The 226599-nt window shown below is 44.8% G+C and overlaps 2 protein-coding genes and 1 non-coding gene across 8 annotated transcripts; 2 read left to right on the top strand and 1 right to left on the bottom strand.

The window, feature by feature from the left end:
* Nucleotides 1-17978: 17978 nt before the first annotated feature.
* Nucleotides 17979-18032, bottom strand: LOC129869134 (U7 small nuclear RNA). The gene has a single exon (XR_008761857.1). It is a non-coding gene; the product is annotated as a U7 small nuclear RNA (small nuclear RNA).
* Nucleotides 18033-23174: 5142 nt separating this feature from the next.
* On the top strand, nucleotides 23175-44699 carry LOC129868279 (diacylglycerol O-acyltransferase 2-like). Of its 6 annotated transcripts, none has more exons than XM_055942107.1 (9): nucleotides 23175-23462; nucleotides 24886-25017; nucleotides 30146-30253; nucleotides 30405-30440; nucleotides 30533-30603; nucleotides 39479-39683; nucleotides 40062-40236; nucleotides 41844-42046; nucleotides 43002-44699. In XM_055942107.1, exons 1-9 carry the CDS (start codon nucleotides 23423-23425, stop codon nucleotides 43154-43156), a joined length of 1125 nt encoding a protein of 374 aa, XP_055798082.1. In that variant the 5' UTR covers nucleotides 23175-23422; the 3' UTR covers nucleotides 43157-44699. The 6 variants fall into 6 exon arrangements, with proteins under 6 accessions (XP_055798082.1, XP_055798084.1, XP_055798081.1 ...); XM_055942106.1 differs by lacking the exon at nucleotides 23175-23462 and adding an exon at nucleotides 24386-24650; XM_055942111.1 differs by lacking the exon at nucleotides 23175-23462 and adding an exon at nucleotides 24390-24628.
* Nucleotides 44700-49287: 4588 nt separating this feature from the next.
* On the top strand, nucleotides 49288-203905 carry uvrag (UV radiation resistance associated gene). The gene is made up of 15 exons (XM_055942105.1): nucleotides 49288-49632; nucleotides 59366-59483; nucleotides 60113-60147; nucleotides 63685-63846; nucleotides 64018-64092; nucleotides 64202-64287; nucleotides 79194-79299; nucleotides 85127-85253; nucleotides 94098-94182; nucleotides 101335-101434; nucleotides 101645-101705; nucleotides 107346-107511; nucleotides 128723-128798; nucleotides 185754-185845; nucleotides 201468-203905. The coding sequence occupies exons 1-15, from the start codon at nucleotides 49546-49548 to the stop codon at nucleotides 202294-202296; spliced, it is 2205 nt and encodes a 734-aa protein (XP_055798080.1). The 5' UTR covers nucleotides 49288-49545; the 3' UTR covers nucleotides 202297-203905.
* The last annotated feature ends 22694 nt before the right edge of the window (nucleotides 203906-226599 follow it).

Raw genomic sequence — 226599 nt, 5'->3', positions numbered from 1 at the left:
AGGATGGAAAGAACAAGAGAGTGAAAACAAGATAGAGACAGAGTGAGTGATAGGGAAAGGAAGATGGTAAAGTAGTATTTGTGAGAGAAATATCAAACAAAATCCTATTTATTTTGATGAGAGATTATGTAATGCTAATACTGATCTTTAATCACTGAACTTCAAGTTCACAATATAGGAAGTGGTGTGGGATATGAGAGGTGTGTGACAATGGCATGCATGGAAAGTTGATTTGGCTCCCCTGGCAGGTGTGGGATTTGCAGACTGGCAAGATGACAGTGTTTGGAAAAGTTTCCTGCCCTGTGATAACACTATTTTGAGTCTTCACCAACAGGAGTATAGAGTGGTCTGTAGAGTACTCCAAGTCATTCAATCCGTAATCTAATCCACAATTCACAATGACTTTGTTTTGTGGGATAGGCATTGGGTTTAACAACTAGGGTTACAACCAGGTCGCTAGTCCCCGATTGCATTATTTGACATGTCGAATGGGGTTATACAGGGTTAGGTCAACATGAAATCAGATTACAAAATATTTTTAAAAACATCAATGCCTTCATCAATCGTTTTATTGCCTGCACGATTGTTCTTGTCTCCTCAAGTCTCAAATTGTGGTGTGTGTGTGAGAGAGACTGTGTACTCCATGTGGTAGATACTTTGATCCCATTAAGGACACTTATCAAGTCAATCTAGAGAACCAAGAAAAATAATTTGTTTGTCAAAATCAATTTGCGGGCCAGACAAAGGGCGGTTATTTGAAATATATAGGTCCATTATAAATTCTATAGTCTTTGTATCTAGTTTTAGATCTTTAGGCCACCCCTTCCAGGGACCAGAAATACAAGGACCAAAATCCTACCCATACCACCTCTTCCCCGTGGGCCTGGGAAAAAAATAGAGTAAATAATATTAAAATAGGTGTACTGTATATAGTTTATGGTACAGTACTGTTCAAAAGTTTGGACACACCTACTCATTCAAGGGTTTTTCTTTATTTTTTACTACCACCCCTACCTTGTCACAACACAACTGAATGGCTTAGAAGGAAAGAAATTCCACAAATTAACTTTAAACTTGTAACAGTCCTGACCTGTTTTATGTTGTTTTTGTATGTGTTTATGGTCAGGGCGTGTGTTTTGGGTGGGCAGTCTATGTTTTCTGTTTCTATGTTGGTTTGGGTTGCCTGGTATGGCTCTTAATTAGAGGCAGGTGGTTTGCGTTTTCCTCTAATTAAGAGTCATATTTAGGTAGGGTGTTCTCACTGTTTGTTTGTGGGTGATTGTCTTCCGTATCTGTGTTATGTCTTGCACCATACGGGACTGTTCAGTTGTTCGTTTCGTTTCGATGTAGTCTGTTCCTGTCCGTGAGTTTTACGTTTTAGTTTAGTAAGTTCATGTTCAGGTTTTTTCGTCTACGTCGTTTTCTTGTTTTGTAATTTTGAAAGTGTTTTGTTTTTCGTGTTGCCATCGTCGTGTTTAAATAAAAGATGGCTTATTTCCCGAATGCTGCATTTTGGTCTGATGATCCTTCTCTCCTCTCCTCGTCCGAGGAAGAGGAGAACGACAGCCCTTACAGAATCACCCACCACGCTAGGACCAAGCGGCAAGGGAAAACTCAACGGAGTAAGGGACAGGAAAAGAAGGAGCAATGGACATGGGACGATATATTGGACGGAAAAGGTGTCTACACATGGGAGGAGATCCTGGCTGGTAGGGATCGCCTCCCATGGGAACAGCTGGAGGCACTGAGGAGAGCAGAGGCTACCGGAGATTATGAGGGAACGCGTCTGGCACGGAAGCCCAAAAAGCCCGTAAGTAACACCCAAAAATTTCTTGGGGGGGGGCTAAGAGGTAGTGGGCCAAGGGCAGGTAGGAGACCTGCGCCCACTTCCCAGGCTTACCGTGGAGAGCGGGAGTACGGGCAGGCGCCGTGTTACGCAGTAGAGCGCACGGTGTCTCCTGTACGAGTGCATAGGCCAGTGCGGGTTATTCCACCTCCCCGCACTGGCAGGGCTAGATTGGGTATTGAGCCAGGTGTCATGAGGCCGGCTCAACGCGTCTGGTCTCCAGTGCGTCTCCTCGGGCCGGCATACATGGCACCTGCCTTACGCATGGTTTCCCCGGTTCGCCTACATAGCCCGGTGCGGGTTATTCCACCTCCCCGCACTGGTCGGGCAACCGGGAGCATATTCAACCAGGTAAGGTTGGGCAGGCTCAATGCTCAAGAGTGCCAGTACGCCTCCACGGTCCGGTATTTCCGGCGCCACCTCCCCGCCCCAGCCTAGTACCTACAGTGCCTACACTACGCACTAGGCTACCAGTGCGTCTCCTGAGCCCAGTTCCTCCTCCACGCACTCTCCCTGTAGTGCGTGTATCTAGCCCGGTGCCTCCAGTTCCGGCACCACGCACAAAGCCTCCTGTGCGTCTCCAGAGCCCTGTACACACTGTATCTTCTCCCCCTACTAATCCTGATGTGCTTGTCCTCAGCCCGGTGTCACCAGTGCCGGTACCTCGCATCAGGTATAGAGTGGGCTTTGAGAGTATAGTGTGCCCTGTCCCTGCTCCCCGCACTAGTAGGAAGGTGCTTATCCTTAGCCCGTTGCCTCCAGTTCCGGCACCACGCACCAGGTCTACAGTGCGCCGTATCCGGCCAGAGCCATCCGTCTCACCAGCGCCATCTGAGCCATCCGTCTCCCCAGCGCCATCTGAGCCATCCGTCTCCCCAGCGCCATCTGAGCCATCCGTCTCCCCAGCGCCGTCTGAGCCATCCGTCTGCCATGAGCCTGCAAAGCCGCCCGTCTGCCATGAGCCTGCAAAGCCGCCCGTCTGCCATGAGCCTGCAAAGCCGCCCGTCTGCCATGAGCCTACAGAGCCGTCCGCCAGACAGGAGCCGCTAGAGCCGTCCGCCAGACAGGAGCCGCTAGAGCCGCCCGCCAGACAGGATCTGCCAGAGCCGCCCGCCAGACAGGATCTGCCAGAGCCGCCCGCCAGACAGGATCTGCCAGAGCCGCCCGCCAGACAGGATCTGCCAGAGCCGCCCGCCAGACAGGATCTGCCAGAGCCGCCCGCCAGACAGGATCTGCCAGAGCCGCCCGCCAGACAGGATCTGCCAGAGCCGCCCGCCAGACAGGATCTGCCAGAGCCGCCAGCCAGACAGGATCTGCCAGAGCCGCCAACCAGACAGGATCTGCCAGAGCCGCCAACCAGACAGGATCTGCCAGAGCCGCCAGCGAGCCATGAGCAGCCAGAGCCTTCAGAGAGCCATGAGCAGCCAGAGCCGTCAGACCGCCATGAGCGTCGAGAGCCGTCAGACCGCCATGAGCGTCGAGAGCCGTCAGCCTGCCATGAGCGTCGAGAGCCGTCAGCCTGCCATGAGCGTCGAGAGCCGTCAGCCAGCCATGAGCGTCGAGCCGTTCAGTCAGGATCTGCCTGAGTATATCAGCCGGGACCTGCCCCTTGTCCCGGTGCTGCCCCTTTTCCCGGTGCTGCCCCTTGTCCCGGTGCTGCCCCTTATCCCGGTGCTGCCCCTTATCCCGGTGCTGCCCCTTGTCCCGGTGCTGCCCCTTATCCCGGTGCTGCCCCTTGTCCCGGTGCTGCCCCTTGTCCCGGTGCTGCCCCTTGTCCCGGTGCTGCCCCTTGTCCCGGTGCTGGCCGTTCATTTAGGGGATGCTAGTTTTAGGGTGGTCATTGGGAGGGGAAGACAGAAGCGGGGAGTGACTATGGTGGTGTGGGGACAGCGTCCAGAGCCGGAGCCACCACCGTGGTCAACTGCCCACCCAGACCCTCCCCTGGACTTTGTGCTGGTGCGCCCGGCGTTCGCACCTTGAGGGGGGGGGGGTTCTGTAACGGTCCTGACCTGTTTTATGTTGTTTTTGTATGTGTTTATGGTCAGGGCGTGTGTTTTGGGTGGGCAGTCTATGTTTTCTGTTTCTATGTTGGTTTGGGTTGCCTGGTATGGCTCTTAATTAGAGGCAGGTGGTTTGCGTTTTCCTCTAATTAAGAGTCATATTTAGGTAGGGTGTTCTCACTGTTTGTTTGTGGGTGATTGTCTTCCGTATCTGTGTTATGTCTTGCACCATACGGGACTGTTCAGTTGTTCGTTTCGTTTCGATGTAGTCTGTTCCTGTCCGTGAGTTTTACGTTTTAGTTTAGTAAGTTCATGTTCAGGTTTTTTCGTCTACGTCTTTTTCTTGTTTTGTAATTTTGAAAGTGTTTTGTTTTTCGTGTTGCCATCGTCGTGTTTAAATAAAAGATGGCTTATTTCCCGAATGCTGCATTTTGGTCTGATGATCCTTCTCTCCTCTCCTCGTCCGAGGAAGAGGAGAACGACAGCCCTTACAAAACTAGGCACACCTGTTAATTGAAATGCATTACAGGTGACTACCTCATGAAGCTGGTTGAAAGAATGCCAAGTGTGTGCAAAGCTGTCATCAAGGCAAAAGGGGGCTACTTTGAAGAATCTCAAATATAAAACATATTTAGATTTGTTTAACACTTTGTTGGTTACTATATGATTCCATATGTGTTATTTCATAGTTTTGATGTCTTCATTATTATTCTACAATGTAGAAAATAGTAAAAATAAAGAAAAACCCTTGAATGAGGAGGTGTGTCCAAACTTTATATCTATTAACAAAATAAATGGGAAAAATGGGACTCCATAAGTAGAGATGGAGTCCTCCATTTGGGGTCTTGAGAGGCAGTAGGACTGATTTGGTTAGATTTATTTTATAACTTGAGATAGACAGCTCTATGATTTTCAAAGCTTTTGGGAGGGATTAAGATATGTTGTCTAGATAAAGTAAGATATTGTCAGCGTATAATGATATGGCGTGATCCGTATAATTGAGAGATATTGGTGTAATTTCTTTTGATTGTCAAATTGCCTGGGCCAGGGGTTCCATAGACAATATAAATAGCAGAGGTGAGATGGGATCACCTTGCCTGCTACTTCTAGTTATTCTGAACGGAAAATAGCAGGTATTGCCTGTTATTACTATGGCTGAGTATTTTAATCACATAATAAAATTGGAGCCGTCCGATATGTTCCAAACCTGACTAAAGACATGACCATTCTAGTCTATCAAAAGCTTTTTCTGCATTGAGAAATAGAACTGCCCAAGGAGCTTTGGTTTCTGATGAAGCATGTAAAATATGTAATAGATGGCGAATGGGGCAGCAGGTAGCCTAGTAGCTAGAGCGTTGGGCCAGTAACCGAAGGTTGCTAGATCGAATCCCCGAGCTGACAAGGTAAACAAGGTAAAAATCTGTTCTGCCCCTGAACAAGGCTGTTCCTAGGCCGTCATTGTAAATAAGAATTTGTTGCTCTTCACAAAATAGATGGCATCATGAGGGAGAAAAATTATGTGGATATATTAAAGCAACATCTCAAGACATCAGTCAGGAAGTTAAAGCTTGGTCGCAAATGGGTCTTCCAAACGGACAATGACCCCAAGCATACTTCCAAAGTTGTGGCAAAATGTCTTAAGGACAACAAAGTTAAGATATTGGATTGGCCATCACAAAGCCCTGACGTCAATCCTATAGAAAATTTGTGGGCAGAATTGAAAAGGTGTGTGTGAGCAAGGTGGACTACAAACCTGACTCAGTTACACCAGCTCTGTCAGGAGGAATGGGCCAAAATTAACCCAACTTATTGTGGGAAGCTTGTGGAAGGCTACCCAAAACGTTTGATCCAAGTTACACAATTTAAAGGCAATGCTACCAAATACTAATTGAGTGTAACTTCTGACCCACTGGGAATGTGAGGAAAGAAATAAAAGCTGAAATAAATCATTCTCGCTACTATTATTCTGACATTTCACATTCCTAAAATAAAGTGGTGATCGTAACTGAATTTTTACGAGGATTAAATGTCAGGAATTGTGAAAAACGGAGTTTAAATGTATTTGGCTGAGGTGTATGTAAACTTCCGACTTCAACTGTATGTGAAATTTTTAGATATTACTTGTTAGATATTACTGCACTGTCGGAGCTAGAAATACAAGCATTTCGCTAAACCCACAATAATATCTGCTTAACACGTGTATGTGACCAATAGAACTTTATTTTATTTTATTTGACATCTAGATTGACTAACACATGCCAATTATTTGTTAATGTTTATCTGAATTTTGCCATTTATTGTGCACGAATGAAAAAAAATCCCATGTTATCTGTTGTTATTGGTTTGCCTATGTTGTCGTTTGTTTGCTCCACGCTGCTGGTAAAGGATGCCATTCTTTTAACTGGGGGAGCTGCTGCTGTGATGTCAGAGAGAATAGTGCTCCACCGCTTCTTGATTTGGCCTCCAGAAACTTTGAAGAGGGGTTTTGAATCTGTGTCTTCTGACAGACAGTATTTCTCATGCCTCTATTTCTCGTGTCTGTGTCATCAGACAGTTTTTGGATCATGGTGGTTCGAAGACAGTGTTATGTGTAAATCTGTGATGGGACAGCTATTTTGAAGATTTTAGGCAGCATTTTTGCGAGGGTGTTCACTCCCGTTCGCTCTTTTGTGTACCTGAAACACAAGACAAAATAACGTTAGCTAATAGTTAGGTCTACAGTCGTGGCCTGTAGTATAATGACAAGCATTTCATAAGTGTCAAAGGCTTTCATTAACAATTACATGAAGTTGATGCAAAGAGTCAATATTTGCAGTGTTGACCCTTCTTTTTCAAGACCTCTGCAATACGCATGCTGTCAATTAACTTCTGGGCAACATCCTGACTGATGGCAGCCCATTCTTGCATAATCAATGCTTGGAGATTGTCAGAATTTGTGGGTTTTTGTTTGTCCACCCGCCTCTTGAGGATTGACCACAAGTTCTCAATGGGATTAAGGTCTGGGGAGTTTCCTGGCCGTGGACCCAAAATATCAATGTTTTGTTCCCCAACCCACTTAGTTATTACTTTTGCCTTATGGCAAGGTGCTCCATCATGCTTGAAAAGGCATTGTTCGACACCAAACTGTTCCTGGATGGTTGGGAGAAGTTGCACTCGGAGGATGTGTTGGTACCATTCTTTATTCATGGCTGTGTTCTTAGGCAAAATTGTGAGTGAGCCCACTCCCTTGGCTGAGAACCAACCCCACACATGAATGGTCTCAGGATGCTTTTCAGTTGGCATGACACAGGACTGATGATAGCGCTCACCTTGTCTTCTCCGGACAAGCTTTTTTCCGGATGCCACAAACAATCGGAAAGGGGATTCATCAGAGAAAATGACTTTACCCCAGTCCTCAGCATTCCAATCCCTGTACCGTTTGCAGAATATCAGTCAGTCCCTGATGTTTTTCCTGGAGAGAAGTGGCTTCTTTGCTGCCCTTCTTGACACCAGGCCATCCTCCAAAAGTCTTTGCCTCACTGTGCGTGCAGATGCACTCACACCTGCCTGCTGCCATTCCTGAGCAAGCTCTGTACTGGTGGTGCCCCGATCCCGCAGCTGAATCAACTTTAGGAGATGGTCCTGGCGCTTGCTGGACTTTCTTGGGCGCCTTGAAGCCTTCTTCACAACAATTGAACCGCTCTCCTTGAAGTTCTTGATGATTCGATAAATGGTTTATTTAGGTGCAATCTTACTGGCAGCAATATCCTTGCCTGTGAAGCCCTTTTTGTGCAAAGCAATGATGATGGCACGTGTTTCCTTGCAGGTAACCATGGTTGACAGAGGAAGAACAATGATTCCAAGCACCACCCTCCTTTTGAAGCTTCCAGTCTGTTATTCAAACTCAATCAGCATGACAGGGTGATCTGCAGCCTTGTCAACACTCACACCTGTGTTAACGAGAGAATCACTGACATGATGTCAGCTGGTCCTTTATTGGCAGGGCTGAAATGCAGTGGAAATGTTTTTGGGGGATTCAGTTCATTTGCATGGCAAATAGGGACTTTGCAATTAATTGCAATTCATCTGATCACTCTTCATAACGTTCTGGAGTATATGCAAATTGCCATCATACAAACTGAGGCAGTAGACTTTGTGAAAATGTATATTTGTGTCATTCTCAAAACTTTTGGCCACGACTGTACATAACTGTTGGTTATATTGTTAGGGTACATTAGAATGATTTAGCTAGCTAACAGTTACATACCATATGTAGCCGTTCACTGGTGGGAAGCTATATCGCGCCCCTCTTCCCTCAACTTTTTAATTACGCTGACAGACACATTGTTGCTTGTTGTGAATTCGGTGTCCTTCTGTATACTCCATGCCAAACTGTCCAGCATAGCTGCTAATCCCATATTCTTCGCCATTCATGTTTCTCACTGAACCATACAAGTCCCGTAGAATGACGTTCAGCTCCATTTTTGTTGTATTCCTAAACTCACAATGTATCCCTTTTTTTGCACAACAGTGAAGCAGGTAAGTGCCCACTTTGTTTGTTTCATGATGTTCTTTTTGTTTGGTTTCTCTCAAGTTAATCTAAATGCTTATTTTGTACATTGGCATGTCAAACTATTGTAGATGTAGCCATTTTATCGAGGTGAAAAGGCACAACGATTTAACCTGTCTAGGATCAGCGTGGCGCTAGCGGCACCCCCCCCCCCCCCCCCCCACTGAAAAACCAGTGCCGCGAAATTCAAAAAAAATATTTTTTTAAAATATTTAACTTTCACACATTAAAGTCCAATACAGCTAATGAAAGACACAGATCTTGTGAATCCAGTCAACATTTCCGATTTTTAAAATGTTTTACAGGGAAGACACAATATGTAAAGATGTACATCTATTACCTAAAAACACATTAGCATAATCCACCATCTTTTATTTGTCCACCAACACCAGTAGCCATCACCAATTCGGCTAAACTAAGATATTTATAGCCCCTAACCAACAAAAAAACTCATTAGATGACAGTCTGATAACATATTTATGGTATGGGATAGGTTTTGTTAGAAAAAAGTGCATATTTCAGGTAGATGGCATAGTTTACAATTGCACCCACCATCACAAATGGACTAGAATAATTACAATGAGCAACGTGTTTACCTAACTACTAATCATCAAACATTTCGTAAAAATACACAGCATACACGAATCGAAAGACACAGATCCTGTGAATACAGACAATATTTCAGATTTTCTAAGTGTCTTACAGCGAAAACACAATAAATCGTTATATTAGCATAGCACATAGCACATAGCAGCCCAGCATTGATTCTAGCCAAAGTGGGCGATAACGTCAACATCGCCAAAAATATATTAATTTTTTCACTAACCTTCTCAGAATTCTTCAGATGACACTCCTGTAACATCATATTACACAATCCATATAGAGTTTGATCGAAAATGTTTATATTTAGCCACCAAAATCATGGTTAGACAATGTGAAATGTAACTCAGCTGGTCAGAATTTGTCCTTGCGCCACTTAGACAGTGATCTACTCTTATACATAAATACTCATAAACGTGACTAAAAAATATAGGGTGGACAGGGATTGATAGACAATTTAATTCTTAATACAATTGCGTTATTACATTTTTTAATTTATCCTTACTTTTCAATACAGTTTGCGCCAAGCGAAGCTACGTCAAAAAACATGGCGTCCTAAGCCACTAAAATGTTTCGACAGAAACACGATTTATCATAATAAAAATGTCCTACCTTGAGCTGTTCTTCCATCAGTATCTTGGGCAAAGGATCCTTTCTTGGGAGAAATCGTCTTTTGGTGGAAAGCTGTCCTCTTGCCATGTGGAAAAGTCAACTGCGTTCGGGATGAACTGAAAAGCGTGCCCAACTTTTCACATCGTTGCAAAAATAAATGTCCCAAAATCGCACTAAACGGATATAAATTGCTATAAAACGCTTTAAATTAACTACCTTATGATGTTTTTAACTCCTATAACGAGTGAAAAGATGACCGGAGAAATATAACAGGCTAAACTAACGCTTGGAACAGGTGCGCGCCGGTGTCCACTTTGCTCATGACGCAGCTCCCAAAGAATGACTAGCTTCAGGGTTTTTTCATTTGTAGGGCCTGTGAACGTGCAATCGACCCCGTTGGAATCGTCATCACGTAAAGGCATCCAGGGGAAGACGTAAGAAGTGTCCGTATAGTCATAGCAACGACAGTGCCCTTTTAAATGACTTCAGAAGAGTGGCCAACATTTCTCAAATCTGACTCCATGTCAGGGAAATTGCTGTAGAATGGGCTCTGTTCCACTTAGAGACAAAATTTCAACTCCTATAGAAACTATAGACTGTTTTCTATCCAATAATAATAATAATATGCATATTGTACGATCAAGGATTTTGTGGGAAGCCGTTTAAAAAATTAGCCACATTAGCATAAGTAGTCTAAACAGCGCCCCCATCCCCAACAGGTTAAAGGTGAAAAGGCTAAACGTCATTGTATACGGTCTCACATACACAAGGCCTAATGTTGTTTTAGTCAATCAGTAACCAGTATCCAAACTACCCGATGTAAAAATTCAGACATAGCTGGGTGCTATGGAAAATAATCCATATGACAATAAATGTACTGGATTATGACAATAACGATAAATGTAAGGATAAGTTTAAAACATTAATGTGCACCAGTTACTTTTTTATATTACCCTTAAAATGACTACTACTACTTTGAATGTTGTGGCTTCCATTGTCCAGTTTAATTTAAAACTTCACATTCTTCGAGTAAAGGCTACTTATAGTTATTCTCAATAAATGGTCGGTTCGGTCGGTATCGTTTATCGGTTTATCGTACCAGCTCTATTGGGCCACATGGTTAGAAGTTTACAGCGATCATGGTGGCGTCACAATTTCACTCACAGGGCAACAGAAACAAACAAATAAGAACATAAGTGTAACGGTGGTCCTCCTCCTCTTCAACCGAAAAGGAGGAGTAGTGATGGAACCAAGATGCAGCGGATTGTGAAGACATGATTTTAATAAACAAGACGGAAAAAACACGAAACGAAATACACTTGACTAATTAACAAAATAACAAAACGGAGTAGACAAACCTGGACATACGAACTTACAATAAAACACGAGAACGCACGAACAGGGAAAATAGCCTACACATAAATGACGAAGAACAAACAAACCGAACAGTCCCGTATGGTGCGACAAACACTGACACAGGAGACAACCACCCACAATGAACACTGTGAAACAACCTACCTAAATATGACTCTTAATTAGAGGAACGCCAAACACCTGCCTCTAATTAAGAGCCATACCAGGCAACCCATAAACCAACATAGAAACAGAAAACATAGAATGCCCACCCAAACTCACGTCCTGACCAACTAACACATACAACAAACTAACAGAAATAGGTCAGGAACGTGACAATAAGGGAGGAGTAGGCCTATATGATAATAAGGCAATATACTGTAGGTAAGATTGTGACACTGTAAATTGGATCAATATCATTGTTAGTATTTATATAATGGAACGTGATGCACTGTAACCCTACAAGTGCATCATAACAGATCTTAGTAATTATATCAGATGCTATAAAGTAACTATCAAATCAAATCAAAGTTTATTGGTTGCGTACACAGTATAGCAGATGCTTTAGCGTGTGCAGTGAAATGCTTATCTTACTAGCTCCTAAAAATGCAGTAAAATGTCAAACAAAAAATGTAAAACAAGTAAATAAAAAAACAAGGAATCAAGAGCGTCGGGACGTATCCATTTAACTAACCAAATAGCACTGTAAGAGTAATGAAAATGCAATCTATACATATGTGCACTGGAATAATTTACACAATGTCACGACTTCAACCGAGGCAGGCTCTCCTTCCCGTTCGGGTGGCGGTCGTCGTCACCAGCCTACTAGCTGCCACTGACTCTTTTTCCTCCCCCCTCCTTATGTGTTTATTTGTTACACCTGTGTTCAGTTAAGTGGGTAATTAGTATGGCTTTATTTGTCAGCCAGCCCGTAGGCGTCTTTGTGCGGGATTGTTACTTTGTATACCTTTTGGATTTCGGGAGTGGAGATTATATTTGTGGACTGGGATTGTTGCTCGTGTCGTTGGACCGTATTGTATGTTCACCCAGTTCGTCCGTGTTGGACATTTGTGTTGGACTGTTGGGGATTAAAAGGACTCAACTTATTGAAGCTCTGCTGTCTCCTGCGTTTGACTTCGCACCCCCCCGACACCCAGGTCATTACAGAATCCCGCACCACTCATGGAGTCAGCAGGAGCAGCAGCCCCCCCTCTCCCATCGATGGAGGAACGGGTTCTCCACCACACCACCGTCCTCCATCGAATCGGATCCGCCATGGACCAGATGATGGAGAGAATGGAGCGATGGGAGAGGAGTGGGCTCCTCTCTCCACCTTCAGCTCCCCTTCCTCAGGACTCTTCATCCCCCGGCTCCAGCGCGCTCCGTCTTACGCTCCCGAGGGATTATGATGGAGCGGCGGCAGGGTGCCAGGGGTTTTTACTCCAGCTGGAGCTATACCTGGCCACTGTTCGCCCTACTCCCTCGGGAGCGGAGAGGGTGAGTGTCCTCGTCTCCTGCCTAACGGGTCGTGCTCTGGAGTGGGCCAACGCAGTCTGGAATGGCCCGGACTCAGCGAAGGAGCACTACCCAGAGTTTACCCGTCGCTTTCGTGCCGTGTTCGACCACCCCCCAGAGGGCCGAGCGGCGGGTGAGAGACTGTTTCATCTTAGGCAGGAGAAGAGGAGCGCACAGGATTTCGCGCTGGAGTTCCGAACCTTGGCCGCGGGATCAGGGTGGAACGACAGGGCCCTTATTGACCACTACCGGTGTAGTCTCCGGGAGGACGTCCGCAGGGAGCTAGCGTGTCGGGACATCGCTCTTTCTTTGGATGAGCTCATCGACATGTCCATCCGACTGGACAATCTGCTGGCTGCCCGCGGTGTTCGGAGAGGGTCCTGTGCGTTCCACCACCCAGCGCCCCGGCTCCCATCCCAATGGAGTTGGGAGGGGCCGCGCCTAGGGGTACCGGAGGAGGAGGCCTCCCCTGCACCAGCTGTGGTCGGAGAGGACACACTGCCGATCGGTGCTGGGGGGGTCTGTCTGGGAGTCGAGATGTCAGGCGGAACGCTTCTCGATCACCCCAGGTGAGTCAGCACCAAACTCACTCAGAACCCCCTGTTGGTCACATGTTTGTCTCAATTTTTTTCCCTTTATTTTTCCCCTCTTCCCAGCATAGGGCACTAGTAGATTCAGGTGCAGCTGGGAACTTTATGGATCGCGGACTCGCCCGAGAGTTGGGCGTTCCGCTTGTGCCGATAGATTCTCCCTTTCCCGTGCACTCCCTAGATAGCCGGCCATTAGGGTCAGGGGTGGTCAGGGAGGCCACAGTTCCCCTGGACATGGTGACGCAGGGGAATCATAGGGAACGTATCAGTCTCTTTATTATTGATTCGCCTGCGTTTCCAGTGGTGCTGGGTACTCCCTGGTTGGCCCGGCACAATCCCAATATTTCGTGGAGACAGGGGGTTCTCCAGGGGTGGTCAGAGGAGTGTTCTGGAAGGTGTCTGGGAGTTTCCATTGGTGGCACGTCGGTGGAGAGTCCAGACCAGGGTTCCACGGTGCGCATTCCCCCCGAGTATGCCGATTTGGCAATCGCTTTCTGTAAAAGGAAAGCGACGAAATTACCACCACATCGACCGGGTAGGGATTGTGCGATAGATCTCCAGGTTAACGCTGCGCTTCCCAAGAGTCACGTGTACCCTTTGTCCCAAGAGGAGACGTTGGCTATGGAGACATATGTCGCGGAGTCTCTGGGACAGGGGTACATTCGGCCCTCCATCTCACCCGTCTCCTCGAGTTTCTTTTTTGTGAAGAAGAAGGAGGGAGGTTTGCGTCCGTGTATTGATTATAGAGGTCTAAATGCCATCACAGTGGGGTTTAGTTACCCACTACCTCTCATCGCTTCGGCGGTGGAATCATTTCACGGAGCGCAGTTCTTTACAAAACTGGACCTCAGGAGCGCGTACAGTCTGGTGCGTATTCGGGAGGGGGACGAGTGGAAAACCGCATTTAGTACCACATCGGGCCATTATGAGTACTGCGTCATGCCGTATGGGTTAAAGAATGCTCCAGCTGTTTTCCAATCCTTTGTAGACGACATTCTCAGGGACCTGCACGTGCAGGGGGTAGTTGTGTATATCGATGATATTCTGATCTACTCAACTACTCAAGCCGCGCATGTATCTCTGGTGCGCAAAGTGCTTGGCAGACTGCTGGAGCATGACCTATACGTCAAGGCTGAGAAGTGTGTGTTCTCCAAACAAGCCGTCTCCTTCCTGGGTTATCGCATTTCCACCTCGGGGGTGGTGGTGGAGAGTGACCGCATAAAGGCCGTGCGTAATTGGCCGACTCCAACCACGGTGAAAGAGGTGCAGCGGTTTTTGGGTTTTGCCAATTACTACCGGAGATTTATCCGGGGTTTTGGTCAGGTGGCGGCTCCCATTACCTCACTGCTAAAGGGGGGCCCGGTGCGGTTGCGGTGGTCAGCGGCGGCGGACGGAGCTTTCAACAGGTTGAAGGCTCTGTTCACGGATGCTCCCGTGTTGGCGCATCCGGATCCCTCTTTGGCATTCATAGTGGAGGTGGACGCGTCCGAGGCTGGGGTGGGTGCCGTGCTATCACAGCGCTCGGGTACGCCACCAAAACTCCGCCCCTGCGCTTTCTTCTCTAGTAAGCTCAGTGCAGCGGAGCGTAACTATGATGTGGGGGATCGGGAGTTGTTAGCGGTGGTCAGGGCTCTGAAGGTGTGGAGACACTGACTTGAGGGGGCTAAACACCCCTTTCTCATCTGGACCGACCACCAGAATCTGGAGTATATTCGGGCAGCTCGGAGACTGAACCCGCGTCAGGCAAGGTGGGCCATGTTTTTCACCCGGTTTAGGTTCACGTTGTCCTACAGACCCGGGTCCCAAAACGTAAAGGCTGACGCACTGTCTCGCCTTTACGACACGGAGGATAGGACCACCGAGCCCACTCCCATCATCCCCGCCTCGAGGCTGATAGCGCCGGTGGTATGGGAGGTGGACTCGGACATCGAGCGGGCGTTACGGGCGGAACCCGCGCCTCCTCAGTGCCCGGCGGGCCGTAAGTACGTACCGCTTGGTGTTCGGGACCGACTGATTCGGTGGGCTCATGTCCTGCCCTCCTCGGGTCACCCTGGGGTGACGAGGACAGTGGGGAGCCTTCGGGGAAGGTATTGGTGGCCTACTTTAGCTCGGGACGTTAGGGTTTATGTCTCCTCCTGTTCAGTATGCGCTCAGAGTAAGGCTCCTAGGCACCTTCCTAGAGGGAAGTTGCAACCCCTCCCCGTTCCACAACGGCCATGGTCTCATCTGTCCGTGGACTTCCTGACCGATCTCCCCCCTTCTCAGGGAAACACCACGGTTCTGGTAATTGTGGATCGGTTTTCTAAGTCCTGTCGTCTCCTCCCGTTGCCTGGTATCCCTACTGCCCTACAGACTGCGGAGGCCTTATTCACTCACGTCTTCCGGCACTACGGGGTGCCGGAGGACATCGTTTCTGATCGGGGCCCCCAGTTCACGTCCCGAGTATGGAGGGCGTTCATGGAGCGTCTGGGGGTCACGGTCAGTTTGACTTCCGGTTTTCACCCCGAGAGTAATGGGCAGGTGGAGAGAGTGAACCAGGAGGTGGGTAGGTTTCTGCGGTCCTATTGCCAGGACCGGCCAGGGGAGTGGGCGAGATACATTCCCTGGGCCGAGATGGCCCAGAACTCACTACGCCACTCTTCTACTAATGTGTCCCCCTTTCAGTGTGTGTTGGGGTACCAGCCGGTCCTGGCACCATGGCATCCGAGCCAGACCGAGGCTCCTGCGGTGGAGGAGTGGGTGCAGCGCTCTAAAGAGACCTGGAGGTCTGTCCAGGAGTCCCTTCAACAAGCTACTAGGAGGCAGAAGAGGAGCGCTGACCGCCACCGCAGTGAGGCTCCCGTGTTTGTACCGGGGGAGAGGGTCTGGCTCTCGACCCGAAACCTACCCCTCCGCTTGCCCTGCCGGAAGCTGAGGCCGCAGTGTGTAGGGCCCTTCAAAGTCCTGAGGAGAATAAACGAGGTGTGTTATCGATTAAAACTCCCTTCCTATTATCGCATTAACCCCTCGTTTCATGTGTCTCTCCTCAGGCCGGTGGTAGCTGGTCCCCTGCAGGACGGTGAGGTACCGGAGGTCCCTCCTCCCCCTCTGGACATCGAGGGGTCCCCGGCGTACACGATACGGGCTATTCTGGACTCGAGACGCCGGGTGAGGGGCCTGCAGTACCTCGTGGACTGGGAGGGGTACGGTCCGGAGGAGAGGTGCTGGGTACCGGTGGAGGACATTTTGGATCCATCTATGTTAAGGGATTTCCATCGCCTCCATCCGGATCGCCCCGCGCCTCGTCCTCCGGGTCGACCTCGAGGCTGGGGTCGGCGCGCTGCGGGAGCCGCGCGTCAGAGGGGGGGTACTGTCACGACTTCAACCGAGGCAGGCTCTCCTTCCCGTTCGGGTGGCGTTCGGCGGTCGTCGTCACCAGCCTACTAGCTGCCACTGACTCTTTTTCCTCCCCCCTCCTTATGTGTTTATTTGTTACACCTGTGTTCAGTTAAGTGGGTAATTAGTATGGCTTTATTTGTCAGCCAGCCCGTAGGCGTCTTTGTGCGGGATTGTTACTTTGTATACCTTTTGGATTTCGGGAGTGGAGATTATATTTGTGGACTGGGATTGTTGCTCGTGTCGTTGGACCGTATTGTATGTTCACCCAGTTCGTCCGTGTTGGACATTTGTGTTGGACTGTTGGGGATTAAAAGGACTCAACTTATTGAAGCTCTGCTGTCTCCTGCGTTTGACTTCGCACCCCCCCGACACCCAGGTCATTACACACAAGATATACTAAGAATGATATGCACAGCAGTAGATACAGTATATTACAGTGAGCTATGTCAAGAATCCACTATATAAATAATGTCACGTTCCTGACCTGTTTTCTGTTGTTTTGTATGTGTTTAGTTGGTCAGGACGTGAGCTGGGTGGGAATTCTATGTTGTGTGTCTAGTTTGTCTGTTTCTATGTCAGCCTAGTATGGGTTCTCAATCAGAGGCAGATGGTAGTCGTTGTCTCTGATTGAGACTCATATATAGGAGGCTTGTTTTGTGTTGGGATTTTGTGGGTGTTTGTTACCTGTCTCTGTGTTTGTGTTCTGCACCAGATAGGTCTGTATCGGTTTTGCACATTTGTTATTTTGTATGTTGTTTGTAGTGTTTCACTTGTTCTTGTATTAAACATGTTTAACACTAGCCGCGCTGCACTTTGGTCCTCTCCTTCACCCCTGGAAGAAAACCTTTACAAATAAATAGATATGAGGGGAGGGTGAGGGTGTCATAAAAGCTTATAACACTTTCAAATAAACTGGACGGCCACTCAGACTGTAATGAGTTGATGCTAAAATAAAAATGTTACTCTTTTAATAGAAACTCAAGGGTCAATTACAGTACAGTAGATATTAGCCAGATGCAAGTTTTTTTATTCTGATCCTATTTGATTTCTGTGTGTCTAGACTGTGGCCATCACCATATCTCTGTTGTCATAGTGTGATCAGCTCTTTGGACCTGCATGAATCATGGGCATGATAATGTTACATTTACTTGCAATATCTGAGAACAGCATTTTAGATTTCACATACTGTAGGCCTACCCACATGAAATACCATGGTATAAATACTATAGTATTCACTGTAGTGTTTTTGCGGACTTTACTGTAGTATTCACTAAGTCTACAAAACCCCCACAGTGAATACTGTAGTATTTACTGTAGTATACTGTAGTATTTACAGTTAACTATACTATAAATACTGTAGTAAAATAAAACTGTTGTATATACTATAGTAATTAATTTAGTGTTTTGTGGATTGCAGTAAAGTCTGTAGTCTCCTGTAGTATTTATTGAAGTGTTTTTGCGGACTGTAATATACTGTAGTATTTACTGTAGTATTTACTGTAGTGTTTTTGTTTTATTATCTTTGACATAGAAGTGGAGGCTTTCTCCTTGAGGAAACCTACTGGAGAAATACTAAAAGAGCAATTGTTCCATAATCTACAGGTCAGTAGGACTGCTTCTGCTCTTTTCTATTCAATACAATATGGTCTATACTTGGCATATAGGTTTCTCACTTATGGGTGCCACAAATTAAATATTGTAATAAATAAGTGTAGTGTTTTTGAGGATTGTAGTGTTTTTGCAGACATTAATGTAGTATTTACTACAGTTTATTACAGAACTTTATAAAAAGTACTGTAGTATTCTATAGTAAACTGTAGTATTTTTTCATGTGGGTAATGTAGAGGAAGCGTCTTAGATGGCTTAGTATGTGCTGACTGTGGGCTGTGTCAAAAGGTTATTGAGTGGTTCCTGTTCTATGTGTTCTTTTTATGTGTTTTGTGTGTTTGCCAGGCTGGGCATCAGGGTAGTGGTTGAAGGACATTGCTGCTGGAATCTGGGCCAGAAATGCCACAGGCAGGGCACTTGCACAATACTGTCAACAGTTGCCCATATGCACACTGACCAACCGAAAAGCCAGGGGGGACATTCTCTATGCCAAGGCTTTTATGTTGTGGTTCAATTTGACACACAATTTTTTTTGAAATCAAGAAAATACTATTTAACAAAAAAAATCACCATGAACCTTTATCTACATTCATTGGTACGGGTTTCAAACATGTAAAAAACAGAAAATAAATTAACACAACCCGGAACAAAAAAAGTGACATCCATGATGTTCTGGGGCAATTTGACCCACAATTTGACCTTGACCTTGATAACTCTTGAAGTGTGTCATAGAACCAAGCTGCTTTCTGCACAAGAATGATGCAACCATGCCGATTACAGGGCTGTACACTGAACAATAATATAAACGCAACATGCAATAATTTGAAAGATTTTACTGAGTTACAGTTCATGTAAGGAAATCAGTCAATTGAAATGAATAAATTAGACTCTAATCTCTGGATATCACATGACTGGGAATACAGATATGCATCTGTTGGTCCCAGATACCTTTAAAAAAAAGTTAGGGATGTAGAACAGAAAACCAGTCAGTATCTGGTGTGACCATCATTTGCCTCATGCAGCGCGACACATTTCCTCGCATAGAGTTGATCAGACTGTTGATTGTGGCCTGTAGAATGTTGTCACCACTCTTCAATGGCTGAGCAAAGTTGCTGGATATTGACAGGAATTGGAACATGCTGTTGTACATGTCGATTCAGAGCATCCTAAACGTGCTCAATGGGTGACATGTCTGGTGAGTATGCAGGCCATTGAAGAACTGGGACATTTTCAGCTTCCAGGAATTGTGTACAGATCTGTGGGACGTGGAGCTGTGCATTATCATGCTGAAACATGAGGTCATGGTGGTGGATGAATGGCATGACAGTGAGCCTCAGGATCTTGTCACGGTATCTCTGTGCATTTAAATTGCCATTGAAAAATGCAATTGTGTTCGTTGTACGTAGTTTATGCCTGCCCATACCATAATCCCTACCGCCACCATGGGGCACGCGTTGACATCAGCAAACCGCTTGTCCACACGACGCCATACACTCTGTCTACCATCTTCCCGGTACAGTTGAAACCGGGATTCATCCGTGAAGAGCACACATCTCCAGCATGCCAGTGACCATCAAAGGTGAGCATTTTCCCACTGAAGTCGGTTACTATGCCGAACTGCAGTCAGATCAAGACCCTGGTGAGGATGACGAGCACACAGATGAGCTTCCCTGAAACGGTTTCTGACTGTTGCATTGTGTGGCAAAACTACACATTTTAGAGTGGCCCTTTATTGTGCCCAGCACAAGGTGCACCTGTGGAATGATCATGCTGTTTAATCAGCTTCTTGATATGCCACACCTGTCAGGTGGATGAATTATCTTGGAAAAGGAGAAATGCTCCCTAACAGAGATGCAAACAAATTTGTGCACATAATTTGAGAGAAATATGCTTTTTGTGTGTATGGAAAATGTGTGGGTTCTTTTATTTCAGCTTATAAAACATGGGACCAACACTTTACATGTTGCGTTTATATTTTTGTTCGGTGTATAACTATGCTCAGAAGCTGAGAAACACTGATCTGAAGTCAGTTTGACCCGCCACTTGACCTTGACCTCTTATGACCTCTTGAATGGTGTGTCCTATGGAGATTCTCAAGGTCTGTCCTCTCCTCGACTCCTCCATCCACGTCTCCTCCATGACCCGGAAAACCAATAAGTGGTCACTTGGTCAAAGGGGAGTGTCAACTCTTTAGTAGGCGAAAAGAGAAGTGTCCTCCACTACTCAGTAGCCTCTTGCCGAGAATACTTGCGAGCAATGTTCCCTCTAATAATTTTCAGCACCTGCAAATCTCAGGTATGCTGAGTGCACAGTTGAATGTTGTGAAAATTCTTTATAACTTCTGGTGCGAGTTTACTCTGAACACAGAGGCTGTATTTGCTTTAAGTTACAATTATAACTGTGGCCAAGTAGGCTACTGTGGCTATTTCATCATAATGTAAGCCTATCAGAGTGGCCTACCATAAAAAACAATGGAGAAAATGCATCCCATAACATTTTAAAATGGAAATAGCTGTTCTATTATTCAGCCTACAGTAGCAGCCAATGTGTGATGTTCAATGTAGGCCTACATTTTATGAGACTTTGGAAAAAAACATGTAGGGATTGACATTCATCTGTTCATCCACTTGTCTTTCAGACAAGGAGGTGACTGAAAATGTTGTGTTGCTTCATGCAAGAAACCACTTTGCAAAATTAAAAGCATTATTATTCCCATATCATTATTACAGAGAATCAGACAAATTATGCAACCCTCTGCCTATTGGCTACTTGGCTTATTCAAGCCTGTCTCAAAATACAACACTGCTCCTTTAAGACAGAAAAAAGGCGTTTTCTCTGACTTGCTTTTCAAAGATGGCTAGAAATGCACACTTTTTGTGCTTTTGTAGGAAACAACCACTGCCCTATTGCTGACTAGAAATTAGCTATAACTGGGCTAATAACTAAATTACTAACCAAGAATATGAACAAATGTGTAAACGTGGCTACAAGCAGCTCTTACTTTGATCTCAAAACAAGTGCATCTACTTTGCGACCACTCATGCTGTAAACACCGTTCAGTTCAAAGTGAATGGCACAAATCCATATATGGCAATGGTCTATTTGCATATAGGGATACCGCAGCTATGATTGGTTATGGCGCACCGGTCTGTGTCGAGTACGGGCCTGAGTCATGCCTGTCAATGGAATAGAATCCTACTCCAATGCGCTCTGCATACAAGAACATTTCTTGCATAGTTTGTTTTGTTTCGGTATGTTGCATTGAAAGTGTCTAATATTGTGTTGATTCGATCACAATTCCCACAGTAGAGGGAAACTTTGTTAGTGTTCACTAAGGGGGAAAACTAGAAAGTTGAGTTTAGTTCAAGCTCGTGCTTCTCTGCGCGGGCTGATATTTATTCTGCGTGGCAGTCCTGGGAGCTGCTTGCCTGAGCATGCGAGCAGTTTAGAGGGAATATTGCTCGAGAGTATCCTTTCGGTGGTTAGCACAGAAGTGTTTTAAAATCCACCACACCCTCTTTGAATCAGCTGATGTTTTTTCTATGGAGAAAAGCATGTACACATTTATAAACGACATGTTATTATCTTTTTATCTATAAAATAAAATAGTTTTTATCACTTTACACATTTATTTGGGGATTTCACCCCTGTAAACGTAATTTGCCTGATGACATGGGAGTCGAAGGAGAGTCTAATTTCGTACAAGCCATTTGTTTCCACGTTTCCTTGCCTACGCTCGATTACCTTTCACCTTTTTAAACTAGCGAGGAGAGGACAGAGAAGAGGAGGCGACCAAAACCAATTGAGATTCTCCCCTAGAATCAAGCCGCTTCCTGCACCCAAATGGTGCCACCATGCTGAACACAGACATATATGTATTATTTCCCTTTGAGGCTCAGAGGCTGAGCAACACTTATCTGAAGTTAAGCTAAAGATTTGTTTTTACAAATTATGATTCACAAAAATGTACCCATAACATGTCTAGCATTTTCGAACATAAGGGAAGGGCTAAATCAAATTGAGCAACAGCTTGATGGCATGCCTGATTTTTTTCTGAATATGTTGACATGACCTTTTCAATACAGTAGGAACAGTGAAAGGTTGTCTTTTACCAACATGTATCATCTCATGTCATCTTCTCTGTTCTTTAGGCCTACTGAAGGACACACAATAAGATTGCTGCTTAGCATAGCCACGGGAAGTATTTTGGGGGTGAGGTGCTGTGATTCTTTTGCCGATGGGGGATTTTTTTGGGGGGTGCCCGTGCTGAAGACCTCTATTGCTCCACAAATACAGGACCCAGTAAAGCCCGAGTGCACAACTTTTGTGAAATGTTTTTAACTAAATATATTTGAGTGTTTACCAGCATTTGTCAAAATAGCAGTTCATCTGATATTACTTGTGGAATATAAAAATAATTGCTTGACACAGAAAGGGACAGGGCAACAACTCTTACTATTAAAACTATTGTATGCTGCAAGATACTGTTCTTAATTATACAACTACCTTTTTTGCTATAGTAGAGATGCTGAAAAAATGTTTTTGCCCATGCTACAGACATCTATATCAGTCAGCTAATTCTAGTAAAGACCCAGTGCACTACTTTTGTGACTTAAAAAAAAAAATATATATATATATATATGATTTGGATTTTTCAGGGGTTTGCTGCTGCACTCCAACTTCCCACGGCTATGCAGATTAGGCCTATATGTATGAATCATAACTTGCCTAACAAATATTTTCAAGTGATTGGAAACAGTTGCCATCAGGCCTCTTGTTTCCCCAGGACAATTATTTGACACCTCTGCTCATGTCAATTATTCTACCTTTACAGGTAAGCAACTAGTCTCACGTGGCCAACCTTCCAAAGCCCTGCTGTAGTAAACAACTATGCCTGGGCTATACCATAGTGACATGTTACGCATGTTTGACTTTGACCTGTTCAGCTTCATGGCGTTAAAAGTTAGAAATCCATAAGAATTGCATAGCAGTGCAGGCTGTCAGATAAGATGGAAATGGTCAAAACACGACCGTTGATCGACGCCGACATCACGTCACTGAAGTACTTGATAAATACGAGAGTGCTTTCAGACCCCCGCAGGCTGACGTGAGAAAAATAATTTTTCGAGTAGCGCAATTTGCATCCTCTTCGGTTCTTCTACAGGAGCGCATCGGTTTGGACCCAATACACCTCCCACCCTCTCTCACGTACTGACTTTGAACGGGCTCCTCCCATACGGGGTAAATGCCGCTCAGTTATTCAATTTAATGCAGTCATGATAGAGGAACTGTAGAGTTGATCAACTTTATTGTAGTAAATATTTCCAAATATTGTAATCTGTTCATTCCCGGAGCCACAGTTAAGAAGACAATGAAGACAATACTTGCTGCCTACCCCGGTGTCCTAAAAGGTAAGAGATGCGCCCTAATGAAAAATGCACTGTTTGCATGCAGACTTCAAACATCATATCCCCCGAGCGTCTTTTAGAAATGCATCCCCTTCATGATACTCCAAATCCTATTGTGTTGACGTTTAATCCGTTTTGTAGAAGCAGTTTGCAATACGTTCTGAAATGACGGGGTCTATGGCAGCCCAAACATAATCAGAACTTTGTTGTGGATGCTATAGTTTCGTGTTAGCAATAGTTTTCATATTTCGTATTTCATAACTTCCATTTTGTAAATAGTGACTGACCCCCTTGTTTGTTAGACAACTCTGTGTGATCAAATGGTCATGTAGGCTGCATCTATGTGCTTTCTGTTGATACACTGTGTGTAGGGAAACCTTTTGGGATTAAGGGATTAAGTAACGATAGGCTCTTGTCTAGAAATTACCACACTTCATTGTCATGTGAGCCATTTGTTCTGAAATACACAGATAGTCAACAGATAAGTGTATCTGGGCACAATGGTTTTCATACATGTCGCTTGTATATTTTTGTGTGTTTACGGGTCTGATCTGTGAAGGCAGAGAAGTGAAAATAGTACACCAGGGCCAGTTCAGTAGGAAAACATGAATGTTGAAGATAGAAATATCAAGAATAGACCTGACAAGATCCCTTATTCTACATGCCAGAGAGGCAAGAATGTTCAACATAATCTATTTCTATTTGCAACGTTCCACAGCGTTGTGCCCTTCTGCTGCCCGATAGTGGGCAGATGTGAGGTCAGTGATTTATTCACTGTGTAGTACTACTAGTTCACATCATGTCCCTGACCCTCTGAGGCTGATCATACCCAGTAGCCCTGACTGAAAGCATCATTGACTTAATGTGAGAGTGTGGGCCAGAGTGCAGAATGGCCAATGTTTGTTTTACAGCATGACAGTGTTATTTAGTCTTTCAAAATGGGATTATGTGGCTGTGTTGTCCTGTGGCATGGGGAGGATCTGTTGATCAGGCACCATGAGCTTGGGTAGATTTAGCACAGTCCCCTCAGTGGCTCTCTCTTATGCTGTGGACTGGTCTGTCACGGTCACTTCTACATGTAGCTGTCTGGACTGTGGCTCTGCTCTATCTCTATAGCGACTGCAGTGGCGGGGGGAATTTGACGTGACATGTGGTGTTTATTGCTTGTGGTCTGTTTCAACACAGAGCTTTGTAAGGCATGAGCCTTTGTTCAGTGTCTCAAGTCTATAATCGAATTTCCCTTGTTCATGTGTGTTTCTGTGGTTGACAGACTGAAAGCCTGGGAAAAGGTTGATGACAGTTTCATTATTTTATCTCTTTAGTCTTCTTGCTGACTCCCTCGAGATTGTCTGTGACTTAATCCATTGATGTGGTTCTTATGTACTGTACAGTATGACTCATTTATGACCCTGTCAATCTCCTTTAGGCACCGGCTGCAGCATCCTCTCCGCCCTGCAGGACCTACCCTCCGCTCCTTGGCCTGCACTCCGATCCAAGATGGAGAAACACCTTCAGGTCATCTCAGTTCTGCAGTGGGTCATCAGCTTCCTCGCCATGGGTGAGTGTGCGATTGTCTCTCCGTGTGGCTCTAACTAGTAGTGGCTGAAGGATATAGTGACCTGTGACCTTACAAGGAGATCAAGCCCGTAAGCTGTCTCCCCCTCACGCTTTTTTACTACTAGAAATGTTATTTGAGAATAGCTTTTTCACTGGTGGGCCATATACAGTGCCTTCATAATGTAGGCATGCCCTTTGATTTATTCCATAGTTTGTTGTGTTACAGCCTGAATTCAAAATGTATTAAATATAAAAATGCTCACCCATCTACACACAATACCCCATAAGGATAAAGTGAAAACATGTTTTTGAAATTTTGGCAAATTCATTGACAATGAAATACAGAAATATCTAATTTACATACAATAAGTATTCATACCCCTGAGTCAATACTTTGTAGAAGCACCTTTGGCAGCGATTACAGCTGTGAGTGTTTCTGGCTAAGTCTCTAAAGCCTTGTTCACACTGCAGGCCTTAATGCTCAAATCAGTTTTGTTTTTCAAATCCGTTTTGGACTACCAACTGTCCAAACAGCAAGTTACATGTGACCAAATCAGATGTATTTGTGTGTGTTCAGACAGCAGTCATTTGCTGACACAGCTATGCTAGTTGTCATAGTAACGGCGGGTGTGTTTGCAGGGGTGCAGGCTGATTGTGTCACGCCCTGACCATAGTTAGCGTTGTATGTTTCTATGTTTTGTTTGGTCAGGGTGTGATATGAGTGGGCATTCTATGTTGTATGTCTAGTTTGTCTGTTTCTATGTGTTTGGCATGATATGGTTCTCAATCAGAGGCAGGTGTTAGTCGTTGTCTCTGATTGTGAGCCATATTTAGGTAGCCTGTTTTGTCTTTGTGGGTGATTGTTCCTGTTCCTGTGTTTACTATACGGGACTGTTACGTTTTCGTTCGTTCACTTTGTTGTTTTTGTTTCAGTGTTCTATTTTCTTTATTAAAATATGGACACTTACCGCGCTGCGCATTGGTCCTCCGATCCTTCCTACTATTCCTCCTCAGAAGAGGAGGAAGACGAGCGTTACAGATTGGTGGTTGTGCTCATGCTTCCTATCACTCAGAAGTTATGTAGCAAGCCTGCCATGGATGTTTCCCAGTTGCTTTGATTGTTCAAAATCATAGGGTAAGAACACTTTTAAAGCCTCAAAGGATAAGATCCAACTTTCAAAACGAGTCCTAGCTAGGTAGCTGTCTAGCTTTCTAGCACGTTCACTAATTTGTTTGTAAACAATTAACAAGCTAGTTAGCTACCACATGTTCTTGTCAAACTGTCAACGGTAATTGCAAGCAACAAGATATGCCAAATAACTGTCTAAAAACCACTTGAGGGCAAATAAATCAGATTTGACCGTTCAGACAAGTCACATGGTCAAGAATCAGATTTGTATCTGACTTCAAACCACCTACGAAGGTGGTTTGAAATGTAGCTTGAAATATCCGATTCCATGTGCTTTTTGGCTGTTCAGAATACAGGAATAATAACAAATAAATATGAATTATGCAAATAAATAGGATTTGAGTCACTTCAAACTGCCAATGTGAACACGACTTAAGAGCTTTTCACACCTGGATTGTGCAACATTTGTCTATAATTTTTTTCAAAATTCTTCAAGCTCTGTCAAATAAGATTCTTGCCATGGATTTTCAAGTAGATTTAAGTTAAAACTAACTCGGTCTCTCAGGAACCTTCAATGTCTTCTTGGTAAGCAACTCGTGTAGATTTGGCCTTGTGTTTTAGGTTATTGTCCTGCTGAAAGGTGAATTCATCTTCCAGTGTCTGGTGGAAAGCAGACTGAACCAGGTTTTACTCTAGGATTTTGCCTGTGCTTAGCTCCATTCCATTTATGTTTTGTCTTGAAAAACTCCCCAGTCCTTAACGATTACAAGCATATCCATAACATGATGCAGCCACCACTATGATTGAAAATATGGAGAGTGGTACTCAGTAATGTGTTGCAATGGATTTGCCCCAAATAACACTTTGTGTTCAGGACAAAAAGGTAATTGCTTTGCCACATTTTTTGCAGTATTACCTTGTTGCAAACAGGATGCATGTTTTGGAATATTTTTATTCTGTACAGGCTTCCTTCTTTCCCCTCTGTCAATTAGGTTAGTATTGTGGAGTAACTAAAATATTGTTAATCCATCCTCAGTTTTCTCCTATCACAGCCATTAAAGTCTGTCACTGTTTTAAAGTCACCATTGGCCTCATGGTGAAATCCCTGAGCGGTTTCCTTCCTCTCCGGCAACTGAGTTGTATCTTTGTAGTGACTGTGTATTGATACACCATCTAAAGTGTAATTAATAACTTGCTCAAAGGGATAATCAATGTCTGCTTTTTTATTTCTACCAATCTACCAATCTACCTCCCTTCTTTGCGAGACATTGGAAAACCTCCCTGGTCTTTGTTTTTGAATCTGTGTTTGAAATGCATTGCTCGATTGAGGGACCTTACAGATAAATGTATGTGTGGGGTAAAGAGATGAGGTAGTCCTAAAAAAATAATTGTAAACACTATAATTGCACACAGAGTGTGTCCATGCAACTTATTATGTGACTTGTTAAGCATATTTTTACTTCTGAATTTATTTAGGCTTGTCATAACTGCCATGACTGAAGACATTTCAGCATTTCATTTGTAATTAATTTCTAAAAACATAATTCCACTTTGACAATATGGGGTATTGTGTGTAAGCCACTGACAAAAAATCTAAATGTAATCCATTTCAAATTTAGGCTGTAACATAACAAAATGTGGAAAAAGTTAAGGGGTATGAATACTTTCTGAAGGCACTTAAATGTAATGTCGGGCCTCGTGGAAACCGTAACTTTGTCAGTAAACTTTCCAAATGTTGACAAAACAAAATATGCTAGACACGGTGGGATCTTTTTGTGTCAGTAAAATTAATTCTGCAAGAAATTATGGTGGAAACACCTTTATGCGCAAATATTGATATAATAAAGTGTTATGCCTGATCACCGACAACGATGAGACAGCCTATAGGGAGGTGTTCAGAGACCTGGCTGTGTGGTGCCCTGGATAACAACCTTTCCCTCAACGTGATCAAGACAAAGGATTTTTTTTTTTGTTCAACTAGGCAAGTCAGTTAAGGACAAATTCTTATTTACAATGACGGCCGACCAGGGAAGAGGCAGAACGACATATTTTTACCTTGTCAACCCAGGGATTCGATCCAGCAACCTTTTGGCTACTTGCCCAACGTTCTAACCATTAGGCTACCTGCCGCCCCAAGAGGATTGTGGACTACAGGAAAAGGAGGAACGAGCACGCCCCCATTCTCATCGACGGGGCTGCAGTGGAACAGGTTGAGAGCTTCAAGTTCCTTGGTGTCCACATCACCAACAAACTATCCTGGTCCAAACACACTAAGACAGTCGTGAAGAGGGCACGACCAAGCCTATTTCCCCTCAGAAGACTGAAAAGATTTGGCATGGGTCCTCAGATTCTCAAAAGGTTCTACAGCTGCACCATCAAGAGCATCCTGACTGGTTGCATCACTGCCTGGTATGGCAACTGCTCGGCTTCCGACCGCAAGGCACTACAGAGGGTAGTGTGTACGGCCCAGTACATCACTGGGGCCAAGCTTCCTGCCATCCAGGACCTCTATACCAGGTGGTGTCAGAGGAAGGCCCTAAAAATGGTCAAAGACTCCAGCCACTCTAGTCATAGACTGTTCTCTGTGCTACCGCACGGCAAGCGGTACCAGAGCGCCAAGTCTAGGTCCAAAATGCTTCTTATCAACAGCTTCTACCCCCAAAGCCATAAGACTCCTGAACATCTAATCAAATGGCTTCCCAGGTTATTTGCATTACCCCCCCCCCCCCCTTTTTTACACTGTTGCTACTCTGTTTATTATCTATGCATTGTAATAACTCTACCTACATGTACACATTAACTCAATTACCTCGACTAACCGGTGCCCCTGCACATTGAAACTGTACCAGTACCCCTGTATATAGCCTCGCTAATGTTATTTTACTGCTGCTCTTTAATTATTTACTTTTCTATTTTTGACTTAATACTTATTTTTCTTAAAAGTGCATTGTTGGTTAAGGGCTTGTAAGTAAACATTTCACTGTAAGGTCTACAACTGTTGTATTCAGCGCATGTGACAAATCAAATTTTTATTTATTTGGAATAACCATCATATCGAAGTAATCTTGGAATCACATGATGACATGGTGTGGGCTCCTCCCACCACGACTTGGGAAACCATTTAGTTTATTAGGCTACAGAGGTCAAAGCTAGAAGTATTCCAGCTTTTGTCAAATTAACGTTGAAACTAGATTTGTTTTGTGCATTTTAGCCAACCGTAGCCCTTTTCCTAACCAAATTCTTCTAACCTGCTACGTTAATTATCCTAACCAGGTGCGTAAATTATCCTAACCTGCTACAAAAATAAAATCTGATGTTAATTTGACAAAAGCTGCATCCCTTCTAGCCATATCCGGCTACAGATGAAATAAGTTATGATGAACTTCACAGGGTGGTGAAAGTGCATGGTATGAGCTTGATGCTCCTTTCCAATAAATATTCTTATTCTGGTGAGATGATGGTCGATGCTTGACTGACGTTTGACAAATAAAAATATTCTCGCTCTTATCCATAATAATCTCATCATGTAGACTAACCTACCCGCAGAGCCTTCCCGCACTTTATCTGTGAGCTGTTGGCTAGAGAACATGTACAAAGACCTTTCTAGGCCTAATTAACTACCTAACTTATCCATAGAGTAGAAAATGCGATGGAAACACATTGCATATCACATTTGTATTTGGTACATGAAAACTTAAGAGAAAAAGTAAATTTTGTGTGTACTACGTCATCACCCACTGAATTGTATCTGCAACAAGTCAGTTTGGAACACCGGTGGTAGGAAAATGCGCATATTTTCTTTTTGCAGATTTTAGAATATTCACGACTATCTTTTGCCAATTGGATGGAAAACTAGCTAGTAAAGTACTTAAATGTTACTCAGAAATGATTTGATATTGAGATAAAAACAGTTGCATTGGACCTTTAATGAAGTGTGGTACAGTACAGGTGCTGAATGCCTGTTCCTCTGCTCTCTCCCCTATCATTTCCTACCCCGTAGGAGCCGCTGGCACTGTGCTCTTAATCTACATGTTCTGCACAGACCTCTGGGTGATCGCTGCCATGTACACTGCCTGGCTCATCTTCGACTGGAACACCCCCAAACAAGGCAAGTACCGCAGCCCTGGGATTTGAACTTGCAACATTTTGGTTACTGGCTTAACCTCAAGGCTATCGCTGCCCTATTGTAATTAAATGTAGTGCCCTAAATGGGAAATGGGTGTCATTTCAGACGCAGTGTTTTGTGTCTGTGACCATAGGGAGCTGTGCTGGGAAATTGGGTAATTGTCACCCAGGTACTGTTGATGTAAATGATTCAGTATGTGTGTTACATTATTCAGGATGTGGGTTATAGTCTGACTGGAGATCTTTACCTCTGCCTTATCAGGTGGCAGGAGGTCGTCTTGGGTGAGGAACTGGACCATGTGGACTTATTTCAGAGACTACTTCCCCATCAGGGTGAGTGGAAAGGCTTAACATTTAAAGGGTCTCTCTGCGTCTGCGTGTGTGCGTGCAATGTGTGTTGGGGTGTGAAGCCAGAAAATTAAGATTGCTATCGACCTGGAAATGTGTGATAGAATACATGTACAGTGGGGCAAAAAAGTATTTAGTCAGCCACCAATTGTGCAAGTTCTCCCACTTAAAAAGATGAGAGAGGCCTGTAATTTTCATCATAGGTACACTTCAACTATGACAGACAAAATTAGAAAAAAAAATCCAGAAAATCACATTGTAGGATTTTTAATGAATTTATTTGCAAATTATGGTGGAAATAAGTATTTGGTCACCTACAAACAAGCAAGATTTCTGGCTCTCACAGACCTGTAACTTCTTCTTTAAGAGGCTCCTCTGTCCTCCACTCGTTACCTGTATTAACGGCACCTGTTTGAACTTGTTATCAGTATAAAAGACACCTGTCCACAACCTCAAACAGTCACACTCCAAACTCCACTATGGCCAAGACCAAAGAGCTGTCAAAGGACACCAGAAACAAAATTGTAGACCTGCACCAGGCTGGGAAGACTGAATCTGCAATAGGTAAGCAGCTTGGTTTGAAGAAATCAACTGTGGGAGCAATTATTAGGAAATGGAAGACATACAAGACCACTGATAATCTCCCTCGATCTGGGGCTCCACGCAAGATCTCACCCCGTGAGGTCAAAATGATCACAAGAACGGTGAGCAAAAATCCCAGAACCACACGGGGGGACCTAGTGAATGACCTGCAGAGAGCTGGGACCAAAGTAACAAAGCCTACCATCAGTAACACACTATGCCGCCAGGGACTCAAATCCTGCAGTGCCAGACGTGTCCCCCTGCTTAAGCCAGTACATGTCCAGGCCCGTCGGAAGTTTGCTAGAGAGCATTTGGATAATCCAGAAGAAGATTGGGAGAATGTCATATGGTCAGATGAAACCAAAATATAACTTTTTGGTAAAAACTCAACTCGTCGTGTTTGGAGGACAAAGAATGCTGAGTTGCATCCAAAGAACACCATACCTACTGTGAAGCATGGGGGTGGAAACATCATGCTTTGGGGCTGTTTTTCTGCAAAGGGACCAGGACGACTGATCCGTGTAAAGGACAGAATGAATGGGGCCATGTATCGTGAGATTCAGCAAGGGCATTGAAGATGAAACGTGGCTGGGTCTTTCAGCATGACAATGATCCCAAACACACCGCCCGGGCAACGAAGGAGTGGCTTCGTAAGAAGCATTTCAAGGTCCTGGAGTGGCCTAGCCAGTCTCCAGATCTCAACCCCATAGAAAATCTTTGGAGGGAGTTGAAAGTCTGTGTTGCCCAGCAACAGCCCCAAAACATCACTGCTCTAGAGGAGATCTGCATGGAGGAATGGGCCAAAATACCAGCAACAGTGTGTGAAAACCTTGTGAAGACTTTACAGAAAACGTTTGACCTCTGTCATTGACAAGAAAGGGTATAAAACAAAGTATTGAGATAAACTTTTGTTATTGACCAAATACTTATTTTCCACCATAATCCTACAATGTAATTTTGTCTGTCACAGTTGAAGTGTACCTATGATGAAAATTACAGGCCTCTCTCATCTTTTTAAGTGGGAGAACTTGCACAATTGGTGGCTGACTAAATACGTTTTGCCCCACTGTATATGTTGTATTCAGCAGCACTGCCTGTACAGATGATACAATTAGCTTTTTCTGGTCAGATACAAAGTTAAAGATCATCAATATTGTTATTGATTATGGTGTATCCCAGTAACAGTATCCTATTAGCACAGGCATGAAGATGGTGTTATCTGTGACTGTATCCAGTATCAGCTGGAGGTTCCATGCTGTTCCTTGTCCCTTGTGATAATGCTTTAAAGGAGTTTACTTTGGTTGGAAAGATAGACTTTGCCCCACATGATAGGAGAAAGCTCTTTGATTAGTTTGTTTTTCATTTGTATTATTTCGCTCCTCCGCACTTGGAGATTGTTGGGAGACACACACTGAGGAGAGAGAGGATGGGCATACGCTGCTTTATAGGACATCAGCCTTGACAGAAATCACAGTGGAAGAAGTTAAGGTTAAGCAATGAGAAATGCAGGTGATTTGACTATTAGTTTGTTCAAGTGGAAATAAAATGGGATTCTCACGAAACTGGCACTTGACAAAAAAAGGGGTACAAAATAAACATTTCCCACCAGAATTCCTCTTGGATTAGAATCTGTATTTATCTATTTCATAATTATTGTTATGTTTATTGATGAGATATTATGCATTTTACCACAATTTCCACAACTACCAACACACAAATTCTCATTACCACAACAGCTTTCGAAATCCCAAAAAGTACTAAACAAATACATTGCTAATATGTTTTGACATTGCTCACCTGATGAAAAGGCTTGAGTTAAACAACACGGAAAACAAATATATTTACAATTTTATTATAAAAAAACCTTTTCAGAATCAATTTTTTTGTCATAATTACTTGGATATACATGTTTTTATGTACACATATTTGTATTAAGAACAAAAGGCACACGATCAGATTAAGCCAAAATTATTCAAGTGTAAATTCAATTTTTCCTAATATTTCCTAAATATTAGTGCATTAAGGTAATGATAACCAGGTTTGGAAGATAATGCATTTTTCTGTAATGAGTTTTGCAATTGAAAAACTGTACTGAGATTTAGTAACCTAACACATCATCAAACTGTGTCAATTGTTAATCCCAGATGATTTGCATAATACAAATCCTTGATCCTATTAATGCAATTGACTAAATTACCCCTTATTTTAGCAAAAGTACTGTAATTACGTGCATTTATTTTCAAAAGTGGACTTAAGCATAAAGTGACATTTAAAAAAAAGAAGTAATTTCTCCAAGGTAATTACAGGTAATATTGGTGTATTTGGACAAGTGTTGGGGGTAGCACGTTTACGTTTACGGAGAACACCTCTGATCTTTGCCATTGATCGCTTCTGTGATAGTAAAGCCCATAGAGGGCTTCACCATCTAGTGGAAACTGTGCCCTCTAGATATTAATTTCTGTGCCATCAGCACTAGCGGCTGGAGATAAATATTTTGAATGAAAAGAAAGGACATCTGTACAGAGGTTGAGCTTATATTAGGCTGTGCAACATAATGTACATTTCATAGGATGACACGTACTGTATAGGTTAAAGGGATTTTCTATTCATATTTTTAATTCGTCTAACTTTCCCAGGGAACTTCTGACAGCTATCAGACCCTCAGAAAATAATTTCCCTGATCCAAATTATCCATGCATGCAGCTATAGAAATGCGATTTATGCGCCCCATCCAATTTGTGATTTAACATTTTTTAAAGTATTTTTATTTATTTTTACAATACTTAAAATACACAAACATCCACAACAGGGATGGGCGCTGTATCACTCTCCGCCACATGGTGTGATTTGGATAGGTATAATATCCTAATATTACATTTTTATTTTAAACATTAGAAATGTGTATGACGAAATTAACAACAGTTTTATTGTTTTACAGGCTGCCTTCCTCCAGCGAGCGAGCAGTACTAACCTGTCCAATGTGATAATGCTATCATTTCAGACAATAGAAAAGTTATATTTGCATCACAAAGCTTTGTCGAATCCTAATTTGTATGCCTATTCATATAGAGTATACATTATCATAACGCATTGTATAGAGACAGCATTCAATTGCATGATCAGTGCCCTGGCACATATGGCTGCTGTGTTGTGGATGATCAATTTGGACATGTGCTCTCAAACCAAAGGAGGAGAAATGGAAATATTGATTTCGATGGTTGACATTACAGAAATGTAGGTCGATATTTTTTTGTCTCGTTAAGGGATTCAAACAACAGTTCTTGTACATCCCTACATTTCACATACATTTTGTCTTGTGTCGGGGAGGGGCACGGCCCCGGTGGACTCTCGAATAGTCTTTTGCGCAAATGTAGGCCTGCTCCAAAATTCAGACATAAATACGTCAATGAATACATCAGCCTTACATTAGGAAATAAAAGATGAGCTTGTGACCAAGGTCTTTCCGATCTGGTTGAAATATTGAATTAATTATTGAATTAGTTAGATTACATATTAGTAGTGCGCGACTCGCTCCCTCCGACAGTTGAGATTTTTTAAATGAAAGTAATGAAAAGTAAACGCGTTACATTCCACGCAAAGTAATATTGTAACGTGTTACATGTAATGCAGTCAAGGCTGGTGGGAGGAGCTATAGGAGGACGGGCTCATTGTAATGGCTGGAATGGAGTAATTGGAATGGAGTCAAACTGGGGTTTTCATATGTTTGATTCCATTCCAGCCATTACAATGAGCCCGTCCTCCTATAGCTCCTCCCACCAGCCGCCACTGATTTAATTAGTTTTTCCCAATTTGACCTTTTTAGTCATTTCGGTAATGAGAAGGTCAAGTGTCTTAAAGGGGATGTTTGAGAATAAGATCCTCATTCTGAAGGCATATAAGTGAATACATTAAATGAACTTGTGCTCATCTAAGGACTACTCCTCTAGATTATGTATCATGGGTGAATAAAACATTTAAATAATTAAATTCGAAATAGTGTTACGTAATGAGAAATGTCCACATACATTGTGTTTTTAGGTATTAAATATTATAGTTTAATGGAAACTTCAACTAGTATAACTACATCAACATTTTGTTTTATTCAAATGAGTTAGGTTTTTCTATAAAATGTTTATACAATGACCTGAGAAATCCGGATTCATTTCGGTAATAAGAATTGGGGTGAAAATGTATAAAATTCTGACGGAAAATGTATTTAAAATAAGACACTGTGCCATAAACTAGGCAGAATGATGATTGTTGCAGAAGCACCATGGTTTTCTAACTCAATTTGCTATTGCCATTATTAAAACTGATTTCATGAGAATCATGATACCCCCCAATAGTGACAATAATTATTGGTATTTAACATATTCCATATCGTCTCTTTTAGATCCCAAATAGGGGCGGCAGGTAGCCTAGTGGTAAGAGCGTTGGGCCAGTCACCGAAAGGTTGCTGGATCGAATCCCTGAGCTGACAAGGTAAAAATATGTCGTTCTACCCCTGAGCAAGGCAGTTAACCCACTGTTCCCCGGGCGCCAAAGATGTGGTTAAAACCTCTACAGGATTGGTGGGTCCCCTGCGGGACGGTTGAACTAACGTAGGCTAATGTGATTAGCATGAGGTTGTAAGTAACAAGAATATTTCCCAGGACATAGACATATATAATATTGGCAGAAAGCTTAAATTCTTGTTAATCTAACTGCATTGTCCAGTTTACCGTAGCTATTACAGTGAAAGAATACCATTCTATTGTTTGAGTAGAGTGCACAGTTATGAACTTGGAAATGTATTAATAAAACAATTATGCACATTTGGGGAGTCTTGATACAACATTTTTGAACAGAAATGCAATGGTTCATTAGATCAGTCTAAAACTTTGCACATACACTGCTGCCATCTAGTGGCCAAATCTAAATTGTGCCTGGGCTGTAATAAAACATTATGGCCATTCTCTTACATTTAAAAGATGTTACAACAAAATTAAACGCATGTTTTTTTCCTTTATATTATCTTTTACCAGATCTAATGTGTTATATTCTCCTACATTAATTTAACATTTCCACAAACTTCAAAGTGTTTCCTTTCAAATGGTATCAAGAATATGCATATACTTGCTTCAGGTCCTGAGCTACAGGCAGATAGATTTGGGTATGTCATTTTAGATGAAAATTTAAAAAAAGAGTCCAATCCTTAAGAGGTTTTTAAGGCAGCCCCCCACACCTCTCTGATTCAGAGTGGGTTAAATGCAGAAGACACATTTCAGTTAAAGGTATTCAGTTGTACAACTGACTAGGTATCCCCCTTTCCAATATAATATGTAAACTCATGCTAAACCTATGCTAACCTCTTGGTCTCTTGGTATCCTGACAGAGCAAGATATTTTTACCATTCATATTTTTTGGCAAGTTCCTCTTGTGTTTTCTCTCGCTGCCCTCCTGACCAAGGATTGAATCAACTGAGTTGTTTTTATGCCTTTACGTTTCTCAGTAATATCATTGAACCAACGGCATTCACATTACATCCGCTATGATCCTCCTTCAGTTCAATCCGTTCAGCTGATTGATTTAATGGTGAATGACCATGACTGTTTTTAAAATGGAGCATTTTTTAAACATTAACCTGACATCATTTTTTACCATACAACCCTTTTCACTTATAAATAGAAAGTATAGTCAAAGGCTCTTAGTAAAACCAGAGCTTTGATACTGTTTGTGTTACCTGTTAAGAATCAAGGTAAAAGGTTATCTTAACTATTAATAATTGAGTCCTGATGATGACTAATAGCCAGGGGAAATCAAGAGTGTGTGTATTGTCTCTTGAACTTTGACCCTGCTCGTGATCCATACGTTGAACTCCGACAGTTTCTTTAAATTCAGTTAAAGGCTTTGGTTTTTCCATTTATGTTTTGAGGTTGGACTTGAGCACGTATAGCTTGTTAGCACGTAGGGCGCACCATTGGCGTTACCTCATTAGTCAGAATGTGTTACACCTATGCTGGCTTGTCCATCTCGTTAGTAGGAAGGTGTTTCAGCTGTGCTGGCCCAGGTGCTATTTTTTCAAGAGTGACTGGCTCCAGTTGTCTTTAGTGATGTGGAGGGTCAACGCCTTTAGTTGGTGCTCCCGATTTGATTTCTAGAAAAACATTATTTTGTCTGATTTCCCTGTTTTCATTTTGCTCCACCTTTTATGGTTTACTTCCTGTCTTCCAGTTTGGTATGGGTTTTTATTTTGTTTGCCTCTTAGTGGATGATCTTGATGGGTGTCTTAGGTCCCAGTTGTTGTTGCTATGCAACTTTCAGTGGACACCCCCATGAGTGCCTTTTTAGAACCCCTCCTAAAACCCCACCTGTTTTGGTTGTTGTCAGTGACTCTGTTAGTTTCCTGTTTTGTTTGAGTGACATTTTTCTTGCTTGGGAACGTAACAACTTCTTGCTTGGGAACGTGTGTTCAGCCCCCTCCTGTAATCCCTGTTCACCCATGACTGCGTGGCCACACGTCTCCAACTCAATCATCAAGTTTGCTGATGACACAACAGTGGTAGGCCTAATTACCAACAATGATGAGACAGCCTACAGGGAGGAGGTGAGAGCCCTGTCGGAGTGGTGCCAGGAAAATAACTTCTTCCTCAACATCAACAAAGCTGAGGAGCTGATCGTGGACTACAGGAGACAGCAGAGAGAGCATGCCCTTATGAGCACGCCCCTATCCACATCGACGGGCCCCCACAGCCTGTTCACCCCCCACCATCTACAGGGAGAAGACAGTACAGTTGCATCAAAGCTGAGACCAAGAGACTGAGCAACAGCTTCTATCTGCAGGCCATTAGACTGTTAAACAGTCACCACTAGTCGGCCTACGCCCAGTACCCTGCCCTGAACCTTAATCACTGTTCGAGCCGGTACTCTACTTTGCACTTTAGAGACTGCTGCCCTATGTATATAGTCATTGAATACGTGTCACTAATGTATACTGTCTTCATGTGTATATACTGTATTCTAGTCATGGCTCATGTACCAGTCAAAAGTTGACACCTACTCATTCAAGGGTTTTTCTTTATTTTACTATGTTCTACATTGTAGAATAATAATGAAGACATCAAAACTATGAAGGAACACATGGAATCATGTAGCAACCAAACACGTTTTAAACAAATAAAAACATATTTTAGATTCTTCAAAGTAGCCACCCTTTGCCTTGACAGCTTTGCACACTCTAGAAACACAAGCATTTTGTTGCATCTGCAATAACTCAACCATAAACTTTGATTTGATTTACAGTACAGTAATTCCTTGAGTTGGTACCAAAGATTGTTTATTGCTGGTTGTGGTGTTAAGGTTGTGGTTTTCTGACCCAAAGATGTGCTGTATGCCAGGTATTCGCAGAGATCTATACGCATTACGTAATTCACCTGGCAGCATCCTGTTTCAGATGAAGGGTTGCTTACCTTGTCTAGCTTGTGCAGCAATGGAGTTGAACAGTTGGTAGACATGCCTGGCTGGGAGCAGCGTGAGTGTGTCAGTACATTCAGGGACCGTGACTATTACATCTTGAGGGTCAGCAAGGTCTCCTTTCTTCCATTTCTTCTACTTACTGTATGCATGTTGTAAACGCCACCTGTTTTCATATCACCAAATGGTAATCTCTTTACATCTACCATGCTATCACTGTGGAAACCTTACAGATGGTCTTAGATAATCTGATAATGTGGTTATGCAATGGGCCTTGTTTGATTAGAGTCCTGTGTACACATCTCTTTGGATCTGTGTGTATATCCTCTGTGCCCTTTCAATTTCTTCCATAAGCGTGGCATTGGGGCACCCGCTTCACTGAAGACACAATTCGTCTCCCACCGTTATGGAGCCTACGCTCTCCTTCTCATACTCGAAACAACTTTTAAGAATATTGAAGCTCTGTAATGGGACTGCTGTTCACAATAGGGGAAACGTGCAGATTAACATCCCAGACACAGAACACTGTTTGTTGCCTGTAATTATTTTATTACTTGAGCGCAAATATGTCATATCAGGGCTAAACTGATAAGCTGTCCCAATTTCAGGGAAATATGCTAAGCCATATAGTACAATGCACAGGTAAATGTCCTTTAACCTCTTGAGACAAGTAATAAAAATAACTTAATGTTATAACTGCACAGCTGAATTGGCTTAATTTTGTGCAGATTATCTGACCTGTTAAATTGCTTAACAAACACTCTGTAGTTATATTTCGCTTAGTGTGATAGTAACCACCATGTCTCTTTGTCATCCTGTTTACCAGCTCATCAAGACACACAACCTGCTGCCAAGCCGAAACTACATCTTTGGCTACCACCCCCATGGGATCTTCTCTTTTGGAGCCTTCTGTAACTTCGGAACAGAGGCCACCGGCTTCTCTAAGAAGTTCCCGGGCATCAAGCCTTCCCTGGCCACCCTGGCTGGAAACTTCCGGATGCCAGTCTTTAGAGACTATCTCATGTCTGGAGGTGAGATGGTTTCTTTGAGTTTTGTCCCTCTGTACTCAGTAAACTGCTGATACCAGCCCTGTATCTACCGACTCTAATCTGGTAGAACTCTGAGCTTTGTCCTATTGCCCAATGTAGACTAAACAGCCCCTGTGCCTGCCAAACTGTATTTGCTGATGTCACTATTGTAAAGAGCTGCTTCAGTCAACCTGCGCTGTTAGCTTATTTATCTTCATTTCAAAGGTTTCTTTTGCTCAACATCCACTAAGAATGTTTTTGTGCTCAAACAGTATTGATTTCTCTTCAAATGTGTTCTCCACTGCAAACACACTGACTTGTTTGGTCTTTGGGCCCCATGTGTGATAACTGAGCCTAACCCCATCCTCTTCCATGTGTCAGGTATCTGCCCAGTGAACCGTAACTCCATTGACTACCTCCTCTCTCAGAATGGAACTGGCAATGCAGTGGTCATTGTTGTCGGGGGAGCAGCTGAATCTTTGAACTGTGCTCCAGGAAAGAATTCTGTCACCCTGAATAACCGCAAGGGCTTTGTGAGGTTGGCCCTCCAGCAAGGGTGAGTTTAGAGCACAAACTTCCCGGCCACACACACACGCACACGCGCACGCACACGCGCACACACACACGCACACACACACACGCACACACACACGCACGCATCAACTGATCAGACTACATGTTTTGATGTGAGACCTTACTGGGCCAGCACAGACACTGGTGTCGTTATGACCAATTTGATGGAATAGAGAGAGTTGGCTCAACAATAGGTTTGATTGACACATAAAACATACTTTCATGTGTGGTAATTGGTCCTCAAGTGCTCAGAGCTCCTCCTGACATGCAGTACTGTACACAGACACTGGGTCAAGGCCAAAGGACAGGCTCCATCAGCTTGTGACTCAGAACATATAATATACACTGAACAAAAATATATAAACGCATGTAAAATTTTGGTCCCATGTTTCATGAGCTGAAATAAAAGATCCCAGAAATGTTCCATACACACAATGAACTAATTTCTCTTGTTTACATCCCTGTTAGTGAGCATTTATCCTCTGCCAAGATAATCCATCCACATGACAGGTGTGGCATATCAATAAGCTGATTAAACAGCATGATCAATACACAGGTGCACCTTGTGCTGGGGGCAATAAAAATCCACTCCCATAGGGCGGGCACAATTGACCCAGCGTCGTCCGGGTTAGAGGAGAGTTTGGCCGGGGTAGGCCGTCATTGTAAAATAATAATTTGTTCTTAACTGACTTGCCTAGTTAAATTATTTTTTAAAGTTACGTTTTATCAGACAACACGATACCACAGATGTCTCAAGTTTTGAGGGAGCGTGCAATTGGCATACTGACTGCAGGAATGTCCAACAGAGCTGTTGCCAGATAATTGAATGTTCATTTCCCCCCCATAAACCACCTCTAACATAATTTTAGAGAATATGGCAGTACATTCAACTGCCTCACAACCGCAGACCACGTGTATGGCATCGTGTGGGCGAGCAGATTGTTGATGTCAACGTTGTGAACCGAGTGCACCATGGCTTTAGGGTTATGGTATGGGCAGGTATAAGCTATGGACATTGAATCCAATTGCATTTTATCTATGGTAATATGAATGCACAGAGATACCGTGACGAGATCTTGAGGCCCATTGTCGTGCCATTCACCCTCCGCTATACAAGGGAGATGTGCCACACTGCATGAGGCAAATAAATGGTGGGGTCACACCAGATACTGACTGTTTTTTGGGGATTTTTAGGTATCTGTGACCAACAGATGCATATCTTTATTCCCAGTCATGTGAAATCCATAGATTAGGGTCTAATGAATTTATTTCTATTGACTGATTTCCTTATATGAACAGAATTCAGTAAAATCTTTTAAAATGTTGCATTTATATTTTTGTTCAGTGTATTGTATGCCATTTATCAGACGCTTTATCCCAAGCAACTTAGTCATGAATCAAACCCACTATCCTGGTGTTGCAAGCGCCATGCTTTACCAACTGAGCTACTGAAAACAAAGTCTGGGTAAACTGATGTAGGTGAGCTGGCATAAACCACATGGTTTAGTAGCCCATCATTCAGTGATCTGATATCTGTTATGCCCTATGAGTAACTTCAGGAGACTATTGTAAACCCCCTCTCTCTGTCAGGTCTGACCTGGTACCAGTCTACTCCTTTGGGGAGAACGATGTGTACAAACAGGTGATCTTCGAGGAGAGAACCTGGTGGCGGCTGGCTCAAAAGCGACTGCAGAAGATTATTGGTTTTGCTCCCTGTCTGTTCCATGGCTGTGGCTTCTTCTCCTCTGACTCCTGGGGAATGGTGCCTTACAACAAACCCATCACCACCATCGGTAAGTAAAACCCTCTCCAAGACCCTACTGACTGTCTCACTAGGGTTGCAAAGCCACCGGTAATTTAACACATTTACCGGAATCTATCGTAATTTTGGTAATTTATACTTGAATAACTTTTGAAAAATGTATTCATATTATAGTATCAATATATTACGGCTGTCTCCATATTGTCCATGAGTTTCTAGTAGATAGACCATATGGTTCAATAGCCACATTCATGAAAAAAGCATTTAATCAACATTATTTTCAATTAATTCAGAAACTCTTCCAACTATTAACTATATTCACAACTGACACCAGTTTGACACCGAAACATTAACAAATGCATGTTGACATAGTAAAAAAGTGTGTAAAAGATATATATAGGATATTTCATGATATAATCCTCATATTAAAAACAATGGTGTTCTCTTAGTTGATGGTTTATATTTAGGATAATGTTTTACAGCTTTGTCATTCTATTTTTCTATCATCTTACATCATTATTTCATATATTTGACATGTAATTAGTCCACACAGAAGGCCAGAGATGATTACAGAAGCCTGTGATAATCGGAAGTACCCAAAAGAGCCTCTAGATGTCTTGTAATAGATTAACATAAAATCCTTGAAAGATACCACAATTCTGGTAGTTTACTGGTAAACTTAGGTTTCCAGTTGTTTACCCTCCCTTTTCAATCCCATCTCTTACAGGTATTTAGTGCTTGTTGACTTAGTTTCTGTTAGGGATTCAGTCTTAGGATGGTCTGTAATTATAATTTCAAGCAGTTGAGCTACTCTAGTTCCTCTGTGTTAACAGAACCATCCACCCAGTCAATATTTACTCTTCCCTGCATCAAGGCCGTATTAATGTTTAACACTACAGCTCATCAAACTACGTATTTCCAATATGTTAAATGTTTTTTAAAGTTGATTTTGTGGATATAGATTTTTATATGTTTATTTCTCTTAGTGGGTGAACCGATCACAGTGCCAAAGATTGAGCAGCCTCCTCGGGATATGGTGGATCTGTACCATGCCATGTACATCAATTCCCTCACGAGCCTCTTTGACAAGTATAAGACCCGTTTCGGCCTGAAGGAGAGTGACATCCTGCACATCCATTGAGAAAGGGTCAGCTGTGGCAGCTGTCTGTTCAGCCCTGCCCCTCATTCACGTGCCTGGCTCTGATTGATTGTCTCTGGAATTCAATCGATATACATTAAGCTGTGTGTATATAAACCCACCGCGCTCTCAGCAACACTCACGTCGGTCCTCCACTCAGGATGGAAATGCCAGGTCACCTTACTATTCTCTCTGACCTAGTCACTGTCAATGGCAAAGTTGACTAACTTCCATTTATTTAATATTTTATTGAGTGTATGACACATCTATATATTTCTGTTCCATGACAGAAAAGATGAGGGAGTATAGTTAAGGTATGCTCCCTTGCTTTAATGTGCAGTGGAACTCCCACTAGGTGGCACTAGAAGGTTACACAAGACACACACAAGCACCATCTTTGTTTCCTCCATGCATCCATTACATTTACATTTAAGTCATTTAGCAGACGCTCTTATCCAGAGCGACTTACAAATTGGAATGTAATTTTCACTTAGAATAGGCCTGTACAAAGAATGTGTTAAGTACCATAAAAGGTAAATATAGGATGATGTTTTGAGACCTAACATTTTTTGTTGTTGCTAAATGCACAAACAATGCAATTGTAATGGTGTTGCCTTAGTGAGATGTTGATAGTGTGGTTTATTGAGCCAAAGAGCCGATGGGTGTCCCCTCCCCACACATGCACACTTTATTGAAACTTCAAAGTGAAGGAATTCTATTGAATGGATTTAGATTGTGCATATTGGTAATGCAATCTGATTGTGTGATGCACTAAGTATTAATTGTATTTTGTAAATAAGAACATTTTCAATGAAATTTTATATATTGATGCACTTTTTGTATTTGTGACAATCCTCTGAGGTATTTCTCTAAAACATGCCTTTGAAAGAGTCCTATGTCAAATCTGCCAATTTCTAAGAGAATCACTTTGGTGCTTTTGTCATTTAACCTTGAGCTGTGTTTTAGTTTTGTTGTACATTTCTCCACATGAGTGTGTTGACTGGGTTGCAGAGTGTTACCTAGTGCATTGAGGCCCCATGTACTGTAGTGATGGTGATGTAAGAACAATTTCAGGGTGAAGAGCATTTCTTCCTCTACACAGAGTACTGATGAATGAAATTAAGAGATTGCAAAGCATATGCCTTATTTAAAAAAAACTACAACTCAAACTTCTTAGGGGGCTTCCACTCAATTGAGTAAAATGGCAAAGGGGTTGCTATCACAGATTTGAATTGGAGTATAAAAGTCACAAACTCCCCTAGTAATTACCGAGAAGTGTTTGAGATAAATCATTTTTTCATATTGGGCATATCAAGTCCATTATCCAGCCAATGATCCTAGGTGCAGAAATGTATGTATGTATGTTGTATATTATGCAAGATAAAAAGACTACAAGATTTCACCTCATGACAAAATAATTGAGATGTGATAAATAGTGTGTCATTCAAAATGTAATTTCTTCTAGCTTCATCTGTGACTTTTTGCAAAGAGCAGTGAACATCCCGCTCTCCTAATTCATGTGCAATAAATAAAGCAATAAATAGCAGCCAACGCATTTTTCTTTTGTGAATGAATGGCTTCATCAAAGTCTATTTAAATGAAACTTTTTTATGTTTCCAGAATAAAACTTGTACATGTCTGTTAACTATTTTTCAGTCCCACCGCGACATCACAATGGCAGAATGTAATTTTGCTCAAGAGATAAAATAAGGCATTTGTAGACATAATCACAAGCACACCAAATGTCCTAGGGTTGGGGGAACTATACATTCAAAATGTTCTCTTAAAACACATTCTATGCCTTTTTTTTACAGACTTCGGTTACTACAAAGACCCTTAATTCCAGATTAAGATCATCCAATGTCATCCAATGATACTTGATTTACTGGCTGATAATCCCCTACTGTCACTCTACATCACAACATAAGAGTTGAGTAGGTCCATTTCTTGTATGTTCATGAAAACATCTTTGAATATTTGGTGAGATCAAAAATGTAAATAGATGCACAAACAATGAGTGATTTAATTAATGACAAATAGGCTACTGCTCAACTGTCATTTGTCATGTGTCATTTAGTTTTCTACCTCTAAGTACTTGAAAAGGAAATAGTAGGCCTTTGCAAAATGTATTGCGAAAGAGATGCCATTCTGTTCAAAGACTATGGGGTTTTCTTGTTTGGACAAAAGACTGTCCTCTATCCACTCCTCTGTGACCCGATAAGTGGTTGAGTGGTCAAGGAGTGTGTCAATTCGTTATTAGGCAAACGGAAGTGTCCTCCCCTCCTCGATAGCCACCTGAAGCACATATTCTTCCCATCACTCTCTATTAGTCTCTGCCTACTCACAAGAATCCTCTCAGGATCCCTCAACCTAGACCCATCTTCCTCTCCCACTCTCTTCACTGCTTCAGCACAACCTCAACCTGCCTTTCTCTTACCAGATACGGTGAGAGAAAGGGCACCACACAAGTTTCTCCACTGAAACTACACATTCCTCCGTCTCATGCCCTCCTGTACACTTCGCACATCTAGGACTCTCCTTCCTACATACTGCTGCCACATGCCAAGAAACTTGATACCTGAAACACTGAAGTATTTTAGGAACAAACGCTCTCAGAGGTTAACTTACACTTCCTACCTATACCTTATCTAGCAAAGACTCTACATCAAAACTCAGCAGGACAGACAATGTCTTTTCTGTTTCCCCACCGGATCTGCGTCGCAGCAAACGGCAAACATCACAGACACTGGGAATCTGGTCAATCAACTGATCTTCCTCAACATTTAATGCCACCCCTGTTCACTCCTTTCAATGGTGCCCTGCTCCGGAGAGCAAAGCAAGCCACATTTATTTTCCCTAATCGTGAGATGCGGAGCGCCCGCTCCCTCTGGGTTGAAGAAACACAATAAATCATCACTAGTCCACTCCTAGTTACTTTCACCAACTCAACAGTCCCCAACCTCTTCTCTACCCAATATAACACCACATATGGATCAGCCAAAATGCAAGGATCCATTCTCTCCACAAATCTTACTCACACTGGGCCAGAATCATCCTTTATATCCTCGGACCAAGGCCTGACCTTGGCGGTCCTCATTGCAGGAACTTCATCCACACGTATCCCTCTTTTTGCACTTGATGCCAACCTTCCTCTACACACTGCTTCCCTCTACATTCAACTTCTTCTCAACAGTCATCACTGCACCTGCCACCACATCTAATTCATCCTCACTCTCATCTCTCTCTATTTCCTCAAGTTCTTCCAAATGTTCTTTGAAATCCCTCATTTCATATTCCCTCATAAACATTTCCACTGTAGTCCTTTTTTCCCTTGTCCATTATCTTCTCCTTCACCAGATCTTTCAGAAGGCCTGTGTAATCCCCCACTCCATGTTTACTCCATGTTTATTCATAATATGCTCCACTTTCTTGCTTATTTCCTTATCTGCCATCTTCTCCAATCACTCCCATTCTCCAAACATTTCTCCTGTGCAACTTCTCCAAAGAAACCCCAGGAAGCCTACCACACCTTTTTGGAATACATTTTTTTGTCTGAGAAAAATATTACTAGTTTAAAAACAATATGTTATCGTTTTATGTATAAAATGTCTTGCAAACCTGACTTAATTTGTTTTGATCACTTTACAAATTTAATTTGGGATCCACCCCTGTAAACATAATTTGCCTAATGGCGCACGAGTGGAGAAGTACCATCTAATTTCAAGCAAGTGCATTTCCATCCACGTTCACTCTCCTCGCCAACTTCTCCTCAACTGAGGAGAGAGGACACAGGAGGCAAGAAAATCTAATCATAAAAGGTTATTAACTGTTGAATTGATACTGTTTCTAGTCATGTGATGCTGCCACCTTGTGCAAGTTTGAAGGCTAGGTTGATTGGTGCTTTATTTTGTGACTGCTGAAGGTCCATACAATAGACTATTCCAATTGTTCCAATTGTTTTTTTTACCATATATTTTTCCCAGAGGAGATTTTAGAGGCTCCACTCCACTTTTTTGTATGGTGTGAGAGTGTTGGATTTGGTCAGCAAAAAATGTGATTGCTAAGTGAGGCTTATTTGATTGAATAGAAGTTAAGTAATGTTTAGTTTGTTACGAATGTACTGATATAAGTGGACGCATGTGGCATCTCGGCAACTTTGAGAAAAACAATTCAATATCAGTTATTTCTGTTGTTTACATGCTTATCTGCCCTCTCATTGGCTAGAATGTTGCCACCTGATCTCGCCTGTCCCTCCTTTGTGACAACCAGCTTGTTCGACATTGCAGGCGACTGCCGACTGACTGATCTACAATCATTTTGCACCATAAATAACTACTCATTATTTGTAGATCAGCCAGTCAACATGTACCCACAATGCATCATTGATTTTATGCTCTTGAACACGGCCAACTACTACCATTGTTGTTACGCACGCCTCTGAGAAGAGGGAACGCAACTCCCTGCTACAACTCAACTCTCTGAAGTGCAAGAGGTATGGACTGTAGGTGCGAGTAAGGATGACACAAAAGCAGAATTTACCGTTTACTAGAATTTATTTTCTTACACGGTAATATGGGGAAAAGGGGCTGGACGGAACCAAAGCAAAGAAAGTAAATATCAAAGTTCCCCCTCTCCTATCTAACCTGCCTACCCACTTAACTTACCTAACTTAACACCGCCTGGTGCCCTAACCAAAATACAGGGGATGGTCCGCCCAGGTCTTACCTAGTGTGCCTAGACAGTAAATATACTACGGGTATATGTATGCCCTCGGGCCTCTTGCCTAAGCACTCCCAAAGTGCCTTCTCCTTCCCCCCCTGGAAACAAATGAAACAGAGTAATTTTTTTACTATTTCACAAACACTCACAAACACAGGACATAGAAAAACTGCTACCAACAACAACAGTACATACCACACTTTCTGATACACAACCAACACTATATCACAATCTAATTTTTCTCTCTCTCAATCTCCAAATCTCTACTCCAAATCTCTCTCTCTCAATCTCTTGGGCAGAACACTGGCTTTTATCTTCAGGTGGCAATGGTGATTAGTGTCAGCTGCTTCTTGACGAGGGGGCGGGGTCAGCTCCAATCAGCAATTAGCCTGGGGTTGACCAATCAGCTAGTTGGGGAGTACTTCAGGAAGCCATCTCCTGAAACACACACTCAAATACTAAACAGAACACAGAAACTGGGGAACGTAACAATTGTAGAGGCTTCTAAACAGCTTTTACCCACAAGCCATACGACTCCTGAACATCTAGTTAAATGGCTACCCAGACTATTCACATTGTCTTATTCTTATCTGTATTTATTGAAACTGCACTGTCGGTTAGGGGCTCGTAAGTAAGCGTTTCACTGTAGGTCTACCTACACCTGTTGTATTTGGCGTACGTGACTAATAAAATGTGATTTGATTGTTAGATAAGACCATCTCGTCATTATATAGAGTATCGCTGGTTGAGTGCGTTGTCGCCACAGATAGAACAATGAGACAGATATTTCACCAGATGCATAAATGTGAAGCATCCGCTTGGCATTTCCACTCACTACCATAAAAGAAGGCCACTGACCGGCAGTGGGAGAAGATGGAACAAGATGGAATTTGGCCTACATTCTGCACATTTTGTCATCGATGAAACATTTCAATACAATTTCTGTTCCCAAAACTAACAACTGTTATGAATAGAGTGGACTACGTTTTATAGACTTTACCCCTTGCAAAAGTTTTTAAAAATCGCAATTTTTAGGAGTGCAAAGGCGAATTGAGTTATTGCAAACGCACACTTCAGAGTAGGCGTCCCCTAACGGAAATATGCAGATGATGCTAGAACGCGCCAATAGGATCTCGCTAGACGTCTGCCCACTGACTCATTTGTTCCCGTTGGAAATGACAGACTGTGGTTGGTCTATCTTGGTTTAGTTATAAAAATATTTGTTGTCACCATCAGCGAAGTATACATCATTGGTCACCATACATAAACACCCACTTCCTCATATTGCAGCTCTAGAGGTTTGTCTCTCCGCCCCTTTCTTTGTGATAGACATTATATTTGACAAATAGCAATGGATAAATCGAACGACGAGTAACTCCTTAATTTGACAGACACAGCCGTGCACCAATCAGTGATCTACTGGTGCTGCCCTCTAACAGACCGAAAGCTACATGAGCAAGTCCTACTTTGTTTATGTCACGTAGCTAGCAAGCTACATAGCTTGCTAACTGACAGCTTCAAGAGTGCTGTTTTCTTACGAACGTTAGCTACACCGATGCATACATTTCTGCCGTAGAAGGTAAATCTAGATGTACAGGATCTGGGTTTGATCGGTGGCAGGGATAAGATGTTTTGTTGAATGAAGGAGCGAACGCCCTGGTGCCGATAGGAGAATGAACTCCATCACCGGTCGGGATCACTCTGTCAACTCTGGAGCCTCATCTTCTCGAGCCTTGCACGTTGAGCTCACATCTCAGCAGGTAAGGACAAACACCCGTAACTCTGTTTATGTAGATTATATGCGTATTGTCCTGTATTGTTACGTTGCTGTGTGTCAGCTGCAAGATGAATACAACAGGCCTGCAGAGTGAGCTAAGCTAACTAGCAAGCTAACGTTAGCTCAGCTGACTTTTACAGCTCTCTTGAGTATCCAGACAACTCTAGCTTTTAAGCCTTAGTCCGTTACATACAAAGTTCTATTTAATAACAATATACATGTGCAAACGTAAGATATAATTGTTAGTTATCTAATTTGCAAGCTACAGAGACGATGATAATTAGCCAGTTTAGTAAGACCTGGCCTGATACCGAGGCACCACTACAGTAATTTGGTCACCTGACTTATGAACTAGTTACAGGACAGACCCTTAAGTCTGATGCCCAAGGTCTTTGCACAAGTTATTATGAATAAGTCCTCAGCAACCAGCTTAACCCCTAATAGGACTGAACCACATCAGACATAGCTATACGTCTACAGCTCTCAAACTGCACCTTTACCTGCAAGCCCTTGCACTTGATATGACCAAAAAGTGGCATTCAGTGGCCAGTTTATTAGGTACACCACCCCGTTCATGAAAATGGTTAGCTCTTACAGACCATGAGTCATGTGGCATAAAGCAGGCATCGAGGCATTCAGTTACTGTTCGATTGAACGTTAGGATGGGCAAAACGAGTGACATAAGCGACTTTGAACGTGGTATGATCATCGGTACCAGGCACGCCGGTTCTAGTATCTCAGAAACAGCTGTTCTCCTGGGCTTTTCACGCACGACACTGTCTGGGGTTTACCAGGAATGGTGTGACAAACAAAAACCATCCAGTCAGCGGTAGTTTTGTGAGCAAAAATGGCTCGTTGATGATAAGTCGAAGGAGAATGGCAAGAATTGTGCAAGCTAACAGGCGGGCCGCAAATAACGGCGCAGTACAAGAAGAAGTTGCTCAAGTGGCGACTCGGTCACCAACACTGGACAATTTGAGGAGTGTAAAAACATTGCAGATGCAAAGTTTGGTAAGAGAATAACTGCGCAAACAGCACAAACTGTCATTCTGTTACCAAACTTTGCATCTTCACTGTTCATCAACTAAATACACTGCTCAAAAAAATAAAGGGAACACTTAAACAACACAATGTAACTCCAAGTCAATCACACTTCTGTGAAATCAAACTGTCCACTTAGGAAGCAACACTGATTGACAATAAATTTCACATGCTGTTGTGCAAATGGAATAGACAAAAGGTGGAAATGATAGGCAATTAGCAAGACACCCCCAAAAAAGGAGTGATTCTGCAGGTGGTGACCACAGACCACTTCTCAGTTCCTATGCTTCCTGGCTGATGTTTTGGTCACTTTTGAATGCTGGCGGTGCTCTCACTCTAGTGGTAGCATGAGACGGAGTCTACAACCCACACAAGTGGCTCAGGTAGTGCAGTTCATCCAGGATGGCACATCAATGCGAACTGTGGCAAAAAGGTTTGCTGTGTCTGTCAGCGTAGTGTCCAGAGCATGGAGGCGCTACCAGGAGACAGGCCAGTACATCAGGAGACGTGGAGGAGGCCGTAGGAGGGCAACAACCCAGCAGCAGGACCGCTACCTCCGCCTTTGTGCAAGGAGGTGCACTGCCAGCGCCCTGCAAAATGACCTCCAGCAGGCCACAAATATGCATGTGTCTGCTCAAACGGTCAGAAGCAGACTCCATGAGGGTGGTATGAGGGCCCGACGTCCACAGGTGGGGGTTGTGCTTACAGCCCAACACCGTGCAGGACGTTTGGCATTTGCCAGAGAACACCAAGATTGGCAAATTCGCCACTGGCGCCCTGTGCTCTTCACAGATGAAAGCAGGTTCACACTGAGCACATGTGACAGACGTGACAGAGTCTGGAGACGCCGTGGAGAACGTTCTGCTGCCTGCAACATCCTCCAGCATGACCGATTTGGCGATGGGTCAGTCATGGTGTGGGGTGGCATTTCTTTGTGGGGCCGCACAGCCCTCCATGTGCTCGCCAGAGGTAGCCTGACTGCCATTAGGTACCGAGATGAGATCCTCAGACCCCTTGTGAGACCATATGCTGACACATGCACATTTGTGGCCTGCTGGAGGTCATTTTGCAGGGTGCTGGCAGTGCACCTCCTTGCACAAAGGCGGAGGTAGCGGTCCTGCTGCTGGGTTGTTGCCCTCCTATGGCCTCCTCCACGTCTCCTGATGTATTGGCCTGTCTCCTGGTAGCGCCTCCATGCTCTGGACACTACGCTGACAGACACAGCAAACCTTCTTGCCACAGCTCGCATTGATGTGCCATCCTGGATGAACTGCACTACCTGAGCCACTTGTGTGGGTTGTAGACTCCGTCTCATGCTACCACTAGAGTGAGAGCACCGCCAGCATTTAAAAGTGACCAAAACATCAGCCAGGAAGCATAGGAATTGAGAAGTGGTCTGTGGTCACCACCTGCAGAATCACTCCTTTTTTGGGGGTGTCTTGCTCATTGCCTATAATTTCCACCTTTTGTCTATTCCATTTGCACAACAGCATGTGAAATTTATTGTCAATAAGTGTTGCTTCCTAAGTGGACAGTTTGATTTCACAGAAGTGTGATTGACTTGGAGTTACATTGTGTTGTTTAAGTGTTCCCTTTATTTTTTTGAGCAGTGTATGTTTTTGTAGAATCTTCTGTGGAAATTAAGTTGTCATTGTGCGTATGTGGTTTGTTTAACTTTGCAATAATTGGTTTTTGTTTGACATGCATTTTAAAGTGAAACATCTGAGTCTTTGTCACTCTGTTACCATGGAACTGCCCCTATTCTAACATGTGTTTATTTCATTTGGAGTACAGTAGGATACACCGAGGCCTACTACTTTATTATTTGCTCATTGTGCAAAGGTTCATAGCTAGATCGTGACCTGCGTGTTATGTCCCTTAGAGTAAGAACTTATGATCCCTGTAGAAAAAACATTGTCTGTTTTGACTGCTATGAAATGGGACCATTGAAAGTAAAGGCCACTGAGACTGTAACACCAAAATATGTGAACATTTACAGTTCTCTGTCAAACAGCCCGTATTGTAACAATGCTTCGTGGGTGACTTGTCAATGTGTTCAGAGGGTCCCTGGTTCGATCCCAGGTTGGGGCAAGGAGAGGGACAGAAGTAATACTGTTACATGTTGGCTCCCGAGTGGCACAGCGGTCTAAGGAACTGCATCTCAGTGGTAAAGGTGTCACTACCAAATCAAATTTTATTTGTCACATACACATGGTTAGTAGATGTTAATGCGAGTGTAGCAAAATGCTTGTGCTTCTAGTTCCGACAATGCAGTAATAACCAACGAGTAATCTAACCTAACAATTTCACAACAACTACCTTATACACACAAGTGTAAAGGGATGAAGAATATGTACATAAAAATATATGAATGAGTGATGGTACAGAACGGCATAGGCAAGGTGCAGTAGATGGTATAGAGTACAGTATATACATATGAGATGAGTAATGTAGGGTATGTGAAGATTATATTAAGTGGCATTGTTTTAAAGTGGCTAGTGATACATTTTTCCATTATTAAAGTGAGCTGGAGTTGAGTCAGTATGTTGGCAGCAGCCACTCAATGTTAGTGGTGGCTGTTTAACAGTCTGATGGCCTTGAGATAGAAGCTGTTTTTCAGTCTCTCGGTCCCTGCTCTGATGCACCTGTACTGACCTCGCCTTCTGGATGATAGCGGGAGTCAGTGGCTCGGGTGGTTGTTGTCCTTGATGATCTTTATGGCCTTCCTGTGACATCGGGTGGTGTAGGTGTCCTGGAGTGCAGGTAGTTTGCCCCTGGTGATGCGTTGTGCAGACCTCACTACCCTCTGGAGAGCCTTATGGTTGTGGGCGGAGCAGTTGCTGTACCTGGCGGTGATACAGCCCGACAGGATGCTCTCGATTGTGTATCTGTAAACGTTTGTGAGTGCTTTTAGTGACAAGCCAAATTTCTTCAGCCTCCTGAGGTTGAAGAGGCGCTGCTGCGCCTTCTTCACCACGCTGTCTGTGTGGACCAATTCAGTTTGTCCGTGATGTGTACACCGAGGAACTTAACTTAATACCCTCTCCACTACTGTCCCGTCAATGTGGATAGGGGGGTGCTCCCTCTGCTGTTTCCTGAAGTTCACGATCATCTCCTTTGTTTTGTTGACATTGAGTGTGAGGTTATTTTCCTGACACCACACTCCGAGGGCCCTCACCTCCTCCCTGTAGGCCGTCTCGTCGTTGTTGGTAATCAAGCCTACCACTGTAGTGTCGTCTGCAAACTTGATGATTGAGTTGGAGGCGTTCATGGCCACGCAGTCATGGGTGAATAGGGAGTACAGGAGAGGGCTCAGAACGCACCCTTGTGGGGACCCAGTGTTGAGGATCAGCGGGGTGGAGATGTTGTTACCTACTCTCACCACCTGTGGGCGGCCCGTCAGGAAGTCCAGTACCCAGTTGCAGAGGGCGGGGTCGTGACCCAGGGTCTCGAGCTTGATGACGAGTTTGGAGGGTACTATGGTGTTAAATGCTGAGCTGTAGTTGATGAACAGCATTCTCACATAGGTATTCCTCTTGTCCTGATGGGTTAGGGCAGTGTGGTTGCGATTGCGTCATCTGTGGACCTATTGGGGCGGTAAGCAAATTGCAGTGGGTCTAGGGTGTCAGGTAGGGTGGAGGTGATATGGTCCTTGACTAGTCTCTCAAAGCACTTCATGATGACGGAAGTGAGTGCTACGGGGCGGTAGTCGTTTTAGCTCAGTTACCTTAGCTTTCTTGGGAACAGGAACAATGGTGGCCCTCTTGAATCATGTGGGAACAGCAGACTGGGATAAGGATTGATTGAATATGTCCGTAAACACCAGCCAGCCAGCTGGTCTGCGCATGCACTGAGGATGCGGCTGGGGATGCCGCCTGGACCTGCAGCCTTGCGAGGGTTAACACGTTTAAATGTTTTACTCACGTCGGCTGCAGTGAAGGAGAGTCTGCAGGTTTTGGTAGCGGACCCTGTCAGTGGCACTGTATTGTCCTCAAAGCGAGCAAAAAAGTTATTTAGTCTGTCTGGGAGCAAGACATCCTGGTCCACGACGGGGCTGGTTTTCTTTTTGTAATCCGTGATTGACTGTAGACCCCGCCACATACCTCTTGTGTCTGAGATGTTGAATTGCGACTCTACTTTGTCTCTATACTGGCACTTAGCTTGTTTGATTGCCTTGCGGAGGGAATAGCTACACTGTTTTTATTCTTTCATGTTTCCGGTCACTTTGCCCTGGTTAAAAGCAGTGGTTCGCGCTTTCAGTTTCACACGAATGCTGCCATCAATCCACGGTTTCTGGTTTGGGAATGTTTTAATAGTTCCTGTGGGTACTACATCGCCGATGCACTTGCTAATAAACTCGCTCACCGACTCAGCGTATTCGTCAATGTTGTTGTTTGACGCAGTGCGGAACATATCCCAATCCACGTGATCGAAGCAATCTCGAAGCGTGGAATCAGATTCGTCGGACCAGTGTTGAACAGACCTGAGTACGGGAGCTTCCTGTTTTAGTCTCTGTCTATAGGCTGGGAGCAAGAAAATGGAGTCTTGGTCAGCTTTTCCAAAAGGAGGGCGGGGGAGGGCCTTATATGCGTCGCGGAAGTTAGAATAACAATGATCCAGGGTTTTACCAGCCCTGGTAGCACAATAAATATGCTGATATAATTTAGGGAGTCTTGTTTTCAGATTAGCCTTGTTAAAGTCCCCAGCTACAATGAATGCAGCCTCAGGAAATGTGGTTTCCAGTTTACATAGAGTCAAATAAAGTTTGTTCAGGGCCGTCGATGTGTCTGCTTGGAAGGGAATATATGTGGCTGTGATTATAATCGAAGAGAATTCTCTTGGTAGATAATGCGGCCGACATTCGATTGTGAGGAATTCTAAATCGGGTGAACAGAAGGACTTGAGTTCCTGTATGTTATGATCACACCACGTCTCGTTAATCATAAGGCATACCCCCCCGCCCCTCTTCTTACCAGAAAGATGCTTGTTTCTGTCGGCGCGATGCGTGAAGAAACCAGCTGGCTGTGCCGACTCCGATAGCGTGTCTCGAGTGAGCCCTGTTTCCGTGAAGCAAAGAACGTTAGTCTCTTATGTCTCTCTGGAATGCTACCCTTGCTCGGATTTCATAAACCTTGTTGTCAAGAGACTGGATATTGGCGAGTAGTATGCTCGGGAGCGGTGCGCGATGTGCCCGTCTCTGGAGCCTGACCAGAAGACCGCTTCGTCGGCCCCTTTTACGGCGACGTTGTTTTGGTTCGCCGGCTGGTATCCGATTCATTGTCCTGGGTGGTGGGCAAAACAGAGGATCCGCTTCGGGAAAGTTGTATTCCTGGTCATAATGATGGTGAGTTGACGTTGCTCTTATATCCAGTAGTTCCTCCCGACTGTATGTAATTAAACCTAAGATTACCTGGAGTACCAATGTAAGCAATACCACGTAAAAAAGGAAAATACTGCATAGTTTCCTAGGAACGCGAAGCGAGGCGGCCATCTCTGTCGGCGCCGGAAGTACCAGAACTACAGACACCCTGGTTCGAATCCAGGTTGTATCACAACCGGCCGTGATTGGGAGTCCCATAGGGCGGTGCACAATTGGCCCAGTGTTGTCTGGGTTTGGCTGGTGTAGGCATCATTGTAAATAAGAATCTGTTCTAAACAGACTTGCCTAGTTAAGAAAAGGTACAAAAAAAAATAAACACCTGGATGGACTCAACCATTTACCTTCACAGCACGATGACTATGGCCGGGACAATAGCACTATCGCAATACTCGTTAGTATCGTGGCAAGGAAACAAAACACAAAGAAGATCTAACTTCTTTAGGAAAACAGCCCGAATAGTGGAAACAAACTTACGTTGTCATCCAGAGTCACATGTATTTATGTCCAAATCTAAAGCACACAATATTTTACGTACAACACGTTTTTTAAGGACCAACGAGTTTGGTCTGCTTGGTGTTTTCATTTTTGCCATGGGAAAAATATTCTGGTACTGGCATTGTCTCAGCGCTAAAGATCACCAGTTGGCCTATTAGGTAGATTATATGTTCTGCTGGAGGCCCTCTTTGCTTTCATAGCTACAAATTAGCTCATTCGGAGAAACGTCTTCTGACATTTTTGTGGGGGGAAAAACCCTTTGCTGAACAAGCTGTGTTTTTGTTTCAGGGGCCTTAATCTTTTAGGGAATCCCATGACTTAGATTTATCCCTAATGCCTGTGGTGGTGGAAGCTCAGTGTGGGTTGCTGGAGATCGAAGAATGCAGATCAGGTGAAGGCCGGCCATTGACATAAAGTCCTGCTGCTTCTCTGATGCTGCTGCCCGGAGGGGCCCCTCTTTTCATGAGTATCTGTCATGTCCCATGGTTGTTCTCTTGACTTAACCACTCTCAATTATGAGTTTTTTTCTTTGGAGCCATTATATATATTTTTTTATAGATTGTCATCTGTGGAAAAAAAGTTTTCTTCAGTTAGCCTATCTTTTTTTGATTGGAAATAACTGAGCCTTTCTCTTCAAGCGGGTTCCTTTTATTTTATGCTCAGTTTTTGAAGGATGGATTTTTTACTGATATCCAACCATGGTGATGTTCTGTACAAAGAGTTTTTGTGCATCAATGGTACGCTGGCTTGAGCTTTAGTTGATGAAACGGTGACTCTCTTGTGTATGCAAGGCTTTTGTAATGGAAACACACAGTGAAGTCAAAACATGAACTCTGGTTTCAAATGGAACTCTTGTCTGCATCTGTGGTCAATTATTCCCGGACGTGAATCATTCCATAAAATGTATTTTTTGGGGGCAAATGTTGATAGCCTACGTGTGACTGTTTTAACCAGATACTTTAAGTTCTCAAACTGACCCACCATATTCTAAAATTACAGTTTATTTTTTAACTTGAGGATTTACAGCAGGGTTCCCCAATAGCCAGGACAAATCCCCCCCCCCCCCCCCAAGTTTTCAGAGCAAAAGAAAGTTTGATCACTTAAAAAGGTCCTTGTTTTTGAAAGAGTTCCTCTGTCCAGTGCCTGTGTTCTTTTGCCCATCTTAATCTTTTCTTTTATTGGCCAGTCGGAGATATGTATTTTTCTTTGCCTCTTCACTGTTGACGTTGACACTGGTGTTTTGTGGGTACTATTTAATGAAGCTGCCAGTTAAGGACTTGTGATGCGTCTTTCTCACACTAGACACTAATGTACTTGTCCTCTTGCTCAGTTGTGCACCGGGGCCTCCCACTCCTCTTTCTATTCTGGTTAGAGCCACTTTGCACTGTTCTGTGAAGGGAGTAGCACACAGCGTTGTACAAGACCTTCAGTTTCTTGGCAATTTCTCGCATGGGATAGTCTTAATTTCTCAGAACAAGAATTGACTGATGAATTTCAGAAGAAAGTTCTTTTGTTTCTGGCCATTTTGAGCCTGTAATCAAACCCACAAATACGGATGCTCTAGATACTCAACTAGTCTAAAGAAGGCCAGTTTTATTGCTTCTTTAATCAGAACAACAGGTTTCAGCTGTGCTAACATATTTGCAAAAGGGTTTTCTAATGATCAGTTAGCCTTTTAAAATGATAAACTTGGATTAGCTAATATGACATGCCATTGGAACACAGGAGTGATGGTTGCTGATAATGGGCCTCTGACACCTATGTAGATATTGTATTTCTGATCAATTTGCTGTTATTTTAATGGACAAAAAATGAGCTTTTCTTTCAAAAACAAGGACACTTCTAAGTGACCCCAAACTTTTGAACGGTAGTGTAATGTACATACATACATGCATGCATACATACATACATACATGCATACATACATACATACATACATACATACAATACCAGTCAAAAGTTTGGACACCTATTTATTCCAGGGGTTTTCTTTTCTTTTTACTATTTTCTACTTTGTAGTATAATAATGAAGACATCAACTACGAAATAACACATGGAATCATATAGTAACCAACAAAGTGTTAAAATCTAAATATATTTGAGATTCTTCGAAGTAGCCACCCTTTGCCTTGATGACAGCTTTGCACGCTCTTGGCATTCTCTCAACCAGCTTCATGAGGCATAAAAGACTGTAAAATCAGGACGAACTCAGCTCAAATTGATTCTAATTTAGGAAGTCTGTTCCCAAGTATTCCCATGCATAGATAGAGGGATACAGTATATGCGATCGTATCCCAATGTAATCAAGGTTTGAAATTATTCTGTTTTGGTCAAATACTATATCTCTTTGGGATTCTTGTGGTCAATTTGTTGAGTACAAATTATTTATAACTACCGACCATCCGCTCCAGGAAAAATAGGCCCACGGCTGAATGTTATTGGGGACCCCTGATGAACAGTAATTACTTTGCTATATGACATTTGGTATTCTGGTTGGCTGCTACTGTATGTTTATCCTGTGTGAATTAGGCTAGTTCTTTGGTAACAGTTTCGTAAATTGATAAGCATCAATTTGGATTGTGTAACCAGATGAGACTCTTGAAGGTGTTAATACAATTGTAAAGGCATTGAAACTGACCCATTAGGCTGCCTGTCAGTCCCCCTTGTTTTGGGCAGACCATTTTAAAATGTTCTCTCTCCTGCTCGCTATCCCTGACTCTCCAGCTCTGCCTCTATGCCTCTTCTATTTCTCATCTCTTTTTCCTGACTATCTTACCGTCTGCCTCTCTCTCCCTGACAGAGGCGGTTACGTCATCTCAGAAGCATTGCAGCCCGCAACATTGTCAACAAGAATGGCTCTCCACTACTGGACACATATTTTTCCCTTCATCTCTGCTTAGAGGACCGGATATCCAGAGGTCAGTACTACTATACAGTACTCTCTCTGCTGTCTCTGTAAGACAATGTACTAGGCTACTGCACTAATACCCCTTTCATACTGAGCCCAGTCCACAGTACAAATAGACTTAACTTGTCTTTGGGCCTGAATCCAAACTAGTTCTGTGCACATAACTAAAGTTTTTGAGCAACTCTTCCATTGACATGATTGCATGATTTAACCAAAAGCCATGTTACTATGCGGACATCTCACGTTAGACTTCGGCCCTTAGTGCCAGAGCCCCCTTTAGGTCTAAATGTTCAGCATTAAGGTGGACTGCATTACTCTCATAAGTGGGAGAAAGGTCAGAGTCCCATTACGCTGTGTGGTTAAATGCACAAGGGTTTGGCTTGTTAGGGGATGCTGATGCTACAGTAAATGTGGTCTTTCACTTTGTTTTAAAGACAAATTATTTAATTATAAGTCAATGACCCAGATCAAGGCTAAACCTCACGGCTTACTGTTGTCAGGTAATCCTAGAAACGTTTGCTGTGCAAACCCTTTAATAGGACTCCTCCCATCATTGTAGTCCTGAAAGGAGTTGCATCCTCACAAGTGCTGTTTGAGCTTTTGTGTGTTTATTCATTGGCTTTTCTCCTTCCCTTGCAGACTTTTACAAGAGTGAGGTCATCCGAGATTCATTGGTGAGTGTCGTTGTTTGAAAAAAGAACAAACACGTGTTGGCCAGAGCCTCCTGGCCTTACAAAAAATGACCGTAGCACCAGCTATGGAATGTCATAATCAATTATGTCGTATGCTTCGTCTGTTCACATCTGTGGAGGCACACTACCGGTTATAGGCCTAGTTGTATTCCGAAGACCCATGAATTGAAACAAGTCCTAGGCCTACCCAGTGCTTGTAAATTGTGAGGTGCCATAACAAAAAGGGACTGCGAGAGGGGAGTGACCTGGGGTGCTCTGAGGTACCGGAATGGACAAAAAATAGAAGTCACCTTTATAATTAAGCAGGGCATGCCTATCATCACATTTATGTAGTGGAATAGAGAATTAGAGTAGAGGCGCTTGCAGAAGTTGCATTTCTTTTGTACTTGAGTCTGGGAAGAATTTGACCTTTTTATAAACACATTTCATGCAATTCTATGTCATTTTATATAACTGAAGGCTTCAGCATAATCTTTTTTAATAACACACAAATGATTGAAATGACAGGCTACTTTGACATTGCCAAACTGAGAATCTGAGATCAATAAAAAACTATCAGTAAATTATAGTCCTAGAAAAGCTTTCCACTTTCACTGACTCACCCAATGATGCGCCGCTCACTAGCCAGCGATGGCCAGTACTCTTGTGCCAAAGCCTGTCTCTCTTGTTTTACTTTGTAAAATTGTTTTACTTTGTAAAACAATGTTCACTCAATAGGCCTATTTAGACGTTGATAAAATAGAGTAATAATTTTCACGCCCATTTCAAAGCTTCCTTGTCTAGCAAAGGTTCTTCAATCTTTGGTAAATGTAAAAATTAGCAGTTTTTTTTTATCTGGGAAATATATTTTGAATGTAAACCAGTCAGGGTTTAGGCCTGGGCATAGCACCATTACAGCAACCACTTTAGTTAACAATGTTCGTGTCAATGCTTTAGACACTAAAATGAAATCTTCTGTTTTGTTTGTGGACCTGTCAAAAGCTTTTGACACGATTGATCATGCTATTTTATTGAATGTTGTCCTCGAAAGGCCTGCGCTCTGACGCCTGTTCATGGTATCTTAGTGACAGAACTCAGGCCATCATGATTGATGGGGTTAAGTCCAACTTCTTGAAGTACATAAAGGTGTACCACGGGTCGATTTTTGGGACCTGTATTCTTCACTATTTATATAATAATCATTGTTCAATTGTTAAAAATGGTAAACTTCATCTATATGCGGATGATGCTATTGCCCCGACTGTTGATCTGGCTGTGTCAAAACTACAGTTAGATTTTATAGCTATGCAGGAATTTAGTTTTAATGCACCGTATTGCTAGAACAAAATTCAAAATACATTTCATCTTAATGTTCTGGTGCCGTTCGTGCAGTTTAGAGTGTTGATTGTGGACTTTTTTTATGGAAGAATGTAACTGTTTTTCTGGGTGATTTATGATGTTTTATTTGTTGTTCCAATGACTATTTATTTTTTATGTAGATGTACCAGATCCGGCAAAGTAGGTTCCTGAATGAAACAGTTCAAAACGGAGAGGTGCCGGGTTCTGTTCCGACGGTGTCCGGCTCTTTTAAGCGCTGGGCCTACCCCTGTCCTAGCTTATGCGCGCTCACATGTGTGGTGCATGCGAAAGTGTATACAGTGGTCACTTTCTCCTGTGCTGCTGTGTGGAAAGAGGGCATACTTCCTCCATTTCCAAATTGTGGAGGAGTAGTGCCTGACAGTCAACACATGGACTCAGGCCAGCTGCCTTGGTGTTTGCCTCTAACAGAATCAAGTCAAGTAGCCAACCTTTCACTTTCTCTCCGTCAAAAAATCAACTGCTGATGTTACTTAAAGTAACCTGACAGAAAGGGAGGTTTTGATTGACCCGCTTTGAGCAGTCATAGACAAGTGTCCATAATACTTGTTTGGTTGGACATATTGATGTTGCAAAAATCAGCCACACCAGGATTGTGGAGCTCTCTTCCTGTCTCCTCAGCTTCACAGAGGTCACAGCACAGGGGTTTACTGTTCGGTCTCTCATTGACAGCTGTGATAGGATGCGTGTGTGCAACAAGACCAAGACAACAGAAAACAGTCAATGTCACTGTTCCTAGCATGCACTGATCTCTTTCTTTGTGTTGTCCCCCAGTCATATAAACAAACAACAGGAAGGTGGGAAGCAGCCTTGTAGCAACACACTGTATGAGAGAAGGTGAAACAAATAGGCTTACATCAACATGAATGAAATATGACCACAAGCTTCCATTGTACTCTTTCTCTCTGTAAACGTGTTCATAGCAGGGCTGTCATTGTGGTCTGAAAGATGTCATTCAGTAAAATCAGATACTGCTGATGATTTTCTCAACTATAGCGCTATTAATGCAACTTCAGTTGGTAGTTTCCATATTTTTGGTTTCCTCATTAGCGGGGAAACGATTGTCCTCACCGACTGTTAGGGTGTATGACCAAATCTATGTGCAACAACAGCTGCTATTCGCTCCCATCTCTGCATGGAGTCTATTCAGTCTATGTTGAATGCAGCCAAGTATAGCAGACCATTACTAACAGGCTAAATGCAGAGTCATGAGCTGGCCCAAGCTATTTTCCAAGCCTACCTTTCCTTTACTCTCTGGTCTATAATGCACTGCAGATGAAGCTCATGATCATGTCTGGCAGAGATCAGAAATCTGTTTTTGTGTTTAAAAACATCAGCATTCCTCTTTGTGACCTTTGCTTTCTAGTGTTCTGGTCTGTTTCCCCTTTGTGGTCTCTCGTCTGTCAAAGGAGGCTGCTCCTTTCCGCCTGCTCTTCCTGTTATTATGTAGAGGAACATTGCGCACGGCACACTACCCCCCCATCTCTAGGCCTTTTTCCCCTTTATTTCTCTTGTTTTCCTCTCCACTTGTGGCTTTGTCAATCCTCCATTTTACAAACAGTTTAAGATGATCAGTTATATATCGTTCTGCAGGAAGGCAGATGGGTAGGCTCTTTGAATGGTGGGAATGGGCTTCTTTGTACAGTAGTTTATGACACAGGATAGACAGACAAACCTCAGGGAGTCCAGGGACCTTGTCTTCCCAGCAGGCAAAATGTGGCATGTGACGTCATAATGATAATGACATTGCAACCAGTTTTGCCATCTGGGTTTGAGTAGCTCAGAAATCAGTCTGAAACCTAGTTACCGATTGTTGGACAAGCCAAGCCTTTGTGACGACAAATTGCCTCGGGATATTGAAGTTGGATTTGTAAATATTTGGTCAGACTTTTATAAGTGGGACAACAGTTACATTACAGTTAAATTAACATCCTGGTTCAGCACCATTTTGTGTGGTCGAGTCACTTTCACACACCCTACTGACACACATAATTTGTCATTTGAATCTTTCAAATGTGCCTCTCAACCTGTCTCAAAATCGGGAACAAATTAAACACTTGGTTGTTTTAAGACGCAATATTAGTTGAACTTATCAAAACTTTGCAACCCAGTGGGATCATTCATTCAGCTGTCTCATCAATTCTCTTGTCCTGTTTTCTACAGAATCCAACATGGCGGAGCCTGGATTTTGGCATGCTGCCAGACCTCCTGGACACATCTGTGTCCTGCTTCGTGGTGAAGATCTGGGGCGGCCGAGAGGAACAGTTCACACTTCTCATAGAGTGGAAGGTCAACCTGGATGGGCTTAGATACACAGGGCAACAGGTCAGTGGAAACAACACACGCTCATATAATGTAGGCTGCTTTGGGACGTATGCTGACTAGCATACCATGCTTTCCTCTGATCAGAATACAGTACAGTCTGCATTCATATAGACAATAACAGCCTCTCTTGTTTTAATACAGACCAAATACCACTGCTTTGTTCCTTCACAGATCCGCTCTAGGAATCCAAATGAGATCATATTTGGATTGAATGATGGCTACTATGCAGCTGACTTTGATCATAAGGTACTGCTGACTTTGTTCCAGGAATTCTGTTCCTAACATAGACTATAGACATCTGTTGTATAATTCGTTTTTCTGTGTTTGGTTTGTTTTTGTAATGTGCATATTTCAGGACCACTCTGAGAGGAAGAAGAACAGTTTACTCCAGGTGGACCAGAGTTCAGTGAGGAACTCCTACAGTGTCTTCTCTCTGCTGAGGTGAGACGGACTGCACCCGCCAAACATTCCCACACATAAGACACTTGAAAGTTAGTATCTCCCAAGTGACAATATGTCCCGTTAGCCTCTTGGCTAGTACTTTCTTTGACTGCCCTTCTCATTACCAGGAACGCCTTCTTTTAGCTGCCAGAGAAGATTGGAAATGCTAAATATACTTGTGGGGAACATTCTCTACTACTGTGTACGTCACATACTTTCTGTCACTGTATACATTCCCCACGTTGTCCATAAGATGGCGCCAAGAAACTGCCTCAAATGCCTTTGTAATCATGGAGGCAGTTTTTTTTCTCCCAAGTCACTGAGAGCTGCCAAAAATCCAGTCAAGTGTGTTTTCTTGAACATAACAGGAAATGCATATGGAAGGCTTTAATCAAGTTAGTCAAATAAAGGCACTATGTTATCGTTGGCAATGTCTAACAATGTAACAGATGGAGAATTCCATTCGAATTATCAGGATATGTGAACACGTGCTTTGGTGATGAAATTTCACTTCCTTATGTTATAAAATACATTTTACCAAGACAAATTATTATTCATGTTCTGAATCGTACAGTGGGGTCTTTCTCTAACAAATCATTAACATTATATCACAAAATTCGGATTTGTACCGGATAATAAGCACCGAAAATGCTTGTCACGCTCAGTTGAAATGTCAGAAATACCCGTTTTTGTGAGAAATCGAAAAGTAACAGGAATTTCGCGTTAATAAGAAAAGCGTATACTAAAATATGAAAATACTACATGTCGTCTCAAAATCGATATGTATCCTACCACCTATATACCACCTGTTCAATGTCATCCTGATTCGAGAACAATGCTGATGAGTTCAACGGTGAGCCTATCAGTTAGCCACAGTTCTTGCACAGCAGCCAGCCTAGCTGACGCAATATTATTTTTCTGATTATTGACCACTCGCCCCCCCCTGGCCTCCATTTAATTATTCACCCTTATTTTGGCCATTTTACCAGGATAGAAACTCCATTAGCTTTTGAACAGATTATGATAGAGACATTAGGTTTGGACCATAGGTTTTATTAGATGATTATCTACACAATTATATATTATTTTAACCAATGGACCAAAGATGCTGTACGTTTTTGGGTGTACACCCTTACATATTAGTGATTACCGGTAATGCTCTTTATTCCACAAGAGGGCAGCAAATGATAATTTTCTAAAACCATTGACGATTCAGCAGGGAGGCATGTTTCCCAGTGCTGTTTGCTCCATGTTGACAAACCACAGCTCTGTTGTTCTATATTTGAATGTGTCGTAATGTTAACGCTACCTACAGGGTCTGCTCCATGTTGACAAACCACAGCTCTGTTGTTCTATATTTGAATGTGTCGTAATGTTAACACTACCTACAGGGTCTGCTCCATGTTGACAAACCACAGCTCTGTTGTTCTATATTTGAATGTGTCGTAATGTTAACACTACCTACAGGGTTTGCGCAGAGCTTGCCTTGGGGAACACCACAGTTAATTAGAAGTTGGCTCAAGCTACATTTTATGACCCTTTTGGACTGCAATGTACAGGGGGCACAATGTTTTGAACTGTTAATAACAATTTTGTATAGTTAGGCAACATTCATCATAAGTAGAGGACCCATCTTCCTCAAGTCTTTTCTCTTTCTGTTGAATCAGAAGATTCAATAATAAAATATAAACATTCCTAGTGTTATGCATCACTCCTCACCCCAGCTTGAGGTGAGCTGTACAGTTTTGGGGTGAAGATTCCTTCCAGGCCTAAGGGCTTCCTCTGGCCGATGACTCTTCTGTGTCTTCGCCTTACTTTGGAAGAGAAAATGTCCTCCAAGGTGCGTGAGTGATCTATTTCCTATGGGCTCTGCTCAGTGCTGTCGAGTCCTACATAACTAAAACTCCCTCCTGCTGCTCTCTCCATCTCTTTATCCCGGTGCGGTTCTGAGGAATTTAAAGCAGCTCCATTGACTCCCAGAGGCTGAGGATCCTCTGCAGGCCTGGGGCCGGGCTTATAGAGGCTGATGTGATGGGGCTCATTGACTCCAACATGGTCAGGGGTTCCCAAACATTTTTTGTCCTGCGACCCCATTTTGATATCAAAATGTTTGTGACCCCACCATGTAAGAAATATGATGTAATCCATGGTCATTGGTTCCTTTTTTAATTGGGGCTATGACAGCCTGTTCCAAATGAGCCTGACAGTACTTCAAGCCAAGGGAAGTATGGTTTGAAGTGGCTGAAATGCATCAGAAAGGTATTGGGAAGTTCAGAAGATCATCAGGCAATAATTTGTATGATCTTTTGTGTAAAAAAGAACATTGTTATTTTTCCCCCAGTCGGATTTAGTGCCTGATCTTGTCTACACTTCTAATGAGGCTTGAGAGTCTTATCTTTCTTTGGGGTCATAATATTTTGTAGCTTAAACAGCCTCCTCCTTTTTGCCTCAGTGTGAGTGCTGCTCACTGCCTGGCTATCACAGGAATTGCTGTGATTCTCCTCTCCAAGAACACTTGATTGATGATGTAAATTTGCCAGCGAGCGATTCACTGTCGACGAGACCCTGGTTTGACGACACCCCTAAGCCTCCTATTCCACGTCGTGTTTTTGTGTGGGAACACGACAAGTTTGGATGGGCAGGCAGACTGAGAAGGGAGCCAGGAGGAACAGCCAAAATACACTGCTCAAAAAAATAAAGGGAACACTTAAACAACACAATGTAACTCCAAGTCAATCACACTTCTATGAAATCAAACTGTCCACTTAGGAAGCAACACTGATTGACAATACATTTCACATGCTGTTGTGCAAATGGAATAGACAAAAGGTGGAAATTATAGGCAATTAGCAAGACACCCCCAAAAAAGGAGTGATTCTGCAGGTGGTGACCACAGACCACTTCTCAGTTCCTATGCTTCCTGGCTGATGTTTGGTCACTTTTGAATGCTGGTGGTGCTCTCACTCTAGTGGTAGCATGAGACGGAGTCTACAACCCACACAAGTGGCTCAGGTAGTGCAGTTCATCCAGGATGGCACATCTATGCGAGTTGTGGCAAAAAGGTTTGCTGTGTCTGTCAGCGTAGTGTCCAGAGCATGGAGGCGCTACCAGGAGACAGGCCAGTACATCAGGAGACGTGGAGGAGGCCAACAACCCAGCAGCAGGACCGCTACCTCCGCCTTTGTGCAAGGAGGTGCACTGCCAGAGCCCTGCAAAATGACCTCCAGCAGGCCACAAATGTGCATGTGTCAGCATATGGTCTCACAAGGGGTCTGAGGATCTCATCTCGGTACCTAATGGCAGTCAGGCTACCTCTGGTGAGCACATGGAGGGCTGTGCGGCCCCACAAAGAAATGCCACCCCACACCATGACTGACCCACCGCCAAACCGGTCATGCTGGAGGATGTTGCAGGCAGCAGAATGTTCTCCACCTCGTCTCCAGACTCTGTCATGTCTGTCACATGTGCTCATGTGCTCAGTGTGAACCTGCTTTCATCTGTGAAGAGCACAGGGCGCCAGTGGCGAATTTGCCAATCTTGGTGTTCTCTGGCAAATGCCAAATGTCCTGCACGGTGCTGGGCTGTAAGCACAACCCCCATCTGTGGACGTCGGGCCCTCATACCACCCTCATGGAGTCTGTTTCTGACTGTTTGTTTTAGCAGACACATGCACATTTGTGGCCTGCTGGAGGTCATTTTGCAGGGCTCTGGCAGTGCACCTCCTGGCACAAAGGCGGAGGTAGCAGTCCTGCTGCTGGGTTGTTGCCCTCCTACGGCCTCCTCCACGTCTCCTGATGTACTGGCCTGTCTCCTCGTAGCGCCTCCATGCTCTGGACACTACGCTGACAGACACAGCAAACCTTTTTGCCACAACTCGCATTGATGTGCCATCCTGGATGAACTGCACTACCTGAGCCACTTGTGTGGGTTGTAGACTCCGTCTCATGCTACCACTAGAGTGAGAGCACCGCCAGCATTCAAAAATGACCAAAACATCAGCCAGGAAGCATAGGAACTGAACCTAAAAAATAAAAGTGTGTACTGTATGACAGAGTGATAGACCTATTCGTGAAGTAATATGAATTAACAAGTTATAGAGCAAACAATGCAATTATCACAACACATAGGTTGTAATATGGCTTTTTTTCTGGCTTTTTTTCTGGCTTTTTTTCTGGCTTCTGGCTTCTGTGGTCACCACCTGCAGAATCACTCCTTTTTTGGGGGTGTCATACTAATTGCCTATAATTTCCACCTTTTGTCTATTCCATTTGCACAACAGCATGTGAAATTTATTGTCAATCAGTGTTGCTTCCTAATTGGACAGTTTGATTTCACAGAAGTGTGATTGACTTGGAGTTACATTGTGTTGTTTAAGTGTTCCCTTTATTTTTTTGAGCAGTGTATTCACAAGGACCTGTGGGGCATAAGGAGGGAAGAACCAGGTAGAACGGCCAAGGTGCTCCTGGAACCACTGATACAGGGCAGGGATTGTTCTGCCATTGAAATCCTTGGGCGGGTTGCCTAAGTGTTTCTTCGGGACACCTATCTCCAAACAGTGTTTAAAGTTTTTTTTAAAGTTATATTTATTTATTCAGAATGGAAAAACATTTTCAGTGTAAACTTAACTAACAAAAAACGGATAGAGTATGTAGAAAAGATAATGACATATTATTAGAAAATGTATCTTTGAGAACTAACAATCACCTAATTTAAAAGCTAGCTGACAGTCAGTGAGAATTGAAAATTCCCCAAATAATAAATTTAGCAGTATAGATTTTACTATTATGTTTGTGTAAAATAACACATTATTAGCCATGGCAAAATGCATAGAATTGCAGGTAATTATCTATAAAACTGCAACATGTTCTCTCAACTCCATGGCAGAGTATGTAGAATCGCAGGAAATGTACTTTAAAACGTCAACATTTTCTCTCACCTGCATGGCAACAAAAAAAATCTATCACTCCCATCTGTGGTACTATTTAATTAACAATCAATCTCTGAATTTTTCTCATGAGCCATTTGGCTCCTACATCTTCACTCTGCCAGCTTCCCTTCCCTCCTTCACTCTCCCCTCGCTCTTACTCTGTGGTTATATTAGGGGTAACTTCTACTTACTCTCCCTCTTGGTGTAGAGTACACGGGCCTTGGGGTATAGGGTGATCTGATTGGATCAGAAGTAGGTTTGGGTGGTGTTCAGATGACTGAGTAGCGTTGGGATGTTGACAGACTGTGGAAGCGAAACGGGGAGATGAGGGGCTATATGTATCCAGCAGTCTGTTTTGAGCGCTGTCTGTCAACAGACTATCAGGTTGCCTTCAGTTTATCATGGTTTGATGCCTATTTTTCCTTTTTTGTCCTGGTAATGTGTTTTTCAACATTAGGCACAAGTGCCCTGGGTGGAAATTTAGGCCCTACATATCTTTCATTGAACAGATGAGCCACAGAATTCAACGCTCTTAACACAGATTTATGTCAGAGGAATATTTTTCCACTCTATCAATACCACATGTTGTTCTTTCCCTGTATTCTCAGATTATTTCTCTTACTGGCCTCCCTATACAGTTCCTTCAGAAAGTATTCACACCCGTTGACTTTTTTCACATTTTGTTGTGTTGCAACCATATAATAAGATGCATGCACTAACTCTGTGTGCTTTAATATTGTTGAACATGAATTTTGAATGACTACTTCATCTCTGTACCCCATAAACACAATTATCTGTAAGGTCCCTCGTCGAGCAGTGAATTTCAAACACACATTCAACCACAAAGACCACTTATTGGTAGATGGATATGTATATATATAATATATATAATATATATATATATATATATATATATATATATATATATATATATATATATATATATATATATATATATATTTTTTAACAGACATTGAATATCCATTTTAGCAAGTTATTAATTACACTTTGGATGGTGTATAAACACACACAGTCACTAGAAAAGGTCAGGCATCCTTAACTCAGTTGCCATAAAGGAAGGAAACCGCACAGGGATTTCATTGTGTGGCCAATGGTGACTTTAAAACAGTTTAATGGCTGTGATAGGAGAAAACAGAGGATGAATCACCGTTTTAGTTACAGTACTCCATAATACTAACCTAATTGAGTGAAAAGAAGGAAGCCTGAACAGAATACAAATATTCCAAAACATGCATCTTGTTGCAACAAGGCACTAAAGTAATACTGCAAAGAAATTCACTTTTTGTCCTGAATCCAAAGTGTTATGTTTGGGGTAAATTTATTACGACACATTGCTGAATAACACACTCCATATTTTCAATCATAGTGGTGGCTGCATCATGTTATGGGTATGCTTCTAATCGTTAAGGACTGGAAAGTTTTTTCCCAGGATAATTTTTTTTTATGGAATGGAGCTATGCACAGGCAAAATCAAAGAGAAACTTGGTTCAGTCTGCTTTCCACCAGACACTGGGAGATGAATTCACCTTTCAGCAGGACAATAACACAAGGCCAAATCTACACGAGTTGTTTACCAAGAAGGCAGTGAATGTTCCTTAGTGGCTGAGTTTTTTTTTTTTTAGTTTTGACTTAAATCTACTTGAAAATCTATGGCATGACTGAACATAGTTGTCTAGCAATGATCAACAACCAATCTGACAGCTTGAATAATTTTTTTAATGAATAATGGGCAAATGTTGCACAATCCAAGGTGCGGAGACTTACCCAGAAAGACACCTTTGTAATCACTTTCACCAAAGGTGATTCTACAAAGTATTGACTTTGGGGTGCGAATACTTATGGAAATGAGAGATTTCATTTTCAATAAATTTGCAAAACAATTCTCCGAACATGTTTTCACTTTGTCATTATGGGGTAATGTGTGTTGATAGGTGAGAGGGGAAAAATAATTTAATCCATTTTGAATTCAGGCTTTAAGTCAAGGGGAATGAATATTATCTGAAGGGGCACTGTATGTGTGTTTTCAGTGTGTGAAAACAGAGGCAGTGTTCTATTGTGGAGTCTAAAGGGCGTCTGCCCTGACGCAGTGTCTAGCGGAGGCGATAAGCCTTTCCTCTAGTTAACGTCTAGCCTTAGAGCAGTCCTGTGGGTCGCCTGCCGGTGGGGTGCCCCTCTCCAACCTTCAGCTCTCAGCCTCAGGATATTGTTCTGGGCCGGATTAAAGGGACCCGTTTAAACAGATGGCCCACTCTGTCTCCAAGCCCAGAGAGCTGACCCCCAGGGTCCCAACACCATCAGTCAGACCACAGAAAACAAACTGGCTACTAAGCCCCAAATCTCTTTGCAGAATATGGACGTGGCTATGCTTTTTTTCTTTCACACCTCAGGAGTATACTTAAAGGGATATTTTGGCAACGAGACCCTTTATCTACTTCCCCAGAGTCAGATTAACTTGTGGATACCATTTTTATGTCTGCGTGCAGTTTTAAGGAAGTTGCTAACTAGCTCCAATTGCTAACTAGTGTTAGCGCAATGACTGGAAGTCTATGGGTATCTGCTAGCATGTCGTTGTGCTAATGCTAATTAGCCTTGGCTCGCAAAACTACTTTTAACTTCCTTCGTATTGGACACAGAAACATACCAATGTTATCTACCAGTTCATCTGACTCTGATAAAGGGCCTCATTTCCAAAATCCCGAAATATATCTTCTGGAACAAAGAGATATTCCAGAAGATAGAAAAATACTTTTTTTTACCTACTGTTTTTTTTTGCTCAATGTGCCATTTGTGTGGCTCATACATGCATAATAAACAATCTACAGTCCTCTCTGTGGAAAAAGCCACAGAATCCTTACATTCTAACCTGCCATCATTTAGTTCATGCAATCTACGCGCCCATTCCTGTCATGTAGTGAACGTGCGCTCTGAATCAATGTTTCAAGTGACTGCATGGCTAACCATTAGATATTATTTTCATGATAACAGTGAAAATACATAGAATACATCGATCAAATCCATGCATCAGAAGTTAGAAAACGTTAGATCTGTTAGACCTCTGTAGTAGTTTCTTTTCATTAATGCGTTTCTCTGCAAACCACAAAATGTTGTGCTCAAAAGATGGCATTGTACCCACACACATATACTAGAAGATCATTGTCAACCTGATCAGAAACACTATGGTCACAACCTGTATCTCCTAAATGGTACCACTGGTGTATTTTGTTTGAGTTTTGGAATATAGTGTGCAATAGGCTTTAAGGTTTTTCACAAGGTCCATCTATCCCATTTGCAAATCGTGAAACGACAACTTTGATGTGCTTGAGAAATGTATACTGCAAACTTTCATCCACTTTTTATAGAGGAAACTATAGGCCTACCTTTGTATCAACCATCCATCCAAATCAAATAATTCCATGCATCCACTTTTTGTCTTTATAGACTTTGACACGTAATCCAATGCTGGGAACACTGCAGCTGTTGATTGCCAGCGATCATCATTTATCACGTTGGCATATGATATAATCAACACACTTTCAAGGAGTAGGACATTTGATGGAAACATAAGTATACATTTTCTGTTGTATAAAATTACGTTATCACATTTGCTTGCTCATTTGAAATACTATTCTGATGAGACCACGCGCTATGGAATGATGTTTAATGAGGTTGCAAGGTTGAGGGATCAGGTCAGCACAGTATTGCTGGGTGAGTCCAACATGCACACCACATGAACGCCCCCAAAGTTTGTTTAATTAAAAAAAAAAATTATACGTTAAAATAAATTCACTCTTTGGTCATTCGCTCCGGAGCTCGAGAACAATTGAGCACAATTTTCGGGGACCCGTTTTGGCTCGTGAGCTCTACTTTCAAAACTACTGGGTGAAATTTAACAAAACCTTTAACAGATCTTTAAACAAATGTACGTTTCTCACATGCCAAGCCAGTAGCCTGCACTCTGTTTCTTTCTAGCCACTAGGTCCATGGACTCCTGGGTTGTATTCATTTAATGCACACCATAGCAAAACATTTTGCAACAGTAAATTAAAACAAGGGTTTCTTATTTGTCTTTTTCAGGTAAGTCCCTCCCTGGTTCGGCCTGTTTGCTTCTGTTTGGTGCCCATGTTGACTCCTGGGTCCTGACACAGAGCCTTTTCCTGCTCCGTCTCTTTCGTTCTGTCCCAACCCAGCAGTTTCCTAACATTGCTCGCTGTCAGCCCTAATCTCAAACCGTTGATCTAGGGCTGCATTCTTCCCTCGATTACTCGTGGCATGTTGTGCATTAGAGTAGCATCGCCAGATTGGCCACTCGTGTTGTGTTTTCCCCATTACGGAGAGAAAGTAGGGCGGTAACTTTAATTGTAACTGATGTAACAGACCGTGGTGGTAAAAGGCGAGTCTTTGTGTGGTTAGGATTTTAGTTGTTCTTTGTTTGGTTCATTACCTCTTGCAGCTTTAGTGACCTAAAGGGACAGTTTGAGGGGAGGAGATGGGAACCTCTCGTCAGTAATCTTCTGCAGAAGGCCTGGCCCCTCTGACCCTAGAAGACTAGAATGTCCTTTCTTAACAAGACAAAACCCCATGTGCTTTACCATAACGTCTTCTTTATACAGTCTTTTGTTTATATCTGAAGGGTTAGGAGATGCGGTACAATAAAACCTGCCTTGAGACCAATGTAGGCCTAAGCATTTTAAAGCACAATTTTGCTGATTTTATGAGTATCATCCCATCCAACTAGCATCTGTCAATTACGGATAGGATTACGAATACAAATTTGGCCAGATCAGTGCACTCCCACTCCTCACCGGTGCTGCCTGCGTGCTGGGATGTATTTTTTTATTATTATTAAAGGAGGTATTCCCGTGGTAAATAAGGGACTGTTTGAAAGCGGGCCATATTTATTACAGTAACATGTTTTTTTCTGAAATAGGTATTAGGGTGGCTCACAGGGTTTCCCACCATGGCTTTCTCTCTAAAGTTGCCATGTATTGTAAACAAAGATTTTTTTACTTACAGAATAGTGGTAGAACCCCTTCTAACCATCCGCAGAGAGAAAATGCACATGAAGGTGCACCAAAATATTTTCTGTCACCCCCCCCCACAATCTTAACTCCTCTATGTACAGAGGTGACAATATTAAATATGAGTTAGCGACAGGGTAAATATGAGTTAGCGACAGGGTAAATATGAATAGCGACGTTGTCCGCCCCGCCGGTGAGGTTCAGGTATGCTGCGAACCGAAGATGTTTATTGGGTTTTCTCACCTTAGCCTCTTTTTCTCTTCCTCTTTGCTGTTGTGCGGTTCTTGTTGGGTACCTGTGACATCATTGCGTTATCTGTAAAACATACAATCTATTTATTTTATATATATTTCAAGGGTATACATTACTCATGGTGTGAATGTATTCTATTGGTTTCATCTGTGACATAAGTCACAATTGAATTGATGATTGATTCGATAAAGTTCAGTAGAGTAGTTTTGAACTGTTACTTAGAACTATCAATTCATTCAGTAAAAACATGTCTGATCAAGTTGTCTCTCTTTCTGCCAACTGTATGTCCCAGGCCTGGCTGTGAGGTGTTTGTGTCGGTCTGTGTATCTGACCTATACAGTATCTGTAGACAGAGGAAGTAGAAGCGGAGAGGGAGAGGGGCCAAAAACATTAACAAGTGCCCCAATCTCTTGTCACCTGATATAAGAGCATTTCATAAATGAAACTCATCTAATCACACAGTAAAATAAGTGTTTTGTCAACCTCCTCCCCTACCTCCCTCGTATGTTTTCTTAGATGCCAACTGCACCAGACTGCACCTCACTTACTCGCTTTCTCTCTCCAACACAAAAGATTCACAAAAAATTTCAAGTGGTCTCTCAAAACAAAAAGTACACGGCTGGAACGATATGAGGGGGCGACGAAAAATGCATGCAAACGAACAAAAACCGAAAACCACTGCATACCATTGTGGAAGAATGGAATGGACAGGGCTTTAAGCTATCTCACCAACCGCTTTGTGAATGAGACAAGCACGCCCAACCGCCAACGCTATATAAGGCAATGAAATGTGTTTTGTTTCGATGTGCCCCTACTCTCCAGGGGGACGGGGATGCTCTCACTCTCTTCCTCGTTCTCTCTTTCTTTCTCTCTTTTTGAAACACCCGTTTTTTTCCCTCAACTTTTTTATCTCTGTAAGCCAGATGATACATCTGCCTCTGCTGTTGCTCGGCACTGATTGCGATTGCTGGCCTGTTGCGCTACGTATAAACCATGGTAAATATTTATTTTGAGATCATCAGTTGGGTAAATGAATCCATGAACAGTACGGGCCATCAGAGCCAGTGCTTTGTGGAGGCCGCTCTGGAAGGAGTTACTACATAGTGGATGTGTTTAAGGTCAGAAAGTCAATGCCATTTGTGTTTATTACAATGCTCATTGATTTTGTCTGAAATCCATCAAAGCTTCCTTCTCTCCTCCCTTCATCTGCGAGAGGCAGCATTGCAAACAAGAATTCTCTAAAGATGGCTTCCAAGCAGCTTTCTGTTTAGGGAAAATGTTCCATATGAATGTTCAAGAATAGTCTCATTGGAATCCACATGCTTTTACAGGCATTCATCCACAAACGGATTTAGGGTTTAAGATGTTATTCTTTTCAGATGCCTTTCTATCTTAAATCAAGGACTGAATGTCCTTAAGGATCTAAAGTGTGTACTTATTTGAATCGTAATCCCTAGTTGTCATTTTCACTCGTCGTCCTCATGTTGTAGGAAAGGTAAAGTTGTTATGTTTCAGTGTGCTTTCTGGAGGGGTGGGTGGGTGCCAGCCTAGTGGTTGCACTGCCCCAGTGAGGGCATAGGGGCCTGGGACTGGTCCACCCCCTCACACCTTGTGAGCCAGGGGCCCATATAGGGCGTGATGTGATGTGATGGGCAGGCCCTCCTATCCCCAGACTGGTTGAGCTGATAAGGGTGCAGACATGCGTTAAGGGCTGGGAAGATAACAGCACTCACCTAGGGGAAGTGCCTATATAAGATTCTTCCATCACAATCACCTCAGACCGATAAAGCTGTCAAAACGGCTTTGCCCTGACGTTCCCAAGGACAATCACCAACGGCTATCACTATCTTCCCAAGCAGGTTGAAATGAAAAAAGACAAAAAAATGAAAGGAAAGTGAATGGTTGTAGTAGAGTTTCCTCCTTTCTTAGTGTGACATCATTAGGAGTTATGTCTGACCCCACTTACTGAAGATACAGGAGTGATGAATGTTGGTCTGGGCTCCATCCTCCTACCACACACAGTAATATCCTGAGGTGTCTGAGGAATAGCGTTTTAATAATAATAAAAAAACATGGAAGTAGCTGGAGGCACCATAGATTTGTGGAAATATCTCTGCGAGCTGGATTAGTTTTAAACTGAGCCAATGGAGGGTCAGGCACTAAACCCACTAAAGGAGGCAGTTCCAGGAAGGCTCTGAGGGACTGCATACCTAAGTATTTTATAGACTGTCCCATAAAGTTACTCAAATCTCCCACTTCCATGACCACAGGCCCCATTCTCACTCTGCAACCAAAGCCACTTTCCCCACTGCAACCACTACAAACTCCAACCACAAGGGGTTGTTGCATAATAAGAGGAGAGCCGAAGTTGCGTTTTCACTCATCCATATGTAGTCCATAGATTAATACCCAGAGCTGCTGCTCTCACATGGAACACATTCAAGCACAAGCAGTGGGTATGAGCTGCACCTGTGTAACCCCCCTCCACTCCCAAAAGTCCAATGATGTATGTAGCCTAGGTGACTTATTGGCAGACAACTAGCTGCCTTGTTCAGTATGGATGGAGGAATGGAGTTTTTAGCCTCACTGATTTAGCCAATTACCTAATTTGAGAAAATTGACTAAAGAAAGCAACAGATATGGGAACCATGAGTAAAAAGAGGGATGTGTATCTGAAAGGGCTGTAGCTCCACGCCACCCTACTTAATGTAACCTTTACTGAGAGAGAGCCATGTTTGGACCCATGTGGTTACCGTCACGTACTGAAGAAAGGAGTCTGTAGTCACAATTTTGAAATTGTGGTAAACCGGGAAGACAAGGTCTTCTCTTCAGATTTGTGCTCCGAAGTGAGGTGTTAATGAATGAGAGGATGATTGAGGAATTCTAAAACATTTTAGATGGAAGATGTGGCTGAATATTCCCATTTAAGTTATACATACTAGAGGAAGGGGATTACCACCAACCCTCAGTTTACCTGTTCCCTAATGACAATTTAAAAGACCCCAGAAGTGGAGTATGAAAGATCACGGAGCATTTTGGCACCACTATGGGATTATTCAGTCCTGGCCCCTTAAGACTCTTTGTGGCTTCCACCAAGTCCACTGATTCAGCCAAAAGCCAGGAGAACTCTGCAATCTGAGGCTACAAGCTGTGAAAATGCACTGTATGTTTTGGCAGGGGTTTTGGCGCCTTGATTGACAGAAGACTACAAGTAGTGGTTTGGTGCAGGAATCTGCCTTAACATTATCTGGGTAAAGAAGTGCTGCCAGCACAGGCCAGGTCAGGCAGTGTGTACTAAGGTTACTCCTAGGGATAGACTAGCAGAGATTGGGGGGATTGAGATATGAGGAGTATGGAACAGCCCACTCCTGACAGAGGTGGAATGATGTGGCTGGAAAAATGGTGGGTTGGGGCATGGAGGGAATGGGGGCAGGGGGTTGAAGTGGTCCCATTGAGGGAACATGGTGAAGGAGAATTTTACTAACGAGAAATGAAAACCACATCTCCATCAGGAGACCAGACCCCAGACCAGACGGTAGAGCCATTCATACTGTAGATGAGAGGGACTGAATCGGGAACTGCCGGCCACACTGCCACATCTAACACGTATCTCCCATTGAGCGTGTCTGTAAATTAGACAAAACGAGGATGATCTCGAGTCTCTGACAATATTATTGCTAATGGCTGCCTTCCTCTTGTGTGTGTGTGAGAAGGACCCTCAGATCTCAGCCTGGTGTGATGGTTGTCTGTTCCTCTTAGACCATGTCGCTGGGGCTGCTGTGTTGTGGGGAGCAGCTTGGTCTCCCTCACTCCCCATGAGGCCTGGAGCTGTTGAAACCATACTTGGAGATTTGATCAAGTCCGTGATTGATAGCTGCAATAAAGTTCTGGCTTGTCTTTTGGTATTGTTGTTATTGTTCCCTCCCGATCTCTCCAGAGAGGACAATGAATGAATGAATGAATGAATGGCATTAGTACCCAAAGGTTTTGGGAAAGTCTTCCATGTTTGTGGTGAGTGTCTTTATTAAATGGTCTGCTGCGGTTTCTCTCAGTTGTCTGACTTTAATACTTTCAGGTCCATAGGGCAACATTTGATCCTTAAATCGTGGTTAGATATATTACAAAATAATAGTGACTAAAATACTGGTGGGTTATTTGTGGTTAATGGCTATTTAAGAACTTGATACGTCCCCCGAGTCAATAGGAATACATCTGAAGAGTCATTTTAATGAACTTTGTTCTTTCAATGTTCTCAATAACCGCTTTGTCCTTTTGTTCCTTTGGAACCTTCATTAACTTTGATACATTTGGAGACCTACACGGCACAACAATGTAGATTAAACCCCGGTAAATCAGGAAGTGAAACAATGATGGAAACAAACCGTCGCCACAGAGTAAAGAGCCCCATGTGGTCCATCATAACTCATACCTCCTCCCTCTGCCCTCCAAACAAACCTAACTAACATTAACAAATAGCACAGCAAATAAACACGCTAACAAGATGGCTGATATTACACTGTCCGGAGTGTCCGCCCTCTGTTCTTGTGTGTTTATTTATTTAGCCTACTGCAGATATAAATCTGTCAGCATCACATACAAGCATCCTCTATTATAAAGTACATGTCTATTGAGTTCCTGAGGTGAAGAGCCTAAGCTCCTATCTTGATGTTCCTCCCTGTACTTTCCAGGCTCCACACGGCCCAGAGAGCCATCAAGCAGACCCAGGTGACCGTGCAGAAGATCGGCAAGGAGATTGAGGAGAAACTGAGAACGACAACAGCCTGCACCAAGCGTGTGAGTCAGCCAGCACAATACAGATCCACCACTGATCTCTTCTCATCTGCAACTCATTCTCTTGCAAACCCATTATCTATATCGTGCCAGTATCACGTGTTTATGTACTAACTACAATAGTCGGTTGGTTAGATGAGACCTCTGGCTATGAGAACTGAAATATACTTATTTAAATTGCATTTAAGATAATTGTGCTGAACCAGATAAGCAGCAGCAGCTACTCCTGTATTCAGCCAAAACGACCACCTGGGAACATCCAGCAATAATAATCTGTTGCAGGGGGGCTTTTTAACAAGACACCCATGATTTGTCTTTATCCTTGAGTCAAATCAAAACTAATAGAAAGAAAGCATATAAAACTTTTTTGGAATTTGCAGCCACACTGCTGTGAAAATGGAGCGGTAATCGTAGGTTTTGACTGTTGTGTTTATTGTAAGTGCACACTTCACAAGCTCCTGTTATAAAAGCCCTGGGGCTCTTGACACCTCCATGTTTTGGTGCTCAAGGTATATGCTACACTATTACGTTAAAATCAGATTTGTGCAGATAGGATTTAACCCCCCTGCCACCCTTCTCCACAGCTTTCATTTAAAGCAGGGATAGGCAACTTTTGAGTTGGGTGGGGGCCACCAGAAATCTGAACTCTTCATGTGGGGCCGTAGTGGCTCATGTGTCTGCGTACCCACATCCATACACTACAGTCAACTGATTTTTGCAATCAATCTATTTGTGCAGTTATACTACTCTCTTAAGTAAATGCATTCAACCAGTAGCCAGGGTCGGCCCCAGCCTTTTGGGGGCCCTAAAAGAGATTTGGTTATTGGGCCTCCCTTTGCCTGGCTACCCAGACTCCTTGCTACCGCCAAATGTTACGTCACACCCACAGAGGCTAGTTTCCTCTCCACTACGTTTGAAAGTACATTTCCTGCAATTTTGCTATTGGGTGAAGAGAACATGTACAATTGCAACAACACTCTTCATGCAATTCTACTCATTTTGCCATGGGCACAGAGAAGAAATGTGCCTTTTTTAAGCTTATTTCCTGTAATTTCACATATTTGTCCATGACTTATGCCATGTTAATATGATATCTGAGTGAGAGTGACTAACAAAATCAATGGGGGGCACCTGGAGGTCAGGGCCCCTGGGCACATGCCCTGCGTGCCCAGTCAGTATTACTTCAAGTAACTGGCTGGACTAACTTACCAATCTAAAAATTCTTATCTGACAGGGCTCATTGAGTGACAGTCAGCGACTGCCAAAACAAGGACACCATATCTGTAGGACATGAGTGTGGCGGCAGTCCGAGGAGACTGCTCCAACAGTCTCTTCTTGTTGTTCACCTCAACACCTCAGACATCTGTCACCCTCTATCTGTCTCTCAGCCTTTTGATATCGAAATGTTGTGTTCTTTACCGCTGAATTAGTCTGACTACTTACCAGCACCCTCAGGCAGTCAGATGATGAAGGCCCACACACACACAGAGCACAATTCTCCTATTGAAACGGGCTTGTGGCTGATACTTCACCTCAATGAAACATTCCAAGGCTTTTCAGAGTTCACCTCAGCTAATAAGTCATGTTATACCTCCTTCAGATCAGCTCAGCCCCCGCTGCTCTCTCTGTGTACTGTAGCTTAGACCGCTCCTTTTAATATAATTTTATTGAGTTAGTGGTTTCAAAAGAGGGGAGCATTGTGTGTCTTACTCTGGGTCTCCCTCTCTGTGTGTGAATTCTCTCTGTTAGTATCCCTCTCTCCCTCAGTCTGCCCACGCCACCTCTTGTCTGTGTGAGATCAAAGAGTGCAGAGGTGAGGCCACCACCACGGCCCACCGTGGCCCTTTCACCCTCTCACCCACACTCTGCCATTGATCTCCAGGGTTACGGCCAGGTTATTCCTCTGTCGCTGTTGACTCAGCTGACCAACAGAGTCTTTGATGTCCGGGGGCCCTTCAAACAGGCTGTAGGACATGCATGCACGAATGAAAGCACGCGCACACACACCATGCATGCACACACACAGGTAGGTGCGCATTTGCACACGCAAACACACACACACTCACGCAAACACACACGCGCATGCACACACAGTCACGTATTCGCATGCACACAGACTACATGCAACACGCACACATTGGCCACACCCTACCCGTCAACTCTGGACCACAGGAGGGCGGTGGTTCGTGCCAAAGGTGGTGTTGGTTAACACGCGAGCTGCAGCATTTCTGCACTACATATGATCTGTTACACTCAGGGAGATGGAGGTTTTATCTGGCAAGTCTGAGTAACTGACACCCTCTCTTTTTCTACAAAAGCCTCATAAGACCTCGATAAGAGGCCTATCAGCGTTTACTCTGATCCTGGCTGCGATCGCCATCTCTGTGTGTGTTGATACCACATGCTGCTCTAGACAACTGGCAAAATAAAGGCGCTCTCTAAATAAGGTTAAAATTCTTGGGGGGTCGGAGGATGGAAGAATGCAGGACTGATTGGGACCATCATATCAAACAGCCAGACTGGGAAAGGAGAGAGCTGCTCAGGCAGCTAACTCTCTCTGGCCTTCATTAACCTCCTCCTTGGTGGTGGATTATGATACCGATCAGAGGAATTGAATGGGGTTTGAGATGAAGGATGAGCGCTATTCGCTGTATACCCGTCGCAAGACCCACTGCTTGTTGTTTATTTATAAAACCCTGTTAGGCCTCACTCCCCCCTATCTGAGATACCTACTTCAGCCCTTATCCTCCACATACAACACCCGTTCTGCCAGTCACATTCTGTGAAAGGTCCCCAAAGCACACATCCCTGGGTCGCTCGTCTTTTCAGTTCGCTGCAGCTAGTGTCTGGAACGAGATGCAACATACACTCAAACGGGACAGTTATCTCAATCTCTTCATTCAAAGACTCAATCATGGACACTATTGCTGACAGTTGTGGCTGCTTTGTGTAATGTATTGTTGTCTCTACCTTCTTGCCCTTTGTGCTGTTGTCTGTGCCCAATAATGTTTGTACCATGTTTTGTGTTGCTACCATGTTGCTGCCATGCTATGTGGTTGTGTTTGGTCTCCTTATGTTGTGTTGTACTTTTTTAAATGTATTTTTTATCCCGGCCCCCGTCCCCACAGGAGGACTTTTCGTAAATAAGAATTTGTTTTTAACTGACTTGCCTAGTTAAATAAAGCTATCCATCCATCCCTCTCTCTCTCCTCTTATCTTCCCCACCTATGTGCTCAGTGAAAGAGCAAGCGCTGTTCTTCATTGGTGGTAGTACATCCAGGGCTGGAGGTTTCCTCCCAACATGGTCTTAAATGAACCCCAGATAGTGAGATGTTAGGGGCTGATAGGGAGACACCCTGTGGTGGCTGGACATGTTGAATAATGACCTGCATACTGAGAGCTCTATCCAGGTCTACCCAGGCCATGGAGCATGTGGTGAGCTAGATGTCACCCGACACTCAGTGTTAGCTAGGGAGGGAAAGTCATCTGGTGTTGATGCCAGCACTGTGTGTGTGACCCTGAACAACCACCTCCCCACACCAAAAGCCTGCTAGGATACTTATGGTGTACTGTACAACTTCTGAGATGGTACCACATTTATCACGTCACCTCCACAATAGTTTGTGTCTCATGATCATTTCTCATATGCCCCTTCCTCCCCTCCAATCGAGACCATTTGGAAGCCATCTGGAAACACGCACAAACACACAGCTCAGCTTCACTCTTACTGCTCTGACAGTCTGCAGTGTTTGATATGGTGATAGACTGGGACTTCAGGCTGTGTTTATTACCCTCATGGGGCTATAGGCCTGCCCATTCATTCACAGCAGGATTCAGTCTGTCTGTCCACTCAGATGTAATCAGAGTCTTGTGTTTCACTGGCCCTGCTCCCTCCGTCACCCCTGTGCCCTGCAGTTCCTCCCTCAGACATGATCAATCTACAGCCAGCTGTCTACCGACCAGGGAAGAGAAGGGGTTATCTTCTACCTGGAATGGCCTTGGAAGGGTTAGGACTGTCATACGATGCCTAACTAACTCAATGCTCCCCTCCCCACCAAGAAGGTGAAGTTAGGAAGACAAAGATGTTGGATAGTCTGAAGCTGTCAAATGAAAGGAGTGCTAAGAGGATGCTCCCTCTTCCTCTTCAGACTTTCTGACTCCAGTCTTGCTAAAGACAAAGCCTGTCTTTACAAACACACTCTGCAGTGTAAGAGAAAACGCCAGAAATTCGGTTTGTCACGATACCAGTATCTCTATACTTGGATGTATCGTGGCAAGGAAACAAAATCTGAAGCGAATTTAGTTATTTTTTTAGAAACAAACCGCATTATGTTGTCACCTAGAGTCACATTTTTTTATTTGGCAAGCTATAGCACCCATAATTTTACATGAAGTAGGTTTTTATAAGACCATAAAGTTTAGTCCAATTTCTTTTTTCTTTTTTTTTTGCCATGGACAATCTGCTATCGTAGTATCGCGATACTGGTATTGTGAAAACCTTACTAGAAATGAAGCTCCCATCAGGCTAGTCTGCAGCTGACATGAGTGAATAGGTGACGTTGGTGCTCTCTTATCTTCCTCTCCTCTTAGACTTTGACTCTGATAAAGCCCTAGCCTTTCTTAATGATAAAGCCCTAGCCTTTCTTAACATACAGCCTTCAATATAAGAGAAAAGGGCAGAAGTGAGGAAGTTCTAGTCAGGATGTTGCAGCTAAGGGCCCAGCTTCTCCTCTCCTGACTGCAGTCAGCTTTGCTCCAGGTCTTAGTGAGGGTTCAGCCACAATGTCCATTCCAGAATGAACCCTTCACAAAGCACACCCAGCCTAACCCATCGGCACGAATTCCTACCTCCACAAACGCAAGTGCATCCTGCTCTTGTCCACAACTTCTATCAGATCCCATTTTGCTGCATAACATCCTGGTCCTTCATACCAGTTAGTGCGGTGTTGTTTCTCTCGCTTGGCAGTGACCTTATCTCACTTTTGCCCTCTGCATGAGGGAGATTTTACCGTAATTCTATTACCAAACTGTATCTGCACAGTTTTTCCAATAAATGTTAACAAAATCTCTTTATTTACTGTGAAAATAGTTCAAAGTAGTCATTGTGCATAGAGTTGTATGGTTTGAAATCAATGGTTTTTGTTTGGCATACATTTTTTTAATTAAAAATCGTAGTGTAAGCGTAATTCCGTTACCGTGGAATTTCTCGAGGATCTTCGATTTCTCTCCTGAAGGCTGTTTTAGGGGTTGTTTTGAAAGAATTTGTTTGAGGCCCCACCATAGATGGATAGAGGACTCCTCTTTGTATCTGTGCTATTATGGCGTCTGTGAAGGCGTAGGCAGCACCATTGAAGCAATCTCCATTTTGAAGTAGTCCATTTTCTTCTTCACGATTGACTGATCCATCCTGTCACCAGGAGGGATCAGCCAATGAAGTTGCAAGTCCCACTCAGTTGACTAAATGAAAATGGTGGAAGCCCTCAATGGCGCTGCCCATGCAAATATGGCCTTTTGGCCACTAGAGTCCTCTGTCATTCTCTGTGGGCCCCACTTGTCTTCGCTCATCCAGGATTAACAGTGTCTTTTGGGTTAGTGGAGGCGTATTGAATGAGTTCGTTGCGTGATTGGCCCTAGAGAACAAACCATGTAATAAGGGACCTAATGGGGGTATGGTGGTGGGCTGGGACAATTAAAAGCACTTGCTGTGGTGAATCACTATGTATTCTGTCTCTTTCTGTTTATCCTTCCTTTTTCTCTCCCTTGATCTTTCGTCTCTTTTCTATTTCTTTTCAAAAAATGTCTCTCTCTCCATCCCCCCCTCTGTTTGCAGAAGAAGGAGCGGGAGTGTATGCAGCTGCGTCTGGGGACGCTACGCAGTGAGCTGGAGAGACAGAGGAAAGCGCTGGGCCGGGAGACAGACCTGCGGCAGAAGGAGAGAGCACTGCTTCAGAAGAAAGGTAAATGGAATTTGGAGTTACACCTTAAGACACAATAGACAGGCATTTCCACAAGGCCACAATTTCAAATTGCGTACAGTGTGGGACTGGGGGTTCACATGGGATTGTATTCCTAATACGTGCTTTACACAGGGTGCGTCCTAAACAGGCGCACACTACTTTTGGCCAAAAGTAGTTCAATACAAAGGAAATATGTGGCCATTTGGAACGCAACCCACAGACAGGTACACTTTGGGTCAGCCAACAGCTGTTCTTGGTGTGCTCTACTGTATTTTACTGCATATTCCACTCCATACATTTACAGTATAGTACACTACAGCACCTCACACACAGGAAACCTCTTTCACTGTTGAACGTCTGGAGGCTCTGAGTCACTCCTTCACGGTGACTGTTTTCCCTGGCCGTGTGACACTTTTAGACAGAGAAATGTCTTTGCCGGCCGCCAAGTTGTCCTACCAGGGCCGGTAAAGTAAATCGTTTGCCTTTTATGGTGTCATTCAGACAATTATATGGGTTGGATAACTGCAGGTTGTATCATGTCTGGGATGGGTGGGTTTGTTTTATGCAGCAGTAAACTGGCCTATATCTGGTATGTCCACAGGGAAATAAAAAACCTAGCAGAGTTCATATCCACACCACCATACCATGATGGACACTCACAGACCGGTTCATGCACTCACTCAATCAGACACACATACATACATACATATACTGTACACGTGCAAATGTCTCACTCTCTCCGTCTCACTCTCTGACTCCCTCTCTGACCCCCTCTCTCCAGGTCCCTCCTTCTACCTCTTCTGTTTTCTCTGAACAGTCTGTTTTTGCATTTGTTTAACATCAGGGTAGGGTGGGTTCTGAGAGGACTTGGGGGGACTAAGGCTCTGAAGGATCCAAGCTCTGTGTTTGGCCAAGGGGCTAGCTTAATTCTCCCTAAGATGACTTCTGTTAATGATTGGCTGGCCGTCTGCACTGCAGCACACCATCCCTGCACACACTGTGTTCTTAACATCCAGGCTTACACACAGTAAGCTAACCAACATGCACACACGAACGAACGCACACACACACAGACACTACAAGGAGGGGTCAGGGAAAGGTTCTCTTTGTGTCCTGTCCTGATGAATGGCCCTTAATCCTCTGTCACCACTCAGGCCACTGCTGGAGGGAAATCCTGGCCACAAATTGAGAATGTCCTTTGTGAAGAGAGGACAGGTGCTTATTTAAACTAACAAGGAAAAGTACCTGGTAGTAGATAAGAGCAGGTTAGGTATGTATGGTTTCCATGGTAACACCGTCATTTGACTCACCTCAGTAAACTACTAGGACCAGAGAGCCTTGTCATTAGCTCCAGTCTCTGTCCCCCCCCATGCTACCCACTAGGCTACATCATATTGAGCTTTTCTGAAACAGTGTTGGAATCTGCACTGTCTGTTTCCAATCCTCAGTCCTTTCTGTGAAATTACTGTTTTCTGACGATCCCCTTTAATGTCAACAAATGGGGGTAAAACAAAAATATACAGTACTGGGGTGGCGCATGTGAGGGTAGTGATGGGTTGGGGGTCTTGTGTAATATTGCCACAGGTATGTGATAAATGCTATGAAGCTGGTAGACACTGTGTGAGTGCGCTGTGCTTGGCCACTATGACTGTGTGAAGATACAGGAGAGCACAAGGTAAGTTATCTTGATGACAGGTTAACAGGCTGTCCAGTGGCTGCTGATTTGCTATGATGGTGGACTGCATGCATCCCTGTGTGTAAGAGGCCTGAGCAGAGCTGTAATTCTTTGCAGAGACAATGCCCAGAAAAAACGGAGCATTATTTTAACCTTAACCCCCACAGTCCTCTGCTTAATCATGCTGTCCCAATATTTATTTTTATGTTTTACTCCTACTTCTCTGCTTTTCAACATCTTTCTTTCGTCCTTTAGAATGAACGGGCTCAGAGGGGTCACAATTTCCTCTCACCTAATTTTCCCCTCTACCACCTTTAGCAGCTGTTATAAATTAGGGCGGTAAAAAGTATTTATCGCGGTTATTAACAGTAGTTATTTTCACTCTCTGCCGCGGCACAGAGGCGACTGTAGGCCAATAAACGTCAGTGGTGGACTTAGTTACCCAGAGTTAAGAGTCAGGATTTATAAAGTGGTGAGATGTGGGGGTATCTATCACACACTGGACTTAGCTCAGCTCTCTGGTCCCCACACTAAACCTATCAACATTATACCCACAGTCACCAGCTTCCTCAGCTGCACAGCAGCCATTTTGAATTATTGAGGGCGAGAGAGGGCGACTGTGACTGACATTCTTACTAATGAGGGATAGAGTGGTATTACTGGACTGGAGGGGGCCTATAAGAGCCAGTAGGAGCAACTTGAGAGACATCTCTTTCTCTTGTTATTTCTCTCGCCCTCTCTTTCAATCTCTTTCAGCCTTTTTCTCTCTCTACACTTAACATTGTGTGTGTGAGAGACTTGAAGGGGTTTGATGACGACAAGGCCGGTCTGTTGGATCGCTTTGTGTTGAAAACGATCTGTGTTCCAGCCTTCTAATCCTCTCACTCTCTCTCTCTTTATTCTCCTGCACGGAGAGCGTGAGCAACCTCAAGATGTTCTCCAGGCCTTTCATCAGGACAAAGGAGAGGAGAGCAGGATGGAGAGTGCAGCAGGGCTGTGGAAAAGGAAAGGAGGGCTTATTGAAGGGCAGACATCCTGTCTTGTACCAACACGGGCCACAACAGTCACGTCCTCCATCGTTACACAGTAACACACTCTGTCCTTGCTTCATGATTTTATCTCCTTCTTCCTCCACATTTCCTTTGCTCTCTCTCCCTCCAACTGTCTTACTCTCTCCCCCCTCTCTCTCCCTCCAACTCTCTTACTCTCTCCCCCTTCTCTCTCCCTCTCTACTCTTTACTGAGATGGAAAGAGGTAGCTCTTTATAGTAGGGTGTGTGTGTGTTTTTCCACCCGTGACAGAGGTAGTGAAGGCAGATATTATTATTTTGTCTCTGAAGGGCGAACACAACAACATTGGAGAGTGGTGAAAGATCAACATCTCTAAAGCTGTGTGACGTAGCCGAACAGCACCACAGGGTAGCCCTCCACACACACACGTTTTTACACAGTCTCCATTTGTTTTAGTTTGGCAGCAGAGGCTTGATGCTTAGGAGACTGGAATGGAGGGGTGGAGGGGTAGTAGTGGCGGTTACATAAAAGCCAGGGCAAGCTAAGGGCCTATGCAGGTGAAGGGGGACTTTAGAAAGCTGGTTTCAAGTCTTTGCTTAAACCAAAAGGGTTGGCTATTCTGTTCCATTTGAACATCAAACAGCTGGGTTTGATGTTGTGTGTATTGGAGCCACTCTACCTGTGCTGTGTCCAGCCTGTCAACAGTGGTGTACATGGGTTGGGATGGTTGGGAGGGAGTTGGGGTTTGTATTCTGCTTCTCTTTATTTGACTAAATGTTTATTTACAAAAGTAAAACAAATCCTACCATCATTATTCATGTGTAGATGTTTTATGTGCTGTGTGTGGGGAGGAAATGTTTTTTTTTTCCTGATCAAAGTAGCAGTGTTTAATGGAGAAGGCATCAGACCAACAATTTCTACCAGTATGTGTTTCATGTGCAACCAGAGGAAAAAACTCTAGACCACCTTTACTCCACACACAGAGACACGTACAAAGCTCTCCATCGCCCTCCATTTGGCAAATCTGACAATAATTCTATCCTCCTGATTTTTGCTTACAAGCAAAAACTAAAGCAGGAAGTACCAGTGACTTGCTCAATATGGAAGTGGTCACATGACGCAGATGTTAAGCTACTGGACTGTTTCGCTAGCACAGACTGAAATATGTTCCGGGATTCATCTGATGGCATTAAGGAGTATACCACCTCAGTCACGTCCCCACAGTGACCGTACATACAGTGCCTTCGGAAAGTATTCAGACCCCTTGACTTTTTCCACATTTTGTTACATTACAGCCTTATTCTAAAATGGATGAAATAAAAATACATCCTCAGCAATCTACACACTATACCCCATAATGACCAAGCGAAAACAGGTTTTAATACATTTTTGCAAATGTATTAATAATAAAAAACATAGTGGGGCAAAAAAGTATTTAGTCAGCCACCAATTGTGCAAGTTCTCCCACTTAAAAAGATGAGAGACCTGTAATTTTCATCATAGGTACACTTCAACAACTTCAAAAAAATCCAGAAAATCACATTGTAGGATTTTTAATGAATTTATTTGCAAATTATGGTGGAAAATAAGTATTTGTTCACTTACAAACAAGCAAGATTTCTGGCTCTCACAGACCTGTAACTTCTTCTTTAAGAGGCTCCTCTGTCCTCCACTCGTTACCTGTATTAATGGCACCTGTTTAAACTTGTTATCAGTATAAAAGACACCTGTCCACAACCTCAAACAGTCACACTCCAAACTCCACTATGGCCAAGACCAAAGAGCTGTCAAAGGACACCAGAAACAAAATTGTAGACCTGCACCAGGCTGGGAAGACTGAATCTGCAATAGGTAAGCAGCTTGGTTTGAAGAAATCAACTGTGGGAGCAATTATTAGGAAATGGAAGACATACAAGACCACTGATAAGCTCCCTCGATCTGGGGCTCCACGCAAGATCTCACCCCGTGAGGTCAAAATGATCACAAGAACCACACGGGGGGACCTAGTGAATGACCTGCAGAGAGCTGGGACCAAAGTAACAAAGCCTACCATCAGTAACACACTACGCCGCCAGGGACTCAAATCCTGCAGTGCCAGACGTGTCCCCCTGCTTAAGCCAGTACATGTCCAGGCCCGTCGGAAGTTTGCTAGAGAGCATTTGGATAATCCAGAACAAGATTGGGAGAATGTCATATGGTCAGATAAAACCAAAATATAACTTTTTGGTAAAAACTCAACTCGTCGTGTTTGGAGGACAAAGAATGCTGAGTTGCATCCAAAGAACACCATACCTACTGTGAAGCATGGGGGTGGAAACATCATGCTTTGGGGCTGTTTTTCTGCAAAGGGACCAGGACGACTGATCCGTGTAAAGGACAGAATGAATGGGGCCATGTATCGTGAGATTCAGCAAGGGCATTGACGATGAAACGTGGCTGGGTCTTTCAGCATGACAATGATCTCAAAAACACCGCCCGGGCAACGAAGGAGTGGCTTCGTAAGAAGCATTTCAAGTTCCTGGAGTGGCCTAGCCAGTCTCCAGATCTCAACCCCATAGAAAATCTTTGGAGGGAGTTGAAAGTCCGTGTTGCCCAGCAACAGCCCCAAAACATCACTGCTCTAGAGGAGATCTGCATGGAGGAATGGGCCAAAATACCAGCAACAGTGTGTGAAAACCTTGTGAAGACTTACAGAAAATGTTTGACCTCTGTCATTGCTAACAAAGGGTATATAACAAAGTATTGAGAAACTTTTGTTATTGACCAAATACTTATTTTCCACCATAATATGCAAATAAATTCATAAATCCTACAATGTGATTTTCTGTATTTTTTTTTCTTCTCATTTCGTCTGTCATAGTTGAAGTGTACCTATGATGAAAATTACAGGCCTCATCTTTTTAAGTGGGAGAACTTGCACAATTGGTGGCTGACTAAATACTTTTTTTGCCCCACTGTACGTATGTAAGTAAGGTATTCTGACCCTTTGCGATGAGACTCGAAATTGAGCTCAGGTGCATCCTGTTTCCTTTGATCATGTTTCTAGAACTTGATTGGAGTCCACCTGTGGTAAATTCAATTGATTGGACATGATTTGGAAAGGCACACACCTATCTATATAAGGGTCCACAGTTGACAGTGCATGTCAGAGGAAAAACCAAGCCATGAGGTCGAAGGAAATTTTCGTGCAGGATGGCTGGCGCCAGAGAGGATGGCTGACTGTGCTGTGTTTAGTTTTTACTTATTTTTTTAAAACTTATTTTGTACATAATGTTGCTGCTACCATCTCTTATGACCGAAAATAACTTCTGGACATCAGAACTGCGATTACTCACCTCGAACTGGAGGAAGCTTTTTCCTTTAACGAGTCCGAGGAGAAGGATATACAGCTTTCCCGGGAACAGGCCCAAATCTCCGTCATTTGCGTGTAGAAAAGACGGAGAATTGGGGGATGGAGGTCGGGCTGCCGTCTGAAAATTCGTAGGCGAGCGAATAAACCTTCACTACAATCCATTCTATTGGCCAATGTGCAATCATTGGAAAAATAAATCAGTGACCTACTATCAAGATTATCCTACCAACGGGTCATTAAAAACTGTAATATCTTATGTTTCACCGAGTCGTGACTGAATGAAGGCGTGGATAATATAGAGCTGGCACGATTTTCCATGCACCGGCAGAACAGAGAAGCTATGTCTGGTAAGCCGAGAGGTGGGTGTGTGTGTCTATTCGTCAATAGCAGCTGGTGCGTGATGTCTAATATTAAAGAAGTCTCGGTGTTGCTTGCCTGAGGTAGTGTGGTCTACATAAGGTACTCTATCTACCAAGAGAGTTCTCATCTATATTATTCATAGCCGTCTATTTACCACCAAGTAACTCTAAGGCCATAAGCAAACAAGAAAATGCTCATCCAGAAGCGGCGCTCCTAGTGGCTGGGGACTTTAATGCAGTTAAACTTAAATCTGTTTTACCTCTTTTCTACTAAAGCAGGAAGTACCAGTGACTCGCTCAATATGGAAGTGGTCAGATGACGAGGATGCTACGCTACAGGACTGTTTTGCTGGCACAGACTGGAATATGTTCCAGGATCAAATTGCATTGAGGAGTATACCACCTCAGTAATCGGCTTCATCAATAAGTACATCGACAACGTCGTCTCCACTGTGACCGTACGTACATATCCCAACCAAAAGCCATGGATTACAGGCAACATCTGCATCAAGCTAAAGGCTAGAGCTGCCGCTTTCAAGGAGCGGGAAACAAATCCGGGCGCTTATAAGAAATCCCGCTATGCCCTCAGATGAACCATCAAACAGGCAAAGCGTCAATACAGGATTAAGATTGAATTCTACTACACCAGCTCTGACACTAGCCGGATGTGGCAGGGCTTGCAAACTATTACGGACTACAAAGGGAAGCCCAGCCGCGAGCTGTCCAGTGAAACGAGCCGACCAGATGACCTAAATGATTTCTACGTGCGCTTCGAGGCAAGCAACACTGAAGCATGCATGAGAGCACCAGATTTTCCGGATGACTGTGTGATCATGCTTTCCATAGCCGATGTAAGACCTTTAAATAGGTCAACATTCACAAGGCTGCAGGGCCAGACGGATTACCAGGATGTGTACTCCAAGCATGCGCTGACTAACTGGCAAGTGTCTTCACTGACATTTTCAACCTCTCCTTGACAGAGTCTGTAATACCTAAATGTTTCAAGCAGACCACTATAGTCCCAAAAACACAGTGGTAACCTGCCTGAATGACTACTGACCCACAGCACTCATAAATTGCTTTGAAAGGATGGTTATGGCTCACATCAACACCATCATCCCAGAAACCCTAGACCCAACTCCAATTTGCGTAATGCCCCAACAGAACCACAGATGATGCAATCTCTATTGCACTCCACACTGCCCTTTCCCACCTGGACAAAAGGAACACCTACATGAAAATGCTATTCATTGACTACAACTCAGCGTTCACCACAATAGTGCCCTCAAAGCTCATCATTAAGCTATGGACCTTGGGACTAATCACCTCCCTCTGCAACTGGATCCTATACTTCCTGACGGGCCGTCTCCCGGTAGTAAGGGTAGGCAACAATATATCAAGGAGATGATCGTGGACTACAGGAAAAGGAGGACACCCCCATTCTCATAGACGGGGTTGTAGTGGAGCAGGTTGAGAGCTTCAAGTTCCATGGTGTCCACATCACCAACAAACTATCACGCCAAGACAGTTGTGAAGATGGCATGACAAAGCCTATTCCCTCTCAGGAGACTGAAAAGATTTGGCAATGGTCCTCGGATCCTTAAGTTCTACAGCTCCACCATCAAGAGCATCCTGACCGGTTGCAGGTATGGCAACTGCTCCGCCTCCGACCGCAAGGCTCTACAGAGGGTGGTGCATATGTCCCAGTATATCACTAGGGTCAAGCTTCCTGCCATCCATGACCTCTATATTCGGCGGTGTCAGAGGTTTGCCCTAAAAATTGCCAAAGACTCCAGTCACCCTAGTCATAGACTGTTCTCTCTGCTACCGCACGGCAAAAGCTACCGGAGTGCCAAGTCTAGGTCCAAAAGGCTTCTTATGAGCTTCCACCCCCAAGCCATAAGACTGCTCAGCAGCTAATCAAATGGCTACCCAGACTATTTGCGTTGACCCTCCCCTTGTTATGCTGCTGCTACTCTCTGTTTATTATATATGCATAGTCAATTTAATAACTCTACCTACATGTACATATTAGCTCAATTACCTTGACTAACCTTTACCCCCCCTGACTCGGTACCGGTACCCCCTTTTGTTTATTTGGGAAACATTTTCTTAACTCTTTTTCTTAACTACATTGTTAGTTAATGGCTGGTAAGTAAGCATTTCATGGTAAGGTATTTGGTATTCTGTATTTGGCGGATGTGACAAAGTTTTTATTTGAATAATCACATCTAGACACTAATGCAAATTTACCAGAACAGAACACACCTGGTAATTTACCACCTAATTTTTCTCTGTCTCTCTATCTCCCTGTTGCTTTCATCCCTTTCGCTATCACTCTATCTCTCTCAAATTCATCGCTCCCTTTCTTTCCCTCTTTCTCTCTTCTCGTATTCCTCTCTCTCTCTTATCTTTCTATCTCTATCATCCTCCCTTCTCACTCCCTAGAGGAAGCTTTCTCCACCAAACACCGGAGTCTGGAGATGGAGAGGGAGTCGTTAACAGAGCAGCAGAAAGAATGCACTGCCAAAAGGTAAGTGTCAACCTGTAATTAAAGTATATCTTTTTACACACACACACGCTCCAGTTCGTTCACTGTGCCATCTGCTAGAAATTACCCAAGCCCCACAGAATGGCATGTTCTAATATGCTGTCAATGGTTTTAAATGCTGTGGGGAGATTACAGCCTGCTTACAAAGAGGGGATGTTGGCTCAGCACTGCCTATTTGTGTTTTTAGCCTGAGCGAGAGTAAGCAGATTGCGTCAAAGACCAGTCTGATGTCTGATGCCTTTGCCTGCAGGGGTCCACACTGTGTCAACCCTGTATATACACAGTTTGGTTGTCTGGCTACCTGGCAGTGATGAGACCAGAACAGGAGTAAAAGTACAATGCTACAGTATAAACACTAGCTGGCTGGGCAGCATGAAAATATACCCACCAATGCATCATGTAAACAAGGAAATTGACTTTGAATGTGTAAAGTTCAGTAGGTGGAAAAAAGTGTTTGTTAGAGAGAGTTGCTCAGTTCATGTAATAAGCAGGTTCCTGGAAGTGTGTCTGTCTGTGGTGGTTTGGGTTTAAATGGGGGATTGGAGGGTCTTGCATATGGACTTAACCAGAACAGTTAAGACAACGTCTGTTGTACTGCGATGGGAGGTTTCTAGGAAGGATCTGGATCTTCTGAGTCGGCAGGCAGGGACGCACGGAGGCTTGCAGGCAGGCAGGGACGCACGGAGGCTTGCAGGCAGGCAGGGACGCACGGAGGCTTGCAGGCAGGCAGGGACGCACGGAGGCTTGCAGGCAGGCAGGGACGCACGGAGGCTTGCAGGCAGGCAGGGACGCACGGAGGCTTGCAGGCAGGCAGGGACGCACGGAGGCTTGCAGGCAGGCAGGGACGCACGGAGGCTTGCAGGCAGGCAGGGACGCACGGAGGCTTGCAGGCAGGCAGGGACGCACGGAGGCTTGCAGGCAGGCAGGGACGCACGGAGGCTTGCAGGCAGGCAGGGACGCACGGAGGCTTGCAGGCAGGCAGGGACGCACGGAGGCTTGCAGGCAGGCAGGGACGCACGGAGGCTTGCAGGCAGGCAGGGACGCACGGAGGCTTGCAGGCAGGCAGGGACGCACGGAGGCTTGCAGGCAGGCAGGGACGCACGGAGGCTTGCAGGCAGGCAGGGACGCACGGAGGCTTGCAGGCAGGCAGGGACGCACGGAGGCTTGCAGGCAGGCAGGGACGCACGGAGGCTTGCAGGCAGGCAGGGACGCACGGAGGCTTGCAGGCAGGCAGGGACGCACGGAGGCTTGCAGGCAGGCAGGGACGCACGGAGGCTTGCAGGGACGCACGGAGGCTTGCAGGGACGCACGGAGGCTTGCAGGGACGCACGGAGGCTTGCAGGGACGCACGGAGGCTTGCAGGGACGCACGGAGGCTTGCAGGGACGCACGGAGGCTTGCAGGGACGCACGGAGGCTTGCAGGGACGCACGGAGGCAGGCAGGGACGCACGGAGGCAGGCAGGGACGCACGGAGGCAGGCAGGGACGCACGGAGGCTTGCAGGGACGCACGGAGGCTTGCAGGGACGCACGGAGGCTTGCAGGGACGCACGGAGGCTTGCAGGCAGGCAGGGACGCACGGAGGCTTGCAGGCAGGCAGGGACGCACGGAGGCTTGCAGGCAGGCAGGGACGCACGGAGGCTTGCAGGCAGGCAGGGACGCACGGAGGCTTGCAGGCAGGCAGGGACGCACGGAGGCTTGCAGGCAGGCAGGGACGCACGGAGGCTTGCAGGCAGGCAGGGACGCACGGAGGCTTGCAGGCAGGCAGGGACGCACGGAGGCTTGCAGGCAGGCAGGGACGCACGGAGGCTTGCAGGCAGGCAGGGACGCACGGAGGCTTGCAGGCAGGCAGGGACGCACGGAGGCTTGCAGGCAGGCAGGGACGCACGGAGGCTTGCAGGCAGGCAGGGACGCACGGAGGCTTGCAGGCAGGCAGGGACGCACGGAGGCTTGCAGGCAGGCAGGGACGCACGGAGGCTTGCAGGCAGGCAGGGACGCACGGAGGCTTGCAGGCAGGCAGGGACGCACGGAGGCTTGCAGGCAGGCAGGGACGCACGGAGGCTTGCAGGCAGGCAGGGACGCACGGAGGCTTGCAGGCAGGCAGGGACGCACGGAGGCTTGCAGGCAGGCAGGGACGCACGGAGGCTTGCAGGCAGGCAGGGACGCACGGAGGCTTGCAGGCAGGCAGGGACGCACGGAGGCTTGCAGGCAGGGACGCACGGAGGCTTGCAGGCAGGCAGGGACGCACGGAGGCTTGCAGGCAGGCAGGGACGCACGGAGGCTTGCAGGCAGGCAGGGACGCACGGAGGCTTGCAGGCAGGCAGGGACGCTTGCAGGCAGGCAGGGACGCACGGAGGCAGGCAGGGACGCACGGAGGCAGGCAGGGACGCACGGAGGCAGGCAGGGACGCACGGAGGCAGGCAGGGACGCACGGAGGCAGGCAGGGACGCACGGAGGCAGGCAGGGACGCACGGAGGCAGGCAGGGACGCACGGAGGCAGGCAGGGACGCACGGAGGCAGGCAGGGACGCACGGAGGCAGGCAGGGACGCACGGAGGCAGGCAGGGACGCACGGAGGCAGGCAGGGACGCACGGAGGCAGGCAGGGACGCACGGAGGCAGGCAGGGACGCACGGAGGCAGGCAGGGACGCACGGAGGCAGGCAGGGACGCACGGAGGCAGGCAGGGACGCACGGAGGCAGGCAGGGACGCACGGAGGCAGGCAGGGACGCACGGAGGCAGGCAGGGACGCACGGAGGCAGGCAGGGACGCACGGAGGCAGGCAGGGACGCACGGAGGCAGGCAGGGACGCACGGAGGCAGGCAGGGACGCACGGAGGCAGGCAGGGACGCACGGAGGCAGGCAGGGACGCACGGAGGCAGGCAGGGACGCACGGAGGCAGGCAGGGACGCACGGAGGCAGGCAGGGACGCACGGAGGCAGGCAGGGACGCACGGAGGCAGGCAGGGACGCACGGAGGCAGGCAGGGACGCACGGAGGCAGGCAGGGACGCACGGAGGCAGGCAGGGACGCACGGAGGCAGGCAGGGACGCACGGAGGCAGGCAGGGACGGGAGGCAGGCAGGGACGCACGGAGGCAGGCAGGGACGCACGGAGGCAGGCAGGGACGCACGGAGGCAGGCAGGGACGCACGGAGGCAGGCAGGGACGCACGGAGGCAGGCAGGGACGCACGGAGGCAGGCAGGGACGCACGGAGGCAGGCAGGGACGCACGGAGGCAGGCAGGGACGCACGGAGGCAGGCAGGGACGCACGGAGGCAGGCAGGGACGCACGGAGGCAGGCAGGGACGCACGGAGGCAGGCAGGGACGCACGGAGGCAGGCAGGGACGCACGGAGGCAGGCAGGGACGCACGGAGGCAGGCAGGGACGCACGGAGGCAGGCAGGGACGCACGGAGGCAGGCAGGGACGCACGGAGGCACGCACGGAGGCACGCAGGCAGGCAGGGACGCACGGAGGCACGCAGGCAGGCAGGGACGCACGGAGGGAGGCTTGCAGGGACGCAGGCTTGCAGGGACGCACGGAGGGAGGCTTGCAGGGACGCACGGAGGGAGGCTTGCAGGGACGCACGGAGGGAGGCTTGCAGGGACGCACGGAGGGAGGCTTGCAGGGACGCACGGAGGGAGGCTTGCAGGGACGCACGGAGGGAGGCTTGCAGGGACGCACGGAGGGAGGCTTGCAGGGACGCACGGAGGGAGGCTTGCAGGGACGCACGGAGGGAGGCTTGCAGGGACGCACGGAGGGAGGCTGGCAGGCAGGGACGCACGGAGGGAGGCTGGCAGGCAGGGACGCACGGAGGGAGGCTGGCAGGCAGGGACGCACGGAGGGAGGCTGGCAGGCAGGGACGCACGGAGGGAGGCTGGCAGGCAGGGCCGCACGGAGGGAGGCTGGCAGGCAGGGCCGCACGGAGGGAGGCTGGCAGGCAGGGCCGCACGGAGGGAGGCTGGCAGGCAGGGCCGCACGGAGGGAGGCTGGCAGGCAGGGCCGCACGGAGGGAGGCTGGCAGGCAGGGCCGCACGGAGGAAGGGAGGCAGGCAGGCAGGCACCGAGGGAGGCTGGCAGGCAGGGACGCACGGAGGAAGGGAGGCAGGCAGGCAGGCAGGCACGGAGGGAGGCTGGCAGGCAGGGACGCACGGAGGGAGGCTGGCAGGCAGGGACGCACGGAGGGAGGCTGGCAGGCAGGGACGCACGGAGGGAGGCTGGCAGGCAGGGACGCACGGAGGGAGGCTGGCAGGCAGGGACGCACGGAGGGAGGCTGGCAGGCAGGCAGGGCCGCACGGAGGGAGGCTGGCAGGCAGGCAGGGCCGCACGGAGGGAGGCTGGCAGGCAGGCAGGGCCGCACGGAGGGAGGCTGGCAGGCAGGCAGGGCCGCACGGAGGGAGGCTGGCAGGCAGGCAGGGCCGCACGGAGGGAGGCTTGCAGGCAGGCAGGGCCGCACGGAGGGAGGCTTGCAGGCAGGCAGGGCCGCACGGAGGGAGGCTTGCAGGCAGGCAGGGCCGCACGGAGGGAGGCTTGCAGGCAGGCAGGGCCGCACGGAGGGAGGCTTGCAGGCAGGCAGGGCCGCACGGAGGGAGGCTTGCAGGCAGGCAGGGCCGCACGGAGGGAGGCTTGCAGGCAGGCAGGGCCGCACGGAGGGAGGCTTGCAGGCAGGCAGGGCCGCACGGAGGGAGGCTTGCAGGCAGGCAGGGCCGCACGGAGGGAGGCTTGCAGGCAGGCAGGGCCGCACGGAGGGAGGCTTGCAGGCAGGCAGGGCCGCACGGAGGGAGGCTTGCAGGCAGGCAGGGCCGCACGGAGGGAGGCTTGCAGGCAGGCAGGGCCGCACGGAGGGAGGCTTGCAGGCAGGCAGGGCCGCACGGAGGGAGGCTTGCAGGCAGGCAGGGCCGCACGGAGGGAGGCTTGCAGGCAGGCAGGGCCGCACGGAGGGAGGCTTGCAGGCAGGCAGGGCCGCACGGAGGGAGGCTTGCAGGCAGGCAGGGCCGCACGGAGGGAGGCTTGCAGGCAGGCAGGGCCGCACGGAGGGAGGCTTGCAGGCAGGCAGGGCCGCACGGAGGGAGGCTTGCAGGCAGGCAGGGCCGCACGGAGGGAGGCTTGCAGGCAGGCAGGGCCGCACGGAGGGAGGCTTGCAGGCAGGCAGGGCCGCACGGAGGGAGGCTTGCAGGCAGGCAGGGCCGCACGGAGGGAGGCTTGCAGGCAGGCAGGGCCGCACGGAGGGAGGCTTGCAGGCAGGCAGGGCCGCACGGAGGGAGGCTTGCAGGCAGGCAGGGCCGCACGGAGGGAGGCTTGCAGGCAGGCAGGGCCGCACGGAGGGAGGCTTGCAGGCAGGCAGGGCCGCACGGAGGGAGGCTTGCAGGCAGGCAGGGCCGCACGGAGGGAGGCTTGCAGGCAGGCAGGGCCGCACGGAGGGAGGCTTGCAGGCAGGCAGGGCCGCACGGAGGGAGGCTTGCAGGCAGGCAGGGCCGCACGGAGGGAGGCTTGCAGGCAGGCAGGGCCGCACGGAGGGAGGCTTGCAGGCAGGCAGGGCCGCACGGAGGGAGGCTTGCAGGCAGGCAGGGCCGCACGGAGGGAGGCTTGCAGGCAGGCAGGGCCGCACGGAGGGAGGCTTGCAGGCAGGCAGCGACGCACGGAGGGAGGGAGGCATGCAGGGACGCACGGAGGCAGGCAGGGACGGAGGGAGGGAGGCAGGGACGCACGGAGGGAGGCAGGGACGGAGGGAGGGAGGCAGGGACGCACGGAGGGAGGCAGGGACGGAGGGAGGGAGGCAGGGACGCACGGAGGGAGGCAGGCAGGCAGGCACGCACGGAGGGAGGCAGGCAGGCAGGCACGCACGGAGGGAGGCAGGCAGGCAGGCACGCACGGAGGGAGGCAGGCAGGCAGGCAGGCAGGCAGGGACGCACGGAGGGAGGCAGGCAGGCAGGCACGCACGGAGGGAGGCAGGCAGGCAGGCAGGCAGGCAGGGACGCACGGAGGGAGGCAGGCAGGCAGGCACGCACGGAGGGAGGCAGGCAGGCAGGCAGGCAGGCAGGCAGGCACGCACGCACGGAGGGAGGGAGGGAGGCAGGCAGGGAGGGAGGGAGGCACGGCGGCAGGCAGGCAGGGACGAACGCACGCATTTACGGAGGCAGGCAGGGATGCACGGAGGCAGGTAGGGAGGCAGGCAGGCTCGGCAAGGAGGGAGGCACAGCAGGCAGGATGGGGGGAGGAGTACATGTGAAAGATGAGGAACACAGAGGAAAGGCCATTTCACATCCAATGATCATTTTCTCCCCAACACCTTTTCATGTGTCTGAAATGATGGCCCATTACCCACAAAACTATACTCCCCCAGTGCTGGGACATACAGTACTGTACAGACTCACACTTAGAGAATGTGCGCACACAGTACTCTATCTCACTCACACACTTCTGACTTCTCAGACTGCTCTGAAGTCAGACTCCAGTAGCTGTCAAGTGGTGGACATGAGAAAACAAACATGATTCCAGATGTTTCATCTTTCTCACCTAGGCAAGTCAGGTTTGTGAGTTACCCTCCCTGCCAAATCTGGTAATGTGGAGTTGGGGAAGGGGGTAGTTTGGCAGTTATGATAATTGAGTTGCTCTTACAATTACTGTGGAAATGATTCAGAGCGGAGCCATTAGGTCTCTCTCATCCAGGCCTGGGCCAAGTCAAACACAACATTGCTATTCTCCTCTTCAACCTCAGGCTCCCATCAACGCATCGCCACCCCTCATTACTAACGATCACCATAGCTACCCTCTATCCATCCCTCACCCCACCTCCCTATCCTCCTACATACACCCCTTATTCCCTTTCTCTACAGCTGAGATGTCAGGTCTCGCCTCACATCTCTCCCCATCCCCACTTTGGTTCTTTTTCCCTCACCTATTATATGTATATATATTAATGTACCGTACCTTCCCTCTGTCTTTCTCCTCTTCCTCACCTCCTCATCTATTTCACCCATTTTCCTTTCCTCCTTTCTATCCTCCTGCCTCTCTTTGTCCCTGTCTATTTGACCCAGTCTCTTGTCCTCCCTCTGTTCTCTTCTCCTCTGTTATTGTCTTTTTTGTGTCGGTCAGGCCAGTGAGTCATGAAGTGGCTGTGTCTGTGTCTGTCTCCCCAGGGAGCTGTTCCTCAAGTCCAATGCTCAGCTCACCTTCCGCTGTCGTCAGCTCCTCTCTGAGCTGTCCTACATCTACCCCATCGACGTGGTCACCACAGCCGTGAGTCCTCCTGAGTAACGCACGCAGAGCTGTGACAGAGCTGAATGGCTTAAATAATCAGTGGTCATTACAATTTCTAAGGAGATTGCCCTCTTTGCTCTCTGAGCTTTTCCCTTCCCCTCACGCTACATTTTCTCTCTTGCTCTGAATATGGTATTTTTGGTTCTTGGATTCTCATCCTCATAAAATTCTTGTTTAATTTTCCTACAGGCTAATCAGTCTGATTATGTCATCTGTGGAGTGAAGCTGCCCAACTCGGAGGATTTCCAAGGTAACCTATCTATTTCACCAGGAAATGGAGGGGTTTGGAGTGACAGAGACATGCATAACACAGGGCTCATTTGTTTCCTTTTATTGAAGGTTCAAACTTCTGACCCTGTAGTAGGGACACTATGTTTTGTGATCCAAATGGCACTCTATTCCCTATAGTTCACTACAACAGTACAATATCTGCTCTAAGGTTCAATGACAAGTGTTTCAGAAGTAGCAGCTGGTGGAGGAAACTGTGTGACTTTAGTGGCTGAGGCAGCTGTGTTTGTATGGGCTAGATCAGTGGTCAAGATCACTTTCTGAGTCAAAATGCAAGCCGAGATCTAATGCTCAGATTTTTGGGGAACATGATTTAAAACATTTAAGCATATGCAACATTAACCTATTAAAAACAGTACTGTAGCAATGGGGTTTGTTCTGTAGACTAGAGGCCCAATACATTATCACTGCATATTGCATTTGCTTTAAGTGCCCTGCCAAAGTATTGTTGTTCTTCTCAGACCATTTTTTTAAGGTAGGCTGTATGATCACACTGGTAATAGATCAGTTTTTGTATTACTTGTGAGGCACAGCTGAGTGAGGATACATTTTAATAATTTCATCTTTTTTTTTTTTACTGGGCTAGTGGTGCTTGCATCTGATGGCCAGTCTCAGCAGAGGGAGAGAGCATCAGACTCAGTTTGCCTCTCAACGTCCCTCCGTTCTCCCTTTCTGCCACTGACACTGAACAAAAAAGGGACATTGTCTTCCAGCTGTTGGCGAAACTCTAGTAGCACCGCATTATTTCTGCCTCATGCACAAGTTCGTTGTTACTCCTATGACCAGAGAAAGTGAAATATTCAAAAGAGCCAAGCCGCTAATAATATCAAAGCAAGTCTATCGATACATTTCCCTACTAATTTATTTCAGCTGCAGTGCTGGTTGTAGCACAAGTGGAAGTAGGGAGAACGCACAAGTGTTGAAAAAAAAAAGTTGACAGTCCTGAGTAAAAATGTAAACATGAACACACTCTTAAAAACAGCAGCTCTTTGCTGTATTCATTGATAGTCTCTCTCTATTCAAGGTTTTAACAGTTTTCAAATCTCACAGTAACAACTTTGCTGTGCGCTCAATGAGGCTTTCTTTCACGCCTGCAGACATGGTAATCTGAGCCATCTGATTGGCCATCGGTAGGCCTATAGCTGCACTCGATTTTATGGCTGTCCTTTGTACCATATTTTACTATATACCAGTATTGATGCATGGACCTGTTTTGGGTTTTTACTTTACCTTCTATAACGGTATTTTAATGTTTGGTTTGTTAAATGTGATACACGCGGTGTAATATCTATTTTTATAGTTTAGTCTGCTACTTGAGTCCTCTCTTTTTCCATGTCATTTTCCACACATACCTAGCCCCGCCCCCTGCCACTCAAGGAGCGCATTTGTTCTTCCTCGACCACAAGACACTTGCGTTCAGTCTGCACCGTCAACGCAGCACATGCAACAATGTTGATGACAATGATGCTGTTTTCACTTTGCTATAAATCCACTAGTATTCTATAATTACACTATTAGTTTGTGTTTCTTACATCTGAAAACCGCATGTTTGTCTTTTCTTAGGAAGTTGGGCCTAAATTGTGTTAGACGCTAATGCTAATTGCTAGCTAGATAGCTAGCTAATGTACTGAGTTAGAACAAACATAACTAGCTATACAGCCTGATAATACTAGTGCTGGTGTAGACCTAAATCAGCATGTTGTTTGTGCAACAGTATCTTCTAAATCAGAGAAGAATAGGTGAAGTATGAATATAAGAGAAAACATTTAATGCAGTCAAAGATTATTTGTGTCTCATAGGAAACACTTATCAACACTTGCTCTTACTCTGTCACAATAACTCCTCCCTGTCATTTTATTTGTTGTCATTTCAAACAACACTGTATTTTAAGTGCCCACTATTATATTCTAACTATAGAATTAGAATAATCATTCTATTTCCATGATTCCAACAGTTCACTCAAGTTTTTTGCTCTAAATCGCAAGTCAAATCACAATTGTTAAAAAATGTGTTAAAAAATAAGGCCTAGATTTTTGGGGGGTCTGTATCGGGCAGGCCTACGTGGCAGAGTGGAAATGATCTCAAATGAGTACAGGAAATGCAGAAAATGCTCAAAATGATTTTTGGTTGAATTTTAATTAAACAGTATAAAAGAATCAGAATGTAGAAAGACCCATTGAAATCACTAACAATATATTTGTTGCCACCCTAGTGTCATGCACTACTCATAAAGCAAATGTACAACTTTTATTATTCAATAACATAAAATACAGTAAAATACCTTGCAAAATGTGTAAAATAGTGTGATATGATATTTTGCCAATATCGCCCAGCTCTACTTGATTTGCTCTTGGGCCTGCTGGGAGAGTATCTTGGCAGCGGAGTTTGTACCTTCAGACATATGAAATGGTTCAAAATGGGATCACTTCGCCTATCCGGCGTGCAGGGCAGCTGGATCGGATGTACCTGTGTCAACAGCGAGAGACAAATAAAAAATAAATAGGAAAGCAAGGCTTTATCGTTGTTTTTTTTACAGAAATATTTGGCGATCAACAAGGAATGGCTTGGAGATCACGATCGACCAGTTGGTGACCACTGGGCTAGATTAGATACCCTGATAGAAAGTCCAGGTACTAACACAGGAAAGGTTTCAACATACTCCTTGGAATCAACCTTTAGTCAATGGAAGCTGGTCCATGGCCAACAAAGTGCTCCCCATCATCCAAGAATGTTGAAATTGCTTCCTGTCTATTTGACCTCTGGAGTCTGTGATTGTTGCTGCCAAGGTACTCTATAAGGACCAGAGAGTAAAAGGGGTTTTCTCATCTGGGGAAAAAGTCTGTCCTCCATCCTCTCTCCTCTGATACCCGGAAACCGATAAATTCTTGAAGGGTGTCAGTTCGTTAGTAGGCAAACGGAAGAAGCTCCCCTCCTCGAACGCCTCCCTTTGGCGCAGAAGGACAAGTTTATCCTACCGCCGAAGTGTTTTGAAATCTGCCTTTGTATCAGAGGAGAAAAACATGCACACGTTTAAAAACAATATACTAATTATTGTCTTAGTTATAAAATGTCTTGCACAACTTACTGAATCTTTTTTTGATCACTTTACACAATTATTTTGGGATCTACCCCTGTAAATGTAATTTGCCTAATGACACGAGTGGAGAAGGACCGTCTCATTTCAAACAAGCACATTTTCATCCACTTTCACTCTTCTTGATTAACTTTTATCTCTTTCAAAAGGAGGCGAGAGGATGAAGGAGAGAGGAAGAAGTAGCAAATCTAATTGATAAAAGGCGAAGGAGTGAGTGGTGACCCATGAGTAACTGGGAGATAGTGTGTAGGGATGAGACTCAGAAATGGAATTCTTCCTGTTTCAGTCAGTTTCTCTCTTTACATACCCCTCTGCTGGACTGTTAGTTCATATCTCCATTTCTTATTTATACAGCATAGTATTATCTGCAAAATATGTTGGAAGTCTGCCTCATTTACTGTGGACAGCTGATGAGGATTGTGTGTGTGCGCGTCTTTACACGGCAGAGGTCTGGATGATGATGATGATTCAAGAGTGGCTTACATTTCCTCCATGTCACACCTGTGTGTTGTGGAAAGTCAGATTTGCTATCCCTGCTCGTCCTTGGATGCAGCAGCCTCCTCCCTAGCCTCGCCCGAACCATCGTGATCCATCGAGATCAGGATGGTTCATACGAGGCGATCTACCCCCACTCCAACCGCAAAACCCGGTGTGAGCATGCACCCCCTCCATCCCCGTCCTGACGTGACGGCTCGTTGTTTGTGTCTGCAGCGTTGAGTGGCTTCTCATCCCCTGTGGAGGTGTGCGGCTGCTTCGCGCTTCGGGGGTGGTGGAAATCTAGTGAGTAAACCACGTAGCATGTGGTGTGAGAGTGTACTAGGAGACTGAGGTCTACAAGAGGTGTCCTAACACACTCCTAACCCCCCTCCAACCTGTCTTGTCCTCCCTTTCCTCTCATGTGGATGTGGAGCATGTGGTGTGGCTGTGTTGTAGAACAGAGAGTGAGATGAACAGAGGCCTACAGGAGGTCAGAAAGAGGGACTGCCTGGCCACACATCCTAACCACCTTAACCATAACAGCTATACAGCACCTCCCTGACCCTACCTCATCATGGAGGCCTGACCTTTGACCCTCTGATTTCTGTGTGGCCCTCCCTGGGAGGAGGGCCTGCCCAGTGTTAAGCCGACCATGTCCAGAACTGTGTGGTTGTTGGTTGACATACAGGGGACGGCTGTGGTAGATTAGTGACCCACCGGGGTCAGGGCTGCACAGCCTAATCCAACCAGCCCTGCATGTCGAGACTGAGGGTAGAAGAGTGATGCTGGAAGAGACAGGGTACAGGAAATGGGAGAGGCTGGATAAGGTGAAGGTTAGAGGAGACAGGGGAGAGGCTGGAGGAGAGATGAGAGATGCTGCTAAGGAGAAGGTGGTCATAGGGTGGAAACAAGTGCCCCTCTAGTGCTTTCTCTCTCTCTGAGGTGACTAAGTCTTCCCTGTCATCTGAGGCTACCTAGCTGGGGTTCTTCAGTTGCCCCAGTACATGTCAGTTAAACTTATGTTTCCTTTATCTGACATTCATGTTGGATAGAACTAGTTTTATGGGGAAATATGTGAAAATATTGGCAGTCTAAAAGATAGTCAGCTCCATGGCCTCGGCGCTGGTGTCAGAGGTGCTGCAGACTCAATAATGATACAATACAGGGTCTTGAAGATATGCACCAACACACCATATTTAAGCCCTACTAGTCTGAGATTCATGAAGGCAGCAGTCTGTTATTCCAAACATTTAAGACAAAAGCACTATGATTTGGGAATTTGGAAAGGATCAGCTTTTCGCCTGGAGCGATGTCCTGCTGCTCTGCTGTTGTGAACTTGAAACAACTTCATGTGGTGTCAAAGAAAGCAGCTCCAGGCAGCGGGCCTGTTTTCTAGTCAGAAATGTTGATAAAACATCACATTTTCCCTTAAAATATAATTGACCAACGAGGGGCTAGTTTTATGTGACACTTGCTTTTCATGTACATTTCTGAAGCATATGAGGTATTTTGAAGTAAATTAGGTACAGTATTCTACAACAGTTGAAGTTTTCATGTGTGTTGCGTCACCAAAAACACACTTTGTGTCATTTTCAAAACACTTTGCCCACATAAATGACTTCTTTTTATTCGTTTGATTACTTACCAAAGTTTTTTCCATTTTGTGATGCCTTTTATTTTTTGTTTGCATGATTTGATCTTTCATTTCATTATGATTAATTTATATGGAACGTATATCAAATGCATTATTAGTATTGCAGTCACAGCATTCCTGACCTCTTGCTTTGAAGTGAAAAGATGAAACACTGAGATGGTTGTTGCCATTTTGACCATGTTCAGTTTCTAGTCTTAGCATTATAGTGTGTTGTAGTAATAAAGCATTAAAACACAGCCATTGAAGTGATTTAACAGGCATGGTGTTTCAAATCAGATCCAATTAAACAGTTTTTCATTCAAACCCTCTGCTACCATTTCACAGTAAACCTTTCAAACAGAAATTGAATGACCTCGGTTATGTTTTTTTTCCTACAGCGAAGGATGATGGGAGCGTGGCGGTTGCCCTGGGTTACACGGCCCACCTGGTGCTGATGATCAGCTGCTTCTTGCAGATCCCTCTCAGGTATCCTGTCATCCACAAGGGTTCCCGCTCCTCCATCAAGGACACCATCACAGACAAGCTCAGCGAGAAGGAGAGAGAGTAAGCAACCTAACAGCCTTCAATATTTAGTTATTTATGTTCAACATTTGAATTATTGAGTATTGAAAGTGCATTTTCCATTCATTAACAATCCACACATATGCTGTTACACATTTTTTTAAATTATATAGTTGACAAAAGTGACAAACTAGGAGTATGGAGGGTATTGATCCTGGTCATAAGAAAGTGCCAACGGCAGAAAGGGGCCAAATGTGGACAGTAGCTAATCCTACTGTAGCCAGTTGATGGATGCCAAGGATTCCTAGTACCCAACAATTTTGCGGTTGATTAGAGATAAACTCTAAACGACTGGAGAGCTCATTGTGATCCTGGTCATAACAAGGGACCTATGTACTGTAGGTGCTAAATAAGGACAGCATGTACTCTCCTCTCCATATGTATTTGGAGAGTGAAAGAAAATATTTATATTTGAGATAAAATGTTTCATATTAGGCAACAGTACAGAATGCCAGCTCTTATTTTAGGGTATTTTCATACATATCTGTTTTACCATTTAGAAATAATAGCCCTTTATGTATCTAGTCCCCCCATTTGGACAAATTCACTTATACTGTATTAAAGTAGTCAAAAGTTTAGTACCTAATTTACTACATGCTAACCTCCCCTGTTATTGGTAATGGTGAGAGGTTAGCCTATTGTTGAAGTCTCTAACCTTCTCACTCAATATTATTTATGATTCATTTGTGATTTTTCTTAATCATGGCATTATCATGATTCATTTTGAAGTGTTCATAAACATCTTATCTACTCACTTAGAAATATAATTACTCCAGTCACCATTCAGTTACTATTGGGCAAAACATAACCCAAAACACAACCAAAACAAACTACAAATGCATCCAACAAGTTTCTAGAGTCACAAGCTTGATGTAATCATTCCGTGCAAGTAGTAAACTTTTGACTGCTTTGGACAGCTAAGCCGTATGTTATGCAGCATGTCAAACGGTGTCTGGTTCACTCACAGGTATTTTTTTACAATCCTCTTTACCATGCCACAACCACTGTTTTGAACATTCCTTTGTCATTTCATATAAAAACCCAGACAGTAGACAGTACTATTTTTCATAATGATGAAGCACATTGTTGAAGATTCCTGTTTTGCTCACCTTGGCCTGTGCCTTTATCTTTGTACCGTAGGGGGCTAAGCTAGGCACTGTTCTACCCACACTGTATTTAGACAAATTTACCTGAATGGAGAGAGGTATTTAAGATGTATGGATATGTTGGATAATATTGTTGCCATGGACACAAAGAAAGGATAACAGTCTTGGGGCCTTGCCTCTGGGCTGTACCAGCCTGCTTGTTTTAATCTTGTTTCAATTCTACCGGGCACCGCAATTACAGTAAGGACACTGTATTGAAATTATTATTTGGATCTGTTTGGATCCGGTAACTATGCATCAAGCTTCCAACAAAACTCCTGTTACCTTGTGATAATTGCATGTTTGGGAATGCACACATATGCTGTCAGGTATGCAACTGTACATTCCTCTACATTCTGTGCACAGCCAGGCAAGACCCCCCTCGACCAGGAAAAAAAAATAATGGGCATCAAAATGGATAACACATCGGATTTAAAAAAAATGAAAATAACATGTTTTGAAAATAGGTATTATCAGACACTGTACTGTTGGGTATAGTATACATGTGGGCACATTTCATCCCTTTGGTGCTAGATAGATTCATTATAAATGTAAGTAAAGTGCCAACCGCCAAGAAATTAAAAAGCAACACAAAGTCTGTATTGCATCTTGCCAAGCCTCCTACAGTCATAACCTGTCATCTCCGGTTCTGCACAGCTTGCTCAAATTAAACTGTTATTCTTCGCTTGTAGCAGATAGAGATCACCAGCATTCGGTAGAAATACAATATTATATGGTGTGTCGTGTTCCCCTTACGAGGCTGTTTAGGTATAGGGGCTTATTGCCCCCCTCTTGTCTACACCAACACAGGCCTACTGTAAAAGGAGCAGCTGTGAGTCCCGTGTCAGTGGTGGCTTATGGCCAGAGTGGGACAGGAAGAGAATGGCAGTGTGTTTTCTGCTCTGCGCTGTGCTGTTTAGGTGGTTGAGGGGGTAGCAGGCAGACTGTTCTTTGAAAAGCTAATGCATACAGCCTCATTTTGCCCAATTAATAAGAGAGAGAGAAGGGCCATACCAAACCCCTTCATTAACTCATAGTAACTAACAGGTCCGTAGACACCTTGGACCCCATTAAGTCCCCCAGTAACCCCTGACCAATGCCTCATCTAACTTGTTTGACTGTTCTGGGCTTGAACTGAATAACCATGTAAGGATGAGATGGTCCCAGTGTGTTTATCTCTGTTTTTCTCTCATACTTTCTCACATACACGTATGGATGCTGCTCATCATTGTTTTAGTCAGACACAGGGGAAGGCATGTAAATAAATACATGCATTCCTCCACACACACATCCATATGTCATATATTCAAACCCTTAAACGAAAACATGCGCAGGGTGAGTGTGAGGCGTTATCAGAGACAACTACAGCCAGCATCGGCCCATTTCTTCTTCTCCTCCCCTGAGATTCATCATGGCAGCTGGAGGGGCTCACAGAGGGGGTCTCCACCATCCGTCACTCCAACCATCTACTCTTCCAATGCCAGCCACCTCAAGGAAACTGACTCCTCCCTCCTGGACATGCTAAACACCTTCTTTGCCCACTTTGAAGAAAACAACCGAGCCGCCGACACCGACCCCCGTTGCTCACCAAGTTTGCTGTGCTCTCATTCTCCGGGGGGCGACGTGAGTAAAACATGTTAACCCTTGCAAGGCTGCCGTCCCAGACTGCATCCCAAGCCGCATCCTCAGAGCATGTGCAGACCAACTGGCTGGTGTGTTTGCCGACATATTAAATCTCTCCATATCCCAGTCTGTTGTCTCCACTTGCTTCAAGATGTCCACCATTGTTCCTGTACCGAAGAAAGGTACTAAATTACTATCGCCCCGTAGCACTCACTTCTGTCCTCATAAAGTGCTTTGAGAGGCTAGTTAAGGACCATATCACCGCCACCTTACCCAACAACCACCTTATAACCACTACAATTCACATATCGCCCCAACAGATCCACGGACGACGCAACGCCATTGCACTGCACACTGCCCTATCCCACCTGGACAAGATGAATACCTATATGAGAATGCTTTTCTTTGACTACAGCTCAGCCTTCAACACCATAGTTCCCCTCCAACCTCATCATTATACATCAATCCAAGATGGGTTAGCAGTGCAGACGTTTTTGTCGTTGTCCCATGTAAATTTAGTCTTTTTTTGTATATATTTCAATCTCTTTTTCCATTTTTAAATTAAATATACCTTCCGGCAACCCGTCTCACCTAATGGGATACGGATCCGCTATTTTTATACCTTATAGTTAGAACCTCCATCAGAAGCTAGCCATCAGATGCTAACCAGCTAATTAACGACTAGCTATCTAGTCACTGTTAGCCACTGCTAGCGGCTTTTACCTCTAGCTCAGACACCAGCCGCTTTTACCCCCGGATAATACCCGGCAGCCTGTACAACGCCAGTCTGCACAGCGCGATATCAACCCTGAGCATATCAGGACTGCTTTTCTCCACCCTTACTCCAGATTACTCCATTACTGGACCATTATTCCAGATCCTCGCAGCTAGCTACCGAGTGGCCCAGCCCCTAAGCTAGCCTTTGAACCAGGCCTGCTCAGCGGACCCTATGATCACTCAGCTACATTTACATTACATTTTACATTTTAGTCATTTAGCAGACGCTCTTATCCAGAGCGACTTACAGTAGAGTGCATACATTTTATTACATACATTTTATTATTATTATTATTTTTTTACATACTGAGACAAGGATATCCCTCCCGGCCAAACCCTCCCTAACCCGGACGACGCTATGCCAATTGTGCGTCGCCCCACGGACCTCCCGGTTGCGGCCGGCTGCGACAGAGCCTGGGCGCGAACCCAGAGACTCTGGTGGCGCAGACCACTGCGCCACCCGGGACAAAGCTACAAAGCTGATGCCTCCCGTACTCTTCACTAACACAACTAGAAGCCACTACATCGCCGAATTCCTGCCTTAAGCTCTGGACCTTTGCATCGGATCATCTCAGCTAGCTAGCTGCTACCGAGGGGCCATAATGGCTAACGCCCTTGTCCCGAAGCTAGCACCAGTTAGCCTTGAGCCAGGCGCATCTCCCGGCTAGCAAGCGATATTACTCCAGCTACATTACCTCTTTTGCCAGTTTGGCCTGGACCCTTTGTCGACACGGAGCCCCGCAGATTTATCACAACTGCCGACGTAATTCCATCCGATGTGCCCTCAACCGTCCTTTGTCGGACGTAGATGAAGACGCTTCTGCTTGCCCCGGCCTGCTAACTCTATGAATGCCGTGTCTCCCGCTTGCTAGCGTGTAACGACTTCCCTGCTTCATCTATTGCTGTTCACTGGACCATATGATCACCTGTACCTGTTCATTAATCACGGTACTCCATTTGGTTTGTTTTGTTTTTCTGTCGGGCCCAGCATCAAACTCAGGCCCTGTGTGTAGTTAACATCTCTTTTCCAAGAGAGACCAGTTATCTCAATGAGGAAAAAACCTGTATAAATAAAGGTAAAATAAAAAAATTGAAACTGACCCTCTCTGCCCATTCATCGCCATTTTACCTGTTGTTGTTATCTTAGCTGATTAGCTGTTGCTGTCTTACCCGTTGTCTTAGCTAGCTCTCCCAATCAACACCTGTGATCACTTTGTCTCTCTCTGTCAATAAGCCTTGTATACTGTTGTTTAGTGTAGTTATCATTGTTTTATTTTACTGGGGAGCCCCTAGCCCCACTCAACATGCCTCAGATACCTCCTTTATCCCACCTCCCACACATGGGGTGGCCTCATAGCATAACTAGTACCTCCAGAGATGCAACATCTTATCGTCACTCAATGCCTAGGTTTACCTCCACTGTACCTGCACCCGACCGTAACCTTGTCTGTACATTATGCCCTGAATCTATTCTACCACACCCAGAAATCTGCTCCTTTTATTCTCTGTCCCCAACGCACTAGACAACCAGTTTTGATAGTCTTTAGCCATAACCTCATCCTACTCCTCCTCTGTTCCTCGGGTGATGTAGAGGTTAACCCAGGCCCTGTGTGTCCCCAGGCACTCTCATTTGTTGGCTTCTGTAACCGTAAAAGCCTTGGTTTCATGCATGTTAACATCAGAAGCCTCCTCCCTGAGTTTGTTTTACTCACTGCTTTAGCACACTCCGCCAACGCTGATGTCCTTGCCGTGTCTGAATCCTGGCTTAGGAAGGCCACCAAAAATTCTGAGATTTCTATCCCCAACTACAAAATTTCCGTCAAGATAGAACTGCCAAAGGGGGAGATGTTGCAATCTACTGCAGAGATAGCCTGCAAAGTTCTGTCATACTTTCCAGGTCTATGCCCAAACAGTTATTGCTCTAATTTGTTTAATGAATTTCTCCAGAAATAAGTATCTCACTTTTGCCGCCTGTTATATACCCCCTCAGCTCCCAGCTGTGCCCTGGACACCATATGTGAATTGATTGCCCCCCATTTATCTTCAGAGTTCGTTCTGTTCGGTGACCTAAACTGGGACATACTTAACACTCCGGCCGTCCTACAATCTAAGCTAGATGCCCTCAATCTCACACAAATCATCAAGGAACACACCAGGTACAACCCTAAATCCGTAAACATGGGCACCCTCATAGACATTATCCTCACCAACTTCCCCTCCAAATACACCTCTGCTGTTTTCAATCAGGATCTCAGCGATCACTGCCTCATTGCCTGGATCCGTTATGGGTCCGCGGTCAAACGACCACCCCTCATCACTGTCAAACGCTCCCTAAAACACTTCTGCAAGCAGGCCTTTCTAATCGACTTGACCCGGGTATCCTGGAAGGATATTGACCCCATCTCGTTAGTTGAGGATGCCTGGTTGTTCTTTAAAAAGTAATTTCCTCACCATCTTAAATAAGCATGCTCCTTTCAAAAAATGTAGAACTGAGAACAGATATAGCCCTTGGTTCACTCCAGACCTGACTGCCCTCGACCAGCACAAAAACATCCTGTGGCGTACTGCACTAGCATCGAATAGTCCCCGGGATATGCAACTTTTCAGAGAAGTCAGGAACCAATACACACAGTCAGTTAGGAAAGCAAAGGTTAGCTTTTTCAAACAGAAATTTGCATCCTCTCACTCTAACTCCAAAAATGTCTTAACACACTGTAAAGTCGATGGAGAATAAGAGCACCTCCTCCCAGCTGCCCACTGCACTGAGGCTAGGAAACACTGTCACCACCGATAAATCCATGATAATCGAGAATTTTAATAAGCATTTCTCTACGGTTGGCCATGCTTTCCTCCTGGCTACCCCAACCCTGGTCAACAGCTCTGCACACCCTCACAGCTACTTGCCCAAGCCTCCCCAGGTTCTCCTTCACCCAAATCCCGATAGCAGATGTTCTGAAAGAGCTGCTAAACCTGGACCCGTGCAAATCAGCTGGGCTACACAATCTGGACCCTGTCTTTCTAAAACTATCCGCCGCCATTGTTGCAACCCCTATTACTAGTCTGTTCAACCTCTCTTTCATATCGTCCGAGATTCCTAAAGATTGGAAAGCCTCTTCAAAAGGGAGACACGCTAGACACAAACTGTTACAGAACTATATCCATCCTGCCCTGTCTTTCTAAAGTCTTCGAAAAGCCAAGTTAACAAACAGATCAATGACCATTTCGAATCCCACCGTACCTTCTCCGCTGTGCAATCCGGTTTCCGAGCTGGTCACGGGTACGCCTCAGCCACGCTCAAGGTACTAAACAATATCATAACCGCCATCGATAAAAGACAGTACTGTGCAGCCGTCTTCATCGACCTGGCCAAGGCTTTCGACTCTGTCAATCACCGTGTTCTTATCGGCAGACTCAACAGCCTTGATTTCTCAAATGACTACCTCTCCTGGTTCACCAACTACTTCTCAGAAAGAGTTCAGTGTGTCAAATTTGAGGGCCTGTTGTCCGGACCTCTGGTAGTCTCTATGGGGGTACCACAGGGTTCAATTCTCGGGCCGACTCTTTTCTCTGTATATATCAATGATGTCCCTCTTGCTGCGAGTGATTCCTTGATCCACCTCTACGCAGACGACACCATTCTGTATACATCTGTCCCTTCTTTGGACACTGTGTTAACTAACCTCCAGACAAGCTTCAATGCCATACAATGCTCCTTCCGTGGCCTCCAATAGCTCTTAAACTCTAGTAAAACTAAATGCATGCTTTTCAACCGATTGCTACCCGCCCGCCCGACTAACATCACTACTCTGGACGGTTCTGACTTAGAATATGTGGACAACTACAAATACCTAGGTGTCTGGCTAGACTGCAAACTCTCCTTCCAGACTCATATATTTAGCATCTCCAATCCATAATTAAATCTAGAATTGGCTTCCTATTTCGCAACAAAGCCTCCTTCGCTGACGCTGCCAAACATACCCTCGTAAAACTTACTATCCTACCGATCCTCAACTTTGGCGATGTCATTTACAAAATAGCCTCCAACACTCTACTCGGCAAACTGGATGCAGTCTATCAAAGTGCCATCCGTTTTGTAACCAAAGCCCCATATACCACCCACCACTGCGACCTGTATACTCTCGTCGGCTGGCCCTTGCTACATATTTGTCGCCAGACCCACTGGCTCCAGGTCATTTATAAGTCTTTGCTAGGTTAAGCTCCGCCTGATCTCAGCTCACTGGTCACCAAAGCAGCACCCACCCGTAGCACTCGTTCCAGCAGGTATATCTCACTGGTCATCCCCAAAGCTAACACCCACTTTGGCCGCCTTTCCTTCCAGTTCTCTGCTGCCAATCACTAGAACGAATTGCAAAAATCGCTGGAGTTTGAGACTTATCTCCCTCACTAACTTTAAGCATCAGCTATCTGAGCAGCTTATCGATCGCTGCAGCTGTACATAGCCCATGTGTAAATAGCCCACTACCTACCTCATCCCCATATTGTTTTTATTGACTTTTTTGCTCTTTTGCACACCAGTATTTATACTTGCACATCATCATCTGCACATCTATCACGTCAGAGTTAATTTGCTAAATTGTAATTATTTCGCTACTATGGCATATTTATTGCCTTACCTCCTTACTCCATTTGCTCACACTGTGTATAGATTTTTCTAATGTGTTATTTACTGTACCTTTGTTTATCCTATGTGTAACTGTGTTGTTTTTTGTCGCACTGCTTTGCTTTATCTTGGCCAGGTTGCAGTTGTAAATGAGAACTTGTTCTCAACTGGCCTACCTGGTTAAATAAAGGTGAAATACATTTTAAAAAATCATGAAGATCAGGCCCTGAATCTGAACCTCTTGCTCTACAACTGGGTCCTGGACTTCCTGACCCCAAGTGGTGAAGGTAGGCAACAACCCATCCTCCGCTCTGATTCTCAACAAAGGGGCTCCACAAGGGTGCGTGCTCAGCCCCCTCCTGTGTTTCCTGTTCATCCATGACTGCATGGCAACGCACCTCTCCAACTCAGTCATTCAAGTTTGCTGATGACACAACAGTGGTATCCCTGATTACCAACAATGATGAGACGGCATACAGGGAGGAGATGAGAGGCCGGTCGGAGTGGTGCGAGGATACTAACCTTTCCCTCAACGTCAACAAAACAAAGGAGCTGATCGTGGACTACAGGAGACCATAAGAGAGAGCATGTCCACATCGACAGGGTCAAAAGCTTCAAGTTCCTCGGCGTGCACATCACTGATGATTTCAAATGTTCTCTTCATATAGATGTGATGTATGAAGGCTTCAGAAGGCTGAAGAAACTACTTTAAGACCCTTATGAACTTCTACAGATGCACCATTGAGAGCATCCTGTCGGGCTGTTTCACCGCCTGGTACGGCAATTGCACCGTCCGCAACTGCAGGGCTCTCCAGAGGGCGGTGCCTTCAGTCCAACGCATTATCGGGGTCACACAGCCTGTTCTCCAAGATATCTACAGCACCCGGTGTCACAGGAAGGCCAAGAAGATCATTAAGGATCTCAGCCACCCAAGCCACGTCCTGTTCGCCCCGTTACCAGGCGGAGACCGTACAGGTGCATCAATGCTGGGACCAAGAGACTGAGAAACAGCTTCTATCCCCAGGCCATCAGACTGTTAAACAGTCACCATTACCCTGCCCTGGACCTTAGTCACGGTTAGTAGCCGGCTACCACCCGGTACTCTACCCTGCACTTTAGAGACGGAGGCCCTATGTACATAGTGATTTAACACATGTATATACTGTATTCTAGTAATGGTTCATCGTATAAAACTTCTGCTGTTCAAACCTTTTCTAGTCAAGTACTCTCCATACTGTATACACCATTATATTACATGACCAAAAGTATGTGTACACCTGCTTCTTGGAACATCTCATTTCAAAATCATGGGCCATTAATATGGAGTTGGTCCCCCCTTTGCTGCTATTACAGCCTCCACTCTTCTGGGAAGGCTTTCCACTATATGTCGGAACATTGCTGTGGGGACTTGCTTCCATTCAGCCACAAGTCGGGCACTGATGTTGGGCGATTAGGCCTGGCTCGCAGTCAGCGTTCCAATTCATCCCATTGGTGTTCAATTCATCCACCACTCACTATGCTTCTCTGGTCACCAGTTGGCACTTGTGGGGCGTTCTTCTGTCTGTGTACTACTTTCTCTGAGTGGTGTGTTCCAGATCCCAGTGGCGTCTTGGCAAAGCATGGTCGCTGTTAGATTGAGCTGAGTGTCCCCACTGTGGAGCTGTTGTTCGACTGTGACTGATTCTGTGGAGGCCAAACATCTCTTACATCGTACCCTGCCAGTCTAATTAAAAATGTGAAATGTGAAAATTCCTCATGTTCATATTCCCAAGGAGCCAACTTAACTTTTTTTTAACACCACCTACAGTTCATCATATAGTCGAGTAAGACAAAACTTTCCTATCCCTCGCGTAATGGGTTTTTGGCTTTTTTTGTGCTTGTTAATTGGAGCCTAACAACCATTTAGGTTCTCTTGACTGTGCCAGCCATATAGAAATGTTTGACCTGTAGAGCGAGGGCATTACTGTTATATTCCACTCCAGACCTGCCGTCTCAGATAATGACCGCCTTGGCTTTTATGTAGGTTGCCATTTAGCCACAGTAAGAGCAGGCAGACCGATGTACAGCTGAACTAGTGCTCCCTCTACACCTGGGTTGAGAAGTCTCAGTCAGTGTGGAGTGAATGAATGGGGGCTGGAGGGTGTATTTAGAGGAAAGGTGGTAAATGGAGATGACTCCACTTGGCTTGTTTGTGGGCTCTAATCCTACCTTGAACGCACCATTATTTGGAATCTCGGAAGCTTTCACCCATCTAAAAATATTCTCAGAATGCAATGAGCTAACAATACGTTGCTCCCACATTTTACAGAGCAGCAGCAGAGAGAACCCAGCTCCATAGCTCCAGTGTGTCTGATTGAATGGGGGTGAATAGGGGAGATGCAATCCAGATGTCACCGGTATGATTGATACCAGAGCCTGGCCGTTAAAAACCCAAGCGCTGCTTCATACATACATGTTACTAGGAATATTAAGGGGAAACCCATTTTGTTGCCTAATTTTCTTCATGAAATTGAAGGCTGAAGAAAAGAACTGCCTAAGTAGGGATTGACACATCAATGCGTGGCGCTAGTGTAGTGTGGCTGGGGGAGGAAGTGCTCTATGTGACTGCCAGTGAATGGAGGGAAGGAGGCTAAGAGAGGGCCTTGGTTCGGCTGGACCTGCAAACTCAAAGGAAGGAGGTTATTGTTATGCGGCGTTCTGTTTCACGTCCTTTAACATGGACCATGTGGGACCAGGGGAAGGGCCGTCGAACCCCCCCCCGCACCCCTATCAGGGTCACATAGCAGCCACGAGAGAGGGGAGAGGAGGGAGGGGGTAGAATAGTTGCTCAATGACAGGACACAGACTAGTCAGGCACATACTTTCACTTATCTTTTTATCGTACAGTAACATTTGAGGACAATGGGAAATACTGTAATGGTCAAGTCAGTTGGATGTCCTGGGGGAAAGGATTGTCTGGTGTGCCAGATGGGTCAGTTGTATAAGTGGTTGACTGGCCCTGCTACCCTGTAAAACCTCCCTGTAATCCAGAGAAGATGGGTTGAGAGTGGGCCAGTGAGACCAGGCTGCTCCCCAGGCAGCTCCTGGCTCCTTCCCCATCGTCAGTGGTCCAATGCCCTGATGCCTCAGGCATCCACCAGATCTCTCCTCTGCCATCTCTTTGTCAATTTCTCAACTCTATTACTTAGGATCCATCCATTCCTTGTGCTTTGAGAAATTGCATTTATCACATGCGCCGAATACAACTGGTGTTGACTTTACAGTGAAATACATGCTTATGAACCTTTCCCAATGATGCAAAGTAAAAAAAAAAAAAAGTAAATTAAATAGTTACTAACACGAGGAATAGAATAAAATACACGAGTGGAGCTACAGTTGAAGTCGGGAGTTTATATACACTTATGTTGGAGTCATTAAAACACATTTTTCAATCACTCTCCACATTTCTTGTTAACAAACTATAGTTTTGGCAAGTCGGTTAGGACATCTACTTTGTGCATGACACAAGTCATTTTTCCAACAATTGTTTTCAGACAGATTATTTCACTTATAATTCACAGTATCACAATTCCAGTGGGTCAGAAGTTTACATACACTAAGTTGACTGTGCCTTTAAACAGCTTGGAAAATTCCAGAAAACGTCATAATGGCTTTAGAAGCTTCTGATAAGCTAATTGGCATAATTTGAGTCAATTGGAGGTGTACCTGTGGATGTATTTCAAGGCCTACCTTCAAACTCACTGCCTCTTTGCTTGACATCATGGGAAAATCAAAATATATCAGACAAGACCTCAGGAAAAAAATTGTAGACCTCCACAAGTCTGGTTCATCCTTGGGAGCAATTTCCAAATGCCTGAAGGTACCACGTTCATCTGTACGAACAATAGTACGCAAGTATAAAAACCACGGGACCACTCAGCCATCATACCGCTCAGGAAGGAGAAGCGTTCTGTCTCCTAGAGATTAACCTACTTTGGTGCAAAAAGTGCAAATCAATCCCAGAACAACAGCAAAGGACCTTGTGAAGATGCTTTAGGAAACAGGTACAAAAGTATCTATATCCACAGTAAACGAGTCCTATATCGACATAACCTGAAAGGCCGCTCAGCAAGGAAGAAGCCACTGCTCCAAAACCGCCATAAAAAAGCCAGACTACGGTTTGCAACTGCACATGGGGACAAAGATCGTACTTTTTGGAGAAATGTCCTCTTGTCTGATGATTAAAAAAATAGAACCGTTTGGCCATAATGACCATCATTATGTTTGGAGGAAAAAGGGGGAGGCTTGCAAGCCAAAGAACACCATCCGAACCGTGAAGCACAGGGGTGGCATCATCATGTTGTGGGGGTGCTTTGCTGCAGGAGGGACTGGTGCACTTCACAAAATAGTTGGCATCATGAGGAACGAAAATTATGTGGATATATTGAAGCAACATCTCAAGACGTCAGTCAGGAAGTAAAAGCTTGGTCGCAAATGGGTCTTGCAAATGAACAATGACCCCAAGCATACTTACAATGTTGTGGCAAAATGGCTTAAGGACAACAAAGTCAAGGTTTTGGAGTGTCCATCACCAAGCCCTGACCTCAATCCTATAGAACATTTGTGGGCAGAACTGGTAAAGTGTGTACGAGCAAGGAGGCCTACAAACCTGACTCAGTTACACCAGCTCTGTCAGGAGGAATGGGCCAAAATTCACTCAACTTATTGTGGGTAGCTTGTGGAAGGCTACCTGAAACGTTTGACCCACGTTAAACAATTTAATGGCAATGCTACCAAATACTAATTGAGTGTATGTAAACTTCTGACCCACTAGGAATGTGATAAAAGAAAGAAAAACTGAAATAAATAATTCTCTCTGCTATTATTCTGACATTTCACATTCTTAAAATAGTCGTGATCCTAACTGACCTAAGACAGGGAATTTTTACAAGGATTCAATTTCAGGATTTGTGATAAACTGAGTTTAAATGTATTTGGCTAAGGTGTATGTAAACTTCCGACTTCAACTGTATATCCAGGGAGTACCAGTAAAGATCAATGTGTAGAGGTACGAGGTATTAGAGGTAGATACTACGTGAAGGCAGGGTAAAGTGACTAGGCATCCGGATAGATGATAATAAGAGTAAAATGAAGAACAGAGTAGCAGCAGAAAAGTGTGTGTGTGTGTATGTATATTTAGTGTGTGAGAGGGTGACAGTGTAGTGAGTCAGTGCACGACAGAGTCAGGGCAGATAGTTTGGGTACCATTAATTGACTATTTAGCAGTCTCGGGAGCCTGTCGGTCTGACGTTAATAATAAATTAAATAAATAAGACGTTAATAATAAGCATCTGCCTTTTAGTGCTGAGTGATTTAATGCTTTTTGTGGTCGGTTCGGTTTCAGTTTGATTAAAAATAATAATCACGGATTTCGCTAATAAAAAAATAAAATAACATTAAATGCACTTTGCATTTTGTGGGTTGAATGCTGTAACACAGAGTAAAACTATTAATAAAAGTCCCATGATGGTAGTGACTGTCCATCACTTATTGACCATAAATTATTCACATTACTTTAATAACATTTTTCAGTTGTTGTGTGTGTTACATTTGTTTTATTTTATGTCAATTATTTAATTCCTAGTTATCATCTCGTCTCTATAGAGCTGCTGTCTGACAATCACTATTTTAGTAGTAAATAATGCATACTTTTATGACTGCTGAATAACAACTATCAATCACTTAGATCATGTATTTTCAGGTAGAGATAGCTCGGGAAGCAACAGCTGCTCTCTATATCACCTCAAGACCGCGTATTCTGCATGTCTCTTCTGTAGCAGGTGTAAAAGAAACACAGATCGGGCAAGTAGATGTGCAATGGATTATGGTCATTGTAGTTAATTACCACATTTTATGTGCTGAACCTTGAAGAATATTGGCTTGTTGGAAACTACAACTCCCTACTACATTGCTACACTAAACTACACTGTTTAGGCTGGATCGGATTTATCTCTAGAGAAACTGTGCGATGTGTGCATTGAGCTCACAGAAAAAAAACGGACAAAATGGAAGTCAAATAATGTAACCGACATCAATTAGTTCTTTAAAAACCGGAAAATAACCGAAGTGCTGAGCGATTAAGCAACATTATCTGCCTTAAAAGTATTTTGAAGTTATAGCTATGATCGTTCACTGAAAATGAATGGTTCAGCTGGCTCAGTTCATCTGCATATGATATTTTACACAGCTTTTTCATGGTTGGGTAACCGTTGACCTGACTAGTGTTATCTTAACCTCTACCGAGCACCTACCCCGGGTCCGGGAGCACCCCCCACCCCCCCCACACTGATTAGCAACGCTAGCATAGCGTCACAATTAAATAGTAGCATCTAAATATCATTAAATCACAAGTCCAAGACACCTAATGAAAGATACAGATCCTGTGAATAAAGCCACCATTTCAGATTTTTAAAATGTTTTACAGGGAAGACACAATATGTAAATCTATTAGCTAAACACGTTAGCAAAAATCACCATTTTTCTTGTCCACCATTTTCTCTCAACACCAGTAGCTATCACCAATTCGGCTAAACTAAGATATTGATAGCCACTAACCAAGATAAAACTCCTCAGATGACAGTCTGATAACATATTTATGGTATAGGATAGGTTTTGTTAGAAAAATGTGCATATTTCAGGTAGATGTCATAGGTTACAATTGCACCCACCGTCACAAATGGACTAGAATAACTACATAGAGCAACGTGTTTACCTACTTACTAATCATCAAACATTTCTTAAAAATAGACAGCATACACTAATCGAAAGACACACATCCTGTGAATACAGACAATATTTCAGATTTTCTAAGTGTCTTACAGCGAAAACACAATAAATCGTTATATTAGCATACCACATATGCAAACGTTACCAGAGCATTGATTCTAGCCAAAGAGAGCGATAACGTAAACATCGCCAAAATATATAAATTTTTTCACTAACCTTCTCAGAATTCTTCCGATGACACTCCTGTAACATCACATTACACAATCCATATAGAGTTTGATCGAAAATGTGCATATTTAGCGGCACAAATCGTGCTTACACAATGGAAATACTGTCCAACTACTCAAGCAATCTGCCCGGCAGCATCATGATAATACAACTATTTTTATCGAAAACTATTCATAAACGTGACTAAAAAAATACAGGTTGGCCATGAAATGAAAGATGCATTAGTTATTAATGCAACCGCTAAGTTAGATTTTTAAAATTAACGTTACTAGACATACAGTGTGCGTTACAGACAGACTAGTGCCGCAATAACTGCGTCACTAATTACCATTATTGAGTTTACATTTTTCCACATAAAAATGGAATAACATCATAAATAGCTCTTACTTTTCGACGAGCTTCCATCGGAATCTTGGCCAAGTGGTACTTTTGTCCAAAAGAATCGTTGCTTGGTTGTAAAACGTTGCATTCAACTTCTGATATAGCAGCTAACTATAGCTAACAATTGCTAACATTAGCTAACGTGTCCAAATCCTCAATACGCAATACTGAGGAAATTCCGAAAAATAGCAATATACCCGCATAATCTGATATAACTCGGTTTCAAATAGCTTCGTTATGATGTTTCTAACACCTATATCAAATTAAATTACAGACTGATATATCTAAAGTTCATTAGTGAGCGTTCGAAAATGGCATCCCCAGGTCTCTCTGTGCGTAAAGTTCAACGTCGAAAAGAAGGCGTACCTCACTCCTTGGTGTTTTATAACCTCTGAGAGCCACCTAGGAAGCCCATTCCACTTCTCATTGGTTACTGACATCCAGGGGAAGGCGGGTGCAGTTCGTGTCGTTCCATAGGATATACACACCCCTTTAAACTGAACTGAGATCAGAGCTTCGCTCTCAGACCTTCGCAAAACCTGTCATGGATTTCGCTGTAGAAAGAGTTCTGTTCCACTCAGAGACATAATTCAAACGGCTATAGAAACTAGATAGTGTTTTCTATCCAATAATAACAATAATATGCATATTGTACGATCAAGAATTGAGTAGGAAGCCGTTTCATCTGTAGAGACAATTATGCTAATTTGAAACAGCACCCCCTATAGTCGCAAGAAGTTAATGTCAATAGCGGCATGGTCTCTCTCTCTCTCCATCTCTCTCTTTCTCTCCTCTCTCGCAATAAGACCTTGTGGTAGCAGCCGTATGGCCTGCGATGGCCTGCCACAAGATTGGGAACACACATTCTAAATACCTGTTCTCTGTCCGTTTCACTTCAGGTCAGCGTGCACTTAATGGACCGTTTTAAAAGGCTGCACACGAGAGGAAGTTTAGATTCCCCATGATAAATAAAGAGGCGCTCCTTGGGAGGGAGAGGGAGCAGCTAGCTAGCCCCATAGAGAGCTGGCCTGTCCTCTGGGTCCAGCTCTCTGGATCTAATTAAAACAATGAGAGAGAGATGAAAGCAGAGGGAGAGTGGAAGAAGAAAAAACACCACCGACAGGCTGCTGCATCGTCTAAAAGCGTCTCTCTGATGATGAAAACAGACGAAATGACAGTGACTGAGCGGGCAACCGGATGGCACATCACTCAGGAGACACTTTTACAGCAGTGCTTTCGCTCCAAGATGCCGTTGCGGTTAGAGTTACCCCAGTTGTAAGCGGAGCAGTGTGGCAGTCATTAAAATAGCATTCACAGATGCTCAATGTAATAATTTATCCAATATTGGAAATTACAACTCCCTGTGATTTAAATAGTAACCGGTGCCATTATCCATGAAAGTTGCATGGTGGCAGGTGTTTTTTTAAAAGCAGACCTCACATGATTTATGGTTCTGGTGTGTTTGAAATCGCACATTAAAGACATTCTAGGGAACTTCTGGGGACTTTTTGCCAGCCACGGATAGCTAAGTGTAAGTAATGGTTACGGGTGGCTAACTCCCAACTCCACTATGTGAACCAGAGCTGTTGTTTTGTACATTTGGCATATTAATTAGTTATATGTAAACAGGCTCTTGGTGGGACAGATGTGCTGTGGCAGAACGATCACAGGCTGTGTGTACACTACAGCAGGCCACTGAGTCACTGGGAATAGTTCAACGTTGTTCAGGGCCAGATTAAGTCTGAATTATCCGACCACCCACCTGCAGCACAGCTATAATATCACCCTTTACAACCCTACAGCACTTAGGCTTGTACAATGTAATGCCCCTAGGGGGGAAAGAAACAAGTGCCCTATTAGGAACACTGTATGTGCAAGGTGCACTCATTAACCTGCTGTTCTATAAAAGTCTGTTTGGTCTCTTAAAAGGTCAGTCTATTCTGAAGATGACCATGTTAGGTCAGGGGTCAAGGTTTAAAATGACTCTAAACTCTCATCTTGGTCCAATCATCGACTTCATAGCCATACTAACGAAATCCCCAGCCAGCCAGTGTAGCTTACCAAGTCCAACACAAAACCTGGTCTTTGGACTGCTTGTCCTCCATTTTCCTGGATCCCCCTCACAAAAAGCCAGCCTACAGTAAAATGTGAATGTTGCCACTTAACTGTCACTCATAAAAGACCAAGCACTGTGGTGCAATTGACCATACTCCGTAGACACTGGTGGCCTTCAGCTGGTCCTTCCTATGTAGAGAGAACAATTACATAGACTCTTCTAATAAGCAACCTACTGTACATCAACGTGAGGGAGGAAGCGAGACCGAGAGACTGAAGGGAAGTGAAAGAGGGAAGAAGAGATACTGTACACACGCACATAAAAGGACAGAAGAGGCACTGGCTCTCCTGCTATCATATTTTATGGTTGTCTGTGAGGGGGCCTGGACCTGCCTGCAGTAGAGGCCTGGCTGGGTTGATTAGCCGGAGGGCTGTGTAAATATTCTAACCCCATAAAGAGAAGGAGCTTTCCGTTAGAAGCTGCTTTTATGACGTACAGAGTTCCCCACGCCTCTCTCCTTATTAATTACAGATCTCCTCTACCCGTCCATCTGCACGCCGACATCTCAGGCTCTACTGGCGTGTGAGAGAGCGGGAAGGAGAGGGGTTTTACTTTTACTGTTCTCCACTGGCTGTTTCTGTTTTAGGCTCCTTGACAGTCCAGGTTTATCTCATTAAGCAAAACATATATATATTTTTGTATTTTTTTAGGTAGATGTCAAAGACAGTATTGGTCATGGTGCCTGTCAGTGTCATATTTAGTTTGTCGTGTGCAACGAGATGGCGTTCAACAGAGCTGCCAGAGGAGTGGTGTGTTAGAGGGTCAGGACATGGTAGTAATAGATCTGTTTTAATGAAGGAAAGGAAACCTGTGGTGGGTGGGTGCGTGCATGCGCATACATTTTGTGTATGCATGCATGTGTGTGTGCATGTCTATCTGTGTGTGTTTGTCTGACGAGAGAGGAATTATAATTCAACCAAGAAAGGGGAGGTGTGTGTGTGTGTGTGTGTGTGTGTGTGTGTGTGTTCTGGCCTGTGGATGGATGAAGGGCTGGAGAGCTGCTCCAAGGCTGATTGTGATCCACTTCATCCCGCTTGTGTAACAGATCGTTTTATCACAGACGCCAAGACAAGACTGGCCCAGTGATAAAAGTCACTGCTTTCCACTCCAACTCCCCTCTTTTCTCTCTTTCTTCCCTTCCCTCTCCTTCTCTCTCCATCCCTTGGCTCTTCTTTCTCTCTCTATTCTCCAACTCTGTGTCTTCTAACTGCTCTCTGTCTCCTCTCTAACGGCTCTGTGTCTCTTCTCTAACGGCTCTCTGTCTCTTCTCTAACGGCTCTCTGTCTCTTCTCTAACGGCTCTCTGTCTCTTCTCTAATGGCTCTCTGTCTCTTCTCTAACGGCTCTCTGTCTCTTCTCTAACGGCTCTCTGTCTCTTCTCTAACGGCTCTCTGTCTCTTCTCTAACGGCTCTCTGTCTCTTCTCTAACGGCTCTCTGTCTCTTCTCTAACGGCTCTCTGTCTCTTCTCTAACGGCTCTCTGTCTCTTCTCTAACGGCTCTCTGTCTCTTCTCTAACGGCTCTCTGTCTCTTCTCTAACTGCTCTCTGTCTCCTCTCTAACGGCTCTCTGTCTCTTCTCTAACGGCTCTCTGTCTCTTCTCTAACGGCTCTCTGTCTCTTCTCTAACTGCTCTGTGTCTCTTCTCTAACGGCTCTGTGTCTCTTCTCTAACGGCTCTGTGTCTCTTCTCTTACTGCTCTCTCTACTTCCCTATATCCCCCCACTCTTTGGCACTTCTGACTTCCTCTTCCCCTCCCCCCTGCTTGTGTGTTATAATATATTTGACTTTACTGGACGTATTGGAGGAATTCCTGGTGTTTGGTGAACCGGAGTCCCTTCAGTGTGATTTCAGACCCACTGGACAGCACTCATTAATCACCTCCCGTGATGGCAAACAGTGTGTGTGTGTGTGTTCATGTGTGCCTTTGCTTTTCTGTGTGTGTGCACATGTCAGCCTCTCTCTCATCAGCAAACTAATCATATGTTTTCAGGAGAAAGTGATTGTTGGAATGCCTGCTATGAGAGTGTGTGTGATGTTATTTCTCCCTCTGTTAGTTATTTCCTGGTCATGAGATATTACCGTAGCTTCCGCTGGGGTTTGACTAGTCAGAGTATGTAGGAGTAGAACAAGTGTCTCCGGCTGTGTTTACCTCCATCTGTGAAATGAACAGTGTCTAATATGTGTCTACTTTATTTGGTGAACAGTTTCTATGTAATGCACCTCACAAGAAACTTAAGTTATTGTGTGTATGGTTGGGCAGACGATAAGGACTACACTTCACTGTGTACTAAAGCGTTAAAGCATTAGAGATAGGCTAGCTACGGCAGCTCTGTTAGATAAGTAGCCAGCTCCCTCACTTGCAGGGCTACAGTCAGTGCCTCATGCACCTTGCCCTGTAACAGTGATGTACCAGTGGTATGATAAGGAGGGCTTCCCGACTCTCGCCCTGCGCTCCTCGGCCCTGATTCTCCGGCATCTGAGGGTCAGAGTTAGAGGGGAGAGGGCATGTCTCCTCTAACAAAGGATTAACAGTATAACATGCCCCAGGGGGCACAGCCATGGCCCCTGACAGGAATGAAATATGGATGAGGAGGGGAGGGAAGAGGGCCGGATGTTCGCTCACACCTCCTGCCTAGACTGACTGCTGAGCCTGACAGCAGAGGAGAAGTCAGCTGTTGTACAGGGTTAACGTGTGTGTGTGTGTTTGTGTTTGTGTGTTTGTGTTTGTGTGTGTGTGTGTGTGTGTGTGTGTGTGTGTGTGTGTGTGTGTGTGTGTGTGTGTGTGAGCAAGCAGAGTAAGACTGTGCCCTGGGCGTATCTCTCAGTACATCTTCTCAGTTGGTTAGCATACATAAACATATAATGACAGGAACCGTTCTTCATGGGGGATGAGGCTGACTTTAGCCATAATGGGATGAGAGGAGAGCGTTGTTGTCACTAAGGGTGTCAGCAGGCTCGGCCTGGGGCCATCCCTCCAATATCTCCACATAAACAATCCAGGGGTTTTCAGCACTGTGTGTCTGCCTGCCCTGCTACCTAGACATCTGACTGGCACCTGAAAGCTCAATGGAATCCCACTGAGCCTCTCCATCTGTCGGTCTGTCTTTGTTCCCTGTAGTGTAGAAGCAGGTGGGCAGGCTGTTTGATGGGCCTACAGTATGCAGCCTGGACAGTTCGGAGCTTGTTTGATATTTTAGCTTAACAAGATGGGGGTTGGGGTGGGAGGAGAGCGGAGTGGGGTGAGAGAGGGGGTGAGTGCGGTGGGAGAGCGGTCCATATGTGATCATAGACTCAGAACAGGCTTATCTAGATTCACTCGGCTTCTGCTGAAGTGTACCCAAACTGTACCCTGCCAGGTACGGAGTGTAGTAATACATGGCAGTGTCAACAGGGAAGGAATTCACTTCACAAGGCTCAGAAGTCTAGTTGGTGAATCTCACAAAGTTAAACCAACAAAGAATACAATCTAACCTATGTGAACCACCTGCTCCAGTACTGTACACTCATCACCTCTTCCTCTCTTCCCCTGCTCTCACAGATTCCCCCTGTACCCTCGAGGAGAACGCTTTCAGTTTGAATATGGAGTCTACCTGATCAACAAGAACATCGCCCAGGTAAGACCACTCACATATCTGTCAGGCACACCAACTATTTCCCAGGTAAGATGTGACAAACGTGTCAGGTGGTCTGATGGCACTGAAAGGTTCTTGTGTGGGAAACAGCCTTAGAGTTTGCAGAGGTCTACAGGTTGTTACACATGTTTTGGATGGCTCAATCATGTCCATCTGTACTGGAGCCTTGTTCCTGTGTTCCTATCCCTTTGAATGGCCTGGAAACTCTCAATAAAAATATGGAAAAACTGGGATGCATGCAGACACTCACTCACTCTTCTCTGGAAAAGGGGCCAAACTCTTGCCCTGTCTGGGCTGATGAAAGTGAATCGAATGTGTTGACCTGTGTGAGTCCCCCCTCAATCATTTAGCACCAAATATATATACATTTGCATTCCATTCCCTGTCGCTGTCTCTTTCTCAAGACAGCGACTCTCTCCAGTGTATTTATTAGGCAGGGCAATTAACTCCAACAGGTGGCTGGGTTCAAATGATTGCACTTTGGGAGGTTTGGACTTTGACGCAACCTGCTAGCTAGCTGCTATCCAAACTGCTGCCATCCGCCTTTGTCCAACAACAAAAGAGAAAGAGATGGGGGGGAACAGCAAATGAAAATAAGCCTAGACTGAAAATCCCAAAGGAGAGAGATAAAGGGTGCAGGTTATGACCTTCATCAGCAGTACCATTTATTTGGGACAATATGTGTGGATCCCGGGTAAATAGAATGTGTGGATCCCGGGTAAATAGTGTTTTATGTTTAAACATTCTAGAGTATGTGCTTTATGCAACAAGACTGAAATCTAGAAACTGTTTTTTCACAGTATGTTTTATGTATTTTGATGATTTAAATTCTACATGAAAGGTTCATACATTTCCAGGGTTTTTTAGAGTTATAGCCCGGTGACCTTTTTCTGTGGTGAGTTGCCCTAAATATTCCGTCTCTTCTACTTCTCTGCCAAGTTTAGAGTTAAAATACTTGCCTGAAAAAAAAGGGTTGAGGATTGTATCATTTGATTGATATTAATATCTGTAGTAACTGTCATGTCGAAGGAGGGATATCAGTGCTGTACGTTTATGAGTACGTATGTGCGTGCATGTATGTATATGTCGTTGGCGAGCCAGATAATGGTGAGGTCATGTGTTCTCAGTCCATTATCTCAAAATCTAATTTGTCACATGCTTTGTAAACAACAGGTGTAGACTAACAGTGAAATGCTTACTTACAGGCCCTTCCCAACAATGTAGAGAGGGAAAAAGTAGATTATTTTTCAATTATAACACTAGAAATAAATGTGCAATGAAGTAATGGTAACTTGACTATTTACACGGTGTACCAGTAACAAGTCGATGTGCAGGGGTACGATGTAATTGAGGTAGATATGTACATATAGGTAGGGATGAAGTGACTAGGCAACAGGATAGATGAACAGTAGCAGCAGTGTATGTGATTAGTCAAGAATTAATGCAAAAAGGGTCAATGCAGCTAGTCCTGGTAGCTACTGTTTTTGGTTAACTATTTAAATATTTATTAGTCTTACGGCTTGGGGGTAGAAGCTGTTCAGGGTCCTGTTGGTTACAGACTTGCTGCATCGTTACCGCTTGCCGTGCGGTAGCAGAGAGAATAGTCTATGACTTGGGTGACTTAAGTCAGACAATTTTTAGGGTGTTCCTCTGACACCACCTGGTATAGAGGTCCTGGATGGCAGGGAGCTCCGCCCTAGTGATGTACTGGGCCATGTGCACTACCCTCTGTAGTGCCTTGCGGTTGGATCCCAAGCAGTTGCCATACCAAGTGGTGATGCAGCCAGTCAATATGCTCTCAATGGTGCAGCTGTATAACTTTTTTGAGTATCTCAGCGCCCATGACAAATAGTTTCAGCCTTCTGAGGGGGAAGAGGCATTGTTGTGCCTTCACGACTTGTGTAGACCATGATTACATCATTCCATAATTCCTTACACGGAACCCAAATCGTGTTCGCTATCGTGCATAAATTAATTTTGGCCCCCTACACCAAACGCGATCACGACACGCAGGTTAAAATATAAAAACAAACTCTGAACCAATGACATTAATTTGGGGACAGGTTGAAAAGCATTAAACATGTATGGCAATTTAGCTAGTTAGCTTGTACTAGCTAGATAATTTGTCCTATTTAGCTAGCTTGCTGTTGCTAGCTAATTTGTCCTGGGATATAAACATTGAGTTGTTATTTTACCTGAAATGCACAAGGTCCTCTACTCCGACAATTAATCCACACATAAAAAGGTCAACCGAATCGTTTCTAGTCATCTCTCCTCCTTCCAGGCTTTTTCATCTTTGAACTTATATGGTGATTGGCATTTACACTTTCATAGTATTACCACGACAACCGGCAAAACAGTTTGTCTTTCAATCATCCACGTGGGTATAACCAATGAAGAGATGGCACTTTGGTACCTGCTTCTATAAACCAATGAGGAGATGGGAGAGGCAGGACTTGCAGCGGGATCTGCGTCAGAAATAGAAATGATTTCTATATTAGCCCTTGGCAACACAGACGTTCGTTGGCTCGCGCGAGCAGTGTGGGTGCAATAATTGGATACCATAGATTCCTACATTTTATTTTGCGACGCGAGCGGTGTAGTCAGGGTATTAGTGATGTGGAAAACGAGAAGCTTGAAGCCCTCTCCACTACAGCCCCGCATGCTCGGCCCTCCGTTTCCTGTAGTCCACGATCAGCTCCTTTGTCTTGCTGACGTTGAGGGAGAGGTTGTTGCCAGGTCACTGACCTCCTCCCTATAGGCTGTCTCATCGTTGGTGATCAGGCCAACCACCGTCGTGTCGTCAGCAAACTTAATGAAGGTGTTGTAGTTGTGGGTGAACAAGGAGTACAGGAGGGGACTAAGCACGCACCCCTGAGGGGCCCCCGTGTTAAGGGTCAGTGTGGTGTATGTGTTGTTGCCTACCCGCACCACCTGCATCTTATGAACTCCATATGTGACTGGAGCGATGTTTAGGATGAGTTACTGGGCCGTCTCAAAATCAACATAAGTGCACCGCATGGATCAGCTCCCTGCAGCTGACAATGGTAGTGAAACATTGTTTCAGAGCAGTGAAAGTTGTAAACATATCATAGTAGATCTAGCGGAACCCACCACAAAGACAGTTTTCCTATAGGGAATTGCTGTACAGCGCATGACTCCTGTGTCTGATCACTCTGTTCCGCTGCCATCACACGTGTTCTAGTAGTTTGGGGGAATGCATGAAGCAACAGACGCAACACTGTTACGCTACATGTAATTTCTTCCTTTTTAAAGTGGATATTGGTGTCCCCCAACCCTGACTGTTTCAGACCACTTTATATGGGAGACCTGGTTTGCGTCCCAGTGACGTTAGAGTAGAGACCACGGTATGGTTCTGAATACTCTGAAGGCTTTATTAGGAAATGGCTGCTTTCATGACCCCCCCCCCCCCCAACCGTATTAGAAACACTGAGACTAGCTTTTCCACTCACTAATATCATTTACCAATAGAGCCAGCGCTTTGCTTTGCTTTGCTTCGTAGACTGGTTGTTATTATTGTGTTTGTTTTTAAATAACTTTTCTCTCTCTAGGGATTTAATGTGCTCCTTACGTTGCGCCCGGCCGTGGTTGGGCTGCCACGGTGTGTAGCATCTGGCTGCTGTCACAGAACACAACTCTGGTTACACAGCGACACACACACACACACTGGGCCAGTGGTGGATGTGAGACATTATACTTTCATCTTTTATTAAGTTGGCTGGCGTGGAAAATGATATGGCCCAGACGACAGTGTTCAATGTTGTGCTATGTAAATAGGGCAGCAGTCTTTAAGGTGCAGTACCGGGTGGTGGCTAGTAACAGTGACTAAGGTTCAGGGAAGGGTATTGGGCAGAGGCCAGCTAGCGTGACTGTTTAACAATCTGTTGGCCTGGGGATAGAAGCTGTTTCTCAGTTTATTGGTCCCAGCTTTGATGCACCTGTACTGTCGCCGCATTCTAGATGATAGCGGGCTGAACAGGCCGTGGCTCGGGTGCTTGAGGTCCTGGATGATCTTCTTGGCCTTCCTGTGACACCGGGTGCTGTAGATGTCCTGGAAGGCAGGCAGTGTGCCCCCGATGAAGCAGTAGGCTGACCGCACCACCTTCTGGAGAGCCCTGCAGTTGCGGACAATTCAAATGCCATACCAGGCGGTGATGCAACCCGACAGAATGCTGTCAATGGTGCATCTTTAGAAGTTTGAGGGTCTTAGGGGCCAAGGTGAATTTATTCAGCCTCCTGAGGTTGAAGAGCCGCTGTTGGGGCGCCTTCACCATTGAATATGTCCATTAACACTCCAGCCAGCTGGTCTGCACATGCTCTAAGAACATGACTTGAGATGCCGTCTAGGCCGGCAGCCTTGTCGGGGTTAACGCACTTAAATGACTTACGACGTCCACGGAGATCGAGAGCACACAGTTCCTGTGATTTTCGGGGGCCTGCGTTGGCGGCTCAGTGTTTTCCTCGAAGCGGGCAAAGGTGTTTAGCTCATCCGGGAGCGAGGTGTCTGTGTCCGCGACGTGGCAGCCTTTCTCTTTGTAAACTGTGATTGTCTGGAATCCCTGGCACGTCTCGTGTCTCAGCCGTTGAATTGCGACTCCACTTTGTCCATGTGCTGTAATTCTGCCTGTTTGATTGCCTTATGGAGGTCATAGCTAGACTGTACACGTCCATGTTCCCTGTCACCTTAGATGTGGTGGTTCGCGCTTTCAGTTTTGTGCAAATGCTGCCTTCAGAGTTTCTGTTTGTATAAATTCTAATCGTCACAGTGGGAACAACATCCTCTATGTACTTCCTGATTAACCCAGTCACCTAGTCAGTGTGTGTATACATCGATACTTTTCTCAGAGGCGATCCAGAACATTTCACAGTCCACGTGATCAAAACAATCCGATTGGTCAGACCAATGTTGAACAGTCTTAGCCCCAGGAACTTCCTGTTTAAGTCTCTGCCTATAGGTGGGGAGGAGCAGAATGGAGGCGTGATACGGTTTGCCGAAAGGAGGACGGAGGAGAGCCATGAAGCCATCCTGGAAGTTAGAGTAGCAATGATCCAGGGTTCGTGTTGCACATAGCGCAGGAGATGTGTTGATAGAATTTTGGCAGTGTTTTTCTTTTATTAAAGTCCCCAGCTACAATAAATGCGACCTCAGGGTATGCGGTTTACAGTTTGCACATACTGAAAATCTTTGAGAGCCGTTGCGGAGTTGGCTTGGGGGGAATATACACTGCAGTGACAATGACCGAAGAACATTCTCTATGCCATTTGATGAGGTATTCCAGATCAGAATACAAAAGTACTTGAATTCCTGTACGTTAACACAATCACACCGTGAGTTGTTAATCATGAAACAACCCTCCTGTTTCCTGGAGATTTCTTTCTTCCTATCCATGCGAGGGAGAGTGTACAATATGGTGCCGTCAGAGATGGTCGCCTCGCTTCGAGTCCTCAGGAAACTATGCAGTATTTAGTTTTTTTAATGTACACTGCTCCAAAAAATAAAGGGAACACTTAAACAACACAATGTAACTTCAAGTCAATCACACTTCTGTGAAATCAAACTGTCCACTTAGGAAGCAACACTGATTGACAATACATTTCACATGCTGTTGTGCAAATGGCATAGACAAAAGGTGGAAATTATAGGCAATTAGTAAGACACCCCCAAAAAAGCAATGGTTCTGCAGGTGGTGACCATACACCACTTCTCAGTTCCTATGCTTCCTGGCTCATGTTTTGGTCACTTTTGAATGCTGGCGGTGCTTTTACTCTAGTGGTAGCATGAGACGGAGTCTACAACCCACACAAGTGGCTCAGGTAGTGCAGTTCATCCAGGATGGCACATCAATGCGAGCTGTGGCAAAAAGGTTTGTTGTGTCTGTCAGCGTAGTGTCCAGAGCATGGAGGCGCTACCAGGAGACAGGCCAGTACATCAGGAGACGTGGAGCAGGCCGTAGGAGGTCAACAACCCAGCAGCAGGACCGCTACCTCCGCCTTTGTGCAAGGAGGTGCACTGCCAGAGCCCTGCAAAATGACCTCCAGCAGGCCACAAATGTGCATGTGTCAGCATATGGTCTCACAAGGGGTCTGAGGATCTCATCTCGGTACCTAATGGCAGTCAGGCTACCTCTGGCGAGCACATGGAGGGCTGTGCGGCCCCACAAAGAAATGCCACCCCACACCATGACTGACCCACCGCCAAACCGGTCATGCTGGAGGATGTTACAGGCAGCAGAACGTTCTCCACGGCGTCTCCAGACTGTCACGTCTGTCACATGTGCTCATGTGCTCAGTGTGAACCTGCTTTCATCTGTGAAGAGCACAGGGCGCCAGTGGCGAATTTGCCAATCTTGGTGTTCTCTGGCAAATGCCAAACGTCCTGCACGGTGTTGGGCTGTAAGCACAACCCTCACCTGAGGATGTCGGGCCCTCAGACCACCCTCATGGAGTCTGTTTCTGACCATTTGAGCAGACGCATGCACATTTGTGGCCTGCTGGAGGTCATTTTGCAGGGCTCTGGCAGTGCACCTCCTTGCACAAAGGCGGAGGTAGCGGTCCTGCTGCTGGGTTGTTGACCTCCTACGGCCTCCTCCACGTTTCCTAATGTACTGGCCTGTCTCCTGGTAGCACCTCCATGCTCTGGACATTACGCTGACAGACACAGCAAACCTTTTTGCCACTGCTCGCATTGATGTGCCATCCTGGATGAACTGCACTACCTGAGTCACTTGTGTGGGTTGTAGACTCCGTCTCATGCTACCACTAGAGTGAAAGCACCGCCAGCATTCAAAAGTGACCAAAACATCAGCCAGGAAGCATAGGAACTGAGAAGTGGTCTGTGGTCACCACCTGCAGAACCATTCCTTTTTTGGGGGTGTCTTACTAATTGCCTATAATTTCCACCTTTTGTCTATTCCATTTGCACAACTGCATGTGAAATGTATTGTCAATCAGTGTTGCTTCCTAAGTGGACAGTTTGATTTCACAGAAGTGTGATTGACTTGGAGTTACATTGTGTTGTTTAAGTGTTCTCTTTATTTTTTTGAGCAGTGTATTATTTTTTACATTGTTACCCCGGAAAATCTTTATTCTTATTACATACAGCCGGGAAGAACTATTGGATGTACGAGCGATGTCAACTTACCAACATTACGACTTTCCCGAAGCGTATCCTTTTATCGGACCACCAGCCAGGACAATGGATCTAATCCCAGAAGCCGACCCAAAACAACCTCCTGGTCAGGCTCCGTAGGCGTGCACATCGCCCACCACTTCCGAGTATACTACTCGCCAATGTCCAGTCTCTTGACAACAAGGTAGACGAAATTCGAGCAAGTGTTGCCTTCCACAGAGACAGAGATTGTAACATTCTCTGTTTCACAGAAACATGGCTCTCTCGGGATCTGTTGTCGGAGTCGGTTCAGCCAGCGGACTTCTTCATGCATCAAGGCCGACAGAGAAACACCTCTCTGGGAAGAAGGGTGGGGGTGTATGCTTCATGATTAACAACTCATGGTGTAATCATAACAACATACAGGAACTCAAGTTCTTCTGCTCACCCGACCTAGAATTCCATACAATCAAATGCCGGCCATATTATCTCCCAAGAGAGTTCTCGTCAGTTATCGTTTGAGAGCAAGGCTACTTAAATTCTATCAGCATATTGATTGCAGTACTTGTGTGGGTAATACCCTCGATCACTGCTTATCTAACTTCTGCAATGCATACAAGGCCCTCCCTTCTGTAAATCCAACCACGACTCCATCTTGCTGCTACCGTCTTAAAGGCAGAAACTCAAACAGGATATACCCGTGACTAGAATCATTCAACACTGGTCTGACCTATCGGAATCCACGTTTCAAGATTGTTTTGATCACACGGACTGGGAAATGTTCTGTGCAGCCTCAGAAAACATCTATCTATACGCTGACTCTGTGAGTGAGTTTATAAGGAAGTGCATCGGGCATGTTATACCCTCTGTGACTATTAAAACCTACCCTAACCAGAAAACGTAGATGGATGGCGGCATTCGCACAAACTGAAAGTGCAAACCACATCATTTAACCATGGAAAGAGGTATGGGAATATGGCTGAATATAAAAAGTGTAGTTATTCCCTCCAAGGCAATCAAACAAGCTAAATGTCGGTATAGGGACAAAGTGGAGTCGCAATTCAATGGCTCAGACACAAGACGTGGCAGAGTCTACAGGCAACCACAGACTACAAAAAGAAACCAGCCACCTCACGGACACCGTTGTCACACTTCTTCTAGACAAACTAAACACCGTCTTTGCCCGCTTTGAGTATAATAGAGTGCCACCATTGTTGCCCCCTCTCCTTCTCCGTGGCCGACGTGAGTAAGACATTTAAACGTGTTAACCCCCGCAAGGCTGCTGGCTCAGACGGCATCCATAGCCACGTCCTCAGAGCATGTGCAGACCAGCTGTCTGGTGTGTTTATGGACATATTCAATCGCTCCCTATCCCAGTCTGCTGTCCACACATGCTTCAAGATGGCCAACATTGTTCCTGTACCCAAGAAGGCAAAGATAACTGAACTAAATGACTGACTACCGTCCCGTAGCACTCACTTTTGTCATCATGAAGTGCTTTGAGAGACTAGTCAAGGATCATATTACCTCCACCTTACCTGCCACCCTAGACCCACTTCAGTTTGCATACCACCCCAACAGGTCCACAGTCGATGCAATCGCCATCACACTGCACACTGCTCTATCCCATCTGGACAAGAGGAAAACCTATGTAAGAATGCTGTTTATTGACTACAGCTCAGCATTCAACACCATAGTACCCTCCAAGCTTATCATCAAGCTGGAGGCCCTGGGTCTCAACCCCACCCTGTGCAATTGGGTCCTGGACTTTGACGGGCCGCCCACCAGGTGTTGAAGGTAGGAAACAACATCTCCACTTCGCTGACCCTCAACACTGGGCCCCACAAGAATGTGTGCTCAGCCCCCTCCTGTACTCCCTGTTCACCCACGACTGCGTGGCCATGCACGCCTCCAACTCAATCATCAAGGTTACAGACAACACAACGGTAGTGGGTTTGATTACCAACGACGAGACGGCCTACAGGGAGGTGAGGGCACTCGGAGTGTGGTGTCAGGAAAACGACCTCTCACTCAACGTCAACAAAACAAAGGAGATGATCGGGGGCTTCAGGAAACAGCAGAGGGAGCACCCCCCTATCCACATCGACGGGACAGTAGTGGAAAAGGTGGAAAGTTCCTCAGCGTACACATCACGGACAAATTTAAATGGTCCACCCGCACAGACAGTGTGTTGAAGGCGCAACGGCGCGTCTTCAACTTCAGGAGGCTGAAGAAATTCGGCTTGTCGCCGAAAACCCTGACAAACTTCTACAGATGCACAAACGAGAGCATCCTGTCGGGCTGTATCACAGGCTGGTACGGGAACTGCACAGCCCTCGACCACAAGGCTCTCCAGAGGGTTGTGCGGTCTGCACAACGCATCACCGGGGGCAAACTACTTGCCCTCCAAGACACCTACAGCACCCGATGTCACATGAAGGCCAAAAATATCAAGGACAACAACCACCTGAGCCACTGCCTGTTCACCCCGCTACCATCCAGAAGGTGCGGTCAGTACAGGTGCATCAAAGCTGGGACCGAGAAGCTGTTTTTCAGTCTCTATCTCAAGGCCATCAGACTGAACAGCAATCACTAACTCAGAAAGGCTGCTGCCTACATAGACTCAAATCACTGGCCACTTTAATAAATGGATCACTAGTCACTTTAAACAATGCCACTTTAATAATGTTAATATATCTCAGACTACTCATCTCATATGTATATACTGTACCTTATACCATCTATTGCACCTTGCCTATGCTGCTCGGCCATTGCTCATCCATATATTTATATGTCCATATTCTTATTCACCCCTTTAGATTTGTGTGTATTAGGTAGTTGTTGGCGAATTGTTAGTGCAGTAATATCTAACAAGTAATCTGTCGGAACTAGAAGCACAAGCATTTCGCTACACTCACATTATCGTCTGCTAACCATGTGAATGTATCCAATTAAATTTGATTTGATTTGAACCCCGCTGGCTGGATGGACGGGGACAATATTTTCGGAGAGAGCCATGATTCCGTAAAACAGAGTATTTTACAGTCCCTGATGTCTCTCTGAAAGGAGATACTCGCCTTGAGCTCCTCTACTTTGTCCAAGGACTGAGCGTTAGTGAGTAATATACTCGACAGTGGTGGATTGTATGCACGCCCCCTGAGTCTGACTAGGGCCCCAGTCCTTCTACCTCTTTTATGTCATTGGCATTTTGGGGCAGCCCCCGGGTTTAATAGAGCTGCATCGGGAAGTTCAAACAAAGGACCCAGGTCAGGGAAGTCGAGTTTCTTCTAGAATTTCTGGTGTGACCGCTGATCTAATATCCAAAAGTTATTTCTGGCTGTAGGTAATAATACAAGAACCGTTTTGAGAAGAAAATATAAATAATAACACAAACTAAATATTGCAAAGTTGACTAGAAGCTTGAAACAGGGCCACCGTGTCTGTCGGCGCCATCTTGTTACTTGGACAGAACCCTGTTTGCCCTCCTTTTTCCTTCCTTGTGCGGTCTGCAAATGACATTGCAACTCAAACGACTCCCAAATGGATACTAGGATTTTAAGTGGAGACATTTGCAAGTTTGTTAACATGCATCTTTGCACTTTGCTCCCTATTTGCACCCCAGTAACATGATTTAAGCGTTGCTAATGCTCTGTGCTTCTCACAGAGGGGCCTGTCCTATTCTAGCCCCTTTGAATGAGTGAACTACGTAATGAAGTGAGTGGCGTCTGGCTGCTCCTTCCCTCCAGAGCAGGAGGCCACAGGTGTTGAAAGTCTCTTTGCAGGGGGCAGAATCACTAAACCCTCACATCCTGGGTTTCACACAGACAAATTAGCCAAGTTTGTGAGAATGGGAAAGCTGGATCTCTGCCATGCTGCTGTGTTCTCGCTCGTTCTATCTATCTCACTCTCTCCTCCCTGTTATCTATACGCTATTTTGTGAAACAGGCATGTGGGCCTGATTAGACTCCAAAAGACGCTATATGAAGATTGAAGGGTGGGGGAACGAGAGTAGGGGTAGGTTGGTGAGAGGGTTGGGGGGCACAACAATTAGCTCTGAGTCACTAAGCCAGGGGTATCGTATTTGCCTGGTCTGGGAGCAGGATGCTCTGTGTTGCATGGGAATTAAAATGAGACCAACCTGGAGCTAGCTGACGGAAGAAGGGGGACTCAGAAGGCATGGGCACACCACCATGCCCAGCAACGAGGTCCATGGGGAAAACCTTCCACTTGCATGGCTCTGTCAACCTCCAAACTCCAGCCTCCAGGTCTCTTGCTGAGCACAACCACATTACCCACAATGCACCCTTGGCGGTGCCTCTGGCCATACTGGTGGTCTGGAGCACATCAAAGTAATGCACCAGCCATTGAGAGAGAGTGGTGGCTCCATAAAACAATGAGGGAGCCACTGTGTTTAGTGGTTAGTGGAGGTGCCTGGCTGGGCTGCCAGCATGCTGCGTTGGGAACAGGAGCATGAGCTGGGACGTAGCTAGCTTTTATTGCTGGAGCCAAGCGGTTGGAAAAGAAGGCAGAAGGTGTTCTAGCTTGGCTGGCAGGATGTCCGATTGGAGAGTGGTCTTAACCAATGATTATGACGATGATAATAATGATGTGGAGTGGTGGAGAAGCCTTCAGCTTTTTTTGGTGGTTTATTTGTTTACGTATCCTAGCCATCCATGTATAGTATGCATCAGTGTTACAACTCTGTCTCTTTCCCTTCCTCTCACTCTCTCTCCACCCTCCTTGTTCCACCATCACCTACTCCCTCTTTTCCATCTTTTCTATCCTCCATGCTTAGTATTTGAGTCTTTCTCTCCTTTACATAACTTCCGTTCCTCACCGCTCTGACAAAGCTCCTTTTAAACCCCAACAGGAGTGGTGTGAGAACTTCTTGGCAGGATAGCCTTCTGTGTCTGTCTCACTTGATGATGTTCGCTGTGGATAGAAACCATATTAGCACGACTCAGGGCATCGTGCTACAGAGTTAGAACACTACCCAGACCCCTCCTCCGTATTGGCTGCTTTCCCTCTCTTTGGAACCCAGTCAGAGCTGCATAGCATGTGTAACTCTGACTGAATGTTCACAACGCCCCCGTCAAAATTATCTCCAGCTATTACCTTATTTCCTTGGTTGGTTATTTTCTATTTTATGTATGGATTTCAGCCAGGCCTACAATGGGGCTTTGTGACCTGAATAAGCTGGCAATGATTTATTACTGAAATTAAGAGGATAGAACTGTACATTACACGTTACTTTAGGTTTTCCATGGACGCATGTTGGCATTTCCCGAAACAGTTGTGTGTTTACCCTTGGTCAGTCATCGTTCAACCTACAAGGCTCCAGAATAACTCCCTGTACACAACAGTATGTCATGTACTGTCTGTATCCAATTGTTTATATACACAGGGGGTGCTGTTTTGAAGGCACTCCCCACCCATTTAAAAAAAATATTTTGGAAGGTATAGAAATGCATTTATTCATTTCTACATTTGTTTTTTGCCACATTTATTCTAGTGCAGACCTCTTAATGCATACTTTTAAATTATATTATGTGAGCTAAACATAAACAATTTAAATTAAAAAATATATTAAAACATTTTCCTTATAGTATACTTTTTAGGAAGTTTAATGTTACTGTCCACACTACAACAACAAAAAAAGCACTTAAATACATGTAACTTTGTCCTTAAAACATTTAATTGAAATACTGTTGAATTCCATTCATTCCTATTGAGAGGACTGCTTCTTCTGGGGAGTGCAGAGGCTTGTGGTCCGGGACTCAACCAGCCTGGTCTGTCCAGGGTTCCGAAGAATCCAAGATATCGCATCAGTCTGCACTCTGCACGGTCCACTCTTAAACAACCAGCCTCTTTCTTTTGCTCTGTTCATCTGCCTCCGCAAAACGTCACAATCAGGTTTCTGTGTCCTCCCAAACCCCAAAGGCAGCAACACACTGTACCCTGTTTGTTTACCTGACCCTGATCCCATCCCCACCCACATTACATGCACGCACCTCATCAAGAGGGACAGCAGGACCTGGAGTTGATCAGCTTCCCAAACCAAACTGCCTGCTGCCACTCACTCGCTCGCCGATCTACTTTTCCTCCACAAAGGCAACATCGGTTTTCAATTTCACCGGGATTGATGTGGTAAACCTGTGGCGTAATGGATGGGACAGACACGCCCAGAAATGCAGCTTCTAATGTACTGCACTTTACACTCCCTGTGAGGATGGAGGGTGCAAGTCAAATTCTCTTTGAGACTGCAGGAAGGGTCATAAACACGTGTCTGTTTTTGTTTTAGCTTGGTGGTGAAGAATAGCTGCGATGCTCAAAGCAAAGTCCCATATGGCCGCATGCGGAGGAATAACTGGCTGGGTAATAGGCCCTTTACATCTAATTTGAAGCCCGCTCCACACCCCTGCCTCTTACAATGTGGTTTACATTGTAATGGCATTAAGCTGCCACTTTAAAGGGGATCTCTCTAACTTCTCAGACAGTAAAAGGCACTTCATTAGTCAACTTTATTTGTCACATTTCAAGCAAGAAATTGTTTTTGGCAGAGTAAGTGGGTTAAGTAAACGGGTAAGGGAGAGAGAGGCTTGATGCCCGCTGGATTGAGAGATTGTTAACAGTCTAGCAAGAACAGCACCAGAGAGGGAGAACTCTGACAGCTGTCCAACCCTCTCACATTATTTATGAACTCCCCACACCTGGGTTCAAATAGGATTTGTTTTCTTTCAAACACTTTCTGTGTTTGAGGGTCCCTTGATAGGAAGGGTTTCCAGATCTCTTATTTCTTCTCGCAAAGTTGCCTCGGCGTATTCACGCAAGTTGTCTGCTCCGCGACTCCCGTTTTTCGGATTGCATCTTCTCAGGTCCCGGTAGGGTAAGCTAAACTCTGTGTGAGCTGTGTGTACTGTCAGTCTGTCACCAACAGCCTGTGGGTGTGAAAGCTCTCCCATTCCTATCCTTTCTATCTGAGGATATCGGGCCTCCTTGTCTTGTGCTGACTTAGCCCACCTGCTAGAGTGTGTGTTGGCCTCCGTACTCCGGTGCTAACCTTGTCAAGATATCCTCCACTGCTGTGCTCCTATTTATTTGTTATTTTTATTTAATCTTTATTTAACTATGTAAGTCAGTTAAGAACACAATCTTATTTACAATGACGGCCTACCAAAAGGCAAGAGGCCACCTGCGGGAACGGGGGCTGGGATTAAAAGTAAATTGAATAAAAAATATACGACAAAACACACATCACGACAAGAGAGACAACACTACATAAAGAGAGACCTAAGACAAGATAGCATGGCAGCAACACATGACAACACAGCATGGCAGCAACACATGACAACACAGCATGGTAGCAACACAACATGACAACACAGCATGGTAGCAACACAACATGACAACACAGCATGGTAGCAACACAACATGACAACACAGCATGGTAGCAACACAACATGACAACACAGCATGGTAGCAACACAACATGGCAGAAGCACAACGTGGTAGCAGCACAAAACATGCTACAGACATTATTGGGCACAGACAACAGCACAAAGGGCAAGAATGTAGAGACAACAATACATCATGCAAAGCAGCCACAACTGTCAGTAAGAGTGTCCATGATTGAGTCTTTAAATGAAGAGATTGAGATAAAACTGCCCAGTTTGAATGTTTGTTGCAGTTGGTTCCAGTCGCTAGCTGCAGCGAACTGAAAAGATGTGCAATCCAGGGATGTGTGCTTTGGGAACCTTTAACAGAATGTGACTGGCAGAACTGGTGTTGTATGTGGAGGAGGGCTGCAGTAGATATCTCAGATAGGGGGGAGTGAGGCCTAAGAGGGTTTTATAAATAAGCATCAAGCAGTGGGTCTTGCAGCGGCTATACAGAGATGACCAGTTTAGAGGAGTATAGAGTGCAGTGATGTGTCCTATAAGGAGCATTGGTGGCAAATCTGATGGCCGAATGGTAAAGAACATCTAGCCGCTTGAGAGCGCCCTTACCTGCCGATCTATAAATTATGTCTCTGTAATCTAGCAGGTGTAGGATGGTCATCTGAATCAAGGTTAGTTTGGCAGCTGGGGTGAAAGAGGAGCGATTACGATAGAGGAAACCAAGTCTAGATTTAACTTTAGCCTGTAGCTTTGATATGTGCTGAGAGAAGTTATCAAGGCCACCAGGCACTAGTCGTCCTTCAACTATTTAAAACTCAAACGGGTTACTTCCCTAGATAACCACCTCTAGGAAGGTTGTTAGCCTAGACAGCTATAAAACGTGAGATTCGGATTTCCTCCTCCTGATATTCCCCCTCCCCTTTTATTACTAGCATGCTACAAGCTAGCTAGCGAGCTAGTTTACAAACTCAACCTAGCTGCCAATGTGTAGTCAGCTTGGCTTACTAAACAACAACCATTCGTGCGTGTTTCACATAAAGTAGCCCCCTGCTCCAGCCCTGTGGTCATAGCTAGGCTCGCCCAAAATTAGTTTGCAGTTGCTATACAGCTCCCGCCAGATTATTGTAGCTCTCTACCCTTACTGTGTATTGTGGTAGCTGTTGTATATCGTTTCCTGTTACTATTATGTTAGTTAGTTGATGAGTCAGTGTATTGCATAAGAAATATTTGCTATTGATATTTTATTATTTATTTTCTTCACATTCTGAGCTGAGAGATCACCGTGATGCTGGGCATGCATGGCTGCTCCTTTTGTTGATCTGAATTACAAGTAGAATATGATCATGACCTGTGCCCTGCCCACCTGCGTGAGGCCCTTTCTGGCCCCTGCATTAACTGCGGCTAGCCAGAGTTGAGGGCCTGGTTTTCACTGATAATTTTACCAGCATCTGGTGTTGTTCGCCAGGACCCACCTAGGGCCACTAAAAGAGTGAAACCCCACGAAACGGATGCCCCCCCCCCCCCCCCCCCCGATTCCTTATCATCCGAGATAGAGAAGCTAAAAACACTTTTGCGTTCCTTCAAGCCCTCTGAGTCAGTCCTCTATCCAGCATACCATCCAGAATGGGGGCCGCAACAGAGGACTCAGATAGCCGGGACGGTGACCTGCTGTCCACTCGGCCATCCAACTGGCACTTTAATGACCAGGATGATGACACGCCCAACACGATGAAGGAGGTGCCAACCAGTGTTGTGGACTCAATCAGTCTCAACACTAAAGATGGGTCAGAGGAGTCATTCCGAGGCTCTGTTCACATGGAGTCAGAAGAAAGCTCTGCCTCACTACGCGCGTTCCTGCGTGCGGCCTTAGCTAGGCTAGAGCTTGCCACAGCAGCTAACCCAGTCTTTAAGAAGGCCCCGGCAGCTATACCGTTCAGTGTGCCATCTTCACCAGCATTTTTTACGGAGCTTCAGAGATGCTGGGCTGACTCGCGGGCTCTTGACCACCACGGCAAGGACAGTAGGATGCTATCTGCCATGTGTGACGCAAAACAACATGGGCTGGACCATATGCTTATGGTGGATGAATGCATAGCAGAGCTAATGCTCTCCCCAGATGAAGCACTGAAGGATGATGCCCACTGCCCCAGACCTCCGTGCAGGGCCACAGATGAGCTACTTTCACGGGCCTACGACACAGCAGCCCACATGGCCTGCATTGGGAATGCCCTCTCAGTGCTCATGCTAGCACAGGATAGGATGCTCCAGCCGTAGCACGCAGACCTGGACGTCTGCAACCTGAATGACGCATCTCTTCAAGCGTTTGTGTTCATGACCAGAGAGCTGGGCAGACTGATGTCCACCCTTGTAGTGACTGGTCGCCAGGTCTAGCTTGCCCAAGACGGCCGACTCCCGCCATTCAGTTTCTGCCCCCACGCCTGCTTGAGGGGGGGGGGGGGGGGTGGCTGCATCACGGTTTGGGGCTGGCGAGCACCTGTGTTAGGCTGGTGGCAGGACCAGGTGCGTGTGTAGGGCCGAGTGAGTGGCGAGGTTCACGCGTGTCAGGCCTCCCTCTGCCACGACTCTGTGATGCCTGGTTTCTGGGCTGTGGGTTCCACAGCGGTGTAGCCTTGCTCCACTGTTTTCTTTGTTCAAAGGCCCACTCGGCCGCGGGCATGAAGAGCAGGGAGCTTTCTGGGAGCTTTCTCAGCGCCCGTCTGGAGTCATCAGACATTGGAGCAGAGTACAGGCTGCAGTTCCGACACTGGCCCGCACCATTCTCAGGGATCAGAATGACTTCAGTTAAATAACCCCTGAAAGCTTGCACCCTCAACCAGGAGATTACATCTCTCTTGGAGAAGGGAGCGATCACGAGTAAAAGCGTCAGAACAGCAGGATGGCTATTCAACCTATTTCCTGGTTCCGAAGAAAGATGGAGGCTTCTGTCCAGTTCTGGATTTAAAATGGTTCAAAGATCTCCCCTTTCACATGTGGGAGTTGTTCACCTCGCTGGACTTAAAATATGCTTACTTTCACATTCCTATGCTACTGGAACACAGGCGTTTTCTGCGGTTCAGCTTCCAGGGCCAGGCATACCAGTTTGCGGTATTACCCTTGAGTCTCTCCCTGGCTCCTCGCGTCTTCACAAGATACATAAGTGCAGCCCTGAGCTCCCTCCACCTACAGGGGTTCAAGATCCTTCCTTACCTCGACGACTGGCTCATCTGCAACCCCTCTCGCGAGTGTGCGGCAGAGGGCACAGCGCTGACACTGACCCACATCACCGCACTGGGTCTTACAATGAACAACAAAAAGAGCAACTTCACACCAAGCCAAAAGTTCACCTTTATTGGCATGGCTCTGAACTCCCCTGCACTATGAGGAAATGTATAATACTTCAGCGCGTAGACAGCATTCTTGTTATTCTGCAACACTTCCAGTTGAATGCATTGGTGAAAGTACAAACATTCCAACAACTGATGGACATGCTCGCGGCGGCCTCCGCAGTGACAGCGTTAGGCCTGCTTTCTTCAAGGCCACTACAAGTGTGGTTCAACGACCTCCGCTTGGACCCCAAGCGGGACAGAAACACCAAAATACAGGTGACAAGGGTGTGCTACTCTACTTTGCGACTGAGGAGCAAGAGAGCCTACCTGACTACAGGTGTCCCTCTCGGATCAATTCCGGCAAGGTGGGAAGTAGTGACGATCGACACTTCACTAAGAGGCTGGAGAGTAGTGTAGCAACACAGGTCTGTACAGGGAGAGTAGTGTAGCAACACAGGTCTGTACAGGGAGAGTAGTGTAGCAACACAGGTCGGTACAGGGAGAGTAGTGTAGCAACACAGGTCTGTACAGGGAGAGTAGTGTAGCAACACAGGTCTGTACAGGGAGAGTAGTGTAGCAACACAGGTCTGTACGGGGAGAGTAGTGTAGCAACACAGGTCTGTACGGGGAGAGTAGTGTAGCAACACAGGTCTGTACGGGGAGAGTAGTGTAGCAACACAGGTCTGTACGGGGAGAGTAGTGTAGCAACACAGGTCTGTACGGGGAGAGTGGTGTAGCAACACAGGTCTGTACGGGGAGAGTGGTGTAGCAACACAGGTCTGTACAGGGAGAGTGGTGTAGCAACGCAGGTTTGTTCAGGGAGAGTGGTGTAGCAACACAGGTCTGTACAGGGAGAGTAGTGTAGCAACGCAGGTCTGTACAGGGAGAGTGGTGTAGCAACACAGGTCTGTACAGGGAGAGTAGTGTAGCAACACAGGTCTGTACAGGGAGAGTAGTGTAGCAACACAGGTCTGTACAGGGAGAGTAGTGTAGCAACACAGGTCTGTACAGGGAGAGTGGTTTAGCAACACAGGTCTGTACAGGGAGAGTAGTGTAGCAACACAGGTCTGTACAGGGAGAGTAGTGTAGCAACACAGGTCTGTACAGGGAGAGTAGTGTAGCAACACAGGTCTGTACAGGGAGAGTGGTGTAGCAACACAGGTCTGTACAGGGAGAGTGGTGTAGCAACACAGGTCTGTACAGGGAGAGTGGTGTAGCAACACAGGTCTGTACAGGGAGAGTGGTGTAGCAACACAGGTCTGTACAGGGAGAGTAGTGTAGCAACACAGGTCTGTACAGGGAGAGTAGTGTAGCAACACAGGTCTGTACAGGGAGAGTAGTGTAGCAACACAGGTCTGTACAGGGAGAGTAGTGTAGCAACACAGGTCTGTACAGGGAGAGTAGTGTAGCAACACAGGTCTGTACGGGGAGAGTAGTGTAGCAACACAGGTCTGTACGGGGAGAGTAGTGTAGCAACACAGGTCTGTACGGGGAGAGTAGTGTAGCAACACAGGTCTGTACGGGGAGAGTAGTGTAGCAACACAGGTCTGTACGGGGAGAGTAGTGTAGCAACACAGGTCTGTACGGGGAGAGTAGTGTAGCAACACAGGTCTGTACAGGGAGAGTAGTGTAGCAACACAGGTCTGTACAGGGAGAGTAGTGTAGCAACACAGGTCTGTACAGGGAGAGTAGTGTAGCAACGCAGGTCTGTACAGGGAGAGTAGTGTAGCAACACAGGTCTGTACAGGGAGAGTAGTGTAGCAACACAGGTCTGTAAAGGGAGAGTGGTGCCCCCACTGGAGGAAAGAGCGCCTCAACGTGCTAGAACTTCAGACAGTTTACCTAACCCTGAATCACTTTCTGCCGGTTCTCAAACACAATCCTGTCCTCATATCAGACAATACATCGACAGTGTTCCACATCAACCATCAAGGGGGAACAAGGTCTGTACGATCCCTACAGGTGGCCCAACAACTCTTTACAATTGGCTCATTCATCCCCCTCCTCTCCCCTGTAACTATTCCCCAGGTCGTTGCTGCAAATGAGAACGTGTTCTCAGTCAACTTACCTGGTAAAATAACGGTAAAGTAAATAAAAAAATAAATATGGGCTCTACCACAACTGGCCTCCCTACAAGCCATTTATCTCCCAGGCAAGGTGAACGAGGTGGCAGATTTCTTGTCGTGACAGAACCCCCCCCCCCCCCCCGGGGGAATGGGGACTTCACCCACAAGTAGTGAAGATGATATGGCAGTGGTTTGGAACAGCACACGTGGACTCCGGTCGCTCTGCCTCTATACCTTGAAGGTGTATGCCTCAGCCTTATTGGCTAACCATTTACGCATCAATGGAAAATTGGCAGGGGCCCACTACCTCATCTGCCAATTCTTATAAGGTGCCCGCTGGCTGCATCCTGGGACCTGCCAGTAGTATTGGAGGTTTTGACGAAACCTTCTTCAGAGCACACGGAGAAGCCGGACATAAAATGGTTATCTCCGAGAACAGCTTTCCTCTTAGCTACTTGTGAAACTTGTGAATGAACTCCTCCTTTCCAAAATGCGGAGGAGGAGCGAGCAAATCTCCTGTGTCCAGTCCGTTCCCTCAAATACTATATGCAAGCCACGGAGCACTACAGGAAGTCAGACCAGTTGTTTTTGTGCTTCGGCGGGAAGTGAAAAGGCCTTGCATTGTCCAAGCAGATGCTTTCACACTGGGTTGTGGATGTCATCACTCAGGCTTACAAGGGTGTAGGGCTCTCTGTCCAGAAAGTGTGATATGTCACTTGACCAGAAGTGTCGCCACATCCTGGGCTGCCCTGAGAGGCATCCCCCTGAATGTACGGCTGCTACTTGGTCAACATCCTGTTCTCAAGATTTTACAAGGTCAAAGTTGCATCCTGCCACACCATGGGGTCTGTCATTCTTTCAGTGGCATTGGTTCATTAATCAGAGGTTAGTAGTGCTATTCCTTGTGACCTTGTTTGTATGAGTCATCCAACTTTCAAACGTACTGACGAACGTACGAATGTAACTATGGTTCTACGAATACCTGGAAGACCATCAGTACTTTCCTGTCGCTCTAAATCTTTTGGGCGAGAAGAATCTCAGAGAGAGTGCGTGGTCTGACGTATGGTTTTATATGAACCGCGAGGGCATGTCCTCCCATGCTGTCACGTCACCGGCTTGACTTTGTTGTTATTATTACTCGACCTGCGATGAGCGCGAGTGATATAATCCATACTTTCAACCATACTGACGGTTTTCCAGGTATTCGAAGAACCATAGTTACATTCGTAACTTCCGTTATACAGTAGCAGCAACACACTGTATATCACGTAGTTCTGTTTTCTCTATATGAACCGGCCACCCTTGGAGCTGGAAGAAATCAGCAGGTTCTCCGTATCACACAGCTTCAGTCTTTTTTTGTTTAAATAAATTAATAAAATGTTCTTCCCTCAGTGAGTGTAGTGATGAATGTGTCCAGGCATGGAGTGTTATGGGGGAGACTAATAGGAACAGCCAAGGCCTCCCTCCCTCCCAGAGTTTAGTTTACTGTTCTTTGGCCAAGTCTGAGAAGCAGGAGATGTGTGGGTAGTCTGGTGGAGAGGGGAGACCTGAACTGCTGGCTGCCCACTGCTACTGCTACTGGAGGGAGGAAGTGTGGCTACTGCTGCTCCTGTCATTGTGTGTTCTTGTTCCATTTTCCATCACAGATGTTGCTGTAAGCTACGGTCAGTACCTTTCCAGAGCCACTTAATGGGTAGATTGGGTCGGTCTATGGTGGAACCTTTTACGACCGGAACCAAGAGCACCCGTTTCCCTTAACTGCAGAAGTGGTAGCGTGCCCAATGTTACCGTCTCTTAAGTGTTAACTGCCTACCCATATCAGGGAAGGCAGTTAACACTTGAGGAATAGTGGCACCACTGGATCTTGGAGCTCGGCCCAACATTTGCACCCAAAGCTAACGTAGGTTGCCGATACCGCCTTTTACTTTGTTCTTTTTGGTATGTCCGTCCAGCTGAAGCAGAGTAACACTGTCAATCCCTTCTGTTAGAATGACAGCCAGGTCCAGACCAGGCATCTGATTTATAGAAAGCTCTGGCACTGTAGTTATATATACTGAACAAAAATATAAACTCAACATGTAAAGTGTTGGTCCCATGTTTCATGAGCTGAAATAAAAGATCCCAGAAATTATCCATACGCACAAAAAGCGTATTTCTCTTAAATGTTGTCCACAAATGTATTTACATCCATGTTAGTGAGCATTTCTCCTTTTGCCAAGATAATCCATCCAAAGGTGCACCTTGTGCTGGGGACAGTAAAGGGCCAATCTAGCAATGTTGAGGAATGTCCACCAGAGCTGTTGCCAGATAATTGAATGTTCATTTCTTTACTATAAGCCACCTCCAATGTAATTTTAGAGTACGTCCAACCGGCCTCACAACCCCAGACCACGTGTAACCACGCTAGCCCAGGACCTCCACATCCGGTTTCTTCATCTGCGGGGTGTTCTGAGACCAGCCACCCGGACAGTTGATGAAACTGTGGGTTTGCACAACCAAAGAATTTCTGCACAAACTGTCAGAAACCATCTCAGGGAAGCTCACCAGTGTGCTCGTTGTGCTCACCAGGGTCTTGACATGACTGCAGTTCAGCGTCATAACCGACTTCAGTGGACAAATGCTCAACTTCTATGGCCACTGGCACGCTGGAGAAGTGTGCTCTTCACGGATGAATCCCGGTTTCAACTGTACTGGGCAGATGACAGACAGTGTGTATAGCATCGTGTGGGTGAGCAGTTTGCTGATGTCAATGTTGTGAACAGAATGCCCCATGGTTGCAGTGGGGTTATGGTATGGGCAGGCATAAGCTACTGACAACATTTACAATTATATTTTATCGATGGGAACTTGAATGCACAGAGATACCGTGACAAGTTCCTGAGGCCCATTGTCGTGCCATTCATCCACCGCCATCACCTCATGTTTCAGCATGATAATGCAAATCCCCATGTTGCAAGGATCTGTACACGATTCCTGGGAGTAAAAAATGTCCTAGTTCTTCCATGGCCTGCATACTCACAGACATGTCTCCCTTATCGAGCATGTTTGGGATGCTCTGGATTGACATGTACAACAGCATGTTCTAGTTCCTGCCAATATCCAGCAACTTTGCTCAGCCATTGAAGAGGAGTGGGACAACATTCCACAGGCCACAATCAACAGCCAGATCAACTCTAGGCGAAGGAGATGTCACGCTGCATGAGGCAAATGATGGTCACACCAGATACTGACTGGTTTTCTGATCCACAACCCTACTTTCTTTTAAAGTATCTGTGACCAACAGATGCATATCTGTATTCCCAGTCATGTGAAATCCATAGATTAGGGCCTAATGAATTTATTTAATTTGACTGACTTCCTTATTTGGGCTGCAACTCAGTAAAATCATAGAAATTCTGGCATTTTTCATTTATATTGTTGTCCAGTGTACATACATATGTCACCATCCTGTGGTTTCCAATTTAGGGCCTGTGACTGGAGCGGGGAGCGGCGATTACGCCTGGGCTGCATGGGTTGCTAGGTTTTTACAGGCATTCCCCTGGACAGCCACCTACAGCTTTGTGAAACACTTAAATTCCTCTAATTGAATTTCCATGGTTTGAGGTCAGTAGCTCAGGGTTTGCCTATCACCGCAAAGAGGTGCCAGAGCAGCCCGCTACACTTAATATATGTGTGGAAAAAGGCCTAATCATGCGTACTGTTTCCCCATACTCACATACTCTTTCTTGTGTGTGGGTTTTTTGCTGTCTTTGCAAGGGAGATGACAGCACAATTGTTGCAAACTAGAAGTTAAAGAGATTGATGAGGACAAAGGGATCAGTGGAAAGAGTTTGGTTTCTAGTCATGCTCTTCTTTTCTTGCCAATTGTAATTCCTACATCAAGAGGCATTGATGGATTGCAGTCTCTTCACATTTGGTCTTCCAATATTGGACCCTAAATCTTGAACACATTTGAAAATAGGTTATAATCCGATGAAACTGTTATGACCTGTGTCATGTTGCGTCCTCAGTGAAAAGCTGTAGTCAAATCAAGTTTTCATCTGTGTGCTTTTAAAGTTTCCTCCACAGTTTGCAGGGTGAGAGGAGAAAACAACAACAATGGTGCTAGCTAAGGGTTATGGGTGTTAGGAAAGTGTTGGCTCCAATGCTCCGTCATTTAACTTAATAGTGTGGCTGAAGTTTCCAGCTGCTTGAGATTTGTAGCCGAGGCTGTTTGTTTGCTGGAGTCTTGCTCCAGACAGACCTGGGTTCAAATAGTGTTTGAATTCTTTCAAAAGTTTTGAGCGTTTGATGTTACCTGCCTGGAGTGCCAGATGCACAGGGTTTGCACTTTTGGGACTACTCTAGTTGGTTCCCTTTCACCAGCCAAGCTCAATCAAGCACAGCTCAAGTCTTTGAGCTATTTTAAATACTATTTGAACCCAGGTGTGGTCTGTTGTCCTCTGTAACCCAGCCGCTAGGTTACAGTTTGGGTCTGTCTCTAGACATTTCAAAACCAATAATTTCAACAAAAAAACTCTCAGCCAGTCCCACTTCAAAATACATTTTCATAATATCTGAGGAATGACGGTATGGTGGGTGGGGGGGGGGGCAGGGGGGGCACAGGGAAAATAATAATACAACTGTATGATAAGTAGTAGAAGATGTAAAGACTTCACATAGTCAGTGGCAGGTTTGTTTTTATTAAGTTCCTGTTTCCCTGCGTCTGCTGGGATTAGATTGGTCCTCTTATCAGAGCTGTGTCATAATGTGTAAAACTGACCAGTCGTTTTTTCAGCCCAACATAATTTTTCCTCACAGGAGAGTGAGGTCTTAAACAAAAAAATTGAAATTCTGTACTTGTGGGTGTTTTGGGCCAGCCAAGCACGAAGTTTGCTTTTCTCCCTCAAGTCGTGTGAATCGGCGAGTGGCGGAGACCAAGTATATTTTATGTCAGAAAGTTCAGAAAACTTGTTTTTGTAGTAAATTCATCAAAATGCTCTGTGCCTTTCTCATGTGTGTTCTGGCTGAATGGCTTTTCATCATCTGCAAGGTCTATTCCACCTCAATGAAATTAAACCGCTTTTGGAATAAAACAATGCCGGCCCACCTGGTCGATGTTTAAAAAATATCAACCATTCTGTCTGGGCCGTGTCAAGCCTCTCTCTCGATCTCTCTCTTTCTTCATTACTAGTCACTCCTCCTTTCCTTTTCCCCTCCTCTCCTTTGGATTTCATTCAGGTCTTTTTTTTACTCCTCTTTCCTCAGAGAGGCAGTCTCTTTCATCTGACTTAACAGATCTGCTCCTTAAAATCTACTCATTGTGAAGAAATCCCAGCAGAATCAATCTCTCTCCCCCTCTCCCTTAAATATGTATCCCACAAACACAGATATTGTGAGGATGTCAGAATCTCTCCACTCTCCCCTCCCATCAAATAAAATCTCACCCCATTAGGGAGGCTCCCTCCCTTCCTAGCACCCCTGATGTCAGGCTGCATTACTCTGACTGGGAGAGTGAGGGTTATGGATGGTGTCAGCCCTTACTGTCATGTAATCCCTCCCCATCGAGCCAAAGCTATTCCCAAATCTTATTAATGAAGTGTCTGTGATGAGCTGAGCTGTAGCTGGGCTGGAGGGCCTCTGACTGTCCCAGGGCCCACATAATCGTTTCACAGTTGTTTGAGAAAGAGGAGTTAAGTGGCTCATGAAAGAGCTAGTTAAATAAACACTGCCTTGCTTTCGAGGGGGTGTCAGGGTTCTTTTTGTGCATTTGATTGGGGTTTGAGAGAAATTTCCTCCATCTTCGTCACCCTCCTTCCCACAAAACTACACTAATTGGTGTAGGCTGCCACTCAGGGCGTGGGGCTTCAGGTCACCATGGAAATGCCTCTCTTTGGGTTAAACACATCTGACACGTTCGATTGTTGGGCTGGCTACAGCTTGTCTGGGTGGAGAATAATTGTCCCCCTTGTCCCACGAGCTGCCCGCAAGGTGCCCGAAGGTACCACCCAGTGCCAATACTTAAACAGACATGTGGCGAAGTAGGTAAGGTAGTGTTTGACTACAAACATATACATACTTAAGTCATGCACACGCATGTACAGTGCATTTGGAAACGATTCAGACCCCTTGACTTTTTCCACATTTTGTTACATTAACCTTATTCTAAAATGGATGAAATAATTTTTTCCCTCATCAATCTACACACAATACCCCAAAATGACAAAACTAAAACAGGTTTTTCGAATTTTTTGCTAATGTATTCAAATTAAATAACATCTTATTTACATAAGTATTCAGACTCTTTGCTATGAGACTTGAAATTGAGCTCAGGTGCATCCTGTTTCCATTGATCATCCTTGAGATGTTTCTACAACTTGATTGGAGTCTACCTGTGATTGGACATAATTTGGAAAGGCACACACTTTTCTATATAAGGTCCCACAGTTGACAGTGCATGTCAGAGAAAAAAACAAGCCATGAGGTTGAAGCAATTGTCCTTAGAGTTCCGTGACAGAATTTTGTCTAGGCACAGACCCGGGGAAGGATACAAAAAAATGGTCCCCAAGAACACAGTGGCCTCCATCATTCATTCTTAAATGGAACAAGTTTGGAACCACCAAGACTCTTCCTTGAGCTGGTCGGCCGGGCTAAACTGAGAAATCGGGGGAGAAGGGCCTTGGTCAGGGAGGTGGCCAAGAACTCAATCGTCACTCTGACAAAGCTCCAGAGTTCCTCTGTGGATATCGGAGAACCTTCCAGAAGAACAACCATCTCTGCAGCACTCCACCAATCAGGCCTTGATGGTAGTGTGGCCAGACGGAAGCCCCTCAGTAAAAGGCACAAGACAGCCCGCTTGGAGTTTGCCAAAAGGCACCTAAAGAACTCTGACCATGAGAAATGTGATTCTCTGGTCTGATGAAACCAGGGTTAAACTCTTTGGCGTCATGTCTGGAGGAAACCTGGCACCATCCCTACGGTGAAGCATGGTGGTGGCAGCATCATGCTGTGGGGATGACTAGTCAGGATTGAGGGAGAGATAAACGGCACAAAGTACAGAGACCCTTGATGAAAACATTCTCCAGAGCGCTCAGGTCCTCAGACTGGGATGAAGGTTCACCTTCTAACAGGACAATGACCCTAAGCACAAAGCCAAGACAACACAGGATTGACTTCGGGACAAGTCTCTGAATGTCCTTGATTGGCCCTGGACTTGAACCCAATCGAACATCTCTGGGGAGACCTGTAAATAGTTGTGCAGCGACGCTCCCCATCCATGTCATTTTGCCTATCAGAAGCTTCTAAAAGCCGTGAGATCATTTTCTGGAATTTTTTAAGTTGTTTAAAGGCATAGTCAACTTAGTGTATGTAAACTTCTGACCTACTGGAAATGTGGTACCATGAATTATAAGTGACCGTAACCAATTGTTGGAAAAATGACTTGTCATGCACAGAGTAGAGTCCTAACCGACTTGCCAAAACTATAGTTTGTTAACGAGTGGTTGAAAAACGAGTTTTAATGACTCCAACCTAAGTATATGTAAACTTCCGACTTCAACTGTATGTAAATGTCATATATATATATATATATATATTTATTTTTAATTCTGGTAACTTGCAAACATTTCTAAAAACCTGTTTTTGCTTTGTCATTATAGGGTATTGTGTGTAGATTGATGATTAGTATTATAATCATTTTTAGTATAAGGCTGTAACATAAAATGTGAAAAAAGCGAAGGAGTCTGAATCCTTTCCAAATGCACTGTACATCGTACCTGTTATGTTACCAGTATTTGTGCCTTTTAGGTTGTTTGGCTGCCTAGCCCGACACACATACATCCAACAGTCACAGTGAAGTAGTTTGGAGCACACCCTTCCTTTCAGGGGTAGAGAGTGGAGAGAGCTGCATCTCTAGGGGTGGCAGGAGGAGAGGAAAGGGCCACCTGTCAACATCCCAGCCCGGACTCTTCATCTATCCATCCCTGTAGACATACAGGGGAGTTGGGTCTCCTCTCCACCTCAGTGCTCTGGACAAGATATAGCGTCCCATCCCATATTGTTTGAACTAAAGTTTATCCCAATTACTTATTTACATGTACTTAATAACTTACTGTGTATGGAATAATCAGCTGCGTACACACTTAAAAGAGTTTGAAATAAAAAGTCACATACAGTTAGGAGCATGAGAGACTGTCTCAACCCAGTTCCTGTACCAGCTCATTAGGTACATAACCCCATTTTCTATTTCCTCGTTAGGAACACTAACACACACATCTCTCAGAACAAACTGGAGAGGTTGGCCTCCAAAAAACATGCTGATTTAAAGTTTAGCTTATCCTTTGATTTTTGGACCAAACAATACATATGATATTTTTTTATTTTATTTTTTTCTCTCCCTCTTGAAGTTGTGGTACCTCTATTGGTTAGCACCGTTTGAGAGGCAGCCAGTTACCTTACATGGAGGGCCCAGACTCCAGACATTCAACATTTGTCCTCTTCACTCATTTTCCAAGAGGAGCAAGAGATGGAGTTTGTATTTTAATATTTTCCCCCTGACTTCTCTCATAACATAATGTGCCCCCACCCCACACGCACACACACAGCAGTGTTGCATAAAGCAATATCAAAGTTGTCTTTCATCTCCCTGTGCCTGCATTTAATACCCAGGATCAATGGTGTGATCTTGAGGGGAGACATTGTACCCGTCTGATATTAAAATGTTTTTTTTGCCTGGTTTTGGCTGTTTCAAATGAGGTTTGGCAGTGAGTGACTGGAGAGAAATTAGAGAGAATGAATGCAATCGGTGTAAGATAGCTAGGCAAACTCAGTTATGAGTTATTACAAATGGAGTCTAAAGGTTCAGAACAGGGTGAATTCTGGACAGGCTTTGATATAGAGGGATCATAACCAGCTTATTTTGATTCGTCTAGTTGAAGATTACTCCACCTTTATCTGATACAAAACAAATAAGGGGGGGAAACTAAATATGTGAGTTTGGCAACAATAATTGGCTGCAGGATTCTTGGAATAAAATGTTATATTTTGTGAGTTTGTTGCAGCGGAACAAATCCGTTTGGAATTGTGTCATGGAATGCTATTGAGATTAGTTTAGCCCTCCGATTCTTATCAATAATCCATTGTGAGAAATCATTCTTTGTTCACATACGTCTGCCTGGGATTTGGTTTGCCTGTCTCTTTCCCCTAGCCATGTCACAGTGTTGAGAGAGAGCTTCATGTCTTCATGTATGCTCTAGTCGGCTGGCCCTCGCTACATATTCGTCGCCAGACCCACTGGCTCCAGGTCATTTATAAGTCTATGCTAGGTAAAGCGCCGCCTTCTCAGCTCACTGGTCAGGATAACAAAACCCACCCATAGCACGCGCTCCAGCAGGTATATCTCACTGGTCATCCCCAAAGCCAACACCTGCTTTGGCCGCCTTTCCTTCCAGTTCTCTGCTGCCAGTGACTGGAACGAATTGCAGAAATCGCTGAAGCTGGAGACTTATATTTCCCTCACTAACTTTAAACATCCGCTATCTGAGCAGCTTATCGATCGCTGCAGCTGTACATAGTCCATCTATAAAAATCCCACCCAATCTACCTACCTCATCCCCATATTGTTTTTATTTACTTTTCTGCTCTTTTTCACACCAGTATGTGTGTCTACTTGCACATCATCTGCTTATTTATCACTCCAGTGTTAATCTGCTAAATTGTAATTATTTTGCTAATATGGCCTATTTTTGCCTACCTCATGCCATTTGCACACTTTGTATATAGACTTTCTTTTTTTCTATTGTGTTATTGACTGTACGCTTGTTTATTCCATGTGTTGTTGTTTGTGTCGCTTTGCTTTATCTTGGCCAGGTCGCAGTTGTAAATGAGAACTCATTCTCAACTAGTTTACCTAGTTAAATAAAGCTGAAATATAAAAATAAAAAATGTCCTTAAAACCTCTTATTTTTTTATTTAACCTTCATTTAACCAGGAAGGGCTCATTGAGATTTAAAATCTCTTTTTCAAGAGCGTCCTGGCCAAGATAGGCAGCACCAAGTCGTTACAAAAATTACAGACAGACATGAAAAACTACAAGTAATCTAGTAAAAACCATTGAATTCACAAGAGTATAACAATATCAAAAACAGCAAATTAAAAACATTGACAGGTCAGGGAATCAGCCTCAAAATCCTTCATCAGTGATTTAAAAACACCAATCGGGACAAGTTCTTCCAGTTTAAAATTATTTTGTAAGGTGTTCCAAGACGATGGCGCAGAGTACATAAAAGACCTTTTACCAAATTAAGTTCGGACATTTGGAACAGTTAGCAGGATAAAGTCTAGCGAACGAAGAGAGTACCCACCACATTTCTGAACAATAAAAATGCCCAAATATAAAGGTTGTAAACCCAAAATGGCTTTGTAAATAAAAGTATACCAGTGACTGAGCCTACGAGTGACTAGAGAAGGCCAGCCAACCCTGGTATACAAAGTGCAGTGGTGCGTAAGGGTTTTGCAGCTTAAAATAAATCTCAAAGTGCCATGGTAAAGAGTGTCAATTGATCTCAAACACTGAGTGGAAGCATTCATATATAAAATATCCCCATAGTCTAGTAAAGGCATAAATGTAGCTGATACTAGCCTGCTTCTGGCTTCAAAAGAAAAACAGGCCTTATTTCTAAAATAAAAACCCAATTTCAGCTTCAATTTTTTTGTAAGTTGTTGAATATGCAATTTAAAAGAGAGGCCGTCATCAATTAGAATTCCACGATATTTATATGAAGTTACAACCTCAATCTCCTTGCCCTGACAGGTAGTAATAGTTGAAAGGTTCAGAGGTCTATTTCTTGCTTTAGAAGACACCATTAGTTTAGTTTTGTCAGTATTGAGGATACGCTTCAATTGACACAAGGTATGTTGAACAGTATAAAAAAGCAGTTTGCAAGTTCTGGAAAGCTTTTGTAAGAGATGAGGCACAACAGTAAATAACAGTATCATCAGCATAAAAATGAAGTTGTGCATTTTGGACATTTTTGTCTAAATCATTTATATAAATCATGAATAAGAGAGAACCAAGTACAGAGCCTTGGGGCACACCATTCAAGACAGACAATTTAACAGACATAAGCCCATCAAATTGAGTGCACTGAGTTCTATCAGACAGATAGTTAGCAAACCATGCAACTGCATGCTCCGAAAGACCTACACTCAACAATCTCTGCCTTAGTATAGCATGATCAACTGTATCAAAAGCCTTAGAGAGATCAATAAAAAGTGAGACACGGTGCTGTTTTTTTGTCAAGGGCTTCAGTGATATCATTTAAAACCTTCATGGCTGCTGTAATTGTGCTATGCTTCTTCCTGAAGCCAGATTGGTACATTGATAAAATAGAGTTAGTAAATAAAAACTCTTTTAGCTGTTCACTTACAAGGGTTTCAAGTATTTTCACCAGGGGTGACAGCTTTGAGATTGGCCTATAATTCTTTAAAAGAGTTGGATCTCCCCCTTTTAAAAGTGGTAGGACAAATGCTGATTTCCAGATCTTTGGAATTTCATTACATTCCAGGGTTAGATTGAACAGATATGTAAGTGGTTCAGCTATGAAATCAGCTGCCAGATTTAAAAAGCAGGGATCCAAAAGATCAGGACCTGCAGGCTTTCTTTGATCTAAGGATTTCAGGGCTTTATATACCACCTGCACTGAGAATGGCTAAAAGTTTGACCAGCTCTCACTGGTTCATCCACACAGGGTTGTACAGAGACAGAGGACACTGAATCAAACAGCCTACCAGATGATACAAAGTGCTCATTGAAACAATTCAGCATTCCAGTTTTGTCATATATAGCAACAGAGTCCTTCAAAACACATGACGGTAATTCATTAACATTACTGTTACCAGACATAGACTTAATAGCTTTCCAAAAACTTTCTATGGTCATTCAGGTTATCAGTGGTAACAGACATAATATATTCAGACTTGGCCTTCCTGAGAAGAAAAGAACACTTGTTTCTTAACTGCCTAAAAATAAGCCAATCAGCATCAGAACAAGATTTCCTTGCTTTAGCCCAGGCTAGATTACGGTCGTGAATAATAGAAGACAGCTCAGAAGAAAACCATGGATTATCCCGCCCTTTAACCCTGAACCTGCGGAATGGTGCATGTTTGTTTACTATTTGGAAAAAACCATCATGAAAGAATATCCAGGCAGTTTCCACATCAGGGATAAACTCAATCTTGCTCCAGTCAAAATAAGAAAAATCATGAAAGAAAGCCTGCTCATTAAAACACTTCAAATTTCTCTTACGAATAAAACGTGGATTTGTCTTTGGAACCTTAGTATTTCTAACAGCAACAACAGCACAATGGTCACTTAAATCATTACAAAAAAAACCAACCGCAGAATATCTGTGTTAAAGAAGCAGTGCGGCTTGGTTGGGTTGTGCTTCGGAGGACGCATGGCTTTCGACCTTCGTCTCTCCCGAGCCCGTACGGGAGTTGTAGCGATGAGACAAGATAGTAATTACTAGCGATTGGATACCACGAAAATTGGGGAGAAAAGGGGATAAAATTTATTTAAAAAAATAAATAAATCCCAGGTTCAACGTTAACATGGGAGACTTTGAAGAAATGTGGTCAGTGTAACGAGTTAGGCTTTCACTGTGACCTGTAGTAAGGACTAATACAAAATAACCTGGTCGTAAAGCTCTCCCACAAAAAGAGAAAATTTACCCTTTCAGAGAGAGGGAGTCAGTGGAAGAGTTAGAGGAGCTGTGGTTGGCCAGCAGGGCCAGGATGGGCACCTGACCACAGACCGATTTGTATATTCCCCCAGCTACACAGTGCACTGTTTTTAGAGGCCTTGTGGAAACATGCATGCTTAAAAAATAAAGATGAAATAAAGGTTCCTGTTAAAATACCGCAACACTTTCTCCCAAATAAAACAATTTATGTGCCCGAACAGACTTTGGCTAAAATGTAATTAATGTTCAAATGGTTATATTTGGCAGTGCCTTATGAAAGGCGTACGCCACAACTGGGGCAAAGTTTGTTTTGTTTCTTGAGGAACAATTTCCTCCATTAATACATCTTTCCATGCTAAGCAGGAGACTTTAGACTCGTGCCGGCTCAAGCCAAAATTACCCACCCTTTCACTCCATTCACCAGCCATAGTGAGTGTGTTCCAAACCCTACCGCTGCTAGGTTCCATCTACCATTTAGCCTTCAAAGGTTTGAAGCTGCCCTCAAGGATGGAACCAGAATCTTTGAAAGAGGAATGTACTGTGACTGTGAGGTCACCCTCGTCAAACTGTTTAAGGAGATCCGGACAGAGTCACCATGAGAACTAACTGCCATAGAATTAACACAGGATAAATTATGGTCCTGCTAGTTTTCCTGCATTACTAACAGGACACTTTGACCCCTGTGTGTACAGTAAAAGAGGCTGTGTGGGTGTTGGATTTCTCTGCTCTACTGTAACATGGATCTAGTGTTACAGTGGATGAGAGTTCACCACTCCTCCTTAGGACCAGACCAGACAGACCCCAACCCCATGGACAGACAGAGGGTGGCTCTTTCAATAGGTGTCACTATAGCACAACATGTTGTTACTGTATAATAACCATATGTTATTGCCAATGGTCTGCTTACTTGTCATCTCAAACACACAAACAACCCCTATAGGTTGTTTGTGAGGCTCTGTATGGCTGTGTATGGATAGAGATGAGGTCTGCCCTTCAGTGGTTGGGGTCAATGGGGAATAACTTGGCTCTTGTCACCGGTGGTTTCCTAATTGAATTTCCCATTAATCTCACACAGCCTTTCCCATAATTATGTGACTCTGTTGACTGGATTTGGTGGCACTATAATTCTCAATAATGTGTAACAATAAGGGGCGTGCCGGGCTGGTTTGAATTAGAGCAATGGTACTGCAGTGAACACATCACACCTGGTTTGGATTAGAGAGATGGTACTGCAGTGAACACATCACACCTGGTTTGAATTAGAGAGATGGCACTGCAGTGAACACATCACACCTGGTTTGGATTAGAGAGATGGCACTGCAGTGAACACATCACACCTGGTTTGGATTAGAGAGATGGCACTGCAGTGAACACATCACACCTGGTTTGGATTAGAGAGATGGCACTGCAGTGAACACATCACACCTGGTTTGGAATAGAGAGATGGCACTGCAGTGAACACATCATACCTGGTTTGAATTAGAGAGATGGCACTGCAGTGAACACATCACACCTGGTTTGGATTAGAGAGATGGCACTGCAGTGAACACATCACACCTGGTTTGGATTAGAGAGATGGCACTGCAGTGAACACATCACACCTGGTTTGGATTAGAGAGATGGCACTGCAGTGAACACATCACACCTGGTTTGGATTAGAGAGATGGCACTGCAGTGAACACATCACACCTGGTTTGGATTAGAGAGATGGCACTGCAGTGAACACATCACACCTGGTTTGGATTAGAGAGATGGTACTGCAGTGAACACATCACACCTGGTTTGGATTAGAGAGATGGCACTGCAGTGAACACATCACACCTGGTTTGGATTAGAGAGATGGCACTGCAGTGAACACATCACACCTGGTTTGGATTAGAGAGATGGCACTGCAGTGAACACATCACACCTGGTTTGGATTAGAGAGATGGCACTGCAGTGAACACATCACACCTGGTTTGGATTAGAGAGATGGCACTGCAGTGAACACATCACACCTGGTTTGGATTAGAGAGATGGCACTGCAGTGAACACATCACACCTGGTTTGGATTAGAGAGATGGCACTGCAGTGAACACATCACACCTGGTTTGGATTAGAGAGATGGCACTGCAGTGAACACATCACACCTGGTTTGGAATAGAGAGATGGCACTGCAGTGAACACATCACACCTGGTTTGGATTAGAGAGATGGCACTGCAGTGAACACATCACACCTGGTTTGGATTAGAGAGATGGTACTGCAGTGAACACATCACACCTGGTTTGGATTAGAGAGATGGCACTGCAGTGAACACATCACACCTGGTTTGGATTAGAGAGATGGCACTGCAGTGAACACATCACACCTGGTTTGGATTAGAGAGATGGCACTGCAGTGAACACATCACACCTGGTTTGGATTAGAGAGATGGCACTGCAGTGAACACATCACACCTGGTTTGGATTAGAGAGATGGCACTGCAGTGAACACATCACACCTGGTTTGGATTAGAGAGATCGCACTGCAGTGAACACATCACACCTGGTTTGGATTAGAGAGATGGTACTGCAGTGAACACATCACACCTGGTTTGGATTAGAGAGATGGCACTGCAGTGAACACATCACACCTGGTTTGGATTAGAGAGATGGTACTGCAGTGAACACATCACACCTGGTTTGGATTAGAGAGATGGCACTGCAGTGAACACATCACACCTGGTTTGGATTAGAGAGATGGTACTGCAGTGAACACATCACACCTGGGATGAATTACTACAGGGAGAGAAGGAAGAGTGGAGGAAAAGGAGACAGAGAAGGAGGAGGACAGATGGTGTACATTTAGGATGGGAAAGGAAATAGTGAGATGTACCCTAATGGAATATAAAGTGCACTGTGTTTGTAAGAAAAATAGGTACAGGAAATATCATATTTTGGTTGGTCCAGGAGCTGTTTCAAGATATGCTGTGCCTATGGCCAATGTTTCTTTAGGTTTGGCTAATTTCATGAATTTCTTACTGTGATAAGGTCACTGCCAACACCAATAATTACATTTGAATGCTCATAATCTTTCATCTCGGCTCTCAGAACCAAATCTTACCCTATGCAACAGTCTGCCACGAGGGACTAGATCATCTTTAGCATATATACCAAGCTAATCTAATAGAGGTGTAGAAGTGTCCATACAGCGGATGGGCCTAGTGGAGTATAAACCCTGGGAAACAGGGAATCTGGAATCTGACTCATCCCTAACTGCTACTGAAGACTGCAGGAATTCTGGCAAATGTGGGGAGAGATCTCATAAACAGAAACACTTGTGTTGTTTATGTACTGTAAAACTTCAGTCTTCATTTTGGTGCAGGACGTATCTTGATAATGGTAATGTCAGTTTCAACAGTGCCTCTTGTCAGATTTAAAGGAGCATTTATATAACAGCCAGTCCTGGTTTTAACCCTTTCCACTCACAGCCCCTGTTGTCCCATATATGGGTTGAAAATGGCAGATTTTGTCATTGCTAAGCGCTTAAATTGGAACGCAGTAGCTGTACAGTAACATGCTATAAATGATGTCAGAGCTAAGTTTCTCCACTTCACAGCGCTGTATGGATTTTGACTGACAGCTATTATAAACTTGAGCACCACGTGCACCAAGAAGATGCCCCCAGCCCTCCCGCTGATTGGGCTACTTGGGCTACACATTTGTTGTTGTCTGAGTGAGGGAAATGCGCTAAATCGAGGAGTCGATCTGTTCTAAAAGATGAGACATTGAGGATTACAGTAAATACCGCTTTGTCATACAAGCAAACCACACACACACACCCATGAGTCCAAATGTGCACTTCACATCTCCATATTTGAAAATTCATATAATTTACAGTATCAACCCTTATATGATTTCTATTTTTGATCCAGGATGGACAAAAGGATTACCTATATAAATGCTGTTCATTGACTACAGCTAAGCATTTAACACCATAATCCCCTCCAAGCTCATCACCAAGCTCAGGACCCTGGGACTGAACACCTCCCTCTGCAACTGGACTTGCTGACGGTCCACCCCCAGGCAGTGAGGGTAGGCAACAACATATCCGCCACACTACCCATCAACACGGGGGCCCCTCAGGGGTGTGTGCTTAGTCCCCTCCTTTACTCCCTGTTCACCCACGACTATGTGGCCATGCACGACTCCAACACTATCATGTTTGCTTACAACACTACAGTGGTATGCCTGATTAACGACGACAATGAGGCAGCCTCTAGGGATGAGGTCAAAGACATGTCAGTGTGGTGTCAGGACAACAACCTCTCCCTCAACGTCAGCATGACAAAGGAGCTGATCGTGGACTACAGGAAACGGAGGGGCGAGCACTCCCCCATACACATCGATGAGGTTGTAGTGGAGCGGGTTGAGAGCTTCAAGTTCCTCGGTGTCCACATCACTAATTAACATGGTCCACACATTCAACCACACAGTTGTGAAGAGTGTACGACAGCGCCTCTTTCCCATCAAGAGGCTAAAAAGATTTACCATGTAGAAAAGTTCTGCAGCTGCATCAGCAAGTGAAAATAGGAGGCTGCAGATTGCATAGAACGAAGCAGCAAGGATTGTTTTAAGGTGGAGATATGGTTCTTCTGTTGTAGTCATGCGCAATGCTCTTTGTTGGTCATCAATCAACAAGATAATTTAAAAAAAACATGCTTATTTTATTTCATAATATATAGCATTTAAAACGGCCAAACTCTATTCACAACGGTATTCAGTTGGTAAGAGACAGACATTCAGTAAATACTAGGAATAGATTGTCCACCATCTATGTGTTGTCCAGACAGAAAAGAGAATTAGGCAAAAGAACATTTCGATTTAGAGCATTAAAGAAATGTAATCATTTTTACTGAGCAAACCAGAAACCTCTCAATATATACATTTAAACAATACTTTAAAACCATTTAAATATAATATATAGACATGTTGTGTTGGACTATAGTAGATGAAGAATCAATATCTTTTTAGACTGAGTATTTATCGGGCCAATATGTTAGTGTATTATGTCTGTAATAGTGTGTTTATTTGTGAAAATGTGTTCGTATTATAAATTGTATTTTAATGTTTAAGGACTCTTGGAAGATTAGTCCAAATGAGGACTAAAAGAGATCCAAATAAAAATTAAAAATAAAATCAAACCGTTGAGAGCATTTTGACTGGCTGCATCACCGTTTGGTTCAGCAACTGCAAGACCACAAAGCGCTACAGAGGGTGGTGAGTACGGCCAAGTACATCTCTGGGGCTGAGCTTCCTGCCATCCCGGACCTCTATACCAGGCGGTGTCAGAGGAAGGCCCACAAAAAAATGACTCCAGGCCACACAAGCCATAGACAGTTCTCTCTGCTCCCGCAGGCGGTACCAGTGCACCAAGTCTGGAACCAACAGGACCCTGAACCGCTTTTACCCCCAAGCCATAAGACTGCTAAACAAGACTGCTAAATAGCTAATCAAATGGCTACTCGAACTACCTGCATTCACCCTTTTGTGAACAAAGTCTCTTGCACACAAATATATACACACACACACACATTCACACGCACAAACTCACACTTTCACACTCACCACATACGCTCTATTATCTATCCTGTTGCCTAGTCACTTTACCTCTACCTATACAGTTGAAGTCGGAAGTTTGCATACACCTTAGCCAAATACATTTAAACTCAGTTTTTCACAATTCCTGACATTTAATCCTGTTTTAGGTCAGTTAGGATCACCACTTTATTTTAAGAATGTGAAATGTCAGGAAAATTGTTGAGAGAATGATTTATTTCAGCTTTTATTTCTTTCATCACATTCCCAGTTGGTCAGAAGTTTACATACACTCAATTAGTATTTGGTAGCATTGCCTTTAAATTGTGTAACTTGGATCAAACGTTTTGGGTAGCCTTCCACAAGCTTCCCACAATAAGTTGAGTGAATTTTGGCCCATTCCTCCTGACAGAGCTGGAGTAACTGAGTCAGGTTTGTAGGCCTCCTTGCTCGCACACACTTTTTCAGTTCTTCCCACACATTTTCTATAGGATTGAGGTCAGGGCTTTATGATGGCCACTCCAATACCTTGTCTTTGTTGTCCTGAAGCCATTTTGCCACAACTTTGGAAGTATGCTTGGGGACATGGTCCATTTGTCCCTCCTCATGATGCCATCTATTTTGTGAAGTTCACCAGTTCTCCTGCAGCAAAGCACCCCCACAACATGATGCTGCCACCCCCGTGCTTCACGGTTGGGATGGTGTTCTTCGGCTTGCAAGCATCCCCCTTTTCCCTCTAGACATAACGATGGTCATGATGGCCAAACAGTTCTATTTTTGTTTCATCAGACCAGTGGACATTTCTCCAAAAAAGTATCATCTTTGTCCCCATGTGCAGTTGTAAACCATAGTCTGGCTTTTTTATGGCAGTTTTGGAGCAGTGGCTTCTTCCTTGCTGAGCAGCCTTTCAGGTTATGTTGATATAGGACTCATTTTACTGTGGATAAAGATACCTTTGTACCCGTTTCCTCCAGCATCTTCACAAGGTCCTTTGCTGTTGTTCTGGGATTGATTTGCGCGTTTCGCACCACCATCTCTAGGAGACAGAATGCGTCTCCTTCCTGAGCAGTATGACGGCTGAGTGGTCCCATGGTGTTTATACTTGCGTACTAATATTTGTACAGATGAACTTGATACCTTCAGGCATTTGGAAATTGCTCCCAAGGATGAACCAGACTTGTGGAGGTCTACAATTGTTTTCTAAGGTCTTGGATAATTTCTTTTGATTTTCCCATGATGTCAAGCAAAGAGGCACTGAGTTTGAAGGTGGGCCTTGAAATACATCCACAGGTACACCTCCAATTGACTCAAATGATGTCAATTAGCCTATCAGAAGCTTCTAAGCCATGACATAATTTTCTGTTATTTTCCAAGCTGTTTAAAGGCACAGTCAACTTAGTGTACTATATGCAAACTTCTGACCCACTGGAATTGTGATACAGTGAATGATAAGTGAAATAATCTGTAAGCAATTGTTGGAAGAATTACTTGTCATGCACAAAGAAGATGTCCTAACCAACTTGCCAAAAGTATAGTTTGTTAACAAGAAATGTGTAGAGTGGTTGAAAAACGAGTTTTAATGACTCCAACCTCAGTGTAGGTCAACTTTCCACTTCAACTGTATGTACATTGCTACCTCAATTACGCCCTACCCCTGCACATTGACTCGGTACTTGTACTCCCTGTATATAGCCATGTTATTTTTTTACTCATTATTTTTATTCCCTGTGTATTTATTCCTTGTCACTATTTTAATCTTGATCTTTAACTCTGCATTGTTGGAAAAGGACCCGTAAGAAAGCATTTCACTGTTAGTCTACATTTGTTTTTTAAGAAGCATGTGACACATAAATTGTGATTTTTTTTTTTGCATTATACCCTGGGTTGTCCTGAACAGAATTAGTTTGTCGTATTGTGAAGGCAATTTGCCGCGGAACACGCACTTGAATGCACTCATGACTCTGTTCTATGCACACCAAAATTACCATCTGTTTGTCTTAATTGGCTTTTCAAGCCTAACACTGTAAGATCATCTTTTTTTGTACTTAGCTAGCCATGTTGGCAATAGAATAAGCTTTCAAATTATACTAACCTGACCCAGATTGCGCTTTATAATGGAACGGTTTTGGATTGCGTAAACAACAACAGTAATTATGTGATGGTGAGGACGCAGGGCTGTGTTCCAAACAAAAACCTACAATTGTGCTTGTTTCAGTTCCTCATTGGCGAAGCTAGGAGAGCTATAAAAAAAAAAGCACCTTATAGCTGAAGGCTCTTTCCTTGAGTCATAAAAGTGCATTGAAATTACTTAAGAACTGTGTACAGTTTGGAGAGGTGTTTGGCCACCTCTCCAACCCTCATTTGTTCTTGTCTTGCACCTGCTCTACTCTAAAATGTAATTCAATATTCCTATTATCTTACTGAGTATTGAGTATTTTCAGATTTCATTATTGACAAATGCTGTGAAAAGTACAGTAAATGTAAAATGCACATAAAATCAGCAGTGTTGAGTCCCAGCTGCCCACTGCACTGAGGCTAGGTAACACTGTCACCACCGATAAATCCATGATAATCGTGAATTTTAATAAGCATTTCTCTACGGCTGGCCATGCTTTCCTCCTGGCTACCCCAACCCCGGCCAACAGCTCCGCAGCTACTTGCCCAAGCCTCCCTAGCTTCTCCTTCACCCAAATCCAGATAGCAGATGTTCTGAAATAGCTGCAAAATCTGGACATGTAAAAATCAGCTGGGCTAGACAATCTAGACCCTCTCTTTCTAAAATTATCCGCCACCATTGTTGTAACACGGATTTACCAGTCTGTTCAACCTCTCTTTCGTATCGTCCAAGATCCCTAAAGATTGGAAAGCTGCCGCGGTCATCCCCATCTTCAATGAGGGTGACACTCTAGACCCAAACTGTTATAGACCTATATCCATCCTGCCGTGCTTTTCTAAAGTCTTCGAAAGCAAAGTTAATAAACAGATCACTGACCATTTCGAATACCACCATACCTTCTCCGCTGTGCAATCTGGTTTTCGATCTGGGCACGGGTGCACCTCAGTCACGCTCAAAGTACTAAACGATATCATAACCGCCATCAATAAAAGACAGTACTGTGCAGCCGTCTTCATTGACCTGGCCAAGGCTTTCGACTCTGTCAATCACCGTATTCTTATCGGCAGGCTCAACAGCCTTGGTTTCTCAAATGACTGCCTTGCCTGGTTCACCAACTACTTCTCAGAAAGAGTTCAGTGTGTCAAATCGGAGGGCCTGTTGTCCGGACCTCTGGCAGTTTCTATGGGGGTACCACAGGGTTCAATTCTCGGGCCGACTCTTTTCTCTGTACATATCAACGATGTCGCTCTTGCTGCGGGTGATTCCCTGATCCACCTCTACGCACCACCTCTTCGCAGACGACACCATTCTGTATACATCTGGCCCTTCTTTGGACACTGTGTTAACTAACCTCCAAACGAGCTTCAATGCCATACAACACTCCCTCCGGGGCCTCCAACTGCTCTTAAATGCTAGTAAAACCAAATGCATGCTTCTCAACCATTCGCTGCCCGCACCCGCCCGCCCGACTAGCATCACTACATTTTACATTTACATTTTAGTCATTCAGCAGACGCTCTTATCCAGTGCGACTTACAGTAGAGTACATACATTTTATTACATTTTACATACTGAGACAAGGATATCCCTACCGGCCAAACCCTCCCTAACCCGGACGACGCTATGCCAATTGTGCGTCGCCCCACGGACCTTCCGGTTGCGGCCGGCTGCGACAGAGCCTGGGCGCGAACCCAGAGACTCTGGTGGCGCAGCTAGCACTGCTATGCAGTGCCCTAGACCACTGCGCCACCCGGGAGGCACTACTCTGGACGGTTCTGACTTAGAATATGTGGACAACTACAAATACCTAGGTGTCTGGCTAGACTGTAAACTCTCCTTCCAGACTCATATCAAACATCTCCAATCCAAAATTAAATCTAGAATTGGCTTCCTATTTCACAAAAAAAAGCCTCCTTCACTCACACCGCAAAAACTGACTGTCCTACCGATCCTCGACTTCGGCAATGTCATTTACAAAATAGCTTCCAATACTCTACTCAGCGAACTGGTTGCATTCTATCACAGTGCCATCCATTTTGTCACTAAAGCCCCTTATACCACCCACCACTGCGACCTGTATGCTCTAGTCGGCTGGCCCTCACTACATATTCGTCGCCAGACCCACTAGCTCCAGGTCATTTATAAGTCTATGCTAGGTAAAGCTCCGCCTTATCTCAGCTCACTGGTCACAATAACAACACCCACCCGTAGCACGTGCTCCAGCAGGTATATCTCACTGGTCATCCCCAAAGCCAACACCTCCTTTGGTCGCCTTTCCTTACAGTTCTCTGCTGCCAATGACTGGAACGAATTGCAAAAATCGCTGAAGCTGGAGACTTATATTTCCCTCACTAACTTTAAACATCAGCTATCTGAGCAGCTAACCGATCGCTGCAGCTGTACATAGCCCATCTGTAAATAGCACACCCAATCTACCTACCTCATCCCCATATTGTTTTTATTTACTTTTCTGCTCTTTTGCACACCAGTATTTCTACTTGCACATCATCATCTGCACATCTATCACTCCAGTGTTAATTTGCTAAATTGTAATTACTTCACTATTATGGCCTATTTATTTCATTACCTCCTCACACCATTTCCACACACTGACTTTCTTTTTTTCCTATTGTGTTATTGACTGTACGCTTGTTTATTCTCTGTGTAACCCTGTTTTTTGTCGCACTGCTTTGCTTTATCTTGGCCAGGTCGCAGTTGTAAGTGAGAACTTGTTCTCAACTAGCTTACCTGGTTTAGTAAAGGTGAAATAAAAAAATTAAAAAGTGTAATGTTTGTATTCAGTCTTGTCTCAGGTGAACTGTTGTGTCCTCACCTTTCGTCTGATCATTTCACCATAATCTCAAGGGTTCTTTTTTGATTGCTTCCATGGTTATGCATTTGCTTTTTATAGTTCTTCTGTTAGAAACATTTCAATGTACCCATATCCATATTGGCCAATTTCCACAAATCTAAGGGGTTAAAATGGTAAAACAGTACTTTGAGCATTTGATTCAACCTTATAGAGTGCCAGATTGGTAGGCTTTGCACTATTGATACTATTCCATTGGTTCCATTGCTCATTGAGCACAGCTATGTTATTTGAAAGAAACAAATACCTTTTGAACCCTGGTGTGGTAACGGTCAGGGATGCATGTTATCAGTCAGGAGAGAGCATTGCAGGCAGTCATGCTCTGTAGTCTGTAGTAGTGAAGCACATATTACGAGGCTCCACTGATGAATTAACCTGGACTTCATATCCCATGGTGCCTCACAGTGATTGATGAGGCTGTTTATGCTTGAGCGCCTCATAAAAACATTCTGGGTTAAGACCTGTCATGCCTCCTAGCTTCATACAGGTGTGTGGTTTGGTTCGCATGCAGTGCTATTTACAAGGCCTTAGAAAATGGCCGACTGGATGGGGCAGAAGACTAGCATAGCTTGGTTAAACCAGACTGAATGCTACACTCTTCAGTCTGGTTTAACCATACTAGGAGAGGACTGCTGCTGTGTGAGAGAACCTGTATCAAGAACACCGAACAAAACAGCATAATGAGGTGAATATGTAGTCCCCGGCTGCTCCCATGGTGGTGGGCCGGTCAAGAGGAGAACAGCTGTGCCAGCTGCCCTGGCCGTGGAGAATGATTGGTGGGCATCGCCTTGGCTATAGCTCCGTTGGCTTTTCAGACATAATTAACTTACCATCTCCATCATAGTGCTATTGACCGATGGCATGTGTTCACTAGAAGGGGCTGTGGTTTGGTTAGCGTGAGCCGACAGACTGAGCAGACAGTGGCCCAAGGAGTCATTTGGTTGTCTACAGTACAAACAACCTCTTTACACACTGAGAAATGTGTCAATTGAATGTGTTATTGGGTGTTCATGCTTAGAAGGGAAATGCAAAAAATCTACAGTATAAATATCCGATTTTGCTTGGTCCAGGAGCTGCCTATGGCCAGTGTTTCTTTCGGTTTGGCTAGTTTCATGAACTTCATGAACTTGGTAAATGTGGGGCGATACCTCATAAACAGAAACACTTGTTGTTTATGTACTGTAAAACTTCTGTCTTCATTTTGGTGCAGGACGTTCCATGGTAATGGCAGTTTCAACAGGGCCTCTTTTAGTGTACAACATATTAGGAACACTTCAACAGGGCCTCTTTTAGTGTACAACATATTAGGAACACTTCAACAGGGCCTCTTTTAGTGTACAACATATTAGGAACACTTTCCTAATATTGAGTTGCACCCCCCTATATGCTGGACGGCTCTATGTATGAGTTGGATGCCTAAGGTATGTATAGTTTCTGCTGTAATAACCCATAGTTCTTTGCAGGTTGACATTTATTGTCATGAGTCTTGTCCTGAAGGCAGAACTGAGCGATTTCCCCTTAGATAGGCCAGCTGTAAAGTAAAAATCTATTATATTGTAAAAGTTCATAAAAACTTGCTTTTTGTTCTTAATTTAAGGTTAGTGTTAGCCATTAGGTTTCAAATCTGATTTCATTACTTTGTGGCTGTGCCAGCTAGTCACGACTCTGCAAAGCTGTTTCCAGAACAAGATTCATGACGAAAAACACTAACCTGCTAACCGTTTCTGGTTATTCAGTTTTACATAAGCAGGTCCATTCTCGTAGCTGTATTCCAAGAAGTCTGGGTTGCGCCCACGGGTCATTAAGATATGCTATGGCTGCGTCAGCTAGAATCTAGAGGAAACAGGCAAGTGATAGCAGTGGACACAGGCCCGCTTATCAACGCAACATGTGGAGCTGATGTTGTGGAGGAGGAGAAGCTATGAAGCATAAAGAGAGAGGAAGGCACTGGTCCAAAAGGATGAATTGCTTACTCATTCAAGGCCTGCTTGTTGTCATAATTTGTGTGGCAGATGGAAGATGTTGCTCTTTTTTTTGTTACTATGGTCTCAGATCAAGGAAAGTTGTTTTTGCATTTTCACTACATTATCTAGCTACTGTTATATGATACAGATTTATATGAGTGACCCAACCAAACTCAGTAATGGTTAACACACATGCCACAGTTTTATAAAGAAAAAGCACTTGAAGTATTGTTAATGACAGCCTTCTCCCATAGCCATAGTGCTGTTCCCGTAACAGCCAGGGACTCTCATTAGAGACCGTATGGAGTTATATGGACCACCACTACATATTATCCTGACCTCTACTGGAGGCCCTGTTATTGACCTGGGACTGGCCTGGGAGGCCACACCTGCTAGGGCCCCTCTAAAGTGGGTGAAAGTCGAGCCAACTGAGGGCCCCTGATTGCTGTCCTTAGGGAGTTGAAAAGAACTAAGCCTAGTCTCCCTCATGTATTATGAGAAACACTAATACTATTTTAATGTTTACCATAGGGGACAGAACCCCAGATTTTACCATCAGGATTAGTATTTAGTACTATTCTGATTGGAATTCATGAGTAGGCCTAATTGTCGATGGTGGAGTCAACTGACATCCAGTCAACTGACATCCAGTCAACTGACATCCAGTCAACTGACATCCAGTCAACTGACATCCAGTCAACTGACATCCAGTCAACTGACATCCAGAGGGTAATGAGTGTAGCAACACGCATGCCCCTCCCACCTGAGGATCTGTCTTTTTCAGCCATCTATTTCCCTTGTTTGAGGGGAGCAAAATCCACTTGTCACTTAAATCTTTTATTTAACACACCATCTCAACACTTACATCACAAGAAAGAGAAGAAAGATAACTTTATTTTGATGGGTGTACATTTTTTGTGGAATTGAAAATAGTAAATCATTTAATACAATTGAAATGTTTACAAATTAGAGGCGCCGAAATGAAAGTAAATTCCAAAAATAAACGCTCAGATTCTATTGATGTTATCTCTGATTTTGCAAACAATGTAAAGTATTTTTTGATCAATTTAATCTAGAGCCAAGCATGTACAGTTGAAGTCGGAAGTTTACATACACTTAGGTTGGAGTCATTAAAACTCGTTTTTCAACCACTCCACAAATTGCTTGTTAAACTGTAGTTTTGGCAAGTCGGTTAGGACATCTACTTTGTGCATGACACAAATAATTTTTCATTAATTGTTTACAGACAGATTATTTCAATTATAATTCACTGTATCACAATTCCAGTGGGTCAGAAGTTTACATACACTAAGTTGACTGTGCCTTTAAACAGCTCGGAAAATTCCAGAAAATGATGTCATGGCTTTAGAAGCTTCTGATATGCTAATTGACATCATTTGAGTCAATTGGAGGTGTACATGTGGATGTATTTCAAGGCCTACCTTCAAACTCAGGGACCCTTTGCTTGACATCATAGGAAAATCAAAAGAAATCAGCCAATATCTAAGAAAGAAATTTGTAGACCTCCACAAGTCTGGTTCATCCTTGGGAGCAATTTCCAATCACCTGAAGGTACCACATTCATCTGTACAAACAATAGTACGCAAGTATAAACACCATGGGACCACTCAGCCGTCATACTGCTCAGGAAGGAGACGCGTTCTGTCTCCTAGAGGTGCACGTACTTGGTGCGAAAATTGCAAATCAATCCTAGAACAACAGCAAAGGACCTTGTGAAGGTACTGGAGGAACAAAAGTATCTATATCCACAGTAAAATGAGTCCTATATCGACATAACCTGAAAGGCCGCTCAGCAAGGAAGAAGCCACTGCTCCAAAACTGCCATAAAAAAGACAGACTACGGTTTGCAACTGCACATGGGGACAAATATCGTACTTTTTGGAGAATTGTCCTCTGGTCTGATGAAACAAAAATGAACTGTTTGGCCATCATGACCATTGTTATGTTTGGAGGAAAAAGGGGGAGTCTTGCATGCCGAAGAACACCATCCCAACCGCGAAGCACGGGGGTGGCAGCATCATGTTGTGGGGGTGCTTTGCTGCAGGAGGGACTGGTGCACTTCACAAAATAGATGACATCATGAGGCAGGAAAATTATGTGGATATATTGAAGCAACATCTCAAGACATAAGTCAGGAAGCATACTTCCAAAGTTGTGGAAAAATGGCTTAAGGACAACAAAGTCAAGGTATTGGAGTGGCCATCACAATTCCCTGACCTCAATCCCATAGAAGATTTGTGGGCAGAACTGAAAAAGCGTGTGCGAGCAAGGAGGCCTACAAACCTGACTCAGTTACTTCAGCTCTGTCAGGAGGAATGGGCCAAAATTCACCCAACTTATTGTGGGAAGCTTGTGGAAGGCTACCCAAAACGTTTGACTCAAGTTAAACAATTGAAAGGTAATGCTACCAAATACTGAGTGTATGTAAACTTCTGACCCACTAGAAATGTGATGAAAGAAATTAAAGCTGAAATAAATAATTCTCTACTATTATTCTGACATTTCACATTCTTAAAATAAAGTGGTGATCCTAACTGACCTAAGACAGGGAACGTTTACTAGGTGTTTAAATGTATTTGGCTGAGGTGTATGTAAACTTCCAACTTCAACTGTAGATTTTTCATCGGAAGGTGTCCTGCAATTGACACACATGTTGAATTATGCAAGAGAATATGACAACAGTAGTTCATGGGGCAGTCTAGACAGAGCAGGCAGGGTGGACAGAGCAGGTAGGGTAGACAGAGCAGGTAGGGTAGACAGAGCAGGTAGGGTAGACAGAGCAGGCAGGGTAGACAGAGCAGGCAGGGTAGACAGAGCAGGCAGGGTAGACAGAGCAGGTAGGGTAGACAGAGAAGGTAGGGTGGACAGAGCATGTAGGGTAGACAGAGCAGGCAGGGTAGACAGAGCAGGCAGGGTAGACAGAGCAGGTAGGGTGGACAGAGCAGGCAGGGTAGACAGAGCAGGCAGGGTAGACAGAGCAGGCAGGGTAGACAGAGCAGGCAGGGTAGACAGAGCAGGCAGGGTAGACAGAGCAGGCAGGGTAGACAGAGCAGGCAGGGTAGACAGAGCAGGTAGGGTAGACAGAGCAGGCAGGGTAGACAGAGCAGGTAGGGTAGAAAGAGCAGGCAGGGTAGACAGAGCAGGTAGGGTGGACAGAGCAGGCAGGGTGGACAGAGCAGGCAGGGTGGACAGAGCAGTTAGGGTAGACAGAGCAGGCAGGGTGGACAGAGCAGGCAGGGTGGACAGAGCAGTTAGGGTAGACAGAGCAGTTAGGGTAGACAGAGCAGGCAGGGTAGACAGAGCAGGCAGGGTGGACAGAGCAGTTAGGGTAGACAGAGCAGGCAGGGTAGACAGAGCAGGCAGGGTGGACAGAGCAGGCAGGGTAGACAGAGCAGGCAGGGTAGACAGAGCAGGCAGGGTGGACAGAGCAGGCAGGGTGGACAGAGCAGGCAGGGTGGACAGAGCAGGCAGGGTGGACAGAGCAGGCAGGGTGGACAGAGCAGGCAGGGTAGACAGAGCAGGCAGGGTAGACAGAGCAGGCAGGGTGGACAGAGCAGGCAGGGTGGACAGAGCAGTTAGGGTGGACAGAGCAGTTAGGGTAGACAGAGCAGTTAGGGTAGACAGAGCAGTTAGGGTAGACAGAGCAGTTAGGGTAGACAGAGCAGTTAGGGTAGACAGAGCAGTTAGGGTAGACAGAGCAGGCAGGGTAGAAAGAGCATGCAGGGTGGACAGAGCATGCAGGGTGGACAGAGCATGCAGGGTGGACAGAGCATGCAGGGTGGACAGAGCAGGCAGGGTAGACAGAGCAGGTAGGGTAGAAAGAGCAGGCAGGGTAGACAGAGCAGGCAGGGTGGACAGAGCAGGTAGGGTGGACAGAGCGGGCAGGGTAGACAGAGCGGGCAGGGTAGAAAGAGCGGGCAGGGTGGACAGAGCGGGCAGGGTGGACAGAGCGGGCAGGGTGGACAGAGCGGGCAGGGTGGACAGAGCGGGCAGGGTGGACAGAGCGGGCAGGGTGGACAGAGCAGTTAGGGTGGACAGAGCAGTTAGGGTGGACAGAGCAGGCAGGGTGGACAGAGCAGGCAGGGTGGACAGAGCAGGCAGGGTGGACAGAGCAGGCAGGGTGGACAGAGCAGGCAGGGTAGACAAAGTGTTTGGTAGTTGCAGCCCTGTTCCACCCATTTATGTTAATTCATTAATATTCTGTATGCAGATACACCTGCTGTATTTATTTAAATGAGGCACATATCACTTTCTTTATTTTAACAGAATCTTTTTTTAAATACAGCCTACAGTAAGAAAATGTATGAGTACATTAAAAAAAAAATGAATTTGGCAATAAATACATCCCTGAATTCACACACAAATCCCTGTACTCCATTCATAATTTGTCCGTGCCGGTAAACATTTTGTGCTATAATTCCTTCAATATCTGATGGATTATAAAAAATAAAAATAAAAAGTTGAGTATCTTCATCCATTGTCCAGCTGTTGCATTTATTAGAATAGTTTTTATAACCTTTTAACAATTTCCGTTGTGAATGAGAAGGTTGAGTCTCTATAACCTTGTGACGTGAAAATAACCCTCCTGATGAACCACATTACAGGTTTCCTGTAGTGAGTCTGCTCCCCATCCCTGGTGGACGTCTAGGCGCACCACTTGTCAGGTGATTCTAATAACCGCTTGAACCGTTGTGACTTCTGTGCGGACAAACGGCGTGTCAAATGATCTCATGGTGAATAGGAGCACTCCATTATGAAGGCCGGCCCGGCCCGACGGCTCTGGTAAGGAAGGTCGCCAGCAATTAACCTCAGAACTGGCAAGAGGCCCCCGCCAAAGCATTCTCAGATTTGAGGATGATTGGCTGTGACAAAAACAACGTAAACAATAAGACATGGCATAAGCCGGGATGTTTACATCGCTGCGGCAGAGCCTGAGTTGAAAACAAACAGCGCCTCACAAAGTGATGGGTGGCATGTAAACCAGCGGGTTGGGATGCTTTATTCAGCTGAAGTGCATTTTGTTGGGCCCGGTTGGATTGAAGTAGCTGAGCTGTACACAGACACTACATTCCTCTGGATCTTAGGCCCTACTGTGGTGGATGGGACTGGGAGGTGTCTTTGACTCCTCTAGTCGTGGTTAGAGCTCCATTCACACATCCTGCAACACACTGCAACACATCATGCCCAGCCCTCAGGCGGTATCAAAACACTAAGACAGCTTCCTGTGTTTTACCAGTGCTCTATACAGGAGTCTGTGAAGTGGCCAAATGCAGGTGTCTGAATGACAGGGAGGGGACAGAGTCAAAGGTCTGTGAGAGGAGCTGTGCTGGATCTGTTTGTCAGGCCCCCAGCTAGCATCACGTCATGTGAAATAACCCTCCCCCTATGGGTGCGGCCAGCCAAAAATGTGAAATGACAGGCTGACCTACAGTCAGAATTTTGGACACACCTACTCATTCTAGGGTTTTTCTTTATTTTTACTATTTTATATATTGTATAATGATAGTGAAGACATCAAAACTATGAAATAACACATGGAATCATGTAGTAACCAAAAAAGTGTTAAACAAATCTAAATATATTTGAGATTCTTCAAAGTAGCCACCCTTTGCCTTGATGACAGATTTGCACACTCTTGGCATTATCTCAACCAGCTTCATGAGGTAGTCACCTCGAATGCATTTCAATTAACAGGTGTGCCCTGTTAATTTGTGGAATTTCTTTCATTCTTAATGCGTTTGAGCCAATCAGTTGTGTTGTGACAAGGTAAGAGTGGTATGCAAAAGATATCTCTATTTGGTAAAAGACCAAGTCCATATTATGGCAAGAACAGCTCAAATAAGCAAAGAGAAACAACAGTCCATCATTACTTTAAGACATGAAGGTCAGTCAGCGCTATGATGACAGGATGGGGACAGGCCGAGACCCATGATGAAACTGGTTCTCATGAGGACCGCCACAGGAAAGGAAGACCCAGAGTTTCCTCTGCTGCAGAGGATAAGTTCGTTCGAGTTACCAGCCTCAGAAATTGCAGCCCAAGTAAATGCTTTACAGAGTTCAAATAACAGACACATCTCAACATCAACTGTTCAGAGGAGACTGTGTGAATCAGGCCTTCGTGGTTGAATTGCTGCAAAGAAACCACTACGAAAGGACACCAATAATATGAAGAGACTTGCTTGGGACAAGAACCAAGAGCAAGTCCAAATTTGAGATTTTTGGTTCCAGCCGCCGTGCCTTTGTGAGACGCAGAGTAGGTGAACAGATGATCTCCGCATGTGTGGTTCCCACCGTGAAGCATGTAGGAGGATGTGTGGAGGTGCTTTACTGGTGGCACTGTCAGTGATTTATTTAGAATTCAAGGCACACTTAACCAGCATGGCTACCACAGCATTCTGCAGCGATTCGCCATCCCATCTGGTTTGCGCTTAGTGGGGCTATCATTTGTTTTTCAACAGGACAATGAACCAACACACCTCCAGGCTGTGTAATGGCTATTTGACCAATAAGGAGAGTGATGGAGTGCTGCATCAGATGACCTGGCTTTCACAATCATCCAAACTCCACCCAATTGAGATGGTTTGGGATGAGTTGAACAGCAGAGTGAAGGAAAAGCAGCCAACAAGTGCTCAGCATATTTGGAAACTCTTTCAAAACAGTTGGAAAAGCATTCCTCGTGAAGCTGGTTGAGAGAATGCCAAGAGTGTGCAAAGCTGTCATCAAGGCAAAGGGTGGCTACTTTGAAGAATCTCAAATATATTTAGATTTGTTTAACACTTTTTTGGTTACTACATGATTCCATATGTGTTATTTGATAGTTTTGATGTCTTCACTATTATTCTACAATGTAGAAAATAGTCAAATAAAGAAAAACTCTTGAATGAGTAGGTGTGTCCAAACTTTTGACTGGTACTGTATGTTGTACTCATATGAGCTATTTATATGACTTAGAAATGTGCTAATTAGTTGTTGAGCTGGAAATGTTCATGTTTACGATAATATTTATTTACCTTTTTATTCAGTCAACCCTCTCATTTAATCCAAAATGAAACACACCATGTGATTTGAGTATCATAGGAGAACAAAATCAGAGTTTATTTCTCTCCTTGTCAGTTTCCTAAACAACTGGTGTATTTAACAAGCCAGACCCTCCCTCCCTCTAAGCGGTTTGCTTCTCTCTGTGTTCAAGCCTGTGTTGTTGCTTTTAATTGAAAGCGACATCCAGCTTCATGTCAGACAAAGCTGCCTCACATTTCTCTCTTTCACACTCACAGCTTCCCTGTTATGTTTTCCCAACGCTCTGTATGTGGCCAGAACATTGAATGTTTTTCTATTTGTCCCTCAGTAGAGGGTGAAAAGGAGGAGGAGGGGGGAAGGGCCGTTGTTTGCTTAGACAGCAGTGAAGGGCCAGGATGTAATCCTTCCCCCTCCAAGTTCAGAGCCAAGAGCCGTCCACGCACACACACACAGGCACACACATATGATTCGGTGCTCTGCGGAATAACTTAATGTAAATGAACAGCAGGGAAACCAGTCCATGGCAAGCACGCGCCTCCTCAACAGACAGCCGGAGTCCTCCACACCTCAGTCCAGACTCCAGAGACAACACAGCACATTGCAACTAGCCTACCACACATGGTCTGAAGGACGTGGCACAGATTACATTTATAAGGCTTAGGTCGACACTATGACATGGAGGGGGGCCATATCAGGGCTGGTGCCAACCACACACTCGTTGGTCCAACACAACACTTGTTGGACAAGTGTTGTGTGTAGTGCCCATTGGCAGAGAGTTGGCACAGACCTGTGTGAGCATGATGGAACTTGTAGAGAGAAGTGGTGCTGGAATGGCTGCTCCCTATCTTGTATCTTTCCTGGAGGCTTCGGCAGTAAGACACATACTTTTGTCCAGGTTCCAGGAGAGTCATCTCTCAGTCCTCTGAGCATTCGCACACTCAGGATCCTCTTCTCTTTATCCCCCTAACAATTACCCCAACAATAGTGTGTGCGGAACAATCCAGTGATGTCACCCCTCACTCTGTCGTTGCCACTATCCCATTTCTGTGCTGCACACTTGGCAGGGTTTCAACACAGCCTGGGGGGAAATGATAGAGGTCACACGTACATGCATTCATGCTCACACACACAATAGCATGTCAGAAAGCTCACATCACGCGCACCTCTGAGCTGAGTCCCATTCAGTCACTAACAAAGAGTGAGGATTAAAAATGTGTTTTGCTGAGCCTTGTAGCTTGGCCATGACTTTGTTGTCCTTGACTCAATAATACGGCTGATCAAAATAAGTTTACCTACGCTCGAAACATAACATTTACTCTATGCTTATATCTCATCAGTATCTTCAGTGTTAGCTGTTGAGTTGTTTTATTTCATTTTCCTCTTAGGGGGGAGAGAGAACATTCAAGGCCCCCTGCCAAACGTAGCTATATTCTTTCTGGGTTTTAAAACAGGAAATATTGATCTTGGCCGACCATTTCAAAACCGATTCCTTTTGGTCTGCGTTCTGGACAGCGCTACACCGTCATTTGGTCAGACCCAAAGTTTTACTAAAACCATGAATGGTGTGTGAAACCAGTGTTGTTCTAGTATCACCAACAGGGGTTTGGAGCTACATACTGTACGCCTCTCCCTGCCTGGCTCAATCTGTGCTGCTTTTGGTCAAACACAAAACCTACCACAGAGATCGGGAGGTCTGTGCAGATACCATAGATAACTCTGGTTCCATGGGTCCCCCAGAGGGGGGAGAGGGGTATACCGAGCCAAAGATACACATGGGCATGAGCATTCGTGCATATGTACTGTATACGTGCTGACACACACACGCATACACACACACTCTGTCACACACGCATAGATCCGCTCTCACACACATGCACTCTCTCACACACACACCCTGCTGTACTGTGTGCTCTAGCAGTGGCAGCAGGGACCCATGTGTTAATGCTTATGCCACTCCTCATGCCATTAGTCAAGCTTTACTAGAACCACCATACAGCATTACAGTCCTGACAGAATATTACAGCCCAGGCCACAAAAAACAGACTTCAATGAATGTGTTGACATGACTGCTGATCCCAGAAAACCATTATTTTCTTCTAACTATAAACACAAACTGGGAAATATGACCTTTGACCCCCGGGGCTCCAACATTTACTTCTCTGTAATTCCTCTGTTATCGTTGTACTTCTCCCCAGCGTTTTCATATATATATATATATATATATGCAATACACTGGTACTGTGTCTGGCCTAATTAGAATCACATGTGCTTCATCAATCACTGTAGTGTAATGCGTGGAGCGAGGGATAGCCAGGGAGGGAGAGCGGGATGGATCCAGGTTATGGCGGTGTGTAGAGGAGAATGGGTGTCGCAGTATAATGTAGAGAGAACAGATGTAGACTGACCGGTGAGTGTCTGTGACACAGGGCCTAGTGAGTTATATGACTGACATGGTGCATGTTGCTGCTCTGCTGTTGGGGAGAGATACAAGATTGTTTATTTAACCTGAGGACAGCAGGGGTGGCTTGGACTGCTCTCCCTCCCTGACTGCCTTGGTGTGATGCTGTCTTCTGTCATATACTGTGTATAGTGATGTCATTACAGCTGCAAATTGAACAACCTGTCCACTCTGACTTTGGCTCACGTCCCTGTCAGTCGTAAGTTGACGTTGATTTTATGACGGATGAATGGAGGACTGGCGAGAGGGAGGTTAGAGGACTGGCGAGAGGGAGGTTAGAGGACTGGAGAGAGGGAGGTTAGAGGACTGGAGAGAGGGAGATTAGAGGACTGGCGAGAGGGAGGTTAGAGGACTGGAGAGAGGGAGGTTAGAGGACTGGCGAGAGGGAGGTTAGAGGACTGGCGAGAGGGAGGTTAGAGGACTGGCGAGATGGAGTTTAGAGGACTGGAGAGAGGGAGGTTAGAGGACTGGAGATATGGAGGTTAGAGGACTGGAGAGAGGGAGGTTAGAGGACTGGCGAGAGGGAGGTTAGAGGACTGGCGAGAGGGAGGTTAGAGGACTGGAGAGAGGGAGGTTAGAGGACTGGAGAGAGGGAGGTTAGAGGACTGGCGAGAGGGAGGTTAGAGGACTGGCGAGAGGGAGGTTAGAGGACTGGCGAGAGGGAGGTTAGAGGACTGGCGAGAGGGAGGTTAGAGGACTGGCGAGAGGGAGGTTAGAGGACTGGCGAGAGGGAGGTTAGAGGACTGGCGAGAGGGAGGTTAGAGGACTGGAGAGAGGGAGGTTAGAGGACTGGAGAGAGGGAGGTTAGAGGACTGGCGAGAGGGAGGTTAGAGGACTGGCGAGAGGGAGGTTAGAGGACTGGAGAGATGGAGTTTAGAGGACTGGAGAGAGGGAGGTTAGAGGACTGGAGATAGGGAGGTTAGAGGACTGGCGAGAGGGAGGTTAGAGGACTGGCGAGAGGGAGGTTAGAGGACTGGAGAGAGGGAGGTTAGAGGACTGGCGAGAGGGAGGTTAGAGGACTGGCGAGAGGGAGGTTAGAGGACTGGCGAGAGGGAGGTTAGAGGACTGGCGAGAGGGAGGTTAGAGGACTGGAGAGAGGGAGGTTAGAGGACTGGCGAGAGGGAGGTTAGAGGACTGGAGAGAGGGAGGTTAGAGGACTGGCGAGAGGGAGGTTAGAGGACTGGCGAGAGGGAGGTTAGAGGACTGGCGAGAGGGAGGTTAGAGGACTGGCGAGAGGGATGTTAGAGGACTGGCGAGAGGGAGGTTAGAGGACTGGAGAGAGGGAGGTTAGAGGACTGGAGAGAGGGAGGTTAGAGGACTGGCGAGAGGGAGGTTAGAGGACTGGCGAGAGGGAGGTTAGAGGACTGGCGAGAGGGAGGTTAGAGGACTGGAGAGATGGAGTTTAGAGGACTGGAGAGAGGGAGGTTAGAGGACTGGAGAGAGGGAGGTTAGAGGACTGGCGAGAGGGAGGTTAGAGGACTGGAGAGAGGGAGGTTAGAGGACTGGCGAGAGGGAGGTTAGAGGACTGGAGAGAGGGAGGTTAGAGGACTGGCGAGAGGGAGGTTAGAGGACTGGCGAGAGGGAGGTTAGAGGACTGGAGAGATGGAGTTTAGAGGACTGGAGAGAGGGAGGTTAGAGGACTGGAGATAGGGAGGTTAAAGGACTGGCGAGAGGGAGGTTAGAAGACTGGAGATAGGGAGGTTAGAGGACTGCCGAGAGGGAGGTTAGAGGACTGGAGATAGGGAGGTTAGGGGACTGGCGAGAAGGAGGTTAGAGGACTGGAGATAGGGAGGTTAGAGGACTGGAGAGAGGGAGGTTAGAGGACTAGAGAGAGGGAGGTTAGAGGACGGGAGAGAAGGAGCGTCATCAAGCCAATGGGGATCTGGGTTACATAGAGAGAGCTATAGAGCGACAGAGAGAGGGAAATGGAGAGAGGGAGAGGTTGCTCTCTGTGGTTTTACCCCATCTCTTCCAGATGTTCAGCATTCTGCCTTCTCACCGCCCACGTTTCATCTGCCTCTCCACACACCTTTCCACATTAGCACAGACGTCTGTTAGCATGGAATGATGATAACCATTATGTAAAGAATAGTCCAAAGGGAGAAGTTAGAATGCTTCAGATATGCTTTAGTCTCCCTGTAGGGTTGTAATTCTCTGCCTTGTCCAGAGACATCAAAAACTAGAGAAACATGGGAATGGATGAATAAAAGCAATATGCTTGGTTATGGTACGGTTCAATATGATATGGTAAAGAATGCTCTGTTCGCTGCTAATGTATGCTTTGTTTTTCCTTCCCAGCTGAGATACCAGCATGGCCTGTCCACTCCAGACCTCCGTCAGACCCTGCCCAACCTCAAGAACTTCCTGGAGCACGGCCTTCTAGTCCGATGGTAAGTACTTGTATAAGTCCACTCTCATTCTCCCAGTGTCTATGTGCTATGTAGGCCACCCCACATAGCACTCTTGCTCTCACTATTTCTTACTTGACATATTTTTCACTTCAGATGGTTTCAGTTTAAAATATTGGTGAACACAGCATTGTATGTTTCTTAGGGGTTCTTCAAAAGCAGCCTAAAGAGTTCAGAGTTCAACTCCACATGCGTTTGAACTTACTGTGTTTGTGTGCAGCTATTTCATGGGGTCTGATGGACGTCAGACATTCATTCAGATCTGCCGAGCCTCAGGCCGAAGGCATTGAATGACCCCACCATAGAACCTGAGAATCAGTCCATAGGAGAGACTTTCCCAGACTACAGCCGCCAGTCCACCCATCACAGAACATTGACTTGAATGGGAATACCTGTTCTAGTAATTCTAATTCTATGACTCCAACCATCTAGACACAGCCCTATAAAAGGGGAAATGATCTTATTTGATCTGCTCTGCTCTCCCAGGGTCAGCAAAAGGGGAAAATGTGTTTTACAACCTTAATTGAATAACCTTTTGTTTTGAAAGGAAAGAGGCCATTTTAAAGCAAAGCAATTGAATCCTCCATATCCTCTTAATGGGAAGTGGAAGCCCTTAATAACCCTTTACACTCATGGGAATTATCCTATATGGATAGGGCTAAATTGAACTGTTTGTAACAGAAGAAATATGAAAAGCAGATGCATCACCATGGTAGCAATTGAAAGGGAACAGTTTGGAGATTATGGGAAAGTTATGAATCCAAAGGTGAGGACACAAGAGTTCACCTGACACAAGACTGAATCCAAACATTATACTGTTGATTTAATGTGCATTTTACATTTACTGAACTTTTTGCTACATTTGTTGATAACGAAATCTGACAATACCCTGGATACATTCAGTAGCATGATAAGAATATTCCTGGGAAAATGTGGGTAGGTGAAACATAAGACAAACATTTCTTACAAGGGTTTGAGTGAGAGGACTAACTGGTGTCTCCATGTGGCCACACACCTCTACAAAGTGTCTTCAACTATAAGGAGCTGTTTTATGCTCTCCTAGTTGTGCTGTTGAGGAACTAGAGCAAGCACACTTGTAGTTGTTTTGTTTGGAACACAACCCTGCACCCTCGCCATCACACAATTGGGGCTCTATTTTAACAAACCTAACGCAATGGTAAATCTAAGGGCTCTATTTTAGAACCTCTTGAAGCTAAGGGGCAGAATTTTTATGTTTGGAAAAATAACGTTCCCATTGTAAGCTGCCTATTTCTCAGGTCCAGATGCTAGAATATGCATATAATTGACAGAGTAGGATAGAAAACACTCTAAAGTTTCCAAAACTGTCAAAATATTGTCTGTGAGTATAACAGAACTGATTTTGCAGGCGAAAACCTGAGGAAATCCAACCAGGAAGTGACTCTTATTTTGAAAAATCACTATTCCATTGCCTGCCTTTCGTCCATTTAAAGGGATATCAACCAGATTCCTTTTCCTGTGGCTTCCTCAGGGTGTGAACAGTCTTTAGACATCGTTTCAAGCTTTTATTTTGAAAAATTTGCGAGATTTATCCATTAGTTGATGCGCATTTTCTTTCTCTCCAGTATTGAATAGTTTACAATCCGGTTGAAATATTATCGATTATTGATGTTAAAAACAACCTGAGGCTTGATTATTAAAAACATTTGACATGTTTCTACGAGCTTTACGGATACTATTTGTCAAGCCTTGATGACCTGCCTAAGACTGGAATACTGAACATAACGCGCCAAACAAATGGAGGTTTTTTGATATAAAAATAATCTTTATCGAAAAAAGGAACATTTGTTGTGTAACTGGGAGTTTCGTGAGTGCAAACATCCGAAGATCATCAAAGGTAAGCGATTAATTTTATTGCTTTTCTGGCTTTCGTGACCAATCTACATGGCTGCTAGGTGTTCTTGATGTTTTCTCTAGTGATCGATAAACTCACACAAATGCTTGGATTGCTTTCGCTGTAAAGCATATTTTCAAAATCTGACACGACAGGTGGATTAACAACAAGCTAAACTGTGTTTTGCTATATTGCACTTGTGATTTCATGATTATAAATATTTTTAGCTATTTTTTTTGTATTTGGCGCTCTGCAATTCAGCGGTTGTTGGTGAAAATGATCCCGCTAAAGGGATCCGTGCGTCAAGAAGTTTTAACAAACAAACACAATGGTAAATATAATGGCTCTATTTTAACAAACCTAAAACAATGGGAAATCTAAGGGCTCTATTTTAACAAACAAACACAATGGTAAATATAATGGCTCTATTTTAACAAACCTAAAACAATGGTAAATCTAAGGGCTCTATTTTAACAAACCTAAAACAATGGTAAATCTAAGGGCTCTATTTTAACAAACCTAACACAATGGTAAATTTAATGGCTCTATTTTAACAAACCTAACACAATGGTAAATCTAAGGGCTCTATTTTAACAAACCTAACACAATGGTAAATTTAATGGCTCTATTTTAACAAACCTAAAACAATGGTAAATCTAAAGGCTCTATTTTAACAAACCTAAAACAAACTTTATACTGATAAGTTCAAACAGGTGCCATTAATACAGGTAACGAGTGGAGGACAGAGGAGCCTCTTAAAGAAGAAGTTACAGGTCTGTGAGAGCCAGAAATCTTGCTTGTTTGTAGGTGACCAAACACTTATTTTCCACCATAATTTGCAAATAAATTCATTAAAAATCCTACAATGTGATTTTCTGGATTTTTTTTTGTCATTTTGTCTGTCATAGTTGAAGTGTACCTATGATGAGAATTACAGGCCTCTCTCATCTTTTTAAGTGGGAGAACTTGCACAATTGGTGGCTGAATAAATACTTTTTTGCCCCACTGTATATAGGGCAGCAGCCTTTAAGGTGCAGGGTTGCGTAACCGGGTGGAAGCCGGACAGTGATGGCTATTTAACAGTCTGATGGCCTTGAGATGTTGTTTTTCAGTCTCTCTGCCCAGCTTTGATGTACCTGAAATTGCAAACTAACATGCTTTAATAACAGCCGAAAATACAGCCCTTACTTTTCAATCAATCCAATGTATTTATAAAGCCCTTTTTACATCAGCAGATGTCACAAAGTGCTTATACAGAAACTCAGCCTAAAAGCCCAACCAGCAAGCAACGCAGATGTAGAAGCACGGTGGCTAGGAAAAACTCCCTCGAAAGGCATGAACCTATGAACAATCCTAGAGAGGAACAAGGCTATGAGGGGTGGCCAGTCCTCTTCTGGCTGTGCCGGGTGGAGATTATAACAGTACATGGCCAAGATGTTCAAACGTTCATAGATGACCAGCAGGGTCAAATAATAATAATCACAGTGGTTGTAGAGGGTGCAACAGGTCAGCACCTCAGGAGTAAATGTCAGTTGGCTTTTCATAGCTGATCATTCAGAGTCAGCAGGTGCGGTAGAGAGAGAGTCGAAACAGCACGTCCGGTGAATAGGTCAGGGTTCCATAGCCGCAGGCAGGTCAGTTGAAACTGGAGCAGCAGCACAACCAGGTGGACTGGGGACAGCAAGGAGTCATCAGGCCAGGTAGTCCTGAGGCATGGTCCGTGGTCAGGGAGGGAGGGCGGTAGAGAGGGAGGGAGGGGAGGGAGAGAGACCCTAGCCCCCCGACACAAACTATTGCATCATAACTACTGGAGGCTGAGACAGGAGGGGTTGGGAGCCACTGTGGCCCCGTTCAACGATACCCCCGGACAGGGCCAACCAGGCAGGATATAACCCCACCCACTTTGTCAAAGCACAGGCCCCACACCACTAGAGGGATGTCTTCTACCACCAACTTACTATCCTGAGACAAGGCTCAGGGGAGTATAGCCCACGAAGATCTCCCCCACGGCACGAACCCGAGGGGGGCGCCAACCCGGACAGAAAGTTTACGTCAGTAACGCACCCCTCCTAGGGACGGCATGGAAGAGCGCCAGTGACTCAGCCCCCGTAATAAAGTTAGAGGCAGAGAATCCCAGTGGAGAGAGGGGAACCGGCCAGGCAGAGACAGCAAGGGTGGTTTGTCGCTCCAGTGCCTTTCTGTTCACCTTCACACCCCTGGGTCAGACTACACTCAATCATAGGACCTGCTGAAGAGATGTTGTTATTTCCGCAATTAAAATGGTCCGTTACAAATCGTAATCTGGGTCAGGTGGGCATCATTTGAAAGCTTGTTCTATTGTCAACATGACTAGCTAATTATAAAATACAATATTACAGTGTTATGCTTTCATAATGCAATTCAGGGAAACAGATTATTTTGGTGCACATAGAAAGGAGTCATGATTGCATTCAGGTGCTTGTGCAGCAGCGAATCTTCTTCACAATAAACAAACAAAGGCTGTTTGTGTTCAGAACAACCCGGGGTACAACGCCATGTCATCTAGTAACTGTACATCAAACATAGTGATCATAAACGTTGACACGGTATATTACATGAGTTTTATGATTCGGGATGTGAAGTGCACATTTTGTATGACATCAAAGTTGTATTTATTATAATCCTCAAGGTCTTATCTTTCAAAATACATTGAGTCCTCCTAATTTACAGCATTTCCCTCACTCAGATAACAAAACATTTGCAAAAGTTTCTCAATTAGAGGGAGGGATGAGGTCATCTTCTTGCCACGCGAGGTGCTGAAGTTAAGACCGGCTGTCAGTCAAAACCCATACGGAGCTGTGAAGCCTAGACCCTGAGCTCTGACCGGCTGTCAGTCAAAACCCATACGGAGCTGTGAAGCCCAGACCCTGAGCTCTGACCGGCTGTCAGTCAAAACCCATACGGGGCTGTGAAGCCTAGACCCTGAGCTCTGACCGGCTGTCAGTCAAAACCCATACGGAGCTGTGAAGCCCAGACCCTGAGCTCTGACCGGCTGTCAGTCAAAACCCATACGGAGCTGTGAAGCCCAGACCCTGAGCTCTGACCGGCTGTCAGTCAAAACCCATACGGAGCTGTGAAGCCCAGACCCTGAGCTCTAACCGGCTGTCAGTCAAAACCCATACGGAGCTGTGAAGCCCAGACCCTGAGCTCTAACCGGCTGTCAGTCAAAACCCATACAGAGCTGTGAAGCCCAGACCCTGAGCTCTGACCGGCTGTCAGTCAAAACCCATACGGAGCTGTGAAGCCCAGACCCTGAGCTCTGACCGGCTGTCAGTCAAAACCCATACGGAGCTGTGAAGCCCAGACCCTGAGCTCTAACCGGCTGTCAGTCAAAACCCATACGGAGCTGTGAAGCCCAGACCCTGAGCTCTGACTGGCTGTCAGTCAAAACCCATACGGAGCTGTGAAGCCCAGACCCTGAGCTCTGACTGGCTGTCAGTCAAAACCCATACGGAGCTGTGAAGCCCAGACCCTGAGCTCTAACCGGCTGTCAGTCAAAACCCGTACGGAGCTGTGAAGCCCAGACCCTGAGCTCTGACCGGCTGTCAGTCAAAACCCATACGGAGCTGTGAAGCCCAGACCCTGAGCTCTGACCGGCTGTCAGTCAAAACCCGTACGAAGCTGTGAAGCCTAGACCCTGAGCTCTGACCGGCTGTCAGTCAAAACCCATACGGAGCTGTGAAGCCCAGACCCTGAGCTCTGACTGGCTCTCAGTCAAAACCCATACAGAGCTGTGAAGCCCAGACCCTGAGCTCTGACCGGCTGTCAGTCAAAACCCATACGGAGCTGTGAAGCCCAGACCCTGAGCTCTGACTGGCTGTTAGTCAAAACCCATACGGAACTGTGAAGCCCAGACCCTGAGCTCTGGCCGGCTGTCAGTCAAAACCCATACGGAGCTGTGAAGCCCAGACCCTGAGCTCTGGCCGGCTGTCAGTCGAAAACCCGTACGGAGCTGTGAAGCCCAGACCCTGAGATCTGACTGGCCTCTGACCGGCTGTCAGTCAAAACCCATACGGAGCTGTGAAGCCCGTACGGAGCTGTGAAGCCCAGACCCTGAGATCTAACTGGCCTCTGACCGGCTGTCAGTCAAAACCCATACGGAGCTGTGAAGCCCAGACCCTGAGCTCTGACATCATGTACATCATTTTACTGTTCACCCTAAACAAATGTAGGCGTTTACGCAACATGCACCCATGCGCACACATACACTACAGGACCAAAAGTATGTGGACACCTGCTTGTCGAACATCTCATTCCAAAATCATAGCCGTTAATATGGAGTGGGGTCCCCTTTGCTGCTGTAACAGCCTCCCCTCTTCTGGGAATGCTTTCCACTAGATGTTGGAACTTTGCTGCGGGGCCTTGCTTCCATTTACTCACAAGCATTAGTGAGGTCGGGCGATTAGGCCTGGCTCGCAGTCGGCGTTCCAATTCATCCAAAGATGTTCGATGGGGTTGAGGTCAGGGCTCTGCAGGCTGGTCAAGTTCTTCCACACCGATCTTGACAAACCAATTCTGTATGGACCTCGCTTTATGCGTGGGCCTTCCCCAAACTGTTGCCACAAAGTTGGAACCACAGAAACAGCCCCAGAACATTATTCATCCTCCACCAAACTTTACAATTGGCACTATGCATTGGGGCAGGTAGAATTCTCCTGGCATCCGCCAAACCCATATTAGTCCGTCGGACTGCCAAATGGTGAAGCGTGCTTAATTTGCGCATGGCTTGACATTGCGCATGGTGATCTTAGCCTTGTGTGCGGGTGCTCGACCATGGAAACCCATTTCATGAAGCTCCCAACAACAAGTTCTTGTGCTGACGCTTCTTCCAGAGGCAGTTTGGAACTCGGTAGTAAGTGTTTACACTCTTCAGCGCTCGGCAGTCCCGTTCTGTGAGCTTGTGTGGCCTACCACTTTGCGGCTGAGCCGTTGTTGCTCCTAGACATTTCCACTTCACAATAACAGCCCTTCCAGTTGTCCGGGGCAGCTCTATCATGGCAGAAATTTGACGAACTGACTGAAAGTCACTGAGCTCTTCAGTAAGGCCATTCAATTGCCAATGTTTGTCTATGGAGAATGCATGGCTGTGTACTCAATTTTATGCACCTGTCAGCAACGGGTGTGACTGAAAAAGCCGCATCTACTAATTTGAAGGGTTATCCACCTACTTTTTATATATGGTGTACATGGTTTTGTTTCCGTCTTGAGAGCCTGCCTTACACACACACACAGAACACACACACACACACACACACAGAACACACACACACAACACACACACACACAGAACACACACACACAACACACACACACACACACACACACAGAACACACACACACAGAACACACACACACACACACACACACAGAACACACACACACACAACACACACACACAGTGCTAGAACATTCGTCAGGGGGCGTTGGCTGGCTGCTCACACTAAGCTCAGACTGTCTGTGTGAGAACCTTTAGTCTTAGCAGGCCATAAGTTGGGTCCTCGTCACAGGACCCAGATAGTTCTAACCGACTCAGACAGTAGGTACTGGGGGACCGGAAGGTGGCCTGACTCTGGGACTTCACACTGCAGTAGTGAAACACTGAAACAGGGAGGACATGCATTAAATTCTACTCTCCTTTTGCATGGGACTTATTTTATTGACCCTCCTCACAACCGTATCACTTCCAGTTCTCCCAGCCTGAAAAAGCCTCAATTTGGATACTATTTCCAGCGGAGGGGCCAAGCGTATGAAATATGGACGCATAAAAATGCTGTGCGGCAGCTGCAGGGAGTTAACCGGTAGACTGAGAGGGAGAGAGGTTTGATATCCGTTCCCCTCTCCTCCCCTCTATACGGGGGTGGTGGTGGGGCGAGGACATGTCCAAGGGAACCGTTTCCATCCATGAACTGTAGAGATGTTTCCCCCTCTGTATATTGCTAGTTCAGCATGCACAATAAGCTGACTAGGAGAGCTCCTCTCATGTATGGGTACATGGGATTTATCCAGGGGACTTAATTGGGAAATATATGGGTGTGTTTAGGGTTTGTACTTTACGGGAGACTGTGTGTCTTCTTTAATGTTTCTACACTGATCCCTTCCTACTAAAACAGTTGCAAACAGAGTCGAGACTTCTGTCGATCTCAGTGCCACTGTAGACACAGGTGTATATAAATGGAAGGGCTTGTGAACCTAGCCCTCTAATGTTACAGAACCAAGCATGTGGTTAAGGGAGCCAGTTACTTTAGGGTGAATGCTAAACTAAAATCGAGGGACTGAAAAGACCGTGTTAAACATTAGACATTACCAAAGGCAGTTCTACTTGCTTTGTAAATGAAACCGCCCCCCAGAGGTTTTGAAGAACCCCCCAAAACCCCTGGTGAGAGAACAGTAATAACAGATGTAAAGCTGGACCCCTCCCATCTGCCTTCAGTTATTTACTGATACAAATCAGTACCAGTACTCCTGACCATGTTATTGGTGATTCTGTCTGGACCTGCTTGGTTGTTTCTCTCTCTTACACAGACAGACAGACAGACAGACAGACAGACAGACAGACAGACAGACAGACAGACAGACAGACAGACAGACAGACAGACTACGCCAGCCAGCCAGCCAGCCAGCCCGAGTGTTTCACTACGTCAGTCAGCCAGCACGAGTGTTTCACTACGTCAGTCAGCCAGCCCGAGTGTTTCAATACGTCAGTCAGCCAGCCCGAGTGTTTCACTACGTCAGTCAGCCAGCCCGAGTGTTTCACTACGTCAGTCAGCCAGCCCGAGTGTTTCACTACGTCAGTCAGCCAGCCCGAGTGTTTCACTACGCCAGTCAGCCAGCCCGAGTGTTTCACTACGTCAGTCAGCCAGCCCGAGTGTTTCACTACGTCAGTCAGCCAGCCCGAGTGTTTCACTATGTCAGTCAGCCAGCCCGAGTGTTTCACTATGTCAGTCAGCCAGCCCGAGTGTTTCACTACGTCAGTCAGCCAGCCCGAGTGTTTCACTACGTCAGTCAGCCAGCCCGAGTGTTTCACTACGTCAGTCAGCCAGCCCGAGTGTTTCACAACGTCAGTCAGCCAGCCCGAGTGTTTCACTACGTCAGTCAGCCAGCCCGAGTGTTTCACTACGTCAGTCAGCCAGCCCGAGTGTTTCACTACGTCAGTCAGCCAGCCCGAGTGTTTCACTACGTCAGTCAGCCAGCCCGAGTGTTTCACTACGTCAGTCAGCCAGCCCGAGTGTTTCACTACGTCAGTCAGCCAGCCCGAGTGTTTCACTACGTCAGTCAGCCAGCCCGAGTGTTTCACTACGTCAGTCAGCCAGCCCGAGTGTTTCACTACGTCAGTCAGCCAGCCCGAGTGTTTCACTACGTCAGTCAGCCAGCCCGAGTGTTTCACTACGTCAGTCACCCAGCCCGAGTGTTTCACTACGTCAGTCACCCAGCCCGAGTGTTTCACTACGTCAGTCACCCAGCCCGAGTGTTTCACTACGTCAGTCAGCCAGCCCGAGTGTTTCACTACGTCAGTCAGTCAGCCCGAGTGTTTCACTACGTCAGTCAGTCAGCCCGAGTGTTTCACTACGTCAGTCAGTCCGTCCGAGTGTTTCACTACGTCAGTCAGTCCGTCCGAGTGTTTCACTACGTCAGTCAGTCCGTCCGAGTGTTTCACTACGTCAGTCAGTCCGTCCGAGTGTTTCACTACGTCAGTCAGTCCGTCCGAGTGTTTCACTACGTCTGGCTGGCTGGCGGTCGGTCGTGTAAGAGAGAGAAACAACCAAGCAGGTCCAGACAAAATCACCAATAACATGGTCAGGAGTACTGGTACTGATTTGTATCAGTAAATAACTGAACATGCATTGTGGTGAAGCTGTTAAATGTCATACATACAGCACAGTAGGTGTTTCTTTATGTGGGTATTATTGTTCCAGGAAAGTGATAGGGATGGTAATTGTTGAGATAGTAATAGCAGACGCCTAATGTTGGGGAGGAACTCATGCAGTATAATGAATCAAATAAAACTAATGTGCTTGAATGAGTGTGAGCATTCCTACACAGATCGACGCACACACAAACTTGGCTGTGAGTTGCAGGGTGTGCATGTGTTTGTCTGTGTGTGTGCGTGTTAGCTGTACAGTGGTCCCTACGGATGAGATCACATCTGGAGGAACGCTCCTCACCACCAGGCCTCTCTATGAATCAGACACCCCAGTCCAGCACAAAACAGACCTGCTCTCCTTTGTGTCACTGAGACGCAGAGTACTGTACTAACAAGGCCAGCCGATATCATTAATAGTTGTGATATTGCATTGACTCCCGACAGGTATTACCTTGTAATGAACAGAATGTAGACAAGAAGTCACACTATCTGTTGTACTGTGAGACAGTGTGGGATACGTAGTTCTCACCTGTTTGGAATGGGTTGCTATAGCTAGGCTATGTCTTTATCTCTGTGGCATACAAAACTGCTGAGAATAAAGTAAACTACAATGTAGTCACTATTGACAACAGTGTTGGTGTTTATACTATCAACTTGTACAATATGTTGTACATGCTGTGCTATGGTGATGTGGAGACGAATGTTAAGTTCTCCATCATCAAAGGGCCAGACTTGGAGGCAGGAGATGTTCACTTAAATTCCCCTCCACCCCCCGTAGTGAGCATTACAATATTTCTGTTATAGCATTTGGTTTAGTAGTTCCTGTGGGATTTTCAGTTTCAATGACATCAAAGCCTGAATCTTATCTGACATTGTGTGTTTTGGCTCTGATCACGGGTCCTTAACAGGAATTGGATATGAAAAGAGCTATGCCTTGAAGTTGAAATGAGGCCTGTCTGAGGATAAGACAGCGAAAAATGTTTGGTTTAGTAAATTGGTTTAGTACATTCCTGGCCTACCTGGAATATCCAGGGCTGAGTCTGACACGGCAGAGAGGAAGAGAGACCCGCTTTAAAACAAACATGTTGGGGGAGAAGTGGGCATATCTGCTGCTGAACCCGCCAAGTATGAGCCTAATGGTTTAGGCAGAGGGCTCAGGTAGCTTTTATGTGGTGAAATCATTGACAAGGAAGTCCACCGGTGCTTGGAGAAATAGTAAAACTTGATGAGTTAAAACGTCCAGAGTGGGGCATCCCGAGTGGCGCAGTGGTCTAAAGCTGTGCCAATAGAGGTTCTGGGTTTGAGTCCAGGCTCTGTCGCAACCGGGAGACCCATGGGGCGGCGCACAATTGGCCCGGCGTCGTCCGGGGTAGGGGAGGGTTTGGTCGGCAGGGATGGGTTTGGCCGGCAGGGATGTCCCTGTCCCATCGCTCACTAGCGACTCCTGTGGCGGGCCGGGCACAGTGCATGCTGACACGGTCGCCAGCTGTACGGTGTTTCCTCCGACACATTGGTGCGGCTGGCTTCCGGGTTAAGTAGGCATTGTGTCAAGAAGCAGTGCGGCTTGGTTTGGTTGTGTTTCGGAGGACGAACGGCTCTCGACCTTTGCCTCTCCCAAGTCCATATGGGAGTTGCAGCGATGAGACAAGACTTTAACTACCAATTGGATACAACAAAATTGGGGAGGAAAAGGGGTAAAAAAAAGAAATAATTAAATGTCCAGAGTGATGTACTGTGTCCCTTTGCCTGTTAATCACATGTCCTCCAAAGTCCACCCTGAAAGAGAGCAGGATGCCTACAGTACAGTATGCCTGGCTAATGGCTACACTACCCACACCAACACTGCAACCTACCCAGTGGTGTAAAGTACATTATATATACAGAAGTATGTGGACACCCCTTCAAATTAGTGGATTCGGCTATTTCAGCCATACTCGTTGCTGACAGGTGTATAAAATTGAGCACACAGCCATGCAATCTCCAAAGACAAACATTGGCAGTAGAATGGCCTTACTGAAGAGCTCAGTGACTTTCAACGTGGCACCGTCATAAGATGCCACCTTTCCAACAAGTCAGTTTGTCAAATTTCTGCCATGCTAGAGCTGCCCCGGTCAACTGTAAGTGCTGTTATTGTGAAGTGGAAACATCAAGGAGCAACAACTGTTGAACTGCGAAGTGGTAGGCCACACAAGCTCACAGAACGGGACCGCCGAGTACTGAAACGCGTAGCTCATAAAAATCGTCTGTCCTCGGTTGCAACACTCACTACCAAACTGCCTCTGGAAGTAACGAGAACTGTTCATTGGGAGCTTCATGAAATGGGTTTCCATGGCCGAGCACCCGCACACAAGCCTAAGATCACCATGCGCAATTCCACATCTAGTGGAAAGTCTTCCCAGAAGAGTGGAGGCTATTATAGCATGAATGCCTATAAATTTGGAATGAGATGTTCGACGAGCATGTATCCACATACTTTTTGTCATGTAGTGTACTTAAGTAAAAGTACTTTAAAGTACTACTTAAGTCGTTGTTTGGGGTATCTGTACTTTACTTGACTATTTATATTTTTGACTACTTTTACTTTAACTAAAATGTACTTTTTACTCCAATACATTTCTTCTGAAACCCAAAAGTACATTTCGAATGCTCAGGCAGGATAGCAATAGTCCAATTCACGTACCTACCAATAGAACATGTTGTCATCCCTAGTGCCTGATCTGGCAGATGCACTAAACACAAATGTGTTTGTAAATTATGTCTGAGTGTTGGAGTGTGCCCTTGTCTGTTTAACTTAACATAAGGAATTTATAGCATTTACTTTAACTTTTACTCAAGTATGACAACTGAGTACCTTTTCCACCACTGTACAGTACATAAGGACGTATAAAACTAGATACTTTTAGACTTTTACTCAAGTAGTATTTTACTCGGTGACTTTCACTTTACTTCAGTCATTTTCTATTAAGGTATCTTTACTTTTACTCATGTATGAGGACTTTCTCCACCACTGAACCTACCATACTGTACAATACCACTAGACTGGATTTTTTTCCATTTAAACTTGGTTCAAACATAATATTAATAATAATTGAATTGTTTATAGGGACAGTGGGCTATTGTGTGAACAAGACTAAAGAGTGCTTCCTTCAACGGGAGAGTTGTTCTCCTGTAAGTCTGCCAATATTCCCTCCATCCCTCACCGTCCTCCCGCTCTATGGATACCAGGTTTTTCAACAGTCTTTAGGGAGTGTACTGCTGCTCTGCCATCTTCTGAACAGAGCAATACTTCCAATACACTATGGGGATTGGGGACAGCCTAATTGGCCCAAATAAAAAGGAATGTCAGATGTGCTGCATAAAAAAATATTATGACAGCGCATTGCAGGAAATTTGTCTGGGCTAGCCTCGATCACCTTTCCTCCCCACCCCTCATCCTCTCTACTACACTCTTGATTAAGGTGCTTAATTTGACAGATGTTTAAAGGAACCAATTTGGAGGGGAACCAATTTGTAACAAACAAACGTGCTCCAAACAACATTTTTTATTTTATCCAGGCCAGGGAAATTGTGAAATCTAAACATTCCCAGAGAAGAAGAAGTGGCCATATGTTTTACACAGTCTGGTTGTATATCATATTACTGTGTTTCTGGGACGAGACCGAAACACATGTAGGCATCTGTGTTGGCCAGCTATCTCCTGGGTCCAAACCTAGGTTCTCCTAAAGCGGACATGGATTTCTGTGTGGTAGGGGCGCTGGGAAAGAGCCAGAGAGAAACTAGAAGGCCTGATATTAATTCAAATCAGAGATGGCATCAGTCTTAGCTCTTGCCCCGAGGACGTCATTCAGCGAATAACGGACTGAATGCAGTCATTAGCTTGTTATAAATTACGGAAAGAACGTTTGAAACTCCTGCTTAATAAATAGTCCAACCTGTCCTCTGTTTGGTAGGTGCCCAGCCTGGGCCACGGTTTCGTTTCGCTCGCTGGAATGATAATTCAGTTCTCATGGAAGGTATAAATATTAATATATACACTACCGGTCAAAGGTTTCAGAACACCTACTCATGCAATGGTTTTTCCTAATTTTTACAATTTTTTACATTGTAGAATAATAGTGAAGATGAAATAACACATATGGAATCATGTAGTTACCAAAAAAGTGTTAAACAAATCTAAAATATATTTTATATTTGAAATTCTTCAAAATAGCCACCCTTTGCCTTGATGACAGCTTTTCACACTCTTGGCATTCTCTCAACCAGCTTCAACTGGAATGCTTTTCCAACAGTCTTGAAGGAGTTCCCACATATGCTGAGCACTTGTTGGCTGCTTTTCTCATCCCGAACCACCAACTGACGACCGCAGTCAGCTTGCAGGCACGCCACAAGGAGTCGGTAGAGCACAATGAGACAAGAAAATCCCGTCCGGCCAAACCTTCCCCTAACTTGGACGATGCTGGGCCAATTATGCGCCGCCCCATGGGTCTCCCGGTCTTAGACCGCTGCGCCACTCGGTAGGCCTGGGAGGTCTGTTATTATTCCCGTCTTCCAAATCATCTCAACACACACCAGAATGATTTTGTTTAAGAGTTCACAGATACAAATCACTAATGGCAAACCATTTGTCTTTGTCTTGGAGAAAACTGATCAAGAGTTTTGAACAGCATGTTGTTTCTATTTGACTCGGTTTATGGGATATATCGTCGTTAATGGCCAATGTGAAGGCAATTGCATTAGATGTTTTCTGATAGACGGTGAGTAAGTACAGCACAGGACATTCCCAGTTTTGGCTCAAAAGAAGAGCACTCATGCCAGATTACTGGCATCTATTCCTTATCTATTTGCTTTACCTTGCATGAATGTTTGACCTCATCTTATGTGTTCCTGTAAGTGCCTTATTAAATGCTGTCCATGAGCTGTAATTATCATCAGGTATGACATTGGCCATCCACTGTGTGCATGTGTGTGTACTCTATGGGTCCTCCTTTATAGAGACGGTCTGTGGACTGGGTGAAAACCGCTGTCTTGTCTCGTGTCTATGACTCCCTCATCAGGAGTGAGCCGTGCACGTGTGGGTTTTTAAACCCTGTGTGTGAACCCTGCATCAATGACCTGTGCTCTTCCCCTGGCAAAGGCCTTTATGTCCTCTGTGTGTGTCCTGCTGTCACATGCTAGACTAGACTCTATCTAACAGACAACCAGGCATCTGATACAGGGACACCACCCCATTAAGCCATTTAACTAGCCAGGATCACTTACCCAGGCTCCTCTGTTCTCTAACCAGCCACAGGTGGACCTCTGACAGCACAGGGGCCCAATTTCACCTTTGACCCCGTGAGATATGCCACCAATGACTCCTCATACCTGAATGGCTAAACAGGGTGGTGACGTTGGCCCAGCTATGGCCCCCTTTTTTAAGTTAATTTACAGTTGGGGATAGCATGGGACGAATGGGGGTTGCAGTCTACAGATGAGATCTGCTCTGCCACGTGCGTTATCTGTTATTCCGCAAAAATGTATTGAATACTTTCTAGGAGGCATGTTGTGAGCTTCCACTCTGCAGGGCCCTGCTGTCACATGAGCTGAGCAAATGTTTTTTATGTAATAATGGGGAGTGATTTGCAGTGGGCCAGCTGTCTGGGCTCTGGATCAGGAGGGGGAGAGATGAGATCAATGCAGAACCATGTCCGATCAGAGAGGCCTGGGGGCTGGGCAGGGGAGGGGGCCTCCCTCCCTCTCTCCATGGCCACTCGTTGAATGTGAAAGACTTATGAGCATATCCATAAACTCTTTCTTTCTCTCCCTACCTCCCTCTCTCTCCTCTCCCACAGTGACCGGCACCATGTCTCCAGCTCCATCCCGGTCCCGACAGGAGCCAAATCTCAGCTCAGTGTCTCGGCTGCGTCCGAAGTGGGCTTCCCCACCCACACCAGCTCTCCAGATCCGGGCTCACTGAGGAAAAGGGCCAGTTCCGAGGCAGACAAGCAGAAGTACAAGGCCTCCCCTCCTCCCAGCTACGACACGACCATGGCCATGGACCAGCCCCAGAGTGCACCACCCGACCCCAACCCCTCCCCCAAGCACTTGTCCTCCTCCCTGGACTCTAGCATTGACCTGGCCAAGACTCTTGAGGTTCAGGGACCAGCTCTGGGGGAGGGAGAAGGAGAAGTAGAAATAGAGGTAAAGGGGGTTGTGGAGGAGCAACAGCCCTCCAGCACTACTACAGGAGGCTCAGATTCCCCCACTCCGGCTGGAAGCACCACCAGTGAGCAAGTGGAGGCGGTGGCACCCACCAGCGAGCGGCATGCAGACCATACCATGAACGGCTCAGTAGTGCCAGGCAAGGGGGTGGGGGGGCCCGCAACAGGGCTAATGTTGACCATGGCATTAAACCCAGAGATGTGCTGTTCAGTGGAGCAGGCAGAGGAGATTATGGGGACAGAGGCCACAGGCCTGGGTTTAGGGATGGGCCTTGTGGATGGGGCCAGGCTGGAGGACTACCCTTGCATCCCCGTGGAGCACGCCGTGGCCGTGGAGTGTGACGAGCAGGTTCTGGGCGAGCTGGATGCCGCCGGCTTCGAGGAGTTCTCCCGCCGCATCTATGCACTAAACGAGAACATGTCCAGCTTCCGCAGGCCACGCAAGAACTCTGAGAAGTGAGGACAGGTGGGACCTTAGGGGTGAGGACAGGAGTCACATGGCACATGAGTCAGGAACATGAACATAGTGCAGGGGGGGGGGGGGGGGGGGGGTCCTGTGTGTGTGTTGGTGTGTTTGTCCCTCTCCACAAACAGCAATAGAAAAACAAACATAGGCGCTACATTATCTGGAATGATGACCAATTTGCACTTCTTCTCAAAAAATATTTCTATAATCCTTTAAATGAAATAAAGCGAATGTTTGTGGTTGAAACGCTTTCCGGGCCTTCTTCTTTCAGGGTGCATGGCAGTGTTGTGAGATAGAGAGTGTGTGCGTGGTAACTACTCACATAAAATGCATGCTTCCTTGAAGTAAGCAGTGATCTAACATGAGTGGGTTCATGAAAGCTATAGTGGAGTCCCTACTTGTACCTGTCCAGTCCTGCTAAATCAGTAATGACTTAAAGGGAATGAGGAAGGAAAGGTTCATTAGAACAGAGCCAAAGCCTTCAGCATGGCTGACAGGGGAAATGAGTTACAGCAAAGACCTATCCCACCTCTGACCTCTGTCACCTATTAGGAAACCGACCAGTCGGCCAAGGCAGCTTAGACCGTTGGCCCAATCAGATACTCCATAACTGTTACACCTTGCACCTCCAGGTCCATCAACCCCACCAGCCATTGTACAGGGCTGCCCTGTCTCTGTCTCCAGGGGCCATCACTGTTCTGTTCTGGTTGAGTACGAGAAAAGAAAAGAGAGGAGCGAAGCAGGCAGGCTTTCAGCTCATGGCACATGGCAGGGATACAGTGCAATTTTTCTGTCTTTCTCCTCCATACCTGCTTTCTCCTTATTTTACTATTTTAATAAGCACCATTGATATAAGTATTCATATGAAGTCCAATAATCCAGATATTATTCAATAGACCAAAACATGAATGATGTGTACTGTATGCTGTTGAAATGTTGCACTCAGGCCCTACATATTAATGACACACAATGACCTTTTTACATTTTAGTCCACTTATCTATTTTGTCCGCTTTCTTTTCCCTGTTGAACTACTTTTTGTTTTCTTGCATTGGTGTCCATTGACAACTACCGGTATGTGTGTTATTTATGTCTCTCAGTGCGTTTGTTTGTTTGTTTGTTTTAAAGGAAATCATGGTTTCTTTTTTCCTCTCATGGGCAGTCATTGATATTGTCAAGTGTTAATGGTCATCAGCCCTGGGTTAAAATCTTTCAAATACGTACATATAATCTGGATCTAACTGTGTCTCCTGTGTATTGCTCTGGAAAGGACCACAGAGTTCCCTGTAGACAGAAGATGATATGGACAACTGATGTGCATACTGCCCACCGTATACAACATAGATGGACTCGCAACAAGCCCCCTAAAAACATCCCAATTGTTTTTTTTGTTTTTTTGGGGGGGGGGGGGGGGGTGTATTATGATCAAGTACTGTGGTGGATGACTGTTGAAATGCATTGTATTTAAAATGAGAGATTAAACCATTGTAGGTCATTTCCATTAAATGCTATACGGCATGTGACCTTGTACATATACTTTTGTATGGAGAGTTTTTTGTTATTAAAGACTTACAGTCCAATAGCATGGATGTATGTAGCCCCGTTTACACTGTGGTCTACCTGTGTTTGTTTCGGAGGTGTGCGTGCGTATGCCTTTTATTTAACCTTTATTTATCCAGGTTAGGCTCGTAATCTCTCGTGGACAGATGCACGTAACATAACTGGTATTGTAGCATCTGTCAACAGACTGAGATAGGACAAGTTACAAGTAACTTTGTTCTGGTGCGCTGATTTCTTTTCACTGATCCGTTGGACAAATCACAATTTCTCAGGCGTTCGCATCTTTTGAATTTCGGAAGGGGAAGGAACATTTGGCCCATAGACTTGCCTGTAACTTGCAAAGAGATGGGGGTGGAGCTACCGCTCTGCCCCAGAACTTAATCGAGCATCTGATGCAATTCTCAAGATTTTAGTTCTGGGTTTCTGATATTAGGCTGTGTTTAGACAGGCAGCCAAATCTGATCTTTTTTCCCACTAATTGGTCTTTTGACCGATCATATCAAATCTTTTCACGTCAGATATTTTTCAGGGCTGATCTGATTTGTCAAAAGCCCAATTAGTGAGTAAAAAAACAGAATTGGGCTGCCTGTCTAAACGCAGCTGTTGAAATCAAATCTATTTTGTATGAGAGACCAATGCATGTGTGCATGCACATGTGTGTGTGAGTGCATTATTGAGTCAGGGATGGTGTGTTTGTGAGTGTATGTATGTTTGAGTGTAAATTAATGAGTTAGGTGTAGTTCTGTCAGCAGGATAATGATGCAGTCAGTCAGGCAATCCAGTCCAGCCCTGTCCTCTGGCTCCCCCTCAGTCCCCCTTCTGGATCACACACGCACACCTCATTAGCTAGAATTCAAGCTGCAAACACTCTCACTTGTTCTAAATGAAAGACTATTCAATCTGCTTTTCAGTTTGTTTTATTTAAATGGCCAGATATCCAAGCCTCTTTATCTTTCATGGAGAGAAATAGGACACCTTTATTAACTGTCTTTCAATGGTTGTCTGCAGCCAGATGTCTTCAGAATGGTATATAAAGAAGTCAATGAAGTTGCATTTTGTAAAAGCTTGTAAGGCATGTAGATTATATGTGTCTTTATTAGGTAATTGTATCATCATAGCTAATGTACAGATAGTGGTTGGTTGGTTGCAGTTTAGCCAGCAGATCAGACACCTGACGCTTGCTTACAGCTGCACTACAGGGTCGGACAGGCACTTTGTTTAAATTAAGACACCACGGGGACGGTGCTAATTATGGCTCGGAAAACATACCTCAAACCAGAGATGAGAAATGGTGTTGACCCTGAATTGTCCCATTATTCCAACTGTTAAACCGGGAACATACTCAAATACACTGACGCATACAGTTTTCTGAAGAAAAACTAGCAGTCATTTAATCTTCTCGGTGTAACAGCTGGGATAATTGGACAATTCAGAGTACAACGCCATTTCTTATCTCTGGATTGAGGTACGTTTTCCAAGCCATATCTTGCGCCGCCTCCACGGTGTCTTAATTTAAGCAAACGACCTGTCCGACCTTGTAGTGCATAAGGTGGATCTGCTGACTAGTTGCAGCTGTAAGGTGAAGAAATTACCAATGAGCACCTTAAATTACAACCATTCCAGCCAAACATCCCACGGCATAAAGGAAATCAGTGTATGTCCTATCCATAGCTGACATACATTCATAATGGAGCCATCAAGTTATTTTTAAGAAGGAAAGGAAAATACAATGGTCACGTAAGAACTCAACTGACATTCCTGCACCCCATTAGATGGTTGTGTGGAGGGGGGGGCTTTCAGGTTCACCGGTCTTGTCCTTAGAAAGCCTTTCATCTGTAATTGAGTTAAATGACCAGAGAGGAGGAGACAAGGAAAGGCCTTGTTGTTTTACATATCTATTTACTGTTTTCTCATATCTATCTACTATATCTCTATGATTTGGTTAACAATTAAAGACATGACTTCATACTGAAACAGTATACTGTACCTCTACCCCACTTCCTTCTCTTTTAGGAACTTACTTAAACCTCTTTGTTCCTTTTAAGACACGAGACGACAAAGAGTTCCCTCCATTTTGTACTACCCATGTCATGTCCCTGTCCGATTCTGAGGTTATCATCCAGTTGTGTCCTGCACTTTTAGTCCACTTCACCCTGACAGACCGCATGGCTCTGGCAACTAATATGTCCTCTTGTCATCTTTTAAACAGTTACATGACTGACATCGTTTTGCAATGAATCTATCCTGCCTGTTTGAGGCCCTTCGTTACCACTGTAGGAAATAACCCAAATAAACTGGCTAACCTAATAACTCATATCAAAATAACTGCATTGGTTTGCTCAAATTGGGTTACAAACCACTGGATTCACTTGTTCCATAGATGCTAGGAACCATATAGATATTTATACACTATCCTATCCGGATGTCCTCACTGTGAACTGTTGAACATGTTAAACTGTTTGGAATGTACAGTCGTGGCTAAAATGACACAAATATAAATGTTCACAGTCTGCTGCCTCAGTTTGTATGATGGCAATTTGCATATACTCCAGAATGTTATGAAGAGTGATCAGATGAATTGCAATTAATTGCAAAGTCCCTCTTTGCCATGCAAATCAACTGAATCCCCAAAAAACATTTCCAATGCATTTCAGCCCTGCCAATAAAGGACCAGCTGACATCATGTCAGTGATTCTCTCGTTAACACAGGTGTGAGTGTTGACGAGGACAAGGCTGGAGATCACTCTGTCATGCTGATTGAGTTCGAATAACAGACTGGAAGCTTCAAAAGGAGGGTGCTGCTTAGAATCATTGTTCTTCTTCTGTCAATCATGGTTACCTGTAAAGAAACACATGCCATCGTCATTGCTTTGCACAAAAAGGGCTTCACAGGCAAGGATATTGCTGCCAGTAAGATTGCACCTAAATAAACCATTTATCGGATCGTCAAGATCTTCAAGGAGAGCGGTTCAATTGTTGTTAAGAAGGCTTCAGGGCGCCCAAGAAAGTCCAGCAAGCGCCAGGACCATCTCCTAAAGTTGATTCAGCTGCGGGATCGGGGCACCACCAGTGCAGAGCTTGCTCAGGAATGGCAGCAGGCAGGTGTGAGTGCATCTGCACGCACAGTGAGGCGAAGACTTTTGGAGGATGGCCTGGAGTCAAGAAGGGCAGCAAAGAAGCCACTTCTCTCCAGGAAAAACATCAGGGACAGACTGATATTCTGCAAAAGGTACAGGGATTGGACTAATGAGGACTGGGGTAAAGTCATTTTCTCTGATGAATCCCCTTTCCGATTGTTTGTGGCATCTGGAAAAAGCTTGTCCGGAGAAGACAAGGTGAGTGCTACCATCAGTCCTGTGTCATGCCAACAGCAAAGCATCCTGAGACCATTCATGTGTGGGGTTGGTTCTCAGCTAAGGGAGTGGACTCACTCACAATTTTGCCTAAGAACACAGCCATGAATAGAGAATGGTACCAACACATCCTCAGAGAGCAACTTCTTCCAACCATCCATGAACAGTTTGGTGACGAACAATGCCTTTTCCAGCATGATGAAGCACCTTGCCATAAGGCAAAAATCATAACTAAGTGGCTCGGAAAACAAAACATCAATATTTTGGGTCCATGGCCAGGAAACTCCCCAGACCTTAATCCAATTGTCAATTTTTTATTTTTTTATTTCACCTTTATTTAACCAGGTAGGCTAGTTGAGAACAAGTTCTCATTTGCAACTGCGACCTGGCCAAGATAAAGCAAAGCAGTGTGACACAGACAACAACACAGAGTTACACATGGAGTAAACAATAAACAAGTCAATGACACAATAAACAAGTCAATGACACAGCAGGACAAAAAAGTCTATATACACTGTGTGCAAAAGGCATGAGGAGGTAGGCAATAAATAGGCCATAGGAGCGAATAATTACAATTTAGCAGATTAACACTGGAGTGATAAATGAGCAGATGATGATGTGCAAGTAGAGATACTGGTGTACAAAAGAGCAGAAAAGTAAATAAAATAAAAACAGTATGGGGATGAGGTAGGTAGATTGGGTGGGCTATTTACAGATGAACTATGTACAGCTGCAGCAATCGGTTAGCTGCTCAGATAGTTGTTGTTTAAAGTTGGTGAGGGAAATAAAAGTCTCCAACTTCAGCGATTTTTGCAATTCGTTCTAGTCACTGGCAGCAGAGAACTGGAAGGAAAGGCGGCCAAATGAGGTGTTGGCTTTGGGGATGATCAGTGAGATATACCTGCTGGAACGTGTGCTACGGGTGGGTGTTGTTATCGTGACCAGTGAACTGCGATAAGGCGGAGTTTTACCTAGCATAGACTTATAGATGACCTGGAGCCAGTGGGTCTGACGACAAATATGCAGTGAGGGCCAGCCGACTAGAGCATACAGGTCGCAGTGGTGGGTGGTATAAGGTGATTTGGTAACAAAACGGATGTCACTGTGATAGACTGCATCCAGTGTTGGAAGCTATTTTGTATAGGACATCGCTGAAGTCTAGGATCGGTAGGACAGTCAGTTTTACTAGGGTAAGTTTGGCGGCGTGAGTGAAGGAGGCTTTGTTGTGGAAAGCCGATTCTAGATTTGATTTTGGATTGGAGATCTTTAATATGAGTCTCGAAGGAGAGTTTACAGTCTAGCCAGACACCTAGGTATTTATAGTTGTCCACATGTTCTAGGTCGGAACCGTCCAGGGTGGTGATGCTAGTCGGGCAGGCGGGTGCGGGCAGCGAACGGTTGAAAAGCATGCATTTGGTTTTACTAGCGTTTAAGAGCAGTTGGAGGCCACGGAAGGAGTGTTGTATGGCATTGAAGCTCGTTTGGAGGTTAGTTAGTGTCCAATGAAGGGCCAGAAGTATACAGAATGGTGTCGTCTGCATAGGGGTGGATCAGGGAATCGCCCGCAGCAAGAGCGACATCATTGATATATACACAGAAAAGAGTAGGCCCGAGAATTGAGAGAGACTAGAGACTGCCAGAGGTCCGGACAACATGCCCTCCGATTTGACACACTGAACTCTTTCTGCAAAGTAGTTGGGTGAACCAGGCAAGGCAGTCATTAGAAAAACCAAGGCTATTGAGTCTGCCGATAAGAATACGGTGATTGACAGAGTCGAAAGCCTTGACCAGGTCAATGAAGACGGCTGCACAGTACTGTCTTTTAGCGATGATGGTGATGATATCATTTAGTACCTTGAGCGTGGCTGATGTGCACCCGTGAGAAGGGGTGCACAGCGGAGAAGGTACGGTGGGATTCGAAATGGTCAGTAATCTGTTTATTAACTTGGCTTTCGAAGACTTTAGATAGGCAGGGCACGATGGATATAGGTCTGTAACAGTTTGGGTCTAGGGTGTCACCCCCTTTGAAGAGGGGAATGACCGCAGCAGCTTTCCAACTTTTGGGGATCTCGGACGATACGAAAGAGAGGTTGAACAGGCTGGTAATAGGGGTTGCAACAATGGCGGTGGATAGTTTTAGAAAGAGAGGGTCCAGATTGTCTAGCCCAGCTGATTTGTACGGGTCCAGGTTTTGCAGCTCTTTCAGAACATCTGCTGTCTGGTTTTGGGTGAAGGAAAATTAAAAATCCTACAATGTGATTTTCTGGATTTTTTTTCCTCATTTTGTCTGTCATAGTTGAAGTGTACCTATGATGAAAATTACAGGCCTCTCTCATCTTTTTAAGTGGGAGAACTTGCACAATTGGTGGCTGACTAAATACTTTTTTGCCACACTGTATATATGCTGTATGCACAAGTTTATGCACAATTATACTACAAAAATAATATATAAGATTTTACTGCATTTCAATTCATAGAAGGAACTCAGTCAATTTAAATGAATTAATTGTGCCCAATCTATGGATTTCACATGACTGGGCAGGGGCGCAGCCATGGGTGGGCCTGCAGGTGATGAAGCCGTATGTGGAGGTTTTTGGTGTGGTTACACATGGTCTGCGGTTGTGAGGCCGGTCGGATGTATTGCCAAATTCTCTAAAACGAGGTTGGAGTTAACTTATGGTAGAGAAATTAACATTCAATTCTCTGGCAACAGCTCTGTTGGACAGTCCTGCAGTCAGCATGCCAATTGCATGCTCCCTCAAAACTTTATGTGGCATTGTGTTGTGTGACAAAACAGCACATTTTAGAGTGGCCATTTTTATTTTCCCCAAAACAAGGTGCACCTGCGTAATGATCATGCTGTTTTATCAGCTTCTTGATAAGCCGTACCTGTCAGTTGGATGGATTATCTTGGCAAAGGTGAAATGCTCACTAACAGGGATGTAAACATATTTGTGCATAAAATTTGAGAGAAGTAAGTTGTTTGTGCATATGGTCGGGGACCTTAATTTCAGCTTATGAAAAATGGGACCAACACTTTACATTTTGCATTTATATTTTGTTCTGTATAAGGGAAAGGGGATGGAGATGAAGTCGGAAGTGTACATACACCTTAGACAAATACATTTAAATCCAGTTTTTCACAATTCCTGACATTTAATCAGAGTAAAAATTCCCTGTCTTATGTCAGTTAGGATCACCACTTTATTTTAAGAATGTGAAATGTCAGAATAATAGTAGAGAGAATGATTTATTTCAGCTTTTATTTCTTTCATCACATTCCCGGTGGGTCAGAAGTTTACATACACGCAATTAGTATTTGGTAGCATAGCAATATTTTCTATAGGATTGAGGTCAGGTCTTTGTGATGGTCACTCCAATACCTTGACTTTTTGTCCTTAAGCCATTTAGCCACAACTTTGGGAGTATGCTTGGGGTCATTGTCCATTTGGAAGACCCATTTGCGACCAAGCTTTAACTTCCTGACTGATGTCTTGAGATGTTGCTTCAATATATCCACATAATTTTCCTCCCTCATGATGCCATCTATTTTGTGAAGTGCACCAGTCCCTCCTGCATCAAAGCACCCCCACAACATGATGCTGCCACCCCCGTGCTTCACGGTTGGGATGGTGTTCTTCGGCTTGCAAGCCTCCCCCCTTTTTCCTCCAAACATAACGATGGTCATTATGGCCAAACAGTTCTATTTTTGTTTCATCAGACCAGAGGACATTTCTCTAAAAAGTACGATGTGGATCTGTCTTTTTTACATTGTACCCTAAACTCAGTTTTCTTACTTTTATTTGTAACTTTTTGTTGTACCTTTTATGGTTGATTGTTTATTGCACTAATGCAAGCATTTATTTCAGCTTTTGAAGGAGACCAAAAACATCCAGAACACTACCCACCGCTGGCCATATGAACTCTGATTCTCACTCAAATCTTTGAAAAAAAGGACTTGATAGAATTATAATTTATCAGATGTACAAATAAATCATGAATGCATGAAAAACAAGGACTTGATAGAATTATAATTTATCAGATGTACAAATAAATCATGAATGCATGAAAAACAAGGACTTGATAGAATTATAATTTATCAGATGTACAAATAAATCATGAATGCATGAAAAAAAAGGACTTGATAGAATTATAATTTATCAGATGTACAAATAAATCATGAATGCATGAAAAAAAATACAAGTAAATTACAACAAAATATACATCTATATGTTGCGGCTGATTATTAAAGCATGGGTAAGTAATTTGCCATCTTAAGGGTCATTTTGAGATATGAAACGTGTGTAGAAAGAAAAAGCATAGATTCTCTTTCAAATGGAAAAACATTAAGAATGATAAAAAAAGGTACTCATTGACAATATGATTACATTTGAGATTCCTGCAAAAATATTATTTGAAGATGAAGATATGTCCCTCAGTGTTTTCTGTGTCCAGGTCTTCATAAGGCTGTTTCCTATTTCCGCAAATCTATAAACTCTCTCTCTCACTGTTACAATGTGTCTGTCTACTTCAACCTAATCCTGTACAGGTGCCTCAGGCACAGAGCTGGGAATGTCAACTCAGCCAATCACAGTGACACTAGAGTGGGGGATGATGTCGCCTTGGAAACCCAGGTAAGGAGTTGTGGGTGACTTAATATGGTCATGTACAGGTGTATGCTCTGTTATAGCAAGGGGAAGTTGGTATGCATACTGCAAAGGCTCTATGTAATGTGTACTCTATGGTCGAATAGAAAGCTTGATAGAGCAGGGAGAGTGAGCTGGCCTCATTCTATCCTCCCATCTGTAAACCCGTCTATGTATGTGTGAAATGTGGAGCACAGCTTGAGAGTTCATAATGGCCATTGTGTCAGGTCTGCTGGGCTGTTCACCATCAGCGCCACCTCGCAAAATACACACTGTCCAAATCAGTGCACAGCTCGCTTTATAGCTGTGTGTGTGTCTATATATGGATTAATATGGGAATACCCCTTCCCCTCATGGTGTTTCCTACATGTACATTACCAACACACATACAGCGCCTTGCCTCATTTAAAACAACGGCAGTTTGTGGGAGCATCTATAGAAAACTCCATTCCGATTGCTCCATTCCATCAACATCACATCAATGTCATGGAGTTCAATGCAATGCAGGCAGAGTGTAGCCTACTGTACCATTGTGTGTAGTGATTGTATGAGTAATGCTATTTGCCTCGCCCCATCAACAGTCCATTTAAGGCTAATCAGAGATGATGAGAATGAGATGAGTGCTTGAGTCAAAAATCACATCTGGCAGGTGTTCAACAGTATAGATTTAAGTTGACAGGGAGAGAGGAATGTCGAGTGGAGTTTTTAAGTCATTAGTGAGCAGATACCTCATACTGGGACCATAATTATTTATAGCTAGATTATAGTCATAATAAGGGGAATAGGTTACAAGCATGGAGGGAAAACGCTCTGCTCCGGTCCCCATGTCTGAGAAATAGTTCAAGTTTGATTATTTGTCATATATATGTGAAGTACACAGTGCAACAAAATGCTGACATCCAGGTTCACCTCTCGACAATGCAACAACAATAAAAAAGTAATTAAGTAAATAAAAGAGTACTAGAACATATAAGATCAATGAAGGAACATTTGATAATATTGTTTGCAAAAATATGCTAAAAGAAGGCATCCAGCCTCTCCTCTCTTCTCCTCTCCTGGGGTCTGGCCCTTTGACTGTGGACTGTGTGAGCATGTCCAGGCCGTGCAACGCTGCATTGCAGCCCAGTCAGTTGTTTCACCCATCTCAGCCCCCCAGTCCAATCTGGTCCGTCTGCCTGGAATCTTCCTGCCCGGCCTGGCATCCACAATCTCTCCACCAGTAACGCTTTATTCCTAAGAATCACCCCTCCAGTGTTTTCATTTAAAAACCCAAATCTTTCCCTCCCTCTCCGCAAACCTGACTTTTATGAGGCTGAATCGCTTCTCTCCACAGGCACATGTTGAGCCTCATGAAATGAATTTGTGTGGAACTGATTTCATTGGAGAGATATCAATATTGGGATTGGAGAGATGTCAGTGGAATATACTGGGCAAAGAAATAACATTGCAGTGACCGTGTCGGTTCCTTTGTTGACCTTTGTGAGATTAAAACCGTAGGACACAATCGCTTAGGCTGACGTCAGCACAGTGCTTGCTAGCTAACAAGCTCATATGAACACTGTGTGTTAAATTAACACTTTGTGGCATTCTATAATTACCTTTACAAGCTATGAGTGACGTAATTGACACTGACATATGGGGGGGGTACACAATACATTTTTTGCAACAGTCCCTTTCGGCTAACAATGGGTAACAATATCACCGAAAGCCCTCTCACTACACCGAAGGAATTATCTGATTTTTTTTCCGGATGATCAGTTTGTTGCACAGCTATAGATGGCTACATGTTTTTCTGTAAGATGTAAGAGGTGCTCTCTTGGACACTACCTCGATATCTTTTTCTTTCTGTCCTCATTTCTCTAATTTTTTCATTCTTTCTTTTCCCTTTGAGGCACTGCCATGCATTAATAGATTATGTGTATCTTGTGACTGATAGGATGGATGACCATCCTCTCACCATACTCTTCACAACAATGGCAGCCTGCAGACCTTTCTTAGGGGATTAGGATTGCATCAGTTCTGAATGAATATACATGAGGCGAGGAGAGGGTTGCTATAATGTTGACAGCACAGGAGGCTGCTGAGGGGAGAACGGCTCATAATAATGGTCGGAACGGCGCAAATGGAATGGCATCAACCACTTAGAAACCATGTGTTTGATGTATTTTATACCATTCCACTTATTCCGCTCCAGTCATTAACTCAAACCCGTTCTCCCCAATTAAGATGCCACCAACCTCCTGTGGTTGACAGTTATAATATGCATGGGAAGAGGAGAGTTGGAACAGCCTCAATTATGTTGACACTTTCAGCCATGTACACTGAGTGTACAGAACATTAGGAACACCTTCCTAATTTTGAGTTGGAACAGCTTCAATTCGTCTGGGCATGGACTCTACACTGTGTTGAAAGTGTTCCACAGGGATGCTGGCCCATGTTGACTCCAATGCTTCTCAGAGTTGTGTCAAGTTGCCTGGATGTCCATTGGATGATACAAACTGTTGAGCGTGAAAAACCCAGCAGCGTTGCAGTTCTTGACATACTCAAACCAGTGCGTCTGGCACCTACTACCATACCCTGTTCAAAGGCACTTAAATATTTTGTCTTGCCCATTCACCCTCTGAATGGCACACATACCCAATCCATGTCTTAATCCTTCTTTAACCTTTCTCCTCCCCATCTACACTGATTTAAGTGGATTTAACAAGTGACATCAATAATAATTCACCTGGATTCACATGGTCAGTCTGTCATGGAAAGAGGTGTTCCTAATGTTTTATACACTCAGTGTATAACCCACCCACACGTAATTTGTAAGTGTCTATCAACATTCTAAGTCCCCTCTTTTCTGCTTTACTGCAGACTTCCTCAACTGCCTAGACAGAGCAGTTCGAACCGTTCTCTGGACAGCTTCTCCCCTGGACCAAACTGTCTCTCGAAAGGTCTGAAGACGTTTGGCCGTCTGTGCTCTGACTTAATCAGAGTTCATCTTTTAATGAGTACCATGTACACCGTCAGCAAGGATGTATATAAGAAGCCAGTCATATATTTTATATGACACAGCAATCATTTATTTTACCAGAGAAGACCATTATACCTTTTATATGAGAAGACCCAGAATGCCGAGGTGTATTGAAGCCTTTCCTGACCACAGGACTCACGTACATCTGATGCTGTTCTTCTCTCTGCAACCAGGCAGCTGTGAGTAGAGAGGAGAGAGGGAGAGACTGAGAGAGAGAAAGAAAGGAGAGAGGGAGTTACTACATGAGGAACTAAAAGAGGAGGTGAAGTTAGAGGGCTATAGGGAGGAAAAGGTTCTGCCCTGGCCTAACATCTCATTATATAAACCCTATCAGCAGGTATGAAGACCCTGCTAGAAGATTTACTCTGTTCTGTGGGCTGTATGTCAGTCAGAGTATAAATATGTTTACTGAAGGGAAGAATGGCTTCCAACCTGTGGTCATGCTTTCATATCAGAGGCAATAGCCACTGACTGAAAATAAGGCCCTCTGAAGTACAGTAGGAGAGAGTGGGGTAAGTGGAGCCAAAGAGTTAGTTGTTTCTATGTGACTAAATATTTAGGAAGAGGTCATGGAGTCTGTGAATGAAGAAACTACATGTAAAAAGTGGTAAGCAAGTTAGGTCCAAAAGACAGATTTTCACGAACTAAATATTTCCATATGTTATAGGTTTCGTGATGCGTGTATCTAAACCAAAGTAGATAGTTTTAACCTTTTCACGTGTGAGTTCCAAATATCTCTAACCGTCGCACCTGCGTGAGTTTTTTCATTTGCGTGATGTCAGAATACTCTCACTGTTCCAAAATGTGATTGTTACGCAACAGGACAGTTACCCGCTCTGTCCTCAAACCAAGGAACGCTGCCTGCTAATTATCTATGTTTCAACTTGTCAATTTCTAATTATTTTCTAACCACAGTTTGAATTGAGGTGTGTTCCGCCTCGTTAATTCACATAAGAAGTAGCCCATTTCACTGTTGCAGACAATTTATGTTTGAGGCTCCTCTGAGCAGGACAAACTTCTCTCTTCATCGAGATCCCAAGCACTTCCCTCGTGTTTCCCCAGATCAAGTATGAAGACATTGCGGATCTCTAGTCAGAACAGGCCTTTCACAAACGTTTCCCCCCAGCACATTTTCTGTCTGTCGCCCGCATTGGTTGTTTTCCTTACAAATTGGACTTTGGACATGTGTGCATTCCTATCAAAGTAAGTGGCTTATTTTCTGTTATCGTTTCTGCAGTAGCACACCGTATGTATTTATTCACATGTTTTCAAGTACTGCTAACAAATCATGCATTCTGATTATTGCATAGATTGTAACGGACACATATGAAATACTTTTTTGAATGTTGTACTGATTATGATGAGCTAATGTTAAGCTATTTGCCGGCTATGTGTGGCGCCATGTTTGTTGACATCATACAATGCATTCTGGTTGTCACGAAAGTGTCTGTCAGACCAAAGACGTTATAACAAGGGATAGTTCACTTAACTGACTTATGGTGCTTTCAAGACAACTGTGAACTCTGAAAGATACAGTTGTAAAGGTAAAATCATGACGTCAATGATCTTCAGGTCGGCAAGTCAGACCTCTAGAAAGAAGAATTCTGAGTTGTATGACCGTTCAAAATTATTTTTCCTAGTCGGAGCTCGTTTTTTTCCAGTTCCCAGTTGTCTTGAACGCACTGAAGTCGGAAGTTGGAGATTTCCAAGTTCCCAGTTGTTTTGAACGCGGCATCAGATTGTAACTTTAGTACTTCAGGGATGCCAGCTCAGACCTCTCTTTCCAGGGGTTTTATTTTTATTTATCGTATAAACTTCTCTTGTGTTTGCCCCCCATTTATTGATAAATCCCCCCCATCCCCCCACGATACCGTCACCCATTTCTGCACCCCATGGACTTGAAAACCCCCCACAAACCCCCCTAAAATGGTTTCATCCCTGTTTACAGTAGCTTTCACGCTACGGTTAGGCTAGGCAGTAGGCTTGTATTTGGTGTGATGATCTGTAAGGTGAAAACATTTTATTTGCTTTGTTATTTGTCAAAAACGGTAAACAACTTGTCAAGTCATGTGCTCCTGGTCTTGTATACACTGTAACATGTACATTGACGATTTGTTATATGCTGAAAAGTGACTATATTTTTCAGGAAATGAGCGCAGCCATCTTTGACTTTGTTTATTTGTGTCTTATAGTGAATGGCATTCTGGAATTAGAGAGTTTTCGCCAGGTCAAACATAAATAAACATTGCTGCCATCAAAAATAATTTAGCTTCTGTTAGCTTAGCTGACACGCATCTCTTTTCTAAACAACATTACATTTCTCTCTTGTGCTTACCAGAGATGTGGTACATTGTAAACAAGTCTAGCTGTTAGGTCAATAACTTATTGTTTTTTTTGTCAGCGCAACCTGTTATTTAGACTGGTTTATGGAATGAGTTTAGCTGTGGATGTGTACCGTGTTATGTCTGGATGATGAAGTTCACGTTTATCTTTTAAAATAAAAGGTGAAATTGAGGAATAAAGTTGTGAAGACTTTTATTACCCAACAATACAAAACATTGTTTAGATGCTTTTCAGACAACAATGCTGTTTAGACGCGTTTTTTGTATCATACGTTCTGTTGCTCCTGTTCCAATCACATGTTTGTGATCATACACTGCAGGGACCACTCAACAGGGATCACAAATATGGGATCATACACTGCAGGGACCACTCAACAAGGATCACAAATATGTGATCATACACTGCAGGGACCACTCAACAGGGATCACAAATATGGGATCATACACTGCAGGGACCACTCAACAAGGATCACAAATATGGGATCATACACTGCAGGGACCACTCAACAAGGATCACAAATATGTGATCATACACTGCAGGGACCACTCAACAAGGATCACAAATATGTGATCATACACTGCAGGGACCACTCAACAAGGATCACAAATATGTGATCATACACTGCAGGGACCACTCAACAGGGATCAAAAATATGTGATCGTACACTGCAGGGACCATTCAACAAGGATCACAAATATGTGATCATACGTGTCAAAGGGTTTTAAGATTGTTTTGCACATGAGCCAATGGCCATGGTGTATGTTCAGCTATTGGCCACCATACCCCATACAAATAATGATTACGTTTAGTCAGTTTTATGCATAATATGCATAGTATTTTTGCAGTGTCAAACATATGAACTCAAAATAGTGCATTTTTATTGTTACGGAGCAGACATCATCATCCCCGTGTATACAAATGTGAAACAAGCAGCGGTCTAATCCCCCTTGAGGTTCTTGAGAGAGCAGCCAAGGAAGTCAGAGAAGGGAAGAAGTCCATTCAAGCAGCAGCAAGGGATGAAAACATTTACTGAATGACACTGAAGAGGAACCTTGACAAAAAAAGAAAACAAACATGAACTTGTGCGAAGGATAGGCTGTGATAGAGTAAAAGAGGCACAATATGGTCTTATTTGATGACATGGAGTCTGAGCTTCTAACATATCAAGAACCTTGTGGACCAGTTTTATGGCCTTAGAAGCGTCAAATGCATAGAAGTTGCCTACGAATTGGCACATCAAAACAACATGCCTGTCCCAGACAACTGGTCAAGAAATGGAAGGGTAAGTGATATTGAACAGAGAGATCTATACTGTATATGAATGTAGGCATAAATGTAAGATTTACAGTAAACCACACCCCCTTGCCATGAATTAATCTTTGACTTTCACCCGCCACAGTCCCAGGACACCATTACTCATTTACCCCAAGGTGGTTGAACTTACCCTGTCCCTATGCTCAACTTACCCCATACTCAGGATAAGTTGTGCCAAGAGAAAGCTATGTTTTCAAAACTGTTATGTTTACATTCATTCTGATTATTTCCAGGGATGCACTACATCCTAAAATACAGTGCCTTGCAAAAGTATTCATCCCCCTTGGCGTTTTTCCTATTTTGTTGCATTACAACCTGTAATTTAAATAGATTTTTATTTGGATTTCATGTAATGGACATACACAAAATAGTCCAAATTGGTGAAGTGAAATTTTAAAAAGAACTTAAAAAATGTATTTTTAAAAAAAAACACAGAAAAGTGGTGCGTGCAAATGCATTCATCCCCTTTGCTATGAAGCCCCTAAATAAGATCTGATGCAACCAATTACCTTCAGAAGTCACATAATTAGTTAAATAAAGTCCACCTGTGTGCAATCTATGTAACATATGATCTGTCACATGATCTCAGTATATATACACATGTTCTGAAAGGTCTCAGAGTCTGCAACACCACTAAGCAAGGGGCACCACCAAGCAAGCGACACCATGAATGCCAAGGATCTCTCCAAACAGGTCAGGGACAAAGTTGTGGAGAAGTACAGATCAGGGTTGGGTTATAAAAAAATATCTGAAACTTTGAACATCCCACGGAGCACCATTAAATATATATTTTTTAAATGGAAAGAACATGGCACCACAACAAACCTGCCAAGAGAGGGCAGCCCACCAAAACTCACGGACCAGGCAAGGAGGGCATTTTTATTACATTTTTTACAAATTTTATTTCACCTTTATTTAACCAGGTAAGCTAGTTGAGAACAAGTTCTCATTTACAACTGCGACCTGGCCAAGATAAAGCAAAGCAGTGCAACACAAACAACAACACAGAGTTACACCTGGAATAAACATTAATCAGAGAGGCAACAACGAGACCAAAGATAACCCTGAAGGAGCTGTAAAGCTCCACAGCGGAGATTGGAGTATCTGTCCATAGGACCACTCTAAGCCGTACACTCCACAGAGCTGGGTTTTACGGAAGAGTGGCCAGAACAAAGCTATTGCTTTAAGAAAAATATAAGCAAACACGTTTGGTGTTCGCCAAAAGGCATGTGGAAGACTCCCCAAAAATATGGAAGGTTCTCTGGTCAGATGAGACTAAAATGTAGCTTTTTGATCATCAAGGAAAACGCTATGTCTGGCGCAAACCCAACACCTCACATCACCCCGAGAACACCATCCCCACAGTGAAGCATGGTGGTGGCAGCATCATGCTGTGGGGATGTTTTTCATCAGCAGGGACTAGGAACTGGTCAGAATTGAAAGAATGATGGATGGTGCTAAATATAGGGAAATTCTTGAGGGAAACGTGTTTCAGTCTTCCAGATATTTGAGACTGGGATGGAGGTTCACCTTCCAACAGGACAATGACCCTAAGCATACTGCTAAAGCAACACTCTAGTGGTTTAAGGGGAAACATTTAAATGTCTTGGAATGGCCTAGTCAAAGCCCAGAACTCATTCCAATTGAGAATCTGTGGGATGATTTAAAGATTGCTGTACACCAGTGGAACCCATCCAACTTGTAGGAGCTGGAGCAGTTTATGGTTTGTTTCGCAGTAAAAAATATTTAGCATTTTCAAAGTGGTAGGCATGTTATGAAAGTCAAATGATACAAACCCCCCCAAAATTCTATTTTAATTCCAGGTTGTAAGGCAACAAAATAGGAAAAATGCCAAGGGGGGTGAATATTTTCGCAAGCCACTGTATATGTAGATATCTTGTCAGAAATAATACAATATTTCCCTTGGCTGATAAATATGCGGTGAATGTATTTTTTTCTCCATCCTCCCGATTGCTATGCACATCTATATGCCGCGGCAGACCGCCCTAGATGGCCAAACCCAACAGTTGGTTTTAGATATGTATCTCGGATTATTATTTTCAGCAACCATTCATCAATGTGTCAGTTTAATGTATTACAAACCTCTCTGGTCTTCTTGCAGACTTGTCAAACGTCTATGAAAGTACAATTCAGTGGCCAAGTCATCCTGGGACATGCTCCCTGTATTCAACCTCCAAATCTGAGAGTTTACTATATTATTAGAGATGCTGCTTCTTAAGCCAAAAGAAAAGATTTAAGTAAATAACTGAGGAAACATTGTCATTGCTAACATCTTCATCAGCATTCTTAATGCACACACAAATCCATCCCCAAGTATCCAACTGCCACATGGGGTTCAGCCAGCCCAGTATCCTCTGGGCCTCAGAGTGCAGTTGGATCTGATAGGGCTCCATTAATAGTAGTCAGGAACCCAATCAGATCAGGCTTGTGGTCTGATGGGGGGAAACGTGCTCTGTAGAAGCCAAGGTTCACCATAAAGATGCAATATAATGTATTACTAGAACATAATATTTTCCATACACTGATATAAAATAGTGTTTTATTTAATTCTGTGAGGTTCCTCAGGGTCAAGTCACATCACCGCTCATTCATTGGGCCTCCTCTTCCACCATAGTAATTTCAGTCTCAGCTAGGCCCGGATTAGCAGTTCTCTGCCTGCCATTTGTCCTTTTGCCTGTTCCCCATTTCCCTCCATTGCTCCTTAGTTGTCATGTTGTCTGTGGATTGTTTCTATTCACTTGCTTGCTGCGAAATTTTGGCACTCTCTGCAGAATACATAAACATCTTGGATCAAATCATAGGCTGAATAAAAAGATAGATTTTCCTGCCATTGAAAAGCTAGTACATTAGACATAGACATAGACATAGAGACATAGAAGGAAACATATGATGTAGTATTTTATTGATTCAGCTTTGAGTAATGGTGCAGAACAGTACATTTTAGACTCACTAAGCATCCAGCAAAGAGAAACATGTGATTTGTTTCATGTATAGAGTATTTTGCAAAGCATTTGAGCAAGCAGAGGAAAGTTGTGTAATCCACATTGTGTTACCCTTCAGTTGCAACTTTCATGGCAGTCTGTATTGAAGCCTTGTTTAATTTTCCCTCACACTTATTCATTATTTGCCAAACTCCTACACACACACACACACACACACACACACACACACACACACACACACACACACACACACACACACACACACACACACACACACACACACACACACACACACACACACACACACACACACACACACACACACACACACACACTCTACACACCCTGTTGGGTGCTATGGAGGTTGAGAAGGCTCTGTGGTCCAGGCATTCCATATCAATCTGGAGTTCCATATGGCCTAGTTTCCATCAGGGGGAGGAACATGCCATGGCTCTGTAACTTTGGACCCTTCCAGCGATTTGCTCCTTGGCTCCAGCTCTGCTCTGCTCTGCGGCCCCTCATTCGGCAGACACCACTCATTCCACACGCTATGTTCACACTCACTTCTCTGACCAACCTTTCAGAGAGACGAACACCAAAAAATTGTTGTTATTCAAGAACTGAAATCCAGCAGCATTGCATAAGGGGGATGAGCCAGCATTAAGAGCCTCTGTGGTACAAATATAGAAAGAGTGAGAGAGAGAGATTGAAAAACACCCCAGATGTGATAAAACAGAATAAGGGAGAAAGGATTTTTGGGCCTTTTGAAGAGTACTGAGAAATACTTGCTATTGTCTGTCACTGTGTGGCTCCTTATTAAAAGATAGGCCTATCTCTCACTGGTGAAAGATGGGCCACAACAGTTAGCCACAGACAAGATTCTCACATCCTCCTTCTTCCTCACTTCTAATGTATAGAGACTTACCTGCTCTTACTGTATAGCAGAGTATCCCCTTGCTCCCTTTGTAATGATTTGATTTTGATCCACCATAAAGAATGCAACAAGATTGTTTAGCAGAAGTATAACATGTCAAGGTTGTAAATGATTCCTAGAACATTCCAGGGTTTAATGCTATCTTTGTCACGCTAGTGTTCCATTAGAAACCCTGGAAAGGGATATTATTCACCCTTCCTTTAATAATATAATAGAACTATCACGCTATTAACTTCACTGTCATTACTGGTTTTACACTGCAATTGGACACAGTATGAAAGCTATTTCTCGGCAGGATAGAATGCTATTATATCATTGTTGTTTTCGATAAAGATGTCTGATAGTGTTACTGTATTCCATAGAATGTCCTCACAGCCGCCTTTGATAGGGATATGGACTATGGAATGTGTGTTTGTCTAGATCCTCTGGAAACACTTTGCTCGCACTTTTGGTGTTGGTTAGAGGAGTTCTCTTTCTATCTTGGGGAAGCAATCACATAGGAAGACAAGGCTTTGACCTGCTATTTCATGATAAGGCAAATTCATTATTTTGACACAAATTACTATATATGTTGACCTATGTTCCCTCCAATTTTTTTCAATGATGAGCAAATTTCAGGTCTGCTGAGCACAAACATTCTGTGCAACTTCCAGCGTGCATTTACTGTGAACACTGTGTCTGCCTACCAGAGTGGCCTACCATAAAACAAAATGGAGAAAATGCATTCCATAACATTTTAACATGGAAATAGCTGTTCTATCATTCAGCCTACAGTAGCAGCCAATGTGTGGTGTTCAGCGTACAGTAGCAGCCAATGTGTGGTGTTCAATGTAGGCCTACATTTCATGAGACTTTTGAAAAAAAACATGCAGGGCTTGCCATTAACCTGTTTATCCACTTGTCCTTCAGACAAGGAAGTGACAAAAATGTTGTTGTGTTGTTTGATGCAAGAAACCACTTTACAAAATAAAATGCATTATTACTTCGATACCATTAATTAGTCTCAAAATACAACACTGCCCCTTTAAGACAAAAACAGCTCTTTACCTGACTCTCTTTTCAAAGTCTAGGAATGTACATGTTTTGTGCTCTTGTAGGAAGCAATCACTCCCGTATTGCTGACTACAAATGATCTATAAGTGGGCTAATAACTCACTAACTAGCAAAGGATATTAACAAAATGTGCACACGTGCCTACGTGCAGCTCTCGCTTTGATCTCAAAACAAGCGCATGCCGTAAACTGTCCAGTTTAAATTCACAGATCCATATGGTCTATTTGCATATAGGCCTACTGCAGCTCTGATTGGTTATTCCGCACAGGTCTGTGTAGAGTTAGGGCTAAGTCTTGCATGTCAATGCCATAGAATCCTACTCTGATGCGTTGTGCATAGTTTGTTTTGTTTTGGTACATTGCATTTAAAGTAGCTAATATTGTGTTTTCGATCACAATTGCCACAGTAAAGGGAAACGTTGATAGTGTTAATTAACTAACAGGGAAAACTCTTGTTTACATTGGTCATGTTTTCCAACAACACACTCTGTCAACAGATGGCAGACAATTAAACAGACCTGTTGTTGACTGACAAATCACAACGGCACATGTAAATATGGCAACAGAGTCAGTCAGGAAACTGTTTATGGTATTTTTTTTATTTTTTTTATTTTATTTCACCTTTATTTAACCAGGTAGGCTAGTTGAGAACAAGTTCTCATTTGCAACTGCGACCTGGCCAAGATAAAGCATAGCAGTGTGAACAGACAACAACACAGAGTTACACATGGAGTAAACAATAAACAAGTCAATAACATGGTAGAAAAAAAAAGAATCTATATACAATGTGTGCAAAAGGCATGAGGTAGGCAATAAATCGAATAATTACAATTTAGCAGATTAACACTGGAGTGATAAATCATCAGATGATCATGTGCAAGAAGAGATACTGGTGTGCAAAAGAGCAGAAAAGTAAATAAATAAAAGCAGTATGGGGGGTGAGGTAGGTAAATTGGGTGGGTAGTTTACAGATGGACTATGTACAACTGCAGCGATCGGTTAGCTGCTCGGATAGCAGATTTTTAAAGTTGTTGAGGGAGATAAAAGTCTCCAACTTCAGAGATTTTTGCAATTCGTTCCAGTCGCAGGCAGCAGAGAACTGGAAGGAAAGGCGTCCAAATGAGGTTTTGGCTTTAGGGATGATCAGTGAGATACACCTGCTGGAGCGCGTGCTACGGGTGGGTGTAGCCATCGTGACCAGTGAACTGAGATAAGGCGGCACTTTACCTAGCATAGCCTTGTAGATGACCTGGAGCCAGTGGGTCTGACGACGAACATGTAGCGAGGGCCAGCCGACTAGGGCATACAGGTCGCAGTGGTGGGTCGTATAAGGTGCTTTAGTAACAAAACGGATGGCACTGTGATAAACTGCATCCAGTTTGCTGAGTAGAGTATTAGAAGCTATTTTGTAGATGACATCGCCGAAGTCGAGGATCGGTAGGATAGTCAGTTTTACTAGGGTAAGTTTGGCGGCGTGAGTGAAGGAGGCTTTGTTGCGGAATAGAAAGCCGACTCTAGATTTGATTTTGGATTGGAGATGTTTGATATGAGTCTGGAAGGAGAGTTTGCAGTCTAGCCAGACACCTAGGTACTTATAGATGTCCACATATTCTAGGTCGGAACCGTCCAGGGTGGTGATGCTAGTCGGGCGTGCGGGTGCAGGCAGCGAACGGTTGAAAAGCATGCATTTGGTTTTACTAGCGTTTAAGAGCAGTTGGAGGCCACGGAAGGAGTGTTGTATGGCATTGAAGCTCGTTTGGAGGTTAGATAGCACAGTGTCCAAGGAAGGGCCGGAAGTATACAGAATGGTGTCGTCTGCGTAGAGGTGGATCAGGGAATCGCCCGCAGCAAGAGCAACATCATTGATGTATACAGAGAAAAGAGTCGGCCCGAGAATTGAACCCTGTGGTACCACCATAGAGACTGCCAGAGGACCGGACAACATGCCCTCCGATTTGACACACTGAACTCTGTCTGCAAAGTAGTTGGTGAACCAGGCAAGGCAGTCATTAGAAAAACCGAGGCTACTGAGTCTGCCGATAAGAATATGGTGATTGACAGAGTCGAAAGCCTTGGCCAGGTCGATGAAGACGGCTGCACAGTAATGTCTTTTATCGATGGCGGTTATGACATCGTTTAGTACCTTGAGCGTGGCTGATGTGCACCCATGACCGGCTCTGAAGCCGGATTGCACAGCGGAGAAGGTACGGTGGGATTCGAGATGGTCAGTGATCTGTTTGTTGACTTGGCTTTCGAAGACCTTAGATAGGCAGGGCAGGATGGATATAGGTCTGTAACAGTTTGGGTCCAGGGTGTCCCCCCCTTTGAAGAGGGGGATGACCGCGGCAGCTCCAATCCACAGACAGTGCCTCCAAAACAGGAACATGTAGAGGAGCGTGAGGAAACCTAATGGTCTGCTCCTTTAATAATCCCCTGGAGGGAGGGTATGGGAAACGTTGTGGACTACACCTTTAAAGATTTGACTCTGGGAGTTGTTTAAGTAGTCAGAGGTGACTTCAGAGCTCAGGATAACTCTTGGAGACAAGCAGACACTACATGATGTGTATTATATTCAGTGGTTTACTGTACTAGATATCAGCCCAAGCCCTGGGCATCAGTCCCAGCTCCAGCTCACCTCTGCTGCTATTCTGCAAAGCCCTGCTGAAAGGGAGATGCGTCCCTAGGATTAAGAACCCACACTTTCACAGATACTGAGTTACAGAGCAGAGGGCTCCACCCCTGGACTACAGCAACCCCAGACAACAGACACCACAGCCTCTGTTCTCACCCATGGTTCTGCACGCCTTTACACCTGCCCCCACTTCTTTACCCAACACTGTCCCTGCAAAGCCTCTCCATCAGTGCTAGTGGGATATAGGTTTATCAACTGAGGCCTCAGTGAAGTGTCTTGTTACTGTACATCCACAGACAGACAGCATGTAATAAAATCTTGAGTGACAGCGTGAAATGTCAAATCAGACCACATTGGTGGTCTCACATGGAGGGTCGGCATCAAAGCCTGACATCCAGGTGAGGTGTGAGTGTAAAAGTCAAAGCTTTTCCCACCTGTGATTGACAGCCTGTCTCCCTCGGAGACTCTACAGCAGTCTCT

The sequence above is a fragment of the Salvelinus fontinalis genome, chromosome 13 (genome assembly GCF_029448725.1).
Source record: "Salvelinus fontinalis isolate EN_2023a chromosome 13, ASM2944872v1, whole genome shotgun sequence".
In the NCBI taxonomy this organism is placed as follows: domain Eukaryota; kingdom Metazoa; phylum Chordata; class Actinopteri; order Salmoniformes; family Salmonidae; genus Salvelinus; species Salvelinus fontinalis.
This window is presented reverse-complemented; position numbering and strand designations above follow the sequence as displayed.

Excerpts from the sequence above, each read along its gene's own strand:
- uvrag (XM_055942105.1), top strand. The coding sequence starts at position 49,546 with ATGAACTCCATCACCGGTCGGGATCACTCTGTCAACTCTGGAGCCTCA. Across the intron at positions 85,254-94,097 it reads AGCACTGCTTCAGAAGAAAG|AGGAAGCTTTCTCCACCAAA; the intron begins GTAAATGGAATT and ends CTCACTCCCTAG. Across the intron at positions 94,183-101,334 it reads AAAGAATGCACTGCCAAAAG|GGAGCTGTTCCTCAAGTCCA; the intron begins GTAAGTGTCAAC and ends CTGTCTCCCCAG.
- LOC129868279 (XM_055942106.1), top strand. The coding sequence starts at position 24,608 with ATGTGGTGTTTATTGCTTGTGGTCTGTTTCAACACAGAGCTTT. Across the intron at positions 24,651-24,885 it reads CTGTTTCAACACAGAGCTTT|GCACCGGCTGCAGCATCCTC; the intron begins GTAAGGCATGAG and ends AATCTCCTTTAG. Across the intron at positions 30,604-39,478 it reads GAGACTACTTCCCCATCAGG|CTCATCAAGACACACAACCT; the intron begins GTGAGTGGAAAG and ends CCTGTTTACCAG.